Source organism: Gorilla gorilla, chromosome 3 (assembly GCF_029281585.2).
Source record: "Gorilla gorilla gorilla isolate KB3781 chromosome 3, NHGRI_mGorGor1-v2.1_pri, whole genome shotgun sequence".
NCBI classification, from domain to species: Eukaryota; Metazoa; Chordata; class Mammalia; order Primates; family Hominidae; genus Gorilla; species Gorilla gorilla.
Window position 1 is genome coordinate 128,264,689 of NC_073227.2, and position 288,358 is coordinate 128,553,046.

General features: G+C 39.7%; 4 protein-coding genes and 1 long non-coding RNA gene across 13 annotated transcripts in view; 3 read left to right on the forward strand and 2 right to left on the reverse strand.

The window, feature by feature from the left end:
* Positions 1-14,184: 14,184 nt before the first annotated feature.
* Positions 14,185-35,939, forward strand: SGMS2 (sphingomyelin synthase 2). Of its 2 annotated transcripts, none has more exons than XM_063705460.1 (6): positions 14,185-14,256; positions 16,182-16,880; positions 20,446-20,563; positions 24,129-24,282; positions 29,478-29,644; positions 31,263-35,939. In XM_063705460.1, the coding sequence occupies exons 2-6, from the start codon at positions 16,426-16,428 to the stop codon at positions 31,464-31,466; spliced, it is 1,098 nt and encodes a 365-aa protein (XP_063561530.1). In that variant the 5' UTR covers positions 14,185-14,256; positions 16,182-16,425; the 3' UTR covers positions 31,467-35,939. The 2 variants fall into 2 exon arrangements, with proteins under 2 accessions (XP_063561530.1, XP_004040297.1); XM_004040249.5 differs by lacking the exon at positions 14,185-14,256 and adding an exon at positions 14,331-14,528.
* LOC134758352 (uncharacterized) lies at positions 31,361-110,659 on the reverse strand. Its single transcript, XR_010133452.1, has 3 exons — positions 110,407-110,659; positions 33,727-33,786; positions 31,361-31,462 (listed from the first exon to the last, which is right to left on the reverse strand). It is a non-coding gene; the product is annotated as an uncharacterized lncRNA (long non-coding RNA).
* CYP2U1 (cytochrome P450 family 2 subfamily U member 1) lies at positions 52,342-74,333 on the forward strand. Of its 2 annotated transcripts, none has more exons than XM_004040247.4 (5): positions 52,342-53,017; positions 65,845-66,480; positions 68,252-68,413; positions 70,214-70,381; positions 71,109-74,333. In XM_004040247.4, the coding sequence occupies exons 1-5, from the start codon at positions 52,372-52,374 to the stop codon at positions 71,285-71,287; spliced, it is 1,791 nt and encodes a 596-aa protein (XP_004040295.2). In that variant the 5' UTR covers positions 52,342-52,371; the 3' UTR covers positions 71,288-74,333. The 2 variants fall into 2 exon arrangements, with proteins under 2 accessions (XP_004040295.2, XP_055241489.1); XM_055385514.2 differs by having other exon boundaries at positions 52,421-53,071.
* HADH (hydroxyacyl-CoA dehydrogenase) lies at positions 110,614-156,085 on the forward strand. 2 transcript variants are annotated; one of them, XM_004040251.4, is made up of 8 exons: positions 110,614-110,903; positions 130,617-130,745; positions 135,276-135,433; positions 140,373-140,499; positions 144,299-144,388; positions 148,591-148,663; positions 154,091-154,207; positions 155,154-156,085. In XM_004040251.4, exons 1-8 carry the CDS (start codon positions 110,772-110,774, stop codon positions 155,270-155,272), a joined length of 945 nt encoding a protein of 314 aa, XP_004040299.2. In that variant the 5' UTR covers positions 110,614-110,771; the 3' UTR covers positions 155,273-156,085. The 2 variants fall into 2 exon arrangements, with proteins under 2 accessions (XP_004040299.2, XP_018880965.2); XM_019025420.4 differs by lacking the exon at positions 110,614-110,903 and adding an exon at positions 125,596-125,782.
* Positions 156,086-168,448: 12,363 nt separating this feature from the next.
* The window catches only part of LEF1 (lymphoid enhancer binding factor 1), a 123,399-nt gene continuing 3,489 nt past the window's right edge, over positions 168,449-288,358 (reverse strand). For 2 of the 6 annotated variants that reach the window (XM_055384156.2, XM_055384157.2), the window contains exons 2-11: positions 287,617-287,683; positions 286,087-286,220; positions 211,375-211,507; positions 205,609-205,699; positions 203,837-203,920; positions 201,654-201,776; positions 200,382-200,544; positions 192,888-192,995; positions 186,586-186,634; positions 168,449-169,654 (exon numbers count right to left, since the gene is read on the reverse strand). In XM_055384156.2, coding sequence (XP_055240131.1) covers positions 169,575-169,654; positions 186,586-186,634; positions 192,888-192,995; positions 200,382-200,544; positions 201,654-201,776; positions 203,837-203,920; positions 205,609-205,699; positions 211,375-211,507; positions 286,087-286,220; positions 287,617-287,683 — 1,032 coding nt within the window. In that variant the 3' untranslated portion in view covers positions 168,449-169,574. Of the gene's footprint in view, positions 169,655-185,868; positions 185,910-186,585; positions 186,635-192,887; positions 192,996-200,381; positions 200,545-201,653; positions 201,777-203,836; positions 203,921-205,608; positions 205,700-211,374; positions 211,508-286,086; positions 286,221-287,616; positions 287,684-288,358 lie in introns of all 6 variants that reach the window. The other 4 variants (XM_004040254.5, XM_004040256.5, XM_031010305.3 and 1 more) reach the window with 3 other exon arrangements.

Sequence of the window (288,358 nt, forward strand, 5' to 3'; positions counted from 1 at the left end):
TTTTTTTTTTTTTTAGTGAGAAATAGACCAATTTTCCCCCTTTTAATCTAACTCATAGTAAATTCTGATGAATTTTGCTAGAAAATCCATCTTGTCATTTTATGTTGTTTAATTACAAGATTTTTAGAGCACAGTTTACACAAATTTTGTTAAACAGTTTGCTTTTCATTAGATAGTTCTTGATCTTGTCTGTAGAAAATTTAGAAATGTGTGTTATTTCAGAGTCACTGCAAAAGTAGTGCTCAGCTGGTAAGTACAACACTTTAAAGGGATAAGTGAGCCCAGAAGTTAATAAGAGAGTATGGGATGTTCCTTGGTTTTCTAGTTCTTTAGAAATAATTTATCTTGATGGGCTATTTTTTTTTTCGAGACCAAGTCTCACTCTGTTGCCCAGGCTAGAGTGCAGTGGCACCATCTCATCTTACTGCAACCTCTGCCTCCCAGGTTCAAGTGATTCTCATGCCTCACCTTCCCGAGTACCTGGGATTACAGGCGCACCCCACCATGCCTGACTAATTTTTGTATTTTTAGGAGAGACAGGGTTTTGTCATGTTGCCCAGGCTGGTCTCGAACTCCTGGGCTCAAGTGATCCACCTGCCTCAGCTTCCCAAAGTGCTGGGATTATAGGCGTGAGCCACTGCACCTGGTGGGCTATACCTTAAACAGCTTAATTGAGTGATAACTCAATATCATAAAATTAAATTGTTTTAAGGGTAAAATGAAATGATTTTTAATAAACTTACAGAATTATGCAACCATCATTACTAATTTTAGAACATTTCTGTAACCCAGAAAGAAACTTCCAGCCCACTTGCAGTCACTGCCATTCTCACCTGCATTCTCAGATAACCACTAATTACTTTGTATCTCTGTTTGTTAGGCCGTATCTTTCTCTTCGTATAAAAACTGGATATAGAACCAAAGTAGTCCAATCTGCCTTAATATGGGATGGAAAATAAGTACCAGAAATCAAAATATCTGCCCTCTACCCAAGCATATCTCCCCTGAAGTTCAGAAGTACAGCTACTAGTAGCTAATTTTTCAATTATATCTTTTACCTGAATTTTTTTTTTTACCAAGCCATTCTCAGAAGAAAGTGTCATCAAGATACCATCAAGCTTTCCCATTTCCCAAATTAAAAATCCTGTCGTACTAAAAAAGATATAGGACTTAGTCGCAGTATAAAAACTTGTAGTGATCTGACAAGGACTCTTTTCAATGTTACTTTTGTTGGGAAAGTATTTCAGAAATACATGATAACTTTTTGGTAAGCAGTGGATTTTCTGTCAGTTTTCAAGAACTTGTTAGTAAAAATACTTAACAAATTTTGTGGGTGCTTCTGAAATAGAATCCCATCACTCACAAAGCACCCTCACATCCATAAGCATATTGGTACCTCCCCATTTTGGCTGGAAAGAATTTTATAAACAAGTTAGTCTCAAACACTGTTAATAAGAAAAGGCTGGCCGGGTGCAATGGCTCACACCTGTAATCGCAGCACTTTAGGAGGCTGAGATGGGTGAATTACTTGAGGCCAGAGGTTCGAGACCAACCTGGCCAACAAGACAAAACCCCATCTCTACTAAAAATACAAAAATTAGCTGGGCATGATGGCATGCTTGTAATCCCAGCTACACAGGAGGCTGAGGCATGAAGATCGCTTGAACCTGGGAGGCTGAGATTACAGTGAGCCAAGATCGTGCCACTGCACTCCAGCCTAGGTGACATAGCGAGACTGTCTCAAAAAAAAAGAAAAAAAGAAAAAGAAAAAAGAAAAGAAAAAGGTAAGATGTCTTGGTATTTAGGAAAAACTTTATGGGTATGAGATTTCTTAGCTAAACTGGATGCTGTTAACATAAAATTATATACCCACGTGTATTACAGATTTAATATGGTAGCTTATTAGTAACATTAATTAAATGGCAGATATGGGTGATAGGGAAATTTTTAACAGGCTCCTTTTCTTTTTTCCCCACAATAGCAGTGAATTATAAGTTAAATTTTTTTAATAAAGTTTATATTGATTTTTACAAAATTATAAAGACTGAAGAATTGCCTATATTGCAGTCTAGAAAACCTCAGCACCATGCAATATACCAGATAACAAACCTGTACCCCCGATCTAAAATAAAAGTTGAAATTTAAGAAATGAAAAAAAAAACAAGTTCATAATTGATTGTCTCTTAATCTTTTTCACTGATGCTATTGTTGACCTTTTCATATGGAATGGTACTAGAGGCAGTGGTATACCATTTAGGCACAGAGGCTCCTGAGGTCAGATTCCTGATTAAATCTAGGCTCTGCTACTTCCTCTCTGACCTTGGGCAATGTACATCATCTCAATTTCTTTTTTTTTTTTTTATTTTTATAGGTACAAAGTAGGTGTATATATTTATGGGGTACGTGAGATATTCTGATACAGGCATACAGTGTGTAATAATCAAATCAGGGTAAATGGGGTATCCATCACCTCAAGCATTCATCACTTATTTCTGTTATAAACATTTCAGTTATAATTTTAGTGATTTTTAAATGTACAATAAATTATTGTTGACTGTAGTCACCCTGTTCTATCAAATACCAGAACTTACTCATTCTATCTAACTATATTTTTTTACTCATTAACCATCTCTACTTCACCCGCCCTGCCACCCACCACTACTCTTCCCAGCCTCTGGTAACCATCTTTCTATCTCTATCACCATAAGTTCAATTGTTTTAATTTTTAGCTCCCACAAATGAGTGGGAACACGTGAAGTTTGTCTTTTTGTGCCTGGCTTATTTCAATTAACATAATGTCTTCCAGTTCCATCCATATTGCAAATGATGACATCCTATTCTTTTTTATGGCTGAATAGTACTCCGTTGTGTATATGTACTACATTTTCTTCATCCATCCATCAGTGGACACTTATGTTGCTTCCAAATCTTGCCCATTGTGAATAATGTTGCAATAAACATGGGAGTGCAGATATCTCTTTGATATGCTGATTTTCTTTCTTTTGGATGTATTCCCAGCAGTGGGATAGCTGGATCATATGGTAGTTCTATTTTTAGTTTTCTGAGGAACCTCCATACTGTTCTCCATAGTGGCTTTACTAACATTCCTACCAACAGTGTACAAGGATTCCCCCATCTCCACATCCTCACCAGCATTCGTTATTGCCTATCTTTTGGATAGAAGCTGTTTTAACTGGGGTGAGATGATATCTCATTGTAGTTTTGATTTGTATTTCTGTGATGATCATTGATGTTAAGCACTTTTCATATAGCTGTTTGCCATTTGTCTGTCTTTTGAGAAATGTCTATTTGGAACTTTTGCTTATTTTTTTACTCAGACTATTAGATTTTTTCCTGTTGTTTGAGCTCCTTATATATTCTGGTTATTAATCTCTTGTCAGATGGATAGTTTGTAAATATTTTCTCCCATTCTGTGGGTTGTCCCTTCACTTTGATTGTTTCAATTTAAAAAAAAATCTGGCTAACAATATTTCCTAGGGTTGTTATAGTGATTAATTAGATAATACAGAAGCATAGTACCTGCCATGTAAGTAAGATTTGCTGAGAACTATTATGTTGTGACTATTTTATTCTACAAGTTGATTTTTTTAGTGGCTTTATAGTGACAACAGAGTTTTCTTTTTTAAGGTCTAAGAAAGCTCTTGTGTCTGTTAAGAAATTCAGCAGATTGTTTCAACTGATATTCAATTCAATAAAATTCTGTTTCAAGACCTAGTTTTTCTTAAACCTTTAAGTTCAATGTATAAACATCTATTATTCATTATTGCAGTTTATAAATGCAGGAACATGCTTTTTTTGATCAATGTTTTGCATCTATCTTGAACAGATTAAATTCTTTTAAATATTAAAACTATAATCTGTAGATAAAAATCTCTTAATTTTAAAATTATATTTACACATTTAATATATCTTAAACACTTCATATGCACCACAAGGCACACTTACAAATCTGGAACACAAAGCATTTCTACGCCCTTCTACTGGAACCCATGTCTATGCTCAGTAGCCTCTGCAGCTGCCGTCAATGAGCTTCAGATCTGAACTGCCATCCCTGCACCTTTTTCTGTAGCCATAAGTATCGATCACATGGCCTTTTCCCATTTTTTTAAACTATAACCTTTGATATGAATTATTGAGATTCTACAGTTTCTATTAAGTTTGACATTTCTTCTTAATTTGATACTTCTTTTTTTATTTTTGAAGTAGAGTCTTGCTCTGTCACCCAGGCTGGAGCACAGTGGTGCAATCTCAGCTCACTGCAACCTCTGCCTCCCAGGTTGGAGGGATTCTTGTGCCTCAGCCTCCCAAGTAGCTGGGACTACAGGCGTGTGCCACCAGGCCCAGCTAATTTTTTGTATTTTTAGTAAAGATAGGGTTTTTCCATGTTGGCCAGGCTGGTCTCAAACTACTGACTTCAGGTGATCTGCCTACCTCAACACTGTTTTCTTCTTATATAGTATTTATATATCTGTCTTGCAATTTTATAGTTACTATGGTATCCCACATTATGTGTAATATTAAGGTAACCATAATTCATTTAGCTAGCCCCATGTTCTTAGATATTAGATTATTTCCAATTTTCCCTTATATGTAACTGTTGAAAATATGCTTATAAAAATATGTTTTGTACATCTAATCTAATTCCCTTAAGATAAAGTCATAAAATAGGATAACTGAATAAAAATGCCATTCAAACCCAATTTAAAAGCCTATGTAAAAAATCATTATTCTTGCTGCACTGTCTACAAATAATTAGGCCAAGTATAATAAAGCAAACCAGTCCTACCATGATTTGTCTTTAGTAAAAATGGGGAACTGGAGAGAGAAAAATTATGTTTCAAAAACTATAGTACACTTGTTAGATTCTAGTCTTGCCTAATGTTTTTCAATTTTTAATATTTTTCTACAGTTTGGACTGAATTCTAATTTTTCTTGGCTAGAAGTCTTCAAAATAATGTTTTTAATTTTTTTCTTCTTTTTTCCCCATTTTTCCTAATTTGAAGTCACTGAAAACTAAGCTGTGCTTTCATGAAGCCCTGTGAACTGAAGCTAGACAACTTAAACTTCAGAAGAAAATAACAATCTATTTACATTCATAAGCCACTTTCATACCTGCCTACTAATGTATGGACTTCAGAGTAATGTGATCTATACTGATTTTCCAGGATTATTTTGTTTGTTGTTGTTTTTCTCCCTTCCTTCCCCTATATTCTCTTCATAGGACATGAGACTTTACAACCTTCTAAAAATGAGCTTTCCTATAACTCAGGGCCTACCCATCTAGGAACAAACCATCCTAGCCATGAGAGATAAGATGAAACCTGAGCCCAGAGACTTTTTCTTCTAAAATGCTTTCTCCAAAAGATTTAAACAAAGGGGGGGAAATGTGAAAGGAAAATATCTCTGGGCCCCAAAATCACTAAGCTAAAGGGAAAAGTCAAGCTGGGAACTGCTTAGGGCAAACCTGCCTCCCATTCTCACACATCTGCTCACTGAGATAAATGTATAACTCATTGCCGCCTCTGGAGAGGCTAATCAGAAACCCAAAAGAATGCAACCATTTATCTCTTATCTACCTATGACCTGGAAGCCCCCTCCCCACTTTGAGTTGTCCCACCTTTCCAGACTGAACCAATGTTCATCTTACATATGTTGATTGATGTCTAATGTCCCCCTAAAATGTATGAAACCAAACTATGCTATGACCACCTTGAGCACATGTCATCAAGACCTCCTGAGGCTGTGTCATGGGTGTGCATCCTCAACCTTGGCAAAATAAACTTTCTAAATTAACTGAGACCTATCTCAGGTTTTCAGGGTTCACACTATAGTTATCCTTTCCTACCAGTGTCTGGGAAAGCAAAACAAGCCACAATAGTTCCTCTCTCAGTGGATGGCAGTTTCATTAGTTCATTTGTTTAGGGTACTATGCCAGAGTGCAAAGCATATGCCAAGCCTTCTGAGTCTTCTTACATTGCAAAATACTGGAAGTTAACCTAGATAATACTGAAAAAGTTAAAGATCTCTATAGATTCATCTCCCTTTAGAAGGCAAATGGCAAATTCTGAACCTTCCAGTACACTGCTAGTGTTTTGTTACATTTTTTTTTAACTAAGCATGATTTATTCCAGAAATGTAAGGAAGATTTAAAATTAGAAAATGATTGTAATAAAATACATCACAAACATGTTTAAAAGGAAAAGACATTATTATCTGGAGTGAAGCCAAAATGGCATTTGGTAAAACTCAGTATCCAATTGATGTTGCAAGGGAAAAATATTCAGTATTTTATTTTAATAGAAGTATGTATAGTTAGGCTCTTTTGATGTCAATATCACACAATTTTAGCTGTGTAATATATGTTCTAATACCTAGTGGGAAAAGTCTTCTGCTGCTTTCATATTCACTCCTGAATAAGATTTAGAATCTTTCTGTCAAATTACAAGAAAACACATCCATAGACACCATTGTGCTTCTGTGTTTTACCTCTACATCTCTACTTTTTAACATTGTTCTAGCCAATTAAGCCAAGAAAATAAAAACAAAACAGGCAGGTAATGACTAAAAGGCAGAAAAGAATATATATGTGAAAATAACTAAAACATACAATATTCAACTGGAAGGTTAGATTTTGTTTACAAATTAAAAACACAGTATCCTTACAGAATCAGTAATAACCAGTTAGAAAACCTAATAAAAATATGATCACTTACTTGACTATTGGTTACTGATGTAGCCACTACAACAAAGACAAAAATGGCCTCAAATTTTAATAATTAAAATAAATGTTCAGAACTTATTTGAAGAAAGCTATAAAAATTAGCTGATGTGGATAGAAGCAAGCATAAAGCTACACTATATTCATACATGGGAAGCTGAGGTTATTATACCAGTAAAGATTTGATGTTGCCATACTATATAATGTGAGTCATTTCCTTTTAATAATGCCAATAGAATTTTTCCTGTAGTCTGATAAAATGATTCTAAAGTTCATCAGAGAGTAAAAATGGTAGCAGCAGCAGGTTTACACCACTAGGTTACATTACATAACTAATACAGCACCTTTGTTTTTTGTTTTTTTTTTCTTGGAGACAGGGTCTCACTCCATCACCCAGGCTGGAATGCAGTGGTGTGATCACTGCTCACTGCAGCCTCAACCTCTTGGGCTCAAGTAATCCTCTAACCTTAGCCTCCCAAGTAGCTGGGACTACAGGTGCACCACCACATCCAGCTAATTTTTTGTTTTTATTTTTTTTTTGTAAACGTAGGGTTTCGCTATGTTGCCCAGACTGGTCTTGAACTCCTGGGCTCAAATGACCTCCTGCCTTGGCCTCCCAAAGTACTGAAATTACAGGTATGAGCCACCACATCAATAGAAGGAATCTCCTCAGATAAGACTTTTTTAAAACCAGCCCAGCCATGGATTTGTATCATCAAATACCTGTGAATTGGGTGATTCTCTCCTCTTGAGGTTCTAAGATAAAGCTTGGAGCTCCTAGGCCTGTCAGAAAGTGACATTCTTTACTTACCACAGGTCAGGAACCCTGTACAGGGACTGTGTAGACATGTATGAGGCCAGTTTTCCCAAGAGGCTTTTATTGGCTCCATAAGTCAAGTTTGATTCTTTAAAGGAAAGCACACCATTCCAGCCTAAGCCTTGGTAAAATAACCAGTTTCTCCAGTTGTGTCCTGTTATAAATGAAAACAGATTCTTATTGCACTTACGCAAATAACTGTATTGCTGTAAGTTAAGAATACAAATAGTTGCCAGTAGTTTCCAAATTCTTGAGAAATCAGGTAGAGAGAAAACAAATATGCTCCACATTTTGTTCACAGGAGTATACTTTACTCAATTGTTAAAAGCTGTAAATAGCTTAAAAGTTTTCCTGACTCTGAAAAACAAAGGATGAGCAGGTTTTAAACAAAAAAAGTTAAAAAGATTACTTTAGACTTCTATTAGTTTAGTCGATGCAGTTAATTCCTGTTCTGCTTAATATTCATGAACATTTCAGCTCTCCATGAGTCCTGAAAGTTTTTCCTCTATTCTGATGTCACAGTCTCCACAGTTATCAGAAACCTGCATTCAGGAGCACCTGTAAGGGTTTTATAGCTGATTATAAAAACACCTTCTAAAGAGGACCAAAATAAGACAATTTTCTGTGGATGACAAAATGTTTTAGGGCAGCCATAGTCAAAGACACAATTGGAAAGAAATTTGTTACCTCTGTGGTATACAATAATTTAACATAATTATAATTATTACTGATAATGTACATTAAGTCATATCAGAATTATGGAAGTTTGCCATAATTTTAGAACACATACCAATAGCATATTTATACAAATACAGCCCAAAGAAAACCAAACATCATTTTATATTTGACAGTGCTTTCTGCATAATTTTTATACCAAAGCCAAATATGTGATTTTTGGACTTTTGGGAACCTAATATCTTAAAGGATTAATTAGGTAAGAAAAAGGCATACTTTATAATTTGATTTGGAAAGTTTGTCAAATATCAAAAGTTTAAAACACTTCATATCACAAAATAGGATCACAGGTCATTGTAAAATAAGTCATTTCATTTAACCAAGGTGATAACACAAGGATAAAAAGGCAAAACCTTCATTCTTTGGGAAAGGAGACTTAATTTTCCAAACAATAAGCCTGAATAAAAACAGCATGAAGCCAATTAAATTTGTTTTTCAAAATTTTATAAACCATAAAATTTTAATTTTGACCATAAGATAAAACTTCCCATAAGCCTTTTATAACCTTTATAACCTTTATTAAGGAGTCAGTTAATGCTTCAAGAAAACCTTGTTAATCAGACACAGGGACCCATATGCTTGTCTTGCATCAGTGTGTCTTTGACATTGATAATTAATTTGTAGAGAAACTGAACTTATCTCTCAAAATCAGTTCCTACAGTCTCATACGCCCACCTCTTCCATGATAGTTCCTGGGCCTTGAGGAGTTGGATAGCTTTAATTTCTGGCCCAGTGTCTTAGGAATGCAGTTTATTTTGATTGGCATCTTCTACCTGGCCTGAAGATGGGGTTTAATTGCTGTCAGTGTTTAAAATTTAACAGGACTTGGTGTCCTTTTCAGACACAAGAGTCAAAGGCCTGTAACTTAATGTCACAAGTACCTTAAAAGCACATACAAAGAGATACATGGATGCAATAACCTTAATTTAAAAAAAAACTTTTAATCTCAGTTTTTTCCTAAGCAAACCAAAACTTAATAATATGACAACTTGATAATATAAAAGTTTATTTTTAAATCCTCTCATTGTGACTTACACAGACCGTTCATGACATGCTTGGACTTTCTGGTTTGTCCTGAACATCCCTCTTTCTTAAACAACCAGTCATTCTACTCTAGGACTAAATTCTCTCTCATATGAAGAATCTTATACAAAATTATTTTTCATTTGAAATTATTTCTCTTTAAGCTTTCTTACCAAAAAAAATTTATTTTTATAACTTTCTCTACATCTCTCGTATTTCCTGGTTCATTTTACCTGGTTTTATACATAACCTTTAAATAAGCTTTGAATTAGACAAAAATTGTACACCCTTTTTTAAAAGGACACACTTTTTTTTAAGAAAGAATGTTTTCCTACAAATATATTTTATTGGAAAATATCCAAATAATGAAATATCTATTATTTAATTTAATATAACTTTAGATTCTAAATTATGACCTGTTTGTCTACAATTATTTATCCCATTACATTTACCTAATTATTTTAATTGTTTACGTAGATTATTTGTGAAAACTGTGATAGTCATCATTTAAAGTTTTGGAACCACCATTGCAAAATTGTAACTGAAACAGTGAAAAAGATTTAAACTAAATGACTTCATCTTGCTTTTAACCTCCAAGCTGTCCTTGTTCATTGCTGGGTGTAGGCCAAACTAATTGGGACCTTAGCTTATAGTTTAGCTTTGAAACAAAGACAGTAACAGTCCTTTCTCAAAACAAACCTCAGTCCCTGTGGACTAAACTGCCCAAAGCCACAAGATTAGAAGTTATGGTAATCTTACTAAATTCAAGATGTAGCTATTTTTTATTAAACCAATATCAATGTCTTGTTTATTAAAGGTTACACAAGGAAAGTTCATTCAGCTTTGGGCTAGGTTCATAGTTTTATAACCCCCATGTCAAATTTTGACACCTTATAGTATTTGGCAGGGATAAGTATGAAATTGCTTGACTAATAAATGCAAACAAGAATGTATGCTGGCAATTCTTAAGACATTTCTAATATTACTTTACCAATAATTTTAAAGCTAGCTTATTTATTAAAGATTTCACTTAAGTTCCATAAACTTGAAAAAGCATTTGATTAGTCTCTTATTTTTTCCTGATAAACTATTTGATTCAAGTGCTTTTTTCTTTAAGCCAATTAATTAGAGCTTTTTAATATATTTTCAGTAGTGAAACATTGTGTACACAACATATAAATGCATAGACATATTAGGCATGCCAATAGAAACACATCTTAGATTCATAAAAAACGTTTTTTTCCTATCCTAGATTTTCAAGATTTTGATAACCTGTTTCACAACCTTAGGTAGTTGTCAGCTAAATAGCCTTAAATTTGCATTTATTAAAGGAAACAACTCAGGTGAAAATCAAATAGCAAAATTTGCATCATAAGATACAGAGAGAAAAAGTCTAGAGGGAGATTAAAGATGGATGCCAAATCGAACATAAAATTATAAAAATCTATCATAGGATTGCATAAGGAGACCAATTTTATTTAGAGACTACCTATCTTTTAACCAGATCTCTGAGCCCTGGGCAGAGCCCACACTGAATCCTGGGTTTCCAAAAAGGGAGAATTTTTATGAGACTAGACCATGTGATGTTTTTATGGTTCACTTAAAAAAAAATTTTTTTTAAAACAAAGACATTTTTAAGTGTCTAAACTACACTTTTCTTTAAAAACCCAAGAGTAGCCTCTGTTGCAATAACTATTTTAGTCAATAAATCAGGTAACAATATAAAAGCAAGCAGTTTAAAAGCTAAGATGAACTTGTCTGTTTACACTCTTCAAGTTCCATAAGGAGAAACAGGTTTCTCCCCGAAAGGGAGTCTGGTGTCTTCTCCATTTTCTTTAAGGAACCCCAGGCTATTATAAACTAGTTTAGGTCCCTCATGCAGCAGAGGGTGAAAGAGAAAGGAGAGACAGCAGAAGTAAATGAAGAAAACAGAATCCAGTCAACTGAGAAGAAAAAATTTAAAAAATGGGCGCTAGGCATGGTGGTTCACATCTATAATCCCAGCACTTTGGGAGGCCAAGGCAGGTGGATCAACTGAGGTCAGGAGTTCAAGACCAGCCTGGCCAACATGGTGAAACGTCATCTGTACTAAAAATACAAAAATTAGCTGGGTGTGGTGGTACGTGCATGTAATCCCAACTACTTGGGAGACTGGGGCAGGAGAATCCCTTGAATCCAGGAGGTGGAGGTTGCAGTGAGCCAAGATCACATGACTGCACTCCAGCCTGGACAACAGAGCAATACTCCACCTCCAAAAAAAAAAAAAGACAAGGTCCTAGGGGAGAAAAAACGAATAAAAACATGAAGGCCTTTTAAATACAAACACACGTAAACGTACAGACACACATCTTGGATGGTAGTTTTCAATTAAGCTGACTTTAACCATTGAGTTCCTTTAAAAAAACAAGTCTTTAAATCTCATTTCCATATTTCACGAACTAGGACAAATTGCCGCTATTTCAGAAGTACCAAGTATCAAACCAGAAAGGGCTTGATTTAGGAAACAAAACTCAGGCTGTCATGGTGGAAAAAAAAAGGCAGAACCTTAGCTATTGAAATGCAGTGTGGGGCGACTGCCTTTGCTTTCAGTTTGACCTGGCTAGCAAAAAGGTGGCTTTGTTATGTAAATAAAGCCCCTTAAGTAGTCAAAATAAAAATGCTTTCCTTTTTTTTCTTTTTTTTTCCTTTTTCTGGCTGTTTTTCTCCCCCCATTATACCACCTTACCATACTATCTTTTTTGTGTGTGTCTATGAGAATTTAGCCACTTCAGTGGCCTTGTTCCCCATAATTTGGAACTTTCCTTCGGATTTGATCAAGTCGGATGAAGTTGGTCAAACCCAATGGGAAAAAGACTGAAACAACATGAAAAAGAGAAACAATAAAAAAAACCAGTTAAGCAAAAAAAATGATTGCACAACTTATATGATTACTGAGCACTCTAATGGTAAAGACATTAAGACCAGCTGGTTGTTAATTTTAACTTTAGCCAAGACAAACCCCAATTTAGTTAGTTATCTAGGGGTTGTTGGGTCTCAGGCTAAAGACTGCTCTCTATCCTAACGAAGCAGCCTTGTTGTCTGGGGTGATACCTGAGGTTCATTGTCTCATGCAGAGGAAATCAAGGACATGGACACACAAGGAGTGAGGTTAAAAGCAGAGGATTAATAGGCAAAAGTAAAAGAAGAACTTTCTCCTGCAGAGAGAGGGGTCCCAAATGGGTTTCTGCTTCCTCAGTGAAATGCAGGTTTTATAGATGAGCTTGAGGAGGTGGTGTTTGATTTACATAGGGCATGAAAGATTGGTTGGACCAGGTGTGCCATTTGCATAAGGGTGCAAAACGCTGGCCACCCCCACCCTAATGTTTTATTATGCAAATGGATTATCTTCCTGGCCCACACCATGTTGCCTGTTTCTTTACACATGGTGACAAAAAGGAAGATGGAGCCTACACGTTGAACATACCTGGCCCCCAGGTAGCCATTTTGTATTGGCACAGCTGCCGGCAGTAACCTGTGCAAGCTTCCAGCTTGCTTATCTACGTCTGCAGCTCAATTTTTCAGGCTGCTCTTCATTAGACAAAAAAAGTTTCTCGGGCTGCTTTCTGTTAGAAGGGAAGCCTTGCCGAGAACTCTTACCTTCACTATCTGCCTAAATAACTTCTATCTCCTGTGTCACTAGAAGCAGGAAAAAAAAAAAAACCCTCATCTTCCCTGTTGGAAGGGAAACTCCGTAAAGGAGTTACCTACCTTCCATCATCATGGAAGCAGGAAAAACTTGCCTTCCTTGTGTTGGAAGCAACTAAAACTCCAAAAAAAAGTTTGTACAGCAAAATAAACTTTAGATCTCAACCAGAATTGGGGAGATCAGGGATTCTCTGGAATGGGTGCTTCCAGGCCTCAGCAAATTGTCCTATTGGTTTAAGCCATAAAGATAGTCCAAGGTTGAACCAAGCACTGATAGGAGATTTGTTAAAGGTCAGGGGCACCTCCACTCAGAATCCCTCTGTGGTTACCAAAATGTGAACCCTGAAAATCTGAGACAGGTCTCAGTTAATTTAGAAAGTTTATTTTGCCAAGGTTGAGGTTGCACACCCATGACACAGCCTCGGGAGGTCTTGAAGACATGTGCCCAAGGTGGTCAGAGCACAGTTTGGTTTCATACATTTTAGGGGGATATGAGACATCAATCAACATATGTAAGATGAACATTGGTTCGGTCCGGAAAGGTGGGACAACTCAAAGCGGGGAGAGGCCTTCCAGGTCATAGGTAGATAAGAGATAAATGGTTGCATTCTTTTGGGTTTCTGATTAGCCTCTCCAAAGAAGGCAATCAGATATGCATTTATCTCCGTGAGCAGATGTGTGACTTTGAATAGAATGGGAGGCAGGTTTGCCCTAAGCAGTTCCCAGCTTGACTTTTTCCTTTAGCTGAGTGATTTTGGGACCCCGAGATATTTTCCTTTCAAAATAGGAATGAATATGTTGTGATCATTATCTTGATGACAAACATTTCGTCCCAAGATTTGTTCACACATGATGAATGTGCTATGTATATTTAATCTTAATGAAATCCCAAGGAAAATATTAATTTTAACACTAATAACGATAAATGGGCATTGTACTCACATAGTGTTCTTACTCCCAGGGGCACAAAGCTCTTCACAATTAATTATTTCAGTCATTCTCATAGCAGTCCCATGAGGTGGGTGGCTGAGTGTGTCCTCTTGGAAAAAAAAAAGAAAAAAGGTTACTAATTGGATTTCCTTCTGTTCCACATTCTGTGTTCTAGAACCGAGTAGCTACCTTATAAAGACCATCTGTACATCCACTGTGAAATGGAGTTTCAAAATCACAAGATTCTTTCCCACATGAACATAAGACTAGGAGCACATATGGAGGAGTAAAGTTGAAGGGAATTTGGATGATGATTTGGCAAGATGCTGTAAGTGGATTAGGCAAGGCTGCTAAAGAGAGACAGGAAATGGCTGTGTTAGTGTTTCGGACCTCCGTTAGAAGTAGCAGTTCATGGTGTTGAAGGTTGTTGAAAATACCTTCCTGAGGCACCTCTTCATTGTGCTTATTCTTCCCACAACATTGTGCCAAGACACTGTCAAGCCTGGGCCTGTCAAAGCCTGGGATGTCAAAGGCTTGGGTCTTTCTCATCCTGCTGTAATGTATTGATAGCTGGGGGCTCTGCAGAAGGACAAGAGAAAGGTGAGATGTTTATAATTCTCAGTAGTACCTTTTAGCTAGTCTCATGCTCCCTTATCCCCCATTTCTCTACCAGGCCAGCTTTCCACATGCTTTTGCTTTCTCAGAAACAGAGCCTGTGTGTGGACACATCTTGTCCCTGGAGCAGGGAAACAGTACAGCTAAACCTCTCACTTTACCTAGTGATCAGCTCATCCCTCTCCTTCCTTTCACAATATGCCATTCAGTCTTCTCCAGTAGTCTTTCATCATTTTAGTCCTGTCTCTTTGGTTAGACTGCAAGCTCTTTGGCTGAATGTTCAGGTCAGGTGTTTTTCACTCCTTTTAATTTGCCCTACATAGCCTTCAGCACTGGGGCATTTAGGTGCACAGTAAACACTTGTGGTTTATCTGTTTGCCACCCATAATTGTAAACAGACATTGCCTGTACATATTGACTGCCATTTTCGCTGTTTTTTTTTTCTTTCATTAAATAAAAGCTTAGCTGTCATCACTTTGAGTTTGTCCTCTTCAGTTTTCCCTGAAGTTACCCTGAAACGGGGGAGGCAGGGGAGGGGGGAGGTCCTTTAAAATGCAGTGGATTGTGCTTAAGTTGAGCAGTGTATCCAGGGAGAGGACTAATTACGAGGTTTGAAAACCTCATCAGGTGGCTGGTTTCTGTAGCAGGACTAAAAGACTGCTCTCCTAAATTGAGAACAGCTGGGGCTGTGTGCTAGCAAGTATAAAAGAGGTGGCAGTGGTGCCCCGTGTCCGAAAGAAGTGTGTGCTCTCTGGAGCCTGTGGAGCTGAAGCCAAAGGTAGTTATCCTCATCAGTGTCGTGGTGGGTGAGTCCCCTGAGCTGGTCCTCTGGAGGCCCATTTCTGTTGTTTGGTAGAAATTGTGGTAGCTGAATCAAAATATTGTTAGTTACTAATTTATCATGCCAGTTGTAGTGAGGTATTTTTATCCTTCAAATAAATTCTACTTGTTACCTGCGTGAGAGACATAGCTAAGGCTTGGTGTATCTTTTCAGAGTTATTTTGAAGGCTGCCAGCTTTTCTTGTATATGGTGTGCATCTCTGAATATAAAAGGATAAACTGAGGCTGTGTCATTTTAAAAATCTTGAATGTGTTGTTCTTGAATCTGTTCTTAAAAGCGGTCACTTAAAAAGACTTCTGTTTTTTAATTAGAAAATAGAAAATTGACTATTTTGACAAATGAAGAGAGTAACAATTATTCAATGCGTATAAGCCTCTTACCAGTTTTTTATTCTTTCTTTATGGCTCATAGAAAATACAGTCTTAGGAAGGATTGATGTGATCTCTGGGTAATTTCTAGCTTATTATGACTTCATGGTTAGCAACAAGTGATAGTGTCTGATGAAGTGTTTGCAATGTTAGGTCCTGATTTTTCTTTAAGGAAATTTAAAGGGAACTGATTGTTAAAATGTTCCTATTTCTACCAATACTAGCTCAAAAAGAGACAAGAATTCCAAGATAAAACTGTTCAGTATTTTGTAATAAACTTGATCTCAGCAGCTTTAACTAGGTTCTGACGTTACATTTATAAAGCAAATGGCTTTGGTATTTGTTTCCTTAGTTTAAGAATGTTTCTGTTTTGGATGGTTGACAGTTGGACAAGCATAGTTTCTGAACATAATTTTGTTTTGCTTTTAGGTGGGATAGTAACATCTTTTTGAGGGAAGAATTGGCTTCCTTTCTTGAAAGTGGTGAAGATACAGCATATAGCTGCATGGAAAAAACAGTAATCGGATGGCTACCTTCTACATTTTGTATTAGGAAACAAAGTCCATTGTAAGAGTCCATGTTGATCTTGGAAATAGAAGGATTGAAAAAAGCTAAATTTCCACAAAGAACAAGAACTTGACCATCTCCTTTTTGATCTGAAGACTAGGGGACAATGGATATCATAGAGACAGCAAAACTTGAAGAACATTTGGAAAATCAACCCAGTGATACTACGAACACTTATGCAAGACCCGCTGAACCTGTTGAAGAAGAAAACAAAAATGGCAATGGTAAACCCAAGAGCTTATCCAGTGGGCTGCGAAAAGGCACCAAAAAGTACCCGGACTATATCCAAATTGCTATGCCCACTGAATCAAGGAACAAATTTCCACTAGAGTGGTGGAAAACGGGCATTGCCTTCATATATGCAGTTTTCAACCTCGTCTTGACAACCGTCATGATCACAGTTGTACATGAGAGGGTCCCTCCCAAGGAGCTTAGCCCTCCACTCCCAGACAAGTTTTTTGATTACATTGATAGGGTGAAATGGGCATTTTCTGTATCAGAAATAAATGGGATTATATTAGTTGGATTATGGATCACCCAGTGGCTGTTTCTGAGATACAAGTAAGTAAATCTAATGTTTTGAGGATTTGCCATTGGTTTGTTTTTGAGTGAATAGATGGGTTATTGAGATTATTTTTCCTTTTTTTCCCCAATAAATTCAGTCTTACCCAAACATTTGATGAAAGAAAACAGTCGAAAGCTCTACCACGTTGAATAAATTTAGTCACTATTCAGTAAGTGTTTGATGAGCAACTGTGTATGAAAGTGGCAGTGTACAGCAGTACTGTGGTGGGTGACTCAGAGTTGATGAATTTAAGGTGCAGTTCCTGACTTCAAGCAACTTGGTGCTATGGTATTTGTATGATAAATCAAGAGGCTTGGAAAGGAATAACATTCACTTCCATCATGTTTGTTATTTCAGGCTCTTGACAAGTGGGAAAAGGAATAGGTTGAGAAACTTTTTTCTCCATTACTCATAATGTGATGTCTGTATTGGTCTAGAGTCAATAGCCTGCTTTAAGGTTTGCCTAGATTCAGTTCTCAAATTTTACATTTCTGTGGGGCTGGGTGTGTGGATGTGGTTTTGGTTTTTTGTTTGCTTGCTATCTAGTTACAAGTGTTTAAGAGACTGAGTTTAGAACCGGATCCATGCGGTTTTGATTTTTAGATTTCTAAAGTAAACTTGCCCTCTGATTTTCCTTGGACACCACAAAGGAGCTCATGGTTTACTGGGTTCAGCCTCCTCATTTTTGGAATAGTAGGAAATCAAGAAGAAATAAGTCAGGTACTTTTGCTTTGAAGACACTTAAGAATTGGACATAGCCCTGAAGTGGTTATTTCTGCTTCTCTATGTGAATTCTGACTCCTAGTCCATAAAAACGAAGGCTCCTTAATTCCTCCTTTCCTCTCATTCATCATTTAGACATTTGTTTTCCACTGGGATGGTAGTGATTAAATCACTAAACTATGATTTTGATCAAAACACTGACCATAATACGGAGTTTAAAAATGTAATGTATGCTAACTTGGATACAATCTGAAGATTCCAAGTCAAATAGAATTTCAGTATTAATGCCACAAGATCATTCTTAGAGAATTTTGGCTGTATTGTTTTTTAGTTGGTAACACTTTTCATTACTTGATCAATTATAGAACTCTCAATGTGGTATATCCACTCAGACCCTAACACTGTTACTGTTTTGTGATTAGAGGAATTCAGTCTATCTTTGTTAAAGAGTTCCCCAAATGCAACTTTGCAGTCTTAAAACCTTATTCCACAAACTGCAGTCATTCCTAAGCATTTTCCTTAATATAACTCTTCACGTGTTTCCTTAATATGCTTAAGTAATAGACTTAGCTATGAGTTGTCTTTTACTTAAAAAAGTAACGTGCTCCTGAAATTGTTAAAGGATGCTTTATGCTAAAAGCAAAAAATGTATTTATGAACTTCAGTGTTTTTCTCTTTAGTGTCTGGAAATTAACACAATGTAAGAGCCTGCTAAGGCCGCAGATAATTTGCTTTCTCCTTTATTTAGAGCAAGGTTTTATTGATATATGTGTGAAAAGAGAAATTGTCCAGAATCTGGTAAGTATGTGAACTTCACCCTGAAGTACAGTCTTTCCCTCAGTTTAGCTGTATTTTCATCTAGATCCTTTTTGAATTTTCATTAGATAGTTATTATTAACTGCCTCTACCTACCACCTTAGATTTTCAACATGTCCAAACACATGGTCACATCGCCGGACCATACATTTTAATGATATCCACTGTTTCAGTCGCAATTCACACAAGTTTGCCTTTTTACATTTGAAGTAGAATTGGATCTTACATTTTAGTAACTAGTAGAATAATTTTTATAACCTGTTTTGAACATCCCAGCTGAATGAGGAATGTTGCTTGCTCTCTCTTTTAAAAGCACCTTTCAAAGCTATGGGAAAAAGTCATTAGCACTAGTTCTTTTTCTAAATAAGGCTGTAGAGTACATCTTTCACCTTCTAAGTTGGTTTTCTGTTCTGAGTACAGCTGAACTCAGAATGCTGGAATGAATGTAATTGACTCATAATAATTTCTGCTTATTACTTCCCCTTGTCTAACAGCATGGAGCACAATTCAAAACAGCACTCTGTTGGAACCTGAGGTTGGATCAAAGGCTAAATTGGTTTTCCCTTAACCAAGGGAAGAAACTCAGCACTGTTTATTACCTGCTGCTTTTTAGTACCAGGAAAGGCAGAACTAGAATAGCAAGCCTTTAAAGAAATTCCTTGGGGATAAATAAATACTCTCATCTACCAGTCTAGGTGGTGTTCCCTTCTATTTTTTTTTTGACCCCAGAAACCTTGGTATATTCTTAAAATAGCTGTTGGAAACAGACAGCTGAAATATATATTTATACATAATTCTTGAAATTAGAAGTTCCAAATGTTATCTGAATTAGACCTTGATTCATGTCAGAACCACACTCTTAGGGAAAACTTAAAATATGTCACATTACCTGAAACTGCCTGTTTTTTCAGAAGTCTTTGATCACTACCAGTCTTGAAAGCTTGAGACCTCTGAAAATGAGAGACCTAGAGTAATATGTTTTATGCAGTAATGAAGTTACACCTAGCAAGTCTAGGGGCTTTATGTGGAGTCCCACTCATCTCTTAATCCCCAGAGCCCAGAGCTGACAGACCTAACTATACAACAGAAAAGGAGCTGTCCTGTTCAGCTGGACTAAAGACATTCAGACCCATAATGCCCATTCACATACCCATGAGGCAGTGGTACAGTGGCAGAGCCCTTCCCTTTTGAAGACAGGATCCTCCGTCATCCACTGGGAAGCCTGCCTCAGGCTGAGGACTCAGGTCATGAAGCACAGGGGCTGATGTTAAGACAACGTTCTTCTCACAAAAATATAAAGTGAAAAATGACTTGTGGGATTTTTTAATCCTTTTTTTGATCAAGATTGAATGAAATAATCAGCTTACACATTCACTATTAAATGTAATTAACTGTATGAGAACACTTTGGACATTTTCAAGATAGAGTTTTTTGAAAATCTAGTCATAGAGAAAATAGTTCATGCCCGTATTGTCAAAATACCTTCAGATGGTCCTCAAATAAACCCTGCTTATATACCGTGGGCTAAATGTGTTGTCACATTTCCCTATGTGTCTAATTATGTAATGTCACCTTGGCTCATTAGTTAGTTCCTCTGTTACTGTGGCTTGCTTATTCCTTTCATATGTTCTCAAGAAAGGGTTTTAATGCAGTGAGTTGACTGAAAGTACAGACAGGTTCATTCTCTGGCAAAGAGTGCCTTTGAGGAGAGGTGATTATGTAGACTCTTCGTCTACTTTAGTTCCCCCACTCCACACACACACATCCTTTGGAAGCCAAACCACCTAGATTTATTGCAGTGTGTGAATCTTCATTTCTGAAAACTGTGGTGCAAACCTCTCCATGAAACTGTAGGGATGGGCAACTCAAAAGTAAGCCTTTAAACTCTGTGAAACTGTGGTTTGTTTGTCAATGCCATTCTGTACCGATTATTCTTTATCCTGTTAAACATTGTTTTATTTTTCATTAGGAGTAAAAACAACCAGTAAACTTGTTTTTCCCCATCCCTATTTTTTCCTTTAGGTCAATAGTGGGACGCAGATTCTGTTTTATTATTGGAACTTTATACCTGTATCGTTGCATTACAATGTATGTTACTACTCTACCTGTGCCTGGAATGCATTTCCAGTGTGCTCCAAAGGTCAGTACCTCCAAACTGCCACTTAGAAGAAATCAGGCAAACAGTTATTGATCACTTACCCTGTATTATACATTCTTCTAGACAACTTCCCTATGTGTTAACTGAAATCTAGCATCTTTGCTATTTTCTATTTAGATTTGAGGGGAAGAAGTTAAAATGTATTTATAAAATATATATCTTTTGTGCTAAAAAAATGTGTTTTCTGTTAACTGAAAATTACCATTGGGGGTTTGACTCTGCTTTTTTACCTTCTCATTTACTTATTCATTAATGCTTTCATTCTACAGGCGTTAAGCTTATGTACCAGGGATTGTAGTAACCCAAACAATGTCCCTCTACTGGAGCTTATATTCTATTGAGGGATGACAAATTATAAACAAATTCATAATTTGTCACATGCTGATAAGTCAGGTGATTGTCAGGTGATTGTCACAAGCAGAACAGCAAAGCTGAGTAAGGTGAAAGGGTGCTTGAGGGTTCTATTTGATATGGAGGTCAGGAAAGGCTTCTTTAATAACGAGGCATTTGGGCAGGAACCAAGACAAGGAAGTGAGCCATGTGGACGGCATGAGAGCTGCAGGCTAAAACATTGCTTATTCACAGTGGGTTAAAGGAAGAGTAGGGAGGCCGGTGTCTCAGAGTGGAGTTGTGAAGGGTCGGGGTGTGCAGACCACAGATCACATAGGGTCTTGCAGCCTAGTATAGGAACTTTAGCCTTAGTGGTAGCAGTGGAAATAATGAGAAGTTGTTCAGTTCGGGATATAGGATATGCTAATAAGTTGGATATGGGTTTGACAGAAAGAAGTCAAGGATGACCCCAAGGTTCTTTAGCAGCTGGAAAGAGAGAGTGGCCTTTGACTGAGATAGTGTGTGAGGATGTCTTCTGAAACCATCCTAAGAAGGAATTACAGTTTATCCAGGAAGAGCGAGTTCTTGAGAGAGCTGTTAATCATCTCGGACTTCAGTGCACCCTGGTTTACAAAATGGAAAATTACAAATCATGTGCTTTCTGGACAAAGGAATGAAGTCTAACATCATATTTTACTGAACACTAAGCAGATGTCTGAGGTGAAAGAAAAATCAAGCTTCTCTGAAGACGTCCACAGTCTCCCTCACCAAATATAGGTGTGGTTTGGAGAAGCTATACTTTTCCAAAGCCATCAAAGCAGAAAATATCTGTAATTAAAACTGTGCATATTGAATTTAAACACTGGCCGATTTTAGTGAAGCTAATTTAAGGCGTGGGAGAAGTTCAGAAGTGTAATAAACACTTCTAAGGGGCTATTGCAATGTGTTAAATGGAGAAATGGCCACAGAAAAGAAGGCAAACCCATCTTAGTAACGGATGAGGTTTGCAGGATGAATTGCTATGATTACAGAAAGAAAGTAAATTAAAGATTGTCCTCTGTGGAAGAGTTGCAGTCTTCGGAAGCCACATCAGTGCCGTTGGATAGCCAAGCTACAAATAGTCATAGTGGAACCTCTAGTAACATCCTTACTAATCATCTCCCAGGTTCACTTGTCGGAACCCCTTCCTGAAGCATAAGCAAGCCATATATGCCTGAATCATGGTTCAGTAAAACAAACACAAATCACTTAGTTTGACTAGAGGTGAGGTGCTGTTACAGAACAGGCATCAGAGTTGTGTTCTAAATTTGGTTCATCTGCTGGCTTTGGGTGCTGCTTAGATTTTTATGGTTACAAAGCTATTACAAAATCTTGTCTCCTGTGTTGCTGACTCTATAGAATGTCCTTCATGAGTATAAGCATGGCAGAACTTTGTATATGGAAGCCATTCACTATGGAAAAGTGTCATATCTGTTATAGTAATTGATGCCTGTACAACTTGTAACTCACCAGACATGCTTACAAGAGCCATCACAGTGAAAGCTTTGCTTTCCTAGTTTTCCAGTTGCCTGCTCTCTTATGTATCCTATGGTTCACTTTTAATTTTTTGCTTATAATTTGCTTCAACCTCCAACCCAAGTTTTGATTTACAGTCAGACAATCTATGTTCTTCAAAGTGTGTTTACATAAATGTTGGCCCCATTATTATAAAAGGATTATGTGAAATGATTTAGCTTTGCAAACCTATTTTTCCACATACAAGAATGTTTGGCTGGGAGAGCAACATTCCCTTCCCTGAGAAAGCTTTCTAGGGCGAGTTATCCCTCATCTTGGCCATAGGTGTCCAAACACTTACCTCCTTCTTTTTTTTTTTTTTTTTCCTGAGATGAGTTTTGCTCTTATTGCCCAGGCTAGAGTGCAATGGCGCAATCTTGGCTCACCGCAACCTCCACCTCCCAGGTTCAAGTGATTCTCCTGCCTCAGCCTCCCAAGTAGCTGGGATTACAGGCATGTGCCACCATACCTGGCTAATTTTGTTTTTTGTTTTTTTTTTAGTAGAGACAGGGTTTCTCCATATTGGTCAGATTGATCTTGAACTCCTGACCTCAGATACTTACCTTCTTAATGGAAGAAACAGTGTAGATGATAAGCTTTCCTTTTTGGCAGCAGCCAAGTTGGTCTCTCCTGTACCTAATGTGCCACCCATTGCACTCCAGTCTGGGTGAAAGAGCAAGACCCTGTCTCAAAAAAAAAAAAAAAAAAAAAAAAAAAAAAAAAAAAAAAAAAAGGTCTTTCTGTATTTCTCTTCCATGTATTATATTACATGATTTTTTTTCTGAGCATTGTTCTTTGATTTTCTCAATTTGCTTTATACTTATCTGATCTGAATCCTCCACCCTATCTAGCCCCTCAATAATTCAGTATTCCAATTTTCTATGCCTACAGTTTGGACCAACTCCTTCCAGTATGATTAAATTGTAATGGGGTACAAACCTCTCTGGCCCCTGGCCTAGCCCAGCATTGTTTCTCATGTCATCACAGTGGCTTTGCAGGGCTGCTGCACCTTGTCCAGAGGAGCTCTCCCAGCCTCCTGCCGTAGCACACAGGCTATTTCTTTAGGGGATGTTTTTCCTAATCAAAGCTACTCATTTTTAAAGCTGCCAGTACATCCCTAATCCATCATTTTCAAACCTATTTAAATTATTTAATGAGTTGCAACTCCTCTTCTTAATTGTAAATGTTTTGATCAGACATTAATGCAGCTGTACATCTGTCCACATTAGGCTGCCCACCTAATACAAGATACCAATACACTGTAGAGAATATTGGTAATGTGGTATGCAGCTGAATCAAATATTAACCATTCAAAACCCTCACTTCCCCCTGCAAAAAGAAAGTAGCTTTGATCTGCTTTTTAGCACGTAGCTGTGGTGAAGTCATTGGTTATTAATATTTTTAAAAGCTTTGCCCAAGGACACACCACCACCAAGACATATTATTAGTAACATATTGAATAATTTAAAACATGTCAATAAAGCTTGCCAATAAATGAATAAAACCCAGTTTGAGGAGCTTCTCCTTGGATTCTTTTTGACTTTCTAGGTTAAAAAGAAAAAAAAATCACAACCTGGTGTCCTTTCTAAGAGTCACACAATTAGACTGAAACATGATTTTAGCCACTTGTAAATTCCCTTCTTAATCTTCTTGTGTCATTCAGCTCAATGGAGACTCTCAGGCAAAAGTTCAACGGATTCTACGATTGATTTCTGGTGGTGGATTGTCCATAACTGGATCACATATCTTATGTGGAGACTTCCTCTTCAGCGGTCACACGGTTACGCTGACACTGACTTATTTGTTCATCAAAGAATGTAAGTAATAGCCCATTCCCACTGAACTGATAGCTGTAGTGGGAGGGATCCCTGGGCCCTGAAATTGATAGGAGCCCTTATTCTCTTGGGATTGATAAGCTGTGAAAGAGACAGATGTGTGTGTATATATGTATGTGAATGTGTATATATGTATGTGAATGTGTGTGTGTGCGTGTGTGTCTGTATATATATAAAATATAAAATTTCAACTAGTCATATGTGATTTGAACCCTGAAGGCTTAAAACCTGGCCCTGGCTTCTCTCTAGCATTTAACATGCCTCTAAAACATCTCCCTTCTTGGTTAGTACTTCTTAAGGTATGAAAAGCTATCTTAATATTGGAATTAATTGTTAATTTTATTGCAAAAAGGATTGGTACATTCTAAAGACAGATGTAATGACCTTTGAATTATTTGTAGGACACTTCCATTCTAGCATTCCAAATAATTCGGTTAATGTGTTCCCCTTTTTAAAACATTTCCAAGTCCCACTTTATTCTAATTTCATCATCATCTAGCACTTTCTATGCTTTCATAGGAGTCTTCATGGACCATTTTGCCAATACTGATTATTTTCTTCTCAAGAAGAAATGTAGTGGCAAGAAATAAAAATCTCTTTCTATATTTATATGCTTAGTTCACATTATACAAAATCCTTGGGTTTTCTAGTAGGTTTTATGGCCAAAATCATGTCTTGTTCTTTGTAGGGTTGTACTGTTTTAGCTGCCCAGTAGGTCCCATTTTTATATATTTCGGAGGATTTGTATATTTAGGCCTATTACCTCAAAATCTTTTTGAAGTAATAATGCTTCTTCCTTCATGTTTTCAAAGCTGGTCAGTATTACCCTTCATATTTAGTTCGAAGTTACCTCATGGCAGTATTTTTTGGAGGTTTATCTTAATCCTTTTCACTGGGCATATTTAAAAGGGGGTCTTTCAGCAGAGAGCAGCAGAAGGCAGCTTCCCCTCCCCTGACCTCCTTGTTCTTCCCTCCTCTCTTGGCCCTTTGTTCATCCAAATAGGTTTATCCTAATTGAATGGTGGTGTGGAAGTCAAGGGTTATCTTCAGTGGTGCAGAAGTGAATTATTGCCCCTTTGATTACTTGGGGTATTTAAGTTCTGCTTTGAGGGTAAGATGACAAGAGTTGAGGTTCTCTGTAGTAGATGAAGTCAAGTATTTTTTGTGAGAATTGTAGCATCTTTTTGTTGCTTCCTTTGTAAATTCTACATACAGACCTGCAGTAGGGAGAATAGTGGGATACATGTGGGGTCTTCATACTTGACTTAAAAGCTTTTTCCTTATTTCTGTTCTCACACTCTTGGGGTGGTGGGGTGGGTCCTGGATCTGTCTCTGCACCATCATCAGAGGATGGTCTCTTCCTTAAATTTAGTCACTCCATTTCTAATATTGAGTTATTGGTTCTGGGGGGTTGGATGGAAGGATATATGTTGCTATGGTTCTAACTCTAATTTTCCCAAGGAAAGTTCCACGAGTATGCTATGTAAGATCAGTCATTTTCTAGTGTAGATGTACATTTGAGTTTAGGATCTTCTCTATAATCTGAGGATCACAAAAAAATTACAGAAGAAGATGGGGATGAGGGTGGAGGTGGGGGAAGAGGTGCATTTCAGAGTGAAGGCACTGTAGGTTTAAAGTAATAAAAACACCCCCAGGAAACTTAGATTCAGTTTTCTAAAATAACTGAAAACCAACTGATATTAACTGTATTAGTCTGTTTTCACACTGTTGATAAAGACGTAACCAAGACTGGGTAATTTATAAAGAAAAAGTGGTTTAGTGGACTCACAGTTCCATGTGGCTGAGGAGGCCTCACAATCATGGTGGAAGGCAAAAGGCACGTTTTACATGGCAGCAGATGAGAAAATGAGAACGAAGCAAAAGGGGTTTCCCCTTATAAAACCATCAGATCTTGTGAGACTTATTTCACTACCACAAGAACAGTATGGGGGAAACCACCCCCATGATTCAGTTATTTCCCACCAGGTCCCTCCCACAGCACATGAGAATTATGGGAGCTACAATTCAAGATGAGATTTGGATGGGGACACTGCCAAACCTCATTAACAATAATAGCAAATAGATATAATACTCTGTCCCGGGCACTATTCTAGGGCCTTGATGTAAATTAACTCATTTGATCCTTACAACCACCCTCTGAGGGATGCAGTATTTTTTCCCATTTTTCAGATGAGTAAACTTAAGCATAGAGAAAGTGACTTGGCCACAGTGCACAGCCATCATTTTGAGAAGCAGATATTCATGTTGAAGCAGGCTGAATCCAGGGGTTTTGCTTTTAATTTCTTGGCTCTGTTTAGAACTTTGGAAATTCAAGCTGGCTAACTCTATTGTATTGCCAAGGAATAGTCTACTTATCTATAAGCAGGGACATTGCTCATTATTGTACATTCTTTCACCTCAGAGCAACAGCAAGGCAACTTGTGATTGATTTTATACTTTAATGAAGGCCTCTCAGTATGTAGAGACATTTTTTCCCAAGACATGATTTTGACTAGAGGTTTCTAAAATTGTGTACATTTATATATAGCGTGCAAGGAATACCATTCTGCTTTCTCCAATTTTTGATTAGAAATAGAGGGACAAATCTGTAATACTTAACACAAACTCAGTTTATAGTCAGTTCTGTATGTAAGCAGAGCATTCCATGTTTGTGTCTGTTTTTTTCTATGCAATTAGGAAAAACATTTATCTTCTAAATTATACCATATGTTCTTGTTCTGAGTAAGCAGTGGTTCCAGTGGTTTCTTTGAAAAGTCTGCTTCTAGAATTAGATGTATCATTTATATATATATTTTTTACTTTTCCGCCTTTTGATCAGTTTGGGCTCTTTCCTTGTTTGCTCTGTTGTCATGAGTAGATTTAAATTTAGTTGTGAGAGCACATGAAAATGTGGCACCAGGACCATTTCGGGGTTAGCAAGGGAGGGCTTCATACAGTCGTGCAAATATTATAATTGGGGGGTAGGTTCATGATAAAATTAGCCTGGAGAAGTCAGACTAGCTGTTAGTGCCAATCATCTGGCTAGTAGAGAACAGTTTTTTGGTTTTTTGTTTTTTCACCTGGCCACCCTACCAAGTCTCTATTATTTAATGCGCCCTAGGGCTAGAATTCCACACAGACAGTGATGTTAACTATTATTTGTGTCATCATCTAGCTCATTGTTATCCCTATGGGATGAATGAGAAGAGGATTACCATTTTGCCATTTCTATTTCAAAACAGCTTCTATTCAATCTTTTCTTTGGGTCAGCCAGTGTTCTCAGTTAATGAGTGGTGGGCCCAATGTGGTAGCATAATAGGAAATACATTTTTATGAGAAAGCACTGCTGGGGTTTCCAGCCATTCCTAAAACCTCACTTGCAATTCCATGAGTAGTAAAAAGAAGATTCAGGCCACCTCTGGACCTACTTCAACTTTGCTTCTTGTGAATAAACAAATGCAAAATAGTTCTAGTTTGCCTAAACATTTTGAACTTCTAAGGTAAATCCCAGATGACCTGTAAGTTGGGAAGCAGGGTTGCTAAGAGACCTTGGGGGTGGGAGGCAGGTAGGGTCTGAGGTGCTGGGGAACGCATATTTAGTGAGACCTCCAGATTTCTCAATGTTCATTCAATTTTTAATGTCCTGAGTCTAACACAACAGTTATGGGGACTGGATCTGGCCCCTAAGACTGCAAGAGTAAGGCCTCTCCCATTAAAATTCTGAGATTCCATGAGTTTTCTTCCAGAACTTAGTGGCAGAATGAAGTAACTGACAAGTAATAAGGAATATATCCAAAATTAGAAAATCAGACTTTCAAATGCAATACAGGTTTATTTTCTTACTGTGTGCCATTTGGGACCAACAGAGCAACGGCTAGTTTTACCAAGAGATTATATTTGAATGATACCTGATTTGGTATTTCATTTAAAGTTCTGGAAATGGGCTGGGCGCAGTGGCCCATGCCTATAATCCCAGCACTTTGGGAGGCTGAGGCAGGCAGGTCACCTGAGGTCAGGAGTTCAAGACCAGCCTGGCCAACATGGTGAAACCCCATCTCTACTAATAATACAAAATTAGCCAGGCATAATGGCGCACCCCTGTAATCCCAGCTACTCGGGAGGCTAAAGGAGGAGAATCGCTTGAACCCAGGGGACAGAGGTTGCAGTGAGCCAAGATCGTGCCATTGCACTCCATCATGGGCGACAAGAGCGAAACTCCCTCTCAAAAAATAAACAAATAAATGTAAAGTTCTGGAAATGGATCCTTTTGCTATTCAATCATCTTTCTACATGTGAATGTAAATATCACTATAAATGTAAACATAGTTAAATATGAAATCAATTTCAGTTTATCGGATTCACTTTTATTGTGAGCTAATACAGCTTTAAAATAAAACAGATCACCAAGCTGCTAGAGATGAACTCTGGTTTCAGTTATATTTGTCATTAACACTTGTGTGAGAAGGGGAGGACCATCATGTTTAAACCAGTGAGTGCCACAGTTGTCTCTTACAGCTAGTAAGTAGAATGAACTTTTAAGTGGCCTTACCAGGAAGGCTGAGTCCATAAGTGAATAGTTAGGAACCCTAACCTTTACAGAGGGAATGTTTTATAGTTTCTATTGGCAATAACAGTGTAAAATTGCTGAGAATCAAAATATTGCTAGCCACAATGCCAGTCCTTCTGACCCCCTTACCCTACACATACCCCTGGAGAAATAATATAAATTTAAAACCTGAAATTACTCCTGCTTTCCCATTTCCCCCCTTATTTTCATAGACAACCACCTTTTCTTTTGACCCCTACTATCTTTCTTTCCAGTGGGAAAGTGGCTCCTTTATGTGAGCCAGTATGCAGCAATTCCAGCAAACCTAATAAGAAACAATTCTGTTCTTTCTTATTAAACAGCTTATTCACGTGGGAAAGGCCTAGAATGTCTAGTGTTACCAGCTTCCCCAGTGAATGACTATTATGCCTGCTGCCAGGGAGCCCCTCTGCCTCCCTCCTACCTGAGCAGATCCTGGGCAGTTCATAGTGACTCAGTTTAGGTTATCAGTTTTATCCTTCTGGTGACTTCCTGATCCTGGGTTATTCTACTTAAGGTCGTTAGGACAGACTGTAATCATTACATTCATCTCTGGGAATCTTATTAACTCTGTAATTTTTCTACTGTCCAGATTCGCCTCGTCACTTCTGGTGGTATCATTTAATCTGCTGGCTGCTGAGTGCTGCCGGGATCATCTGCATTCTTGTAGCACACGAACACTACACTATCGATGTGATCATTGCTTATTATATCACAACACGACTGTTTTGGTGGTACCATTCAATGGCCAATGAAAAGGTGAGAGCAGTGAAGATGCTTGGATAATTTCTTTTCTTTGAATGCAGTGGACCCTTTTCATGTCGTGGGGTTTTAGATAGCCTAATGGGGATAACCGATGTTGCCACATTCACTTAAACATATATCCATTACAGCTTTTTAAAATAAAGCAAAGAACTTCACAAATATAAATGCCGTTTATGGATAAAAATGCCATAAGGTTATGGAGCACAGTGCATTGCTAATTCAGGTAACTTAAACTAGAATGAAGAAATATATGTACTAAATTAAAATTTAGGAACCTTCTCTGTAAAAGCATTGTAGTGCAGCTGGGTAAGACATAATCCTGCCTTCAACTTAAATTAATTTTAAGGAGAAGGTAACAGCTATTTTTTTTTATTTTTTTTATTTTTGAGACAGAGTCTTGTTCTATTGCCCAAGCTGGAGTACAGTGGTGCAATCTTGGCTTACTGCAACCTCCACCTTCCAAGTTCAAGTGATTCTTGTGCCTCAGCCTCCCAAATAGCTGGGATTACAGGTGCACGACACCACGCCTGGCTAATTTTTATTTTGTATTTTTAGTAGAGACAGGGTTTCACCATGTTGGCCAGGCTGGCCTTGAACTCCTGACCTCAGGTGATCCTCCCGCCTCAGCCTCCCAAAGTGCCAGGATTACAGGCGTGAACCACCGTGCCCGGCCGATAGCAGCTATTGTTTAAAATCACACAAAATAAATAGCTTATGAATGACTGGATTTGGTATATCCTCTGGTGATAATGGTGCTCTCTGGCTTCCCTTCTGATTCTTCCTCATTTGCTACTGCTGCTTCCTTGTTTCCAGATGCCTTTTCTTTCTTCTGCCATTGAAACTTAAAGAGCTAGCTCAAATGCCACCTCTTCCAGGAAGCCTTCTCTAACTCTTGCTCTCTTCCTCTGGTCCGAAGGCAGAATTATTCCTCCCAGTCTCTGTTTTCTCCTAGTCTTGGTATGTGTCCTTGGTGTAACAGAGTTGGTCTGTGTACCATGACTTACTTATCTTTGAATAGACTTGCCATATTGTCAATTTGGAGAATTTGTGTGCAATTGAAATATTACATTTCCAAAGGATCTACGTCCAACTCTTGGTGTCCACTAATAAATGCTCTTTCTTTGGATTACTTTATTTCTCTTTGTAGCTCTGTTTCCTATTTTGTAGTCTCCCATTTCCATCTTCCTTCTTACACTTCCATCTAGTTGACTACTGACACCACTGAACCAAAATTTTCATCTTTCCTCTTAAATGTGTTCAACTTCTGAGCTCTTCTTTCACTCTTTGACTTGCTTGGCCCCTAGATTTGATCACTCATACATCCTGAAAATTATTCCTCCTGAATAATTCTGAAATCCATTCCCAGAGTCTCCATTCTTACTGGAATTGCAGGCAGAAGAAACTGCATGAGCCACAAAGGAAAGAAAGACACCTAGGTGTGTTAGGGGACCGGAGTCATGGTAGAGTTAGGGAAAGGACATGAAAATCATTACTGCCATGTGATTCTGAATTCTGTTTTCCCTAGGTTACAGTGAATGACAATTTAAGAAAATAATTGGGATGCAAACTGAGAAAGATATGTCTCATTTAAATTTTTTTCTACCATTTACAGAACTTGAAGGTCTCTTCACAGACTAATTTCTTATCTCGAGCATGGTGGTTCCCCATCTTTTATTTTTTTGAGAAAAATGTACAAGGCTCAATTCCTTGCTGCTTCTCCTGGCCGCTGTCTTGGCCTCCTGGCTGCTTCAAATCATCATGCAAAAAGTATTCACGGGTTCAGAAGATTGGTGAAGACAATGAGAAATCGACCTGAGGAGCAAAACAAAGGCATCAGCTCTTACACCAAAAGAGTTAACGCTGTAACCAAAGGTATAGTTTTTTTTTTTATTTTAGGAGAACTGACTGGTAAATGAAGAAATGGACCAAATTTTGTGTAAATGATTAGAAAGATGAACAAAGTATTGCCCTTTGACTGGTTTTCTTCTTCATCCTGAGAAAGATACATTCTCTTGCAGCTCTTCATTCATTGGTGACAAGCCCCCACCCCGGGACTTTACTAATGAGCTTGTTAAAGAGGTGCCAAAGAACATATTCCTCCTTTCTTTATTCTTTCTCCACCAAAACCCTCTACTTCAGAACTTTTTCAGGATATTTTTCAGCCCAAGGTCAGAAGAATGTGTTAATATTTTAAATAAAATATCTGGACATCTACAGCCACTGTGTAAATAGAACTGCCTAATGTTGAGAGTGGTTTTTAGCATTAGGTTTAGCAAGGGGGAGATCGTGGGTTGTGCGTCAGCTTTGGGTGAATTTTGTTTCTACCCTGTCACGGGGAAAGTTCGGGTTGAGTCCAGGAGTGCACACTGCTGCTGCCACCCAATGCGCTACGTATCACTTTTTTTTGTTTTGTTTTGTTTTGTTTTTAAAAGATCATTTTATCTTAAAAAGGAAAGCTGATCCAAGTAAACACGAAAGTATTTGACACACCCCACAGATTTTACATGTGTGTAAATGTTTCACTTTAAAATCTCTATGACAGATACACAGGAAACATGAGATGGTTTCTGCTAATGAGTGGCCCTTGAGTACACACTTAGATGCTGTCTGCCCTGTAAATTTGGATCTGGTGCCCCAGGGCAGTCAACTCTTCTAGCACAGGCTGAAAACACGTGTGTGTCAACTGAGGTTCACGCCACTTGGGGAATGAGCCTGTTTTCTTTCCAGGTCAGGCCCTGGTGTGAGATCAATTTTAGGGCTCCTAATTGGAGCACAGAAATGTATTTGGTCAAATTTCATTGAAGGTGATTTCTTCCTTTTTATGTTGTACTTTATGGAAAAACCAAGATGGAACCTGAAAGTTAATGTATCCTTGCTTTTAGCAAGAGACTCAGTTTCTTATAACTAGTCCTAAGGACATATGCCGCAATTGAGTAATTTTACTTTTACCCTATGAAAACAACATGGTGCTGCACTATAATATACTCTCGGAATCAGTGTTTTAGTTACAGCTATACAGTGAAGGGGGATAACTGTTTCTAAATTTCTTTAAGGTGATGCCAAAAAATGGATTAAAAAATCTGATCAGATTTAATGTTACCAGATTTAGTGCATTATTTAATGCTATTGGATCTTTTGGATAATTCTTGGCTTAATTTCTTAACTACTTGAAGGTTAATTTGCAAGACTTTTAAAACCTTAGAAAAGTTTTAAGGTTGCAAAGTTATCAACACTGGGGCAGAGGGTGGAGAGGCCAATGCGGGTAGAAGGAGGCAGTTATGTTTATATTGAAGGTGAAATTTTTCTTTCATTTAGAATGGAAAACATCCCCAAATGTATCATTATAAACTAGTCAGCCTTGACTACACAAAATTGACCTTTAAGTTGCTTGAGAAAAACACAATGCAAATCGTTCAGAAGGGTCAACATCCTTTGGTGCTAAAATCTTGTGTATGTTTTCAGAATGGCTTTTTCTGTATGTCATAGAATAATCACTAAAGGAAAAGTAGTTGAATTTAAAGTCATGAAGCAAGACTCTTTAATTCAGTTATTTTAAACAAGAATTAAAACCCCAAACATCCTTGGCAGGCTTTGAAGCACACAGAATTTTCTAGTATTTCTTATTAAATACACCAATAATAAACATATACTTAGTATACCTGATGAGTTTAGACATAATTCTATATAATGTTCGCTTATATTCATTTATTAACTAGCAACACTTGTGCAAGAACAAGGTATTCTGCTTGAAAACACTGATTTTTAAGTTCCTGTTGCCCGATTGTAAAGAAAATCATCTGACACAGAAGCCTGGATTTTGCTCTCCTAACACTGGTGTTTTCCTTGAGCCTCTAATTCAAATAAAACAAACTGATACACCTTACAGCCTTATTCATCTGTGTCTTGATAACTCACTTTTTATCTATTGAATAAGAAAAAGTGTTTAAACTTAATTAAAAATTGTGCACCAATTACTACAGATCCTTGAAACAGTAAGCCTTGGATTTTAGTCAAGTAATCCAGTTTTTTTTAAATTTAAAAAAAAACCATCACCTTTTAAAGAACTTTAAAAATACCTGTGATGCCAATGTGGACACTGCCGCTGCCATGTCTTTACACGCATGTGTCGTATAGCTCTGTCATCGAGTTGAGGAAGTCCATGGTTTGCAAATAAGGGTGGGGGAATCAAAATTTCAAGATGGAAAAATAAAACAAATAGTAAAACCCATTTACATGTAGGAAAGAAAACTTGAGCTTCAACCCAATGTGCCACTTTGATATAAAACAAGTATGATATATATATAAACTGAAGATATAAAACAAGTATGATCTTGCCTTTGAAATCATAAATGTTTGGGGTACCTGTTCTTTGCCAGTTAAGATACATATCTTATTATCTTTGTTTTTTTTAAGTCTATGCTCCTGTTTGAAGCTTTTCCTGTAATTTAGGTTGTCTGTGAAATACCTATAACATATAATTCCTATAGAGTATGCCACATTTTTTTTCTAACTCATTTCAAATGAAGTTCTCTCAGATTCTAGTTTTTGAGCTTGTCCACTAGATCTGAAAATAAAGCATCCTTTCCTGAGTCCACTTGAACTAATTGTGAATTTGTTACTTAATTTACTGGCATCTTGGGAAACAAGTTTTGCTGTGGCAGGAAGGCTGTTTTGAGAGTGAGCGTTGAGTCTACTCTGGTTTGTAGATGACATTGCATTAGGGTTATTTCCTGTATTACCAGTGCCCCCTTGTGGCAATATACTTTATGACTTGGAATGCAAACACCACTTTTAAAAGCCTGTTTTCAAGTTTTTGAAAGGCATTTGTTTTCTGTTGTTTGCCAATAATCTGAAAGTATCATGTGAAAGGAATTATTTTAAAAGCATTTTAAACCTTTCCCAAAGGTAAAATGTGCTCAGATTATAGGCACTTGTAATTCTAACCTTGTATCCATTTGATCAAAGAAAATTTGTAGAACATTTTTACCTCTCATGATCACAATCATTAGTGTCTCCCTTTATAACGACCTACGTTTTGTTTACTTTGAAACACCAAATTTGTTGTCTTGGTTTTTTTTACATGACAGAACTCATGCAGTTTCTTTTTTAGTTGAAAGTTCACATCTTGCCCCTTGAATAGTTTGAACATTTCTTTCTTAATTCTTTTTTGTTTTTGTTTTGCACTGTAAAACTGATGAAAACTTTAAGCCAATCTTAATGCACTAGCCTCTGTAGTGTAAGGAAGTGTGAGAAGGAATTTCTTAATAAATGAGTTTACACGTTTAAATCAAGCATATTATAAGTTATATGCCATGTGTCGAAGGCTTTTCTATTTATATATATAAAGATTTTTAGTATTTGTTTTTAATGTCCTTGTGTTGCAATAATTTAACTCCTTTGACTCAGTTGCTGAAAATTTCTTCTATTAAGAAGTGCTCTTGACTTCAACACCCAAACACTGAAAATCATGTCAATGTTACCCAAAGATAAGTTTTTATACAGATACACACCTTATAAGTTCTGATTTATTTTCTTATTCATTATGCTGTGTTCTAAATAAGTCATGAATGAGAAGAGTGCTTTATTGTGAAATTATTTAAAACTGTCCTTTAAAAGAAAAAGAGGAAACGATGAACAAAAACTAATCTAATTGCCAAGTTGGAATTCATTATTTAATTTACCTCCTATGCAATGATTAATGCTGCAAAATGTATGGTTATGTTACCGTATATTCACAAAAGAAATATTATTACAAGGTTTCAGAGGTAGCCAATTGCATTCTTTTGGAAATTTACTGTACTGTTTCAATGTGTTAAGTGCCTTGTTGTAAAGTAAAATTTTAAGTCTAGATTCATTATTTTCCTGACATGTATTTTTCATTATGATATCTACTGTATGCTATTGTGATAGTTTTATGAAATGCTTACATTTTAATCAAATATGTAAATTTCAGAAGCTCTTTTCTCCTACCCACCAGTACCTTAAACATTGGTTTATCACATTGGATTCAAATTCAGGTTCCTTTTTTGATAAAGAGGAAATTTGTTTTCCATGCTTGTAATTTTGTGTTTGTAAACATTTCAGGAGGAATTTAGGAGTGTAACTATAGTTTATACTTCTATAATGTTGTCTTACATTTACATTTTTAAGTGCCTAATTGTTAAAACTGATTTATGTTTCTCTTCTAAAGAGGATATGTGTACTTGGTTTCTAATCTTTTTGGTTTTGCTTTTTAAAAAATGCAAGAGCCTATACTTTGTATTTACCTAATAAACCACAGTGACATCAACAGTCTTTTCAAAATTAATATTACTGTTTCTTTCCATTTACAAAATGTGTCATTTTTAAAAGAGTTCTAGTTTTAGAGTACTTGTTAAAACCGCAAGAGGGATATTTTCTTCAAGCACTATTTTTAAAATAAAGTAATAACTTTCAATTAGTGGATTTAAGATGAAAAATAATTCAGAACAATACAAGGTCATTCACGGAGAAGAAAATAATCACACATTCCATGATTCTGATTTTCATTGTTCACAAGAGGACAAAGTCACTCATGAAAAGCAGACCCCTTTCTGTCACTAGGTCTCCTTATGCCTTCACAAGACAGAAGCCTAAGGTAATATCCTCAACTGGAGTTTGCTAGACATTGCAACAGCAAGGTGCGGTAAGTAGGTTTTGAATCTGCTGATGACAAATGCCCCTCCTCCAAGATAAATTTTGTAAAAGCAGTTCATTGGGGTGAAGTGAATAGGATAAGATAATAAGGTTCAAAGAGTAAGTTACAGGAGATAGTCCAGGCTTTATCCTTAGATTATCTAGAAATGATGGAGCATAGATCAGAATAGTTTTTCTGCCACCTCCACCCAGACCTTGGATGAAAAGCTCATCACAGTGACGTTCCCATCATCCTGTGGAAACACTGGCATGCTGATTTTGCTGGCCATATAGCTTCAAAGTCTGCCCTTATCTAGAATGCATCGTGCAAGAAACTAACGTGAACTCTTGTTCATCGTGCAAGGGACTAACAGGAACTTTTACTAAGGGGCTAATTCATTCTGGGTTCCATTTGTTTTCTTCATACAAAAGCTCTTGAGTGTGCCTCCTACGAGAGGATAAAACTCTCTGGGCATTTTTGAAAGTGCTGAGGATAGTGAAGTTTTTTAAAGTAGTACTCTGTCTCTTACTCCAAAAAGGAATCAATAGGCACTTTACAACTGCAGTTAAAGTGGCATTTTCAGTCACACTAATCATGGGCAAGTTTCCTAAGTAATTAAAACCACTTTAAAACAAAAAAGAATGGTGATTATTCATGCTTGGTTTGAGATCTCTACCTCACAGCTGTTGATTTTAGAATTAGAATGTAGTGGTGTGTCCAAACAAGTTTTGCCACCAGGATTAGATGCTAGTCTCACTAGAAAGTGAATTTAAATTCGCTTACTTCAACCCCCATCTCATCCCCACCACATTTAAAGATAGAAAAGTATCTATATGATCTATATGTCTACTTAACGACGGACTCAGCTTCAAGTCTGTAAGGTTTTTTGATTGCAGGTCATTACAGTCTTGACCCTGCGTAATGCCTTCAGTCTCTCCAGATGATCATGCTAGTAAGAGGTCGCCACAACTTTTGATAATATTCATCTTCCCTGGTATTTTGAATCTCCTGCTGAGACACAGGAAGACAGGAAACTAGACTATGTTCACCAACCATTTGAGTGATTCTGTGTGCCATGCACTAGAGCTGCTGATACATAAAATTCCTGACATTTAAGTGGAAATGTCTGCACTGTAATACTCGCCCATAACTCCTAAGTCACATCATAAGAAATTCAATTGCATAAAATATATGCAAGTCTTAGGAAATGTTTGTAAGTTTTAGGAAATGTTGGTCAGGGCCTTCATAGCCAGCTAGATGTTCCAGAAGTGGAAGTGAATTGCTTTTCTGGATGCATTGTCACTGAATTTTACCATTCTTTTCTATTTAATATTTTAGCAAAATTGCACAATAGACATCAAATTTTATCTCATCCAAAGGTTGGGAGAGGTCATATTTTATCTCATCCAAAGGTTGGGAGAGGTCATGTTTTATCTCATCCAAAGGTTGGGAGAGGTAATGTGCCATGGGCTCTGAGCATCCATCCAGCACATTTTTTGCTGGGCATGCTGAGTGCAAGGCCCTAACTCCTGTTACCCAGGCCATTTCTCAGGATTGTATTTGCAGTAAGCAATGTTAAGTAATGAGGTAGCGTATCACCCTAAATAAAGAGAAGTCTTTTTTTCTGTTTACTGTAAAGCAGTAAAAATGCGAAGCTCAGTGGTCCTCAGTTGAGGTGCAAACCCACTGCATATGTAACATCTGTCTTCACCTCTCCAAGTCATCCCCATGGGATTTGAGAGACAAGGGAGCCAAAGGACCATGCTGACACTTTGGATACTGCTATGCTATGTGTAGTGAAGTCCTTTGTCTCTGACTTAGGAGTCTTGTGTCTTCTAGCATCCAATGAAACAGGAACAGGCTAACTTGTGGGCTTGTAAGTAAAGTCATAGATGCTTCACGAATTGACATGTAAATTTTATTTTCTTCTAATACATAAGAATATCAGAAGCATAATACTGTATTAATATAAGTTAGGATAGTAATGAATTATGTATTACTGTGTGTGTATATAGATATATGTATATAACGCACATTTAATCTGTATGTGGCACCCGTAATCAAACACAGCATTTAACAGTTAACGCTTGGCATACATTTTTTAATCTAAGTTAGGATAGTAATGGATTATGTATTACTATGTGTATGTAGATATATATATATATAATGCACATTTAATCCATATGTGGCGCCTGTAATCAAACATAGCATTTTACAGTTAACGCTTGGCATACATTCTTTAATCTTCACAAAACCCTGTGAAGTAAGCAAGGCAAGAGAAGGTGACCCCATTTTATGACATGAAAGGGTTCATAAATGTTAGAGCTAGAACTTGAGTTTTGTTTTTGTGGGCTATAGCTTGCTGCCTCCTTGTCGTAATTACTATGGTCACCATCACAGTTAGGGTTTTGTTAGGAAATTAGTTTCAGAAGCAAACTGTCCTTGGGATAGGTTCTTTGTCACATGCTACAGATTTTTCTTAAAATTACAATTTACTAATTTCAAAGGGGAGAAAAGTTGGCTCCTAGTGCAAAATGGCCTTGAAGGCAAAAGAATCCTCAAGAATCCTCGAGTGTCTGAGCTCACAAGTTTGTTAGAATAAAGCAAACTCACTGTCAATGAGTTTTAATGTCATATGTCTCAGATTATGTTTCCAAAGCCCCCACTCTGCCTGCCTTTCCCACATTGTGCACACTAATCAGATACATGAATTGTTTAGCCATAATCTCTCCAGAAACTTCCAGAAAAGTGAATGATGAATTGCTAGTGTGGAAATGTCTTTTTTCTAATAAAAAGAGAAGATTTCATTCACTAATCTATGGCACCCTTGACCATAGGATTAAGAGTGATCCTGTTATCCCAGTCCCAAGTATTAGGTTGGTGCAAAAGTAATTGCGGTTTTTGCCATTGATTTTAATTTCAAAAAACACGATTACTTTTGCACCAATCTAATAACTCCAGCTGATCCAGCACAATGACACAATATGTTTAGTACCATCCTGTACCACCAACAAAATTACTGTATTTCACCAGTAACTAGTGAGTTGATTTTTTAATAACCTGCCTATATATCGGAGAGAATATCAGAGTTTGGGCAGTTCTCAGAGGATTTTGAGATTAAATTATATCAGAGTTCAGTTCAAAAACAAATAATCGTTCAATATTGTTTTGTATAGCAGCCTTTACAAAAGAAGTGGTGACAAGTCTTCTCCTGGAGCTATATAAAATGAAATTGCCCAAACTGAAAAAAATTGCAGATATGTGGGAATTAACCAACACACTTAACCGGTGGAGCAAAGAAGAAATTGCAAGGGAAATTTGATAATACCTTGAGACAAATAACAAAAATACAGCATACCAAAACTATGGGATGCAGCAAAAACAGCACTGAATGAAATGTATAGCTATAAATGCATATGTTTTAGAAAAGAATAATGTAACTTTAGATCTTAAGGTACTTGAAAAAGATGACGAAATAAAATTCAAAGTTAGCAGGAGGAAGGAAATAATAAAGACTAAAACAAAGATAAATAGAGAATAGAAAAATAATAGAAAAATCAATGAAATGAAAAGTTGGTTCTTTGAAAAGAGCAGCAGACTTGACAAACCTTTAGCTAGATTGCCTAAGAAGGCTCAAATTACTAAAATCAGAAATGAAAGTGGAGATATTACTACTGATTATACAGAAATAGGATTATAAGAGTACAATGAACAAATGTACAAAAAACCTACCAGTACCGAATCATGAAGCAATAGAAAATCTAAACAGAACTCTAATTAGCAGGGAGGTAGAATGAGTAATCAGAAACTTTTCAACAAAGAAAAACCTGAACTGTGGCTTTGTTGGTGAATTCTACTATGCATTTAAGGAAAAAAGTAGCCAGACCTGGTGGCTCACGCCTTTAATCCCAGCTCTTTGGGAGGTTAAGGTGGATGGATCACTTGAGCCCAGGAGTTTGAAACTAGCCTGGGCAACATTAACAAAACCCTATCTTTATAAAACAAACAAACAAACAAAATAGCTGGGCATGGTGACACATGCCTGTGGTCCCAGATACTTGGGCACAAAATAGGAGGACTGCTTGAGCCTGGAAGGTTAAGGCTGCAATGAGCTGTGATCACACCACTGCACTTCAGCCTGGGCAAAAGAGCAGGATCCTGTCTCAAAAAAGAAATAAAGAATTAACACCAATACTTCTTAGACTTTTCCAGAAAGAAGAAAGAACACTTCCTAATTCAGTCTGTGAAGCCAGTTATCACCAATACCAAAGCCAGACAAAAACACTACAAAAAAAACCAAACCTTAAGACTAATATACCTTATAAACATTGGCACAAAAATCTTCAACAAACTACTAGCCAACTGAATTCAGCAGCATATTAAAAGGGATATATAACAAGACCAAAAGAGATTTATTCCTGAAATGCAAGGATGGTTTAACATGAAAATCAATCAACATAATACTTTAACAGAATGAAGGGTGAAAAGTACATGATCATTTCAATTGATGCAGAAAAAGCATTTTACAAAATTTAACATTCTTGCATGATAAAACTAAACATACTAGGAATAAAAAGAAGTTGCTTCAACATAAGGAAGTTGTCATGAAAAAGCCCGCTAACATCATGCTCAGTGGTGACTGAAAGCTTTTCCTCTAAAAGGGAAATGTCAAGAATGATCAGGAAAAGTGAAGAATGCCCAGTTCTCCACTTCCATTCAACACAGTATTAGAAGTTCTTGCCAGAGCAATTAAGCAAGAAAAAGAAATAAGAGGAATTGAAATTGGAAAGGAAGAAGTAAAATTAACTATTTGCATATGACATGATCTTATATGTTAAAAATTCAACAGAAAAACTTTAGATTTCAAATCATATGAGTCTGAATGAAAAGTTAAAAATTAAAAAGTTAAAATGAAAAATTTTAAACTGTTATATCTAATGAATTCAGCAAATTTGCAGACAAAAACACACAGTCATTTGTATGCACTAACAATGAACAATCTGAAAAGGAAATTAAGAAAATAATATCATTTATAATAACATCAAAAGAATAAAGTACTTTGGAATCAATTTAACCAAGGAGGCAAAAGACTTGTGTGCTGAAAGTACAAAACATTGCTGAAAGAAATTATAGATCCAAATAGATGGGAAGACATCCCATGTTCATGGATTAGAATACTTGATATTGTAAAGATGACAATATTACCCAAAGCAATCTACAGATTCAATGCAATCTCTATGAAAATATCAATGGTGTTTTCTACAGATATAGAACAATCTGTCCAAAAATTCATATGGAATCTCAAGGGACTAAAATAGTAGCCAAATTGTTTGTCAGTATACCCAAATTTTTCAGAATAGCAAAAACTACTGAAAAAGGAATGGTTGGAGAACTCATATTTCCTGATTTCAAAACTTACTCCAAATGTACAGTAGTGAAAACAGTGTGGTACTGGCACAAAGATAGACATACAGATTAATGGGATAGAATAGAGACCCCCAAAATAAACTCTCACATATATGGTCAGTTGATTTTCAATAAAGGTACTAAGACCATTAGATGGAGAAAGGATTGGGGCGGGGGCAGGGGGGATTGCTGTTTTTGTTGTTATTGTTGTTGTTTGTTTGTTTTGAGACACAATCTCACTCTGTCACCCAGGCTGCAGGGCAGTGGCACAATCTCAGCTCACAGCTACCTCCGCCTCCTGGGTTCAGGCAATTCTCGTGCCTCAGCCTCCCAAGTAGCTGGGACTACAGGTGCGTGCCACCACACCCAGCTAATTTTTGTATTTTTAGTAGAGATAAGATTTCGCTATGTTGGCCAGGCTGGTCTTACTCCTGGCCTCAAGTGATCCGCCTGCTTTGGCCTCCCAAAGTGCTGGGATAACAGGTGTGAGCCACCATGCCTGGGCAGCATAGTGTTTTTAACAAACAGTTCTGTGAAAATTGGAAATCTACATACAAAAGAATGAAGTTAGATTCTTACCTTATACCCCATACAACAATTAATGCAAAAAATGGATCAAAGACCTAAATTTAAGAGCCAAAACTATGAAACTCTTAGAAGAAGCAGATGAAGCTCTTTATGACCTTGGACTGGGTAATGACTTATTAAGTATGACATCAGAAGAATAGGCAATAAAAAACAGATAAACTGAACTTTATCAAAATTAACTTTTTTGCATCAAATTACAGTATGAAGGGAGCAAAAAGACAATCCACAGAATGACAGAAAATAGCTGCAAATCCTATATCTGATAAAGCAGTTGTCTCCAACCTTTTGACACTAGGGACTAGTTTCGTGAAAGACAATTTTTCCACGGACCAGCAGGGAGGAGGGAGATGATTTCGGGACGAAAGTGTTCCAGCTCAGATCATCAGGTAGTAGTTAGATTGTCATAAGAAGCATGCAACCTAGATCCTTCGCATGCACAGTTCACAACAGGGTTAGTGCTCCTATGAGAATCTAATACCACCACTCATCTGAAAGGAGGTGGAGCTCAGGTGGTCATGCATGCTCACAGGCCTTCTACTCCCCTCTTACTATGCAGCCCAGCTCCTAACAGGCCATGGACTGGTACCAGTCTGCAGCCTGGGGGTTGGGGACCCCTATGATAAAGGATTCATATTCAGAATATCTAAAATGATCCTACAACTCAGCAACAACCAAACAACCTAATTCAAAAATGGGCAAAGGATTTGAATAGACATTTCTCCAAAGAATATATATAAATGTCCAGAAAGCATATGAGAAGATGCTCAGCATCATTAGTCATTAGAAAAATACAAGTCCAAAACCTCAATGAGATACACTTTACTACCATTAGGATGGCTATTAAGGAAAAGACAAACACAAAATGACAAGTGTTGGTGAGGATATAAACAAACTGCATTCTCCATTTACAGAACCCATTAAAAAATAATAAAAGAAATTGCAACCCTTATTGTTGCTGGTGGGAATGTAAAATAGTGCAGCTTCTGTAGAGAACAGCATGTTGGGTCCCCAAAAGAATTACCATATGATCCAGCAATTTTACTCCTCTGTATTTAGCCAAATAAATTGAAATCAAGGACTCAAAAACAGATATTTGCACACCAGTGTTCATAGTATTATTCACAGTAGCCCAAAGGTGGAAACAATCTATGTGTCTATCAACAGATGAAAGGATAAACAATGTGATATATACAACAATGGAGTATTATTCAGATATTAAAAGGAATGGAATTCTGACACACGCTACAAACATGAGTAAACCTTGAAAATGTTATTCTAAGTCAAATAAGCCAGATACAAAAGGACAAATATCATATGATTCACCTTAAATGAGGTACCTAGAATAGGCAAATTCATAAAGACAAACGGAATAGAGCTTATGACTAAAGGAAAGGGAGAATGACAAGTTGTTGCTTATTAGGTACAGAGTTTCTATTTGGAATAATGAAACACTTCTGGAAATAGCAGTGATAGTTACACAACACTGTGAATGTACTTAATGCCACTGAACTGTACACTTAAAAATGGCTAACATGGTAAATGTTATACATATTTTTACCACAATAAAAAAACCCAAAAAAACTCCTGACATTTCAGCATATTTTTAATTGAAAAAAACCGAAAATAACTTAGATATTTACTAATAGAGGATTTGAGTAATACATTGTGACATACTTAAATCGATTTCTTAATGGGCTCCTTGGTTTGACCTTTGCCCCTTTAGAGGCAGCAAAAGTGATTCTGTTAAAATACAAGCAAATGATGGCATTCCTTCTCAAAAACTCTTCAGTGATGCACCATCTTACTGAGAGTAAAGATCAACATCTCTAAAATGCCCTACATCGCTACCTCTCTGATTCCATCTCTTACCACCTTTCCCTTCCTCTTTCCACTCTAGCCAGATGGCCTCCTTGTTCCTGGAAAACTCCCAGCACACCTCAGCCTCAGGGCCTTCACACTTACCATTTCCTCTATCTGGAATGCTCTTTCCCCAGGTATCTAAAAGCCGTCCATCAGGTGATCAGCTGTCTATTTAAAAGAGGCCTTCCCTGAACAACCTAAATGAAGTAAAACACTCCCCTACACACACATACACACACACACACACACACAGCAATTCCTACCATCCTCTTCGTGTGCCTTATTTCCTCCATAGTACTTATCACCAACTGACATTATACATTTGTCCATCCCTTTCTATATCTTTTGTAGAGATGGAGTTTTACCATGTTGTGCAGGCTGGTCTCAAAACTCCTGGGCTTGAGCAATCCACCCGCCTCAGCTTCCAAAAGTGCTGGGATTACAGGCTTGAGCCACCATGACTGGCCTGTCCATCTTTTGTCTTCCCCCACTGAAAAGCTCTTCGAAGGGCAAGCACTTTGTTTTGCTTAGATAGTATCTCCAGTGCTGAGAATAGTTCATGACAATTGGTGTGCTCCAGTAAAAATCTATTGATGAAGAGTCTATTCGGTGAAATTACCAGACAGCTATTAAAAAGGATGAGGCTGATGGATACTCACTGGCATGGCGAGATTCTCAAAATACATTGGTAGGTTAAAAGAGCAGGTTAATTAACCAAAAGTAGAGTGTGATGCCATTTATGGGGGAGCAGGAGGGAAATTATGTAAACATAAGAAATCCGAAAGGATATATCACACTTTTAATACAAGTAACTCCGAGAGGTAGAAAGGCAAAAGTGTGTGTGTGTGTGTGTGTGTGTGTGTGTGTGTGCGTGTGTGTGCATGTGTACACTTTATGTATCAATAGCCTTAGAAGTGTACCAGTTCTTTTTGGTATATTTATCCTACTGAAATAATCAAAGATGTATATATTCCACTATGGTTTATAATAGCAAAAAAACTGTAAGGAGGGTCAATAACTGGCTATTGGTTAAACTTTGAAATATTTTTAAACAATCGACTAGATTTTTTTAAATTCAAGTGTCAGGAAATAAAAGCCTGCATGCTAAGCACAGCTGCTGCCTTTTTTCATAAAGCAAATTTTATTGGAAATAGCCATACCCATTTATTTACTTATTGTCAGTGGCTGCTTTCCTGCTCCCACGGCAAGCAGAGTTACACAGTTGTGACAGAGACCATATGGCACACAAAATCTGAAATATTTACTATTTGGTCCTTTTCAGGCAAAGACTGCTGATCCCGGGGCTAGAATATAGTAATTAAAAATGATTTGTGGGAAGCAAGAGGATCACTTGAGGCCAGGAGTTCAAGACCAGCCTGGCTAACATGGCAAAACCTGTCTCTACTAAAAATACAACAACAACAACAATTACCGAGGTGTGGTGGCACACGCCTATAATCCCAGCTACTTGGGAGGCTGAGGCATGAGAATCAGTTGAACCTGGGAGGTGGAGGTTGCAGTGAGCCAAGATTGTGCCACTGCACTCCAGCCTGGGTGACACAGCAAGACTCTATCTCATAAAATAATAATAATAATAACAAATTTTTTAAAAAATGAGCCAGGCACAGTGGCTTATGCCTGTAATCCCAGCACTTTGGGAGGCCAAGGCAGGTGGATCATGAGGTCAGGAGTTCGAGACCTGCCTGGCTAACATGGTGAAACCCCATCTCTACTAAAAATACAAAAATTAGCTGGGTGAGGTGGCAGGTGCCTGTAATCCCAGCTACTCGGGAGGCTGAGGCAGGAGACTCACTTGAACATGGGAGGAGGAGGTTGCAGTGAGCCAAGATCGCGCCACTGCACTCCAGCCTGGGTGACAGAGTGAGACTCTGTCTCAAAAAAAAAAAAAAAAATACCATTCAGGACATAGGCATGGGCAAAGACTTCATGACTAAAACACCAAAAGCAATGGCAACAACAGCCAAAATTGACAAATGGGATCTAATTAAACTAAAGAGCTTCTGGACAGCAAAAGGAACTATCATCAGAGTGAACAAGCAACCTACAGAATGGGAGAAAATTTTTGGAATCTACCCATCTGACAAAGGGCTAATATCCATAATATACAAAGAACTTAAACAAATTTACAAGAAAAAAACAACCCCATCAAAAAGTGGGTGAAGGATATGAACAGACATTTCTCAAAAGAAGACATTTATGCAGCCAACAGACATATGAAAACATGCTCATCATCACTGGTCATCAGAGAAATGCAAATCAAAACCACAATGAGATACCATCTCACGCCAGTTAGAATGGCGATCATTAAAAAGTCAGGAAACAACAGATGCTGGAGAGGATGTGGAGAAATAGGAACACTTTTACGCTGTTGGTGGGACTGTAAAGTAGTTCAACCATTGTGGAAGACAGTGTGGCAATTCCTCAAAGATCTAGAACTAGAAATACCATTTGACCCAGCCATCCCATTACTGGGTATATACCCAAAGGATTATAAATCATGCTACTATAAAGACACATGCACACAGTATGTTTATTTGTGGCACTATTCACAATAGCAAAGACTTGGAACCAACCCAAATGACCATCAATGATAGACTGAATTAAGAAAATGCATGTATACACCATGGAATACTATGCAGCCATAAAAAAGGATGAGTTCATGTCCTTTGCAGGGACATGGATGAAGCTGGAAATCATCATTATAAGCAAACTGTCACAAAGACAGAAAACCAAACACCACATGTTCTCACTCATAGGTGGGAGTTGAACAATGAGAACACATGGACACAGGGCAGGAAACATCACACACGGGGCCTGTGGAGGGGTGGGGGCTGGGGGAGGGTTAGCATTAGGAGAAATACCTAATGTAAATGATGAGTTGATGGGTGCAGCAAACCAACATGACACATGTATACCTATGTAACGAACCTTCACGTTGTGCACACGTACCCTAGAACTTAAAAGTATTAAAAAAAAAAAAAAAAAGATTTGTGGGAGAACAACATGGAAAATGTTAATGGTATCTTTTCATTCATATATTTATAAATATGTGAATATTATAAATAGGAATATTTATAAAGTTTAGAAATACATAAGACTAGAAGAATATATACATAAATGTTATAAATGATTACCTCTGAGTGGTAAGAATAAAAAGGTGATAGTTGGCTCCTTTATAGTTTCCTGCATTTTCAAATTTTCTATGAAAACTGTATTACTCTTTTAAAAAGCAGAATAAAATATTGGCTTTGAAATATCTGGTTTGCAATGAGTATGTTCTTACCTAAAAGAAGAAGTAAGTAACCTTTCAATGTCCTTTCTTTCTAAAACTTCATTCTCAGTGAGGTTTAGAAATAAGACTTCATTATTAGGCAGAGGGCCAAGCACAGTTACCTAAACCAGGAGGTAACAATCTTGTGTTAGTTTTTTTTTTTTTCTTTTTTGAGACAGAGTCTTGCTTTCTTGCCCAGGGTGGAATGCAGTGGCGTGATCTCAGTTCACCGAAACCTTCGCCTCCAGGGTTCAAGCGATTCTCCTGCCTCAGCCTCCCAAGAAGCTGGGATTACAGGCATGTGCCACCACGCCCAGCTAATTTTTTTTTTTTTTGTATTTTTAGTAGAGATGGAGTTTCACCATGTTTGCCAGGCTGGTCTCGAACTCCTGACCTCCAGTGATCTGCCTGCCTCGGCCTCCCAAAGTACTGGGATTACAGGCATGGGCCACCGCGCCCAACCCCCTTGTGTTAGTTTTATTGAAGTAACTGGCTTATACTTTGCCATGTAAATATAATTTATTCTTTCAGATTTTATTGACTAAGCATGCTGTTAATCAGAGGCCAAAGTCAAAGTCCTAAGAATCCACTTAAGAAGAAGAATATTAGAGACCACAGGAATCTAAGTGTCCTTGTGTTACAACTCTCTCTTTTGACCAGATGAAGAAAACAAATCAGAAATGTTAACAGCATAGCCTGGCCAACCCAGTTAGATTTGGACAGAGGTCCCCATGTGGTTTCCACGATGATTTCTGCATAGTAAATGGAAGTAAATGAGGAAGAAATAAGGAACAGAGAATTCAGCAACGCTTTGGCGTACACAAAAATAAAATGTCAGGAATCAGTAACAATTGTGGCCAGGCTAACTAAAGTGACTAACTGTTCCTATGGGTACCCACCTCACAATAGGTTCATCTCATAAATTAAACCTGCTAAGTCTTCTTACTTCACCATGTCTTTTTCGCCAAGATACTGGCTTTTTTAAAACAATTGTTTTACTGAGGTATAATTTACCTATAGTGAAATGCACAGTTAAGTTTTGACAAGTGCATACATCCAAGTAACCAACACTTCAATCAAGATATAGAACATTTCTACCACCCTGGAAAAATTTTTCAATTTTCCTTTCCAAACAATCCACCCTGTTCTAATGTCTATCACCATAGGTTCACTTTGTTTGTTCCAGACTTCATATAAATGCAGCTATTTAGTATGTACTCTTGTGCCTGGCTTTTTCACTTGGCATGTTTTTTGATATTTATCCACGCTGTAGAGTGTGTCATAACTGATTGATTTTTATTGTGGTGTAGTGAACTATCAAATAAGTATACCATAGTTTCCCCTTCCCCTGCCCCCCTTTTGTTGAAGGACATCTGGATTGTGTTCATTTTGGTGTTAAATAAAAAATGTGTCCTAATCCTGGCACCACCTTGACCGAATAAAGGGATGTTTTCGGAATTGGATTTTGTGACTTTTGAGATTCTGCCTTACACTGTTTTAGATTTTTTTCAGGGGCCTTTCTCCCGTCATCTCTTCTCCAAGTAAATCATACATAATACATGCAAGTGGAGAGGAATGAAGTAATACTGAAGATAGGCACGTTTATTTATTCATTATACAAGACATAAAGGCTAAATATAGGAAACAATATCCTGGCAAGTCTCACATTCTAATCTTGGAAAAAGCTGGTAAATCTGCAAGGTGCGAATAAGAGGCAGCAATAGTGACAACCTATTAAGTTTAAACTATTATCAAGAACCCAGTAATAACTATTATAATTACAGCTTTTATATATTGAGTACTAGTTGCTAGACATTGTGCTATTATTTAATTATTATTATTTAATTATTTTATTTAATCCCTATGCTTGATATAGGTATATTTATCATCCCAATTTCAGTTCAGGAACATGGAGGCTCAGAGAGTACATAAACACATATATAGAAGACACTCAACGGAATATATATGAAGCAAATCATAAGAACTTAAAGGGAACAAAGGTGTTAATTTTTAAATGGCCAGTGGAGTTGTGCAACTAAATAGTGCTAATAACATTTCTACTTTCTCTTTTCATTAGCATTTTGCAAACCATTCTTAAGCCATGCACTCTCTCTGTTCATGCTCATTGATTCTGGATGGGTGTCGTGTGTGGCATTTACCTCCCAGAGAATTACAAACCAACTGAACAATTGTAGTTTTACAAATAGAGTAATTTAATACCACTCTTTATAACAAAATAAGTACTCAGCTATTTTGGATATACTGTAACCAACAATTCCGGCCAAAATCCATGTCGAACAAGGATATAGGTAGGAAAGAGGGTGGTTTAAAATTATCTTTAGGGTCTCAATAAAAATGATTTTTCCCATAATCCTCTATCTTTCTTACCACTTCTGCCCACCCAAAAGATCTCTTAGTATTCTCTTCCTTTACTGCTTCTGCTATTATTTTTTTACCTATATAAAATAAGAGAGATGAAGCAGAAAGTATTCCTTTATGTGGCAAAATCGCCCTGAATGTAATTTGGGGAAATTCATCCTTAAGGAGCACTGAATGAGCTGTGTGGTTTCATGTTTAAAATAGTGTATCCAGCTGGGCATGGTGGCTCTCGTCTGTAATCCCAGCACTTTGGGAGACTGAAGCAGGCAGATTACCTGAGGTCAGAAGTCCTAGACCAGCCTGGCCAACATGGTGAAACCCTGTCTCTACTACAAATACAAAATTTGCCGGGCATGGTGGTGCGGGCCTGTAATCCCAGCTACTGGGAGGCTGAGACAGGAGAATCGCTTGAACCTGGGAGGCGGAGGTTGCAGTGAGCCGAGATCACACCACTGCATTCCAGCATGGGCGAAAGAGTGAGATTCCATCGCAAAAAATAATAATAATAAAATAAAAGTGTATCCATAATATTATGAACAATATCACTTCCTGTATTCGTTTGCTAGGGCAGCCATAACAAAGTACTACAGACTGGATGTTTTAAACAACAGAAATTTATATTTATATCCTCACCGTTCTGGAGACTAGAAGTCAAAACTCAAGGTGTCAGCAGGGTTGATTTCTTCTGAGACCTCTCTCCTGACTTGTAGATGGCTGCCTTCTGACTGTGTCCTCACATCCTCTTTCCTCTCTGTGTCCTTATCTCCTCTTCTTTAGACACCAGTCATATTGGTAAGAGCCCATCCACAGGACTCCATTCTAGCTTAATTACCTCTTTAAAGGCCCTTTCTCCAAATACAGTCTTATTCTGAGGCACTGGGGGTTAGGACTTCAACATATAGTGGTGAGGAGAGGCTGAATTCAGCCCAGATTTCCTATCTGCCCCACACAGCTATTAACCTAGTGAAAATGAGAGATTTAGGAAAACACTACACGTGCAGTTACATCCTGTACAATATAAAAGGGTGGCTGTTGGAGTTGTTAAATTAGTCACAGCTTCAACTATTTTAAAATCATTTATGAATTTAAATTGCTTGTATGGGATGATGTATATAGTGGCTACTGTTTCAGAGAGCAAAGCCCTAGAATCAGATGACATCAAGAATGTCATGTTGAAGATCATATCTGCAAACAAGTAGTTTAAATTTTTAAAAACTTCTCTTAATTCAAAAATTCAAAAAAATGAGAAAAGTAATCTCACAAGTAGTGGTTAATTATAGAAGATGAGAGGTGTGGAGGTTTTTTTTTTTGTTTGGGGTGCATAAGCTTAAAATAACATGAAAAGCATGTCAAAAAGAATATGAGAACAGAGTGGACTTGAAATTTAACATATCCTACTGGCATCACTTGTTTATAGAAAAATAAAATGGATCATGTATTTATTTGAGGACTCACTATGCTTTCTTTGATCACATTTTTATAGGTACAGCGTGGTGTTCAAACTTTTAATGTATGGAGAAAAATGAAAAGGCTAGAAAATGGCCCAGTACAGACAATTCTATGCTCAATCCAACTTGAACAGAAACTACAGGATTTGGCCTAAACAAGACAGAAAGGGAAGCCCTTATCAGGAAAACCATTATCTGAAAAGATAAAATAAAGTAAGACTTTGTTTTTAAAGTATTATACAATTGATATCTAATATTTCAACCTCAGCCTTTCAAGTGTTGTCTAACACCAATAATAATATTGCCACCCCTCCCTCAACCGGTTATCTTCTTTTCATATTTCTAGCTACTTAAATCCACCAAGCAAATTCTGGTTTCGCTATTTCTGGATTTAAGTACATTTTCTAATGCACCCAGGCCACACGCAGGAATGGACACAGCTTTCGCTCTCCGCCTAAGTTTTCTAGCCCAGGGCAAGCTCTCAGAACGTGACTCCTCGTGCCTCGCTGCCCGCCCCTCGCTCCCCCCACTCCCGCCATCATCCCTTCCGCAGACTTGGCTGCCAAGCCGACACCCACAGATTCTGCATTCCACGGCTTCCCAGCATCCTGCTATCTCTGCGTGGAGGAAAGGGTGCTGCGAATCCCAGTTTAGATAAGGAACCCCGTCTTTTCACTACTACACCGAAGCATGCAGGAATAGGGCGTTGACCCCATTCTCCCAGCTCAGGGCACAGGTGCTAAGGCCGAGCCATCTCACGGGCCTGTTCAACAATTTTCCGCACTCAGTACAGATCCTAACACGGCTTATGCACTTCATAACCATGCGTTTGTGTTTGTCAACTGACAAACGAGTGATAATGACAAACGAATGGCACAAGGGAAACCAACAGCCAATCAGAGCGAAAGGTTGTGTTGCCAGCATCCCAGTTTCAGGGACAGTCACCGCCAAGCCCGACCCTGCAAAGGGGCGTAACCGGACTTCGGGGCAAACTTCAGGTCCCCCGCCCGCTAGCCCGCCAACCCCCTCCGCCAGGCAGCCGGAGCGTCTCCAGGTTCCGCCCAGGCGTCGCTGAGTGGCGGCGGCGGGGAGAATGCGCGCAGCGCAGCCAATCCGGGGGCGCTCCTACACCCTCTGCCCGCCCCCGACCTTCCAGCGCAGAGCAGGACACAGGCGCCGCGGGGCAGGCAGCTGCGTGCGCGTCTCCTCCGGGCAGCAAGGGGAACCCGAGGCCGCCGGCGCCCGGACCATGTCGTCTCCGGGGCCGTCGCAGCCGCCGGCCGAGGACCCGCCCTGGCTCGCGCGCCTCCTGCGTGCGCCTCTGGGGCTGCTGCGGCTGGACCCCAGCTGGGGCGCGCTGCTGCTGTGCGGCCTCGTAGCGCTGCTGGGCTGGAGCTGGCTGCGGAGGCGCCGGGCGCGGGGCATCCCGCCCGGGCCCACGCCCTGGCCTCTGGTGGGCAACTTCGGTCACGTGCTGCTGCCTCCCTTCCTCCGGCGGCGGAGCTGGCTGAGCAGCAGGACCAGGGCCGCAGGGATTGATCCCTCGGTCATAGGCCCGCAGGTGCTCCTGGCTCACCTAGCCCGAGTGTACGGCAGCATCTTCAGCTTCTTTATCGGCCACTACCTGGTGGTGGTCCTTAGCGACTTCCACAGCGTGCGCGAGGCGCTGGTGCAGCAGGCCGAGGTCTTCAGCGACCGCCCGCGGGTGCCGCTCATCTCTATCGTGACCAAGGAGAAGGGTGAGCGGGAGGTCGTGGGCTGTGGGTACGCGGATGCCGCGGATGAGTCTCCAGGTGCGTGGGGACTGCAGTTCCTGTGCCCCTTCCGGCCGCCCGCGCCCCCAGGCTGCCTCACACCTGCATCCTGAACTAACAGGTGATGGTGGTGGCGGCGCTTCTCCTTTCTGATGCCTTTAAGATCCCATCAAGTAGTGACGGACGCGTGACTTGCTCATACTCCAAGATCATAAGTAGAAAAGTCATCCGGAGATTGAGGGAGAGTAATAGGGATGGCGGAAGGACAAGGTGGCAAGCCAGGTTCCATCTTTCCAAAAGTAGCCTTCCCTTCCACCAGCTGTGACCTCGGAGAGAAACTTTGGCCCCCATGTTAGAAAGAGGGAAGGATATTCTTTTTACCTTGTGGGTTTCGAATGTAAGAATTTAAGAAGATAATTTCCAATAAGATAAAAAGTCCAGAAAACACAGAAGAAGCCTATTACCAAATCTCCGGCTTTGGTTCATAGCCTCTGATTCCTGCGTATGGGAGTCTAAATTGGACATTTTTGCGGGTTGGAAAACGTGTTATCTGCTGCAATAAAATGTCCAATCTAACCTGTCTCTACCGTCCCCCTTTGTCTTACTGGCTGGCTTAGGTCTCTGACTTCTTTTCTGAGTCACTCCTACGCATCAGTCAGGTGTTAAATGCCTTTTCCTCGGGGAAGCCTTTTCTCACAGCCTCTGCAAGTAGGGTAGGCTCCCTTGTTAGAACCAGGTCCCTTGCCCAAGCACTTTTCCTTCACTACACTTTTCAAAACTGACGCTACATAACTTTATGACCTTGGGCCTGGATGTCAGTCTTCACCACTGTTCTAACATCTAGGAGGACAGAGTCATTGCTGTCTGAAACATAGTAGGAGCTCAAGTATCTATTAAATGAATGCTATTTCCTGCCCCTATAACATGGCAAAGAAAGATCTAGGCTTTTCAGAATCTGATAAAGCCAGAGTTTTGCATCAGGATTTTAAACGGAAAAGACAAATATTGTATGATCCACTTATATGAGGTGCCTCCTAGCGTAGTGAAATTCATAGGGACAGAAAGTCTCAGTTTTGCAAGGTGAAAAAAGTTCTATGGATGGATGGTAGCAATGGTTGCACAACAGTGTGACAGTACCTAATGCCATTAAGGTGTGCACTTAAAAATGGTTAAGATGGTAAATTTTATATGTATTTCACCACAATTTTTAAAAAAGAAAAGAAAAGCAGGTAGGTTTTCTCCAGGCAGCCATGAGCTCAGAAGAGAATTTTAGGTAGAAGCAGTATTACGAAGGCATGTAATGGATGAGGTGTGAACTGTGACATTTGTTTTTCAGTGGGGCATTTAAAGTATTATGATCCTTATCCCTACTCATTTAAAATCCTTAGATAATGTCTTAGTGTTCATCCATGTTGTGGCATATGTGAAAATCTTCTTTTGAAGACTAATATTCCATCATATGTACAATCATCCCTCCTTATCTGTAGGGGATTCCTTCCAGGACCTCCTGCGAATAACAAAACCCTAGGATGCTCAAGTCCCTGATATAAAATGGTGTAGTATTTGCATATAGCCTATGCATATCCTCTTGGATACTTTAAATCATCTCTAGATTATTTATAATACCTACTACAATGTAAATGCTTTGTAAATAGTTGTTATACAGTATTGTTTAAGGAATGACAAGAAAAAAGTCTACACGTTCAGTACAGATGTGTTTTTTTGATCTGCGGTTGGTGGAACCAACAGATGTGGAACCCATAAATGTGGAGGGTCGACTGTATATACCACATTTTGTTTACCCATTCATCCATTGATAGACACTTGTGCCTCCACCTTTGGGCTATTGTGAATAATGCTGCTATAAATAGAAGGGTGCAAATATCTGAGTCCCTAGGAGTTACTTGATCATGTGGTAATTCTAGGTTTAATTTTTTGAAGAACCATCATACCATTTTCCAGTGAGTGCACCAGTTTACATTCCCACAGGGGTCCCAATTTCTCCACGTCCTCACCAACACTTCTTTTTTTTTTTTCACACTTGTTTTTAAGATTGGGCTTAAATGTTACCTCTTTGAGAATGTGTACCCTGAGATGCTTCCCTACCCTGCAGAAGGAGATGAACTTCTATGATACCATTGTTTCATTTTAAGACCTTCCCAGTCCCTTCTAATCAATCCATAAGTCTTACTGACTCCTACAGCAGATATGTGTGCTACATCCATCTACTTTTCTCCATCTCTACTGCCAGCATCCTCATCCAAGCTACTATCATTTATTTATCTTTTTTTTCTAAAGCTACCATCATTTCTAAGCTGATACTTTAGAAGCCTCTTAACCGACCTGCTTGCTTCCGCTCCAGATTTTCATCCACAGAGCAGCCAAAAGTATCTCTTACATAAACCATGAATCAAATCTTGTAGCTCTCTGGCTGAAACCAATTGCCTCTGCACTCCTTACTTGACCTACTATGGCCTGAAGGATCTGGCTGCTGCCTTTCTCTTTTTCAGCTCTCCCTTCACTTGTACATTTCAACCTGACCTTCCTACCCTAGACACACTAAGCTGATTTCTGCCATGCCTGGGCCTGCCTCAAGGTACGATGTTTGTCTTCTTTGGGCCTGGAATAACTTCTTACTTGACTGATTGCTTGTCATCCCTCAGGCCTCTCAGGCCAATTGTTACCTTTCAGTGCTATTTTGGTCAATGCCCAGTACCACCTCTTATTTTATCTCATTCATATTTTTCTCAGTAAACACTGGCAAGTATTTAGCCTATGACCACTCCCACCTCTCAATGGAATGTGAGTTTCTTTAGGGCAGAGATTTTGTTCTTTTGTTAACCACTGTATCCCTACTTCTTGGCACAGAATAGAGAACCAAAAGATGAATGAATTCGTGCATACAAGCATCTATTGATGTATGTATCACATTTTATTGTAATTTGTTTTGTGTGTCTGTCTCTTCCTCTGGATTTCTTAAGGTAGGAATTAGGTTTTCTTCTTTGAGATCTCAACAGTATAGTTTCCAATTCTTAACAAAACAGTTTATCAGAGTGCTTCTTGGTGGCTATTGTTTGGTTGAGAATCTATAACAAGGTCATTTCTAAGCATTAGTTGGACGACTGCTTACTATTAAATCTCTATTTAGAAAAGGGCTGGGAGCCCGGAGGCAATTTGGTGCTTCAGTAGTATCTCAACTAAAGTATTTATTCCCCCAAGAGACAGGATTTTCTTAGGCAATGCTCCTCTGGTATGTGTTGGGTTAATGCGCTGTAAAAGAATTAATGAGAGAAATTTCAGTGGCTAGAGAAGGTGTTGACAAGATAATGCAAGGCAAGAACCATATGGCATGAAGTAAATGCTTGTGGAGTTAACTTGGAATAAAGAACAGATCATCTGAATAAGAAAGTGTGGCTAGCAGAGGATTTTTTTAATAGAACTTTTTCAAGAGTGAAGAATAAAAAGGGAGGATGTGAATTTATTTCAAGATGATCATCAAAGGATGAAGGAGCAGATGAGTTGTGAGTGGACTTCCCAGATCAAGAAATGGACAGCATTATCAGCCTGCAGAAGAGAGGCCACTGTGACTACAGTCAAGATGCTCAGCTCAGCAAGACTTGAGGACAGCTCAAACCATCTTTGGCTACTGTGCCCAGTAGCAAAGGAGTAAATGTGATACTGTCCAGAAACAAGATGTGTAGGCCATAAGAGAAAAGAAATTATGTTAGGAATTAGAGGCCAATAACATTATTGAATATTTATTATTTTTTGAAAGAACTTTGCTGCCGAAGTTGGTGAGAATAGCAGAGAAGGGTATGTTTCATAATGCAAAAAGAGGCTAGAAATAGTTGACTTAATACATTTGCTGAAAAGTTCCAGAATGTAGGAATTTTATTTGTTATGTTTAAATTTTTCAAAATTTCATGATTAGACAAGGTGGTCTTCTTCTTAAGCCCATAAAAACTACAGTAAACTAGATAGGCCATAAAGATGCTGTGTCCATCATTCTGATTGATTCTTTTCCTAAGCACAAAAAGAAAAGAAAATTACAAAATCAGAGCTAAGGCTACCAAAGGAGCGTTTCACTCTTAAGTGTGCTGATATGGTTTGAAGGTGTCCCCAAATGTTTATGTATTAGAAACTTAATCCCTAATGCAACAGTGTCGAGAGATGGGAACTTAAAAGATGACTAGGTCATGAGGGCTCTGCCTTCATCAATGGATTAGTGCTGTTATCACCAGAGTGGGTTAGTTATTGTGGGAGTGGGTTTCTGATAAGAAGGATGAGTTTGGCCCCCTTTCTCTCTCTCTCTCTTTCATCCTCTCTTACCCTTCTGCCTTCCACCATGGGATGATGCAGCATGAAGGCCCTTGCCAGATGCCAGTGCTATCCTCTTGGACTTCCCAGCCTTCAGAACTGTAAGAAATAAATCTCTGTTCTTTATAAATTACCCAGCCTGTGGTATTCTGTTATAGCAACACAAAACAGGGTAAGACGTGTGATCTGTTTCTTCTAAAAAGTTTGTATACATCACATTTTTATTTTAAAATATTCAAATATAAAGCTTAAAGAACAGTATAAACTTGATTATCTGCAGCTCAGATTTGCTTCAGATTTATAAATAACACATAGCTTTACTTGGTATGTTCTTCTAAAACTTGCATATGTTGGATACTTAAAGTATCTTTCTCTAACTAGCTTTTGTTATTTAAAATAACCGTATTATGCAGTATTCCACTAAATAGAATGAATAAAATGGTATCATATTCTCTATTTCACTGTTGATAAAAATTAGGTAAATTTTGCATTTTTTTGCTCTTACAAACTATGCTACCACAAGTGCTTGTAGGACACTAGTCATGAAAGTAGAAAAAGAAACACTGATTTGACTCTTAAAACCTGATATGGCTCGGATAATATCACTGGAGACTTGGAGCAAGAGTCAAAGCAAGTTGTAAAGCCATAAAAATAGAAGGCAAAAAGAAATTTTGAAGAATTTTAGAAGTATAGAATAGATCAGTCTGATATATACCTCAAAGGGGAACAAGGTGCAAAATGAAATTAGGAAATGAAGATAAACAGAAAATGAAAGTTCATCTGGGGAATTTGAAAATGAATAGGGAAACAAGTTAACTGAGTATGTAATAAAATAGGTATTTGAAATGATTTTGAAATAGTTATGCACTCACATTGAGACGGCCTGAATTCTCCCTAATAGGAACACTTCTATGATCCTATGGAAGGAAAGGGTAAATGTAATCAGTGTACAACATCCTCTGTTCAGTAGGTAAAGACTGGGATCGTATTGACATTTTCATGTATCACCTTCCAGTCTTTTTTCTACATGTACATGTATTTTTTTTTTTTTTTTTTTGAGATGGAGTCTTGCTCTGTAGCCCAGGCTGGAGTGCAGTTGCAAAATCTCAGCTCACTGCAAGCTCCGCCTCCCAGGTTCACGCCATTCTCCTGCCTCAGACTCCTGAGTAGCTGGGATTATAGGCGCCTGCACCACACCTGGCTAATTTTTTGTATTTTTATTAGAGAGGGGGTTTCACTGTGTTAGTCAGGATGGTCTCGATCTCCTAACCTCATGATCCGCCCACCTCAGCCTCCCAAATTGCTGGGATTACAGATGTGAGCCACCGTGCCTGGCCCATGTACATGTATTTTTAGAAATATATTTGCCTCCTTAAAATGGAATAATTTTCATAATTTTAAAAATTGCTTTTTATCACTTAAAGTATTATGAGCATATTTTCATATTATTAAATATCCTCCTGTAAAGTTCTTAGGAGCTGTATAATATCTGTTTGTGAGAATGTATCAATGTCAATTTAGTCTATACTTTATTTGGTTTGAGTTGGATTTTTATGTTTCCACTGTCTAGCACCTGTTCCTTGGACAAGAATACCTGCTTCTTCTGAGGAATTCTTTTTTTCTGACCTCAGTCCCTTTTACCCTTAACTGTGGTTGAACGGGAGATGCCATATCTTTACATAAACTCACCTTCTTGGCCACAGTGATAAGTAAGTTGAGGGACATACTGACCAAAAGTAGACTGATCAGAATTTCTAACCTTTTTGTAACTGGTTAATCTGTAGGCCAGGCACAGAACTCAACAATTCACAACTATACATCAATCCTCACATAGTTTTGGGATAAGAATAGCATGGCATAGTTAGAAACCTCAAGCCACAAAATAAATTTAAGTTATCTCAAGTTGGTATCACCGCATGACACCTTACTGAAGCATTTGAATCCTTCCCCAGAATTTCTCAGGTTGAATCTAGAAAATAGAGGGCTTTTCCTTTTGATGGTGAAACTGGGAAAATAGGCATCTCAGGATAGCTCATTTTTCATTGAAAAGCTGGTTTGCAGTTGGAAAGAATGAAGTCAGAGAGAGAGGAGGGAAAAATAGGTACAGGGAGAAAGAGTTCTGTGACAGTATTCCCTGAGGTGGCAATACCCTTTCCTTCCTGTTTGTTCATTCCATATCCTAACTGGCCTCTTTGAACTAGCTTGAGGGTATATTTTTGTTATTCTGAAGCAAAAGAGTCCTGATTTTTGCTTCGGAGCCATTTTGCTAGACCAAATATTTCTAAAATACAAATATGTAGTTTAAAAATGGTTAGATGATAAGATCGAGGACCTAACAAAGGAAAAATAATGTTTTTTGATAAATAGGACAAAGCAGAGATGCTATATATGATATATTAAATAAGGAGAGGGCCAGGCACGGTGGCTCATGCCTGTTAACCCAGCACTTTGGGAGGCCAAGGCAGGTGGATCACCTGAGGTCAGGAGTTCAAGACCAGCCTGGCCAACATGGTGAAGCCCCATCTCTACTAAAAATACAAAAATTAGCCGGGTGTGGTGGCATGCGCCTGTAGTCCCAGCTACTCGAGGCTGAGGCAGGACAATTGCTTGAACCCAGGAGGCGGAGGTTGCAGTGAGCCGAGATCGCGCCACTGCACTCCAGCCTGGGTGACAGAGTGCGGCTCCATCTCAAAAAAACAAATAAAAATAGGGAGAGAGGGTAGGTGGGATTGGTATCAAATCCTGAAGCTGGTGTGGAAGACCATATCTATCCAAGAGAAGAGGAGGCCCACCAACACTTGGCCTCTGAATACTCTGCAGCAGAAGACTTGGTCATAGTTAAAGACAGGAGGAATGATTAAACTTTGGTAGCCTAGGAAATAGTTTATGGGCCTTTATTACACAAAAGGAGATTTCTGGTTTCAGGAGTGGTTAAGACATTTCCATTCCTTCTTTGTCTCAACAATCACATACCATACCAGAGGAATGTTGAACAGAAGAACACACTCTATTCACATTGAAATGAAATGACACATCTACATTTCTGCACCACAACATCTGAAGACAAAGTGGCTATATGATTGGCAAATGACTTAATAGAGTGGAGGATGACTACACTTAAGCATCTACAGAGGGGAATGCCAGTGGAGTATGAGAGGACAGAATGAGAACTACTCCCCTAGTTTACCATGCAGAATCTCAAAACGGGTTAGAAATTGGAGGTACCAGTGATCATAGGAGACAGAAATGAGCCAGTAGACTGAGAACAAGGATAGTTTGAAATGCACATAAAATAAGATCAGGTCCTTATCACTGCCCCCACCCCTGCAGAAAATAGTACGTAGATGCTCTGGAGAGCCTTGGCTGGGGGATCGGGGATGGGGAAGAGATATGGCCTGGCAAAATGAAAAGTTGCTTCTAGACAAAGACAGAACTCTTGAAGTGCTTCAACTGGGTGAAAGTTTGACAGAGAACACTCAACAACCCTGGCCACCGACAAAAGAAAACAAGGACGTTTGTCTATCTTGGCCTGGACCTCGGCATAGAAAATGTTTTCCCACCCCTACTCTAAGTGGCAACTATATACTTGACGCTGCCATTTCTTCTTTTTTTCCTTTTTTTTTTTTTAGACAGAGTCTCACTGTGTCACCCAGGCTGGAGTCCATTGGCGTGATATCAGCTTACTGCAGCCTTGACCTCCCAGGCTCAAGTGATCCTTTCACCTCAGCCTCCCGAGTAGCTGGAACTACAGGCTTGAGCCACCACACCCAGCTAATTAAATTTTTTTTTATTATTTTTTAAAGACAGGGTCTCACTGTGTTGCCAAGGTGGTCTGAAACTCCTGGGTTCAAGCAATCCTCCCACCTTGGCCTCCCAACCTGCTAGGATTACAGGCATGAGCCACCATGCCCGGCAGATTTTGCTATTTTAATGCAAAAACAGCCATAGAACGTATGTAAACAAATTAGTTTTTTTACATCATGAACCGCTGTGTTCCAGTTAAACTTTATTTATAGATCATGAAATTCGAATTTCATGATCTGTAAATAGATCTATAAATAGATCTTTTTGTCCCTTGATTTTACACTAAAGGAAAGATTTAAATTTCATATGCTTTTCACGTATCACAAAATAATATTTTGGTTTTTTTCAACCATTTATAAATGTAAAAGCTAGTCTTGGCTCTCTGGCTGTACAAAGGCAGCAGGCTGGATTTGGCCTTTGGGCTGTAGTTTGCCAACCACTCAACTAGACTGTAAGTAAGCGTGTTAAAAATGTAAGAGTGAACATTCACCCTGTTTGTCTCAACCTAAAGGAAGATGAGAAGGAAGGGGGAAAAGAATGAATAAAGCAGATAAACAAATCTCAAAATAGTATGTTAGATATTAGTAATTAGAATAAATGTAAGAGGACTAAACTTACTGGCTAAAGGACAGCTTGCCAGAATGGATTTTTTTAATATCCAATTATATGTTGTTTTAAGAGACATAATCTATCTTCCCCAAAAAAGAGACATTCCCCCAACATAAGGGTACAGAAAAGTTCAAAATGAAAAGGTTTTACAATACTAAGAAAATACTTTAAAAAGAAAAGTGGTCCTTTTTTGACAAAAGGTACTCTAAGTGATACTTTATTGTTAAGAAAAAGGAGGGCATTCATGATAAATGGATCCACTTTTTAAAAATTTAAAAAACAGGAAGATAGAATTCTAAGCTTGAATGTACCTAACAATGTCATCTAATATATATCTGTATTTAACAGCATATATATATAAATATAAATCTGTATAGCTACATTGATATTTATCTACCTTTAGCAAAAACTTACAGAACTGTAAAGAGAAACTGATAAATCCACCATTATAGCAAAATAGCTTAATATAAGTATTTGGTTGAGAGATCAAGCAGTTAAAAATTTGTTAAGGATACAGAAAATTTGGCTTTGACCATTATCAAGCTTTCTCTATTGGACATATAGAGAGGACATATTCCTCAAAATTACTTGGACAAACATTCTTCTCAACTTTATTTAGAAATTTCATTGGCCACATACTAGGGTAAAAAAGCAAGCAAATGTCAAATGTCAAATATCAGCATAAGATAAACCAGGTAAGGTAGCAAAGAAGACTCAAAATAGAAACTTTTTTTTTTTTTTTTACTTAAAACCAAATAATGAAAATACATGGAAACAAGACTTGTGAACTGCACCTAGAGTAGTACCCAGACAGAGGCAAATGTAGAGCTTTAAATTATTTATTAAGATAGAGGTCTGAAAATTAATGAGTCAGATGGCCAACATTATGTATTATAATAAAAAGAGAATAAACCTAAAGGAAAAGAGGAACATGTTCCAATTCTAGACAAATTCTTTCAGAGACAAAGACTACACCCTGGCTTGTTTTAGGAGGCCAGTATATTCAAGACAAATACAGCATGAGAAAGGAAACTTATAAGCCATTGTCATTCATGAATATACTATTTTTAAAAAACTTACATTACAAAACAAAATCCAGCAATTTTTTAAAGAAATTTAAAAACAAGCAAGTTTAGATTCATTCTTAGATTACAAGTTCAATAATCATAAAGAAGGCAGTTTTCAAATTAACCTAGAAATGAAGTGTATCTGCGTGAGAATGGAGACATAGACGCTACAAAGTGAGCGTCCAAGCCAAGTTCTGCCAGCAGAAATTCTGCCTCTCCTGGGGTCTTGGTGGCCACATCCAGAGACAAACAGTCTCAGACTGGGGATGGGGCCTGGGGGTGAACCCAAGCCCTCCCAGGAGACAACTTAGCTGCCAGTCACCACCTATTAGGCTCCTCTACCCACTGTCTGCACCTCAGCAAATGCCTCCTATGCTCCGTGGATCCCCCAGACCTCTGTGTTTAAAAAAAATAAAATAAAGGAAAAAGAAATTAAATGCAGTTCCAACCAAAATCCTAAATAAGTCTGAGAAACTGATTTTGAAGTTTTTGAAACAGTTTTTAAAAAGAACGAGGTTTTGTAGGGAAGAGGGGACTTCCCTATTAGATATAAAAATTACTATAAAGACTGTTTATCTTATTATAAAGTAACAGTAATTAAGACAATGTGCTCTGAGCACAGTGATAAACACACAGACCAATATAACCAACTAGAAAGCCTGTAAACTGGCCCACCCCTATATAGGAAATGTGTATCAGAGACAGCACTACAGATTGGTGGTGAAGGGTGAGGTAGAGTGGGGACCCTTTGACAAATCATGCTTGAACAATAGGTTGTCTACATAGGGAAAAAATGTTTGGATTCCTACCTCACAATAGGTAGGAATACCTAACACAAATATAAATTCCAGGTAGATTATAGAAACTTAAATGTGAAAACAAAATTTAAAATTTTTACAAGAAAATAGAGAATGTGTTTATGAACCCATGGTAGGAGGAGATTTCTAAAATATGCAGCACAAATCAAAGGATTGATAAATCCAACTATATTTAAAACTTCTGCTTATCAAATAATACCATTTAGAAACTTAAAAAATCAGATGATAAAAGATCTGCTATGCATTTCAAATATATAAGAAAAAGAAAATTGCACAGTAGATAAATGCAAATTACAGAATAGGAAATCTGGCCAATAACCATATAAAAAGCTGCTCTGACCCACTGGTAACAATCAGAGAAATGCAAATAAAAATCGATGAGATACGTTTCAGCCTTCTGATTGACAAAACTAAAACATTGACAAGTATCAAGTGATGGCAACTATTCTGAACAAATGAGAACATTTAAACACTTCTGTGAACACACTTTCAGAGTACTCTCCAATTCAGAGAGTAATCTGCAATGTCTAGTCATACTGAATATGTACATATCTTATGACTTATCAGTCAGTCCAGTCTTAGCAATGTCTTTAAAATTCTGAGGAAGTCCAATGGTAAAATAAATATCACACATAATCTTTAGAAATTCGCCTCCCATGCGTCCTTTCTCAGAAGCTACTAGAGGATGTGCTTCAGCAAAATGGGGGAGTAAAACAAAGAGGAAGAAATATAATTCAGGAAATGGGTTCTGACACAGAAGAAAATTCCCAAATGATAACTAACAGAAGTCATAGCACCTGAACCAAAGGCCTGCAGAGCAACCACTGCAGATTTGAGCAGACATTTGGAAGATTCCAATGAGGAAAGTGGAACTGATAAATTGTCTGATACGTTTGACTGCATGGATGTTTACATTGAAAGACATTTTCAAGGGACATTGAAGAATATGAGAAAATTTAACCACGGAGCAGGGTCTTTATTTCATTTGCAGCTGTATCTACTGCACCCCATGCCTGGCAAATAGTAAGAATTCAGAAGTAATGTGGGAAGGAAGGAAGCTAGCCAAAATGATAGAGTACACCATGGAAAATAGGATGAAATAGGTGACAGTAAACAAGGAATATTTGAGAACAATTTGATACAACATCTGGGAGCAATTTTGTGGGGTTTGATGGTGGGATGTATAAGTGAAAATCAAATAGGATGTAGTTGTGGATGACCTTAACAAGTTCATATGTTTTAAAGTCAGGGCTGCTGCCGACAACAGACATTTTAGATTACCTGCCAGTTACCAGATTCCAAATTTTGATGTCCAGTAGTTCTAATCTAGTTGGGCTATTCATTTAGTCAGCTAATATTTAACAATCTCTCCTATGTACCAAGCACTATGCCAGAAGCTGGATTTTAATGGTGAGCACAGTGAGATATGGTCTGTGCCCTCATGTCAATCTGTTGCTATAATTATCCTTCAGTTCAGAATGTTTAGAATATAGGTGTTTAGAACATGGGGATATATAGCCTGAATTATTTTTCTGTCTTTTTCTTCTTTTTTTAGAGGCAGGGTCTTGCTCTGTCACCCAGGCTGGAGTGCAGTGGCATGATCATAGTGGACTGCAGCATCCAACTCCTGGGCTCAAGTGATTCTCCGACCTTAGCCTCTTGAGTACCTGGGGCTTACAGATGCATGCCACCACACCCGGCTAATTTTTTTTTTTTTAATAGAGATGGGGTCTTGTTCTGTTGCCCAAGCTGGTCTGGAACTCCTGGCTTCAATCAGTCCTCCCACCTCAGCTTCCCAAAGCTCTGGGATTATAGGCATGAGCCACTGTACCTGGCCACCTGAGAAATTTTCTAAGCCTGGATTCATTCTTATGAAATATAATACTTTGAAATGCACAATAACTTTGAAAATGAAACTCATTGCTTTTCATTTCACCAGGAGTTACTATCTATAATAAGTTTTAGAGCAAATTCTCCTTAGATATGATTTTTGTTATTATTAGAAACACATACTATCTTGATAACTAAATTTTGCCTATCATTCTTCTTGACTAGTGGTCTTTATATATACATATATATATATATGAGAAATTTTCCATAAATGACTTGAAAAATACAGGATGCACTCCATGGTAGGTCTGTTTAGTGTTATCAGGAATACTGTTTCTCATCTTCCTTTCTTGGTGTCCCTTTGCAGGGGTTGTGTTTGCACATTATGGTCCCGTCTGGAGACAACAAAGGAAGTTCTCTCATTCAACTCTTCGTCATTTTGGGTTGGGAAAACTTAGCTTGGAGCCCAAGATTATTGAGGAGTTCAAATATGTGAAAGCGGAAATGCAAAAGCACGGAGAAGACCCCTTCTGCCCTTTCTCCATCATCAGCAATGCCGTCTCTAACATCATTTGCTCCTTGTGCTTTGGCCAGCGCTTTGATTACACTAATAGTGAGTTCAAGAAAATGCTTGGTTTTATGTCACGAGGCCTAGAAATCTGTCTGAACAGTCAAGTCCTCCTGGTCAACATATGCCCTTGGCTTTATTACCTTCCCTTTGGACCATTTAAGGAATTAAGACAAATTGAAAAGGATATAACCAGTTTCCTTAAAAAAATCATCAAAGACCATCAAGAGTCTCTGGATAGAGAGAACCCTCAGGACTTCATAGACATGTACCTTCTCCACATGGAAGAGGAGAGGAAAAATAATAGTAACAGCAGTTTTGATGAAGAGTACTTATTTTATATCATTGGGGATCTCTTTATTGCTGGGACTGATACCACAACTAACTCTTTGCTCTGGTGCCTGCTGTATATGTCGCTGAACCCCGATGTACAAGGTAATTAATAGGTGTTTCCTTTGTTCATGGCAAAACCAGGTAATTTAAATGAGGATTAGCAACCTCAGTGATCTGGTAGCTTCTAACACTGAGCAATGTCTTCAGGCTGGCAAACAAATACTTGCAACTCATAGGGAGTTGGTAAGATGTTAACAGTGAAACCCAAGTTTCTAGACAGTAGGACTGAGGTCATAACTTGCTTACCCCTGCTTAAATCTCTACGCGTCTGATTCTATGTGAAATCTATGATCATGAAAGACCTTTAGAGAAGAACATTCTAGAGCTGAAGGGAATCATAATGCTGATCTGAACACGTCTTGTTTTTTTGAAATTGGAGAACAGAGGCTCAGAGAAGTTGTGTGACTTTCACAAGGTCACACAGCTAGTTCTACCACCTAGTCCCAATAGATACTGAAAGTCCGTGGCAGTTCAGAGTAGAAGAATACAGGGAGGATGGTGTATTATTAGTTTCTGTTGCTGTTATAACAAATTACCACAAACCGAGTGGCTTAAAACAACACAAGTTTCTTAGAGTTCTATACATTCTAAGTCTGATATATGTCTCATTGGACTGAAAATCAGGATGTTGACAGGGCTGCATTCCTTTCTGGAGGGTCTAAAGAAGAATCAATTTTCATGCTGTTTCTGGCTTCCACAGCTCATGGTTTCCTTCTTCTGTCTTTGAAGGCAGCAGTGTTGCATCTCTGTAACCATTTGTTCATAGTCACATCTTCCTCTGACTCTGAACTCAACAGGGAAAGGTTATCTGACTTAAAAACCCATGTTCTTAGATTGGGCACACCCAGGTGACCAAGGATAATCTTCCCATCTCTGTGTCCTTAAGTTAATTACATCAGTTTAGTCCCTTTTGCCATGTAAGGTATTATGTTTACAGACTTCAGGGGATTAGGGTGTGTACATCTTGTATGGGCCCGTATTCTGCCTACTATAGATGTGATTATACCTACCTGTATTAGTTAATTATTGCTGGGTAGCAAACTACCCCCAAATTTGCTAGCTTTATAAAAACCGCCACCAGGCATTATCTCCCAGTTTCTGAGGGTCAGGAATCCAGGAATGACTTCCAGTTTAGGGTTTCTCATGAAGTTAGAGTTAAGATGTTGGCTGGGGCTGCAGACTTGAATGAGACCAAAGAATCCAGGTCCAGGGTGGCTATCCATATGACTATTGGCCAAGTTCCTTACCACTGTGACCCTTCCATAAGGCCACTTCACTTGGTGGCTTCCTTCCCCAAAAGTGAGCAACCTGAGAGAGAGAGAGAGTGGCAAAGATGAGGAGCCACTCTGATCTCAGAAGTGACATGCCCTCACTTCACCCTTACTCTCTTGGTCACACAGACCAACTTGGTACAGAGTAGGAGGGGACTGCACAAGGATATAAACCACAAGAATGGGGAATATTGGGGGCCACCTTAGGCTATCACATGTTGTCACAGTCTACTTAGAGAGTCAATCCCATGTTCATAACGAGAGTATGACTTAGGATGCTCCTGAATCCAGAGTGTTTTCTCTTTGGCCCCTCTATCTGTTACACTATCCCACTTCTAAGTCACAGAGTGGCACAGGCACCCTGGGGCTAGCTGTCTCTACCTGAAATGTCTGACCAATGCTTCAACTTCACTGAGGCAGAGTCAGGCCTGAACTGCCAACTGACCAGTTATGTATTAGTGGTGATGGAAAGTATGCAGAGGAGGGCACGTTCAACTCTCTCCCATGCTTATCTTCTGGTTTATTCTTCCCTTTTTACATAGAAAAGGTTCATGAAGAAATTGAAAGAGTCATTGGCGCCAACCGAGCTCCTTCCCTCACAGACAAGGCCCAGATGCCCTACACAGAAGCCACCATCATGGAAGTGCAGAGGCTAACTGTGGTGGTGCCGCTTGCCATTCCTCATATGACCTCAGAGAACACAGGCAAGTCCAGGGTCTTCCTCTTTGAATGCCCTTGACGGAAGCAGGGCCCTCTAATCCAGGGTAGTTGAGGTGAGGGGTGTGGTGACTGTTGTCTAGCTTGATCCTTCTGAAGATTTAGCATTGTGTCATATGTAATAAAATGTCTAGGGAATGTTCAGCCCTCCGCTGTGCATCACTGGTTGTACTACAGTTCTACTACTGCTTAGTTTTACTAGTAGTTCTGTAGCCTTCAGAGCATACACAATTATACTGGCAAAACAAATAATGTCGAAATTTAAATTGGCTATGTTGGCAGAAAAAGCTCCAGAATTGACAAAGGCACCTCTCCCTCCTTTTCATGGAGGTCAGAAGAGCTCATCTAAATGTGGATTAAGGATTTTGCCTGAAAATTATCTTACTTCAACTTTTAAAATTCTGCAGCTGAAGCATAAATATGAAATAATTAGAAGGCCGGGTGTGGTGGCCCACACCTGTAATCCCAGAATTTTGGGAGGACGAGGCAGGTGGATCACTTGAGGTCATGAGTTCGAGACCAGCCTGGACAAGATGGTGAAACCCCATCCCTACTAAAAATACAGAAATTAGCCAGGCATGGTGGTGCACAACTGTAGTCCCAGCTACTCAGGAGGCTGAGGCAGGAGAATCGCTTGGACCTGGGAGGTTGCAGTGAGCTGAGATTGCACCACTGCACTCTAGCCTGGGTGACAGAGCAAGCCTCTGTCTCAAAAAAAAAAAAAAAAGGGCTGGGTGCGGTGGCTCACACCTGTAATCCCAGCACTTTGGGAGGCCCAGGAGGGTGGATCACTTGAGGCCAGGAGTTCGAGACCAGCCTAGCCAACATAGCGAAAACCCATCTCTACTAAAAATACAAAAATTAGCCATGTATGGTGGCACACTTCTGTAGTCCCATCTACTCAGGAGGCTGAGGCAGGAGAAGAATCACTTGAACCCGGGAGGAAGAGGTTGCGGTGAGCCAAGATTGCACCACTGCACTTCTGCACTTCAGCCTGGGTGACAGAGTGAGACAGCCTGTCTCAATAATAATAATAATAATAATAATAATCATAGTTAGAAGAGCCCATCTTTTTCTAAAGTCACCTGTTTCAGCCTCTCACCTACAGTGAACTCTGTCTATTTGGTCATGTCCAGACTCTCTTTAAACATCCCTATTAACAAGGAATTTACCTCTGGAGTCAGCCCATAGTATAATGGGCTTGATCTAGTTTTAAGACAGTTATAGCATGCCGTTGCTTATACATGACATTGGATCACTTAACGGGTTTTTTTTGGTACAAGTTAGATAGACTGTTTATAGTATCTTTTGGGCATTGTTTAAAGCGCATATTGACTTGTCAGCTGGTAAGAGCCAGGGTTGGCTTCCCTGTGTATGTCTTTATCTTAGTTTACCTCCTCATTACATTGTTATATGGACATAAATGACCCTGTAAACTAAGTTTTATACATATTGGGAATTTTAATTTTTAGGGAACGTTTACTTGAAATGCCCTATTGTTTCTGTTTTAGTGTTTTCATTGTAATGTTTTTATGGTTTTATTTATTAATTCAGCATTCACTGGAGCACTGCCTGCTCCCTGTCTCAGGTGGGTCCTGGAATGGTGCGGGGAGAGGGATGCCAGTTGGTAAGATCTTATCCCTGCCCTCAAGTACCTCACAGTTTGGTCTCAGCCAATTAAAGTTCTAGGTATATAACTACTTTTTTTTTTTTCGGATAATGATGTTCAGGGAGAACTACTAGTAAAAGCATACTGAATAACACCCATATGTTTTCTTTTGTTTTAGTGCTCCAAGGGTATACCATTCCTAAAGGCACATTGATCTTACCCAACCTATGGTCAGTACATAGAGACCCAGCCATTTGGGAGAAACCGGAGGATTTCTACCCTAATCGATTTCTGGATGACCAAGGACAACTAATTAAAAAAGAAACCTTTATTCCTTTTGGGATAGGTCAGTTACACTTTTTTAAACTGCATAATTTTTAAAAGAAGTAGAACTAAAATAATATTTTATTATTTCATGTTGTTTTAAAAATGTTTCTTTTTTGGCAAGCTAATATAAGAGAAGGGATCAATAATTTAGACAAGGCATCTCCCCTATGTTCATTTCAGATTTTAATAAAGCAGTTGGTTTTAAATCTCTCAATGTGACTAGAAATTTTACTTTCAGAGCTGATCAGGTAATTTTGGGGGGTCCCAGGGAGCTACTTAAGAGCAATTTCTGATCTGGTCTGGTGGGTGAGAGGATGGGTTCTCTAATCTCAACAGTTCCTCTTTTAGGTTCCTAGATTAGGAACATAGGATTCTTTCTGTGGAAAAAGGGAGGCTCTAGGGATTCTTATCTGAATTTTTTTGCCTTAATCTTCCAGGCAAAAGTGGAGGAAAGAGGTAAGTAGGCACGGAAGAGACAGGATAGCTGCCACACTGGATCTGTCTCTAGTTCCTGTCTAGAATGAGGATAGGTTTTTATGAGTAAGAGTTAAAATGTGGATCTGATATGTAAAAATTCTGATCAGCATATGCTGTGGGAGGCTATGTGGTATATATGGCAATTTGACTTAAAAACTCCATCTGCATTTAGAATACTCAATTTAGATATTTCATATAAATTTGTACTTTTTGAAATAGGAGAAGGGATGGTATTATAATCCTTCATTTTTTTCTGATCTCATTTTTAGGGAAGCGGGTGTGTATGGGAGAACAACTGGCAAAGATGGAATTATTCCTAATGTTTGTGAGCCTAATGCAGAGTTTTGCATTTGCTTTACCTGAGGATTCTAAGAAGCCCCTCCTGACTGGAAGATTTGGTCTAACTTTAGCCCCACATCCATTTAATATAACTATTTCAAGGAGATGAAGAGCATCTCCAAGAAGAGATGGTAAAAAGATATATAAATACATATCCTTCTAAGCAGATTCTTCCTACTGCAAAGGACAGTGAATCCAGCAACTCAGTGGATCCAAGATGGGCTCAGAGGTCGGAAGGAGGGTAGAGCACACTGGGAGGTTTCATCTTGGAGGATTCCTCAGCAGGATACTTCAGCCATTTTAGTAATGCAGGTCTGTGATTTGGGGGATAGAAACCAAAGTACCTATGAAATGGGATATCTGGATTTTACTTGCAGTGGCTTCCACCGATGGGCCAATCTTCTCATTTCTTAGTGCCTCAGACATCCCATATGTAAAATGAGAATAATAAAACTTGGCTTCTCTCTACCTCTCAGCACTAATGATGGTCAAATGCCTTACATCTTTTCTGATATCTCTAAAATGCTGTTAAGTTCTGGAGAAGAACTTCAGGAGAAGAAGATCTATCAGCTGGCTTTTAAAGACCTATGACAACATGAAAGTGGTGTTCAGCCTGGAATGCTTTGTCAGAGATGGGTGTGGATTTAGGTTATACTGGGGGAGAACTTTTCTCAGCACAGATTCTATGCCAGCTTCTTTGGGCTTGTTCTGTCACTATCTTTTTGTTTATGATTTTAGTTTTTACTTTCTGTAGATGTGGGATGAAGTGGACTCTGTCGTGTATATTGAGGAAAAAAGAAATTATAATTTTAAAAAATCCCTTGAAGGATTATTATCTAAATTTATATGTCTACCTTCTACTACAACTACAGGAACAGTGAGCCTTGCTACTTCTTTAGTAGCTTCTTGGCAGAATTCCTTTCTACTGAGTTATTTGCAAAGATGCAGCTCTACCTTTTTACTTAAGGCCTGAATGGTGAGCATGGGGATTTTGATACTGGGACTCATCAGGAAAGGATTCTGCTTTCAAACTATACTGAACATTCCTGTCCTAGCGTCCCTGCCACCAGGCCCAATGTATCTGATCCTTGAATATACTCTCAAAGAATTCACTCTCTTTTTATTAAGAGAACTAAATTGTTTCTAAATGTAGATGGTCCCTCTGGAAGAGCAGTTTTCAGCAGGGGTGGTAACCCCTTCAGAGGGAGTTTGGAAATGTGTGGGTATGATTCTTGGTTATCATAATGATGGGGGTGCTACTGGCCTTCTGCTGCCATGGGACCAGGATGCTAAATGTCAAGGTAGTCCTATACAGTGAAGAATTGTCCTGCTGAAGATGCCAGGATTTCCCCCAGTGAGAACATGCTCTAAGGAATGACCACCCCTTTCTTTTATTCTCCCACAGTGCTCCATGTACAGAAGTAAGCATAGCAGTCATATGAGCAACCACATTCCTGAACCTTTCCTCATGCTGGCTCTACACTTAATCCTTTACTTGTATGTTTCTCTAATTCTTACATAAATTCTATTAAGAGGGTGGCATACTGTAGTGGATGAAGCTGAGGCTTATAGTAGGTAAGGCACAAAGTTAAAAAGTAACATCACTGGGTTTCAAACCTACTGGTCTCTGTGACTAAAGAACACTTTCAGAACCACTTCTTGATTCTGCCACCACTTGATCCCATAACAGGCTACCCCTTGGCCTCATGCTGGAGTTGTGTGTGTCTGTCTTCATCCCAGGCTGAGCTCCTTGAGGTGAGGATGTTGTGCTGTTTGCCTCCCTCACAGTGCCTTGGTCTTAGTGGATGCCCAGTCGTCTTGTGAATGACTTTTAAGAAGTGTACTTAAGAGAAAAATCCTACCTTATTTGAATAATTACAAGTCATGTTTTTGTTGCTTAAAGGTGATAAATCAGTGTATATTATTTGTTAATGTCCATTAAAGCCAGTTTTTAAAAAAATCACTGGACTTTTGTGTTTACCATTTAAAACAACCATTTTAAACAAACTTAGAACGATGCCTTAGCTGTTTATATGTAACAGAATGTAAACTCCCACCACCTGGAGACTAGGCCATATCTAGGGACCTCACACTGACTTTCCTAAAGGAGAGAAGCAGCTACTGCTGTTCATACTGATAGAGAAGAGGGCAAGAAAAGATCCAGAGTGGCTGTTACTTTGAGAATTAAACAAAAGATGAAATTCTGAACTTAAAACACTTCTGTTTGACTGGCCTTCTGTAACTGATCACCCTTCTTTGCTCTGTTTTCCAGATAAATGGAGACACCAGATCTCCCTAACCTCTGACTTCTGCCGTTAGCCATACTCTGTGTAGTTAGATCTCAGTCTGGGAATGGCATTCCAGGGTGATTGTGAACATGAGGCTAGATTTTTCCTTTGATTTAGCACATTCCTAGGCAGACTTTTGCAAGCTCAAAAAATGAAAATAATATCTGCTTAATCAAAACATAATCATAGGAAGAAGAAAAATTTTTAAATAATTGATTGATTTTTGACTCTACATTCTTTATCTACCATACTGCTCTTTTCCTTTTTAGAAATATTACTAAGCACTTTCAGTATAGATAAATGAAATACAGGCTAATCTTTAGGTGTCTTAGGAATTTTTGCTTTTTGAAAAAGAAAAGCTAATAGCCTAACTGCAGAGGAACTGAGTGGATGGGGTAGCTGCTGTATAGATTTTTAGATGAGATGATACAGTGTGGATTACACTGTACCTTGGGCGGGACAGTTTGTTCTTGATATGGAATTCATATGCTTTTGAATTGCACTAATAACTCAGCATTAACAAGTATATTACTCCTTAAATTATACATGCATTTTCAATATTCCTAACCAAATAGTTTGTAGCTTATTGAGAAGAAGTCTGTTCTTGGAGAGATGTTGAAATTAGATGTTTATTAAACTTTATAATGCCTTAAGCTGTGGCACTTTAAAAACATCTTTATATATAAATTGCTAAAAGGACTGTTAATGCTTTTCTCAGACATATTGGCATTTTACAATTTTGCACATGGTTTATTTGAAATCAAAAAATAACTATACTTTGTTTTATAAGTCTACCTAATATCTCATTCTTGATTCTCATCTTTAGCACAGTTTTGTTGCTTTTATTAAACTATTTTAACTGAGAAAGTGTCATGTCTGTTTTTTGTTTTGATTTAATTGCTATGCAAAATTTTGTTTTACCTGATGTCAAGTTAATGTAAAAAGAAAATAGACCTCCAAAGACAGATGTCCACAATAGAATGTAAGCATGGTCCTTAGAAACAAGGGTAATTCTTTAAAACTTTCCCCATGGAGTGAAGTTCCTTAGAGGACTGCATCACCACCCAGGTGTCTTATATTCCCTGTAGAATCCCAGCATGAGTTAGTTGAGAGGAGATGGGCCCACATGAGCCTGCTGTGGCCAAGTATTGAGTACTGGTCTCACACTTCCCAGCTCAGGAAAAAGAGCTTTTTCATACTTGAACCATATTTTGCCTGTGGAGGGACCCCCTGCCAGCTTTTTCCACAGCCTACTCTTCTTCCTGAAGTCACAGCTCAGACAGCATCTCCTCAGAGAGGTCACCCACCATGACATCCAAAGTGGCCTTTCCTGAGAACTCCCTAATCTCATCACCCAATTTCCTCCAGAGCCCTCATCACTAACTGCAACTACCTTGTTTATTTAAACCTTCTGTTTCTATCCTCTCATCTCCACTCCATGAGGATGTCAGGGACTGACTGTATCTGATAACTTACCAACAGTGGATGCCTTATGCAGAGCAGGCATCAGTAAATATGTTGGGCAAATGAAGAATTAAGTGAGTTTGATGGAAGGTGATTATTTGACCCTTTAGGCTACAGAGGTGATGATACAGGCAAACCTGTCATTGTTTTCTGTCTGCTGCCTCAGTGACTGTGGCTGTGCCACCAGAGTATGAGTTTTAGTGAAATAACAGTAGTGAAACAAGGGGAACACCAAATAATGTGGCACCCTCAAATCTACTTCGGTTTTGCTGCATTGTTTTTAGAAACCAAATTCATTTAAGTAGGGTATTTGTTCATTAGTAAATAATTTTGTATTATCATCATTGAAATGATATACTTTTATATTATTTTATTTATTTTTTTGAGACAGGGTCTCACTCTGTTGCCCAGGCTAGGGTGCAGTGGCATGATCACGGCTCACTGCAGGCTCAAGTGATCCTCCCACCTCAGCCTCCTAAGTACCTAGGACTACAGGTGTGTGCCACCATGCCTGGCTAAGATATTTCATATTCTTATCAGTTCTTCCCTTTGTATGAGGGTCAAATAATCAGTTTTCGTTAAGGGAAAAGGCTAATTATCCATAAGACTCTCAGTGGATTGCTCAGCAAAATCCCTGCAGCCAAGGATAGAGTAGGATGATGTATTCAAAATTCTAAAAGAAAAAAACTGCCAAACAAGAATATTGCATTGGGCAAAAATAGCCTTTAAAAATAAAGGATAAAGTCATCCCAAGACAAATGAAACTGAGGGAATCTGTTTGTTACCACTAGACCTGTCTTATAAGAAATACTTAAGGAAATTCTTCAAATTAAAACGAAAACATGTTAAATAGCAACATGAAAGCATAAATCTCACTGGTAAAAGTAAATATACAGGGAAATATAGAATAATGTAACACTATAATAGTACATAAATTACTTTTTACCCTAATATAAAAGCTAAAAGATGGCTGGGCCCAGTGGCTCACACCTGTAATACCAGCACTTTGGGAGGCTGAGGCAGGCAGATCATGAGGTCAGGAAATCAAGACCATCCTGGCCAACATGGTGAAACCCCATCTCTACTAAAAATACCAAAATTAGCTGGGCATGGTGGCACATGCCTGTAATCCCAGCTACTTGGGAGGCTGAGGCAGGAGAATCGCTTGAACCAAGGGAGTTGGAGGTTGCAGTGAGCTGAGATCATGCCACTGCACTCCAGCCTGGTGACAGAGCAAGACTTCGTCTAAAACACACACACACACACAAAATTGTTAATGGATACACACTATAAAGATAATTAAACACTGAATTCAAGGACACAAAGGTTGGGGAGAATGGTGTTTTTGTATGAGATTGAAGTTAGTATCAGCTTGAAATAGACAGTTGTAACTATAAGATGCTTTATGCAAGCCCAAAACATAATCAAATCACAAGGGAAGACAGAAAGAGAGGGAAAAATGAATACAGAGCAACAAAATAAACCAGAAACGGTTATCAGACTGGCAATAGTAAGCCTTTACCTATTGATAATTACTTTAAATGTACATAGACTTAACCTCCCCAGTCAAAAGACATAGAGTAACTGAATGGATTTAAAAAGAAGATTCAACTGTATGTTGTCTACAAGAGACTCACTTCAGATTTAAGGACATACATAGGCTGAAAGTGAAGCAATGGAAAAAGATATTCCATGCATATGTTAATTAAAAGAGAGCAAGGATGGCTATACTCATGCCAGATGAAATAGACTTTAAGTAAAAAACTGTAACTACAGACAAAAAAGATCATTATATAATGATAAAAGGGCCAACTGAACAAGAAGATACAATTATAAATATATACACATCCAACGTCAGTGTACCTAGATATATAAAAGCAAATATTGATCTATCTAAAGAGAGAAATGGACAGTAATACAATAACAGTAGGAGACTTCAACACTCTGCTTTCAATAATGGATACAACATCTGGACAGAAAATCAATTAAAATAAAAACAGGTGACTTGAACAACACTATGGACCAGATGGACCTAACAGACAAATATAGAACTTTCCATCCAACAGAAGAATATACATTCTTCTCATGTGTACACAAAACATTCTCCAGGATAGATCATATATTGAGTAACAAAACAAGTCTTAACAAATGTAAAAAAAATGGAAATCATACCAAACATCTTTTCTAACCACAGTGGAATGAAACTAGAAATCAAAAATGGTAAGAAAATGAAAAAATTCACAAATATGGGAAAACAAAACAATACACTCTAATAAAGATTGGGTCAAAGAAGAAATCAAAGGGAAATTCAAGAAATATCTTCGGACAAATAAAAACCTAAACACAACATACTAAAATGTAGGGGATGCAGTAAAAGCTGTGTTATGAGAGGAGTTTATCGTGATAAATGCATATGCTAAAGGAGAAAGATCTCAAATAAACAGCCTGACTTTATACCTCAAGAGACTAGGCAGAACAAACCAAACTAAGCTCAAAGTTAGTGGAGGAAAGGAAATAATAAAGATTACAGCAGAAATAAATAGCAAATAGAAAAGCAATAGAAAAATCAACAAAACCAAGAGTTGATTTTTTAGAAAGATAAAATCAACAAACCCTCAACTAAACTAAGAAAAAAAAGAAGACAAGAGGTTCCAAGAGGGCCAAATAGGAAAAGCTCCAGTCTACGGCTCCCAGCGTGAGCAACACAGAAGACGGGTGATTTCTGCATTTCCAACTGAGGTACCAGGTTCATTTCACTGGGGCTTGTCGGACAGTGGGTGCAGCCCACGGAGCAGGGCGGGGCATCACCTCACCTGGGAAGCGCAAGGGGTCAGGGAATTCCCTTCCCTAGCCAAGGGAAGCCGTGACAGATGGTACCTGGAAAATCGGGACACTCCCACCCCAATACTGCACTTTTCCAACTGTCTTAGCAAACGGCACACAAGTAGATTATATCCCGCACCTGGTTTAGAGGGTCCCACGCCCACAGAGCCTCGCTCACTACTAGCACAGCAGTCTGAGATTGAACTGCAAGGCTGGGGGAGGGGCGTCCGCCATTGCTGAGGCTTGAGTAGGTAAACAAAGTGGCCTGGAAGCTCGAACTGGGTGGAGCCCACTGCAGCTCAAGGAGGCCTGCCTGCCTCTGTAGACTCCACCTCTGGGGACAGGGCATAGCTGAACAAAAGGCAGCAGAAACTTCTACAGACTTTAATGTCCCTGTCTGACAGCTTTGAAAAGAGTAGTGGTTCTCCCAGCACAGAGTTTGAGATCTGAGAATGGACAGACTGCCTCCTCAAGTGGGTCCCTGACCCTCGAGTAGCCTAACTGGGAGATACCTACCAGTAGGGGCTTACTGACACCTCATACAGCTGGGTGCCCCTCTGAGACAAAGCTTCCACAGGAAGGTTCAAGCAGCAACATTTGCCGTTCTGCAATATTTGCTGTTCTGCAGCCTCTGGTGGTGCCACCCAGGCAAACAGGGTCTGGAGTGGACCTTCAGCAAACTCCAACAGACATGCAGCTGAGGGTTCTGACTGTTAGAAAGAAAACTAACAAACAGAAAGGACATCCACACCAAAATCCCATCTGTATTCACCATCATCAAAGACCAAAGGTAGATAAAACCACAAAGATGGGGAGAAACCAGAGAAGAAAAGCTGAAAATTCTAAGAATCAGAGCACTTCTTCTCCTCCAAAGGAACACAGCTCCTCATCAGCAACGGAACAAAGCTGGACAGAGAATGACTTTGACGAATTGAGAGAAGAAGGCTTCAGACGATTGGTAATAACAAACTTCTCCAAGCTAAAGGGAATATTCGAACCCATTGCAAAGAAGCTAAAAACCTTGAAAAAATATTACATGAATGGCTAACTAGAATAAACAGTGTAGAGAAGACCTTAAATGACCTGATGGAGCTAAAAACCATGGCACAAGAACTACATGACGCATGTACATGCTTCAGTAGCCGATTCGATCAACTGGAAGAAAGGGTATCAGTGATTGAAGAGCAAATGAATGAAATGAAGTGAGAAGAGAAGTTTAGAGAAAAAAAAGTAAAAAGAAACAAACAAAGCCTCCAAGAAATATGGGACGAGGTAAAAAGAACAAATCTACGTCTGATTGGTGTACCTGAAAGTGATGGGGAGAATGGAACCAAGTTGGAAAACACTCTGCAGGATATTATCCAGGAGAACTTCCCCAACCTAGCAAGGCAGGCCAACATTCAAATTCAGGAAATACAGACAATGCTACAAAGATACTCTCGAGAAGAGCAACTCCAAGACACACAATTGTCAGATTCACCAAAGTTGAAATGAAGGAAAAAATGTTAAGGGCAGCCAGAGAGAAAGGTCGCGTTATCCTCAAAGGGAAGCCCATCAGAATAACAACGAATCTCTCAGCAGAAACTCTACAAGCCAGAAGAGAGTGGGGGCCAATATTCAACATTCTTAAAGAAAAAAATTTTCAATGCAGAATTTCATATCCAGCCAAACTAAGCTTCATAAGTGAAGGAGAAATAAAACCCTTTACAGACAAGCAAATGCTAAGAGATTTTGTCACCACCAGGCCTGCCTTACAAGAGCTCCTAAAGGAAGCACTAAACATGGAAAGGAATAACAGGTACCAGCCACTGCAAAAATATGCCAAATTGTAAAGACCATCGCTGGTAGGAAGAAACTGCATCAACTAACGAGCAAAATAACTAGCTAACATCATAATGATAAGATCAAATTCACACATAACAATATTAACCTTTAACGTAAATGGGCTAAATGCCCCAATTAAAAGACACAGACTGGCAAATTGGATAAAGAGTCAAGACCCATCAGTGTGCTGTATTCAGGAGACCCATCTCACGTGCGGAGACACACATAGGCTCAAAATAAAGGGATGGAGGAAGATCTACCAAGCAAATGGAAACAAAAAAAAAAAAACCAGGAATTCCAATCCTAGTCTCTGATAAAACAGACTTTAAACCAACAAAGATCAAAAGAGACAAAGAAGGCCATTACGTAATGGTAAAGGGATCAATTCAACAAGAAGAGCTAACTATCCTAAATATATATGCATCCAATGCAGGAGCACCCATTTTCATAAAGCAAGTCCTTAGAGACCTACAAAGAGACTTAGACTCCCACACAATAATAATGGGAGACTTTAACACCCCACTGTCAACATTAGACAGATCAACGAGACAGAAAGTTAACAAGGATATCCAGGAATTGAACTCAGCTCTGCACCAAGTGGACCTAATAGACATCTACAGAACTCTCCAACCCAAGTCAACAGAGTATACATACTTCTCAGCACCACACTGCACTTATTCCAAAATTGACCACATAGTTGGAAGTAAAGCACTCCTCAGCAAATGTAAAAGAACAGAAATTATAACAAACTGTCTCTCAGACCACAGTGCAATCAAACTAGACCTCACGATTAAGAAACTCACTCAAAACCGCTCAACTACATGGAAACTGAACAACCTGCTCATGAATGACTACTGGGTACATAACAAAATGAAGGCAGAAATAAAGATGTTCTTTGAAACCAATGAGAACAAAGACACAACATACCAGAATCTTTGGGACACATTTAAAGCAGTGTGTAAAGGGAAATTTATAGCACTAAATGCCCACAAGAGAAAGCAGGAAAGATCTAAACTTGACACCCTAACATCACAATTAAAAGAACTAGCGAAGCAAGAGCAAACACATTCAAAAGCTAGCAGAAGGCAAGAAATAACAGATCAGACCAGAACTGAAGGAGATACAGGCACAAAAATGCCTTCAAAAAATCGATGAATCCAGGAGCTGATTTTTTGAAAAGATCAACAAAATAGATAGACCGCTAGCACGACTAATAAAGAAGAAAAGAGAGAAGAATCAAATAGATGCAGTAAAAAATGATAAAGGGGATATCACCACCGATTCCACAGAAATACAAACTACCATCAGAGAATACTATAAATACCTCTACGCAAATAAACTAGAAAATCTAGAAGAAATGGATAAATTCCTGGACACATACACCCTCCCAAGACTAAACCAGGAAGAAGTTGAATCCCTGAATAGACCAATAACAGGCTCTGAAATTGAGGCAATAATTAATAGCCTACCAATCAAAAAAGGCCAGGACCAGGTGGATTCATAGCCAAATTCTACCAGAGGTACAAAGAGGAGCTGGTACCATTCCTGCTGAACCTATTCCAATCAATAGAAAAAGAGGGAATCCTTCCTAACTCGTTTTATGAGGCCAGCATCATACTGATACCAAAGCCTGGCAGAGACACAACAAAAAAAAAGAATTTTAGACCAATATCCCTGATGAACATCGAGGCAAAAATCCTCAATAAAATACTGGCAAACCAAATCTAGCAGCACATCAAAAAGCTTATCCACCATGATCAAGTTGGCTTCATCCCTGGGATGCAAGGCTGGTTCAACATACACAAGTCAAGAAATGTAATCCATCATATAAACAGAACCAAAGACAAAAATCACATGATTGTCTCAATAGATGCAGAAAAGGCCTTCAACAAAATTCAACAGCCCTTCATGCTAAAAACTCTCAATAAACTAGATATTGATGGGACACATCTCAAAATAATAAGAGTTATTTCTGACAAAACCACAGCCAATATCATACTGAATGGGCAAAAATTGGAAGCATTCTCTTGGCACAAGACAGGGATGCCCTCTCTCACCACTTCTATTCAACATAGTGTTGGAAGTTCTGGCCAGGGCAATCAGGCAGGAAAAAGAAATGAACGGTACTCAATTAGGAAAAGAGGAAGTCAAATCGTCCCTGTTTGCAGATTACATGATTGTATATTTAGAAAACCCCATAGTCTCAGCCCAAAATCTCCTTAGGCTGATAAGCACCTTTAGCAAAGTCTCTGGATACAAAATCAATGTGCAAAAATCACAAGCATTCTTATACACCAATAACAGACAAACATAGAGCCAAATCATGAGTGAACTTCCATTCACAATTGCTTCAAAGAGAATAAAATACCTAGGAATCCAACTTATAAGGGATGTGAAGGACCTCTTCAAGGAGAATTACAAACCACTGCTCAACGAAATAAAAGAGGACACAAACAAATGGAAGAATGTTCCATGCTCATGGATAGGAAGAATCAATATCATGAAAATGGCCATACTGCCCAAGGTAATTTATAGATTCAATGCCATCCCTATCCAGCTACCAATGACTTTCTTCACAGAATTGGAAAAAACTACTTTAAAGTTTATATGGAACCAAAAAAGAGCCTGCAATGCCAAGACAATCGTAAGCCAAAAGAACAAAGCTGGAAGCATCATGCTACCTGACTTCAAACTATACTACAAGGCTACAGTAACCAAAACAGCATGGTACTGGTACCAAAACAGAGATATAGACCAATGGAACAGAACAGAGCCCTCAGAAATAATACCACACAACTCCAACCATCTGATCTTTGACAAACCTGACAAAAACAAGAAGTGGAGAAGGATTCCTTATTTAATAAATGGTGCTGGGGAAACTGGCTAGCCATATGTAGAAAGCTGAAACTGGATCCCTTCCTTACACCTTATACAAAAATTAATTCAAGATGGATTAAAGACTTAAATTTTAGACCTAAAACCATAAAAACCCTAGAATAAAACCTAGGCAATACCATTCAGGACATAGACATGGGCAAGGACTTCATGACTCAAACACCAAAAGCAATGGCAACAAACACCAAAATTGACTAATGGGATCTAATTAAACTAAAGAGCTTCTGCACAGCAAAAGAAACTACCATCAGAGTGAACAGGCAACCTACAGAATGGGAGAAAATTTTTACCATCTACCCACCTGACAAAGGGCTAATATCCAGAATCTACGAAGAACTTAAACAAATTTACAAGAAAAAAATCAAACAACCCCATCAAAAAGTGGGTGAAGGATATGAACAGACACTTCTCAAAAGAAGACATTTATGCAGCCATGAGACACATGAAAAAATGCTCATCATCACTGGCCATCAGAGAAATGCAAATCAAAACCAAATGCAAATCAGTGAGATACCATCTCACACCAGTTAGAATGGCGATCATTAAAAAGTCAGGAAACAACAGGTGCTGGAGAGGATGTGGAGAAATAGGAACACTTTTACACTATTGGTGGGACTGTAAACTAGTTCAACCATTGTGGAAGACAGTGTGGTGATTCCTCAAGGATCTAGAACTAGAAATATCATTTGACCCAGCCATCCCATTACTGGGTATATACCCAAAGGATTATAAATCATGCTGCTATAAAGACACATGAACACATATGTTTATTGCAGCACTATTCACAATAGCAAAGACTTGGAACCAACCCAAATGTCCATCAATGATAGACTGGATTAAGAAAATGTGGCACATATACAACATGGAATACTATGCAGCCATAAAAAAGGATGAGTTCATGTCCTTTGCAGGGACATGGATGAAGCTGGAAACCATCTTTCTGAACAAACTATTGCAAGGACAGAAAACCAAACACCAAGTATTCTCACTCATAGGTGGGAACTGAACAATGAGAACACTTGGACATGGTGGGGAACATCACACACCGGGGCTTGTCGTGGGGTAGGGGGAGGGGGAAGGGATAGCATTAGGAGATATACCTAATGTAAATGATGAGTTAACGGGTGCAGCACACCAACATGGGACATGTATACATATGTAACAAACCTGCATGTTGTGCACATGTACCCTAGAACTTAAAGTATAATAAAAATAAATAAATAAATTGAACTATAAAAAAAAAGACAAATCAGAAATAAGAAAGAAGACATTACAATGGATGACTCAGAAATTAAAAGGTTATAAGAGACAATTTATGAACAACTATACACCAACAAATTGGATAACCTAGAAGAAACAGAAAATCCCTAGTAACATACAACCTGCCAAAACTAAATTACGAAATTAAATTCTGAAAATAAATAAGAACATTGAATCAGTAATCAAATACCTCCTAACAAAGAAAAGCCCAGGACCATGGCTTTTTCTAACATTCAGAGAAGAACTAATACCAATCCCTCTTAAACTCATTAAAAAATAGAATAGGGAACACGTTCATACTCACTTTAGAGGCCAGCATCACCCCAATACGAAAGCCAAAGATATCAAAAGAAAAGAAAACCATAGGCCAACATCACTGATGAACATAGCCATAAAAATCCTCAATGTAATACCAGCAAACCAAATTCAACAGCATATTTAAAAGATCATACACCACGAACAAGTGGGATTTATCTCTGGAATGCAAGAATGGTTCAGTATATGCAAATCAATCAATGCCATATACTACATTAACAGAATAACATGTAAAAAACCACATGATCATCTTAATAGATAACAGAAAAAGCATTTGACAAAATTTGACATCCTTTCATGATAAAAAACTTTCAACAATATAGGTATAGAAGGAACATACCTCAACACAGTAAAAGCCATATGTGTAAAGGTCACAGCTAACATCATAATCAATGGAGAAAAACGGAAAGCTTTTCCTCTAAGATCTGATACAAGGAAGGGATGCCCACTCTTACCACTATTATCAATATAATGTTGGAAAACCTAACCAAAACAACTAGACAGAAAAAAGAAATAAAAAGGCATCCAAGTTGAAGAGGAAGAAATAAAATTATCTCTGCAGATGACAAGATTATTTACACATGGCTAGGCATGGTGGCTTATGCCTATAATTCTGGCACTTTGGGAGGACAAGGAAGGCAGATCACTTGAGGTCAGGAGTTCGAGACCAGTGTGGCCAACATGGTGAAACCCTGCCTCTACTAAAAATACAAAAATTAACCAGGCGTGGTGGCAGGTGCCTGTAATCCCAGGTACTAGGGAGGTTGAAGCAGGAGAAATGCTTGAACCCGGGAGGCAAAGGTTGCAGGGAGCCGAGATCGCGCCACTGCACTCCAGTCTGGGCGACAGAGTGAGACCCTGTCTCAAAAAAAAAAAAAAAAAAAAGAAAATATTATTTACACATGTAAAAAACCCTAAAGGCTCAACAAAAAAATCTGTTAGAACTAATTAGCAAATTCAATAAAGTTGCAAGATATAAAATCAACATAAAAAATTCAGCAGTGTTTCTATACACTAACAATAAATTATCCAAAAAGGAAACAGGCAAACATTCCCATATATAATAGCAACAAAAAGAATAAAATACATAGAAATAAACTTAAACAAAGAGGGGAAAGACTTGTACACTCAAAAGTACAAAACAATGATGAAGGAAATTAAAGAAGATTAGATAAATGGAAGGACATCCCATGTTTGTGAATTAGTGTTTATACTATCCAAAATGATCTACAGATTCAATGCAATCCCTAACAAATTTCAAACAGCACTCCCTACACACGCATAGAGAAAAACAATCCTAAAATTCATGTGGAACTTCAAAAGACCCCAAACAGCCAAAGCAATCTTGCTTGTTTTTTTGTTTTTTTTTTTTTTTTTTAACACAGGGTCTTGCTCTGTCACCCAGGTTGGAGTGTGGTGGCACAAACATGGCTCACTCCAGCCTTGACCCTTGGGGCTCAAGTGATCCTTCCACCCCACCCCCCTGAATAGCTGGAACTACAGATGCACATTACCACACCCAGCTAATTTTTGTATTTTGTGTGTGTGTGTAGAGATGGAGATTTGACATGTTGCCCAGGTTGAAAGCAATCTTGAGAAAGAACAATAAAGCTGGCGACATCACACTTCCTGATTTCAAAAGATATTTCAAAGCTACAGTAACCTAAGTGCGATGGTACTGACATAAAAACAGACATATAGATTAACGGAACAGAATAGAGAGCCCATAAATAAATCCATGCATTCACAGTCAATCTTCACTAGAGTGCCAAAGGCACACAATGGTGAAAGGATAGTCTCTTCAATAACTAATGTTGGGAAAACTGGATATTCACAGGCAAAAGAATGAAATTAGACCCTCATCTGGCACCATAAACAAAAATAAACTCAAAATGGATTAAAAACTTAAACATAAGACTCAGAACCGTAAAACTACTAGAAGAAAGCATAGGGAAAAAGCTTTCTGACATTTGTCTTGGCAATAATATGTTTGAATAAGATAGCAAGAGTACAGGCAACAAAAGCAAAAATAGACAAGTAGAATCACATCAAATTAAAAAACTGCTGCACAGCAAAGAAAAAAATCACAGAGTTAAATAACAACCTATGGAATGGGAGAAAATATTTGTAAACCATATATCTCACAAGGAGTTAATGTCCAAAGTATATAAGGAACTCACAAGAGTCAATAGCAGAAACAAATAATCCAATTATAAAATGGGCAAAGGACCTAAATAGGCATTTCTAGAAAGAAGATATACAAATGGCCAACAGGTATATGTAATGGTGCTCAACATCACTAATCATCAGGGAAATGCAGATGAAAACCCAATGAAACATCACCTCATACCTATTAGGATGGCTATTATCAAAAAGACAAGAGATTAAAAGTGTTGACAAAGATGCAGGAAAAAGGGAACTCTTGTACAGTGTTCATGAGAATTTATATTGGGACAGCCTTTATCAAAAACAGTATACAGGGTCCTCAAAAAATAAAAAATAGAACGACCATATTATCTAGCAATCCCTCTTTTGGGATATACCCACAGAAACGGAAATCAAGATTAAGATCTTGAAGATTTATCTGCACTCCCATGTTCACTGCAGCATTATTCACAACAGCTAAGATATGAAAAGAGTATAAGTATCCACTGATGGATGAATGGATAAAAGAAAATGTGGTGTACACACACACACACACACAATGGAGTATTATTCAGCCTCAGGAAAGAATGAAACTTTGCCATTTGCAACAACATGGATGAACCTGGAGGATATTATGCTAAATGAAATAAGGCAGACACAGAAAGACAAATACTGCTTGATCTCATTGATGTGTGAAATCTAAAATAGTCGCACTCATAGAATTATAAAGCAGAATGGTGGTTGCCAGGGGCAGTAGGGAGGGAGAAACGGTAATGTTGGTCAAAGGATAAAAAGTTTCAATATGCAGGATGAATACGTTCTACAGATCTAATGTACAGCCTGGTGGCTATGATTAACAATATTCCTTACTTGAAATTTTCTAAGAAGTAGATCTTAAATGTGTTTGCCACAAAAAAAGATAATAATAAAAGAAGAAAAAGAAAATGGTAACTTCATGAGGTGATAGATATGTTAATTGGTTTGATTGTGAAGACCATTTCACAATGTATACATACATCGAAACATCAAGTTGTATACCTTAAATATGTACAATTTTTATCCATCAATGTTCTTCAATAAGGCTGTTTAAAGAAAAAAAGAAAAAATCCAACTCTTAAAAAAAGTAATAGAATCAATCAGAAAACTAAAACAGAATACACTTAATGACATAAAAATAGAAAACTCTTGTATTCCAAAAAACGGCTGGCAAATCATGAAAAAATGTTTGTATCAGCCTTGCCAAAAATTCAATATCCTTAATATATAAAGTGCTTATAAGTCAGTGCTTATAAATCCATATATACTATAATATGTAGTATCTTTAATATTTTCATATACTATAGCATAGTATTTCTTCTAGTGAACTGTAAGTGCTATAATTCAGTAGTAGAATACCCTAATTTTAAAAACAGGCAAAAGATACAAATTATTGTGTTAAACTTTTAAGTTCAGGGGTACATGTGCAGGTTTGTTACATAGGATAACTGTGTCATGGTGATACAGGAGTTAAGAAGAAATCACTTAGGCAGATAGTGAGGGTACAGAAGTCCTCGGTAAGGCTTTTCTCTTTAATGAAAAGCAGCCCCAAATCATTGTCTAACAAAGAGCAGCCTGTAAAGTCAAGCGGCAGACACAGACGAGCAAGCTGGGAGCTTGCATGGGTGAATGCTGGCAGGAACTAGGGGCTAGACATGTTTAAGATGGCAGCTTCATCTTCCCTTCTCTGCCAGCCATGTGTACAGTAAGAAGCAGACAAGATGGTTCAGATCAACTGGAAAGCCTATTTGCATAATAAGATTAGGGTGAGAAAACCGGCCTTTCCCCATCTGCTATGTAAATGTCATACCTGATCGAACCAATCTGTGAACCCTTTGTAAATCAGACACTGCCTCCTCAAACCTGACTATAAAATTCAGTGCCACCTGCAGGTCTTTTCCATTCAGGGACCCCACTCTCTCTATAGAGAAAGCTGTTTCTCTTTCTCTTCTCTTCTGCCTATTAAACCTCCACTCCTAAACTCCTCTTGTGTGTCCATGTCTTAACATTTTCCTGGTGCACAACCACGAACCCCAGGGTATATACCCCAGACAACATAGTCACTTCTATGGGGGTTTATTGTACAGATTATTTCATCACCCAGGTATTAAACCTAGTACCCATTAGTGATTTTTCCTGATCCTCTCCCTCCTCCCACCCTCCACCCTGAGATAGGCCCCAGTGTGTGTTGTTCCCCTCTATGTGTCCATGTATTCTTATCATTTAGCTCCCACTTATAAGTGAGAGCATGAGGTATTTGGTTTCCTGTTCCTGCATTAGTTTGCTAAGGATAATGGCCTCCAGCTCCATCCACATCCCTGCAAAGGATATGATCTCATTCTTTTTTATGGCTGCATAGTATTCCATGTTGTATATGTACCACATTTTCTTTACCCAGTCTATCACTGATGGGCATTTAGATTGATTCCATGTTTTTGCTATTGTGAATAGTGCTGCAATGAACATGTGTGCATGTGTCTTTATAATATAATGATTTATATTCCTTTGGGTATATATCCAGTAATAGATTGCTGGCTCAAAAAGTAGTTCTGTCTTTAGGTCTCTGAGGAATCACCACACTGTCTTCCACAATGGTTGAACTAATTTACACTCCCATCAACAGTGTATAAGCATTCCTTTTTCTCCACAACCTCACTAGCATCTGTTATTTTTTTATTTTCTTAACAGCCAATCTTACTGGTGTGAAATGGTTTCTCACTGTGGTTTTGATTTGCACTTCTCTAATGATTAGCGATATGAGCTTTTTTATATAATTGTTGGCCACATGTATGTCTTCTTTTGAGAAGTGTCTGTTCATATCCTTTGCCCACTTTTTAATGAGATTGTTTGTTTTTTCTTGTAAATTTGTTTAAGTTCCTTATAGACTTTTGATATCAGACCTTTGTTGAATGTATAGTTTGCAAAATTTTTCTCCCATTCTGTGGGTTGTCTGTTTACTCTGTTGATAGTCTCTTTTGCTGTACAGAAGCTCTTTAGTTTAATTAGATCCCATTTGTCAATTTTTGCTTTTGTTGCAATTGCTTTTGGTATGTTTGTCATGAAATCTTTGCCAGTGCCTATGTCCTGAATGGTATTGCCTAGGTTATCTTCTAGAGTTTTTATAGTTTTGGGTTTTACATTTAAGTCTTTAATCCATCTTGAGTTAATTTTTGAGATATAATTTTTTTTTTGAGACAGTCTCTCTCTGTCACCCAGGCTGGAGTGCAGTGGCTCAAACTCGATTCACTGCAACCTCCACCTCCTAGGTTCAAGCAATTCTTGTGCCTCAGCCTCCCAAGTAACTGGGATTACAGGCGTGCGCCACCACCCCCAGCTAATTTTTATATTTTTAGTAGAGACAAGGTTTCACCCTGTTGGCCAGGCTGGTCTCGAACTCCTGGCCTCAAGTGATCCAACTGCCTCAGCCTCCAAAGTGCTGGGATTACAGGCATCAGCCACCATGCCTGGCCAAAAATTTTTAGGAATACAAACAGCCAATAATATAAAACATTTTTCAAATTCATTGAAATGGAACTATTACAGTGAGACACCATTTTTAACCATTGAATTTTAAAGATATTTTTGAAAAAGGAAAATACTAAGTATTGATAAGAGAGAAGTAGTCATACATTGCTGTTGGCAATACAGACTGGAACCACATATCTGGAGAAAATTTAAGAATATGTACCAAGATTCTAATTATTCCTAAATGCACAGTGGCATCCTAGATTGAATCCTGGAACAGAATACTGACTTTAGCGGAAAAACTGGTGAACTCAAATAAAGTCTGTAGTTTAGTTAATAGTATTATACCAATGTTAATTTCTTAGTTTTGACAAATGAACCACGGTTATGTAAGATGTCAAAATTAGTAGAGGTTGAGTGAAGGAAATATAAGAACTTTGGACCATTTTTGCAATTTTTCTGTAACTTAAAATCATCCACAAATTTTAAAAATTAGGCATTTATGTCATTTAACCCAATAAATTCTACTCTAAGATACTAACTATGGGAGATAATCAGATGAAAAATAGTTTCGGATACGTTATTCATTGCAGTGATATATTTGAGAGCAATAGAGAAGAGAAATGGAAAGAAAAGAAAAAAAGGGGTAAAAAATCCACATGCTCAACACTATGGTCAATGGAATACCCACCCTCATCCATGCACAAAATAATTATGAGGCCTGTTCTAGATGTTGGGGCACAGCAGTGAACAAAAGAAAAATCTGTGATGTAAGAAGCTTAATTCCTGGCCAGGCATTGTGGCTCATGCCTGTAATCCCAGCACTTTGGGAGGCAGAGGTAGGTGGATCTCTTGATGTCAGGAGTTCGAGACCAGCTTGGCTAACATGGTGAAACCCTGTCTTTACTAAAAATACAAAAAATTAGCTGGGCGTGGTGTCAGGCACCTGCAATCCCAGCTACTCGAGAGGCGGAGGCAGGAGAATTGCTTGAACCCCAGGAGGTGGAGGTGACAGTGAGCAGAGATTGCACCACCACTCTCCGGCCTGGGTGACAGAGTGAGACTCCATCTCAAAAGAAAAAAAAAAGAAGAGGCTTAATTCCTGAAAGGGGAAAAAAAGTTGAATGGATAAGAGAAACAAAATGTGTAGCATGTTAGTGATAAGTGTTAAGAAATAAAACTAGCAAGGGGACACAAAATGTCAGGGAGAGGTTACAATTTTAGGTGGCGAGACCAGGGTGGCCTCACTGGGAGAGTGATTTTTAAGTGAACAGCCAAGGAATTGAGGTGTGAGCTCTGTAGATATCTAGGAAAGGAACACCCCAGGCAGAGGGAACAGCAAGTCCAAAGCCCTCATAGCGAGCGTGTGCCTGCAAGGTCTGAGGAACAGCAGGGAAACAGCACAGCTGAAGCAGAGTGAATGGACGAAAGAGAGTAGCAGATAGTGGTGCGGGGGAGCGCGTGGGGTAAAGACTTGCTCTTATCTGAATAAAATGGGAGCTATGGGAGAGTTTTTAGCAGAGAAGGGACATGATCTGACTTACAATGTATACGTTTGATTTTTGTTTTACTCTTAATTCTTTTCTACATTTCTCATATTTTCTATAATGAACATCTATTCCTTGAAAAAATAAAGGAACAATGTCCTACCAGATTGCGATAGCTTGCCTGGAAGCAATTGAGTTATTTCTTTCTTTTTTTTTTTCTGAGACAGGGTCTCACTCTGTCATCCAGGCTGGAGTGTAGTGGCGCGATCATGGCTCACAGCAGCCTGGACATCCTGGGCTGGAGCGAGCCTCCCACCTCTGTCTCTTGAAGACCTAGGAACACAGGCATGCACCAATGTGCCCAGCTAATTTTTGTACTTTTTTTTAGATGGGGGCGGGGGGGTCTCACCATGTTGCCCAGGCTGGTCTTGAACCCATGGGCTCAAACGATCCTCCCACCTTGGCCTCCCAATGTGCTAGGATTACAGGCATGAGCCACCATGCCAGGCCTACTGAGTTATTTCTTATAGCACAGAGCCTATTTGGTTCATGATACTTTAATACTCATCTGTAAAATGAAAGCCTCAATAGCTCTTACTAAAGCATACTAAGAATGTTTAATTGAAAACATCTTTAGTCTAGGCCGGGTGCGGTGGCTCATGCCCGTAATCCCAGCACTTTGGGAGGCTGAGATGGGCGGATCACTTGAGGTCAGGAGTTCCAGACCAGCCTGGCCAGCACAGTGAAACCCCATCTCTACTAAAAATACAAAAATTAGCCAGGCATGGTGGTACACGCCTGTAGTCCCAGCTACTCAGGAGGCTGAGGCAGGAGAATCGCTTGAACTCGGGAGGCAGAGGTGGCAGTGAGCCGAGATCGCACCATGGCACTCCAGCCTGGGTGACAGAGCGAGACTCCATCTCAAAAAAACAACAAAAAAAAGAAGAAAACTTTTAGTCTAAAATGATGATATGCTAGTGTTTAATTACAGAATTTTAGAACTAAAAGGGAGTTTAGAGATTATCTAATTTAGTCTCCTAGTAGATGAACTAAAGGAGACTAAAATCTATGTTCTGATCCCTGGTCTAATTTCACCATATTAAAAAAAAAAGAGAGAGAGAGAGAGTAAGAGAGATATATTGAGAGTAAGATGCCAAATCTTAAGGATCTACCAAAAACAATCGCAGGTAGGATTCTTACTTCATATTGTTTCAAGCACCTACGTTAAATGGTATTATTTTTAAATATACATAAATGTAAAACTATTCACTTATTCATTCAAGACATATGTTGAATGGTTAGTATATGCCAAACACTGTTAAAATATTTAAGATGAAGAATTTTGAAGATTTTTTTTTCTGTCTCAAAGAAAAAAATCTTAAAGGCAAAAGTTACATTGGAGGCTGGGTGCAGCGGTTCACGCCTGTAATCCCAACACTTTGGGAGGCTAAGGTGAGCAGATTACCTGAGGTCAGGAGTTCGAGACCAGCCTTGCCAAAATGGTGAAACTCTGTCTCTACTAAAAATACAAAAAAAAAATTAGCCGGGCATGGTGCTGCACACTTGTAGTCCCAGCTACTTGGGAGGCTGAGGCAGAAGAATCGCTTGAACCCAGGAGGCAGAGGTTGCAGTGAGCCAAGATAGCTCACTGCACTCCAGCCTGGGCAACAGAGCAAGACTCTATCTCAAAAAAAAAAAAAGTTACATTGGTTGTTAAATAATTTTCCCTGGGGGCCTGGGATTAATGTAATACCATTTAGCTGTATATCTATATATGCTGTATATTCTTTCTGCCCTATTAATAAGAAACGTAATTGTAGGAAAAACAATAAAGGCTTGCTCCTTTCAGGAAACATCTGACCAGGTACACAAAGATAAGTTGGACACAGAAACTCCTAAGGGACCACAACTCAAGCCTGTGGTGGGAGTTACTGCATGAAATGGCATTGTTTTTAAATATCCATAAATTTCAAGCTATTCACTTATTCATTCAAAAAATATGTTGAATGGTTAGTATATGCCAACACTGTTAAAATCTTTAAGATGAAGAATTTTCCCTAAATGCACCTGAGTATAACTCTGAATGTAGTGAAACTACCTTTGCAGAATTGTAAGTAATGAGAGAAATCTAACATGACTGACTGTCTTGCTTTTAACCTCACAGGCTCTTCTCTTTTCCTCTCTTCTTCTCTCTTTCTTTTCTCTTTTTTCTTTCTTTTTGTTGTTTATTCTAGCATGGAGGCCAAGATAATATGAAGGGAATTTAGTTTATAGTTAAACTTTGAAGCAAGGAAAACTGACTCCCCTGTTACTGGAGACTAATGCTGCATTCATAACACAAGATTAGAATTATGGTTGGGGCTTGAACATTGCTAAAGAATAAGTATGGTTAAACAATAACCTACCACTGCTTAGCTTGCTTTTCTATACATTGCTTTCTGCTCCAAAGTCACATGAGAGGTCATAAGATTTGTAACTCCCCAGCTACTCCTATAGATAACATAACTTTGTGAAACCTAAAGAACTGGTCTTTAAGATATTTTTCAGATTTAGCATTTCAACAAAGAGATACCACTTGGTTCTGAGAACACCCTTTCCCCCTTCCCTGGGAAGACTTAGCTGTGTGAAGACAGTTTAGACACCTCTGTGATTTCATCTTCAGCCAATCAATTGTTTCAGTTCCCCCACTACCTGCCTACCAATTTACCCTTAAAAACTTTACCCTCTGAATTATTGGAGAGACAGATTTGAGAAATTTCTCCCATTCCCCTCATTTGTCTGGCCCCACAATAATTAAACTCTTTCTTTGCTGCAATACCTGCTGTTCTCAGTGCATTGGTTTTTCTGAGCAGCAGGCAAGAAGAACCTGTCAGTCTATGACAATGATGGGACAATGAGGACTGAACCAGGAGTGTGGCACACTTCAGACCCAAGTCCTGCCCCTGCTTATAACTAGCTATGTGATCTCTTTGGTCTGTTTCTTCATCTATCAAAGATTTAGAAAGATGATCTCTCAGGTCTCTGTGTAGCTTTACTATTCCATTGTTACACCCTCCCTGCTGAGCATCTTGGCTGTGTCTGTAAACTAATAATCTAATATCTCCGTTGTCCCCCAACTGCCATTTCCTCTGAAGCACTCAGATGTAAGAAGTTAAAAAGTCTCTGGGTACCTCTCTCCTCTCTGCCTTTCTGCTACTTATCTACAGTGGCATGTCCAGGAGTAAATATAGATGGTGGAAAGAGGACTGCACTGGAAAACAAGGCACCTGGGCTGGAGCCCTGGTTCTGCAACTGCCTCTCTGTGTAACTTTTGGTAAGCACTCAACTTTCTTGGGCCTTAATTTTCCCTGCTGCCACAGACTAGAGTTCATCTAGATCCATGGTTCTCAACTATGGCAGTATTTTAGAATCACTTGGGGTGTTTGATAAAAATACTGATGCCTAGATTTCACCCCAGGCCAATTAAATCAGAACCTTACCAGGGTTAGGCCTGAGCAGAAATAATTGCAAAAAGTGGCCAACGCTAAATAAAATTTATTTGTAAAAGCAAAGGGCCAAGAATAGTCAAAACAATCATGGTAGCAGATGTCAAGACTCCTTATAAAACTACAATAAGCAAGGCAGGGTAGCACTGGCACGAAGACAAATAGACCAATAGACCTACACACATAAGAGCCCCTGATTTGTCACAAAGATGCCCCTGCAGTATGCTGGGGGAAAGAGTGGAAATTTCAATAAACAGTGCATATTAACTGCCTATCAGTAAAGGAATAAATGAACCCTGACTCCCTATCTCACACCATATCTTAAAAAAAATTCCTGATGGGTGATAGACCCACAAGTGAAAAGTAAAACACAGCATAGAAAATAACATAAAAATAACACAGAAAAGTCTCTTTACCATCTTGGGCTTGTGTGGTAGCCAGAGTCCAAGATGGCCCCTGATGATTCTTTATATGGTTCCCTCCCACATTGAATAACACTGACTTGTATAACCACTAGGCTATTGCGGAAATGATGTGCAGCTTTTGAAGCTAGGTCATAAAAAAACATTGTGGTTCCTGCCTTGCTCTTTTGGGTCACTTGCTCCAAGGGAAGCCAGCTGCTGTCATAAGGACACACAAGCAGCCCTGTGGAGATGCTTACGTGACAAGGCACCAAGGCCTCCTGCTAACAGCCAGTAAGAATATGGTACATCCTGTCAACAGCCATGTACCATATGTGAGCAAGCCATCTCGAAAACAGACATTCCTGTTCCTGTTAAGCCTTTAGATGATTGCAGACTTAGACAACATTTTGACTATAGTTTCATGAAGAACCATTAGCTGCAGACACCCAGCTAAGTTACCCCTGATTCCTTGATCAAAACAAAGTGTGAGATTTTTTTTTTCTTTTTTTGACCACAAAGCTGTGGTAATTTGTCACACAGTGATATGGTTTGGCTGTGTCCCCACCCAAATCTCATCTTGAACTGTAGTTCCCATAATCCCCACGTGTCATGGGATGGACCTGGTGGGAGGTAACTGAATCATGGGGGCAGTTACCCCATGCTGTTCTCATGATAGTGAGTTCTCACAAGGTCTCATGGTTTTATAAGGGGCTTTTCCCCCTTTTCTTGGCACTTCTCTTTCCTGCTGCCTTGTGAGGAAAGTACCTTGCTTCCCCTTCACCTTCTGCCATGATTGTAAGTTTCCTGAGGCTTCCCCAGCCATCTGGAACTGTGAATCAATTAAACCTCTTTTCTTTATAAATTACCCAGTCTCAATTATTTCTTCATAGCAGTGGGAGAACAGACTAATACACAGGGTAATAGAGAACTAATGCATACTTCACTCAGCTGCCAGATTACTCTCTTTAAAGTACGGTTGTGCCCAGACCTTGGTTTCTAATACCATTTCCACTCAGAGGAACCAGAGCTTCTAAATGAAAATGGCTGTTTCTGGAGCTAGGTCAGAAGAGGTACAAGATGAGCCTTGTTATGTCCAAAAATCAGGAAGTGAGAAGATGGTGAGGAATCAAGAAGTGAGAAGATAGTGGGGAAATGTCACAAAGGAACCATCTTGGAGAGATTCCCACTGGCCAAATCTGGTTCAATTGGAAAATCAAAATAATTAAATAAATACAGTAATGAATTATATACCTTTGGAAAGACTAAGAATTCATGAGTACATACTGAAAATAAGTCTCTGAGTTGGTTCGGTGACCAGGGTCATACTTCCCAATACTTCACTCTTTCCACACAGAGAAATGAAGCACAACTCCAATAACAGGGTGAGGGTGCAAGTCAGGGACCACAGAAGTCACTACTGGGCTCTGAAAGCCCAAGGCCACATTTGGGAAACGATCTGCACTTCTGGCAAAAGTGCAAGAGGGGCAGTGGCGGCCCCAGAAGAAATATTTTAATAAAGAAGATACACGAATGGCTAATAAGCACATAAAAATGCTCAACATCATTAGTAATTAGGGAAGAGAATTAAGTGTACCTTTTCACACACACTAGGATGGCTATAACAGATAAACAGAAAATAACAAGTGTTGGTGAAGATGTGGAGAAAAAGGAACTCATATATTGCTGGTGGTTATAAAATTTGTGTAGTCATTTTGGAAACAGTTTTGTAGTTTCTCAAAAAGTTAAACACAAAACTACCCAAGAGAAATGAAAGTGTATGTCCAAGCTGGGTGCAGTGGTACATGTCTGTAATTCCAGCTACTCAGAAAGCTGAGGTGAGAGGACTGCTTGAGAGGAGTTGGAGACCAGCCTGGCCAACATAGCAAGACTCCTTGCTTGTGAATGTTCATAGCAGCATTATTCATAATTCCAAACTGGAACCAACCTCAATGTCTATCAACTGCTAACTGCTAAATGTATAGACAAAACCTGGTAAAGCCATACAATGGAATACTATTCAGCAATGAAAAGTAACAAACATACACAGTACATCATAAGGGCCCTTGGATGGGGGGTTCATAATGAACTGAGGCATCAAATGCAAGAAGAGGTGGAAGCTATTTGAGTGAGGTGGGGGGCAGGAAATAATAGGCTCAAATTTTGATAAGTTACGTTTGAAGTATCTGATAAGTGTTTGAAGTATCAAGGAGAGGTGAGCAATAAACAATTAAAAATGGATGTTTGTGTTTGAGAAACAAGATTCTGCATGCCAGAAATCAGATGGTATAAACACATGACTCTTACAGTCTTCAGGTAGAACCATTAGGAATCACTGTGGGAAACTTGCAGCTCTGGGGTTTATTAGTAGGAATGTCCAAATATATTAATTGGCCTAATTTTTATGATAATATTACTATAACAGCAAAAGCTCCAAATCTAAACATAGATAATGTTTACTGGAGAACATCTCCCTCCTTTTTTCCCCTCTAGAAGCAGGGGTACTGTCTAACAAGTATGGAATTGTGAAAAGCATGAGAGCCTTGAGGTCAGAGCGGGATAAAATCTGAGCCTGGTCAGTTATTAGGTGAGCTACATTTAATAAATGGTTGAAATGCTCCAAACCTGTTTCTTCATTTTAGATGAGGATAGCACAAAAGCCTGAGGGTTGTTATGAAAAGGCAAAACAGCATGTAGTCAAGAACATGACCCCTGAAAACAGACTGTCCTGAATTTGAAGTCTGCCAGTGCCATTCATTAGCTGTGTGGCCTTGGTTAAGTTTCTGAACTTTTTTGGGCCTCAACGTTCTTACCCGTAAAAGATGGGTACCCTTAGTACCTACCACATGGGGTTATTGTGAGAATTTAATGAATGAATTCACATGTAGTACCCAGAATGGTGTAAAAATAGCAATGGGCTCAATAAATGCTGATATTACACGCAAAACCATTTAACCTAACTGAGTGGTATATAAAAATTGCTCAAAGGGATGGCCATCATTATCATCATTGTTTTTAAGGCTAGTGAATGGTTAGTTTTCATTGCATAAAACTTCATACCTGGAAATCCTAAGAAAACAAATCATAAGGTATAATTTATGTGAAAGGCCACATTCTGTAGGTGGTTCCCCCCTTGGATAGTAATGAATGTGTACTGCATGGTTCTCATTGTCCAACTTAGTGAGTCTTATGATCTCATGCAAGCATTTTGGAGACTGCTGGCTGAGGTTAGAAAAATAGTTCATTCTCAATAATTCAGAAATCCTTCCCTTCCCATAAAATAGAAAAAGAATCCTGACCTATACTCAATGAAACCCCAGAGCCACAAATACTTATGGTAAAATAGGCTATTGTCACCCTCTGTGTGCAAAATCTGTGTTTGGGGTGGAATGAACATTTCATCTCCTTAGCAAGAGTCCAGATAAATTCTCACCAGATTGCAGAATACGCCTAAAACCCTGAATCAAGATTGCATAAGCTGTACTACACATCACCTTCTTTTTTCCAAAGGCAGCATTTTATACAAATGTTTGTTTTGCGTGTGTTTTGACTACTTCGATCCCAGGAGTCCTACGCTTCGCAGTTTCTAGACTTTAATTTCAACTCGTTATTTTGGAAGGCCATAATGCTCTGTAAGTGGAATAAAGGTTTTCTAAGTAGAGGAGAAAATGGAGGTAGAAAGCACCTGGTATTACAACAACTGCTAGCATGATGAGAAAAACCAAGATATTTAAGGTCTTCCAGGATAAATTTTTTTTCTAAAAGCTCAAGAGCACAGAATTACTTGATAAGTTATTCAGTATTATTAGAGATTTTACTTTATATGTCTTATAAGTCATCCTGAGAGCATGTTTCAGTTTGCCATACAAATACATGATCATTCCCTTCTGAACTAATGATGTCTTAATTATGCAAATCATATGATTATTTCCTTGAAAACTCTGCTGACAAGAGTGGCAATGTCACCCATCTTTAACTTTGCAGTAGGTAAGCTTTTGATTGAACTTTCTGGACTTTGCTGTCATGCCACCCTGAGCAGCCACAGCCTCTGGTTTTCTGCCATATTAAATTTTTAAATTGCTCAACAAAACAGGAGAGGCAACATTAATTTTTCACTTTTTATCCATAAGCCAGAAATTATTAATTTCTCACAAATAGAAGGAAAATCCCAACCTACTCAATGAATCCCAACCCCAAATGCTCCTGGCTGTTAAAAAATCCTGTGCTTGGGTCGATGCATCTATCACCTGACAGTGTCAGTACTGTGTCAGCTCGACTCTCTCTGCCTGCCTACTTCATAAAGCTTGAAGACCAGAAAATCATTGATATTTTTTGCCCACCACCGCTCTGTTGGAGGCAAAGGACCTACTTTACGCACTGCTTCTGCTGCACTCAGAGCCCACCATCATGTATGTTGTTAGATAATGCTTCTTTGATGTCTATTTTTTAAGTACTATAATTATCCATTTATAGGACAAAAATAAAAGTAGTCATTACTTACTCTGTTCTCTGTGCCAGCCCTTTCCTTTGCCAAAGCACTTGCTGTCTCTGAGTTGGTTTGGTGACCAGGGTCATATTTCCCAATACTTCACTCTTTCCACAGAGAGAAATGAAGCACAACTCCAATAATAGGGTAAGGGTGCAAGTCAGGGACCACAGAAGTCACTACTGGGCTCCTGAAAACCCAAGGCCACATTTGGGAAATGATTTGCACTTCTGGCAAAAGAAGAATGATTCTATTGTAACTGTCATCTGATCAGCACTAGGCAGGAGGAGGGGCAGTGGTGGCCCTCCCGCTTTAGAAGATGGTAAGTGGTGTTAGACTATTAGTAGAAAACAGCTGGAATGTTGTTTGTCCAACTATTTCTTTTGAGAGATGAGGACATTGGAGCCAAGGGAGGGTAAGTGTTTGTAGAAGGTCATACGGCAGGCACACTAGTGACTATGCCAGGACACTGAATTCTGGCTACAGTGCTCCTTTCTTTACATCACTTTTTGTTTTGTTTTGTTTGAGACAGGGTCTCACGCTATCACCCAGGCTGGAGTGCAGTGGCATGATCACAGCTGACTGTTGCCTTGACCTTCCTGGACTCAGGTGATCCTCCCACTGCAGCCTCCCTAGTAGCTGGGACTACAGGCAAGCACCACCATGTCCAGCTAATTTTTTTTTTTTTTTTTTTTTTTTTTGGTAGAAACAGGGTTTTACCATGTTGCCCAGGCTGGTCTCAAACTCCTGGGCTCAAGTGATCTGTCCACCTTGGCCTCTCAAAGTGCTGGGATTATAGGCATGAGCCACTGCACCTGGCCACATCACATCTTTACATACTATAGGTACCTCAGATTTGAGAATTGTTAAAAAAAAAAATACTGCAGCAGTATTGTGGACTGAATGTTTGCATCCTCTCAAAATTCTTATGTTGAATTCTAATGTGAAGATATCTGGAGGTGAGCCTTAGGGAGGTGATTAGGTCATGAGGGCAGGCTCTCATGAATGGGATTAGACCTTATAAAAGAGACCCCAGAGAGCTAGCTCCCTTCTCCCTTCTATCACGTGAGGTTACAATGAGAAGGAGTCATCTGTGAACCAGGAAGGAGGATGAATCTGCTTTGTGCCTTGATCTGGACTTCCAAGCCTCCAGAATTGTGAGAAATAAATTTCTATTGTTTATAACCCACCAAACTAGTGGTATTTTGTTATAGTATCCCAAGTAGACTAAGACAAGTGGCTATTTTTTCTTTCCCAAGGAAAATAATTACAGATCTGAAAATGTACCATTCTGAAGCATCACTGCTGTCCATTACACACAAATTTCATTAAAAAATATATATGACAACACTGTAATTAGACTATGTTCGGCCTTGGATTGACACAAGTTGTAAATGAGGACTAAAAACCCACCTAATCATCCTCCCAATCTATCATCCTAGCTTCATCTCTAACCACACCTAATTCCTCACCCCCTTTTCCTGTTGCCTTAATTTCTCATGCTTCTGCCTTTGAATTTGTTGCTTCCTCTGAAGCAAATTCTCTGTTCTTCATAAATTGACTCATGCTTCAAGTTACTAAGTTTGTCTATGCAATCTTCGTTTTTCATTTATACCCTATAGGTTTTTGCATTTGCTACAGTCTAGCACTTAACAGATTTTATTATTTGAACCTAACACTTTCTCTTCAGCCAGTAGTGATCTCCCAAGCCTAACATGGTGCTCAACAACAGTGCCTTCTGAAATTTTTTTACAGAATTATATATAAAGATGAGATCAAAGCAAAAAAAAAAAGTGAACACAGGATCCACTATGACAGTTACTTCTAGTAGGGGGAGGACTTCTTTGATGTTCGTGGGTCTTTATTATATACTGTTAAATTAAATATGGCCTAAAGTTCTCTCCATACATAGTAAACTGTAACCTATCTTAATATGTAAACAAACTACAATCTAACTTGAGAGTATATTCTTGTAACAAGTAGCTAGGTCTCAGCCAATCACAGCAACTGAGATTTCAGCCAATTACAGGCTGCAACTGCTCGGACCATGATAAAATAAGGCAGATAAACAGTTGTAACATATCAGGTTATTTCTATATGTCACTTTCTTTTTCTGTCTATAAATATTACCTATCCACTATTGCTGGGTGAAGCTGTCTGAATTGTTAATGGTTCAAGGTGCTACCCAATTCATGAACCACTTCTTTGCTCAAATAAACTCTACTAAATTTAATTTGTCTAAAGTATTTATTTTAATAGATTGGTGTCAGAAGTGGGACCCAAAGCAGACCTCCAGGGACACACAGGAGCACAGTATGGCCAAGTGAAGGTACTCACCAGGGATTATGTGCCCACTCATCTCTCACAGCAACTGGGATCACGGCAGAGTTCTCTCTTAAATTCAAGCTCTATGAATTTTTGTTTTGACCTCTCTGACTTTATTTGAGCAATTTTAGTGGACTGGATCTGGGATGTGATTGGATCTAAGTAACTGAATTGGATCCAGTCAGAGGCTTGAGGTCAGTATCTTTTGAAAATAGGTTTCTCCAAATTTAAAAAAAAAAAAGTCTGGGATTCCAGCCAGGCACTCATGCCTGTAATCCCAGCACTTTGGGAGGCTGAGGCATGCAGATCACCTGAGGTTAGGAGTTCGAGACCAGCCTGCCCAATATGGTGAAACCATATCTCTACTAAAAATACAAAAATTAGCCAGGCATGGTGGCAGGCGACTTTAATCCCAGCTACCTGGGAGGCTGAGGCAGGAGAATCACTTGAACCCAGGAGGCAGAGGTTGCAGTGAGCCTAGATTGTGCCACTACACTTCAGCCTGGGTGACAGTGCGAAACTCCCTCTCAAAAAAAAGAAAAAAGAAAAAGAAAAGTCTGGGATCCCAAGAATCTGGGACTCCACTTTTTGGTATGCCAGCTAACTTTATGCACAAAAATTATGGGCCTAGAACCTGTGTGTTTTTGAAAAAAATGTCCCTTACTAGGACAACTTAGAATTATAGTTGTTACAATGGGGAAATTTTAACATACATAAAATTGTTCATTTGCAGGGGCATTAAAAAAAGAATCCAAAATGCCACAAAGCAATGGGATATATTTTTAAATTGGTATGTACAGGCATCTAAAGCAGTACATAAAGCAAAGATTGCCTCTTTATAAGGTTGCTTACAGAAAACAAATGAAAAAAATCTTAAATATCTTTTTCACAAATACTATTTAAAAGCTTTACCCATGGGGGCAGGAAATCTTATTCTATTGGCCAGGAAAACAATTCTGGTTCAGATATTTTTTAATAAATTACTGAGTTTTATATTATTGTGCACCTGGCAAATGGCTAAAAATTTTAAATGAAAGCTATAGAAGATCTGTATCTGCTTATACGTTTATGGACAGATCTGTATGTATGACACATGTGTGATATTTTTGTATCTCCTTATGATATTGCCAAAATTGAATTGAAAAAGAGCTCTATTTATTTGGGTTTTTCAAAAATAAGTGCTAATATAAATGAAGTATTCACTCAGAAAATTAAGAACTAAAATGCTTTTCAAATTCACATTACTTGGGTGATCTTGGTAAATAAGAATCTTGTTGATTTCATTAAAACAGTCATGTCTTCAGAATTTTCAGCATTAAATATAATACAGGCACATAACTTTTCCTACCTAGGTTCACTGGTAAAATAAACTTATGTTACCTCTATATCACAAAATATGTCAGCAAGAGAAATAACTTAGATGATGACTAGCTGCTTACTGTCTCATCTTTATAAACAATCTATGCATAATTGTTAAAAATAAGTGAGTTAAACAGATGTAAGATAAAGTTCCCATGTAAAACAGTCCTTCCTATATTAGAAGGTCTTAACATTCTTATAAAGATGGAAAACTGAACTTGAGGGAAATCTGTACAAACTACAATTTAATTCTTAGGCCTAGCATTAAATAAAGAAAACCTAAGAGGCTAGAGATGAAATTTTGTCTCCTCTACAGTTTCTTATTACTGATACACTAAAGATATTTGTAATTGTTACAAGCATGTTCTAGGCGACACTGACCTAGACACTGACCCATTCTAGAAGTAATGATTGATGGATTTGCCAAGGTACAGATGAGTGATGTGGCAGTTCCATGGGTGATGTGACAGTTCACAATTGCTTGCTTTGTAGTGTTCAGTGGCAGTTAAGGTCACCAAGGATTAAGAATTCTAATTGTGGCTGGGCACGGTGGCTCACGCCTGTAATCCCAGCACTTTGGGAGGCTGAGGCAGGTAGATCATGAGGTCAGGAGTTCGAGACCAGCCTGGCCAATATGGTGACACCTCATCTGTACTAAAACTACAAAAATTAGCTGGGCATGGTGGCACATGCCTGTAGTCCCAGCTACTCTGGAGCCTGAGGCAGGAGAATCACTTGAACCCGGGAGGCAGAGGTTGCAGTGATCCAAGATTGCACTTAAGCCTGGGCGACAGAGCGAGACTCCATCTCAAATTTAAAAAAAATTCTAATTAATATATTTTATTTAATATATAGAATTATTAGAAATAGAGAAAAACTCTATATGCAAGTATATCAGGAAGTTAAGATGTGCTCTGGGTAAGAAAAAGTTATAAGGTATGAGAATTTTTTGTTAAGGGAAAAAAAGAGTAACTTTTATCCTCAAATAGAATGACTGGTTGTTCCAAAATGTGAAGAGGAAAAGTACAGGACAAAAACTGAACAGATAAGGAAGTTGTAGAAGTTTTCTGGAAGATGAATCTTATAAATGGAGTTTTATGTGTGATTAAGCTGGCTAATATTAGAAGAAAATTATTTGAGTTTCTCCAAAAGTTGAGCATTAATATCAAAAGTACACTGATGCAAAACTAGAATATAGTCCTCTCTGTTAAAACAATAAGGTTTTCTTGAATTGTTGGCCTGCTCTTGATAGGAAATTATGAAAAGTTTTTCTTTACTTTTTATATAATTGGCCTAGGAAGCAAAGATTCTGTATTTTACCAAGATGATTTCCTGTGCTTCATGTTGCCTTTATTGGGTTTTTGATCACTTATGAAAACTGAGTCCGCTTTATTAAAAAATGTAATTTACAACTCTGCAACTCTCTGTATTTGCCTTTGAAGTCTTTAAATTACCACTCTGATTAAATGAATGATTATTTTTCACAGTGACTTGTGATCCTTTTTTGATCAGATGTTTTAAACCTTTGATATTTTTTATAAACTTTCCAAAATAAAATTCTAAATTAAGTCTTGAAATTGAATTAACTTTGAGATTTTCCATATGCACCTTCAGAATATCTCAAAAGGATATCTCTTGTTATAGAAAGAGACATATTAAAGTAATTGGGCTGATCTGATATATTAAATTATATGGGAAGGATTATAAAATAATAAATAATACTACTTTTTTTGAATTATATTTGTATAGAATGTGTTAATATGTATTTCAGAAATTGTGTAAAATTCATAGAAATCTAATAGTTCTGCTATAAAGCTATCAGTCATAATTCTAGTAATTATCTTAAAATGTTGAATAAAACAGAAGTAACTGAGTTTCCTTGTCAGTTGTGTCATTAGTGTAATGAACTCTTCCCAGATCTCTAAAGTCATGGCCATTTTAAGTCTTGTCATTCACAGATAGTTAATTGTTTACTCTGATACTTTCTGAGAAACCATAAGCCTAAAGTGTTCATCTTCAAGGAGATTTATGGAAAGAACTCTGAGAAGTACAGGTTTCTCATAACTTTAAAATCACACCATTGGGTTGGGTAAGAATTCCCAGGACGCTAATGAAGAAATTGACTGATTCATAAAACTGCTAACCTAATGTCACACAGAATAAAAATAATACAAAGGAAATGACTTGGGCAGAATTTCATGCTAATTAAGCCAGTACTGAAATTATTAAGATATACAACTTGAATGAACTATATAATATTGATCCAAGTCAAATTACATTTGATAAAACCTATTCAATAAATAGTGCTATAAGCACCTGAATTGGAGAAACAAAGTTGGTATTTAAGAGAATTAAATCCAATGTTAAGCCTGGATGCATGAAGAACCTGGATGGCTGCCTGGTTCTTTTGGAGTCTTAAATCTTCCAATATTAAAAGCTCTGCACTCCATGACTCATTATGGAGGAGATAAAATAATTCAAATTATGAAAAAAGATTGGTGGGGTGACTGTTACAAAATTGCTAAAATAGTTTATAACCAATATCTGGTTTGTCAAACCCGTAATTGTGGTAAGACAATAAAAACTTCAGGTGATACATTTCCTGAACACCTACAAATGGCTTTCATTCAATTTCCACTTTAAATGCATGTTTTCTGGTTGTATAGAAGATTTCCAATGCAGGAAGGCCAATGATATAACAATAGCTAAAAGGTTATTGGAAAATGTGTTTCCCTTATGGGGCATTGCCGGAGAAATTTCTAGCAACAGAGAGGTATGCATTTCACTGGACACGCTGTAAAACAGTTAAACAGGTATTATAAACACAATAGCTTAGGAAAAGCTAACTGAATTGATTGGATTGCCTTGGTCAAAGGTATTACTGATTGATGGCAATAAGATCCATCCCCACTGTAAAACATAAATTGACCCCTCATAAAATAGTTACTGGAAGGCTTATGCCCCTAATAATAAAGTCTCATGTATCTTCCCCTCTTGTAAACCCTGACATGACTTAATAGTGCAAGCCTTGAATGCATTCTGCCAAAGCATATTTTTACCAAGTGAAAGAAGTCCTTCATGACCCACCAACTGATGACAACCAAGTGTTTCATAATATAGAACCTGGAGGTGGGGGTCTTTTGGAAATAACTCCAGAGAAAGACATTACTTGAACTTGGTTGAAAGGGACCATACCAAGTTCTTCTCTGCAGCAAACTTCAAGGCCTTGAATCTTGGATCTGCATTTCTCAACACAAAAGAGGTCCTGTAGACTTCTGGAACTATTTTTGTTGGAGACCTTGAAATAAAGCTGATCAGGGAAGTTCTTCCCTAGAAGCATATGGCATCCTATATGTAGACAGCTTTCCTAATATTGCAGATCAAGAGTTCCTTGCTATCATGAAAGCCTTCTCTTTTTTTCCTTTTTTCTTTATTTCCTGCAATACTAATTCCTTCCCTTTCTTTAGGAAAACCCTAAATAATGCCAGACTTTTTTGAATTATATATGTAAGGATATGTTATTAATATGTATTTCAGAACTTGTAAGAAATTAATAGAAATCTAATAGTCCTGGTATAAGGCTATTAATCATAATTCTAGTTGTTATCTCAAAATGTTGTATGCAACAGAAATAACTGAATTTCCTTGTCAATTTGGGATGATACTCTGTGGATGGCTTTGGCAAAGTCTTATGGTCTCCAAGAAACCAGAGTAACTGTTGGGTTTATGAGCTAATGCCCAAAAATCTGGAAACAATTTCATTAATGCTAATGCCTCTCTGTGTTCCTAATGAGAGTCACCCTGCAACCCCAAGGAAAGAGAGGAAGGTTATCTTTGATATGCTACACATCACTGCTACCTGCCTTCCTATACTTGCTGAAAATAGTATCTTGATCTTTCCAGTTAATAACCAAACTGTTACGAAATATAAAAAATCTGGATAGAGGGGATTGGTCAATGGGTGCAAAGTTACAGTTAGACAGGAAGAATAAAAGCTGCTATTCTATTACACAGTAGAATGACTACAGCTAATAATAATAATGTATTGTATATTTCAAGATAGCTAGAAGAGATGATTTTGAATGTTATCCCCAAAAAGAAATGATAAATATTTAAAGTGACATATTATTTAATAATTATCCTGATTTGATCATTGTTCAACATATACATGCACTGAGACATCACACTGTACCCCATAAATACGTACAATTATTATTTGTCAATTGTACATAAAAGTAAAAAAAAAAACTATCAGAATGATGCCTGCAAAAGGTATCTTGTGCTTCCAGGCATTGCATACTTAAGACGTTGGGGACTACCTATGTGGGTACAAATAATTGCTTGTGTGATTTCACTGGATTAAATCTAGCAAAGTCTTTTTACTAGATCCAGTGGTTTGCACCCTTACAACATGCTATATAGGGACCACAGAAGAGTAAGTTCACCACTGGATTTTATTCAGGAGCTATGCCAACTTGTGGGTGGACAAATTTAACTGACCTCGGCTCAAACACCACTAAGTGGCCCTCTTTTCAAGCCCCCAAGGGCTTACATTGGGTTGGTGGATAATCTGCCTTCTCTGTTGTTTCCTCACTGGTTCAGATCTTGCCATTTGGCCTGGCTCGCTCCTACATCCCAATAGCCTTCCCTGAAAGTTCCCACAATACCTTTCATAATCAGAGGTTAAAGCAGTCAATAACCAAAGTAAGCACCAACCTAAAAATAAATGAAGATAAGTTAGTTTCTACTGAGGAAAGGTTCCAATGGAGGTGCTGGAACTCACTCTTGGCATTAGCAGGGTGCCTGTTGTATGGAATTTGAAAGTAATCTGTAAATTGGGGAAAATCTTGAATTTGTAGCCAGTCAGACCTCCTAGGGGTTCACATGGTACAAGCTACTCAAACATTCTCAGTGGATCAAAACATTTGTGTTCAACAAACACACTTCATGGAACATTACACAACTTTGGATCTCCTCTTTGCTCATGCTGGGGGCTCTTGCATGGTGCTGAATAAAACTGAATGTTGCACTTATTTTTCCTCTAATTTTACTACTACAGAAAACTTAATTTAAAAGGTGGCAGATACTGCTGTTTCTCTAAACACTGCCACTGAATATATTAAGGAAACTTCTCAGGGGAAAGGAACACATGATACATTTATGGGAGCAGCTAATGGTTGGTTTGTAGGCATCCTGAGTAGTGAAAGGCAAGCTAGGCTATTCCAAACTTTTCTAATATTTATGCTTCTTTAGTGGGTCTCCAGGTTATTATAACTTGTGTTACCAGGCTAACTACAAAAATGGATACCTCTTTAAATCAGGCCATAAGGCTGAATCAGGTCATTCAGTGAACTATGGTCCTTGTAAAAAGTAAAGTACAGGTTCCTTTTCAAAGACTTTCCTCCTCATCTAATTAGGAATAAATAGTAACCTCTCTTAGAAGCAAAATTTATTCAAAGACCTGTTAACATTCTTAAATATCTGCTAGCTGTAATAAAGAAATCAATGTACTTTATGTTCTTAGCTCCCACAATTTAGCCTAAATATTTGCCCTGGCATGCTTATACTGGTCCAAGTGGGCATTAGGTCATAGCTTGTTCCTCTTCCTTATTTAGAGGTGTTTTTCCCTTCTCAGCATTCCACAAGTTACTTCCTCCTTCCTTTGTTCTCCTCTGCCTTTGCCTCTTTTAAGAATTTCTAAGTTGCTAGCCAATCAAGACAAATACATAATGTGAAGTCCCGTTCCAGCCAATGGAAACCAGTCACAACAGTAAGGTGGACGCGTCAGGTTATAAATGACCCTGTCTCCTTTGTTCGGTGTACTCTTGTGGGAAAACTGCTGGCGAGTGTACTCTTTCCGCAGAAAGTAAAAATGGCCTTGCTAAAGAAATTAATTTTATGTTCAAGTGCTATTTCTTTACGGCACCAAGAAATAAGCATTTCTAACAGTCCTTAACCGCCATAATGCCCTAAATTAGACTATGACCAATTGGACTCAAATACTTTGAACTATCTTTATTGCCTGAACTTTGAATTGTTTGATTTTGATCAGTTCAGTTTGTGGAGACTCCTGTTAAGGTGTGTACCTCAGTTTATTGCTATACTCCTTCTCGTGGCCATAATAGTCTCCTGATGTGTTGTTTCCCCTCGAGAGTCTTCAATGTCTCTATGCAGCCATCCTTTGTACACCAAATGGTGTTATTACAGTTAGAATAACAACATGAAGAAAGTATAATCACTCAACTAATTTGACATTGTGACTTCCATACTGAGACAAAACAAGGTTCTGGTCAATCTCGTAAAACTGAGAGGCTGACCCAAAGGAGGAAACTGTTATTAAATTAAATCTGGCCTAAAGTTGCCTCCCTACCTAGCAAAGCATAATCAAACTTAATATGTAAATAAACTGCAATGTAATTTGAGAGTACGTTCTTCTAACAAGTGGCCAAGTCTTGGCCAATCACCGCAGTGGAGCTTTTAGCCCATTACAGGCTGCAAAAAATATTGTCTATAAACGCGGCTTGCCCACTGTTAGGGGCTGGAGCTCTCTGAACCTTTACTGGCTCAGGATACTATATGATTCATGCTTTCTTTGCTCAAATAAACTCTGCTAAACTTAATTTGTTTGAAGTTTTTCTTGTTAACAATATTTAAACATAAAGCAAATAAATTAATAAGAATCCTATATCACTAAGTTACAGTAATTAGAAAGTATTCACCTGAGTGAGAAGATTGGCCAAGCTGCTACCCAGTCTTCCATTATTTGACATTTCTTTCCTATGCTTTCTAATAGTATTCGTTATTCCAGAAAGGTTGCTCTATGACCTTAAACCGTCCACATGTTCACTGCACTGATAGACGTCCAACGTCAAGATGGGTAACTAAAGGTCAACTCTCCCTTTACCTTCCCTGAGCCTGATTTTTGCATTGTAACTCATGGTCACTAGACATTTGTTTTGGGTGTTCGCAGTCTACATTTATTTCCCTTTTAGGGGAAACAATCACTGTCCACGGGATTAAAATAATCCTGAGTTGACTATTTGGTGACATCAACCAACGGTGCACATTTTGGGTCCATTACCAACACGGCCAAGCAGCATATATTTCTTCAGAGCCTAGATATGCACACGTCATCAAAGGATAGCATTTTACAGAGTCAACACCACTCACTTCATAGAACAAGGGGCCAGTGGCTTTTCAGAAGAAGGGTCTGTTCTCGGCCCCACACCAGAACGCCAGCCGCCAGGTCCCGCTGCTCAGCAGGTCTCTAGCCCGCGCTCACTCGGGCTCCGGCTGCTGACAGCTGCGAGCCCGCGCGTGTATACCCGCTCAGCGCTGGGACGTTACAGCCCGGGCCAATGGGCAGAGCGGGACTCGAGGCCCCGCCCCCGTCTTGTGGCGTCACGGTGACGCCGGGGGCGCGCGGGCTGCAGGGCCGCGTAGGTCCCCGCCCCCAGAGTCTCGCTTTCCGCGGCAACCCGCCTCGCGCGTCGTCCCCGTCCGCGTCTGCTCGCTGTCGCCGCCGCTGCCACACCATGGCCTTCGTCACCAGGCAGTTCATGCGTTCCATGTCCTCCTCGTCCACCGCCTCGGCCTCGGCCAAGAAGATAATCGTCAAGCACGTGACGGTCATCGGCGGCGGGCTGATGGGCGCCGGCATTGCCCAGGTGAGCGGCCCTCCCTGCAGCGTGCCCACGCGCTTGGCCGCCCACCCTGAGGTGGAAGCTCTGGCGGGACCGGCCGCGAGGGGCCTGCACCAGCCCGACACCCGGGAGTTTTCACCCCGCGCCTCCCGGGTGTAGTTGAAATATCTCGCGTCTGGGCCTGTGAGGGCCCAAGTCTCACTCCCCTCAAAATTCAGGGTTCTGGGCCGATCCTCAGCTTCCTCGTTTGGAAAATTCTGGCTGCCCCCAGGGCCCGCTGAAGGTTCCATGGAGAGTGGCGGTGAATGCATTTTGGAAGCGGGCCGTGCAAGAGAAGAAAGAATTGTATGTGCACAAGGTTCAGGCATAACGCGTTTGTTCCTGCTCGGCTCAAACGGGAGTTTGCTGCCAAAGACATGAACTGCGATCAGTTTTAATTTTATCAGTTATTTTTGATTTTTATTCTGTAATTGTGCAGTCTTTGTCAAAGTAGTTTTCTCTCCTAAACGGCCTCCCGGCTCTCCCCGGTCTTTCCTTCGCTTGCTAGGTTGTAAAGAATAGTAATAGTCATGACTTTTGTAGCACTTTGTAAAGTCACCTAATGGAAGATTGCTGAGGTCCTGGTTTTGACCTTTGAAATAGTGCCGTCTGTGCAGAGTTCTGAGCTTGCGATTTTGGCGCTGCAGCGGAATAAGTCTTTTTTTTTTTTTTTTTTTTTTTTTTGAGTCGGAGTCTCTTTGACCCAGGCTGGAGTGGAGTGCAATGGCGCGATCTGGGTTCACTGCAACCTCCGCCTCCCGGGTTCAAGCGATTCTCCTGCCTCAGCCTCCCGAGTAGCTGGGATTACAGGCGCCCCGCCCGGCTAATTTTATATTTTTAGTAGAGACAGGGTTTCACCTTGTGGGTCAGGCTGATCTCGAACTCCTGACCAAAGGTGATCCGCCCGCCTGGCCTCCCGAAGTGCTGGGATTACAGGCGTTAGCCACTGCGCCCAGCCGGAACAAGTCTTTTATCCATTGTACATCTTCAGGGCTTTTCCATTGTTCTGCTGAGCTGTGGTTCAGGCTCAGTTGTGCGAGTGATTGATTACCTGGCTACTGTAATGCTTGTACTTTTTTTTTTTTAATTATTCCATTTCAGCTCACATTGGAGAACCATGGTTTTCGTATCCTAGCTGATTATATTCTTAGCATTTCAGTCCTTTGCAACTTGGTTTGTTGGGGAAGGCGGTTATAGTCATCTAATTTTTCTTGGGGACAGTACTACTGTGGCTACAGTCATGAGAGAGTTTACCTTTTCAATGTCTTGTTTCCAACCAAGTCCACGCTTTCATGCTTGCTTTTTAAAAACAAAAACAAAAAAACCTTTTACTATTAGGTATTATATATCTCAATTTTCTTCTCCTTGGCAAGTTTTTTACAACGTTTTTATTTGATTGCATTTTCTTCTAAAAGCTATATCCCTGTTATGTTTTATTTATATGACTTCTTACAGTCTCCCATTTCCTCTGAGACCATAATTTTGGACATACATTGCCCTTTTTATTGTGTGGATCCCCTGGCTGCTAGGTTATAGTATCCCCATAATCTATGTTGTATGTGGACTGGGAGGAGTAACTCCCTTTAACCTAAAAGTTCCACAGGTTATACTCAAGAGAAAGTTTAGTATGAGTACGTTTGTATTCCCAGGCTCCACCAAAATCTCCCAAGGCTGTGAGAGTGAGATTTGTTGTGAGCAGGAATAGAACAATGTGTTTTTTAGAAACATTTTAACAACATCTTAGTAACAAGATATTAGGGCCTTAAGCAGCCTCCAGGAACATTATGGGAAATGGATCCAGAAACTTGTGGCTGGTGTCCTTGAAGACAGCAGTGGAAAAGGATTAGAAACTAAGTAGAAAGCGTCACTTCAACTTTTGTAGAAAATCAGAGTGCTTAGTTCTTTGAATGCTGCATCCATCATTGGCCAAAAATGGATGTTGTGTTGCATTAAAAGGCAGAGGGGCAATACCTAAAATTACAGGTATGGTGTTGGAGCTTTCACCTGACAAAGGAGTAAGGAGAAATGATTGACATTAATGGAGAACACAGGCTTGTGCTTGTCAATCAAACTCTTAAATAGGTGGACCAGGGAGTGCCTTTTGAAACTTAAGGGGAAAAAAAGCTATTTATGCCATAGGCTGGACACATAATGGAACTGTCATTCTGAAAGGTTATAAAGACCAGAAATCTATAAAGTGGACGACCATAAGAAACAGTAGTTCCATCCTTATGTAACACAGTTTGGAAAAACCTCAGTTACTTTAGTTGACAGCTCCAGTCCTCTAAAACATTTGTGAGCAATGCTTTGCAGTGATTTAGCTTATCTGCTTTTGCACTCTACCCTGTAGCATGCAGTTCTAGGCAGTATTGCTTCATTCTTTATGCTCCTTGACCAACAGCTTTTGGCACGGGGTAAATCTGTTTTGCCTATTGAGTGCCAGAGACGAATTAGTTGATGTGTTTTGAGTACAGATGGGCTACAGTTCAATATAAGAAGTTGGATGGTCTGCATGCTAGCTCTGCCTCATGCTGTGTTAACATGGGACTTTACCTCTGTGTCTCGGTTTTCTCATCTCTAAAGTAGACTAATGCTAGTACTGGCCTCATAGGGAGAGAATTGAATAAATTCAAGGAATTCATGCATATGTCAAGCAGTTACATATATCAAGCATATGTCAAGCACTTACACAGTGTCTGGCATATAATAAGAGTTCACAGAAAGTTAGCTGCCTTTATAATAATTATCTTCGGCCCGGCATGGTGGCTCAAGCCTGTAATCCCAGCACTTTGGGAGGCTGAGCGGGGCAGATCATCTGAGGTCAGGAGTTCAAGACCAGCCTGGCCAATATGGTGAAACCCCGTCTCTACTAAAAATACAAAAAAATTAGCCAGGCATGGTGGCATGCGCCTGTGGTCCCACCTACTTGGAAGGCTGTGGCAGAATAGTCTCTTGAACCTGAGAGGCGGAGGTTGCAGTGAGCCGAGATCGCACCACTGCACTGTAGCCTGGGCAACAGAGCGAGACTCTGTCTCAAAAAGATAAATAAAAATAATAATCATCATCTTCATTGCAGTTGTCCTGTCCTTTTGCCCTTTTCCCCTGATATCCACTCCCATCCTGATCACAGCTGCTGAGGTAGGCCTGTAAGGTTTAGATGGAGAATATTGGTCATGATTCCCTGTTCCATCTTTGCTTAATCTTGAATGCATATACCCGCTGATGCTGCAGCGGGTATGTTTTTTCAGGGACCTCTGAAAGGAGGGAGAACACTTTACTTACCCCCCATTTTATTGTTAAACTTTAGTAAAGCCATAAAAGTACAATCACAAACTAGTATCGAGGTTATGTTACTGATTTTCATTAGCTTAATTTTCTTGAACTTTCTGACGTAGTTTTAATGTTAGTCAAGGTGCAGTTCTGCTTATAATTTTAATAGTTTTGTCATTTTAAACACGTCAGTTTGTGCTCAGAAGGATGAAAAAATATTTAAATAGATTTTGTGGGAGCCTGATGCATTTCTCAAGCAATTAAGCAATTTAAGACAAGTTCAGTGCTTAATTACATTTGATCAGAGCACAGGCCTTTTGTACATGTGTATTTTCCGAGAGTATCTACTTTGCCTGTCATTTCTTTTGTTTGTTTTAAATTAAAAAAACAAAAAATCCCTTAGACTGCAGGTTAATATTTGAAGTTAACTTGTTTCATGTGTTTGCTTATTACACACTTCTGACTTGGTTTTGATTGCTAATTTATCTTCACTGGATACTTAGGCCAATAAAGAAGCTTATAGGATTAAATGAGCCTTGAGTGGGGGACAGGTTGTTTTTTTTTGCTTTATAAAGAGGAAAACAAGAAAGGAAGAAAGCTGGTAGCTGTGTGCGTTTCTCCAGTATTGAATCCTTTCTAGGCTTTGCTTCATACATTGGGTTTTTTCATATGAGGAGCCCAGAGAGAATGCATAGCTTTCATTAGATTACTTGTGAGGAGCCAGTGGGCTCCCTGGGAACGGGGCACTTCAGATGTCCCCCTTGAGACACTTTACATGCTCTCCGGGTGCAACCTTCTTTTTAGTGCACTACTCTTCTTTGAGGAAGTGAGAAAGTTTGCATCTTAAAGGGGGTTGGGGATATGTTCTTCTCTCCCAAAGCTTGCTTTTTTTTTTTTTCTCTCCTTTTTAAAAAGCAGAAAGTGCATATTTATTCTAGAGAGAGCTTCTTTGGCTATTAAAAACAAAGTAAGGGCAGGGAGAGCCTGCTACGTTGCAGGGATTTTGTGTGACTCTACCATGCTTGATAAGGATTCAGGTAGACCTGAAAGCTTCTCCCCAGCCACTGGATTTGTTCTCTCATCTCTTCTTCTTGCCCCCAAATCTGCATTTTCTGATGCTGAAAAAGAGAGTGATCAGAGTTGTTTCATATTTTTTTAGCTTTATTCTCTTCTACTATGAGTACAGCTCTGTTGAGTTGTACAGTACAGTACTGCTTTGCTTGCAAAGCAGTACAGATGCCTAGGAGAAGTTTCAGGATCACAGGAGACCGGCACAGTTACCTGGCTGTAAGCTCTCCTTTTGACTGTTCCTTATGGAGGGAATATTTGTACTCCCAGTTGTTACCTTCCTGCTGAAGGACATGAGATGTGTCTGTTTGTTATGAAGTTTTCCCCCCACTTCCCGAGTTGTTGCTTATCTTTGTTGGGCTGTTCTCTGCTCTTGGTTGAGGTACTGGGATGTAGAACCACCCTCTATTAGCATATTAGTTATTGGACTCGGGGTGAGGTTGGAGATACTGTCATTCCTAGAGGGTAGAAGAGGTAGGGCTCACAGGCAACAGAAAATAATGCTATGGGATATGTTTGGACATTTTTTAGAGCAGAAATGGCACTTCAGTCAGTCAGGTTTTGGCATTTTCCTGCCATGTCCTGCCTCCAGCTTTAGTCACTTGCCCCTTGCTTGAGTTTCTTCTTTCTTCCCCTCTCCCTTCTCTCTTCTTTATCTGTGGTAGGCACACACACCTCACTCTCTAGTTCTACTGGGACCACAGGAAGATAATGTGGATGTTCTCTGTGGCTCCCCCTGTTATATTCGTGATGTTATTATTTCTGGTAGTGGTATTCTAGTCTCAAAAGTACAGGCTATGAGGTCCCTGCCAGGGTTTAGATGCTAGCCTTCCTATCCTGCCTTTAGGAACCTCGGGTAAATCATTTAACTCCTCTCTGCCTCTTTACTTACCTGGGAATAATGAGACTCACCTGACAGCTGTGAAAGTTAAATGAACTAATATACAAGCTCCTAGAATAGCATTAGTGTATTTGATAGTAACTGTCTGATAAATATTAGCTGCTTTCACATAGACCCATCAGACCTGATCTAGTGAGGATTTCTCTTAGATTGTCTTCACTGTCGGAAGAGTTTTGATATAGTGAGTCCCAGCAATTCTAAAGATGTTAAGACTTATTTATGTGGGTTGTTGAGAAAGATAATCTCAGTGTACCATTTACGGGTTTTTGTAGAGCTAAAACCACTGTACAAAATATGACACTTTATTCTGTTCAAAGAATTTTGATTTATTTAATTTCATGTGACCGTTACAATAATCACCCCTGCAGAGATGGTTCCTGGGGTCAATGGTCAGAGGCAGAGCTGGGGTTAGAACTTGAGTTTCTCTTCTGTTCTGCTGCCTGTAAATCCCCAAGCCTGGATTCAGTTCTGCCTGCACCTCTGGCAAGTGCTGTATTGTGGGGAGAAGTGTGGCATCCATGGCAGGGGATCCTCTGTGGCTCTCTGGAATCAGTACATCCCAGGTTGACGTCTCCTTGGCTCTGGACTCAAAGTTAGTCTACCTGCTGGTCGTCTACATCAGGGTGCTGTGCTGCCATCCTTCTGCCCATGGTAGACTCAAACTCACCTGCCAAGATCTAATTCATTATTACCCCTCCAGCTTTTTCCAGAGAGCTTGCCCCTCCTGTTGCTGCAGTTGTTCTTCCAGCCACATGTACTCTGAAGATGGGATCACAATCAGTGTCTCCATACCAGAAAAGGCTCTGTAACTTTTCGGTCATGGGAGAGCTCTTTCCTCTGCCCTCTCCTTTGCAGTTCCTAGACCAGGTGTGTTAACCTGAATTGTCATGGGAGCCTTTTAATTGGTCCTTTCAGCAAAAACTAAAAGAAAAAACCCACTCATCATGGCAAACATTGTCATATTAGTCTTCCTGGAGAGGCATTTGGATTTATAACTCTCCTCTACCCGGAAAGTGTCCATCATAGCAACATCTTCCAGGGGTTCTTAAATATAACGATGCTGTTGACATGTCTGGTTATCCCTTTACCTTTTCAGAATTTGTGAGAGGTGAGAAGTCTGGGAGAGGTTATCTGGGTTATTATGAAACCTACACACTTATTGAATTTAAAAAAAACTATGTAACACAATTCTAGTCTAAAAATGGGTGCACACTTTCTTTGCCTTTTAGAAATACTTTTTGAAATGTAAAATTCGAAGTATAATAAAGGAGTCTGGCCAATTAATTTAACTGTTTGAAGAAAAAAACCAGTCCAGGCATGGTGGCTCACGCCTGTAATCCCATCACTTTGGGAGGCTGAGGTGAGCAGATCACTTGAAGTCAGGAGTTCGAGACTAGCCTGGCCAACAAAGTTAAACCCTGTCTCTACTAAAAATACAAAAATTAGCTGAGCATGGTGGCACATGCCTGCAGTCCCAGCTATTCAGGAGACTGAGGTGGAAGAATTGCTTGAACCCAGGAGGCGGAGGATGCAGTGAGCCAAGATCACACCACTACACTCCAGCCTGGCCAACAGAGCAAGACTCCTTCTCAAAAAAAAAAAAAAAAGAAAAAAGAACAAACCAGCCGGTTGTGGTGGTGGTGGTTGACATCCTCAACAGAACAGCTTTTGCTAATTGTTGAAGTCAGGGAAGACAACTTGTGCTGATGGCAGAGTTCAAGACATTACACAACCAGAGACAATCATAAACCCAGAAATGCCAGCCCTGAGAGATGCAACTGATGTATGACTTTTTTCCTCTCTGGAACAAACCATGACAACCGTAAAAGGCAGGCCTTGCTGTTAAGGCGCTGCAGCCTCTGAAGCACAGTTGGCCTCAGGGAGCCCTGACTCAGTCTGCTTATTCTGGGGATCTGGAGAAAGTCAGAAATCATGTGTGGTAGATAGTTTGCATAACTTTGGGATTTTCCAGAGAGAGGATGAAAACGGTGGCCCTCCTTGTAATGTCTAGGCACATGGGACATCCAGTGGAACTGTTGAGGAAGGAGATGGGAGGGAGACCAGTCACCAGGCCAGTTGATATAGGTCTCATAGACTCACCACTCAAGTTGTGCTTCGGAGAAAGCTGCTTCAAATCTTCTTGATACATTTACAAAGATAAATAAATCCAGTGTGCTTCTGCTTGGCATGTTTACTTGGTCCTGTGGTCAGAGTACTCTGGGGCTTTGACAGATGTGCTAGTCACTTAGCCTATTTTTACAACTCTGAAGCAGCCGTGTCTAAAAATATTTCCTCTCTGGCTGAGCCTGCCTTCCACCAGGCCTAGAAAAGTCATGGAGCTGAGGACATAGCCTTCAAATATTTTTTTTTTTCCATTGCAGACTGCTTGTCCTCAAGGTCTTACCAGCATGTAGGTCACTGTAATATAAAACATGAGTTCTCAATGGATTGATTTAAATTGTGGTCACTCAAGTTAAACTGCCAGGAAGAGTCCTCCTCATTTGTTGTAAAAATAACATGTATATGAAAGGAGAAAAAGAAGGCCTTTCTTTTTTTGCAGTTCATTTCTCCACTGCCTTCTCCATCCCAGAAAGTTGGCGGTAACTTGGGTGTTACTGAATGACTCAGGAGAATGAATTGTACTTGTTTTTCTGTAGTTATTTTCTAAATAAGAGGTTACGTTATCAGGAGAGGCCATCAGCTACAGCAGTGGAAAGAGCCACCAGGTCTCATCTTGACTTTACCAACAAATGTCTCTATTCAGTCAACATTCCCTGAGGGCCAACCACAGCCAGGTAGGGTCTAGGTTCTCAGTGTACAAAGATGAATGACATTTGGTCAGGAGCCTACAGTAGAGGAGTTCAGATTACTATAACAGAGTTTGGTAGGTGCTGTGGTACACAGATGCAGGGATGTTACAGGGCATATGGGGGACATCTAGCTTAGGGCTGAGAGGCTCTTGGGGAGTAGGCTTACTATCTGGAAATGATTCTTTGTTTTGTTTTGAGACAGAGTCTCTCTCTATCACCCAGGCTAGAGTGCAGAGGTGTGATCTTGGCTCACTGCAGTGTCCACCTCCCAGGTTCAAGCAATTCTTCTGCCTCAGCCTCCTGAGGAGCTGGCATTACAGGCGTGCACCACCACGCCTGGCTAATTTTTGTATTTTTAGTAGAGACACGGTTTCACCATGTTGGTCAGGCTGGTCTCTAACTCCCGACCTCATGATCTGCCCGCCTTAGCCTCCCAAAGTCCTGGGATTACAGGTGTGAGCCACCGCGCCCGGCCGATTTTTAGGCTTAGTTAATAGGTGAAGTTGGGGAGAAGGTGAGGCCAAGAGAAGGGCTGGAGTTGAGAGGCAGATGTAGGGAGCTACTGGCCTTGTGGTGGTGTTAAGACTGTCATGCATGAGGCAATAGTTGTGTTCTTTTTGTTTTTTTGTTTTTTTTTTTCTTAGTAATAGCCATCCTAATGGGTATGAGATCAGAGGTTTTTAACATTATACTGTGATGGACATTAGAGATTTCATGAATCTCCTTCATGGTTCCCGAAAGGTTGGTAAAGATTCCTTCTCTGACCTTTGTTGTACATATTGGTCTTCAATATGCATTCTTATGGAAAAAGGTGTTCATGGCTAAAATATTTGAGAGCCACCACACTGAATGATCTCTGGGTTGTCTTCCTCCTCTCAAAATTGATGATCCTGATTATCTGTAGCTAATAAGCCTGAACAATAAATGCTTTTGCCAATCTCTTAAAGTAGTTGAGAAGCTAGGTGTGTTAGTTTCCCTTCTGTGATAGAGAAGAAACCTGTGTTGGAGAGCAGTGAGCTTATGTGTCTGTGGCCATCTCTGACCTGATTCACACATGTGCCCCTCACAGACAGGCACAGACACAGGGTTGGCATGCCTCTGGCCTTACAGCCTCTTGGATGAAAGGTATAAGACACATTCACATGTTGGAGTGAATTAAGCACACATCCATTTTGAAATCACAGGGCTGGATACCACTTAAAGAATATTGATCTTGCATTGGGCAACGCATAGCAACTGCCCTACATTTCCCCTTTTACCTAGCGTCATAACCACCAGTACTAGAAAGCAGTTAATCTGCTCACCAAAATAAGAGAGAGAGACTTTAGTGGCATTTTTTCCACTTGGTGATTGACTAAAGACTCTGGCTATTAGCTCCTTTTTTTTCCTTACTATCCTTTTCAAACTAATAACGTGACTTCTCATAATTTTAAAGTAACTTGATGCTTACACAAAGTTTATCATAAAGGTTTCTAGCAACAAAACCAGTCATGACTTCTTGAGAACTTATTTCTAAAATAATTTACAAATTGAGGCTTATGAAAAAATAGCTCTGTCATTCAAGTGTTCATTTCATGAGTATGAAATATCTCCCTTGTGCTAGACATCAGGCCAGGTAAAAAGTAAGATGTGATTGCTGCTCTTGAGAAACCTACTGTCTAGTGGAAGAAATACAGGTATGAACAACTAATTGTAATGAAGGCACAGACAGCCTACCTGTCATATCTGGGATTTGATCTGAAACAGATGAAAGTTATAATAGTCTACATACCTTACCTTAAAGTATGGTTTTTAAATACTTAAGATGTGATATGACATATAGTGTGTATATATATCTTATGCTAAGGAAAAAGGGACATTAAAAAAGCTTATGTTAAAAGATATATGTATACATTGTACTGCCTATATGTTTATGAAATTTGTATATACTGGAAATTCTCGTTGGCCTGTAGATAGGAGTGTTCCTAAGCACCCTATATTGGGATTTGTGGTAACAGCAGCTTGACAACCTGAAGTGGATGATGCAACAGCACTTTTGAAAGGTCTCTCCATACTATCTTGATTTCATCATCTAAAGTTGGTGTTGGCAAAGACAAGATAAGTGTTCAGGGTGTTGGATATCCCAGTTACCCTGATTTGATCATTACACATTTTAGGCAGGTATCAAAATGTCACATGTACCCCAAAAGTATGTACAGCTATTACATATCAGTTTTTTAAAGAAGAAAACGTTGGTGTGGTTAGCTTTTCTATTTCAAGTGTATCATTCATTTTTCACATCTGGGATTTCTCCTATGCTCTGGTTGGTTAATAACTTTTATTCTGAAATCGGTGAGATTCTTATGACATGAAATAGTCTATAACCAGTTAAGTTTTTATTTCTCTGTTCTGTTCACATCCTGGGGACTGGGCTGCCATTACATAACTGAGCAGCCATTGGTGGTTCACACTAGCGCCACACCCAGTTATTTTCTTTCAGTATTTGAATTCCTGCACAAAAGATCTGCTGTATCTGCAAATCACTAGAGGCACAAAAGAAGTGATTACCTCTACTAAGGGCTGGGAGAAGTTTCACTAAAGGAGAGATGGTGTCCATGTTAGATTATGAAGGGTAAGTTGAAGTCCATGAAGCAGCAATGAGGGAGCCGGACATGTCTGGCAGAGGAAACCACATGAACAAGGGCACAGAGCCATGAGATAGCACAGAGGAGGGAGACGTGTGGTGTGGCTGGGGAAGACTACAGAATCAGGTTACTACCGTCCAAAGCATTTGTTATTTAGCAGTTATTGACCAGCTATCATATTCAAGGCATGTGATAAGTACTAAGGGCTACAAAGACCAAATCAATTTCTGCCATTAAGGGATTTTAAATCTAAGAGCAGAGATTAGACAGAGATCTAAATGACACAGTTTACTTTGGTGTAAAGTAGTACAATAAGAGCAGTAAAAATCTAGTTCTGAGGTTTCAAAATAGAAAGTACATTCATTTGGAAAAAGGCTTCATGGAGAGGGTAGCATTTGAAATGGGCCTGAATAATGGATAGAACATTTCTGGACAGCAGTTAATGGTTGGGATTAAGGAAAAAGTGTTGTCCAGAAAATGGTGACCTACAGAATAGTGGTACCAGTAATGAAGGCCAAGGAGAATTGATTTTAGGGTCAAGGTGATGACTGCAGCTTAGATAGATTATTTTGGTTTCAGGCACAGTTGGAAGTATGAGAACGATTGGAATTTCAGAAGGAAATTATGTTGGAAACAGAACCTTGAAGGAAGTCCTTGTTTATAGGCTTTGAAGATCAAAAGAGGTCAATTAATATGGCTAAAAGGAACAGACAGATAAGAAACTGAAGAGTTTCAAAAATGAAACTTTTATTGGCAATGCACAGGGCTGTTGTAGAAGATGAAGCCAAAGAACAGGCATTGACTTTAGCAATTTAGTAGACCATTGATAAGTTACAGTAGTCCCCCCTTACGAGGGGAGGGAGTACATTCCTAGACCCTCAGTGGATGCATGAAACTGCAGATAGTACCAAATCCTATATATACTATGTCTTTTTGATCTGATAACCCAGTCAACTACCAAGTGACTAATGGATTGGGTAGTATACAGTGTGGATATGCTGGACCAAGGGATGATTCTCCTCCCAGGCAGGACAATACGAGATTGCATCACACTACTCAGAATGACATGCAATTTAAAACATGCATCATTTATTTCTGTAATTTCCCATTTAATATTTTTGGACCACAGTTGACTGTTGGTAACTGAAACTATAGAAAGTAAAACCACAGATAAAGGGGGGACCAACTGTATTTAATTTCATGCAGCAGTGGTGGTGGAAGAAGCTACTCTGATAGGAATGTTTGTGTTCCCTCCAAAATTTATGTCGAAGCTGAATCCCCAGTGCAGCAGTATTAAGAGATAAGGCCTTTAGGACGTGATTAGGTCATGAGGGTTCTGTATTCATGAACAGCTTAGTGCCATTTAAAGGGGCTTGAGAGACCAACTTTGCCTCTTCTCCCTTCTGCCATGTGAGGACACAGTGCTCGTCCCCTCCAGAGCAGGGGTCCCCAACTTCTGGTCTGTGGCCCATTAGGAACCGGGCCACATAGAAGGATGTGAGCAGCTAGCAAGACTTCATTTGTATTTACAGCTGCTCCCCATCACTTGCATTGCTGCCTGAGTTCTGCCTCCTGTTGGATCAAGAGTTGCATTAGATTCTCATAGGAGCATGAATCCTATTGTGAACTGTGCATGTGAGGGATCTAGGTTTCGTGTCCTTGTGAGAATCTAATGCCTGATGATCTGTCAGTGTCTCCTATTATCCCCAGATGGCACCATCTAGATGCAGCAGAACAAGCTCAGAGCTCCCACTAATTCTGTATTGTGGTGAGATGTATAATTATTTCATTATATATTACAATGTAATAATAATAGAAATAAAGTGCACAATAAATGTAATGCACTTGAATCATCCCTAAACCATCCCCTCTTCCCTGCAAGATGGTGGAAAAATTGTCTTCCGTGAAATTGTCTCCCATGTCTTCCTGGTGCCAAAAAAGGTTGGGGACCTTTGCTCCAGAGCATGCAGCAGCAAGGCACCATCTTGGAAGCAGAGAACAGCCCTCACCAGACACTGAACATGCTGATGATCTTGATCTCTGTTGTTTATACATTACCCAGTCTTTGGTATTTTGTTATAGCAGCACTAACAGACTGAAATAAGCCATATTACTAGAGTTTAGGAATTTAATGGCTCAGGAGAAAGTAGAAGCACCAAGTGTAGTGAATAAAATAGCAGCTAACAAGCTTTGTGCACCTTCACATGCCTGGCACTGGTCTAAGCATGTTAAACACATTAACTTCTTTAATCCTCACAACAGTTCTATGAGGTGGGTACCTTTGTTACTAACCTTTATGACAGATCAGGAAACCAAGACATAGAGGCTTCATAGCTCACCCAAAGTCACACAGTGAGTGAGTGGCTAAATCAGTGTCTTAGTCTTTTTTTTTTTTTTTTGCTGCTATTAACAGAATCCCTGAGACTGGGTAATTTATAAAGAACAGAAATTTATTTGCTCATAGTTCTGGAGGCTGGGAAGTCCAAGATCAAGGTACCAGCATTGGTGTCTGGTGCAGACCTACTCGTTGTGTCTTGCCGGGGGAAGAAGGCTGTCTGCACATGGCAGAAGGCGGAAGAAAGCTAGATGAACTTTCTCCGTCAAGTCCTTTTATAAAAACCTTTAATCCCATTCATGAGGGAGGAGCCCTCATGGCCTAATCTCCTCTTAAAGGCCGCACCTCTCAATACTATCATATTGGCAGTGCCTGACTTTTGAAGAGGACACATTCAAATCATAGCCAGGTTTTAAACCCAGGAACTCCAACTATAGGCTTGTTTCTCCACATATCACCATGCCACCAAGTAATTTAAAGGCTTTGGTGGTAAAGCAAAGGCCAGCCTCAGGTGATTAAGGAGGATCCTTTTCTTCCTCCCTTTTTATATGGAGCAGGATCCCAGCCCGTTTGTAAAAAAATAGAAGGACACAGAAGGGAAAACTTGAAAATGAAAACTGAAAAACAAGTCATGAAATCAGAAGATGTGAGATCAAAAGCAAAATAAAATAGTTTACCTTAGAAAGCTGTGCCTGGATCCAACAATAGGCCTCAGACCCTTGCAGAAAGAAGAAGGGGGCAGCCCAGAATTAAAAAAAAAAACAAACCAAAAAAAACCCCCAAGCTATTGTGATGTGCCAGGCACCACTGCAGGTTTTTGACTTGTATTAATCCATTTAACCCTCCCAACAACCCTGTTGCCCCTGTTTTATAGATGAGGAGACAGCCTGCTGAGGTTAAGGAATGTTTTCCATCCCTGACTTGGCACACAGGCTCTGGAGTCTGGCCCTTGCCTGTCTCAGTACTGTTTCAGGCTATAGCCCTCAGACCCCGCCATGCCTTCCAGGGTCAAGAAAGGCATGTGAGCAGGCAGCTTGAGCTGCCTGTCACTTGTAGACAGTGAGAATAATGTGCCTTCCCCAAAGGCAGTTATGAAGATCAGAGGGGATAATTTATGAGAAGTGCAAGCTCTCTGAGAGTAGGGGATTTTGTTTTGTTCACCTTACAAGGCAGGTGTTGAGTCAACAGGCTGCAGTCAGTGAAGGAATGAATGCAGTGGCATGCGCAGCGTGGTGGTCTAAGTGGTAGTTTTGGTCCATCCCTAGGGGAGCACAAGTCTTGGGCAGAGGATCAAAAGCACACACCCCTGAGAAGCCAAGTGTTTTTGTCTGTAACCTTTGATCATTCAAAAGGAAGCATTTTCTAACCTCTGCATTTTTTTACCCAAACTGTACAAAGGCTTCCTTGCTGTCCAAGTTGTGGTATACTCCAGTGCAGCTGCCTGGCTTCCAAGAGAAACTTAGCACTTCTTGTTCTGTTTGTAGCCTCAAATCAACATGTAACCAAAAGCTGTGAATGAATAATCCAAACTTGAAGGACCCCAGATTTTATTCAGGAGGAGTAACTGGAAGCCATAACCATGAACTTCCATATCTGTCATAGGAAAGAGGTTGGCCTCAGCAGCAATGAGGGATAATTCTTTCAAGAAAGGAATGAAGAGAGAAGTTAGATGGAAAAGAGATTTTTAAGGTCAAAAGAAGCAGCTGAAGAACATGTGTAGGACAGCCTTAGGAGTTACTAGACTTCAAGACCTGGGTGTCTGCTGGAGGAAGGAACATGACCCTGCGGAGATGTTAAGGGTTGGGAGAGCTGAGCTTGGAGGCTGGAAGCCCAGCTGGGAGGCTATTGTTAAAGAGGTAAGATGACCCTAAACTAGTATTCAGGATGTTATGTGGTACTAAAAGGAATGTTAAACCAAGTGATAATACTGTATTCAGTTTAAATGTTTATTTGATACTGTAACTCACCATATATACCTTCTTTTTTTCTTTCTTTCTTTATTTTCTGTATTGGAAACTCCTAATCAAGATACCTTCTTTCTTAATATTTGATCTTATGGTTACCAAAAAGATTAAATCAAGCGACTGTTTTTCAAACTAGGGTCTTTGGGGATCTAAAACTTACATTAAACAATCTTAAAATTTGCCTTTTTTTGGATGATCCTAGAATTAATACAAGTGTATTCTGGATGATTTGAATGTTTCATCACTAACGAGATCTGAGATATCCATGCCCTTATGTGCATTTGTGTTCATATTATTATTTGTGCCAAGTGAAGCCACAGTGTCTCCTCCAAGGACATTTTGCCGTAAGTTGAAGAAAGAAAAATGGTGGGAGAATGGAGCAATTACAGGCACTTGATAATGTTGGTGTTAGGACTTCGAATGCTAAAGAATAGGGCCTCACAATGGTCAGTACAGTATTTATGTTGTAAATGTGTGAGTTGCCCGGATTCATTCTTTGGAAGAATAATTAGTTATAGGCATAATGGTAACTGTGATGAATTTTCCTCTTCCAAATATCAAAAACAGTCATATGCTCATTTAATCCAGATTTTAATATCATAATTATCTTGTTTCGAAAGAACAAACTGCATAACTAAAGTGATGCTTCATTAAAATTGACATTTGACCTTGGAGAACTGATTAAATAAAATTAAATGAGATAGGATAGGCCTAGTGTCTGGCATTTGGAACGCACTCTGTATGGGAGCTGTTATTAGGGCTGGCAAACCTCAATGGGCTCTGGTTTCAGTTGGTTGTGGAGTCTTTCACGGAATTTCTTCTCTAGGAGATTCAAGATTTTCTCCCAGCATTGTAGCTTGTGGAGAAGAAAGGAGGATCAAAGCTCAAAGGTGGTGGTTAGTCAACCAGGAACAGGCAGGTGACCATCAAGGATCTGTACAGGGGATGGTAGATGCAAGTGTGGCCAGAGGTCAAGGCTAGAAAAGTGCTATTGCAGAGAAAGGGGCTAGAACAAACATAGTCAAGGAAGCAAGTGCAGGGCTTGACCTTCAAGAAAGGAATTAAGCAAGCTTTATGTAGGACTGATGGAGCAAGACCCTGATGTGAAGAGTCCCAGGCAGGAGTCCTGGTGGGGCTTGACCTTTCCTTAGGGAGTGTGTGGGGGAGGAGTCTTCCCAAAAGTGTCTTCAGCATAGCGTCTGGAACTTTCAGAGAGCAACAGGAAGACTTTGGAACTCAATTGGTTTAGAGCTTCTGAGTGGTTTGAGGAGATAGATGGCAACCCAGGAGTGGCTGGTGTAGACAGGGATAGGGATCAGAGCCGACAGGTTATTTTAGGGCAGTGCTCAGCATCTGGGGGTGTTTTTAAAAATAGCAATGACTAGGCACCACCCCAGACTAGAGGAATTAGAATATCTGTAGGTGGGGCCTGGGGTTTGGGCTTTTTAAATATTCCCAGTTGTTTCTAATCTGTGCCGGATCGGAGCACAGATCTTAGAGCAGTGGTTCTGAAACCTTGGTGAGCATCAGAGTCACTTGGAAGGCTTGCTAAACCACAGCTCACTGAGCCCTACCCAGAGTTTGATTCATTGGGTCTGGAGTGGAGTCTGAGAATTTGTATTTCTAACAAGTCCCCAGGTGATTGTTGCTGCTGGTCCATGACCCACACTTTGAAAACCCTTGTCCTAGAACCACAAAAGGGTTAGGGTGTTCTGTGTTGCTTTTGAGTCTGTAATGCTGACATGGAAACTGTCATTTGTCTGGATAGGTGCACTTGTTTATCAGGTAATTTTTGCTATTACTGTGACTTTAATTTGATTGAAGCTGAAGGATTCTTGTTGAGGGTGGTATGTGTTAGTTTCACTTACTAGCCCTGGGGCCTTAGACACATTATTTAACCTCTCTAAGCCTCAGTTTTCCTCATCTATAAAATGGATTAGGGTTGTTGGATTAATCAGAAGTAGTCTTGGAAAATGCAGATTATGAACCCGGCACATAGTAGATGCTCAGTATGTGGCACCTCTTATTTTTGCTGCATTTGGCTTTTTTCTTTTTAAAGGCTTAAGTTTTTGTTTGTTTGTTTGTTTGTTTTTGAGACAGAGTCTCACTCCGTCCCTCAGGCTGGAGTGCAGTGGAGCGATCTCAGCTCACTGCAAGCTCTGCCTCCCACATTCACACCATTCTCCTGCCTCAGCCTCCCGAGTAGCTGGGACTACAGGCGCCCGCCACCACGCCCGGCTAATTTTTTGTATTTTTTAATAGAGATGGGGTTTCACCGTGTTAGCCAGGATGGTCTTGATCTCCTGATCTTGTGATCTGCCTGCCTCGGCCTCCCAAAGTACTGGGATTACAGGCATGAGCCACTGTGCCCGGCAAGGCTTAAGTTCTTTCTGAGGGTAGGTAGAGATTGACTTCTGTTGGCTCTCTCAGCCCTTGGAGATCTCATAGAAGAAATAAGACAAGTGCACTAATAATTCAGAAATAAACAATGTGGCCTTCAGGTGGCCTATGGCTGCTCACCCATGCTTAAGAGTACCATAGCCTGTCGAACCAGTCTGGGGATAAAAGTTGTGCAGTTTTTAATGGTCCAAATGAGAGAAAGGAATAGCCTGCCTAATATCTTGAGTCCATCTCTGTTATGGCCCATTTAGACTAACGCACCAGTAGGAGATGAACACCAACTCCATGTGGATAGATTAATCAAAGAACATTGGACCTATAATCCTGTGGATATCTTATTAAGCATCTAATATGTACCAGGCATCAGGTTATATGTTTTTCATGCGTTGATTGCTCACTGTGGGTCATGGGTTGGGGCACTGGGGTTTGTAAAGATGATTAAGACTTGAAGCTGCCCTTAGAAGTTGCTAACCTTGTGTCTCTAGGGTATGACTGTAAGAAATGATGGCAAGGAACCTTGTACTTTTAGATTGGGTTGATCTCTGCACATGGGTAAAATGAAAATGCTACTATAATTTGAAATCACTTGAAGTTATGCTATAGTGGTAGTTTATTGCAACACAATAAATTGTGACCTGCATCACTGACTTGAATCATTGGCTAGATGGGCCTTGGTCCGTTGCCACTTAGGGGAGAACCTTGGTTTGGATTGATGAGGGTTTTGCTTTTGGGACGTTGTTTTACTTTGCTGCCTGCCCGCAGCCTGTGTAATGTTTCTGCTGATGGGCTGGTTTCCTGCTTGCCTCTGTCCTTGTATCAAGATAATTCATCCCACGTTGCCCCGGTTGCCCAGTCCTGGTTGTCAGACTTTTTGGTCCTGGGAGCGTTTTCATGCCTTGGTTCCCAGACGGTGCTGATGCAGCCTGCAGGTCCACAGGCTCAGACATGAGCCCACTGTGTGCTGCTTTCTCTGGGAGCCATGAGTGCAGTTGAAATAACCTTGCACTTAAAACCTGTCTTACCATTTTGAAAACCGTTCTTTGGAAATCTTGCCTTGGGATTTGAATGTCTTTGCCTTTAGGTTTTGCTCTTTTGTTTCTGTTTCTTTTACTCATTGGTTTTCTGCTTTTGAGTTTTGGTTGCCTGGCTTCAAAAATCTTATATCACAACCATGGTTTGGGACTATTTCTGTCATCTGCTTGTTCTTCTCTGGGCAAGTTCATTCCAGATAACTTGCCCCTCTCCTGCACACTGTTGGTGTCATCGAGGTTCCAAAGCAATGGTTTTGCAGGGGGCTTCTCAGATTCTGAGGGATATCTCAGTTCTGCTGTCCTCTTGCATCATTTATGATTATATTAGGTCATGCCTGTCCTCTTGCTTCTGGCCTGAACTAATTCACTTACACGTGCCTATAAGGTGATCGAGGTGACCCAATGATCTGCTTTTAGCCACAATACCTATTCCATGATCCTTGCTGAAGCTATTGCCAGACAGTGATGAAATAGGGATTGATTTGTCACTCACTGTGACTAAGCTAAGCTGGCTGTGTGTGAACTTGGGTAGCTTCACTAAACATTCCCCTTACCCTAGGATTCCTCCCTCAGCCAGGGTGGCATGGTGAAGGCAGGGAATTGCCCATCCTAAATTAGCTGATCCCAAAGATTTCATTTTCTTGGGAGTCTTGTCACCAAATAGCCCTTGGGGACAGGAGTCTTTTTGCCACCATTATTAGAGTTTAAATTCTTACCTATTACTGATTTAAGGGCTGTAGAAGAGAAGGGCCAAGAGGCCAAGCTGCACAAGGGGCTCCAGCTCCAAGGAGAAAAGGATAGTGGCTGGGGAGTGGGTGCTCTGGGAACAGCCTGCTGAGCATTTTGAAATATGGCTAGTGCCACTGAGGAACTGAATATTTAATTTTACTTAATTCCAATTAATTTAAATAGCCACATGTAGCTAGTGACCCCTGAATGGAACAGTGCAGTGTTAAAATCAGTACAGAGAAGTATTTAGAGCTTGGCCTTCAGGGCTTTGATTCAGATTCTGGCTCTGCTGTCTACCCATTGAGTGACCATAGGGACACTTCTTAACCTTCTACAGTTGTTTCAAGAATTTGTTGTATTCAATATAAAGGGTTTAGAACAGTGCCTGGCAAGAAGTGTGTGTTTAGTTAATGTTGACTTATCATATGTTCACTCAGTATTTTGAATGGAATGGTAGTAGAATTCATGTGGAATATGAAATGCCACTGTTTTTTGGGGTGGGGTGTGTGCACGTGCATGTTATGTTTTCTTTCTTTTAAAAAGAAATTGTTCTTTTGTTGCTCTAGGTTGCTGCAGCAACTGGTCACACAGTAGTGTTGGTAGACCAGACAGAGGACATCCTGGCAAAATCCAAAAAGGGAATTGAGGAAAGCCTTAGGAAAGTGGCAAAGAAGAAGTTTGCAGAAAACCCTAAGGTAATTTCTTATTATCGATGTCTTCAAGACAAGTCCTCTGACTGCTTTACATTTGCAGGGCAATGGGGGATTTCTGGCTTTCTTTCTTTTTTTTTTTTTTTTCAGTTTGTTAGTGTAAAACTCATTTTTCCATAACTTTAAACCAATATAATAACATAATTACTAAACATTCAGGGGGTACTGATTACAAAACAGGAGAAGTAAATAACCATTTTGTTGGGTGGGATTTGAGGTTGAGAAGAAAGCTTGTACAGGTGGTGAACTCATTCTAAAAGAACATGAGAATTTGGAATTGAAGAACACTTGTTTTGCTAAAAGGATGGAAGAAGAAGAAACAGGAAGATAATTTTTATACAAGTTAAGAAGAGAATGATATAATAAATATGGTATTTATAGAAACTAAGAGTGAATCATTCTACTTGCCAGGAGCAGAAGAGATAGAAGAATTTGAGGAACTCTGTGGAGGCTGGGAAAAAAACAGCATGGTGGGATGAGAAGGAGTTGGTGACTAAGGGCCGTGCTGTTTTTTCAGCGCACTTTCACGTAGGAGTTTGCATTTAATTAGAAATACAGCACAAATCACCCAAACAAATTTTAATTTACCTTTTGTCATCTTGTTAAAGTTGCTTAAGATTGATTTCCTTGGGGCTTGGATAGAATTTCTCGCTGTATGCAGCCAGAGAAAAGTACACATAAGGCATTTGTTGTTTCTCACTTCAAGTATCCAAGGTGGTATATCTAGATGCTTTTAAAAATTTTTTTATTATGGTAGAATATATAACATAAAATTTGCCATTTTAAACTATACAATTCAGTAGCATTAATTACACTCGCACATTCATACTTCATGTAAGTGGAATCATACAATATTTGTCCTGTGTCTGGCTTATTTCACTTAGCATAAAGTTTTCAAGGTTCATCTATGTTGTAACATGTGTCACAACTTCATTCTTTTTTTTTTTTTTTCTGAGACAGAGTCTCACTCTGTCACCAGGCTGGAGTGCAGTGGCACAATCTCAGCTCACTGCAACCTCCACCTCCTGGGTTCAAGCAGTTCTCCTTCAGCCTCCCAAGTAGCTGGGATTACAGGTGCACGCCACCACGTCCAGCTAATTTTTGTAGTTTTAGTAGAGACGGGGTTTCACCATGTTGGCCAGGATGGTTTCAATCTCTTGACCTTGTTATCCACCCACCTCGGTCTCCCAAAGTGCTGGGATTACAGGTGTGAGCCACCACTCCCGGCCAACTTCATTCCTTTTTATGGCTTAATATTCCACTGGATTGTTATCATATTCCAATTTAATATTCCATTGGATTTATACCACTTTTTTTTAACCCATTGTATTAGTCTGTTCTCATGACATTGCTAATAAAGACATGCCTGAGACTGGGTAATTTATAAAGGAAAGAGGTTTAATTGACTCATAGCTCCACATGGCTGGGAAGGCCTTACAATCATGGTAGAAGGCGAAGGAAGAACAAAGTCATGTCTTACATGGCAGCAGGCAAGAGGGAGAGCATGTGCAGGGGAACTGTCCTTTATAAATTACCCCCCACTGGGCCCCTCCCACAACACGTGGGGATTATTACAATTCAGGGTGAGATCTGGGTGGGGACACAGAGCCAAACCATATCACTCATTCATCTGTTAATGGAATTGGGTTGTTTTCACCTTTTGGCTATTTTGAATAATGCTGCAGTGAACATTGGTATGCTATTGGTTTGGAGTCTCTGTTTTCAATTCTTTGGGTTATATACCTACAAGTAGAATTGCTGGGTTGTATGGTAATCCTATATTTAGCTTTCTGAGGAACCACCAAATTGTTTTCTGTAGTGACTGCACTATTTTACATTCCCACCAGCAATGTACGAAGGTTCCAATTTCCCCATATCCTGGCCAACACTTGCTATTTTCCATGTTTGTTTTGTTTTGTTTTGTTTCTTATTGTAGCCATCTTAGGTGTGAAGTAGTATCTCATTGTGGTGTTTTTGTTTTTTGTTTTTTTGTTTTGGAAATGAGGTCTTGCTCTGCTACCCAGGCTGGAGAGCAGTGGCATGATCATAGTTCACTATAGCCTTGAACTCCTAGGCTCAAGCCATTCTCTCACCTCAGCCTCCCGAGTGGGTAGGACTATAGATGTGAGCCACCACACCCAGCTAATTAAAAAAAATTTTTTTTTAGAGACAGAGTTGTACTGTGTTGCCCAGGCTGCTCTCAAACTCCTGGCCTCAAGTGATCCTCCCACCTTGGGCACTCAAAGTGCTAGGATTACAAGCATAAGCCACCGAGTCCTGCTATCATTGTGGTTTTGATATGCATTTTTTTCCCAATGTCTAGGTGGCCTTTAGATGATGGTGGAGATAATTTTACCTTCTCTAGGATGAAATTCAAATAATAAATATCACAGGCAGATTAATGTTAGAAATGCTTGTTCTTTGGTGCTGTAAAGAAATAGCACTTGAAATAAATTTAATTTCCTCAGCAAGACCATTTTTACTTTCTGCAGAAAGGGTACACTCGCCAGCAGTTTTGCCACAAGAGTACACCGAACAAAGGAGACAGGGTCATTTATAACCTGACGCGTCCATCTTACTGCTGTGTCCGGTTTCTATTGGCTGGGATGGGACTTCACATTCAAATATATTTGTCTTGATTGGCTAGCAACTTAGAACTTTTTAAAAGAGGCAAAGGCAGATGAGAACAAAGGAAGGAGGAAGTAACTTGTGGAATGCTGAGAAAGGTAAAAACACCTCTAAATAAGGAAGAGGAACAGGCTATGACCTAATGCCCACTTGGACCAGTATAAGCATGCCAGGGCAAATATTTAGGCTAAATTGTGGAGCTAAGAACATAAAGTACATTGATTTCTTTATTACAGCTAGCAGATGTTTAGGAATGTTAACAGGTCTTAGAATAAATTTTGCTTCTAAGAAAAGTTACTATTTATTCTTAATTAGATGGGGAGGAGAGTCTCTTTGAAGAGGAACTTCTACTTTACTTTTTACATTAAGATATTCTTCACCTGTCCCTTATATTCTTTTTTGTTGAGACGGAGTCTTGCTGTGTAGCCAAGGCTGGAGTGCAGTTGCGCAATGTCGGCTCACTGCAAGCTCCACCTCCCGGGTTCACGCCATTCTCCTGCCTCAGCCTTTTGAGTAGCTGGGACTGCAGGCGCCTGCCACCACGCCCGGCTAATTTTTTGTATTTTTAGTAGAGACGGGGTTTCACCATGTTATCCCGGATGGTCTCGATCTCCTAACCTCGTGATCCGCCTGCCTCGGCCTCCCAAAGTGCTGGGATTACAGGTGTGAGCCACTGCGCCCGGACCATCTGTCCCTTATATTCTTAATTGTAGTGGGACCCCATGCAGGGGATGTTATGAGGAGGGTCCAGACAGATGAGATTATAAGAGCCCTGGGCTGAGGGTTGGAGTCTAGGACAGAGTGAGTTTGACCCAGATAGCCTGCATTTTCCGCTTGTTTACAGGCTTTCAGCTAATTGTCTCCTTGGGCTGAGTTTCTGAGCCACACCCTAAAGATAAAAGGATGGCCCCTATGCTCAAGTTGCTCAGCTCTGGCTAGCTACTCCTCAGAAGTCTATACTCCTGAGGTTTCTCTCCTCTGCCAGGGACACCACTGAGGAGGGAGGTGTCAGTTTCTCTTTGCCTAGTTGACATACTATGCTTATCTAGCTCTATACTGACCACCAATATAATAGCTACTCACAAGTGGCTACTGAGTGCTTGAAATGTGGCTAGTCTAGATAGAAATGTGCTCTGAGTGTAAAATAGACATTAGATTTTAAAGCTATAATAGGGGAAAAATATATAAAACATCTCAATATTTTTAAATATTGAATACCTGTTAAAGTGATGGCATCTTAGATATATTGGGTTAAATAACATTAATTTCACCTGCGAATGTCTTTTCCCTTTTTTTAATGTGGCTAGTAGAATATTTCTGTATAACAGCTGAGATCTAGCTGCTTATTCCATGATGATATTGGATGCCTTTGCTGATTATGACTATTTTGATGCCCTGTGGACAAATTACACTATGAAATAAAATGGTGGCTTATAGAGGCACCATCTCCAATTCTGTCCTTATTGAGGTCTGTGGAAACCTGGAGTCACAGGAGGAAAATGAGGAAATGATGAAAACTACAGGCTCTTTGGCAGCAGAGGCTGTGTCTAGCTTGTTTCGGAAACAACAGTTTCAGGCATATGACAGACAATAATTATTTGATAAATGCTAAGTCGGCTTTCTTACCCTGGCTCTTGCCCTTGCTCTAATAGGAGCTAGTCTCTGCTTTTATTAGAGAGGAATAGTCAGCACCACCTCAAGACTAATGGATGGCGCGGAGCTATGGAAGGATAAATTACAGGCTTCGTGGACACTTTGAGAACAGATAGGGTAGGCCAATACAGGTGCTCTGAACACCCAGTTTGCTAACTGGAGCAGAGCTAAGAACTTGAAAGATAATTTCCAGTGAGCCCGGTGAATGTTCTCTTCTTCCTCCCACTGCATTAGGCCGGCGATGAATTTGTGGAGAAGACCCTGAGCACCATAGCGACCAGCACGGATGCAGCCTCCGTTGTCCACAGCACAGACTTGGTGGTGGAAGCCATCGTGGAGAATCTGAAGGTGAAAAACGAGCTCTTCAAAAGGCTGGACAAGTTTGCTGCTGAGTATGTAACCTCTGGACAATCTTCTTTTTTTTTTAACCTTATTTTTGTTTTTCATTTTTATTTTTTGTTTTTATAGATTTGTGAGTACAAGTGCAGTTTTGTTCCATGCCTATATTGTGTAGTGGTGAAGTCTGGGCTTTTAGTATACCCATCACCCACATAGTGAACACTGTACCCAATAGGTAATTTTTCAACCATCGCCACCCTCCCACCTTTTGAAGTCTCCAGTGTCTGTTATTTCCCTCTGTACATCCATGGGTACCTGTTATTTAGCTATCACTTATATGTGAGAACATATGGTATTTGACTGAGTTGTTTCACTTAAGATAATGGCCTTCACTCCTGTTCATGTTGCTTCAAAAGACATGATTTTATTCTTTTTTATAGCTGAGTAGTATTCCATGGTGTATATATGCCACATTTTCTTTAATCAGCCATTGATGGACACTTAGGTTGATTTCATGTCTTTGCTATTGTGAATAGTGCTGCAATAAACATATGAGTGCAGGTATCTTTTTGATAGAATGAGTTTTTTTCCTTTGAATATATACCCAATAGTGGGGCTGCTGGATCACATGGTAGTTCTGTTTTTAGTTTTTTGAGAAATCTCCATACTGTTTTCCTTAAAGGTTGTACTAATTTACATTGCCACCACCAGCATGCAGGGGTTCCCTTTCTCCAGATTCTCACCAACATCTGTTGGTTTTGACTTTTTAATAAAAGCCATTCTGACTGGTATCAGGTGCTAAACTCATTGTGGTTTTAATTTCCATTTCTCTGTTGATTAGTGATGCTGAGCATTTTCTCATATGTTTATTGACCACTAGTGTGTCTTTTTTTGAAAAATATTTGTTCATGACCCCTGGACATTCTTGACAGATTCTGAGGGGTCCCTCCCTGGGCCTTGAACTTTCCTCCTTGTTTATTGCCTTCCCCCAGGAAGGGATCCTCTGACCAAGTTTATCCACCTCCCTCTCTCCTACCCCACAGCTATTTCAAGAAAAGCCAATATGGTTTCCGTTGTTCTCCATCCTCCCACTCCCAGTTTGCTTCTGAAGCTTGGGCTGCTGTGATCTGATCCTTGTCCCAGATGCGTGTAGAATTACCCATGGTAACATGGAGGGGTCCATCCAGGGACAGGCCTATGTTTCTTGAAGTGTGTAGGTCATGGATACTCCTATGCCAGAAACTGCTCTGACGTTCCTTGGTTCATTTCACACTGGCATCTAGAGGCTGCAGAGACATCTGACAGCAGACAGTTAAGGACATGTAGGGTACTTCTGTGCTCCACTCTGAGGCATAGGAGTACCCTACGTGTCCTTAACTGTCTGCCAAGGACCCTCAGAGCAGTTCTGTGTTTCCTCCTTTTTTGGATGGAGCAAACAGAATGGTGTAGTTGAAGGGAATGCCTATAGGCAGAGAGGACTTTCCTGTTTTGAGCTTCATCTGGGTTCAATCGAAGTGCTCTTGGGAGTGTTAAAGGAGCATTGACTTCTTAGCTGGCTGGCTTCCTGGTGGAATTCTTCCTGGCAGAATGTACCTTGGGATCCAGAGCCTTCGAGTGTGTGACACCTGAACCACTGATCAGTGCTCTTCTAGTGACTTGTTTGACTATATTTTCATGCTTCTTGGTTGGAATTGAATGGCAGAATAAGATTATATGACAAAAGCAATTCTCAGGGCACTTCCGATGGGCAGTGGCTAAAGAGAGACACTTGCATACCAGCTTGTCGGAATGTTAACCTTCAGAGATGGGTGGCCTTGTGGCCAGAGAGGCCCTGCCCCTGACAAAGAGAAGAGACTTGCCTTTCTGTCATCTGTCCATCACTGCCAATCAGTGTCCTCGTGCATTTCACACTGGCATCTAGAGGCTGCAGAGACATCTGACAAAAACAGAAGACACTTGTGGTACCGGGACTGGCTCCCAGGCCAGCAGGGAGCCCTCTGGGATAATAAACAGCCACCCCAAAAAAGGGAGTTTTGTCAAGCAGTTTGATCTTTATTGAAAAGATTGGTCACTCTTGGTGACAGTGAAAGGCCTGACTGCCCTCCATTCCATGTCTGGTACAGAAGAAGGATCATTGGAGAAAGTCAGGAGGCCTGGGCCTGGTGCTGACCCCCCCACCACCTCCAGCCTTGGAAAGGTCCTCAGTTTCGTCATCTGTAATGCAAGTTGAGGTGTTTGGGGTAGATAATTTCCTAGACCTTTCTGGCTCTAACTCTCTAAGATTAGCTTCCCCTATGTGTAAAATAGGAGCAGCAGCACTGGTACCTATTGTACAGAGTTGTTTAGGAAACTCGTTTAATTTAGCTCACATTTCCTGAGTGCCTGCTGTGTATCAGGCACTACACTAGGCCCTTTCACCTGAATTGATGCAAAACAGGTATGAGGTGTGAAAAGAAGGCATGACCCATAGTCGTACCAAAGATGTGACTTTGCTGCTGACCTTCTCCACCTTTCTTGGCACTGTTTGTTTTTGTTTTAGATCACCACCATTATTGAATGCTTGCTACAATTTTTAAGCAGCTGTATTGAGAGGTACTTTACTGACAAATTTTACAGTTCGATCCTATAATGGGAGAAGAAAATATAGTCAAGTGATACATTTCGGGTTGGAAGCCCTGATGAAACAGTTGCATCCTGGAGAGAACATGACTTCTTTAGCAGCAGCCTAAGACACACAAATGAAAAGTATGACCAGGCGCACAGGCAGCCAGATCGAAGTCCTGACTTTCCCCTTTAGACAAAGTACAGACCCTTGAATCCTTTGCCATCCCCACCACCCCTCTTGTCTTCTTTATACTAGGGTCTGGGGGCATTGCTAATAATCACTGCGCTTGTGTTGTCGATTTTCTTTTAGAACATTTAAGAGAAAAGTAGTTTTTTTGGTACCTGAGTGTCAGAATGAAAAAAACAAAAGATGGTTCAAGACAAGTGTTTCCAGGAACATGTAAGAGTACTTTTTTTTTTTTTGAGACAGAGTCTCGCTCTGTCGCCCAGGCTGGAGTGGAGTGGCATGATCTTAAGCTCACTGAAACTTCTGCCCCCCAGGTTCAAGCAATTCTCCTGCCTCAGCCTCCCTAGTAGCTGGGATTATAGGCATGTGCTACCATGCCCAGCTAATTTTTGTATTTTTAGTGGAGACGGGGCATGTTGGCCAGGCTCGTCTCGAACTCCTGACTCCGATCCACCTGCCTCGGCCTCCTAAAGTGCTGATATTACAAGTGTGAGCCACCGTGCCCAGCCCAGAGTACATTTTGTTTGTGGATGAAAAGACTGTCCTATGTGTTTAGTATTCTCTGAAGACAGTGTGAGATTTTTAGGAACAGAGTCAGCCTGACCCTGTTGGGAGAGGCAGAAGCAGAAGTCTGCTGGGGAGAGATCATTTCCTCCTTCTGATAAAATGTGCCAGAGTGCCCTGGACTGGTGGTACCTGGAACTGGGTGGGCTCTGATGTCACTTTATTTTACCAAATGTGCCCAAGTTTCCCCTTTTTGCAGGTGAATGGCCCTTCAAACATTCTACGAAAAGGGGTATTACGATTGTAATACTAATCTTTAAAATAACACTTTCTTTTCTTAAGGGGAGTGTGGAGCCACAGCTGGCACAGCCTTGGGCCCAGGCTGTCCCTGCTCTGTTTTTGTGGTTCCAGGTGCTTGTGGTGCAGGTTGTGTGGTTGAACAGTGTTTGTGTTGGCCACACACATTGTTATTGGAAGAGGATCTTTTTTTCATTACATTCTGTAATGGGGAATAGTTTATATTATTTTCCCCAATGACCAAAAGCAAGAAACTTTGAAAACTGAAATTTTAAGACCTTAAAAAGAGTCATTTTTTTTTTTTTAAAAGGAAAGCCTGGCCTTTAAATGGCCTACCTTGGAAGCTGTTGGAGAAGGCGGATGTGCTCATACCGGGAAAGAGAAGGCTCTCCGCTGCCTACCCACACTGCTCTCGCCTTTTACCTCTTTTCCCTCCTTTCCAAATAACTGGTTTCTTCTCCCTTCTCTTCCTCCTCTCCTCCCACCCGCCCCTGATTTGAGCAGATTATAGTATTGCCTTTTAGGTAAGCAGAAACCCCCAAGCCTGGTCAGTAAGGGATCCTTTCCTTTCCTGCCCTGTTACAGGCCATCTTGGTTGGAATCAGCACCAGGCCGGTTTGTATGTTTTTATCCGCAAGGTGGCGCTGCAGGAAAGCCTGGAAGTCGACCTGTTTAAAGCTTTTCCTCTCATGCTTTTGGCACCCCACTTTACTGTGGCCTTAAAGAACTAAATTTGGTTTAAGTCAGTATGGATTTTTTTTAATGAATAAGTTAATGTCTTATATATGCATATGCCTATATCCTCTTTTCCCCATATCTACCCATGTAACCTTAAAATTTTTTTGAACCATGTTGGTGTTCTTGTTTTCATTTTAATTCCCATCCAATTGAAAAATAAAGCTTTTCACTTCAGGGAAAATATCTTAATTCATGTTTATTATCATATGTTTCTGATTGAGGATTTATGTGTTCATTTAGAATTTTGTTGCTTTTAGGTGTCTTTCATTATTCTTTGATCACTGAGTTTCGTTTGTGACTGGGATTGGTTAAGTAGCTTGATCAATTAGCCACCTCTTGTTATCTCACATACCTTGGAAGTTAACTAATACAAGTAGGTAGGGGAAATTTTGTTCTGGAAAATCAAGGAAGGATTGGTGAAGGTTAAATACCTCTTCGGAACAGGAAATTCCAATTTTATTTCAAATTTAAAAATTTTTAAAAAGCTGAAGTCACTTGATTTCAGCCTCTTATATGAAGATGTGTCTTCTCCCTGATTCCCCCAATGGGTCAGGACAACAGATGTGGCAGTAAGCAGTCACCTTGTGCATTGCATCCAAGAGTCATGCTGTTTTGAAAGAAGAGATTCACTCTGATACTCCCACTATATTTTCTCTTCACAGACATACAATCTTTGCCAGCAACACTTCCTCCTTGCAGATTACAAGCATAGCCAATGCCACCACCAGACAAGACCGATTCGGTGGCCTCCATTTCTTCAACCCAGTGCCTGTCATGAAACTTGTGGAGGTCAGTGGGTGTCAGCTTGTGTGTGTCTGCCCGCTCTGCCAGCTCTCTCAGTCCTGCTTTTCTGTGTTACACCAGCCCTGCCACCAGTTGCCTAGGATGGGTTTTAACCTGAGGGTAGAAGGTTGTCCCTGAGCCTCATATCTAGGAGGGCTTCTATGCTTTGTTTCTTCACAGCCCTGTGTCTTGCTTAGTGATATACAGAAAGGCTGTTAACTTTGTGGAATGTCATTTACTTATTTGTGCCAGAGCTGATGGGCAGTGCTGAGAGGCATCAGAATGGGAAGGCAGCACTAGAAACCGTGGGCTGGATGGGACCACAGAGAGGGCAGCTACACGTGTTCATGTTATCTCGTCGAGGTCAGCTTGCCCATGCTGTAAATGCAGTTCTCATTAGATACACTATACTAGATTGTCCACAGTTCCTGGGGTTAATTCTGACCCCATGTAATGGTGCCTTAGCGTTGTCCCCAGATGAGGTACATCTGTGCATTGTGATCAGAGCTATTAAAACCAGCTCCCATTGGGTGTGGCGGCTCATGCCTGTAATCCTAGAACTTTTGGAGGTGGAAGTTAGTGGGTTGCTTGAGACCCAGGGGTTCAAGAACAGCCTAGGCAACATGGCAAGACCCCATTTCTACAAAAAATAAAAAATCAGCCAGGGGTTTTGGTGCACGCATGTAGTCTCCAGTACTTGGAAGGCTGAAGTGGGAGGATTGATTGAGCCCGGGAGGTTGAGGTTGCAGTGAGCTGTGATTGCACCACTGTACTCCAGCCTGGATGACAGAGCAAGATCCTATATCAAATAAAAAAACCCTAAAAGTAAAAAAATAAAACCAGCTTCTGATAGCCTTGAGCCTCCTGACCATAAACCTGGAAGGTGGAGCGGGGAGGCAGGGAGGGCTTCCCCAGCATCCTGTTTGGAATGCTTGGAGACTCCAATATGTTGGAGTTGGAGTCACAGTAGGCAATTTGCACCTGAAATGGGACAACTTGCCTTTTACAGGGTCTTAATTACAGGGTCTGAGGAGCAGCCGCTATTAAAGTAGCATTTGTTCTGAGGTTGAGGAGTTATTGCCGTGCGAAGTGTGGGGGACGCTGATGCTGCCATGTGGGTGATGTGGGGCTAGGCAAACCTCCACACACTGGCTGTGGCCTCTCTGGGAGTGTGTATCGTCTGTTTTCTTCATTATTGCCTTTTCCAACTCCCTTTTCCTTCCTTTATCCTCCTCATTCCCTCACCACTACTCAGCATAAGCATTTTTAATAAGTCATAATAATGACCATTTTTTTAGCGTTTTCTCTCAAGTGACAACTTTGACCATCTTGCAATGGGAGTTTTTCTGTCTTGCTAACATTGCTTCTCAGCTTCCTCCTATTTTCTCCTATCCCCTAAGGCTGATTTTTTGAAGAAATTGAAGAATGAAGGGGAGGGATTTGGGGAACAGAAGAAACAGCATTTAACAGCTCTTATCTCATGCAGATTAAGAGCAAAGAAGTGGCATGCATTTCCAACATTTCAGTACTTAGGGACTAGTTGATTTCTTTAGTTATTATATTGTATATATAAGTGTTTTGGAGATAGGCACATTCTGTAGATTTACTTTAATAATGTTTTCAACTGCATTTATCTGGTAATGTATGCTTTTGTCTTTGGAAATGTAGTGTGTTGGTTGTTAACAGCTGATGTTTAGCAAATGCTACTATTTTTTAGAAAGTATTTTGTAAAAGTGTTCTTCTCTATTCAGTTTTTATTGTTTAACTTTAGCTCTTCCTTGTGTTGCTGGTGGTGTACACCAAAATGACTTGTATAATAAGCTAAGTGGCTCCCTTACTTAGGACTGGGCTCATTTAAATGTATATATATATGTATTTTTTTTTCAGACTCTGTTGGAACTAGGAGCAGCGTATCTGTACAAATTACTGTTCATTGAATGAATGAATGAGTGAATAAACATCCATCTCTCCTGTTTAAAAAGAAACAAACCTTCACTATTATTAACTCCTTTAAACCAAAAACTTATTTTGAAAACTCCATAGTCAGCAGTGTTTGTCCCAGCTCAGTCTGTGGTTTTGATGGAGACTTTTTAGACCTCCTTTCAAACAGCTGTGGGATTCTATTTGATTTGTGATACCCGCAGGGTGGCTTCTGGTCTTTCTCGTCCTGCTCCTCTTCTCCATCTTCACTGTGTCTTTTCCTGCTTCCATCCATTCACTTCTCTTGATGTCACGACATGACACCATGGCCCAGGCTGTGATCACACGAAAACAGGAGTGAGAACTCTTCTTTGTTTATATAGCACCTTTCATCCCTGCACAGACACTAGCTCATTAGTTCACCAAGTCAGACGGCCCTCTTGCACAGGGAAGACATGCCCATGATCCCCATTTCAGAGAAGAGAGGTGAGGCAGTTGCCTAAGATCCCATGAAGGGTCTAAAGTAAACCCTTTGACTCTGATTGAAGTTCTTTACTGGCCTTTACATTTTACATATATATATGTGTGTGTGTGTGTGTGTGTGTATTTATGTGTGTGTGTGTATGTGTGTGTGTGTGTGTATAGTTGAATGAGTGAATAAACACGCATCTCTCCTGTTTAAAAATATATATATATACTTCATCTGGTTCTTTCCATTTAACATTACACATGAGTTCTCTAAATGCTTATTGAGGGCTGACTGCCGGGCATCGTGCTTGGTGCCGTCCCCTACAGATGCCAGTAGGGCAGCCCTTGTGCCCTTGCCTGTACCTCACAGAGGTCAGGAGGGCTGCTGGAGCAGGTGGCAGGCCCCGCTTGCTGTAAATGAAAGCCTTCCCCAGCAGGATGAGTCTGTTCTGAAGCCAAGGGGCCACTGGCCTCTAGAGCATCTGTGTGGCAGAGGGTGGAGTCATGGGAGGAATACTCAGGAATCCAGGAGAACTGTCACTTGGACAAATTACTCCACTTTCCTGGGGCTCCTCCTCCTCTATAATAGAAGGTCAGGTCCCATGTAGAGGACTTTAAGGGCAACCATCATATACTTCCAGACTTCTAATAATTAAATAATGGAAGTCAGCATTTATTGAGCATTTGTGCTTAGGCTTTGTGCTTTACTCCCAATCTAATTTCATTCTCACCTCAACTTCCTGAGATGAACAGAGTGATTTCAGTGTCATTTCAGTTTCAAGAAACATACTCAGGGTCACACAGCCAGTAAGTGGTGCAACTGAACCAAGGCTTGTCTCAACAACAAAGCCTGTAAAACTGTCCTATACACACATGTACACACATACACTTGTATTTTAAGCCGTGATTTTGTACATTCTACAGTACACTGTTGTCTTTTGTTTTTTTTTTTTGAGACTGTGTCTCGCTCTGTCACCCAGGCTGGAGTGCAGTGGCATGACCTTGGCTCACTGCAACCTCCACCTCCCAGGTTCAAGCAATTCTTCTGCCTCAGCCTCCCAAGTAGCTGGGGCTACAGGCACATGCCACCACGCCCAACTAATTTTTGTATTTTTAGTAGAGACAGGGTTTCACCATGTTGGCCAGGATGGTCTCGATCTCTTGACTTCATGATCTGCCCGCTTCGGCCTCCCAAAGTGCTGGGATTACAGGCATGAGCCACCACATTTGGCCTCTGTTGTCTTAAAATAGTCATTTTGGGAAATACATTGTTCTGGCTTGAGATTCCTACTTCTATGCTGAAACTCAGACTATTTTTGTTGCCTATATGGAGCCTTTTGATCAATCATTCCTTGAACCATTCTACTGAAGTTGCTTGCTGACACTCTGGTCATAATTCTCTGCTTTGCATTTCCAGGTCATTAAAACACCAATGACCAGCCAGAAGACATTTGAATCTTTGGTAGACTTTAGCAAAGCCCTAGGAAAGCATCCTGTTTCTTGCAAGGTAAGAATATGGGTAGCTTGGGAAGGAGGTAGTTCTTTTCTTCTTGGACCCTGACTTGTTCCTGGTAGAATTCTTCTCATAGAATGATGTGAAAGAAGGAGCATTGTATACTGCAAGCTTGTCCACGTGCTGTAAAGAGCAATCTGTGCCTCCTGTTCTAGTTTGCAGACAGGGAAACTGGACTCCTAAGCCATGCCTAAGGCCGTCATGTGGATAGTCTGAGACCTGAATGGAGCTCAGGACACCAGCTGAGTAGAAGACACGGGACTGCTCTCTGTCCTGGCTTTTGTCTCCTGATGAATGGCTGCATTTTCATAAATGATTTTAGTTGTCCAATCAGCTGTAACTTCCACTGGGCCACTGGGAGTCAGAACCCTGTGTGTCAGGTACAGCTTGGTAAACACATACATCCCTAACAGAAAATGAGGGCTTTACTTTTGCAAGAAATACTACAGATGGTGAAATAAATGATAAGACAGTGAGAGAGCAACCTGCCAAAGTAGCAATAAGGAACCTGTTTCTCACCGGGAAGTTGCATTATGTTTTTATTGTTTGTTGTTTTGTGTTTCAAGAAGCAGCATGGTTTAGTGGGAAGCCTGCTTGACCGCCATCTTTTTTTCCCCTTTCTTAAGCTGCCCAGTTATTGTATATAAAATAATCCCAGTTGCTGAAATGATAACCTACCTGAAGGTAATTATTTTGATTACCTTCAGTTTCTCCATTTGCTTTAGTTCCTCTTTAGTTCCCCCAAAACTCAGGGACTATACTTATGCATGACTTTGCAGTTTTTCTTAAGGGGTAGTTGTGTCACAAAATGCTACACCATTACAAAGATTTACATATAAGTCATCTACTTTTTTTTTTAACTGTAATCCTTTATATCATTATAATTCTCATAGCAAACTTTTGCTTTCTAAAATGTTCTCGAGTTTGAACTCACAGTACTGTACTAACCCATGAAAAATCATGTTGTTCATGAATCATCTGAAGAAGCCATCTGTTGAGGTGGACTCCAGCAGCCAAAGAGAGCAGGCTTGTGTGTCCTGCTCCTCCCCATCCATGGGTAAAGTGTTGTGAGGGAGTCTCATGCTTCAACACCCATTTTTTGTTTGTTTGGTTCTGTAGTTTTAAGTCATCTAGATTTCTAAAATCATATTAATAATTGGATGTTATGATTGTACTTTCTTATGCAGTTATGCTTTGTTAGTGGAAGAAAGTTGTAATAGTATTGAAAAGAACATCTGTGCAAGACAAAAAGATATGGAAACAGAAGTACAGGGAAAAGCTAATGATTATCTTCAGCAGCATAATAATTAATCTACAAAGTAATGATTCAGTCTTCCATCAGAGTGGCCACGGCAGCTGCAGAGATGGGAACTCTTTGTTCTCATTAAATTGTTCTTGTTAGGTCATTCCAGAACTCTCTCTGTGTGATATTCTAAGGGCTTTCAGAGGGTCTTTCTGGGTCAGTTATTGAAGCTCTTTATGAGGCATCTGGACAATATATGGCAACCACATAGGACAAGGGTCAGCAAACTTCTGTAAAGGACCAGATAGTGAATATTTTCAGCCATACAGTCTCTGTTGCAAGTAGTCAGTTCTATTGTTGTAGCGTGAAAACAGCCATAGACAGTATATGCAATATGAGTGTGGCTGTGCTCCAGTAAAACTTGACTTACAAAAACAGGCTGTGGGCTGGATTTGGCCTACAGTATTGTACTTTACCAATACTTGACATAGAAGAGGGACATTAATGTGCCTGGAATGTGCCTTCCTAGTGAGACTTCATGAGGGGATTGTGGTATATAGGTTAAGGGTATGAACTAGCCCAACTGGGTTCAAATCCTGGTGCCGGCACTTATTAGCTGTGTAACCTTAGGCAAGCTACTTAATCTCGCTGTGCCTCAGTGTCCTCATGCCTCACATAAGGATAATTATAGTACCTCTCTCACAGGGTTATTATGAGGAATGAATAAATTAATATTTTTAAAGTATTTAGAACAGTACCTGGCACACAGTAAGTACAGTAAATAAAATGTGTTTAATAAATAAGAATCTGAAAAATATGAATTTGATTACATAAAATAAAATTACTTTATTTAAAGATTGTGTCTCCTGCTAGGCACGGTGCCTCACGCCTATAATCCCAGCACTTCGGGAGGCCAAGGCTGGTGGATCACTTGAGCCCAGGAGTTTGAGACCAGCCTGGGCAACATGGCAAAAACCCTCTCTACAGAAAAATAGCTGGGCATGGTGGTGTGCACCTGTGGTCCCAGCTACTTGGGAGGCTGAGGTGGGAGGGTCGCCTGAGCCCAGGATGTGGAGGCTGCAGTGAGCTGAGATCACGCCACTGCACTCCAGCCTGGGCAACAGAGCAAGACCCTGCCAAGAGAAAAAAAAGACTGTGTCTCTTCACATTCCACCAATATACTGATAGCATCTGTCTCTCTGCATTCTCAATAGCATCAAATATTATTACAGTGGGGGAAAACCCTTTGATAATCTTGTTGGCAAAAATGCATATTTTTTTGATTACTAGTGAGTTTATTTTTTTTTTATTTTTATTTTTTTCGAGATGGAGTCTCGCAGTGTCTCCCAGGTTGGAGTGCAGTGGCGCAATCTCAGCTCACTGCAACCTCCATCTCCCGGGTTCAAGTGATTCTCCTGCCTCAGCCTTCTGAGTAGCTGGGACTACAGGCGCGTGCCACCACACCCGGCTAATTTTTGTATTTTTAGTAGAGACGGGGTTTCACTGTGTTGGCCAGGCTGGTCTTGAACTCCTGACCTCATGATCCTCCCACCTTGGCCTCCCAAAGTGCTGGGATTACAGGCGTGAGCCACTGCCACTGGCCAGTGAGTTTAAATATTTAATGAGTCTTGGCACTTTTTCCTTATTGAGCTCTATGAGCTTTTTCTGTAGAAGATATTAACTGTTGGAGCTTCATGTTCTCAGGTACCCTATCTTGAGTCTATAGTGAACCTTTTGAAGTTGAAAAGAGTATTTTTGCCTCAATTATAAAATCTGTATTGTTCCATAATCTTAATTAAGCTGATAAAACTTGTTTGTGCATCTTTGTGCTCATGTGGCAATAGATGGGGTTAGGGCTTGGTTTCAGTTTGCCTAGGGTTAAAGGAGGTTCACAGCCTTTGTGTTACTGTCCAGTTTCCCAGCATGCAGTCAGGTTAGCTCTGTAAGGAGTGCCTGGTCATCTGTAATTCAGACATTAAGGAAGTACCTGGTGTGTGCTAGAAACAGAATGCAGAGTTCAGGCCAGGGTGAGGATTTCTGCCCTCAGGAAGATCACAGCCTTTTGACAAAAGAGGAGGCACCATTTGCCTAGTGGAAATCAGCTTCAACAAAAAAAATCACCTGCTTTTCTCTACAAGTCCCCGGAAGAGATCAGTAGATAAAATCCAAATCCCACACCTGTCCTCCAGAGAGATGATTAATGTTAGTTACTGAGAAGGGAAATGGATGAAAGGCGTATGTGGCACAGGGGTCACCGCAGGATGCAGAGGTCTTAGGGGGTGTGCCGTGAAAGGCCAGCTCTCTGTCAGTGGCTCTGCTCCTTTGTCGGAGCACGTGCCCCCAAGTCAGCTCCACTGCACTGTGCGCTGGAACCTGAGAAGTTGCTGAGTAGCCTAGGAGTGGCTCCAAGGAGCCTGGAAAGCAGTCCTCCTTTGAGGACCATTCAAGGTGGAGTGTGACGTTTTGTCGATTCTTGAAAGGGAATTGGGAGGAAAGAGGAGGAATAAAGGGTTGGGTGTAGGGCTGTGTGTACAGCATTTTATGTGTTTTCTGATTTATCTTCACAACTTTGAGACAAACTGTCACCCCCAGTTCACAGACGATGAAACAGATTCAGAGTGACAGAAGGACCAAGAGAGTATTCAAGATTGAACCCAAATCTGTCTGTCCCAAAGCCATGCTCTTCCAGGTCACACCTGTGCCTTGATCTGTCTTTATGTCAGGATCTGTGCAGTGGGGCATCTGGGTTTGAATGTTCTTTTAAGTACTATGATTGTTGGATAAATTGTCATATGAGATAGAAATAAGGCCATGCTGCAAATTTTGAAAATGTACAGCTTGATAAATGCGGGCAAACATGATCCAGGGTAAGAAGGGGCAATTTGGTGACTTGACAAAAGATACCATTTAATGAAAGTTTACTAGTTTTTTGTTTTTCTCTCTCCCAAAACAGGACACTCCTGGGTTTATTGTGAACCGCCTCCTGGTTCCATACCTCATGGAAGCAATCAGGCTGTATGAACGAGGTATCCTTCTGACCCAGGCCAGGAGCAGCAGGCCTCAGCTCCTGGCGCCACTGTCTGGAATTCTCAGTGTCTCTAGGAGGGGTCAGGCCGTGCACAATGGAGGAAGCAGTGTCTGTTTTCTAGCTTTGTGAGCTCAGCTGCACCCTGAGCCCTGGTACCTTTTTCACTGTTTTCCCAGGGCCTCCTGTCTTCCCTGTGAGGCCTCTGAGAAAGGTTTCTGGAACTCCCACCACCCCCACTACAGTCCCAGCCAGAGCAATTGCATGGCCGGCCCAGATTGATATCCTGGATCTCTGCTTTTGATTAAAAGGTTTACTGCTTTTAAAAATAATCATAATGTAAAAATCACTAGGCTAGGAGATCTTGAAAGTTCTTTAAGGTTCTAAAACTTGTGACTGACAGGTGATTAGAAATATGTGACAAGGCTGATATGTGGTAAGGACAGTTTTTAGTAGTCTGTCCTTACTGAGTGATGTCATGATGTACTTTTTGTAACCTTAAGAATGGTGTAAACAGTTTTCCTCAGTACTTGATTGACAAAGAATGCTTTTCTCTGCTGTAGAAATATCAGATTTGGGACAGGGTCCAGGCTTCTAAATTGATCTGCATCCTCCTGCCTGCTTTCCCTCCCTGGTTTCTGGAAAGGTAGCTCTCATGTCTGCTCTAAAGGCAAACAAGCCTTACTAGGACTGGATAAAAAGCAAGTGTAATTGTTTTCAATTACTTCATTCATAAATGCTCACTCCTGAGAGTGTCATTTTTTAAACAAAACATTTACACCAGCTCTTCCAGAGAGATGAAAGCACATTTGCTTCCTCAAAATCTGCTTTAAATATTAAAACTTTTCTCTATGCTTTATGGAAGCAATTGCCTCACTTTTGCTCCAAGATCAAACCAACACTTCTGGTTTATCTATCAACAAATATGCCTAATTACACCTCAAAGAAAGCACAGAGCATTTTACCCTACCTTGAAAGGCAGTTGTATGTCTTTTTTTTTTTTTAACAAAATGTATTGTTTAGAATGTAGCATGTGAGAGATCCACCTCTTAATGGTGTTTTCCTCACTGTCCATTTGATGCATTCTCCAATGCACCAAGTATCAGATGGTAAGTTGAAAGCCCTCTTCTTGTCTGTGGTCCCTTTCTGCACAGGTGCATGCCCTTTAGCCCTCACCATCCCTGGCCACCTGTGGGCTGAAGCTGGAAGAGCAGGACCTGGCCTCAGGACATGCTCTTAGCTTGCTCTGGGCATGGGCTTCAACAGCCTATCATTGCTGGTCCCTCTGCTTCTTTTTCCACCACCTTCTCAGAATCTGCTTCTGGGTGTCCTGCCTGGGGTGGGTGCTGCTTCCCTACTGCACACTACAGTCACATCCTAGGCCTCTTACCATGTCCCCCCGCCCACCACCTGCTCCCTCCTCTCAGCCAACACAGAGGAGTGCTCAGAGCATGCCCACCGTGCCATCTCTGTCATACAGTTCCACCTTGAAGCCTCAAGCATCTGGAGGCTCCTTCTCTTGTCTGCCACATCTGTTGATCACTTTTGATTCCTTCCTGTCATGCCTGTTCCACCTCTTCATCCCAGCTTTTCCCCATCCCAGTCAGGCTGCCTTCGTGAGGTTCCTTAGGTAGCAGAGTAATTCACGCTACTCATGTCTTTTCCTGACTGGTCCCCACTACTGCACTTACTGAGGAAGTATCATATTGTCCAGGAAGTTGAGACACCGCCTACTGCATCTGCCCACACACCCCCTGCACAGCCTCGGCAGGAGCTCCGTGACTCTTTCTGAACTCATGCAAGGAGAACTTTTCTGTACCCCACTGTTGATACACCTGGGGTTCCAGGCACATGGTTTGGCCAATGCTGCCTTGAGTGGTGCAGGCTCTCTGGAAGGATGTGTGTGCTGTTGTAGGTCAGGCCTCCTGGATGACCAGGCCTCCGCCACTAACACTTCTTGCCAGTCCCCATGGGATCTCGTGGAGGCTCACACCCTTTTGCTCTGCTGTTTGTCCACTCATTGTGGCTTCCATGTTGGGCCTTCTTTCCCAGTATCCCAGCTCCATCCTCACTCTTCCTATTGCTCTTGTTCCTTCACACTGTGACTGAGGCCGATGCATGTCCCAGTCACTGTCACCCCTGTCAGTCAGAGGGACAGAGGCTAGATAGGCTGTGTCTGACAGTGGACTGCTGCCCTTGCCAGCCACCCACTCCTAATGGCCAGTGTGGGCAGGATGGTGGGGCTGAATGGTCAGCTCTTCTCAGGAGGGCTCTGCTGGCAACATGCCTGGGAGGACCATGAGCCTGCCCCCCAGTCACCATGTGACATCTTGCTCACATTGTCGCCCCTGCTCAAGACAGGCTCAGTGGTTCTCTGGTTTCCTGCCATCTACAAGCTCTGCCAGAGAGCCTTCCTTCTGGCCACCCTCTGCCCCTGCTGTTATCACCGCCAACTACTCCCACCATTCCCACGTTGCGCCACCTGAGTGTCTGCAGAGCTCCCAGCTGGACATCATCTGTGTCATCACAACTCTTCTTGCTTTGGTTCTCCCTTGGGTCACTTGTCACTGTCTTCCCTGTGGCATGGCAGGTGTTTTCTTTCCCTTACTATACTCTCTTTTCTGGGGCACTCTGGCTCCTCCTCATCTTCATATGCCCCAAGCTGCTGTGTAGGGCGGGCACATAGGCAGCTGCTGATGAGTAAAAATGCTGTTTCTGAGTTGTTGCTAAGTGCCTCTGTTGTTCATGCTAAGAATGGTTGGCAGGTGGTGCTGCTGAGCCAGACAAAGAAGCAGATGTTGGGCAAGTCCCAGGCCCTCAGCTGTGCTGATCTGGAGTTCACTGAGGAAGCTTTCCTTTGCTGTCTTGTCTGGAGTTAGGGGCTCTTAACTGGAGGGAGGTAGGAGAGGGTGTCCAATGAACCTCCTAAAGTTGATGCAGAATTTGGGGTATATGTGCATTTTTTATGGAGAGGGTGTCTGATTGTCAGAAGTACTTGATTCTAAAGAAGTTTAGGAATTATTAGTTTAAAACATGATTCCACATCTAACTGTCACTTGACACACCAATCTCTGTATTTTGTTTCTCTGTTTCTGAAAGTTTGCCTCTTTTGCTCTGCATTATTGAGAACACGATTTTTAGAGTTGTGCTGACTTTGTAGAGTTATTTAGATATTTTTCTATCATGTGCTGTATCTTCATATTATTTCTTGAAATAAAACAGTCCTCAAGTGAGTCTCTGAATATGGAATTACAGCGTTGCTTCTGGGGTTAATTGTCCTGTCCTTGAATATAGATTTCATTAAATGGCTTTAGCTGAGTTGCAACCATTATGCTGTCAGATTTCTGTCCCAGGGAGACTGCCAGTAATAAATGAGCCAGTACATAAGCATGTTAGGTTGTGATGAGTAATTGTGGAGAAGAAGATAGTAAGGGGTGGCAAGAGTCTTGTCCTGGTGTCCTGGCCTTTTCTTTAGTGCAGGGAGTTGCTTTTTTTATATATGCAGGGAGGAGAAGAGGCTTTCAGAAGTATGACACCTGAGCAGAGGCCTGGAGGAAGTGAGAGACTGAGCCCCGAAGCTGTCTGAGGGCAGCACCCTAGGCACAGGGAGCATATCCCAAGCTGAGGAGCCTGTGAGGCCGGCACTTCCGGCATTCCAGGGCTCTACCAGCACAGAAGCTGTGGGGCTTCCTAATGAAATCCTCTGAGTAGAACCCACTTTTAAGCTTCATAGCCACACCCCAAATATGCTGTGTTCCTTCCCATTCCTGCCTCTGCATGTGCTGTTCTCTCTACCTAGAATGCCCTTCCTGGTCTGCTCATGTCAGGATTATCTTCACCTTCCAGGACCCAGGCATGGGGGTGGTTTTGGTGAAGCCCTGGCAGTGTGAGTAAATCTCTCCATCTTTACTCACACAGAGCTGTGTGAGTCATGAATCTTCAGGTCTTATAATGTTGAAGTTTTTGGCTTACACATCTGAGTTTTCCCATTATGTCATGAGTACCTTGAGTGCTTGTCTGGTTTATCTTTGTCTCATTCTACATCTCTGGTGCCTGCTACATAGTGAATAGAAGTTGAATGAATGAATGAATGAATGAATGAATGAATGAGGCTGCCTATATGATTATTTTTGTTTCTTTGCTTTCTTATGGCCTAACACTCAAATCGTGATTTCTCAGGCGTCTCTAATCCTAATTAATGTAGTTATTAGTAATGTCAACCATAATAAATAATTGTGGTGTATTTTAGTCACCTTAAAATGCCTTGAAATCCTTTGGAATTACTTTAGTACTTTATATGCTTTTAAAAATATATCATCTTTATCGATGTTTAAGTAGTTTCTCTCTGAGTGTCTTAACATTTTTCCCTCTTTTCTTTAGCTTTGATCTGATTGACTTCTTCTTAATGCTTTGGAACAAAATTCTAGATAGCCACCTGTTGCAGACTATTCTACTTTTCTGATTTCAAAGAAAGGGAATAGGTTGTTCTCCATAAAGGCATCTTGGGGCCAAAGGACATAGTAAGAGTAAATTTCCAAGGGAAAAGCACATTGATCCTTGTCTTAGTCTACTCAACAGACTCCCAAACGTGTGGTGATTCTAACTTGGGTTTGGGCTTTTCTTTAAAAGGTATCTTGACTAAAAGGTTTGTGTGAAATGTGATGCCAGGGGAATACTCCTTACTTGTAAAACCCAAAAAACTGGGGGGAAAGAATACATACAATAACTATACATACAAAAGCAGAAAGCTTAGTTTTCTTTTTTAAGAAAGTTTATTTATAAATCAAAAATATGCTTTAGCATTAAATTATACTTTAATAAATGATTCCAGAGTTGGAAAATCCCAATGTATTTGAAAGTAGCTGAAGTTTCAGGCATGGAGACTTCTGTCTCCATGAACAGGGTATCAGTACTCCAAAATTCACCTCAGTGGTGTGTAGCTTTGAAAATCTTGGGCCACACACTGTGGCTTACACCTGTAATCTTAGCACTTTGGGAAGCTGAGACGGGAGGATCACTTGAGGTTGGGAGTTTGAGCCCAGACTAGCCAAATGGTGAAACCCTATCTCTACTAAAAATATAAATATTAGCCTTGTGTGGGGGCGCACACCTGTAGTCTCAGCCACTTGGGAGGCTGAGGCAGGAGAATCACTTGAACCCAGGAGGCATAGGTTGCAGCGAGCCAAGATTGTGCCATTGCACTCCAGCTTGGGTGACAGAGCAAGACTCTGTCTCAAAAAAAACAAAGTCTTATGACCTCTTTGGCATGTACTTTAGAGAAGAAATCTTACCCAAGCCAGAAAGTCTCACTCTAGGCATTTTTTTATTGTGCAAGCATATAAAATTCTAGTAATTCTGGGGCTAATCCCGTGATAGGGAGAATTCAAGGAAAGGTGGTGGTGACCCAGTGCTGCCGTTTTCTCCTTAGGTGACGCATCCAAAGAAGACATTGACACTGCTATGAAATTAGGAGCCGGTTACCCCATGGGCCCATTTGAGCTTCTAGATTATGTCGGACTGGATACTACGAAGTTCATCGTGGATGGTAGGAATTGGAATTTTTTGTTGTCTTTAATTGAGGTAGTTTTTCTGAACTGTAAATTATAATGCCTTTTTAAAAAAAGTTATCAGGGGTCTTAATAAAGACCTTCCAAAATCCTGCCTCACCAGGTTGAGAATTCATGAACAGATGTCAGGAGAAGGAAGAATGTGACTGTCTAGTGTCTCTTTAACAGGGTGACCTTGAAGAAAAAAAAACCTTTATGGATTCACAGGAAGTTACAAATATAGCACAGACAGGTCTTGTGTGTGTGCCCTTCACCCAGTTTCCACCAATGGTTATATAGCCATAGTACAATATTAAATCCCAGGAAATTGACACTGGTACACTGTGTTATCACATAAATAGATTTGTGTAACCTCCATTGCAAGCAAGATACACATCCATTTTAAAAAATATATCCATTGTAATGTAAAAGCTCTGAAGACAGGGTAAAAATAATGATTAAAACTGGACTACTGAAGTTGAATGTAGCTATCTGTCCCCAAGTTTCACAGAATGCTAGTTGAAGAATTAAATTTTGAATCTTATGTGGATGCAAAATACCAATGGCAGGAATGCAGATTTTTTAACGTGTATGCTGAAAGTTAACTGTGCCAGTGATGAATCCAACCAGCAAATTAATGGCTTCTGTCAGTGTACTTGGGCCTTTGGCCTTAGTGATTTCTGAGAAGACACTGGATAAGCAGGAGGACCATAGCAGGGCCAGGCTTCAGGCAGCACAGGTGGGTGGCAGTGCAGCAGCTTTGGGGCTGATGTGGCTGCACCAGCACAGCCTTCCTTGGTGCCTCTGCAGTGGTGGCCGGAGGGGCGCCATGCCTGGGGGGCTCTCCCACATCCGAGGCAGGCCTCCAGACTTGTCCTTGGAAATGCCAAGATGTAAAAATAAACCCAGCACTTCATCCTGAGTTCTCTTCCCTCTGCTCAATAGGGTGGCATGAAATGGATACAGAGAACCCATTACATCAGCCCAGCCCATCCTTAAATAAGCTGGTAGCAGAGAACAAGTTCGGCAAGAAGACTGGAGAAGGATTTTACAAATACAAGTGATGTGCAGCTTCTCCGGCTCTGAGAAGAACCCCTGAGAGCGCTTTCCAGCCAGTGCCCCGAGTGCCTGTGGGAATGCTCTTTGGTCAGACATTCCCTCACACAGCACAGTCTAATAAATGTGCATTTTGATTGTAATCTATCGAAGTGATTATTACACCAGTTACAGCAGTAATAGATTCTCCATTAAGAAATAATTCCCTTTTTTAGTCTGTTCATTTCTGTGTATTTTCTAAACAGCTTTACACCCTTGGTGCCTTGGAGCAAACATGTTTTTTGAACCTTGTCATTTTTGTGAAGAATTGCCTGGATTCGTTCTCTCATCAAGGGGAAAGTACTTCCTCTGAGAGTGGGAGTGCACCATGCTCACTGTTGCTGCGTGGGAGAGTCACAAGCCACTGGCAAGCAAGTGGTATAGTCTGTGAAGCACTGCAGCGAGCAGCACCTGGATCTTGCCTTTATAAGAACATTTTACTACCTGCAGCTTTGAGTCTTGCCCTACATTTTGGGCATGACATAAGATGTGTCTTTATTCAGCTCGTCGTGAAGATGCTGCTGCTGAATGGGTCAGCATATCTCTGTTTGCATGGTTTGCAGGAGGTCAGTTTTCATGGTCATTCACTTCCACAGATCTGAATGATTACTGTCTGTCTGTGTCTTTTTTCCATGAGAAATCACTGTTGCAAATTGCCTGTAAATTGACTCTACTAAAATAACAATGTTTCAGTCTGAAAATTTGAATTAAAAAAATGTATAATATAAAATTGTAATACACTCAAATGATTATAAAAGTAAAAGTTGGTAATTTAGGCAGAAGCTATTTCTCCTCTTCTTGACCTGCTGTTAATTTTTAAAGTGGGAGTGACGGGGAGGGAATGGCAGGACAAGATGTTTGTGTAAAACCTGCCTGTGGCCATCGCTGCCAGATTTCTTACCAGGAAAGCAGTAATAAGGGCACAGAGAACAATTTTTAAGGAACATCTGTTTCTTCTTTGCCAACAAAGTGAAATAGTGTAACGTAAGCTTCTTTTAATCATTGGCTTGAGAAAGTGTCTTCCAAGATAGAATTTTGGAGTTGGAAAGACATCAGAAATCCTGAGGTCCAATAGCCTCATTAGCAGAAAGCTTAAGGGATGTGCCCAAAGTCACTAGATATTTTGTCACAGAGCCTAGACTAGAACTAGGTTTTGATAAAATTAAGTACAAAATAGCCCATTTGAAAATCTCAGATCCAAAGTTTCAGACAGGACTCTCCCTAAAATGGGCATCCTTGTTTGGTGTTCTGGGTCATAGGTCTAATAGTCGAGAGATTTTTTTTCTTCATTTTATGACTGATAAAAGGGAGCTTATTAATTTTAAAAATTTTGAATCTATAACGTAGTGGGAAAATAAATACATCGGTGCATTTGTACCGCACATAGAACCTGGGTAGGACACTTTTAGGTTATTCTTATAAAATGCTGCCTAACGAACCAAAGGAAGCACCTGTGAGGCCACCCGCATTTCCATCGCTAAAGGTTACCCTTGTGGTCTGACAGCTCCCTGCTTTCTCTCAGGCTGGCTCTTGACCTTTGGCATGAGCCCTGGGCCTAAGTGGGGGCTTCACTTCCTTACTGTCTCACCAGAGTCCCCATAGGATGCCGGCCCTTGTCCTGGAAATGACAGGGTTCTTTCTTGACCACTGAATTCCAGGAAAGATGTAACTCAGCAATGCGACTGTCAGACTGCCAGGATGAGAAGGTAGGGGCTGCAGCAGTCTTTCTGGCTGGCATTTTAAAATGCACTTTAAGCCTACCAAATAGTCAAAAGGCCTAGCCTCTCAATATCCTTTTATTGTTTTCAAAAAATATTTTCCATGCACCGTGTTTGGGACCAGGAAGGGCTTTTGAACATCCTTCCTTTAGACATGGGAGGTGAGGGAGTAACTTTTTCTTTCCCAACTCCATGTCTCTGCGTTCTCAGGTGAACGTAGCTGCTTGCCACGGAGAGCTCTTGGGGCGGGGGGAGGGAAGGTCATGTCAGTCAGGTTCTCTGCTTCCAAATATAGGCCCGCTGCTGCTGTTTGCTTCAGTCTGTGGTTAAGAACTGAGCCTCAGTGAGAGCCCCAGGTGCCTTTCATCATCCTCCACTGTGTTTTGGCAGCACTTGTTCAAGAGGGAGGGTGGGTCCTGGCAGTGCTGCTGGGCCTGGTATCACTGCTCTTGGTTCTCCTCACCTCCTCAAACTTGCCTCCTAACTGTCATGAATCTTTTATGACACTTGAAAGTAAAGACCAAGTTTTAGGTCAAGAGGATACTTTTTTTTTTTTTTTTGAGATGGAGTCTTGCTCTGTCGCCCAGTCTGGAGTGCAGTGTTGCAGCCTTGGCTCACTGCAACCTCCACCTGCCAGGTTCAAGCAATTCTGCCTCAGCCTCCCGAGTAGGTGGGACTACAGGCGTGTGCCACCATGCCTGGCTAATTTTTTATAGTTTTAATAGAGATGGGGTTTCACCATTGTTGGCCACTTTGGTCTTGAACTCCTGACCTCATGATTTGCCTGCCTCAGCCTCCCAAAGTGCTGGGATTACAGGCATGAGCCACCGTACCTGGCCACTTTTTTTCCTCTCTTGTATGCTTCCCCTTAGTGATATTTTTATTTATTTATTTGTTTTTTGAGATGGAGTCTCGCTCTGTCGCCTAGGCTGACAGTGGCGCAATCTCAGCTCACTGCAACCTCCACCTCCTGAGTTCAAGCGATTCTCCTGCCTCAGCCTCCCAAGTAGCTGAGATTACAGGCACACATCACCACGCCCGGCTAATTTTTATATTTTTAGTAGAGACGGGGTTTCACCACATTGGTCAGGCTGGTCTCAAACTCCTGACCTCGTGACCCACCCACCTCGGCCTCCTTAAGTGCTGGGATTACAGGCGTGGGCTACTGCACCCGGCCAGTGATATTTTTATTTACCTATAATACAAGTGAAAGTTTGAGATTAAAAAGAAAACCAGGCAACTTATGAGATGACTTGCTGAAAAAGATGGTGAGCCTCTGATAGCCATCACCTAGACTTCAATTCTGTTTAGTAAAATGGAGTTCTCTGAAGGATCGTTTTAACGCTAAGATATCTTTGTAAAATGAAAATCATGGCCCTTTCATGTTCTTAAGATTCACTGTTTATAGTAGTTTTTTCTGGGGAAAATGGTTAACTTTTTCTGACATCAATTGTAAAGTGTATTTCCACTTTGGGAACTTCAATGACACAGCGTGGGGGTAGGTGGAACCATGTCTTGGAACTCGGAAACTACTATGTACAAATCCGGTGTTAGAAAATACTCTCGGCTGGGTGCGGTGGCTCATGCCTGTAATCCTAGCACTTTGGGAGGCCGAGGGGGGCAGATCATGAGGTCAGGAGTTTTGAGACCAGCCTGGCCAACATAGTGAAACCCTGTCTCTACTGAAAATACAAAAAATTAGCCAGGCGTTGTGGCGGGCACCTGTTGTCCCAGCTACTCGGAAGGCTGAGGCAGGAGAATCGCTTGAACCCAGGAGGCAGAGGTTGCAGTGAGCTGAGATGGCACCATGGCACTCCAGCCTGGACAACAGAGCAAGACTCTGTCTCAAAAATAAGAAAAAAAAAAAAAAAAAGAAAAAAGAAAATGACTCTCCACTGGGTTCCGTTAATAGTAAGTGTTTTGACTAACACATCAGCTTTCAGAAACCCATTTGAGATTCAACCAGTCATCATTGGAGAGGTTACAGCCACTATGTTAGTCACGGCTTATACAACAACATACACTAATTATGCTTTCTCTTTGTGAGTTATACCGTTCACATATTTGAAACAAGCTTTTGTCTTGTCCCCACCTTGATTTTAATCCCTTTAACATTTCAACCTAAATAACTCATTAAGTCTACCAAAAGTATAAGGTGTGGCTATAATTTTATGAGACTAATTTTCTTGTAAACAGGCATTGATGCTACATAAGTAGTAATCGAAAAAATGCTTTGAACAATGAAATCATGGCTGTGCTTTCCGTACTATACTTTGAAAGAATCCATTTGGCTGTGTAAATTCTATTTTTTAAATTGGTCTCACTGTTTCATCATCACAGTTTTAATGTCTATTTTAGCATTTTTTTTCTTGCTACCATTTGACATGGCATAACAAACTTTAACTCCTGAAAGACAGAGAACCCTGTCATTGATACTGATGTTATTCAATGTTTTAGTGAAAATCACCAACTGTAGCTGCTGCTACAGGATTAACCGGCACAACTACTTGACAGCATGGGCTTTGCAATTAAACCAACTTGGGTTCTAGTTCTCAGTTCCACTGCCTTTACCTGTGTAACCTAGAGAAGTTATTTGTTTTCTGGGTATATCTGGTAGAATGGGCATAAGGATGGAACCTATGCCATAGGATTGCTGGGGACCAAGCGAAGTAGGTTTCAGGTGTTGAGCACACTGCCTAGCATCTATAGGCCAATTGTGAAGGAAGCCCCAGTAACCTATGTTCATCGCGTTAAAGATGACAGCCCTGAACATGTGACAGCAGCGGGGAGTAGGCTGAAGATTCAGAGCAGGCCTGAGTCTTGGAAAAGTGAGTCTCAGAAATTAAGCAGTTGGGCTACCTGGCAAAAAGACCAGTGCTGGGGCTCTGCACTCCACCCCACAGCTCCTCTGGAAGGTCTTCCCACACTTTCAGAGAGGTGCTGGTCGGGGCTAGTCAGAAAGGGGTTGCTGTCACTCAGGTAGGCTACATGTTATGTGTGAGCAGTAGACTGGATGATTTAAGACCCCAGACAAACAGCAGGTGTGTAGAAGAGACGTTCCCAAGATTCTCCTAACACATGGTAATTAGAGAAGTGGTGGCATATGAACAGGAGCATAATGATGCTTCATTCTATCATAATGTAATTTTATTTATATTTATTTATTTATTTATTTATTTATTTATTTATTTATTTTGTTGAGACAGAGTCTTGCTCTGTATCCCAGGCTGGAGTACAGTGGCACGATCTCGGCTCACTGCAACCTCTGCCTCCCAGGTTCAAGCAATTCTCCTGCCTCAGCCTCCCTAGTAGCTGGGATTATAGGCACTCACTAGCACACCTAGCTAATTTTTTCATTTTTAGTAAAGACAGGGTTTCATCATGTTTGCCAGGCTGGTCTCGAACTCCTGACCTCAAGTGATCCACCTGCCTCGGCCTCCCAAAGTGCTAGGATTGTAGTGGCCAGTAGTTTTAAATGACATTAGGTTACTCCTAAAGATTTATTCAGAACAAAATTGTGGGAGGCCCTACTAGGTCTATTAATTATTTAGCCAAGGGAGCAATAGCATGGCCCCTAGGGTTGAAACAAATTCAAGCTGCTCTTGATTCATCATCAAGGAGGGGAGAGGATACCATAGCTAACTTGAACATCAGTTTGTCAAGCTGGGTGGGGTGGTGCACACCTGTAATACCAGCTTCTTGGGAGGCTGAGGTGGAGGATTGTGTGAGCCCAGGAGATTGAGTCCAGCCTGGGCAACATAGTGAGACCCCATCTCCTAAAATAAATTAGTCTGTCGAGGTAGAATCCCTTTGGATGACAGAGTGGCAATGGAGCCCTTCATGATGTCAATAAACTTCACGGAGACACCTCAGCTTCACTTCTACAGATGCAGTTACTGGAATATTCTACGAGAAAATGTAGTCTGTTCTCAGGCAAGCAGGTATTAGAAGAGAAAACCTCCTGGAATAAGAACTCTGCCCTTGCTACCTGCTCTTGAACAGCCACTTCACCACTCAGATTGCAGGTGTAGAAGACAGGAAATTGGGATGCCTCCAAAACTAGTAGGGAGTGAGGATGGCATTTTTGAAACCGAATTTCCTACTTGAGGCAGTTTGAGTGGTTTCCAACTGCCTCATTCTATGTGGAGGTTTTGGTATATGCTGCTGGGAAGGTAGTTTTCTGGAGCCCTTTAGCATCAATATTCAAGTTGCAGGGAAGGGTGGGAGTGGAGAGAAATCTATCCTTCCACCACACCAATTTGTAGTAGGACCAAGGAGGGTGAAATGGAAAAGCTCTGTCCAACCCCAAAATCTCCACATCTAGGCAGAGACTTTATTTTTATTTATTTATTTTTATTATTATTATACTTTAAGTTTTAGGGTACATGTGCACAATGTGCTGGTTAGTTACATATGTATACATGTGACATGCTGGTGCGCTGCACCCACTAACTCGTCATCTAGCATTAGGTATATCTCCCAGTGCTATCCCTCCCCCGTCCCCCCACCCCACAACAGTCCCCAGAGTGTGATGTTCCCCTTCCTGTGTCCATGTGTTCTCATTGTTCAATTCCCACCTGTGAGTGAGAATGTGCGGTGTTTGGTTTTTTGTTCTTGCGATAGTTTACTGAGAATGATGATTTCCAATTTCATCCATGTCCCTACAAAGGACATGAACTCATCATTTTTTATGGCTGCATAGTATTCCATGGTGTATATGTGCCACATTTTCTTAATCCAGTCTATCATTGTTGGACATTTGGCTTGGTTCCAAGTCTTTGCTATTGTGAATAGTGCCGCAATCAACATACGTGTGCATGTGTCTTTATAGCAGTATGATTTATAATCCTTTGGGTATATACCCAGTAATGGGATGGCTGGGTCAAATGGTATTTCTAGTTCTAGATCCCTGAGGAATCGCCACACTGACTTCCACAATGGTTGAACTAGTTTACAGTCCCACCAACAGTGTCAAAGTGTTCCTATTTCTCCACATCCTCTCCAGCACCTGTTGTTTCCTGACTTTTTAATGATTGCCATTCTAACTGCTGTGAGATGATATCTCATTGTGGTTTTGATTTGCATTTCTCTGATGGCCAGTGATGGTGAGCATTTTTTCATGTGTTTTTTGGCTGCATAAATGTCTTCTTTTCAGAAGTGTCTGTTCATGTCCTTTGCCCACTTTTTGATGGGGTTGTTTGTTTTTTTCTTGTAAATTTGTTTGAGTTCATTGTAGATTCTGGATATTAGCCCTTTGTCAGACGAGTAGGTTGTGAAAATTTTCTCCCATTTTGTGGGTTGCCTGTTCACTCTGATGGTAGTTTCTTTTGCTGTGCAGAAGCTCTTTAGTTTAATTAGATCCCATTTGTCAATTTTGGCTTTTGTTGACATTGCTTTTGGTGTTCTAGACATGAAGTCCTTGCCCGTGCCTATGTCCTGAATGGTAATGCCTAGGTTTTCTTCTAGGGTTTTTATGGTTTTAGGTCTAACGTTTAAGTCTTTAATCCATCTTGAATTGATTTTTGTATAAGGTGTAAGGAAGGGATCCAGTTTCAGCTTTCTACATATGACTAGCCAGTTTTCCCAGCACCATTTATTAAATAGGGAATCCTTTCCCCATTGCTTGTTTTTCTCAGGTTTGTCAAAGATCAGATAGTTGTAGATATGCGGCGTTATTTCTGAGGGCTCTGTTCTGTTCCATTGATCTATATCTCTGTTTTGGTACCAGTACCATGCTGTTTTGGTTACTGTAGCCTTGTAGTATAGTTTGAAGTCAGGTAGCATGGTGCCTCCAGCTTTGTTCTTTTGGCTTAGGATTGACTTGGCGATGCGGGCTGTTTTTTGGTTCCATATGAACTTTAAAGTAGTTTTTTCCAATTCTGTGAAGAAAGTCATTGGTAGCTTGATGGGGATGGCATTGAATCTATAAACTACCTTGGGCAGTATGGCCATTTTCATGATATTGATTCTTCCTACCCATGAGCATGGAATGTTCTTCCATTTGTTTGTATCCTCTTTTATTTCATTGAGCAGTGGTTTGTAGTTCTCCTTGAAGAGGTCCTTCACGTCCCTTGTAAGGTGGATTCCTAGGTATTTTATTCTCTTTGAAGCATGTGAATCACTCATGATTTGGCTCTCTGTTTGTCTGTTATTGGTGTATAAGAATGCTTGTGATTTTTGTACATTGATTTTGTATCCTGAGACTTTGCTGAAGTTGCTTATCAGCTTAAGGAGATTTTGGGCTGAGACAATGGGGTTTTCTAGATATACAATCATGTCGTCTGCAAACAGGGACAACTTGACTTCCTCTTTTCCTAATTGAATACCCTTTATTTCCTTCTCCTGCCTAATTGCCCTGGCCAGAACTTCCAACACTATGTTGAATAGGAGTGGTGAGAGAGGGCATCCCTGTCTTGTGCCAGTTTTCAAAGGGAATGCTTCCAGTTTTTGCCCATTCAGTATGATATTGGCTGTGGGTTTGTCATGGATAGCTCTTATTATTTTGAGATACATCCCATCAATACCTAATTTATTGAGAGTTTTTAGCATGAAGGGTTGTTGAATTTTGTCAAAGGCCTTTTCTGCATCTATTGAGATAATCATGTGGTTTTTGTCTTTGGTTCTGTTTATATGGTGGATTACATTTATTGATTTGCATATATTGAACCAGCCTTGCATCCCAGGAATGAAGCCCACTTGATCGTGGTGGATAAGCTTTTTGATGTGCTGCTGGATTCAGTTTGCCAGTATTTTATTGAGGATTTTCGCATCAATGTTCATCAAGGATATTGGTCTAAAATTCTCTTTTTTGGTTGTGTCTCTGCCCGGCTTTGGTATCAGGATGATGCTGGCCTCATAAAATGAGTTAGGGAGGATTCCTTCTTTTTCTATTGATAGGCAGAGACTTTAACTTGTGTGTGCGCATGCACACACACACACACACAGAGCAGTCAGAGTGAACAGCGTACACAGATTGCTTAGAACCAGCTACCGTTTCAGCACTGAGTCTCTTGGATTCTGCCACTAGCTGGCACAATGTTATCACAAATCACAGGCCTAATGTAAGAGTATTAATACTTTTATCTTGATTTTTTTTTCTGTTGTCCTCCCCTTCTTAAGTCTTGTGTATGTGTGCATGTGTGTGCATGTGTGCACACTCACACACACCCTTTATTAAATGCATCCCTTTATTAAAATAGTTAATCCCAAATGCTGGGAGAGGACAGCACATCTCATCTCATTCACGTGATTTGTAGTTTGCAGTGCCTGCCCCTTCCCAATTAACCATGGCCTCCTTGAGACTCTGCACCTCCTTGACATCCTCATCCCTGCCAGCTAAAGATCTCATCATGCAGTCTGAGAGATGCTGTTCTAGGGAGCAAAGGCCTGGGAAAGAACAGAGACAATCTAAACAGATCTGAGTATAAAAGTAGCAGTGGCCATGATATTGTCTTTCATTCAAGTCGAAAGCTCTTGAAAGCCAGGTGGTTTTCGTAAGGGCTGCCTGAATGGGTTTGCACTCTGTAGGACCAGGCACTGAGGAACTCATGTTCCAGCTAATTGGAACATGAGAAGCAAAGCAGGCAAAGCCTATACCAGATGCCAGCATGTGGCGAGCAGATGAGATTGCTCACAAAGCACCTCTGAGCTTTAGTGAGCCCTGCAGTGAGCACTGCACAGCCCTGGCTTTGTGCAGTGCTGAAGGCTGTCTCCAGGGCTGAGCGTGGAGGGCAGGCGAGACTCTAAAGCCATTGTTGCCATCCTCCAGTTGAGCAGTGGGAGTCTGAACTAACTAACTTTGAAAGGACCTGTAATGACAACCAGGCCAGCTTGTGGGGATCTGTTTTACTTTGGTTGCCTCATACATCTTCCTGTTGGGGGAAAAAAATCACTATGGTGTAGAATATAATTCAGTGATTCCACTGATTTCAGATTCTGAGACAAATTATAGATGGAGAAGAGAAAATGACAAGTCTACAAATTCCACTGTGACTACAGAGAAAACCGTTAAAATGATGTGTGATGACATCTATTTGTATGCAGTGTTTTCATTCCATCTGGCAAATACATTTTTCTACCAATTTCTCCCACTTATTTAGTGGGGATCAAAAATTTAATAATTTAGCTGGTAACATCCCAAGCTATTATTAAGAAAAATATTTATATGAACACATCAGTGTAGATGACCCAATAAATCCAAACTCTGCCCCTTTTGTACAAGTATTTCCACTGTCCTGACTCCAAAACAGAGTGCTTAGTCCTGTTACCCACTGCTTCTGTAGGCAGAAATAAGCTCACGTTCTGTGGCTACAAGGCAATATATAAACAAGATATTTTTTGCACTGGACAAAACATGTTTTCTAACACATTATAAAACAATTCAAGGGGAAATTAATTTACTAGTCACTTCCTGTCAGGCTTCTCTCTCCTTTACCTCTCACATACCGTGACAGAGGTCCGTGATACCTTAGCCCATGAGGAAGTGTGCCCAGAGGGGTTTAGTGTGCCGTTCCCAACAGTGGGATGAATAGATTTTGTCCAGCTCTGTGGACTCTAAACTTGGGCTTTCCCCACTGGGCCACCTCCTGCCTAATATAACCTGTTTTAAGTCCAAATTACCATCCAGGGAAAAGGACCCTTGCACATTGTAACAAATGCAGGCAGTAGGCATTACTTATATGCCTACAGTAGACAGACAATACATTTTTCTGGTGTCCAGTTATTTGAGCATAGCCCATTGGAAAGTGCTCAGTAAAAATGTATTGAATGAATGCATCTATTATTTAACACCAGTTTACTGTTGATGAACAACGCTATAAACAATATTAGCACTGCTTCTTCAATAAAGGCAACTAGTTTTCACTTGTCTCAAGTTTTACTATAAATTATTAATTTTAATTAACAGGTATACAGTTTGTTTACTTTGATTTGTGCTAATAATGTTTTTTAAGTAGTTGCTGTTAGTACACCGTGTAGAGGTAGATGTACCTGAGTCACCTTGGTACACTCTCCGAGTCACGCCTGGCTGCAGAGTAAAGATAATAAAAGTTTTCCCAGAAAAGAGTTGAAGAAATTTAGAAGAGCCACTTCCAGAATGATATCCACTGAATTATTGCCAAGAAAACCAATCTTATTTTTTCCCACAATAAATCAGTATAAACGGTGTATAGAATCACATCCTTCTATTAGTATTAAGATACTTAATTGCCATCAAATTTTACAGTGTCTATTAAAAAGCAGTCCACATTTTCTTGTGTATCTTTAGAGGTTAGGTTTCACAGGGCAGCTCTTAAAGTTCTCATCTTCCACATCTGGAAGATCACATTCTGTGGCAGAAATGGTAAATGCGATTTTTCAACAACTACTACATCGTGCGTATGTTAGGGGCCTCTTTTCTGTCAGAACGGTACATTACTCGCTCATGACTCTTCTTCTTTAAAAGCACAGCCACACAGACATCTTGTTACTGTTCATAAGCCCTTTATTAGAGTTTCCATATTGTTGCAGCCGTAGACCAAACTAGAGGAAAAAATTATTGTGTAAAATACTTAAGACAACTGTAGTCATGAAACAGTTCAAAGTCACCTTCCAGCTAAACAGGTAGTTGCCAGAAGCCCTAGCAACCAAACTAGAACCAGGAGGAAAACACCCCTTCATACAGACCCGCATGCCAGCTGTGACCTCAGAGAAGGCTCAGCTCCCAGAAAGAAGGCTGACCTAGCCTCTTCTTGGCACACAGTTCAGCTCTGAGTTCGCTGCAGGGAAGGAGGCCAAATCCCTTCAAGATCAAACAGAAGAAGTGGCCAGAGGAGTGTCCCTCTCCCCGCAGACACCTGCTTTGATCCCTATCTCTAGGGGGACTGTTGACTCTCCCCCAGAACTGCTGCCTACAGAAAGCAGGATTTGGGCAGAATGAGCCCAGAATGAGCTCTGTGCAGTGACATCAAAGTTATTTGGGAAAAATTATTCCGGAAGAAATACAGGAAACTAGGAGGGGACCAAGTTTGTGGAAGGAACTGGCTGAGGGTCCAAACAACCCATTTCTTTCAACTTCACCAATTTTTTGTGAAGTTGAAAGAAATAGATTATTTGGACCATAGCAGGATATACACACCTGAGACTCGGGACTTGGCCTCTGCATTTTTGAGAGGAGGAGGAACCGAGGGAGACAAGAGTTGAGCGGGCTTTGGCCAAGCCTCAAGTCTCAGGTATAGATCCAGCTATGCCTGTTGCCTTGATGAATAGACTTTTATTATTAATTAATTGCTTTCTCTCTATATCCAGAAGAGCCCATCAATGTGTTGGCATAATGCTCCACTGTCACCTCCCTTACCGTTTTGTTGGATTTTCTAGTTAACTCTCAAAAAGATCATGGTGGCAGCTTTAGACTGTTTTTAACTACTTGGTTTATGCATGTTAAGAGAACTCACTCAGAGAGAGATAATTTTCAAATGAAGTTCTGGCCAGGGCTGAATATGAAACCTTTATAACAAGTAGGCCCCCTAAACATAATACTTTTTTTTTCCCCTGGTTCAAGTTTAGGACTAAATGAAGAGGAATTGGAAAGGTTCCAGAGGATAGTAATGAAAATGATTAAAGGACTGATGATGAAAGTTTCAAGGAATTGGGATTACTTAGCCTGGAGAAGAGAAATTTGAGGGGTGATTTAATGGCAATCTTCAAGTACAGTATGAGGAGGGTTATTGTAAGTATGGTAGCCAGCTGTTCCCCAGCTGCACCGAAGGTTAGAAAAGGGAAATCGAGCTAGAATTTCAGCAGAGAGGTTTAAGTTGGACCAGTGATAGTGGTTCTCAAAGTAGCTCAAGGGATAGAAAACCATCGTGGAAGACCATGACATATTCTTTTAAACTTTATAAATATACTTTTTCCTAATCAGGTACCAACTTATAACATGTACTGGTAAGGTAAAAGTTATGAAATACAACTCAAGACTTAGAAAATGTTGACTGGGGAGATGGGTGGGGGTGTTAAGACATACCTTCTCCACTGGGACCCCACAATGTGGAAGCCCAGTTTGAATACCAATGAGCTATGAAGAGAGGCAGTACCTATGGACTTTCAATGAGCACGACAACCAGATGGTGGGAGCCCACGAGGATCTGTGTTCAGGAAAGGACTCACTCCCATCTGAATCCTGGCAACCCTCTTTTTTCCTTTGACCCTGTTTCATACCACCTGGAAAAGGAGGGAGAGGCCCAAGCCATACAAGTACTTTGGAGGACTGCATGTCTAGGAGACAGGGCAAGGTGCCCATTTACAGCCGGTTCTGCCCTGTCCCTGGAGAAGGCTGCACCAGCAGCACCCCTCTCACACAAACTGTTCCTCTCTACAAACCAGCTCTGCCCTGGCCTGTGGATTCAGTTCATTAGCAATTTTAGATTATCAGGAACTTCACTCTTAATAAAATGACAATTTTTAAAAATGTTTTATTACAAAGCTTCTTTTAAAAAAATGCTCAGCACATTAACTCAAACTGGAATGACAAACGTTAGGATGACAGTTTTGGGCAAAGGCTGTGCCTTGCTTTTTTAAAAAATGGGTACATCAATGTTCATTTTAACAACTGGCATAAAATCCCACTAATTGGCTAATAAAAACAGATACAAATACAGAACATTTAAAGTAATAACAATTCAAGTGCTGGGCTTTTTACAACAAGGGGGTGATAAGGAAAGAAATGAAAATTCACTGCAAACCAGTCTGCTGAATGCATCTGTTAAGGTTTACTGTTTAAAAAAAGAAAAGAAGAAAACAGAAGAAAAAATAAACTGAAACAGGGCTGCCAATTGCTACCAACAGAGTGGGTTTGGCTATTACATTTATTTAGCTCTATTGAACACCTTACAAGGACGGAGAAGCCACTGTGTTACAGGCAATTCACAGAGAAGCCACTTACCAGACAAGCTGTCTCAGAAAAAGAAGGCTTCTTTTTATTTCATTATTTCAAACTTTTCCAGAACTTTGAATTTTATTTAAAAGCTCATAGCTAGCAAAATATACAACAAGAAAATTAAAACTGAAAAGTGTAAATTAAAAAAATTCAAGTTTAAAAAAGCAAAAAAAACTGATCCTTTTGCACTGTTAAATAAAAGCTTTAAGAGAAAAGAAAAGAAAGAAAAATGAAGACAGAAACAAAGAGGGAACTCTTCCATGAACTCCTCCACTGGGGTGCTGATGGATGTGCTGGTTGCTGGCTCCAGTTGCGCATGACAGGCAAATGCAGCCAAGTTACTGTCCTTGCCGAAAGGTTACAGGTTTGGATGCAAGATGCTCTGGGAAGTGCACACAGATATGAGGGGAGAAAAGCTGCTCAGCTGCCCCACAGCCTGCTAGCATTCTCATGTGCTTTTACATTTCCTTTTAAAAAACCTTTTTATGCTTTATTTTGGAACTTGGCTCTTGCAGTAGACGAAAGAGGGGTAGGCAGTGATTGTCTTTATGGATCAGTGTCTCTAGCAGTGACCTCAGGGTAAAATTGATGTCAGTGTTCCTTTGGGGTCGACTGGGCAGGCCGTGGAGACAGTCTGGGTTTTCAACAAGCTTCCATCTCCAGAAGAGGTCCTGGGGTCGCTGCCTTGGCTTTGCACGTTGGGAATGAGCTTCGTTTTCCACCTCAAGAAGGAACAAATGAAATGCTATTAATATGAATTTGCCGTAGGCCTTAAGATTATAACCTCTATTCCATACCATGTATGTCTTACAACCTCTGCATTTAATTAATCCATTTTGTTAATTTGGGGATGGCTAAAATGAATTGCCCTATCAGTCAAAAATCCTGAGAGTACACTACAGAGTTAATATAGTGACATTTTTACTTTAGTTCCATGTATATGTATGCCCAGAGTTATGATGTGAAGTGTAGCTAATACTCTGGGTCATGGTAAACAGAACAAAAAAAAGTTTGAAAAACACCAGTAGGAAACAGCCAAACATGAATAGGGAAGGCGGGCAACAGCCAGATCAGGGAAAGATGTGTCATTCTGCAGTGTTTGGTGTTTTTGGTCCACTGTGGGAAGCCACTGTATGATTCTACATAGGACAGACATATTCACATTACCCAACGCACTGCCAACTCCCGTGACGCTATGTGCTCTGTCTGCTCATACTCACAGCCCAGAGGATACAAACCGCTCCCTTTTTCCTTAAGATCTTACAATTTTCAAGATTTTTTTTTTCCTTCCTAACATCTAGGATCTCTAATGATAGCCTCGGAAAGGACACTCAGCAAATATGTTAAAATAATGTTGCCAGATATTGGTGATATGATTTTCAAATAAGAGAACTCCCACATTCTCAAAGCTTTAATGATCTGAGATTTTTTAAAAAGTGATTAAAAGTAAAATGTAACATTGTAACAAGATCAGACAAAGACAAAAGGAAAGTAAAAGCATGGCAAAGTTCCGTTCCTTCACTCCAGAGAGCACCTGCTTCCGCTGCTTTGAACTTGGGGAGGCTGCTTTCCTTTGGTGGCAGCGATGCTGGAAGCACCTTCTCAACCTGGGTCCCTTGACAGCCTCAGATGAATCCCAACACTTTGTGCTTGTGATTGTGCTATCCGTGTTACAAGCAGAAGTTTCCTTTTAGAAACTCATTCTAAATAATGGTGGATTATTGTATACTTTCATTTCAATGGAAAAAGAAAGTAAAAGAGAAATAAAAGGAAACTTTGACATAGTTTAATAATGAATACAAAAGTCTAGATGGCAAGTTACAGTCCACAAAGTACTTTCCATGGAAGGATGGTGATCTATGGAATGGGAACTGCGAGGACACCTGCCCTTCAGGCTTTTGGAAAGAGAGGTTTGGCTCCTATATTTAAAGTGCTCACAAAGTGCACAGCGCAGAGCAAGCCCTGCAAGCAGGTTAGCTAGTATTATTATTCCAATTACGCCCAATGCGGCCCCTAAAGATGATCGGAACTGCAAAGAAGCTATTTGTATACCTGGGTAGCTACTGAAAAAGCAAAAACCAACCAACAAACAAAAAACAAAATAGGAGGAAATCAGCCACAGAATGATTTCAACTGAGGAGGTCCTCCAATGACAATTTCAATTTCTATTCTCCTGGAAAATCAACCATTCCCTGTTTAACAGGAAAACACTACAGCATTGTGATACTTTTACTGAACAGAGGTATGGATCTCGCACGCAGGAGGATCAAAGAGCTATGAAGGACCCTGCCTTTCTATGGAGAAAGAAACAGGGCTCTAGCAGAGCCTGGGGTGGGAGAGAGGGCACCCCACAGATTCCTATTTACATTATAATTTTGCATCACAGATTTTCAAAGGCTTGGTCCAGGTTGCTCTTCCTGGGAAGGTTTTCCTCTCAGTCTGACATGAAAACATTTAGTTTCCTGATGAGGCCTGGCCTTGCAGTCCTAGGCTAGCGCCTGAGACAAGCACTGGGACTCAGAATAGACTTGCCATTGGCAGCCAGGAACGCCTGAGGGAGACAACCTGCCCTTCTGTTGGGCCATCCCACCACTGCCTGGCACAGCGAACTGTGAAGTACTGAGGTACAGACAACTTCCATGGCCCTGCTGTGGCCCCATTCTCAAGCAGGGCTAACACCTCCAATCTAGAGCACCCTGCACTTCCGGCTCCACCAGTCTTCTTGTCCCTCCACTGCCTTACCTAAGGGTGCCTTCTCCTCCTCTCTTCTTAAGCTGAGTACAAATGATAATATAGTGATTAACACAAACATGGGTGCCCAGAGATAGCCATTTACCTAAAGGATAGTATGTCACTTGCCAAGAAAGAGTCTATATCTCCTAATAAAGTCATTTCTTTCCACAGTCTCACATTTTCCCACCTGTTATTTCCTTATTCCATGGGGTCACCTTGCAAATTCTCCTGGAAAGTTGGCTTCAGAGAGCCTCTGTACAGTTGCTTACCAAAAAGCAACTAATCCCTTTCAGGGACTAGTGCTTAAAAAAAAAAAAAAAGAGCAAAGAAATTCCTTCACTATGAAATGAGGCAGTTTGTCCCTGGTGGCTCTTTTAAAATACAGGGACGTCAGGGGAGACCAAGTCTTACTTCCGAGTGGGAGAAACGGGGGCCTTGTAGTGTTGCTTTACAGATATAAAACAGGTCCAGTCCAGATTATTTTCAAGAAACCACAGGCATGAGGCTCCAGAGGCTGGAGCTTTCCCACATCTAAGGCTTCACTGGGGGGCTGCGGCTGAAGCTGGGCCAGGCCAGGCGAGCCCCGGCACAGCCCAACCCACCAGTGAAGTCTGTGCAATCAAAGCCAGCAATTACTGCTCTCCGGCTGCGGCTGGGCTTCAAAGGGAGTGAGGCAAGGCCCATCTTACATATGTTCAGACTTGGGCTCCCTCCACCAGGAGTCACCACGCATTTGTACTGGGGATGCAAAGGCGGCACAAGACCCCACCCCACCCCATATAACCGAACCCCCCTGATGCTCTCCTGGACCAAATTCCAATCTTGACAAAATATCCCATCAACCAAATGGAACCATGAACCCAAATGGGTAGAGTTCCTTACTAAAAGCCCAAGCAATAAAGGTGAATCTAAAGATTTCAAGAGTGGGCCTGTTTCTGGGAGGTCAACAGCACCGACCCCAGGCCAATAGGGCTTTACAGACCCTGACTCAGGAGTGAAGAAAGGGAAAGGGGGAAATTCCTTCTCTCTAAGCCCAAATAAATGTAAAATCCTACCAAAAGCAGAGCGCTTGGCCAGCTCATGTCCTGGGGGTTCCTCCCCAGGCTGTCCTCTGGAAGAAAGGGCCAAGGAGACAAGTCTATGGGTGAGCTCTGAGGTGGTGGAGTGGAGGGTCAGGAGTAGGCAAGGGCCAGCCCTGTCAGGGTGCCACTCAGGGCTCACTGGCCAGTCAGTTCAAGCTGTCCAGGCCAAGGCAAAGGCAGCAAAGCTGGTGTCCAGGAACAAAATGCACCCCTGCCCCATCATGTAATATCACTTCCTTATTCAGAATTGGTAAGGATACAAAAAAAGTGAGTTGGAATAAAAGACCCTTTCTTCGTCGTCCTCTTCCTTTTACGCCACTCTCAAATGCTACTAACAAGAGGCAGGAGCCTCAAACGATGTGCAATTTGAGGGGAGAATATTAGAGACTGGTTTTATGAGAGGTAAACAGATTCACAGATTTTAATTGCAAAAATGGCATTCCAGCATCACACCACACACCTCACGCCAATTGTCTCCATTTTTACACCTTGGGAAAAACTGACAAAAGCCTGTGATTTGAGGGTGTGAACTCTTCTGCTGCACAATGTCATGTGTGTATGAAGGAAGAGAGGTACAGACTTCTACAGCAGGAAGCAAGCGTGACAGAGCTAGTCTAATCCTGTTTTTTTAGCAGAGACTTAGGAATATGGTCATAAAATGACTGGCCCATGGTGACCCCTAGAGAGTCCCAGTGCTGGGCTGTTCCCTAGGCCTCCTGGCATCATAAAAGTGACAGTCTTGTTGACTTGAAGGTGGTCTTGTCTGCAAGAAGCTGGTGAGGGGGAAGGAACAAAAACACTGTCCACTACGCACTGATTTGCCAGGCACTGAGACATGGACTTTAGAATTTCACATTATCATCATTACAGTTTGCATCTTCCCACCCACTTACAGATAAGGACACTGAGGCTACCTGAAGTTCAGTAACTTGCCAAAGGTCACCCAACTAATAGGCAGCAGGATGAGCCTCTGAACTCTCAACACGTGTCCTCTCCACCATACCTTGGAACTAAATTATCATTCACTTTCTTCTCTCCTTCCTACCTTCCATCATTCTGTCTGTCCATCCCCAGGCAACAACCCCTGTATCCTGGTGGAGGCAGTCTACATCTGTAACAGTGCAGCCACCCCCAGGATATCACGCTCTGTTTGAAGAAAGATGATAAAGAGAAACAAACGCATAAGTTAACTTTCAAATTTAAGTCCCTAAGACTGGAAATATAACCTACAAAAGCCAGCTTCAGCTCCTTGACAGTAAACATTACCCAACATTTGAGAAAAAAGAAAAATGAAAATGTGTGGTTAGGAAGGTTAACACTGAGTTTTATTTCTGCAGCTGAATGACTCCTCAGTCCCAGCATTCAAGACTAGTTAGTTAATCCCCTAACCACAAAGCTCTAAAGCAAAAAGATTCCCAGAAGCTGGAGGTGGGAGGAAAGGGGTCATTGCCACTCCTGGATTCATGTTCTACCAAGGCAAGGTTGAGTGACCTGTGCGGCCTCCTCTCCTGTCGCTACTCAGAGTGAATTACCATCAGCTCAACCAGACTTTGGCAATGTCAAGATGACTTTGAGACAAGCCTGTGACCGTTAATCAATTACTGCAGGGGCATTTTTCTGTAGCTACTGGTTTCTCTTCCTGATCAGCCTAGCCCTCTGTGTCTGTCTCCTCTGTGAGGACATGTGTCCTATTTGTAGGCCAGACCTCCTGGTGCAGGTCATGACCGCTAGATCCTTCCTACCACGGGAAACATGGGAGAAATGGTCTTGAGCAAGTTTTGAAGGAGAGAGCCTCAAAAGCCCATTGTAGTTCTGTCGGCTGAAGTGCTTCCAGAGGGCAATAACTAGCTAGGTAGACCTCCCTCATCTACTCACCTCCAAATGCTATCCAATCCACATTTCTCTCAACAGACGTTCTCTCACACTAAAGATGCTAAGTTCACCTTCTACAAATGAGGTGACAGGATCAGGGCACACTTTGGTCTTTTTTCTGTTTGTTTTCCCAAACCAAGCCCTTCCACGATTATGCCAGCGTTTGTGTGTGCACCTGTGCATCTGGTTAAGCACAGGGAGGTGATAACTTGTGTGGGTTAGAGTGTGGGCTCTAAGGACTGACAGTCCTGGGTTGGGTTTGGATCCTGGGTCCATCGGTTACCACCTGGAAATCTCGGGCATGCATTCTGAACGTACCAAACACGTTTCCTCATCTGTAAAGTGAAGATAGGAAGCTGCTCTACCTCATCAGGTGCACTGCGGGATGTGGGAGACGTATGTGCAGAGCCGGGCGAGTGCAGGGCAGACACCCTGAAGCAGCGTAGTGAGTGCAGTAACAGCAGAGGATGGAGAACTGGGGCTCAGAGCTGATGGTAATTCACTCTGCAGACGCAGCGCTGCTACTCACCAGCTGCGTGGCCCTGGACAAGTGATTATTTTCTCATCCTTCAGACAGAACTGAAATCTGTCCCCTCCACCCCACAATGGGGCTGCTACAGAACGAGAGGAGGCAACACATGCAGAAGCATCTGTTAAAGCCTCCGGAATGTGGCAGGTGGCCCATACAGGTTGGGACAATTTCTGCTGTTCAAACTTCACACAACACATTCGGGGCAGCAAGCAAGATTCATACTATTATAGAACTTCTGGTAGAAAATTAAGACCAACAGGGTATTCTGCCAGTTAATTAAAATATCTCTTATGAAACAGAATGCTTCTAAAAGCATGAAGCTAGCTGAGAAAAAGTAATCCCAATACAAAAAAAAGTTAGATTCACAAAAACGATATATAGGCAGTTAGAAAAATTTAGTGTAGAGATTGATGTAAACCTTATGCCAAAAAGTGAGTTTAATTTTTAATGCTTTTAATTTTTCTCTCATTCTGTCAAAAAGAATAAAGTTACTTTGCTAAAGGTCACAGACAGCTATGAGCAGCAGGATTTCCCACTCATCTGGCTCTCAGTAACATGGCAGCTTCATTTATGAAGCACACTGCTGAGGAAAAACACGTTAAAACTATCTCAAGGTATCACAGTAATGTCATGAAATTTATGCGCAAATATAGCACATTTTAGCCTTTCTTAAAATAGCACATTTTAGCCTTTCTCTATACCCCAACTCAGACCCCATTTACTTTTAATTTTTTTTTTATTATACTTTAAGTTTTAGGGTACATGTGCACATGGTGCAGCTTACATGTGTATACATGTGCCATGCTGGTGCACTGCACCCACTAACTCATCATCTAGCATTAGGTATATCTCCCAATGCTATCCCTCCCCCCTCCCCCCACCCCACAACAGTCCCCAGAGTGTGATATTCCCCTTCCTGTGTCCATGTGATCTCATTGTTCAATTCCCACCTATGAGTGAGAATATGCGGTGTTTGGTTTTTTGTTCTTGGGACAGTTTACTGAGAATGATGTTTTCCAGTTTCATCCATGTCCCTACAAAGGACATGAACTCATCATTTTTTATGGCTGCATAGTATTCCATGGTGTATATGTGCCACATTTTCTTCATCCAGTCTATCATTGTTGGACATTTGGGTTGGTTCCAAGTCTTTGCTATTGTGAATAATGCCGCAATAAACATACGTGTGCATGTGTCTTTATAGCAGCATGATTTATAGTCCTTTGGGTATATACCCAGTAATGGGATGGCTGGGTCAAATGGTATTTCCAGTTCTAGATCCCTGAGGAATCGCCACACTGACTTCCATAATGGTTGAACTAGTTTACAGTCCCACCAACCGTGTAAAAGTGTTCCTATTTCTCCACATCCTCTCCAGCACCTGTTGTTTCTTGACTTTTTAATGATTGCCATTCTAACTGGTGTGAGATGGTATCTCATACAGAATTGGAAAAAACTACTTTAAAGTTCATATGGAACCAAAAAAGAGCCCGCATCGCCAAGTCAATCCTAAGCCAAAAGAACAAAGCTGGAGGCATCACACTACCTGACTTCAAACTATACTACAAGGCTACAGTAACCAAAACAGCATGGTACTGGTACCAAAACAGAGATATAGATCAATGGAACACAACAGAGCCCTCAGAAATAACGCTGCATATCTACAACTATCTGATCTTTGACAAACCTGAGAAAAGCAATGAGGAAAGGATTCCCTATTTAATAAATGGTGCTGGGAAAACTGGCTAGCCATATGTAGAAAGCTGAAACTGGATCCCTTCCTTACACCTTATACAAAAATCAATTCAAGATGGATTAAAGACTTAAACGTTAGACCTAAAACCATAAAAACCCTAGAAGAAAACCTAGGTATTACCATTCAGGACATAGGCATGGGCAAGGACTTCATGTCTAAAACACCAAAAGCAATGGCAACAAAAGACAAAATTGACAAATGGGATCTAATTAAACTAAAGAGCTTCTGCACAGCAAAAGAAACTACCATCAGAGTGAACAGGCAACCTACAAAATGGGAGAAAATTTTCGCAACCTACTCATCTGACAAAGGGCTAATATCCAGAATCTACAATGAACTCAAACAAATTTACAAGAAAAAAACAGACAACCCCATCAAAAAGTGGGCGAAGGACATGAACAGACACTTCTCAAAAGGACACATTTATGCAGCCAAAAAACACATGAAAAAATGCTCATCATCACTGGCCATCAGAGAATTACTTTTAATTTTCATATTATTCAATTAAGCTTCATTTTCCTGGTTCCTAAATCCACACAGATCAGAAGAAACATATTATTGTGGGTACAGGGTATAGTCCCAAACAGCAAAGGAAGCCACAAAAGAATTATTAAAAAGCAGTTTCTTAAAATTCCACATTATTTGGGGTCATTTAGAATAGTATTATACAAACCACCATACTCCTTGTGGCATATATAATATTCACTGTAAAATAATGGCATGAGGTATTCGTATTCAAATCAATTTCAATGTACTCTGCTGAAGAAGACAGAGTTGCATTCAAAAGTATTTTGAAAAATTACATGTTTTGACACTTAAAGATGCAAACCATATAGCTTCTCTGAAAAACTCCATTATCCAGAAGGGCTCATTTCCACACAGTTCCTCACAACTCAGTAACAAACAGTTCTATTAAACAAAATTTATCCAAAATACTTCTTTTTTATTCTATATTCTAGTGCATTGATCTTAATTCCATTTTGTAAGTTTTCATGAACAATACTAAACATGAAGCATTTCAAGAGGGTTTTAATGAACCTCATATACTCCTCTCCCTCTGCTATTATTTTTTAATGGCATCAGATCAGTCTTGCTACCTGAGGGTCTATTTCTCTATTTCTGCTCCCCAAGGCAACTTAAACACAATTCTAGCTCTTCTGATCATTAAGGAGAGAAAAGATAATTGATGGAAGGGATACTGCCCATTCTTAAAAGCTTTCACTGTACCCATGAACCCAACCCAATTTCTTTATTAACACAGAGCTGTTTAGATAAAACCACCCCAACTATCAGCTTCCTAGTGAGCTATGGTGGACATCTGTCGGGCTGCTGTCCAGCTCTCCTCTCCATTATCCCAACTCCAACACTGTTAGAGCACTGAGCTCCTGACAGCCATTTTGTACAATGTGACCTTCTCCTCTGGCCACAGCTGATTATAGATTGGGGTGGAAGTTTGACCCAAGTTGGGCTAACCAGAGTCGCTTCTACAGAATTTGAAAGAATTATTGTCTCTTTGGGAGATGATATTGTAACAACACATAGCTTGAGTGCTCTGAACATAAGACTCAAAGAACTGAGAGAGTCAATCTGGGAAGGGAAGGAGGAAGTGATTTTCAGGGAGGGGCAGATGGAAGCAGCAGGGAAAGTGTCTGGACAGCTTTCCAATTTCCAGCTTTCTTTTTGGCCCAACTGCTCTACTGTCCTTGGATTCCACAAGATGCTCCTATATCCTTAAAACACATTTCCCCTTTCTCCTTAAGTGAGCACCGTTTGTTTCTGGCACTTGCCATCAAAAGGCTCCCATGAATGCACCTAGGGATCCTGGAACAATGGCCAGGATGTGAAAACCTGCAGTCCACGCATAATTGAGTCTAACCACACTGTCATTATGCTGCCATTGCTATTTAAGACAATGAAACCAAGCCTGAGATTATCTGTAGTCAAGTGTCATCACCTTGTGAATCCTGTACACATTTCCTGTTAGTCTGTGATAGGTGTCACAGGGATTTGTGAACACAAGCATAAAAAGAAGGAAGACACAGGTAGGCCATCACCTCAGACTGGAGCATTCCCAGAAACGACACATATGGGAGCCTCTCCGGGCCACCACAACCTCCACCTCCTATGCAGCGATCTGGCAATCCATGCAAGATACACAGCACACCAGCAGTCGCTTCCACAGGACCTCACTACTGTGGTAAAATGGCGGCACAAGGTTCCCCCAACTGGGTCAGGCCGCTATTCAAAAAAAAAAAAAACAAAACAAAAAAACCACTGCAGGCCAAGTGTGGGACAGTGCTGAGCAGGGTGCAGAAGTTTTCCCAGGAGGTGCCGACCTGTGGCCAAGGGTAGCTGCGCAGCCACGTGTTGCCCTGGCTGCCGTGCAACACTTGGTTCTCCCCAGTTCGACATCCCCCTTCCCCTCCCTAGATGCAGGCTTCCTTCCCAAGAGTTCTGAACCCCCAGGGGTCTTTTGCTTGTTTGGTAACAATTCTAGCTGAGGTGCTTTCTAAATATGTTACAAAAGATAAAGAATGGAAAACAGGATGTCATTTTTTCACTTTCTAGTTGTTGAAGCCTTAATTTTTACCCTGAGACTTGGACAAGACTTAAGATTTCTTCAGCTGCCTCCAATTTCCTTTCAATCTTATTAATTTTTAAGAATCTGGCTTTGTTTTCTAACTAAACATAACCCAGCAGCTTACTGATATTTAATGTTGGTGACTACATTGTGGAACAGAATTTGGAACAAACATTAGGCAAAAGTGTCAAACTTACCAGAGTGAGCTTCAAAAATCAAAAAAATAAATATTTTTCTCATTGAGACCACTGAAAATATTTAGAACACTCCCTGGCTGCTCTAAGAGGACAGGGCTAAATGTTGGACACCAGGCACAGCTCCTGGCAGACCCTCAGGGTTGCAGTCCTCTCACTGGTGCTTCTATTCCCACTCTGCAACTTGTCAGCTCTGTAGCACAGCTTCACAGGACCCAGGAGCCCCAAGTTCTCAACCCTTAACCACCTCATCAGGCTCTCAAACATCATCATCAAAGAAAAGCCAGAAACAATCTTCTTAAAAAATGTAAATCCAAGCACTGAACATTAACTACTATATTGAGCTTAGCAATTACCTCTCATGCTCATCTCTTGGCCCTAGGGAAATAAAGGCTGAAGTTTTTATTTAGCCAAATGTGTTTAACCAGATGATTTTTTTTTATCTTTTTTTTTTTTTTTTCCCCGAGACGGAGTCTCTCACTGTCACCTGGGCTAGAGTGCAATGGTGCTATCTTGGCTCACTGCAACCTCCGCCTCCCAGGTTCAAGTGATTCTCCAGCCTCAGCCTCCTGAGCAGCTGGGATTACAGGTGCCTGCCACCACACCTGGCTAATTTTTTCTATTTTTAGTAGAGACGGGGTTTCACTACGTTGGCCAGGCTGGTCTCGAACTCCTGACCTCATAATCTGCCCACCTCTGCCTCCCAAAGTGCTGGGATTACAGGCGTGAGCCCCTGTGCCCAGCCTTTTTTTATCTTTTAAAAGTAGCCTGTTCCTTCTTTTAAACTCTCATGTCATGTAACTAAAATAAATACATTAAAGTATCTAAAAATATCTTTTCAATCTATATAATTTAAAGGTGGTAGGCTTTTTATATTTGTTTTGATAAAGTAAATATTAATAAGCCAATTTTGAAAATTGTTTAATTAGTAAACTCAGAGTCATAATTCTCTCCAGCACTTCAAAAATTATAATTCTTTACTTCTTTAATTTCAAATAAATCTTAAGTCAGGAAGAAAGCAAAGTTCAGTATTTGATAATAATCTCTAACTTCTGAGAAATTTTAAGGTGGTATTCCAAATCAAACATATCCCAAACACCCGAAACTCACATCAATTCTATTACTGTGCTATCAAACCCCCAAATTCCGCCACCAACCTGACAGCTCGAGTGCTATCTACTACAGGAAGCCTTCCTTGATTTCATTCCGATTTATATACTTCTTATTCTCTTTATTTTTATATAAGGCACAGCATGCCACTTCTTCACAGCATAAAACATACTCTTTTATAACTACCCACTTAATATGTCTATATCTTCTTAAACTTGAAGCTCCTCCAGGAAGGGATAGGATCTCATTTGCAAACACCCCCACCGCCTAACAGGATTCGTGACTTACAGCAGTCCTCACTAAATGTTTGCGTGGTGAGTAAACAAGTGATTAGTGTTCATGACACCGGCCTTCCAGCTGGACAAAGGACAGTGTGTGCAGTCTTATCCCCTGAGGCCCTGGGCTCCCAGCATTCCCACAAATGACTAGTCCGAAAAGCTAAACAGATGAATCTGGCCTCTCCAAAAGATCCTGCAGCTTGGGGACCACCATCTCCAACCTGGAGGAATGGCTTTTAGGGATCTCATTTCCAATTATCCTAAAAGTTTCTCCACAGTGTTGAGACCACATTAATGGTAATTTATTTGTTTCAATCTGATTTCACCAGGGTGAAAAATTTTTTAATGCTCAAAAGTAGAAACACACGGGGAGACAGGAACACAACCGGGTGAATAAAGCACTGATTCAGGAGCCAGCCTCTCCGCTGGGCTGCATGCGGCCACTGCGCTGGCACTGCCCATCAAAAAATGGGAAGAATTCCATGAAACCCATAGGATCTTTAAAGAAATGAAAACACAAGTTTTTTGTTCTTACTTCATCACCTAGGTTGGAGTGCAGTGGTGCAATCATAGCTCACTGCAGCCTTGAACTCCTAGGTCCAAGCTATTCTCAATCTCAGTTTCCTGAGTAGCTGGGACTACAGGTTTATGTCACCATGCCCAGTTAATGCTTTTTATTTTTTATACAGACATAGTTTTGCTATGTTGCCCAGGCTGGTCTCAAACTCCTACCCTCAAGTGATGCTCCCATCTCTGCCTCCCAAAGTGCTGGGATTACCAGCATGAACCACTGCTTCTGGCCTAGCTTTACCTTTACTCGTCAACTTCCCTTCAGAATTGAAAACCAGCTGTGTGATATTCCACATCACACTCTGACAGACTGGTTTGTTTTTTGCTTTTTTTGAGACAGAGCCATGTTCTGTTGCTCAGGCTGTAGTGCAGTGGTGTAATCTCAGCTCACTGCAGCCTTGACATCCCGGGCTCAATAGATCCAACCACCTCAGCCTCGCTAGTAGCTGGAACACGCCACCGCACGCAGCTAATTTTTGTAGAGAAGGGATCTTGCCATGTTGCTCAGACTGGTCTCAAATTCCTGCGCTCAAGCAATTCACCCACTTCAACCTCCCAAAGTACTGGAATTACAGGAATGAGCTACCATACCCAGCCTGGAGGATTGGTTCTAATCAAGTATTTTATTATTTCTAAGGTGAGGTCAGCACTAGTATGACTGTAGTCTGGCAAACAAGGAACCATATTATTACATTAGTGGAAAATCAAACCCTCAAACTAGAGGCAATGCTTCTAATATCCCTGGACACAAGGTAGCCACCCTGGGGAGGAAGGAGGGACACAGGGGATGATCTGTACAGGAACTGAAGAACATCCCCATCATGTATAAGCCATTTTCAAGGTCGTGCAGAAGCTTTATAGTTATACAGAGCCACTCGGACATAAAATGATAACTATAAATTAGGAAATAAAAAAAGAGATCTGAGTCCCTATAATAACACTGGGAGGCAGTGCAGACCACACAAAAGCAAAGCAGACCAGAAAGTTGGACTTGAGGGAGAGACAGACAGGGATCTCAGAGGACGCTGGGCACAATCCTTCACTTATACTGAGAAACCAGAGGCTTTAGGTGACCTGCCCCAGGCCGCACAAATTTACACAAGAGCTAACCTGGGAGACTGGGTGGCCTCATTCCTGGGCTCTGCTCTTTCCATAACATGACGCTCTGTTCCCTTTGTCTTTCATTTCTTTGCCAGGGCTCTGTTCCAGAACAGAAGACCCCCTCCATTTTTCTGTGATAACGGTAGTTATTTCTAAGTGCCACCTCCTCGGAGGTGCCTTTCCTGACAATCCAATCTAGAAGCAGACCCCTAAGTTACTCCCTAACTTATTTTTATTATAGTACTTATATTTTCCTGTTTGTTTTTTTTAATCAGCTACCCTCACAGCAACATAACAAGCACTGTGAGAATAGGGACCTTCTTTGCTCCATCCAACACTCTATTTCCAGGTCATACAAGTCTCCATAGGGCCTATCTTAGGTGCTCAATAAATGCTGAATCATGAATAAACAAGTCAGCTACTATACAAACAGAATGTTTCTGAATTCCTACAACAAAGGAAGGGGTGGGGGTACAACAGAAATAATTATCATGTCTAATTTATGGAAATCTTTATGAAGGTGGATCTGAGCTCCTCTCTACTCTACAGTTCTTATCCAATAACTGCCAGTTCTGGTCTCCAAACTCGGATGGTGTGCAGGGCAGTGACTTCAAAGGCTGCATGACTGATCCGGGAATGAGAGGGAGGGCAACACCAGAGACTCTGATTACAGGAAGCTCAACCAACTGGAGCCTCACCAGCGGCGGGATGGCCTGAGAATGTTTTAGGGGGGTAGGGTGGAGAGAGAGGGTTATTTTTGTTTTTCTTGTGCAGGATAGAACATCTTAACCTTAAGAAAATATAAATAAGTGACAAGAAAGCACAATGACAGCTGTGACTTACTAGAAAAAGATGTTTGGGATACACTTTAGGACAAAAATAGCCATCTTTTACATCTAAAATACCATAGGATGCTAATCGTGAAGAACACCAAATCGACTACCAAACTCTGAAATACAGAAATACATTTTTCCATGCTTTTTAATATAAATAGTTAGCTTCACAGATTTTGGTGCAAACAGAAGTGAGGTAAATCGAGTGCCAGCCCTTGGCACACTGCCATTCTGAGGGCTTTCTGTTTACAGGCAGAACATGAAAAAACTTTTGGCCATTCCTAAGTGTTCAGTAATTAAAACAATTTTTTTTTTCAAAAAAAAAAATTACAAGGCTTGTGATTTTGACTAGATTTACTTCTACTATGAAGCCATGAGCTACTGGGGTGGGTGTCATCAGCCATGCTTACATCCTATCTGTGCTTCTAATAATGGAGCCAGGTGGCTGGCTCAGAAGAGGTTCTCGATTAATAGCCATTAAGTTAAAATGAGTATATTTTTTTTATCTTATATGAAGGGATGTTCCTCCTTTCACTTGGAGGAAAGCTTGCCACTCAGTATTAGTTTAGAAGAGTTTTGATATCATAAAACTACAGTGATGGGATTTGGAAAAACCTGGGGAATCTGAATAAAGATGAAGAAAGTTTCACAGAGGAGAGGGCAATTGACTTAGGTCTCAGTAGGAGGAAGGAGCGAGTCTGAGCTCCAACTGTGTGCTGGCTGCTGGGCAGATCCTGCACATCAACCACCACAGGGGGTAGGTATCGATATTCCCCTTTTCCAGGTAAGGAAAATGAAGATTAAAAAGCTGAAGTAGATTGCTCAGGCAATCAACTGATTTAAAATTCAGATCTATTTGGTACCAAAATCTCTGCTGGCCCCTTTGGGCAAGTTGTTTGAAACCTCAGCACCAAAATTAAGTTCTAAAAGTTTAGGTAAGGGCCACCTGGTTTAGTCAAAAGCCAAATGAGCTGCAGGATAACACTCTTCTCCTAAGAAACACTGCACATGTCTATCCAGTCCTCTGTAGAGGAAATGGGCTTTCAAAGCCCAGGGACAGCATGTGCGGTGCCCTCTTGCCATGTGGGGAACTGCTAATAATTTTGTTTGGACTGAGCATAGGACTCAGAAGGGCTAGGGTAAAAGTGAGGGGAGGCAGAGAGCAAGAGTGACTGGGGGCAAAGCTACAAGGGCAGGACTGGGCAGACCCACACACTAAGTGGCGGGTGCTTTATCTTTTAGCCAATGGGAAGTACTGGCTGTTTCCAGGACGGGAAGTGATGCACAATCTGAGTTGTAGGAAATCCCTCCAGGAGCAACGTGAAGGATGAACTGGTAGAAAGAAAGCCTGGAGGCAGAAAAATTATTAACGTGTATTACAGTACTCCAGATGGAAAGTCTGAGCACCTGAACTAGGGCTATGGCAGTGGTAAGTGTGAGAGAAAAGGCTCAAGACAGACCCCAAAGACAGGGATTGGTGATTGACTGGATGTGGGTTCTTAGAGAGAGAGGATAACCAAAGGCAGCTCCTTTGAGAACCGTTACCAGGAGAAGAGGTACACACACTGCTAATTTAAAGCTTAATAAAGACCAAGCCTTAATTTACAATGTCAGGTTCCTTGGGCTAGTGGTCCTGTGGAAATAAATAAAAAATTATAGTAAAAAGAAATAAAATAAATATTACTTATAAATACTAGAGTAAAATCTAGCAATAGTTACCAATAAAGAGAAATACTTGATAGAAGAAACACAGTTAAATAAGTGCCCATGCCATATTAAATAATAGAAAAAATATAAAGCATATATAGCTTTCTGACTAGAAACAAATACATTACTTTTGAGTGACTACATGTGATTTCAATTGAGAAAAAGTCTCTACTGAGCAAAAGCTTGGGAGTTCTGGGCTAAAATGGTGCTCCTCAAACCCACCCTGGATTTGCTGAGTAAGATGGCATTTTGCTTACTGTTTGTTGTCGTTTGTTCTTTTTTTAAGCAGGCCGATTTGCCACTGATCAGTAAGAAATGGTTTAGAAGAAAGAGTTAGGGGAAAGGAAATGGACGAAGAATAAATGGGCCAAAGAGGATAGAAGAGAAAAGATAAAAGCATACTATATTGCAAATACATAGCCGGTATAAAAACCATCAGATTTTTTAAAGCACTAATTTGATTTTGCTGAGTTCTCCTCTTTAAGGAGCAATGTCGAATGAACTCATTATGAGCAAGAAGATTCACAAGCAAGTGCCTCTTTTTATAACAACTAACGTCAGCAGTAGGACCAGAGAGTCGTTCTTACCATGTTTCAGATGTAGGCAGCTGTCATTCTTGGACCTGTACCTGCAGAAAATTGTGTCTTTAACAAATTTTTATTGAAGAGGTTTTTGTACATTCCAAATACGTAGTAGCTACAATATCATGTGAACTTGTTTGCTTTACTTTTCATGGTTCTTATACCAGCCATTTTTATTTGTGCAGTACAAGTAGTGGCCTTATTTTTAATGAAAGAAAAAAGGAAAATAAATGGGACCTCACTGATGTCTTGAATTAATGTACAAGAAAGACAAACCCTATCATTATGTTTTAAATTTTTAAAAAACCCAAATCACAAAAGAGATTCTCAAGGGAACACCAGGTAACATCATTTAACCAATATAAAATATTGTATCTTTAAGGAGTTATATCAAATAGTAAAAAGGCAAGAGTGTTAAAGCAAAGTAAACACAGACAACAGAAGCAAAAATAAAACAAACAAACAAACAAACAAAATCCCACAGTTTACAACCAGGATTCCAGGTGACAGGGTTTGGGAAACAGTTTTTACATGTACCTTCCCACAGTCACATTTAAAAGAAGGGTCTTTTAAATTTTTAAAAGAATTTCAGGAAGAAAAAGCAGAGTTAAAGCATCATGAGTTACAGTCACAGAAGAAAGCAGTGTGTAGACAGATGCAAACTGCTTTAAAAGGTGTTTGTCAGAAGCCTGAGGATTGACTGGAAAGTCTCATGGTGCCTACCTGATGTAGATTCCTGTAGTTTCTCCCTCTTCCTCTTCTTTTTCTTACCCTGGAAGAAGAGAGGTATACTGTCATGTCACAGATTGTACCATGAACACACAGATGAATGTGATGTGGAAGTACAGGCAGGCGGTCAACAAAGAGGTAAAGATGACTCATTCTCTCTCCCTCTTCACCATCTCTATCTAGAAACAAAGTCAGAAAGCAAGAGAACGGGAGAAAATAGTGACCTGGTGACCTTTGTCTCTATAGCTTCATATTTAACATCATCAATATTGACACCGTGGGTAGACACTTTGTCTCTCTCTCTCTCTCTTACTCACTCACACACACACACACACACACACAATGATGTCTTAGAGCTGTGGCCATAGAGCCTTCTCTCTCTCTCTCACACACATACACACACACGGATAATGATGTCCTAGAGCTGTGGCCATAGGACCCTCTTCAAGGAAAGCCAGCTTAATGAGCCATTCCTTTTCTTACTAACCAACACACTTAGAACCCATTTCTGGTAGTGCTTAAGATAAACCTTACTGTGAATTCCATTGTCTGATTAAAAGTTTCCTGGTGTTAACTGAGTACCCACAGGCCCTGTGGCACAGAAACGACAAAACCAAGGAGAAAGGGAGAAGAGAGTGAGAGAACCTGAGAAAACTGAAGATATCTCAAAGACTTATTTCTAGCAATTAAGGACCTTACTTCCCAAAACAGACAAAATAACATGGATATGTACACCATTTTAAATACATTTCAAAACATCTCAATGCCAAATCAAAAAGCTTAGATCCCACTTACAGTGGTCTAATTTTCCCTTTTCCTTCATAACTACTTTGTCCTCAAAAATAATTTTAGGCTGGGTGTGGTGGCTCACACCTGTAATCCCGGCACTTCAGGAAGCCGAGGTGGGCAGATCACGAGGTCAGGAGTTCAAGACTAGCCTGACCAACATGGTGAAACCCTGTCTCTACTAAAGATACAAAAATTAGCCAGGCGTGGTGGCGTGTGCCTGTAATCCCAGCTACTGGGGAGGCTGAAGCAGGAGAATCACTTGAACCCAGAGGCAGAGGTTGCAGTGAGCCAGGATTGCTCCACTGGGCCACAGAGTGAGCCTGGGCCACAGAGTGAGACTCCATCTCAAAAAATAATAACAATCTTGAAAGAAGACTCCATTATTTTTGATGTGCCATTTCTCAGGGTCACTGATATCTGCTCTTTGCCTCAGTGTTGGGGAGGATGATTTCAGTCACCCTTCTGAAGCTGTAAAGCCTCAATGGCCAAGTGACATGAAGAACTATCTTGAGGTGCAGAAATATGCACTTTTATAGAGCCACAAAATATATATGGTACAATCTTATAGCTTTTAAAAAAATTATTTGTTAATTTGATTATTACAGCAGACATAAGCTAGAGATATTGGATATGATATGTGTTCCATTTTAGTCATTTGAAAATACCTGATGCAGGTTGGTCATTTACTATAAGCAGACCATGGCTATACGCTATTAATTATTATTTTGAGACAGGGTCTTGCTCTCATAACAATAATAATAATTATTATTATTATTATTTTTATTTGAGACGGAGTCTTTGTTGCCCAGGCTGGAGTGCAGTGGCATGATCTTGGCTTGCTGCAACCTCCACCTCCCAGGTTCAAGCGATGTTCCTGCCTCAGCCTCCCAAGTAGCTGGGATTATAGGTGCATGCCACCATGCCTGGCTAAATTTTGTATTTTTGGTAAATACGGAGTTTCACCATGTTGGCCAGGCTGGCCTTGAACTCCTGACCTCAAGTAATCCGCCCCTATAAGTGGGGCTTCTTTCAAGACTATTAAAGGTGCTCTGGGGACAGGGAGTAGAGAGGGAGTGCACGCTTCTTTCAAGTATCCACAACGGTCCTTTCAATGTAATTACTGCAAGGTTCAGAAGTTGCTACAAGGTTGTTTCATGTGTCTGGAACCTTATTTCACACTTTTTTCTTTCCCAACCCTTCAACCCGTGTCTCAAGTGTTATCTATTCCATGAACCTTCTCTGCTCCACACCTTGTTGGTCCATCCCTCAGGCAGAGCTGGGGCTCTTCTTCCTTGCTCCCTATGACCCTGAGCTCACTGCATGACTGAATGCCTCACAGGTGCTATAATGGGCTCTGTCCCCAGAGCACCACCTGGGTCTCAGCACCACGCTCCCCTACTCACACATGTCTAGAACATAGCCGGCACACAGTGACCAACTGAGCCTGCACCGTTACGCTTCTACCGCTAAATCAAATAACCTGTTACCTTCTAGGATATCAACCAGTTCTTCAAGAGAATCTACATTTATGATAGGCAAAGAGAACTAAGTAGTTTGGATGTATTAATGTCAAGTTATACAAAAACCAAAATTTATGTATGGTAAAAACAAAAAAATTTTTTTGTTAAAATTATACGGACTATGTAATATTGGAAAGCATTAAAAACTAAATTGAAAAGTTCTAACGTTATAAATATTTGGCTAATCTCACCAAGAAAATCTGTGCACTATTAATTAGCCTGTTATTAGCCAGAGTTATAAAAACAAGTTCAAATTATAAATCTATGTCATGTAATAGGGTATTTTAATACTGAATAATTGAGATATACATTTCACACGATCTCATTGAGGATCAGGATACCATTCTGGCACTAAATGCCTTAATTTTACCTTTATTCTATCCCTGTACAGTACTGTTATTTAAAGAACAGTATCTTTAGATAAAGTACTATCATTGATCAGCTTCTGTTTGCCTCAGTAATTGAATGACTTATTTTGATTATGATGAAAACACTATGAACGAAGCTGGGCTTTCCCTTCATTCAAGGAATATGCAAAACAATTTCCTTTAAAAGTTGTGCAGAGGAAATCTTTAAAGATAAATCACATTACAGTAGCTTTCTTTAAAACTACTTTCTTCCCACCCATCAACATGGAGAAGAGAGAGCAGATAAAGAGATAGAATATGTAGGTGTTTGTTTCATGTCTTTTTAAAAGTTAAAACTCATTACTTAAGAATTAGAAAAATAAATTTAAAGGCATTCAAGAAGCAATGCTGAATAAAATTCACAGCACCATAAAGTTTACAAAGGTCATATGAGGAAGATTAGCTCTCCCGCTTCAGACAAACTACACCCAAAAGACACCTAAGGCAGGATTAGAAGATCCTTTTTTTTTTTTTTTGGAGACAGTTTCGCACTTGTCACCTAGACTGGAGTGCAATGGTGCGATCTGGGCTCATTGCAACCTCCTCCTCTCAAGTTCAAGCAATTCTCCTGCCTCAGCCTCCCAAGTAGCTGGGACTGCAGGTGCACGCCACCATGCCCAGCTAATTTTTGTACTTTTAGTAGATACAGGATTTCACCATGTTGGTCAGGCTGGTCTCGAATGCCTGACCTCAAGTTATCTGCCTGCCTCAGCCTTCCAAAGTGCTAGGATTACAGGCGTGAGCCACCATGGCTGGCCAGAAGAAGACACTTTTGAAACCCTCTGGGTGAACACTGATCTTCCTACTTACAGGGCATGGCAGGAGCTCTATATAGAGATGGTAATTGCTGCTCAGAAAACAGAAGCCTGGCTCGGGGGTGAAAATTCTTCAACTACAGCAGTCTTAAGAAGGCACCGGGCTGGGCGTGGTGGCTCACGCTTATAATCCTAGCACTTTGAGAGGCTGAGGCAGGCGGATCACCTGAGGTGTTCGAGACCAGCCTGACCAACATGGAGAAACCCCGTCTCTACTAAAAATACAAAATTAGCTGGGTGTGGTGGTGCATGCCTGTAATCCCAGTTACTCAGAAGGCTGAGGCTGGAGAATCGCTTAAACCTGGGAGACAGAGGTTGTGGTGAGCCGAGATCATGCCATTGCATTCCAGCCTGGGCAACAAGAGCGAATCTCTGTCTCAAAACAAAACAAAACAAAACAAAAAAACAAAAAGAAGGTACTGGAAGACTGAGCTAATCCACTCAGGAGGAGGAAAACCACGTAGATTTTGAAGTCAGAGTGACCTGGGTGAAAACTTCAGCTTAGCCACCTACTACAAGGCCTTGCATAAATTACCTAAACTCTTCAGCCTCTCAATTTCCTCACCTGAAAAATGGAGTAATAATATTCATGTAATAGTATTCATTCCACCACTGGGTTGCTGTCAAAAATTTAAGACAGTTCCTAACCATCAGCATATGGTAGTTATTAAGGCAACCAAAATAACTCAGAAGAGCTGACTATGCTGTTTCCCATAAGTAACAGACAGACTCTTACTTCCTGTGTCAAACTTATATCCAATGTCTGAGCTCCAAACCTTGACCAGTAAAGTGACTTTTTCTGTGGAGCATATTATAGGAAATAAATTGTGCAACCCATTTCCAGAAATATGTTTCCATGTGTGTATGACCTCAGATACGCATCCCTGTCATCATCTCTTGTGAGAACTTGAGCCCCACAGCAGCACCTAAAGCAATGGCTACATATTAAATTGTATATTAATTAACGGCTTCGCTCTTGCTCTTTTAAAAAGAAATAATTCCACTTTTATTAAGACTGACCTGGCTGGCATTTCTAATGCTCGTCTCACATAGACCCTGAGAATTACAGACTGAATGTTGTGTTCTCCCAAATATATATGCTGAAATTCTAACCCCCAATGTGATGGTATGATGAGGGAGAGCCTTTGGGAGGTGATCATAGCCTAAGCAAGGCACTCTCACGAAGGGGATTAATGTCCTTATAAAAGAGACCCCAGAGCACTCTCTTCCCCCTTCTTCTACCTTGCAAAGATACAGCCAGAAGGCTGGGACCAGGCCCTCACCAGACACCAAACCTGCCTGCACCTTAATCCTGGACTTCACAGGCTCCAGAAGTGTGAGAAATAAACCTGTTTGTTTATAACTCACCATGTCCATGGTATTTTATTATAGTAGGCTGCATGAACTCAGACATAATAACTGCAAAATATTAAATTAAGAGCTTAAATAGTGAAAATTATTCCCCTCTATAAAATAAAAGTCTTTGCCCTATCAAGACTACATAAGTGAGATGCTCAAATTCTACAGTAATAAAACAATTGGCACTATAAATGAGGTATTTCCTGCTGATAAAATTAGTATGACTTAAACATGATATACCTACACTGAATAGAATACGTGATAGATGCTGGGGTACAATAACATGAAAAAAGATTTTTTTTACCCAGTTTTAAGTAGTCTGTGGCAAAACAGTCACCTGAATACATTGTTTATAAGAAGTGTAAAATAATACAGTCCTTTGGAAAGCAATGTGACAATATGTATGAAGAAATTTAAAATAGCCGGGGCAGTGGCTCATGCCTGTAATCCCAGCACTTTGGGAGGCAGAAGCAGGCAGATCAGCTGAGGTCAGGCATTCAAGACCAGCCTGGCCAACATGGTGAAACCCTGTCTCTACTAAAAATACAAAAAATTAGCCATGTGTGGGGGTGCACGCCTGTAATCCTAACTGCTTGGGAGGCTGAGGTAGAAGAATCGCTTGAACCCAGGAGGCAGAGGTTGCAGTGAGCCGAGATCATGCCACCGCACTCCAGCCTGGGCGACAGAGTGAGATTCCGTCTCAAAAAAAAACACACAAAATAACTTTAAAATATTTATATCCTTTACCTCCACAATGAATCTATTCAACATAAATAATAGCCCTAAATACAGAAAAAAACTGTTATGGATAGACATATTCATTGAAGGAATATTTACATTTGTAAGAAAAACAATAGGAAGCAACTTAAATGTCTAAAAGCAGGAAAAAATAAGATTAAATAAATTGTGAAATTCACTTAATGGAATATTGATAGACATAAACACTGTGCCATAACAGAGAAATGCTTTTTATATAAGATCGAGAAGTATGCAACAAACATGTATATATATACACCCAGGCACACAAATATGCAAGTAAAAAAAAAACACGCATAGAAAAAATATTAGAAAGTAATATAAGTAGTTATTACTAATGTTGCCTTTACATAGTAAGATTATGGTCTTTTTTTAATCTTTCTTTTATCAAATTTTAATAATAAGGTATTAGTTTATTTCAAAAATTTTATTTAAAAGCATTCATTAGCACCCATAGCAAAAAAAAAAAAAAAGATAGCTTGAAGCTTTCATAATGCAATATATCCATGAAATCCTTATTACAAAGTTCATTAACTTCCAAAAAATAAGTAGTACCAGCATTATATACACCCTAAAACACATTTCCTTCTTGAACGCAAAAGAGCGAATGAGTGAGAGTGGAGAGCCACTGGTATGGAGGAGGGGCTTACATAATTGTCTCTTGCAGACCAGCCTGGATAAAGCTGCATATGTAGCTGTCTTTCTTTCCGTGCTAATTCATAATATTTAGCCTGCTCTTCACGGGAGAGGGCATGCCACTAAAACAGAGAGGAAGGAAGAAAAAAACAAAAGTAAGCAAAATAGCAATAGTATATTTTATGTTTCAAAAATCAAAAAATGAAAATATTAAGCATTTAAACTTTGATTTATTTTTAAATTGCAGAAGACTAAGTGCCAAGTGCCGTAGAAATCTCCTTGGAGTCTAGTGGCTACAGTGAAACTCAGACTTTGGTTTCTCTATCCTGTTCTCTGATATCACATGAAACACATCAAAGTCAATCAAAGTGTTCAAAGTAAAATGATCTCTGTCACCCACCCTTTCTCTTTTCCAATATAAATTAAAAAGAACTTTCACTGGTGAACCTCAACACCCAACTTCACTGTTTTTCACAGTTAGTAGCATATTCTGATATCTGAGCCCAAGTACTTTTTATTTATGCAAAATGTGATAATTTCCAGATGTCTTTTAAAACAGATATACCCTCTCCTCATATGAACACTTTCCCATTTTGTCATACGAAGAGCCTGAAACCTTAATCATATGATTATCTATAACGAAGGACATGAAAAGTCAGCCTGTGTATCTCCATCTCTTCATTGTCTCCTCACACTCATATAGACGCTGTCTATAGGGACAACACTGATGACACTGTCCAGTCACACAAACATTTATGGCTATGGCTTTTAGCCTCCTTCTGATGGACAGCACGGGGCATTATTTAAGTTTGTTTTGCCATCTAGAATTTGAGACTGTAATTTCTAATATGAAGAATGTAGCTGCTAATATCCTTCAAACCTTTTGTCTCCTTTTTACATAACTGATTATATAGCACATATAACAAAGTCATTTATGTAGGAAAGGTATCTGGGATTTTAAGGGGTTTACATTTGCACACTGCTTTGCATACATCTGCACATGACTCACCCCAGTCCCCAGCAGACAGTGTTCATGTATTTTCCCAACTTCCCCAATGCCAGGATCTGCCAGCAGAACTTTCCAGGGAGAACCATCTGGGATTTGGGAGAACCACTGTCCATGAGGGTATGACACAGAGGCAATGGTAGCTATACAAGGATGAGACCAGAGCCCACACTACACAAACATACATGCTCACCTGAGCACATACACACGCAAAACACACACACACCCCACTCACATGCTCACCTGAGCACATATACCCACATCCACATGCATAACACACATGCTCCTCTGTGCACATAAACTACGTGCACACCACACACGCTCACTTTTGTACCCGCATGTGCTCACCTGTGTGCACACACAATCTGTCAGCTGGGAGCCTCCCTGCTCCTGCTCTCCCCCAGCTCTCAGGTGTGGAGCTTCCCATTTTGCTTCCTTCCCATTGCAGGCTATGAGATTCTTTCCCGTTCATGGCTGCCCTGCATATTAATTTTGATCTCCCTGTTCATGTTTTTTAAAATGATTTTTAAATAAGAAGGGTGTGGGTGGGTTGGAGGAAGGATAGAGTGAGAGAGTGAGAGAGGTTGATGAGAGACAAAAACTTCTCTTAGAGGAGGCTATGTCTAAGTCCTAATCAACTTGGACTCAGCCCCTAAAATGTAGCTAAGAAAACAAACACCTGCTGCTCTTGTTTGACAACAGAACATGAAGCTGATTTCATGAGACATGACAGCACCTTCCGGCCACACCCCACCTCCAGTTCCAACCACCAGTGCAAGAAGCAGCAGTTCCCACCAGAAGGGCAACAGAGTCCGTTTCCTTTGAAAGCCCCTTAAAAGTCAGGCAGTCTGTGCTGAAGAGGATAGATGATTTATTGTTTAATGCTTTAGAAGTGCAGAGCGTGAGGTTAAAAAGCATGACACACAGCAGGGCTTGCCCTGAGCCTAAAGCAAATCAGGTGATGTGCTTTTGTTTAAAAAAAAAATTAGAGGGAGGTGCCAGGAAAACAAAACAAAACAACCCTGGAAACAGTTACCTTAAGTACAGTTCTTTGTACTAGTAGAATAAATATTAGACAAATCGAGCCTGAGAAGAATCTGTGTCTGGGGCAGCAGCGGTGGTTTAAATTGGGATGGAAAAGTCACACTGCTGCTAGCAACTGACAGCTTTTTAAACCTGGAACACTGACCTAGTATTACAGACCTTCACAGGGAGAAAAACCAAACTGGATACAAAAGGAAACATCATCGTTTTTTTGTTGTTGTTATTGTTGTTTTTAAGAGACTGGGTTTCGCTGTGTTGCTGGAGTACAGTGGTATGATCATGGCTCACTGCAGCCTCGAACTCCTGGGCTCCAGCAATCTTCCCACTGCAGCACTGAGCTAGGATTACAGGAATACATTACCAGGCCTGGCTAATCCTTGATTTTGTAAAAGAAAAGCAATATTTATGGTAGGGTGCAGTGGCTCATGCCTATAATCCCAGCACTTTGGGAGGCTGAGGCACACAGATCACTGGAGGCCAGTGGTTCAGGACCAGCCTGGCAAACATGGCAAAATCCTGTTTCTATTAAAATACAAAAATTAGCCAGGCGTGGCAGTGCATGCCTGTAATCCCAGCTACTCAGGAGGCTGAGGCATGAGAATTGCTTGAACCCAGGAGGTGGAGGTTGCAGTGAGCCAAGATTGCACCACTGCACTCCAGCCTGGGTGATAGAGCAAGACTCTGTCTCAACAAGAAAAAAGAAAACTGATATTTATACAATTAGCTTTAGTGCTAAATAAAGATGATTGGCAAGAGGGAAAGTTTTACCAATAAGGAAAAAAATTAGGGACAAAAAAAAGAAAAGAAGACAGGAAGTCTTCCATTTTAAATTTATTATTTGACAAGTATCATTCCCCTATATACAACACCTTTTATTACTGTATCAGTATAATTTTACATAACTTACAGCAGCTGAGAAAACCTGGAATCATAAATACAAATTAACTCCCAAAATAGGTATCAAGTTTGGGTCTTCTACCCAAACAACGAGGTATTTTTCAGTTAAAACAAGAAACAGGTTGACAAAAAGACCCAAGCTAATGAAACTGAATAAAAGGCAAGGAGGCAAAGTAGGCATAAACTAAACTATTTATTTACATGTTCCATTGCTTTAAGTTCTCTGATACGCCCCCCCCCCCTTTTTTTTTTTTTTTGAGACAGAGTCTCGCTCTGTTGCCCAGGCTGGAGTGCAGTGACGCGATCTCGGCTCACTGCAACCTCCGCCTCCCAGGTTCAAGTGATTCTCCTGCCTCAGCCTCCCTAGTAGCTGGGACGACAGGTGCATCCCACCACACCCGGCTAATTTTTTGTATTTTTAGTAGATATGGGGTTTCACCGTTTAGCCAGGAAGTTCTCTGATATTTCTAATGTACAAAAATGACTCACAAATAGAAGATCACTTACCAAAATGAACAGTAGATAAAATGATGTAATTAAAGTTTTGCATTGAAAACAAAAACAAAGTCTAGTACAGACCTGAAAGATGGTCTTTCTTTACAGGAATTTCTGAAACACAATTGACTAAAAATGCTTCTCTATCTCTGTTTACTGCAAAATAAAGAGTCAAACTTTTTAAAAATCAAATCTCATTGTCAAGATTTCACCAATTTGTGGGGAAAATATCCATTTAATTTGAATAAACTTGTACAGTTCCAAGATAAAACATTCTCATGACAAATTTGTGATAAATGGATTTCCTTTAATAGCCAGGAAGGTCTGAAGAGAAAACGCTTATTTTAAAATAAAATCTGTGATATTATTATTTATAATATGGATTAAAAATAAAACTTTGATTAATTCACATGAACACTATTTTAGAGATATAGTAAAGATGAATAAAAATCAAAAGATGTTCTGGGATGGATTTAAGATCCACTTTTAAGAACTCAAATTATCCCAGTGTAAAACGTCATGATTTTGATGCCAGAAACTTTAAAGAGCTAGCAAGGGCTGCCCTGCCAGAGGGGAGTTATGACAGTATAGAAAACCTGATCTTAATCAAAGATCTCAGAGACCTATAAATAGAAACAGGTGTCTAAATCAGACACAGACAGAGACCCCAAATAAGAACCATCCTTTAGGACACATGCTCAGATCTGGGGATTGTTAAGGGAGCTGAGAAAGTAGCAATTGTTGGAAATGTGCATTAAGAATAGGAAGCATACCTTCATATCATATCCTCACTCTCTTGAGCAGGAAAGTAATTCCCACTGGAGGGCCAGGGGGCCCTTAACTCAAAAAAGAAAAAAGAAAAAACTAAGAGTTGCATACAAGCTGAAATAAAAACATCAGCCCTTCTTTTCCTCTGATTTCTTCTTTTAAAGAGTCAGGGAAAATGATCATCAGTTTTTAAGGCGGAGTTCTTCCAAGATGATGGGAATCACTCATCTGCCATGATCTGGCTTGGGAAAGCATTGTAATTATTGTTATTAAGTGTCTAAAAATCCACAGGGAGATAGGGCATTGTACACAGGACACCAAAAAAGCTATAATCTATCACCACATCCTCCCCTGGAAACCCTGGTGACTTGCAGATTGGAAATAGCTGCATTTTGAGGCTATCCAATGGGAATCGATAATGTAAGAGGGCCTGCTTCCCTCCTGTTCACATGGACTGGAAATCTCCTAAATGTTTTCTGTTATAAATGCTCAAATTTATTAGGTTCAGAACAGACCTGGTAAAATTATCATCGACAATAGCTAACACATGATCCTCTATGTTTCACAAGGGTTGTTAGATCCTCCTCAACTGAATGTTCATTTGCCAATCATGAATTTCTTGAGAGGTTGCAAAAACAAACACAGGGTCACAAATTAAGAGGCTACCACACAGATATGAAGAGCATCAACAAATTAAGATGAAACATTTCTAAAATTATAATGATAATGTGACTATGGTGAAAATGTAATTTAAATTACAGAAATTCAAACTTTTCTTACCACTCTTCAGCCATCTAACTGAAATCACTTCAATCCCATACAAAGTACTTGGAAGGACTGACTATGTATGTCTTTTGGCTGACAGTTGGATAAACAATCTTAGAGTGTCTATCCTAGTTGTAGCCTGCTGCCTGGTACATAATAGGGGCTCAGAAAAATATCATAGCATTGGTGAAAGAATGAATGAAAAGAAAAGGGCAACCCAGAAACCTGGCAGGTGTATACTTTGAGATTTGGAGAACAGTCTTTCTAGAATCAAGACTCCTCAGGATCATATACATTCTTCCATGTAAAGCCTCATGGTAGAACAGGTCTGCTTCTGTCCTGGAAGGAGTGGCCACCTCTGTTTGCCAGGACGGTCCCCCAAAGGCCTTGCTGTAGCTCCCTAAAAGAGCTAAACGCTTTCCTGTTTCAGAGGCGGCACACACATGCTACTCCATCTGCATGTGGGGGAGTCTACCTCTCCCCATTCGTCTCTACTTACTCTCACATCTCAGCTTAAATACAGTTTCCTCAGAGGGGCCTGCTCAAGCCCCTACTGTTCTTTCTCACTGAATCTTATTCCCTACATTCACAGTATTTATCATAATTTTTATTATATATTTATCAGCTATTTATTTGTCTAATGTCTGTATTCTGTCATAAAACTTGAAGCTCCAGAAAGGGGCTGTATCTATTTTGGTTAATAGAGGCCCTAACAATGATTTACAGATCTGTAAATTCTAGGTGGATATTTATTTAATTTTTTGAGACAGAGTCTCTTTCTGTTGCCCAGGCTAGAGAGCAGTGGCACAATCTCGGCTCACTGCAACCTCCGCCTCCCAGGTTCAAGTGATTCTCCTGCCTCCTGCCTCAGCCTCCCGAGTAGCTGAGATTATAGGCATCCACCACCACACACTCAGCTAATTTTTGTATTTTTGGTAGAGATGGGGTGTCACCATGTTAGCCAGGCTGGTCTTGAACTCCTGACCTCAGGTGATCTGCCTGTCTCGGCCTCTCAAAGTGCTGAGATTACAGGCATGAGCCACCGTGCCCAGTGGCTGCATCTACTTTATTCAGCAATTATTACCTAATCTCCAGGCATCATGCCTGACCCAAAAGGATAATAAATATTTGTTTAAAGAATGATAATGGGGCTTTAGGAGGTCGAGGTGGGTGGATGACTTGAGGTCTGGAGTTCAAGATCAACCTGGCCGACACAGTGAAACCCTGTCTCTACTAAAAAAAAAAAATACAAAAATTAGCCAGGTGTGGTGGTAGGCAACTGTAATTCCAGCTCCTCAGGAAGCGGAGGCAGGAGAATCACTTGAAGCTGGGAGGCAGAGTTTGCAGTGAGCCAGGATCATGCACTGTACTCCAACCTGGGTGACAGAGCGAGACTCATCTCAAACAAACAAAAAAACAAACAAACAAACAAACAAAAGAATGATAACAGGGCCAGAAACGGTGGCTCCCACTTATTCACCCAGCACTTTGGGAGGCCAAGGTGGGAGGTTTGCTTGAGCCCAGGAGTTTGAGACCAGCCTGGGCAGCATAGCAATACCACATCTCTACAAAAATTTTTTTTTTTTTTAAATTAGCCAGGCATTGGCCACTGTCCCGTCTAGCAAGTGAGGAGCCCCTCTGCCTGGCTGCCCCGTCTGGGAAGTGAGGAGCGCCTCTGCCTGGCCGCCCAACTGACTGGGAAGTGAGGAACCCTTCTGCCCGGCCACCCAACTGACTGGTAAGAGAAAAGCGCCTCTGCCCAGCTGCTGCCCTGTCTGGGAAGTGAGGGGCGCCTCTGCCTGGCTGCCGCCCCGTCTGGGAAGTGAGGGGCGCCTCTGCCCGGCTGCCGCCCCGTCTGGGAAGTGAGGGGCGCCTCTGCCCGGCTGCCGCCCCGTCTGGGAAGTGAGGGGCGCCTCTGCCCGGCTGCCGCCCCGTCTGGGAAGTGAGGGGCGCCTCTGCCCGGCTGCCGCCCCGTCTGGGAAGTGAGGGGCGCCTCTGCGCGGCTGCCGCCCCGTCTGGGAAGTGAGGGGCGCCTCTGCCCGGCTGCCGCCCCGTCTGGGAAGTGAGGAGCGTCTCTGCCCGGCCTCTGTGCAACCCTCCAAGTGTGAAGTGACAGCCTTGTGTGTGATCTTCCTGCCCTCCCCAAGTTTGCATTTTCAACATTAAAGTTTACTTTTTAATTAAAAGTTTTAAATTGGAAAAAATAATTAGCCAGGCATGGTGGCACAACGACTACAGTCCCAGCTATTTGGGAGGTTGAGGTGGGAGGATCGCCTGAACCCAGGAGGTCAAGGCTGCAGTGAACTATGATCATACCACTGTACATCAGTCCAGCTTGGGCAACAGAGTGAGACGCTGTCTCAAAAAAAAAGAATAACAGTAAAAACAGTTATCAAAATTCTTTAAAATGCATCATATATCTTGAAGTGCAAACACATTCTCTGACCACCTGATATGTGATTAAATTGGGGCAGATTTTCATGAAGCAGTTCCATGGCTACCATGAACATTTACACATGACTCCGCTACTTACCCTTCTGCCGAGAATCTGGTTGATAGCTGCACTTTCTTTTAGAGTACACTCAGCAACGACATTCGCTCTCATTTCTTTCATGTATAACATAAAAGCATTCAGAGGCTTCTTAATGTGAGGTCTTTTTGGCTCCTGCTCCTTTCTCTGTTCATGCTGAGGCTTCCTAAAAGGTGGTGGTGGTGGTGGTTAGGGGAAGGGGTTGAAGGAATGAGGAAGGGATGGGGGAGGGGAAAAGCAGAGCACCTGCTCACATGGCTACCCTCAGGATGGCGACAACCCTCTCACCCCAGAACACCACCAACTTGGAAGAGCAGTTATTGACTCATTTGACAAAACACTGAGAGGCAAACAACCCATCCAATAGGGCTTCCTATCTACTCAGTGACTGAGAATAAAACCCTTTGGTTTGAGAAAGTGGACCTGTCATTATAGAACTATGAACACCAAGTAGAAATGGACTTGGCATTGTGAAGATGCTCCAGATGGGCTCTGAGGCTGAGGACTTCTCTGGTCCCCTCAGAAGAAGCTGAACACACAGCACAGGTGATCATTCCTCTTTCAGAATAGAGGTTCTTAACTTTTGCAGGGGGTTAAGGACCACTTTGAGAAGCTAATAAATCTTTAGACCTTTTCCCCCAAACAAATGCATGTTGCCTTTGCATACATTCGCAAGGGCTTTATGGACCATCACATGCTGCCTCTCACCCCCACCCTCCCATCCACAAAACCTAGATTAAGAAACTAATTACTCATCTCTTCAGAGTAAATTAATTTAGGCCTGCACTCACAGTCTGACACAACCCTGGCCCAACAGGGAATCTTGGGCTTTATTTGTTCCTTTCCCTTGAATTCTGTGCTGTTGAAGCTTGGAGCCAGGGTAACTGCACTTCCAGAAGAAAGTGCATTAAACCCTCCAATCTACTTCACTCAGGTAGGAACAGGTTCTCCCCAATAATCTGAACCAAATGAAAATTCAGTGGTAAATGGCTAAACAGCTGAAGAGTCTTGAATGCCTATGTTCTGAAGATTCTTCCATTTTGGTGAGGTTCCCATGATCTTTTAGGGTCCGCGCTCCTTTGCAACCTCAGAATCAAAATCAGCACAGTAGGAATGAAGCTGCTTAATGTCCTCAGGGACAGAGTTTTCAAGGCAGAGGTGCATTGAGTTTCACAGCAACACAAAGGGGTGAAGGATCACTGTTGCAAAGGAGCAACAGTGTAGAAATCCTCAGTATCCTAAGGCAATCACAGCAGAGCCCGGGTGGATACTTACACGTGCATTAGGTCACTGTCAGTGTGGGGATGTTCCTGTTTGACCTGAGGTGTTACAATAGCTGGATGAGGGATGCCAGTTGTGTGGGGACCAGGAGGACCGGGAATCATATGATGGGAAAACCTAAAAGGAGGAAAGAGAAGAAAACAATGTACTACTGGCTGTTGCAGCAAAAGCTAGATGGAATTTCAAAGCAATCCACTAACTGCTACTGGCTAAGAGTAAAAACACATCTTTACGCACAGAAGCATTAACTATAAATTAGAGTGGGCCGATAATTATTTTTTCTTTCTATATTCGGGTGGAAATATGTATAATTATTCCCTGTAGTTTTTTTCAAACTAATAGTAGAGTCTGACATTTTTCCTAGGAGGGCTGTAGGCCATGGGATTAAAAAAAAAAAAGTGAATCATTTTTCTTGCAAAGCAATTTTGAAATAGGAATTTCACGAAAAGTAATTATTGGAAATATAACACTTTATTTAAGACTTGGCTTTTTAAATGATTTTTAAATGAAAGCAAAACACATCATGTTTTAAAATCTCTGCCTATATTCCTAAGCAAACCATCACAATGAGAATTTTCTCATATTATTGTCTTCCTCATCCATATTAGGAGGGAACAACTGAGAAAACGGATAGGAATCAGTCTCCCATTTAATAAGGTTTCCATTAACATCATCCAAAATGATTTTCTGTGCAGAAATACACTAATGTTTCAGAGATCTCATCTTATGGAAAACTGGTAACAGAAATAAGGAGAAGAATTTAAAGGAAGGATAAAGTTCTGCATCAAGGTTAAAAACTACACTTGCCAAAGGCTTTTTCCCAAGTACGCTTGAACAGCATTAAAAAAAATCTTAAAATATCCACCACCAGCCAACACAAAGGAGGGAAACTGCCATGCAAGAAAAATAAAATAAAGACAGTACTTTCAATAAGCTCTCTAGATAAATTTGGATATGTTTTAGAAATTTTTGCTTTTCAAACTTTTTAAAGTAAACATTTAATTCAGCAAGAACAACATTCTCAGGTCTTTCATCACAGCCTACACAATTAATTTCCTTTTCTTGAAAGGAACTCTGCTAGGATATATATTTTTCAAAAACAAATTTTAAAATATGAAGGAAGCAGGGTAAAAATACAAATATTTGACCAAATAATGATGCTTTGCTAAATGTATTACTTGCAAAAATACATGATGCTAGTTATTTGCCTGTGAGAGTTCTATCATCAGATAGTTCTTACAATGTTAAAAAGTATAAAAATATGTTTTAAGGGGAAGGATATTAATTCCACCTCCTCCCACAATCAGCTACATTTACAACTCACTGAAAAAAAAAAGTTTTTTTAAAGCTGTAATTCACCACAGAAACTTTGAATACTATACCCATATAAAAAAGACATATTCACAACCAGTTAATAACCCACCAGTTTGACTTCCGGCACAATAATGCTAGCTCCCTTGACAAAGCCACATCGAACACACAGATGATGCACCCCAAATGTGTGTGTACATCAAGCACAGGGCACAGAGCCATCCTCTCCAGAAGCAAAAGCATCACACACAGCAGCTTCTCGGTGCGGCGCGGCAGGCCTCCCGAGCTCCGCTGGCACGACCATGTCCACACAGGGCCTGATTCACACACTAGGACACACACCCTGTATGGCCTGCCAGCCTGTCCGCACTGTTCTGTCTCTTCTGACAGCCTCCATCCAGGAAGGCTCTAGACTATCTGGGCATTTTCAAACACTGCCGCATCAAACTGATACAACTTTCCACAAAGGAAGCAAATTATAGAGCTGAGACCAAACCAGTTTTATCCTCCTCCCTTACCCCACCCCCGGCATATTTTGAATCAAACAAACTCTTCTTGTAATGTCCGCTTTCCGGACAGTTCCCATCCCACAGTCAGGCGGCCATGAATTTGTTTGGAGGCAACGCTTTCCAGGGAGGCTGAGTCCATCGCCCGATGGTGTGGCTGGTCCAGCCGGGGCACAGCGCAGAGCTCCTACCCGGGACTCTCTCTGACACCTAGTGTGGGAGCCAGGCACGCTGCACAGACAGACACATGGCTGAGGTATGCACCCTCCTAGCCAACCAAAAGGCAAGCAGAGGCGCACAGGATGCAAGCACGAGAAGAGCAACTTGTCCTCGAGCACCCCAGTTTCCACCTCCACCTACCTGGACATGGAAGTGTCGACTGACAGTGAGGATGGGTAGGGTTGCCTGAATCCACCCGTGATGGGATATACAGGCTGACCTTGCCTGAGGTCACAGAAGAAAGGAACCCATCAATGACAAAACACCAGTTACCAACCAGTAGTAAGAGTTGGATGAGGGGAGAAGAGGGAGATATTCAAACAGAATCTTGTGGAAGTATTACAGACCCCGGGATTGTTTCAGAAACGTAACCGTTCCCCTTCCTCACCCTCCACCCAATCAAAGCGTCATTTGCCTTGAAAGAAATCTCCCACCCTCAACTTTGAAACAAACCATCCATGAATTACATCTCTTTTATCCCATCCCCTCCCCCAACCCCATTAATGCTTTGAACAAAGTAAGCACTTAAATGTTTATTGAATATAACATAACCCTGAGAATAGTGAAATATTCCCTTCAGAGAAGGAGCTGAGTGACTTCTTTATCAGAATCTTTGAGAATTTCAGGCAAGGGAAGAAAGAAGAAAATAAAATTGTATATTCATATAAAAATAAACATTTTAAAAACACTGTACCATTTCCCCCATATACACGTTAAAGTCAAGAAATAAAAGATTAATTCACTGGAATTATTTTCTCTCCACCCTGAGAAGTCCATTTTTCCCTCTGTTCTTTCTACATCTCTCATTTTTCATTTATACAGACTTTATTTCCAGCTGCCAGTGGTACGATTCAGCACAGGACTATTGCCCCTAAGTCACTAAGTTCAGACAGAATAATTGATCTAGGTTTGAAAATGTATGCATAATCAATTAAGTTCAAGCAGTTACCGACTAAGAGATGTAATGCTAGGGAGAGAGAGAGAGAAAAAGAGAGAAAGTTGGATTGTCCATGGCAGGATGACCCTTCCTAGCTGAAGAAGGATAATAATGCAAGGATGTCCAGGTAGGGAGATGGGGTACAATGACATGGGGGCTGTGACAGAGAGAGTCAAGTGGAAAAAGGAGAGAAACAATTGCTTGAGTTGAGAATTATTTCTATGGAGGGAGAATTGGAGAGGGAAGAGTGGAGAGAGTATGGGAGTGGGAGGAGGAAATGTTGTGGGTTAATCATAAAATAATAAAAATAGGCTATACCATGTTATTCTTTCTTCCCAAAATATATTTCCTTCACCTTCATAATTGAAAAGATTTTGGAGGCAGCAGTAAGCATATTTTTAGAAATAAACAACAAAATAAAGAGCACTAGCGTTCATATTCAGAAAAAAAGAAGGCCCCCAAATCAGTTTTTTACTACTCTGAACTCAAATTGGATGCTTACTTCATTAACATCCCAAAAATGCTCTTATATTGTTGAATTTCTCTCTAGTTATTTTTGTCATTTACCTCACTTGCCCACTTACAAGTAAAGGTAGATATTCAATGCGTCTAAATTCATTTTTGAAAAATATAAGTTGTTCATTAAAAAACCTAGAAAAGAAGAACCACACTGAGCACTAATTTTGTACAGGCATAGCAAATGCCCAAAGCCACAAAGGGAATCCATAAAACTACAAGCTTCAAAGCAAATGCTACAGTCATTTTCTACCCATATTAGCAAATGGATCAATCCATTTCAAAGTCTGTATGTTTTTTAATCTTTTAAATTGAAATGAATAAAGTTAGCACCTTGCTTGTTGATGTGAAATTTCTTCAACTCCACAAGTGTTACCATTCATAAATCTAATTTCCATGAATGGAAAGTGGAGGAACATGTGTTCAAATGCCTGGCTGAAGGGTGCAGCAAGGTTCTTACCAGCCAAGAGGTGGGGTGATCTGTCCAACACCACCCGGAGACAAGGGATAAAAAGTAGGGATATCAGGAGCTGGAGGATGTCTGGACATGCCTGTTAAACAGAACAGAGAGGTATCATTTACAGATTCACAGGATATTTAACCAGAAATGCAACTACATGTTTTATACCATTCATACTTAAGGTTCAGAATGAAACAATATTTATTCACCAGATCCAAGGAACAGGAGTCCATTTGTTAGCTTTTCTCAAGATTTCAACATCTGGGAAAACTGGGCCTTCAGAGAGTATTATCTTAAGGATCTCCTACAGGAGTAAAGATGCTGCTAGTAATACAATCATCAAAATAGACTTTTAAATTATTTGTTTTGCCCTCAATATTTCACATTATTTAAGAAAATGGTAGACAATTGTTTTATATAGAATGAGAATGATTTTTTTGTAGAATGGAAAATGACAGCCCTTCATAAGTAGATGGCTTGCCAAGAAGTTCAAGGATTAGGTAAATTGCCATTTTCATATTTTCATTGGTTCCCTTATGCACATATAGATTTGGGAAATGTGACACCTCAGAGGATCAAAGATTAATTAGGAATCATCTTCAGCCCCATAATGGTCACACTTGATATGATTCATTTGGTCTCTGTCTAAGCTCTTCATCAAGTTGAGTCCTCTGGGCTGCAAGGTCAAGCTGTTCTGGATTAGCTGAATTCCACAGAAAATGAAAGTGCCACTAAATTGTTTCTTGAGCTCACAGTCCCTGGAGTACACTGCCCTGTAACTGTGAAAACCACCTAAAGATTATATGTAATCCCAGTCCCAAGTGACATCCCTTTATACCTTACCCTAGGTACAGAAGAAAAAAATGACAAGACAAATGCATAAAATGTAAAATATAACAACTTAGATTCAGTGTGTTTGGGGGAAAGTGATTCAGAATAGAAAAAAAGCCACAGATGTGTCTTCACATAGCTAATGATGGCTTTAAAAGACCACTTCCATATACAAGCACGTATTCCAAGGTTTAACACCCAGATTATATGTTTAGTGACTGTAAATATTATATACTGGCTAATATGTGGAATTAGATGAGTACATGGAAGATGTTTCTGAAATATTCTGCTTTTTACTATTTAAAGTGCCTAGGAATTTCATTTGTATCTTAAAGATATTGAAAGCCTTCACATTGGGAATGACAAGAAGTGCTGTCTTGAAAGTTGGTGTTAATTCAACTTTGAAGTTAGAACGAACTATTTCTCAATTCTTACAGAAAGTAGGTGGGAAAGAAAAAAGTTCTTTAATTTCTCAACAGAGGGCTTACCTTAAATCATCTCATGTTTTGCTGTTTTTAAAATAATGGTCTCAAATCTCCTTTATTTAAAAAAATTGTTTTTGTTAGAAATACTGACTCTTTTGGTTACAGCAGAACATAAATTTTTTACCCTAGGATTTTTTGGGGGTGGGGGAGTTTGCAGTGGTGATTCTTAACATATCAGAATCATTGAGGAGGTTTTTCAACTTGCTGCCCCCTTAACTCTGAGATCCAGATACCTCCCGAAATCTCACGGTCTGTAAGGGGATGGCTCAGTCGCGGGGATAAACAAAATAAAATAAAAGCAATACAACTTGACCAACCCTGAAAAACATCAGAAACGTAGTGAAAATTTCAATGTTTTATTCTATTAACTTGAAAATCGTAGCGGTCACAGACTATCTGAATTATCTATTTTATTTTATTTTATTTTTGAGACAGTCTCCCTCTGTCACCCAGGCTGGAGTGCAGTGGCACAATTTCAGCTCACCACAACCTCTGCCTTCCGGGTTCAAGTGATTCTCCAGCCTCAGCCTCCTGAGTAGCCAGGCATATAGGCGCGTGCCACCATGCCCAATTTTATATTTTTAGTAGAGACAGGGCTTCGCCATGTTGGCCAGGCTGATCTTGAACTCCTGACCTCAGGTGATCCGCCCGCCTCGTCCTCCCAAAGTGCTGGGATTACAGGCATGAACCACAGCCCTGAATTATCTACTTTAATTCCTCTATTTCACAGGTGTGGAAATTGAGGTCTAGAGGGACCAAGTGACTGTTAAGGCATCTGTTTTCTGTCCTGAACTTTTGTCACTGGGACATGGAGAGGTAACTTGCTTGCAGTCACATGTCTTTAAGCTTAAACTCTTACTCTCCGTACTACTCCATGTTCTAAGCATGCTTAGAACACAGCAGTAGTGATACTGTTCAGAAGTGATTCAACAGAACAAAAAATACCAACTAGTTGGATGTCACTCTTCTGCTAGAAGGAAGAAGGAAGGAACTAGAGGACAGGTCCTATGCTAGGCGTTTGACTCTATCTGTAGAAATTCTACTCTTCTTTCAAATGTTCCTCTCATAGGCAATTTTCTCTAACTTACAGCTCTGAGAAATCTTTCTCCTTTGAATCTACAAGTTTTTTTATTTGTACTTTTAATGTGGTACTTGGGATGCTCTTCATTTTGTTTTATAGTTAGTCTGTGCAAATGATTTCCTGCATGAGCTTATATACTGCTTGGAGAAAAAGATCACATTTTACCAATTTATGTATCTAACCATGGTTTTCTGCAGAGAAGCCTCTCAATATTTCTGACCAATTGAACAAACAAACAAGTGAAGTCAGAAGTGTTAAAACAGACCCATTCCATATGCTGGGTCAATATTATCAACCATTTGGCATGTACATGCAAATACATGATGTGGCTTAGGTCATTATGTGAGCAGAAAGTGGATCTGAGTTTTCTAAATAGGTCACTGTCCTTTAAAAATCCTATTTCCAAAGATTTTCAGAAGTGTGTGTCTCTCCACCAACTACTATGCCACTGAAGACACATTTCACATCATTTTTTTTAAAGTTTATTTTTAATTTATTTAATTTTTTTAGAGCTGAGGGGGTCTCACTCTGTTGCCCAGGCTGGCCTCAAACTCCTGGCCTCAAGCGATCCTTGCTTCAGCCTCCTGAGTAGCTGGGATTACAGGCATGAACCACATTGTGCCCAGCACATTTCACATCATTTATTCAACTAGTATTTACTGAACACTTACTATGTGCTGGAGGATATACTGAGCATAGCCTTTAAGATTTTTAAACTTGTATAGGTAACTTCTATAGACATAGGTGAAATAATACTGGAGTCAGACTATATGGATATACAGCTCACTAGCTATGCATTTTTGAGGAAGTTATGTAATTGCTACTGTTTTATAAAATAAGAATAGGACTGTTGTGAAGAATAAATGCATTAATATATGTACTATGGAAAAGTGCCTGGAGCAAAAGTGTAAGTATTTGTTGTCATCTGTAAGGATAAAATGGGTAACACATAGATAAAAACAGACATCTAAACCTAGGATTTCCTAAAAGCGCTTTCCTTTTGATATTTTTACCAGACACATAATGAGAAAATTGACATTAACGTACTTTCCCTTACACACACACACACACACACACACACACACGTGAAAACTAATGTGCTCCCTAATAGGAAATTAACCTGGAGTTGTTTTTCCACAAATGAGAATGAGCTCTGCTGGCAAACATTTTATATTTATGGAATAGTTCTATCTAGGGTTAAAGTGTGAATATGATGATCTTCGGTTGTTTTTTTCTGGCTGAGGCGGAGGGGTTGGGGGAAGATACAGCTAACTAGTCTATTAGGATCTTTGAAACCAGCAGCTCTGGCCTCAGTACCATCATGCCCTAAGGCAGGAGAGAAAAAGAATTAAAAGGAAGAGATCTAGTAAGCTTATTTTCTTCGCAACAAAAGTGCCCAACTGGAATGATACAAACTCAGTATCATGGAAGCGAGTGCTTTTTCAAATTGGAGTTTATATATCTCCAGAAGTACATGATGATAAGGAACACAAGGCCTGGGATAAAACAGGATCTTTTTTTAAAACAAGCACAAATAGTGTCTGGACCAGAATACAAAAATCACACCAATCTTTAGAACAAAATAAAGACCGAAGAAACTGCAAGCAGACAACTTCTGGTGATGACCATTAGTCCCTTCTCGGTAGTTTTGGAGAGTTTTTTTTAGAAAAGTTTGAGAAGCAATGATATAACTTAACAATTATGCAAAACAAGGTAGGGTGGCAGTAGGAGATGGAAACAGAAGAGAAACTATAAGCGTAATTGAGAGCCAGTTATAAACTTAACTATTAAAAAATTGAACTGTCCTATTATTCTTGAGAGAAAAACTACTGAACTGTGATGGATTTCTTATTCTTTTTAAAAAGTTAATGTTTCGAAGAGTTTCAAATAGGACCTAGGACAGGGTAAGCACTATTTAATTGTTAAATAAAGAAATAATTAACAACTAAATAGGTTCCCAGATGTGCACCTCCTGCTCGGATGCTGGTCTGAGATTGTGACCCACAGGTTTCAGTGGCCTACCTCCTGTCTCCCCTTGGGTATCTCACAGACACTTCAAATTCACCACGACCAAGACTGGTCCTCCCTCTCAAACTCAGCCTGCTTCCTGAGACCCCTATCTTAATTCCCTTTCTCACTATACAGCCATAGACCTGACTCTTGAACTTTCCTAATTTGTTGGAGGCTCTTGATTAAAGGAAGCAGGGTGGAGGAAGGACTGAGGATTAAAAAATAAAACAGAAGCAAACCTAGAAATGTCTGCATAAGTGATTCTCAACTTTTCAAAGTACTCAGACTCTACTCAAGTCTAGTGCACTAGTAACTAAGTCTTTAAATAAGCATTCTGTTTTAACAAGGAAGGGAAATGAAAGCATTAAGTATTTAATCTAGAAGTGTTCACCAGTAGTGGAAAGAACACTCAGCCTCTATGCCACTCTTTTTCACACAGTCATTAAATTTTTTGTCCATTGTAAGTCCCAGAAAAGGATGGACAAAAGGGTAAAATGTAGGCAGTGGCAAATTTTACCCCTTTACGTTCTCTGCCTTCACATTTTTTAAAATCTTTTATTTTGAACTTTCAAAGACCCTGTTGAAGTCCAAGTGCGCATGTGCATGCAAAGAGGAACGAGCCACCCTGAGAGCAAATCCATCCTTGAGGTTTGCGCCCTGAGTGATGGGACCAGAAGGCTTGGTGCACCAGAGCTCTCTGTCCTACTCCCAACTCGTACCCGTACACATCAGGCAGAAACAGGATGTTTTAATTTTTCAGACCTCTTGCACTATATATTTTTTCTATAAACAAAGTAGAAGCAAATATTAATGCAGAGGCGTAAAATAAGATTCACGATTCTTGGACTTTGAATAGAGGTTTTATACATCAATGATTATTTAGAATATGTAACCTAGTGCTGGTAAATAACAAAAGATGAAACACCATAGGGATATAATGGAATAACCAAAAGAGATTCAAAAGAATAACATCTGAAGTAAAAATCTCCTACTTTCCCCATTCCTATTTTAAAATTACCAGCATCAACATCTTATACATGCTGAAATAAATGAATATTGTAGAGTACTGAATTTTTAGTATATTTGCACAATCTATTGGTTTACATTGTGAATGAAAGATTTTCATTCATTGTGGCCCTGCTATGCTTTTCTTCTGCTTTTTAATAATGCATAATAAATGTAACAGATTCTTGTGTGTTTCCAAAGAATTGCTATCAAATGAATTACTCTTGTCTTGTAAAAACACATTCTGATCCACCCAGTGACATGGAGCACTGGCATCTGGAGGGTCACTCAGGCTGATGAGATGTGGCTCTTCATTTGGCAAAAAAAAAGGCCTGGAAAGACAGGGACTCTCACCTTGTTTGGAGTTGACATCTGATGGGATGTGTGACGGGTGTGATCCTGGAGAAAAGTGCTCGTCACTGTAAGTGATGAGGGGGGTGAGAGGATGGACCGCATGGGATGGCTGCACCACGGGCACTTTATTTGACTGCAAAGTAACCACAAGGTCAATAGTTAATATGGATGCCCAGCTCCAGTCTTTTCTCCCAAAGAAAAAGATTCACACAGCAGCAGTAACCAGTCATCAACATAACCCAAGAATCACCTTCAGACCTGGACAGGTGGAAATGTCTCTTTTAGAATTTTTCTGAATTTTTCCATGGTAAGTACTTCTCAAATATATGAATATGTCACTGATATTCATGAGTTATCAGTTATTTCACCAGTGACTCTTCAGGGATTTAGGTTGATCACTACTCTTCCATATGGCATGAATTTCTGTACATATATATTTATACTCTCTTTTAGATTATTTCCTCAGGTTAAGTCAATAAAGAGCAAATTAGAGCAAAATTTATGAATGTTTTACATTTGTATTCACTACATATGTCTGGCACAAAAAGTAAAAAACTGTCCAATGAGCAAATAAATGAATAAATATTGCCAATTCAAAGGATAAATTTTTAAACCCAATAAATATAAATTTCCTATACTGATATCCCCTCAGCTTACAGAGTTCATAATTCTATGTTGTACATCTTTAAGAACCATGGTACACCATTCTTTCGAATTTTATAGCTTTGTCAATCAAACAAGACTAGCCATTATGCTTTGGCCCTCCTCAGTTCATCTTCTGCTTCTCTAGTTTCCATAAATATTAATTGATAAAAAGGAATTTCCAATCTTGCGTTGAACTGCATAATATGAAATACTGTCTTTTTTTTTTTTGAGATGGAGTTTCACTGTGTCGCCCAGGCTGGAGTGCAGTGGTGTGATCTTGGCTCACTGCAACCTCCACCTTCCGGGTTCAAGTGATTCTACTGCCTCAGCCTCCCAAGTAGGACTACAGGCACCCGCCACCACATTCAGCTAATTTTTTTTGTATTTTTAGTAAAGACAGGGTTTCACTATGTTGGCCAGGCTGGTTTTGAACTCCTGACTTTGTGATCCGCCCACTTTGGCCTCCCAAAGTGCTGAGATTATAGGCATGAGCCACCATGTCCAGCTGAAATACTGCTTTAATAATATTTTTAATTGTTAAAATTGTATATTTTAACACACTTTATATGTCTTATACTTGTTTACAGACATTTTATTATTTAATTTGGAAGTCAACAGTCACACTTTTTAATTCAAGTTATCTAATTGGACTTCATCAATTTGAAATCTGTGATTACTTTGGTTACAAATTTAAGGTTGTTCCCCCCAACCCAAAAGTGCTTACTAAGTAATTAAAAAATACAAAGAAGACTTAAGTAGGTTTAACCTAATTAGTAAAATCACTTATTTATTTATTATTTATTTTTTATTGATATGGCATAGCTGTAGAAATTTTGTGGTATATGTGATATTCTGATACCTGTATAAAAGGTGGAATGATCAAGTTAGGATAACTGGGATATCCATCACCTCAAACATTATCTTTCCTTTGTGTTGTGAACATTAAAATTCTTCCCTTCTAGCTATTAAATAATCTATTGTTAGCTACAATTTCTCTACTGTACATACTACAACTTATTCCTTCTATCTAACCGTATTTTTATACCCATTAACAACTTCTCTAGGGGAATCATTTTAAAGAGACTCAATAACCCCTTCACCAAAGAAAAAGGGACTCAACACAATTATATACCTGTTAAAGGTGTTTGTTTCTGATTTTAAACTAATGTAATAATTAAAGCAGTTGCAGGAAAATCTCTACTTAACACTATAGTAATGGGTAACATGAATTTAAGAGAAATTGAGCATATCATTATGCTCAATTCACTAGTTCAGACATGTCTTCATCATAATTAGTTTGAATTAGTAAGATTTTACTATATTATTGGCTAAAATGCATGTGAAATCAGTTTTCTCCTGAAGCAAATATTCATATTTTTAAGAAATTTGAGGAAGTGCCTAAAACTGCACAATGTGAACTGCTTAAAATGTAAGTCCATATCTGAATGGTTAAGAGGGCCCCCAAAACACACTTGTGTATGGTGGCTGTACCTACGACATACACTAATTTTGAACTTAATATTTTTTACAAATTAGCCATAAAAAATATGTGGCTCCAATGAGAAGGACTCCCCTTAGAAAAATTAGAATTCTTATACCCTATCTTATAAGAAAAATTAGTAATTCTTCTTATACCCTATCATTAAAATCTCCATCCAAAAGAAACTTACAGGGGGAAAAAAAAAACAAAGGAAAAAAAAATCACACTTTTTTTGGAAAATGATATAATTTCCATACTAGATTTTCCCTATTTTATAATTATCAGCTCTTCTTTAATGGCAAAACTTGCATAGCTCATATAGCTTTTGGCGTATATTAAATCGAGTGCCATTATCATAGCCACACAATTTTTCTCTACACACCTCAGCACAAACATCTATGCATATAAATGTGTAAAAGGTTAAACAAATCTTCTAATGCTTTTCGAGTGTTAATGACACAGTTTTCCAAATAACAGAATAAGCTTCTTAAATACATGGAATTTAGAATGCTAGAAGTGGGGGTGGGTAGATGTGAGGATAGGAGGAGTTTATTATAAACTCTTTTGAAAATGGAAACACAAATCTCAACGCCCAAATGTTAAAATCAATAGATTTCAAATATACTTTAGAATAATGGCTTTCAGTTTCATTTTAAAAGTCTCATAAATAAGCATAATTGCCAAACAATCTACAAATATATTTTCTTAGGGTACTTATAAAGAGTAAACACTGTGGAAATCTTCTGGATATATTCTTTCTTTCCAGAGCACCACCTTAAGGAACTTGCATTAGCAGGCAGCATCTTCTTAATGTCTGACCTATCCCTCCAGTCATATAGCTCAGAATCTGGTGCCATGAATTTTTGCTAAATTATGCTATCCTTGCTCTCCTCTTAATTTTACGGTTTTCAACACAGATTTGCTTTCCTGTGGGAAAGAGATAAGAAGCCGAGGATTTTAATTTAAGCCTGGCCTTGTCTTATATTTTGCAAGATGGATAGCGAAAGCAGTACTAGTAGGTGTGTTAAAGCCAACAAGGATTATGTCCATTTTTGTGGCCAAATAATAAAAGTAATATGAAATTTCAATAGCATGTGTGAGCAGAATTCCAAGGGTTATGGTTTGCTTCCTGCCAACCATCTCCACTACGTATATAAACAGAACAAAGTGGATTCCAACCCACATTGCGGATATGTGGCACATCGTCATCACAGTCAAGATTCCTCAGCCCAAAAATCTGCAGGCTTCCTCTGATTTCACAAGTTACTGCCCCTTGACACTATGTGCACGCACAAAGTGAGAACCCTGGCACTGCTACTTTGGTTAAGTTTTAAGACAGCCAGTAAAACCATTCTTAATTCCATTCATTTAATCTCCTAATAAAATGTGGTATATATTTTCTTGTGGGGAGTAGGTAAGGGGAAGAATAATCAACCAACTATCTAAGTGTTTGTAGACAAATTAAGTGGCTACATCACATGCAGAGTTATACATGCCCGTGTGCATATGTGTGTATTTATTAAGCACCTAAAATGTTCCAAGCACTATTCTAGCACCAATGACCAACACACAGATAAGGTTTCTAATTCACGCAGCTTACTTTCTGGGGCTCTGGAAGTGGCGTCAGGCAGCAGGGGGTGGGTATTGGAAACAACGAATATGTAAAAAAAAAAAAAAACAAAAAAAAAAGACAAGCAAAATCTGAAAAGGCAGCATCAAGTACTATGAAGAAAATGAACCTGGTGATAGGAGAAAGTGTGTATCTAAGTATATGCCTTTTTATTATGTTTAAGCTCTAAGAAACCTAAAGTATATTTAGTAGCTTATTTTAGCTCCTTATTTTAATTTTACAGACTGGAAGCTGAGAAACAGAGGTCACCAGGGAATGGGTGGGTCAAGCCAGGACTACTGTATAAAATAGTACAGTCCTGCTCACTACACAACTCCAGTAACACAGGGACACTGAGTACAATGGGAATGAACCCCCTGGGCTGCCCAATACAGTGGAATCAGCAGTAGAGAAATTCGATCCTTTTGGCTCTTACTCTGTGCTGGCTACTGTACACATAGTAAGTACCTCACTTAATAGAACCCAGGTCTCCTGATTCCTACTCGGGTGCTTTTCCTACTACACATCTTGCTGTAAGGGAGGGAAGGAGGGAGAAAGGGTAAAAGTCACCTGCTTTTTGATTCACAGATACAATCAGGTAAGTCTTAGCTTCCAGTTGAGAATCACCAGGTAGTCCCAATATGTGCTCTGTTTCATTATCCCAAGGTCACAGGATGCACAATTACTCCAGCTTTAAGAGATACCTGGCAGCCCTAAGTCACCCCAAATTCTCCACTTCTGGTCAGAGGTTCAGTGACTTGTTTAAGCTCACAAGGCAGTAAGAGTTAGGCCAAAACCCTTGGTTTCTGATTCCAACTGCACATTCTTTAATCTTAGGCAGGTGATTGGTGGGCGAGCAAAGGAAAAGATAAAAAGAGTAGATACTTAGAAAAAAAAAAAGAAACAAAAGGGAGAAAATATCAAGGATGGCTGTTTAGGGAGAAGCTTGAGACCCTTTCTTAAATTTGCAAATCACCATCAGGCCAACCTACCCACATAATACATAGTAATTACAGCAATTAACACTTACCAACTGCTTACTGTGTGCTAAGCACTTTATCCTCACAACAGCTTTGAGGCAGGTACTATTATTATCCCCCTTTTACAGATGAGGAAGCAGGCATGGAGAAGAAAATATTCTTGAAGGGTATGTGCTCTAGCAAGCAGCCAAGCCAGGATTCAAATGCAGAAGAAGTCTGGCTCTAGAGGCCAAGCTCATTACCCGTACATCATGTGGCCTTCCTGAAAGCCAAGTTCATAAAATCTTGGACACTGAGGTGACCATTTGGGCCACACCTGACAGCATGTGACATCTATGAAATGGCTGTGTGGTCTCTGTCCCAGGCACAGGAATCACTTGAGACAAAGAAGCACCTCAGCAGAAGTGGGTAAAACTACAGAGACTCAACGCAGCCTTTCTCTCCAGGACTGGAAAACATGCCAAGGAAGCTTGGTTGGCTGCCACCCAGGCTGGTCCCTGCAGGTAAGGACCTCTTTGGCATCACAGCCAATAAAACCCATACCTCCTGTGGACACAAAGTGGGTGCCACTTAGGGATCCTGAGAGCCACCCCCAAAGCAGCATTCCCAGAAATGACCCACTCACCACTGGCAGGAATTGAAGGTGTCATGAAAGCTGTTAGCCTCAGAGGATGTGGTTCTGGGAAGAACTAAAAAGGTGGTTCAACTCCCTACTGGCTAAGGCCTGGGGCCTCCTGGATAGAGGAGTAACTGGGGGAAAAACCTGCTGGCCTGGTAGCTAGTCCTCATTTTCCACATCTCCAGGTTCTAACTAAACTAAACCCAAAGTGCGGGATCTGGCTGTGCATAAAGGTCTCGAGTTTCAACTGGCTGTGCATTTAATCAACTTATGGAGATGAGGAATTTCATCTGGCCTTGATTGTTATGGTGGCATTTTTGCTTTTCATTAAACACTTCAGAAGTCTGGTACTCATGACATAAAGCCACGTAACTTCATGCTGCGCCTTTCCCTCCTTTTCTGAGAATCTGAGCTTCTCAAGCCTTCCCAGAAAGAGAGGCAGATTTACTCCAAAAGGATAATTTGATTCTTGCATCTAGACCTCAGAAACAAGGTACTGGAAATATTTCCTAAGATCCACCAAAGCCAAACACCTGCTTCAGGTCTGATGTGGCTTTCAAATCTAAGACCCCCTACTGGTGGTGATGCAGCTGGATTTTTCAGATAAGAACGAGGCCCCAGGATCTTAAGATTCAAACGGTCCATGAGGCCAACTCTGGAGGGAAAGGGATGGTCTAGAGACCTGCACCATCATCAGACAACTGAAATGTTTTCTTAAGAGGGGAAGGAACATATCACAGGGAAAGGAATTAACTTGGGTTGCACAGTTAGTAAGTACCAGTCATTACAGTAGCGCTTTTATATACTCTGGCACTCGTCCATGTAAGTGGGTATTATTACCCCCATATTTATAGATGAGAAGGCTGAGTCTTTTTGAACACAGAGCTAAGTAATAATCAGTGGAGAGAGGATCTGTGCCGGCATTTGTTTGATACCAAAGTCCCTGCTCTTCCTGCCCCACACTGTTTGGTGCTCAGCTCCTCTCTCCATCTCTATTCCAAACTACCCCCCAACCAAGTGAATGTGGCCTGCTGTGGGCTCAACTGTAATGAAGCATCTAGAGAGGAACAGTGGACCACTTGGAGAAAACTGATATTACCAGAGGCAATCGGACTACAACAGAATGCTGGAAGGGCTCCCTTTTAAAAAGCATGGAAAACCCACTATTCTCCAAGTTCTCTGTAAGGTGATGAATTCCAAACATTACGTCACTTAATCCTAAAGCCATACCTAAGTTAGGTGTTAAGATTTCTGTTTTATCGAGAAGGAAACAAGGCTCTGGGAATAATTCATTCTGGGAGCCAAAAGGAGACCCACTGTTTTCAGTAACTGGAGCCTGTAAATAGAGGGACTGGGGTTAAGGTTAGAGGCTGAGGAAAGATCAGGGTAAAGGAAAAATGACATCTAATTATGTAAAGTTGCAACATCCTATTATTTGATTGATTTCACAACACCCTCACCATACCCCTAATCATCTAAGTACTCCATTAATTTTTCATGTTGAAGAAAATACTTTGAAAATTAAGAGAAGGAACTGGAGTCATTCCAGATAAATGAGCCAAAAAAAAACAAACTAAAACATTTGCAACTTACTTACTTGTACTATTTAGTGGTAAAATAGTACAAGTAAGGCATTACAGTGGTTGATTCAGAGGTCAAATAGAGGAATGGGGCATAAGTAAAAGAAAGGACCACCAGATTCTCACCAGATTCTAAGGAGGCAAGAGGAAGAGGAGGAGAAGGAGAAACAGGAGGAGGAGGAGGAGGAGCAGCAGTAGCAGCTGCCTGCCTGGACCACTAGCTGTAGTGGTGCAAGGATTCTATGGGGTATGGAAAACTTTGCAGTGGAAGGACATGGGGCAGAGCGAGAATCCAATGGTTCATCTTTTCTGGATCACAGACATGAAAAATAAGATGAAAGCTGTGTTTAAATGTTTTTATACACAAATACAATCACACATCAGTGGGCTGGGGCAGAGGAGTTGCAGTATGCACAGGGGAGGACAGGGAAAGAAGTGGCCCATGATCCCTAGATTTAAAGCTGCTGCCTTACCAAAGCAAATGGACAAATGGGATCACGTTAAGTTAAAAAGCTTCTGGAGAGCAAAGGAAATAGTCAACGATGTGAGGAGACAACCCACAGCATGGGGAAAAATATTTGCAAACTACCCATCTGACAAGGGATTAATAACTAGAATATATAAGGAGCTCAAACAACTCAATAGGAAAAAGTGAAATAATCCCTTTGTAAAATGGGCAAATGGTCTGAATAGACATTTCTCAAAAGAAGACACACAAATGGCAAACAGGTATAAGAAAAGGTGCTCAACATCATTAATCATCAGAGAAATGCAAATCAAAACTACCATGTGACATCATCTCACCCCAGTTAAAATGGTTTTTATCCAAAGGACAGGTAATAATGAATGGTGGCGTGGGTATAAAGAAAAGGGAAACTTTGTACACTGCTGGTGGAAATGTAAATTAATATGATGACTATGGAGAACAGTGTGGAGTTCCCTCAAAATCTAAAAATATTATCACCTTATTATCTAACAATCCCACTGCTCGGTATACTCAAAAGAAAGGAAATCAGTATATTAAAGAGCTATCTGCATTCCCATATTTACTGCAGCACTATTCACAATAGCTAAGATTTGGAATCAACCTCAGTGTCCATTAATGGATGAATGGATAGAGAAAATGTGGTATATACCCAATGAAATATTATTCAGCCACAAAACAGAGTGACATCTTTGCATCCGCAACAACATGGATGGAACTGGATGACATTATGTTATGTGAAATAAGCCAGGCACAGAAAAACAAATAACCACATTCTCACTCATTTGTGAGAGCTAAAAATTAAAACAATTGAACTCATGGAGATACAGAGTAGAATGATGGTTACCAGCAGCTTGGAATGGGGGTTGGGTGAGTGGGGATGGTTAATGAGTGCAAAAATATAGTTAGGATAAGATCTAGTTTTGATAGCACAACAGGGTGACTATAGTCAACAATAATTTATCGTAAGTTTTAAAATAACTAAAAGAGTGGAATTGGAATGTTCCTAACACAATGAAATGATAGATGCTTGAGGAGATGGATACCCCAATTACCTGGACATGATTACTACACCTTGTATACCTATATCAAAACATCACATGTACCCCATAAATATACATGCCTATTATGTACCCATAATGATTAAAACCTAGACATTTTTTAATATCTGCTGCCTTATTCTGAGAGAAGTATTTTACCAATCCAATCACTGCATAATAACTTATTATGATTAATAAGCTGAAGTGTAGTCAGCTTGATGAAAGTAGTATTTGTGCAGGTCAGTGGAAAATAATGGAAGGTAAACAAATCAATTAAAGTGACTGAGAAGTCAGGAGCAAAAGCTTTGTCTGTCTACCATCCAGAGAGCTCAGACTGGAGGCAACATGAGGCAACCCCAGGGACTCCAGAACCAGAGAGGGAGGGCACTGTTTGGGGCGGGTTGGTTCAGGGGGGACAAATTCCAGAAAGATTTCCTCAGAACCTCATCAGCCATCAATCCTGAATAGGCTCAACAAGGTTTTCTAGTGGTGGTCTGGGGACATGTTGGTTGAAAAGGCTCTCTCCTCCATTGCCCAGGGATGGCATATTCAGAGGGAGGGACTTCCCACTGCCACCACAGCTACACCTCTCTATTATGCAGTTTAGAGGGTGGAAGAGCTCTCCTTGGCACTCAGAATGTCCAGCAGGAAACAATGAATGGTTGGGCCTGAGAAATGGACTCTAGATCTCCTGTGGCGGGGTTGTGGGGGTGGGGTTCAGCAAGCTACAGTCTGCCCAAGGTCAAGGTCAGAGAAGTCCCACAGCTACCCAGATACGAAGTGCAGATGATCTGTTTCAATGTTCAGACTGCAAATGGAGGGTGCAAAATTCCATAGGTGAAGCCAACAGACTTAAATCTAATTATTTCATATTCAAAGGGGGGGCTTTCACACTTAAGTTTCTAGGGAAAGCATTTGCCTTATTTTAGTTTAAGTAAAACTGATTCTTTAAGATCAGGTGTGAAGGATTTACAGAACAGTAACAGAAATGCTTATGTGTACAATTTTGTCCCACCGAGCCTTCTCTGATTTTAATAAGTGCCATATGCATACAGTATTATCTACTTAAAATTGGGTGTTTTAATAAGTGAAAATATAACATTTATGTCTACAGGGGTCCTCATTTTTCTACAGAACTTCTGAAGAGCCTTCCAGAAATCAAATGGGGAAAATACAACAAGTTACTTGGGTTCAGCTACTATCAGTAAGATTGGGACTAAAAGTATGAATAATTGAGAGGTAAAGTTATTGGAAAACTCAAATCATTTTCTATGAACATGTAAATTTGATATTTACACTGTAAGATCAGCATTAAAGCTATTCTATAGCGTTGTAGAGTTGTGCCATCCAATATGGTAGCCATTAGGCATTAGGTCGAGCCCTTGAAAGGTGGCTAGTCCAAGTTGAGACATGCCATAAGTGTAAAATACATACTAGAATTCAAATACTTTGTGTGAAAATAATGTAAATGATCTCAGTATGTTTATATTGATTACATGCTCAAATAACATTTTTGACATATTATGTTCAATAAATTTATTACTAAAATTAATTTTACCTGTCTTTACCTTTTGATGTAGCTTAAGAAAACATAAAATTACATATATGACTTGCATTTGTGATCTGCACTACATTTCTATCAGGCAGTTCTGCTTACAGTTTAAAAATTTGTAGGTGGGACTGCCCCCTTTCTGTCTCGTACTCCGATTTGACTTAAACAAAAAAATTGGCGTTTTTAAACAAAGCTTCCTTGTATGGAAAAGAACTCTTATGGGTAAAAAAACTGAAAATCAGAGAAGGTAAGTGGCAGAGCTGGTAATTTAACATTACATTTCAATATCCCATACTGACAGTCAAGTCTATACACAGGTATGTATATATATATGTGTGTGTATATATGTGTGTGTGTGTGTGTGTATATAATACTTTAAATTATGGGGTACATGTGCAGAACATGCAGGTTTGTTACACAGGTATACACGTGCCATGGTGGTTTGCCGCACCCATCAACCCGTATCATCTACATTAGGTATCTCTCCAAATGCTAAAGTCAATATATTTAAAACCAAATATTTATATGACAACTAGTACAGAACTATAACCTTTCATTTTATGGTGTAAAAAAATTACTAAAAACAGGGTAGAATGATCCTTATGATTAAATGGTGTGTCTTGAAGCAGTTATATGTAACTTCTTCAACTTGCCAGTCAACTCAGATAACTTTTACAAATACCTAATACACATTTTCAGATTCATTACAAGTTACTGATGAACTCATTCCTTGACAGGTAACCATCTTTTCCATTTCACATCATAGCACATTACCTAGGAAGAAAAAGCAGAGCTTATCTTGAGTGAAAAATGATGCTGCAGACAACACTATTCACAAGATATATTTATATGAGTCAAGAAAAAAATAACCTTTTGTTATAGACTTAAAAACAAAACCTGAAATGAGTTGGAATTGAGTCTGAAAACTTAAATGAGAAAGAAAGCAGATTACATAAACTGGGTTCTATGTCACTTTGCTTCATCTTAAAGCTCTCAAATAAGTCAAGCCAGAAGAGAACATTTTCCCTGAAAACATTTATTTCAAAAAAGAGGAAGCAAAATTTAAAGACCTTTTAAAAGACTTTCAATTCTATTAATAAATTATAAAAAGGAAATATTCTATAACCCATGGAAAACTGTAGTAGCAAAGACAACACCTATTCTCTGCTAGTGAAAAAGGGCACTTCTGTGAATATAAAATCAAAGATAAACTCCACTTTGTTCCATGTATTAAAAATAGAAAGTTTTCCTCCTGAAGTTTATTTTCATTTCCATCTCTTTTAGGGGAACATGCTGAAGAATTCAAGACAGATACTGAATGCCTAATCTATGTATCTTTCCCGAGAGCAATCTACCTTACCCTGAATTTACAGTAGTGTCCAGGAGCCGGCTTGTTCTAGCTCAGAGACCTGATGGCTAAATTTTCAGGAATTTTGAGAGCCTGTTATCATGTTGGTAGCCTGAAATTGGTCATGGTAGGATTATTTATACCATGGAAATTGGCACATGTGAAAAGTCCCCTCTCCCTTGAGCTAATTGTTTCACATATAACAGCACCCCACTGGCAAACATTGAATCCCTTCCTAAATTACTAGGTGAAAAACTCTTATTTATTTCTTTGACAAACAAGAGGATCATAATCTTGACCTCTGTCTGAAACTATTTCAGATGAAAAATTTCAAAGATTATCATTTAACATGGTCTGGGGTGACCTGCTTCATGACCCACTTCCTGCTAACACTGGAGGGATGTGCAGGCATTTGTCCCTAATTACTCTGTCTGGTTCCTTGCCTTGGGTCTAGACAGCATTGGGTTTGAGTCACTGGATACAAGGAGGAACTTTACTGCACAGCAATGAGAAGAGATCTGTAGAAGATTCACAGGTATTTTCTTCCTTTTACTTCTCAAGGAAAGTGTAAATGTAAGGCATAATGTAAAACGTTTGATGTGATTATTTTAGAAAGTTATCCATAAGACACAAAAAAAGCAAATAATTGAGACTATTTCACAAGTGCATTAAAGAATAATTAATGCAGCTTTCGACATGAGGCAGTGTATCAGAGCGCAGTTGTCCAGGCCAAATGCACAGAAGCTGACATTGGGCTAAATACAGTATTAAAATAGAGAAAGATGAGACACTTTTGTCTTTGCAGCAGGTTCACTCAAGAAACAAATTCTTTCTAGAGAATACGAAAATCAGCTTGGGGATTTCTGAAAACCATTGTGAATCTCGGGAAGAGGGGTAAAGAAGTAAAAATAATTTAAGGGCTTATTGAAGAATGTTCTCAAGACAGTCTACTCTTGCATGTAGCAAGAATGGTAAACAGAAGTGAGAGGAGTGGGTAGGCAAGTTCCTGTGTACAACAACTTGGAGTTTGTGACCCATGAGTATTGGATTCCTGCTATTAAGAAATGATAAAGTGTGAGCACTGGATTCCTGCTATCCACAAATGATAAAGTATGGGAATGATTATCTCCAATGCCCTTTCCAGCTCCAGTGACCCCATGATCCCATGGGTTCTAAAGCTTTGAATTTCAACACTCTAATATTTTGTAGTTCTGACACTATGGCTAAAAGCAGCTATGGAAAAAAGTCAGGAAAGCAAAAGAAAGAACTGCATATGGAAGCCAAGGTAGGTGGATCACCTGAGGTCAGGAGTTTGAGACCAGCCTGACCAACATGGAGAAACCCCATCTCTGCTAAAAAGACAAAATTAGCCAGACATGGTGGCATGCGCCTGTAGTCCCAGCTACTTGGAAGGCTGAGGCAGGAGAATCACTTGAACCCGTGAGGCAGAGGTTGCAAGTGAGCCAAGATAGCACACCACTGCACTCCAGCCTGGGCAACAAGAGTGAAACCCCATCTCAAAAAAAAAAAAAAGAAAAAAAAAAGAAAGGACGGACTTATTTACTGAACATTTTAAGAATCAGTTTTAAAATGGATCAATGCCACATTGCTGATGGTAGGCACTAGTTTAATGGCAACGTGCACTGGGAATCTGAAAGAACATAAATGGTAATTTGAAGAACATCAATAAAGCTTACAGAACAGATTTAAGACACAGAGCAGGAGCATTCTGTCATTACATTACTTCAATTCTCATTAAAATTATTACTAACCTGATTTCTTCCAGCGTAGGGACCTGTAAGGTTGTGCTAATCATTACAACCTACAGATGAGATGTGGTCATCCTGCCAAAATTCCACAAAGGGCTATGCCCTTTCTCTTCAGCAAAGGCACCACTCTGTACTCCTGTGCCTTTGACCTGCCTCGAATCTCTACCACTAAATTAACCTTCACAGAAAAACTCATTTGGACAAGTCTGTGATGAGGAAAGTGGCATTCCTCAGTCTCAGGAGAAGGGAAGGAGATAAGAGGCACCTAGAGTCAGTTGCATAGACATAAAGTCAGTGCAAAGACTCCAGCTGATACAGGGACATGATGTTCAGTGGTTCTAAGTTCTATGCCTTGTATGATTACAGAGCTAGGGTCTTACATACAGCAAATATGGAATAAGAGTCCTGTCTTATTCCATTGGTCTGGATTCTAAGTCTCCAGTAAGTACTTTATTTCAAAGAGGACACATCTCTGGCAGTGTGGTATAGCTATGAATGAGCTCCTCCAACAAAAGGGTGATGTCTTGAGGGAGAAAGCTAGAATTAAACAATAATGAAAACCATCACATTTACATTAGCTTACAAAGTGCTTCCATGACCCTTATCTCATTTGGATCTCATTATCACCCTGCAAGAAAGGTATTAATAAATATCCCATGTTTCAGAGAAGGACAAGATAGCTCAGCAAAGTCCAAAAGCAGTAGAACTCAATCCTGTTTTCTTTCACCAAACCATGATGCAGCCCATTTTCTGGTTCTCTAAGAGCACGCAGCTCCTGTCACTACATGGGTCTCAAAAGTTGACCTAGAGTGGGCCACTAGGCCTCAGAGGCAAGAATGAGAATTGTCAAGCTGCAAACACGCAGCCAAACAACAAAGAATCACTATGGAACCTTCGCCTTCCTCCTAAAATGCTGTCATCATCTGTGTTTATGTTTTAGAAATGTTTATGTAATATCATGTGAATGTGCTAATGAACAGTACAATCAATCAGTATATTATTCACAAGCCTTGTGATTCCCAGGACAAGCTGATAAATGGGATGTCAAGAAAGAATGTAAGCTATTCTTGCATATTCAGAAAAATCCCATCCATAGAACAAAGAAACATCCATTTTAAGGAATGAATTTATGTGCCTATGTTTTTCACCTTCCCCTTAATTTTCCAGTTTATGCTACAAATTTCTTCACGCTCTCAATTCTTCCAGCTAACTAGAAATGCTCAAGATATCTTCTCTACCTTGTTACATCCAATTCTTGACAATAATTACAACTGATTTCACCGGAATTTGGAAATATCTATTAAAAGATCTGTGGGAATTCATTTTCTCCACACACCCTATTTAATCATTTCAATGTGTAAATGTGGAGACACTGTAAGTCAATGTAAATAATGTTTTCTTTTGCTTAACATAACATGAATTTTTCCTTCTCCTCTTACTACTAATTCAGTTGTTTTCTCTAAAGAAAAGTGTTAATTTAACTCCCTCTTCCTCTGAAAAAATTCTAAGTAGTTGACGTTTTGAGGTTTAAAGATATTCAAAAGAAATAGAAAACAGTTTTGCAGTTCCTCAAAAAGGTAAACACAGAACTACCATACGACCCAGTGATGCCACTCCTTCTGAAAGAATTGAAATCATATATTCACACAAATACACATATACAAATGTTCTTAACAATGTTAAAAACTGAAAACAATTCAAAATGTCCATCAACTGATGAATGGATAAACAAATTGTGGTACATATAATGCAATGGAATATTATTCATCTATGAAACAGAAGAAAGTACTGACATTCAATGGATGAACTCTGAAAACATTCTGTTAAGTGAATAAACCATAAACAGAAAGGCCACATACTATATGATAGGTATATGTATATGAAATGTCCGGACCAGGCAAAGCCATAGTAACAAAGTAGATGAGGGGTTGCCAGGGGCTAAGTGGAGGGAGTAATTGAGAATGACTGCTAACAGATACTGGGTTTCTGTTTGGAGTGATGGAATTAGACAGTGGTGATAGTTGTACAACATAGTGAATATACCAAAAACCACTGATTGAAGGCTAATTTTACTTTATACAGAAGGCAAATCCAACTGAAATTTTACCAAGTGAAATTTATATATATAAATACAATAAATATAATATATAATATAAAATAAATATAATAAATATATATTATATATTATTATATAATATATTATATATAATATTATATAATACATAATATATAATATAATAATATCTATTATTATATAATAATAGATATTATATAATATAATCTATATTATATATATTATATATATAATATAATCTATATTATATATATTATATATTATAGATTATATTATATATATAATATATATAATATATATAATATATAATATATAATATAGATTATATTATATAATAATAGATATTATTATATAATAATATACATATTATATCTCTGAACATTGTAATTTCACATGTAGTGATGACAGGGGAATCCCAGCAAGCTAAAATTGGGATGCTATATAACCAGTGTCCAACCCACAGCAAAGTACGACATATTGTATATGTTTAGGCAGACAGGTGACACCCAAACTATCGTATGAAGGACATACCTAGGAATGCTCCTTCCCCCTCCCCGCCCCCAATTCCTGGGCCTATCTCCCCATGATGGCAAAAGGGCTGTTATTAGTTTTCCTTGCCCCTCCCCTTCCAGGGCTCTCTCTGGAGTTCCATAAATGGCATCAGTCTGACTCTCTGTGGGCATGCCGGTGAACTGACAGCTAGGAGTTGGAGGTGTGCCTTTTCAGGTATCCTCCAAACTGCCAGAGGACAATTAGGGAATGTGCAAGCCTCCTGGGAGTCCGCACTGTCTTCTAGGCTTGTTCTCAGCTGCCAGGTGAGAGATAGGCATGTGACACGGGAGCTGAAGAGAACGTGCTGACTCTAAAATCACAGGCATGAGCAAAAGTCTCTGTCATCAGGCCCAGTTAGTCTTCATCAATAACCTGGAAGCTATACATATTTAACCCTCAGAGCTTAATACTATGGGTTTACGTTTTTCCTACATTTAAAGACACTGTTTTTTTAAACTTAAAATTGCATGAAGAATCCACTTTTTTTTTTTTTTTTTTTTTTGAGATGGAGTCTTGCTCTGTTGCCCAGGCTGGAGTGCAGTGGCACAATCTTGGCTCACCACAACCTCTGCCTCCCGGGTTCCAGCAATTCTCCTGCCTCAGCCTCCTGAGTAGCTGGGACTACAGGTGTGTGCCACCACACCCGGCTAATTTTTGTATTTTTAGTGGAGACAGAGTTTCACTATGTTGGCCAGGCTGGTCTCGAACTCCTGACAGCAGGTGATCTGCCCGCCTCAGCCTCTCAAAGTGATGGGATTACAGGTGTGAGCCTCCACGCCCAGCCTGAACCCGCTTTTAATATCCACTCCTTAAGAAGACTACTACGGTTCTAATGAAAAGGTTAAAAGCCACTCTTTGAATTTCAAAAATTGTTTTTACCTCAAACATCTCCATTTTCCCAAGTGTTTTCAAAATTAATTTTAATAATGTTTCAAATCATGATTTGTACAGCTATGAATGAAAATTTTAAGTCTTGTATCTCATTTCTCTATAGATCTGGTGAAATTCTTATGATAGAGCAATGGATATGATCCCATCTCTCCCAATTTAAGGTCTCTATCAAAGCTTTCATTAGCCTCCCATCACAGGATATGTGCAAAGTGACTCCTGGGCTTGAGATGAAATATTCATTTACCTTATAAAGAAAGGGGGGAAACTTCCACTTCAAAGTAATCAAGTGCAAAGCAGTTATTAATGTAGAATTCCAGAGCTGAAGGAGCCTAAGGGTTCAATAAATTCTAACCACCCTCAGTCAGTCAATGACGAAAGTGATATTCAGAGAAGTCAGGCAGCTGGGTCTGCAGTCGGGCTCCAAATGTTGCCACCCCGAATCCAGTGCCCCACCTGGGATACAAAGCTACTACCAGACCCAGTCACAAATGCTCAGAGGTGAGCCCAGATATGGCTCAGGGAGATCAACGGTCCGATCAGTTAATTTCATCTATCCAACTCAAAAAGTACTTAAGTAAATGCCTACCATGTTAAGGTGCTATCCCAAGGAAGCATGACAAGGAACAAAGATAAGTAAAATCTCATCACTCTTCCCAAGAAACTTAGTATCTACTCAAGGAGGTAAGACATATATGCAAACACCTATAATGCGGAATGTTAAGAACAAAACCAGCCATTAGGAGATGAAACTCCAGGCAGGAGGTAATAAGGAAGGGAAGAAGACAGTAACAGCCTGGGTGTGCCGGGTGAAGGGGAAAGGCCAGGAGAAAGAGGCTTCCAGGTTTTCAAGATTGAGGCTGCCTTTATGGACTAGGATGGGGCAGGCAGGCAGGATGAGGAAAGATGATGGGCTTCATTTTCAGTGTCCAGTGGAAGCAAGCCAGCGACAATATGGTACACTGATGTACACATTAGGGTACTTTTGTTGTCGTTTCATGCAACACAAGTTACAAAGTGACTTGTACGAGGTCATCGGGCTGCAAAGTAGTAGAGCCAGCACTAGACTCTAAAGCTCAACTTCTGGTTCTGAGCCATCCTATAGCTCCAGAAGACTACCTATCCTGGATGAGTTGCAAAGATCAGTGGGAGAAATACAAATTATTTTTCCAAAACCCAGTCAAGTTGGTCAAAAATATGCAAGAAAAACTGACATTACATGGTCATCCAAAAACACTCACCAATGAAGGGGAGTTTACACATATTTACATTCCTTTTCTACTTCTGTGAGTGCATAGAGAGAGGAAACCCATCTGCATGGAGGCGGACACAGGTTGAAAAATGGGTAGTGACAGAAGAATGAGAAGAAATCAGACAGCAGGTCAGACACAGGCACTGTCACCCAGAGTCCAACAGCTGGCTGGTCACTTGTGCATGATTGGAAAATGCAAAAAAACCCCACACCTCACATGCCTCTTAAGATAAAAAGACTCATTGATCTTGCTCGAAAGGACTGAGCCTTTAAACAATCCACTCTCTCTGCCCCTCATTATGACTTTTATTGGTTTTATTCTGCACGAATATATGGACTCATGCCTCGGAAGAAGAGCTGAGGTCAATGACCTTTGCAGGCAAACTTGATAGAATTTATAAGCAGAGAGACAGAGAAAGGTGTTTTTTTTTTTTTTTTCTTTTTTTGGTAAAGATCACACAGATCTAGCAGCCTGACTTCTGGGAAAAATATGAAATTTCGTAGAAAGTCTACAAAGAGAAAAAAAGACCAGAAGTATACGCACTGAAATGTAAACCACAATATTAACTTGTGAGACTATAGGTAATTTTCGTCTCTTATGCTTTCCAAAATTTTTATCTAGAATATTGTGCATAATCCTTACAATCAGGGAAAAGGCTTATTTTATTTTTTTAAAAAGGGAAATGGTAGTGCTACTTGAGCTGTCTTGTAAAAAAAAAATTTGTATACTTTGAAATTTATTTTGGATAGTCACTGAAGTCAGATGCATATAAATTTTCTAGCTTTTCATAAAGTTTCTCCCTATGTTGCTGTCAAGGAAGTAACTATCATCCTTTTGTCACTCTCTGAGAACATTTTAGCTCTTCTGAAGGACAGTAAAATAGGGTGTTATGTCCTTTGACTATCATGGGGTCTAACAGTCCAATTTCACTCTTCACCCCCGCCCCCCAACATGCTGCTTCTCACTGCCATTTTCCCCATTACTGATAAGAGAAAGAACAACAGACAGAAAACCTACTACAGGCACATAACTCAAAAGGACAATTACCACATGAAGATGCTTATACTGATCTTCTAGATGCTTATAGCTAGGAGATCCCCAGAAAGCACAGCTCTCACAATTCAATTCAGAGTCAGACATCCACAGTGCTAAAGCGGGCTAGAAAGGGACAGGTCTCCTGGGCAGGGACAGGGAAAAGCAAAGCAAGCTACAAAGTGAGGCTGGTCTTCACTTTAATTCAAGAGAGAGATGCAAGTTTCGATGAGACCCAACCATCTATTCAGTCACTCTGGAAAGTGTATAGTTACAAAGGACCTCAACCTTGATACACAGCTTTTAACAGTATGCTTCGACTTTGAGGTTTCCTTTCCAGTTGCTCAGATTTTCCACATCAACCTTCAGGTGCTTTGCAAGAGATGACTGTTTTGTAACAAGCCTAACATTGTGCTGGTAATAAAAAAAGGTCTTAGATTATCATCATCTTATCTGCAATCAGTTTGTCATAGCACCTCTTTCTTACTTTCAGCTTCTTCTAGATTTGACTCATTCATAGTATACCCTTTCTCCTTGCAACCTGACCTGGTTAAGAGGTGCAGCGCTAATATTTTTCTGGACTTGATTTTTCCTATCCAACCTAAAGCATGACATAAAGATGCTGTTCTCCTTCTGTATGTATAAAATAAATTATATTAAAATGTGGGAGATGTCCAGTGGTCTTGGAACTGGGGATACTTCCATCAAAATAAGAGCAGCCACACTGTCAGGAGAAACACTCAAGTGCTGCAGTCCCACTTGTTCATCTCACCAGACTTTTCCATGTGGTAAACAGGATCACTCAAGAAACCAATACAAATCACTAACTTCTCAGTTTCTTTATTTATAAGATACACATGCACTGCGTTAGGATTAGCAGTTAAATATTAGGTTAAAAAATAAACAGAAAACAAGCAAACGAGCTCTTCCTGTTGAGCTGCAAGTTTCTCTCTCCTCCTTCATACTCTTACCCTCTTAATTACATTAAGAAGATCTGGAGTGAAGATCGTACAAATAATTAGAGTTGACTTATGTGTGTATTTCATTTTGTATCTGCAACCAGGAATACAGGATTGGAACCAGACCAAGGATCAAATTCAATAGGTCTCTCCAGTGTCCCCAGCTTAGCATGCAAACTTTGATGTGCAAAAACTTAACATTTCTACCTAGGGATGTAGTTTTGATAACAAAGGAGCTTGGCAGACAAAGGGTAATTGGTTAAATCTGCTAGAAGCTACTTATCTGCTGTGGGCATGCAATCTTTAGGCATATTTCAGTTAGCCCCTGTGCAGAACTAATTAAATTGGAGGAAAGAAGAGAAATCCACTCCTTGTAAGGCCATCAACTATTACGTCTCAGTGTTTTTAGCCTGAGCACTTCCTCGGCGCTCAATTCATTTCAATTATTAACAGACGGAAGCTAAACGCTGTTGACTTGCTGGAGGCTGTAATCATCTAGAAAGGCCTCTAAAAATGAAAAAGGGACAAGTTGTTTTCTAGTATGGAAGGTGATTTAGCATGAACTCCAGAGACAGACTGCCTGGGTTTGAATATCACTTCTGTCACTTACCAACTGGGTGATCTTTGGTAAGTCTCTCCATCTCCATGTGCCTAGTTTCCTCATTTGTAAAATGGTATTAAGAACAGAGTGACCCTTGAAGGACTGTATGAGCAGGACACACATTAATATTTGCAAACCACTTAGAACAGCATCTGGCACATAGCAAGTACTATGTAAGTGTTAAAACAAAACATGTGAAGTGCTTAGAATGGTGACCAATAGGCACTAGATATTACCACTCACATCTAATGTAAGTTTAATCTAGAAAACAGAAGGCAAAACATTCGGGGTACTGAATAAGACATTCCCTCAGGTTCTAAACTATGGCCTCTTACTGTATACATAGAGATGGTTTTTTTAATCCAGATAAGTTATTTTCCATCATCAAGTGTCCCAGGCTGAGATGGGAGGCTCTTGGGGAAGGGGGGCAGGCGCAGCAGGTCCACAAAATACACACCTGCCCAGCCTCATAATTAAAAAGAAGTCACCATTAGAGAACACAGATTTGTTTGAAGTTCACGGGAGCTTTACCAATACAAATTAGTTTCTCCCAGTATTTCAAGCAATTATCACTTTTAAAGTCTAGTGGGGGAAAGGTGTGAAAGGGAAAGTAATGAGGATTTGTATTAGAACTGTTCTCTTCAGCAAGAGCACGAAGCCTCCAGCAGGAGGGGAGATGCAGAAGAAAGGCAGGTGGCATTGTTGGCAAACAGTTTTCCAAGTAGAAAATTAACATTCTCCAAACAATACTTAACTGTTAAATGTTTCTGCCTTTCCTATTTTGAGTACAGCAGCAGGGGTCACTAAGTATTATAAACCATTTCCTTATAGAGCATGTTTTCACTTTCTAAAATTAACAAGTTTCACTATTCTTGTTTCTCTGAAGTCAGAATTTTTCTCAAACATCATACATTGCAGGCATTTACTATCTCTACAACTTAATAGCCTTACTATGCCCCTAGTGAAACTACTGCTTGTCTGTTGCCTAGAAGGTTGCTAACAGGATGATTGCAATTGTCTTTGAGATTGAATTTTTATGGATATTTTAAAGCAAAAAAAACACAATGGAGCTTTTTTCCCCACTAAAGAGACAGACATATCAATGTTCTTTATTTCTTTACTCTCCTGAGAATGGTATCACCGCTTCTCTCGGGAAATCACCGCAGCTGATCTGTGCCCCACCCCCTGCAATGGGCACATTGTGCGGGTCTCCTAGGGTATGCGACAAGACTGACAGACCTGGCCTCAAACCTCGACCCTGCTCCCTTCCATCATCCTCGTTGAGTGACTTAACCTCTGCTTCCTCAACTGTAAAATGAAGATAATATCCACCTTACAGTGTTGTAGTAAGAATTACAGAAAATATGCAGAATTCACAGCCCTTCATGGCTGCCTAGTAAGCACACTGCAATCTTTCATATTATTTCAAACTTTGAGTAGGTCCTAGAACCATAATATCTCTGAAATCTGTCCAGACTCTAGGTTACAACTCATTTTATGGCATTTCAATGAAGATGAACACTTACTAAATTGGATGAAAGATAGGTAATCTAGTATATAGAAAGATGACCTAACAATTGGGTAAAATTGGATCAGTAATTTTCTCTAAGTTCTTCCAAGGCAAAATATAGTGCTAATCAATAACTACCTCTAAGTTCTTCCAAGGCAAAATATAGTGCTAATCAATAACTACCCCCAATATTTCCATAGGATACACCAAATGAAAGAACACATAATGAAAAGGAAGAAAGAATTATTTATGTTAATGATGCAAACAGAGCCCCTGTAAGGACAAATGAAGAAATGCAAGATGTGCCCAGGTGGTTGTGACAGTCTCCGCCTTCCTTCCATTCCCACTGGCTTTTTTCCTGAATGTATCTAAAGCTGTGATGACTGCACAAGAGCTGCATTATTATCCTGATTCTCAGCACACTGGCCTGTAGCTAATCTTTGAAAGCACCACCTGCTGAGTGCACCTGGGGACCCAGCCAATGAACTGCATCATTGACTAAGTCACCTTCCAGCAACCAGGTCATCTTGCAGGCCACACAACTCCTGCCTGAAGGGAGGAAAGGAGGGGAAAACAGGAGATGCCTGCAAAAAGTGATTCTTTACCTTTTGTAGCCACCATATATATTTCCAGTCCTAACTGTCATTTATTACAATTTACCTTATTTAATCAGAGGAGGAAGAGTAAAGAAAAAATGAGGTAGAGGGAGGCAAGAAAGGTGCTGGCATACAGGCCAGGTGTGGTGGCTCACGCCTGTAATCCCAGCACTTTGGGAGGCAAGGCAGGTGAATTGCTTGAGCTCAGGAGTTTGAAACCAGCCTGGGCAACATGGTGAAACTCTGTCTCTACAAAAAAATACAAAAAAATTAGCAGGGCATGGTGGCGCACCCTTCCAGTCCAGCTACTCAGAAGGTTGAGGTGGGCGATCACCTAAGCTTGGGAGCTCCAGTGAGCTGTGATTGCGCCACTGTACTCTAGCCCGGGCGACAGACTGAGACCCTGTCTCAGGTTAAAAAGTAAAAGTACTGACATACAAAAAAAGTGGCAGCAGGATTTAGGTCCTAGTCTTACGGTGGACTATTGACACTGTATCTTCTCATCTGTGAAATCGACCCTGCCCTAATTCCCCTACAAGGCTCAGCAGCTAGTGATCTGAGTATGCAAAGAGCTGGGCTGTTGGAAACAGGCAAAAAACAGTGGTAATGACCTGTTGGGAGTTCAATGGTGCTAGGATGTTGGGAGATCAGGCATTGATACACACTGTGTGGCTGCTGGGGCATTAGAAGCTTCCATCTCTGGAACCCTGTCCTATGAGCTTATGATGGCTTTCGTGTGGTCAGATGAAGGCTGTGAGGTCTCTGCTTCTGTAAGCAGAGGTCCAAGGACCAAAGCCAATACAAATAGCTCCTAGGCTTGAGAGTCAGTTTTTCGCTGCATGCCCCATGCCTGGGGTAGAGTGTTCTGATCCTGGTTTCTCCAGGCAATGAGAAAAATGTCCCTTGCAATGCCATTCAGGACTGTGTGATGGCCAGTCCCACCCACCCATGGGCACACAGCCATGGGGCAGTAAGAGGATGACGCCTGAAGCCAGACTGCCAGGGGCTGAATCTCAACTCTGACACTTATTGTACAACCTTGGGCATGTTACTTATTCTTTCTGTGCCTTGATTTTTCCTCATTGGAAAATAAGGATCATGATGACAGTACCTATTTCATAGGGTTGTTAAGGATTAAGTGAGCTGCTATTAGTTAAGTTCTTAGAACAATTTCTGGCTCGTAATGATATATAAGTATGTTTGTTAACTAGATAAAATGTAAAGATAAATCAACATCAGCTGCACAGTAAACAAATGTCATTACCTGCAAGTGGGATTAGTACAAATAGTTTCACATAATTAGCATATGCTCCTGATTTTAATCCTACACCCTTGTACAGAAACAGCCTTCTCAGAAAAGGCAGAGTCAAACCAGAGTCTAACTCTACAAAGTAAAATATTATCTGTCTCTAAGACATCCCCCAGCTACCCATTAAGTACACCATTAGACAATGTCATCAAAGCACTGTCAGAAACCACCCTGTTGGAGGAAAAACAACATTAGAATGGCAGAAGCCCAGGAATGGAAGCCTGATGCTGCCACATCTCTGAGCTGTGGAATGCTATCCGAGGTGAGATGTTCTTAAAGTGAAACAGACAGGGTGTGTTTTTTAATTAATACAATGATGGAAACCATTCTCTTTGTTTAGTGCCATACAGTTCACTAAAGAGGAAGAAATACATTTTGCCAGTAAATCTATTCAGATTTTTCAATCTGGAAATCAGAAAGAAAGCTACATGGAACCAGATAGCATTTTGAGAACGGCAGAAAAAAGGTAGAAGAGCTCCAGAGCACTAGTTGCTGCCAGGGGCATGTGTCAGGGAGGAGAGCCAGCTGAGTTTGGGTGGGGGAAGTGCAGATCTCCGCAGCTGTGTTACAGGGGAGAAGGGAACACCTACTGAATGACTGTCTTTTGACAAGTCCTGAAACAAACCCACACACAAAGAAATTGTTGTGGGGGTGGGAGGGAAATGGGGACCAAAGTTAGGGAGTACCCACCCTGCCACAAGCCCACTGCCTGTACAGTCAGGCTCACCTAAAACATCCTGTTTTTGCCACAGATCACAGCACCCTAAACCCAAGTCTGCATCTAGTGCTGTCAAAATACCAAAACATACAACAACTACAAATCTGCTCTTCGAAGAATTCAACAGGACTTCCCTGGCACTCCTTCAAATGGGAGGATGGGCAAATGCAAAACAGCAGTAATGTGTTGGGAGGGTGGGACCATGGATAAATTGCAGGTATGCATGTCGAGAGAAAAGTAAGAGCGGCAAGGAGGATGAAGCACTATGTGGCTATTTCTACTACTCAGCTACCCACTGTCACAAGTGCTTAGAATAATCATTTTGAATAAAAGAAAAGACGGATCCAATTGAAAGTTGCTTTGTTCTGCTTTCAGCTGTAAAAGATTTAGTTCTAGACCCTAAACTCATTTAAAAAACCACTATATGAAGACAAAGAATAAAAAATAAACACATAAGTTTAAAGCAATCTGGAGTTTTTTTTAAGGCAAGTATGTTATAGAAAATTCAAGAAGTTATGATTACTCAAAAATTTTGAGCTATTTATTAACATTTATCAAAAGCTATTCTTTTCATTGCAGAAAATCAGCATATTTAAGTGAGTAGTTACAGTCATACTCTGACTGTAATAGGCCAGTTATTTAGCATTTAGGCAAACAAACATAAAGGAAAAGTGTCCTTCAGAGATTTTCTCTCTTCTTTATTGTTAACCCACTTGGTAAGCAAACTAATTTAAAAAGTATTATCAGAGTCAAGTAAAGGAATCTGTAACAAGAAGCCAGGGAGGAGGACCAAGCTTGGCCTAAACGATAAAGGGTTTGCAAAAGCACTTTGTATGCAAAGAATCATATATATGATGATAATGATCATCATCATCATAGTCAAAACAGCAGGATAAGAAATGTCAACTAGGCCCTTCCAGAAAGTGGTTACTGCAGAAACAACACAAAAGCATCGTATGTTAACAAGAAAAGGTCAAAATGAGGAAAACAGCAAAGCCATGGTGAAAAGGTAAGCAGTTTGGGGAAACAGCCCCAAGTGATGTGAAAACAAGAGTGTTTTCTAGATGTGGACGTTTAAGTGTGGTGCATATGAGCAGACAAACTCTGCGAGCTAAAGATATGGGACTTAATGTCTGAGGAGATAACACGAAAATACTGTGAGCAGCAGCCAAAGAGCAAGGAAAACACCTTGCCTTCTGGAAAAGGGTTTAAAGAGAGAGCCTTAGGACTTCCGTCAGGGGCTGTCAGGTTACATCACATTGAAGTGCATGTGCAATGTCTGAGAGAACTACCCTTCCTTGTTATAAATGGAACAGCCGGCTTCCTCTGTGAACAGAAACTCCAGAGACCACTGCCCTGCATTTGCCCAGGATGGAATTATCCCGAGCAGCACTTATGGGGCTCGAGGAGGGCAGGGAGCTGCTGCCTAAAAGGAATGGAACGGGATGGGATGGGACAGGAGGAGACGAGCATCCGAATTGTGCTCCCACTGGCCTGCTGTGGACAACCTAAATCCAGGAGGCTAAATTTAAAGAAGCAATTTATAATCCATTTTAGGTTGTAAGGCTTCAAATAAAGATCTATGTCCACATATAATTCCATGCGCACACCTATACTATCTGTTAGGGACAGAAAGTATCTACTGACAATGCAAGTATCCACATTTATATATTGGAAATGAGCTATCCAAATAGATCAGAGATCAATAGACACAACTGAATGAATATGAGGGCAAGAACAGTAGTAGTAAGTAGAAACAGTGGTGAGACTTGATCAAGAGAAGTTACTCAGATATAATTCGGTTTAATACTGGGAAGCTACCCCCTCTCTCAGTGGCTATGGTGAGTCCATGTCATTCTTCTGCTATGTAACCTTGAGAAAATTTCTATTTAAGTGTTAATTTTAAGATGGTTCACATTATTGGTCTTGCTAAATATAAGTGTGCTAATAACCCAAGAATTGGTAACTCTGAGCTCTATTTCAAAAATAAATAGTAGCTGATGCCACAGAATAGATAATTGCTATCAAAACAGTAGGATGAAGCTGAGTCCTAATCAGACTGGAAGAGGTTAAAGAGAGAAAGAATAAGATAGTTGTGTAGCTGCTGCTGTAGAAATAGATAAGACTAACCTCTCTCTGCTTCTGGCATTTACAGCATGAGAAAAAAGAATCTGTAATGGAAAATGTTGAAAGATACACTGAAGCTTTTCAAAACATCAGAGCAGTGAGACCTTGAAATTCATTTACTTCAATCCTTGCATTTTACCAATAAGGAAACTGAGACCCGGAGAGGTTAAGAGGTCTGCCTATAATGTAACACACACACACACACACACGGCTGTAAGGCAGGCCTGCGGTCTGAAGGCTGCAGTGCCCCTTCCTCTTTACTGCTTTCTTCCCTCTACTGAGGAGCAGTTATGGAAAGCTATTTTTGTAGAGACAATTGAGGTCCCTGACAATGACAGAAGGAAAATAAATGGCGGTTTCAATTCCAAGTTAAGCTATAGGCTCACTGCTGCGCTCCCGCCCAGGCAAGATTTTGACTCTGAGGTAAAATAAGAGAGTCAAATCTGATCAAGGTAGCTGTGTGGGAGTTGGCTTGGAACTCAAACAGTGAAAAGGGCAGGGGGACATGAGCTGGACTCAGCTGACAGGAAAGAAAAACAGTAAGCAAGAAAAAACGGTGCAGGCCAGGCACAGTGGCTCACACCTGTAATCCCAGCACTTTGGGAGGCCGAGGTGAGAGGACTGCTTGAACCCAGGAGTTCAAGACCAGCCTGGGCAACACGGTGAAACTCCATCTCTACAAAAAAATAGAAAAGTTAGCTGGGCGTGGTGGCACGTGCCTGTGGTCCCAACTACTTGACAGGCTGGGGTGGGAGGACTGCTTGAGCCCAGGAGGTAGAGGCTGCAGCAAGCTGTGATTACACCACTGCACCCCAGCCTAGACGACAGAGCAAGACTGTCTCAAACAAAAAGAAGGGACCAAAGAGCCCTCCGAGTCCACTTCTGAACCACACTAGAGTACAGTACACCCCAATTAACCCTCATGATGGCCACACACATAAAATCCAACTTGAGAGCTGTTTGCCCTGAGGGCTGTCAGAGTCTTACTTCAGGGCAAAGTGGAACAGTATGTGGTGGGAGCCTGGATTCTGGGGCCTGGTGAACCTGGGTGTGAATCTTGGCTTTGCTTCTCACTGGCTGTGTGCCCTGTGTGTTTTCACATCCCTGTCTCTCAGTTTCCTGTAAGGTAAGGATAACAGGATCTGCTTCAGCAAGTTGTGGAGAGGATTCAATAAGTTAGTATTAGAGTGCCAAGAACAGTGCTGGGCACATCATAAGCACTGTGTAAGTGCCCACAAGTAAAGAGACTGGTCACATTCTGTAGCTTCAAGCCCACAAGATGCCAAAGGTGGCAACGTGTGACACAGAGTGCCCTCACTGTGAGACATCACTGTACACAATTCACATTCACACATCCTCTTTTCTGTGAAGAGGTTAGCCTTTTCATCTGATAAGCAATTAAGGTTCTTTCTTTGATTTTATTTCTTTTGTTTCTCCTCATTAGAATCAACCCATGTAAAACAGTTAGAAAATCTAAACAAAAATTACCTAATACTGCCACCCAGAAAAAAACTTAGAGATAAATTTCTTCCTAATTTTTCTCCATTATACCTTCACATATAAACATTTTTTTAAAAAAACCCTGATATTATTTTATAATCTAATTTACTCAACATGTTGTAAATATTTTACCTTGATTAAATATTTTAGCAGAATTTTTAATGGTTGCACGGTTTAACTATAGTGTAATTTACCACTTGTTAGCATTTTTATGACAAGATTTAACCTCCACCTTTCTATTCCCACCATTTGCACATCCCAAAAGAAAATGAAAGCATAACAAAGCTTTTGACAGCCACCCCCAAACAGGTGTTCTTCAATAACGTTCTTCCCAGCTGGGCTACGCCACAGTGCTCAGAAAATGGCTCCTAGAAAAGCCTCTCCATTTGAGCTAGAGCTTCTGCAGTACAAGGTTCTGTAAGGGCAGCTCTTGCAGCCGGCTGAGTGTCACCACTCCAGGAATGTCTGACCTTTCCCAGGGCTTTGATCAAAAAACGACCTCCTGCTGAGCAGAACTGGCCAGAGAGAAGCTTTGCGGGGAGGGGGAGGAAGAGCAGGGAGGGGATCAGGGTGGGCGTGAAGGATCCCAGCAATGGGCAGCTCGCCAACCTCTGCAGGGTGACTGGAAAGGTCTGACTGGAAGAATCTTAGAGATCACCTCCCAAGTCCCCATTTTAGAGATAAGAAAACCAAGGCTCAGGAAGATAACAGGACTTAATTAGCACTTGTGAAATATAACTTAATATTAGCAGTGATAACAGCCACAATTACTATTACTAGCATTTGGGGCAGTCATTATGAGCCAAGTACTATGCTAAATAAATGTTCAGTCCCAATGACTACTCTGTGAGATTGCTATCATTATTTCCATTTTAGGGAATAGGGAGTGGGGAGTGACGAGGCTTAGACTAAATGAGTTGCATAAGATCCCACAGCTAACAAGTAGTAGAGGTAGGAGTCAAATCCAGATCTTTCACCAAAGTCCATGATCCTTTCAAGCATACCAGAAGAACAAATAATTATTTTTATTTCCATTGCATTGTTTTCTAAAAGATTAGCTTATTAATACTTACTGCTAACTTGAAAGGTGGCAAAGAATTCATGCTTTCATCTCTAGTCATCTTTTCACAAATCTACATTTCTGCATTTGCTAAACAGTGACATAAAAATACTCAACAGATCGATCTGTCAACAGTCAAGTTCCATACATTTTATACAAAAATGATTTTGAGTGCGAAACTTAGGCTTAATGCGAACTGTGAATTGTCATGCTATAGTTAAACTAACAGGAAGGTAAAAGACTGCATAAAACACTATACACCCAATGAATGACATGTGAAAAGACATTACTTCTAAATATCTATGTAAGGCCACCTCAGGTTTAGAAAGGCCTTAGGCCAGGGACTCTCCCAAGTACATAATTACAATGCTTCTCTTAGATGATTGTCAGGTAGAAGACAGAGATTTCAAATAGTTTGTTTACCTATTTTTTTTAAAGGCTCTTTCTCAGTATGACTCATGTGAACAATTTAAACAAACAGCTGTGGCAGGAGATAGCCACTGCAGCCTGCTCGAGTAGGTAAAATGTACTGAACCTGTGTGGTTAATTAGATCAATCTTGACTCATTTTCTTTAATGAGACAGTATAACACACAACGTCCGCCAGACCTGTTTTCTGGGTTTTGTTTTACATAATTTGTTGTTACGGTCTAATCTATTCTTGAGCTTCTTTTTGGTTAAAGCACAAACTTTCTAACTATTTTTTTTTCAAACAAAGATTTTTTTGTGTATATTCAACAGCATGCATCCTTGTGAGGGAACTATACTGCACAGTACATGATTTGTGATGAAATACAGTCAAGCAACTTACACCAAAGAAAAACACATAAAAATAAGATTTTTTAAAAAACATTTTTTTTCAATTTCTTTGCCTTTCAAGCAGGTCAGCTATACAGATTATAACTGTAGAACTGAAAGCTAACTCCCACATATGAGATAAAAGTTCAACATCAGGTGATGGAAAATCACATATTGAGGAGAAAAGTCAGTCCTTGGGTTCTAAATCATTTGTCTTTGTTTTCTGTTAAAATGGGGAAATTTTCTATCTTTTTTCCTTTCATTTAGAATAGATAATTTCTATTCCTGATCACCTTTAAATGCACACACTGAGGTTTTGTTTTCACTGACTAAACCCTAGGGATATGACTAATTCTCATCATAAATTTTCATTCAAGAAATTTCTGAGTCCATATTACATATTGAACCTAATAATAGAGTTCAGATTTATGATGCTCAAAATGTCATGTAAGAGTATTATGGTCATGTACAAAATGAAATACTGAGAATCACCACACTTTTCAGGAAGTCCCACTGTAAGGCAAAAGATTAAAATAAAAAACCCTCAATAAAAGGTGTGAAGGTCTTTGCCAGTTTCAGGATGTGGCCTGTTTGGGAGTATGTTGAATGATCTGCCCCATGATGATAGCCTTCATTACAAAAAGAAACACACATGTATCTGTGCATTTGGTAGCCTCAAGTCTTTCCTATAAGGCGGCCTAAAAGTTTGATTTAGTAAACTGGTGGTTCTCAAACTTTTGGTTTCAGCATCCATTTATAATCTTGAAAATTACTGAGGACACCCAGGGAGCTTTTGTTTATATGGATTATATCTATCAATGTTTATCATATTGGAAACTGAAACTGATAAAATTTAAAAATATTTATTAATTTGCTTAAAAAACAATCTGTTTAAATTCTTACATGTGAACATAAATATTTTTATAGGAAGTTGTACCATTATATGTATATATTTTATATATACGTGTGTGTGTGTGTGTGTGTGTGTGTGTGTGTATGTATGTATATATTTAAAGGAAGGGTCTCACTCTGACACCCAGGCTGGAGTGCAGTGGTGTGATCACAGCTCACTGTAGCCTTGAACTCCTGGGCTCAAGGAACCCTCCTGCCTCAACCTCCCAAGAAGCTGGGACTACAGGTATGTGCCACCACCCCCAGATAATTCTTTATATTTTGTAGAGATGGGGTCTTGCTTTGTTGCCCAGGCTGGTCTCAAACTCCTGGACTCAAGCAGTCCTCCTGCCTCAGCCTCCCAAAGTACTAGGATTATGTGCATGAGCTACTGTGTCCAGCCACCATTTTATGTTTTTGAAAACCTCTTTAACATCTGGCTTAATAGAAGACAACTAAATTTTCATGTCTGCTTCTGCATAAAATTTGCTGTGAAGTATATGTAGAAATTCTAGCCTCACACAGATATATAACTGGAAAGGAAAGAATTATTTTCATAGCTTTTTAAGATAATTATGAATATTCTTCTTTGATACAATGGACAAAGCAGTAATTTTTTAAAGGTCAGCTGCAATGTGGAATCTGAAACCATCAGTGAACTTTTCCTACTCTGTTACATTGAAATCCATTAATCTATCAAAGTCCTACACTTTGAATCTCATCCACATGTGATTTTGCAACAAACACTGATCATTTGAAAAATGTTGGGTTACTGAGTCATGCAGATTTTCCCAATGTTTACCTGTTTCATTATATAATACCACAATCACATTTGTCAATATCACCACTGAACTCATCAGAAGAGACATTAAAGGATAGGAAAGCTGTCAAGCTTATGTTGCGGAATACAAGATTTCCAAAATTCTAATTTGTATTTGAAAGCTTGAATTTTGTACTTGATAACTGTTTTCCTTAAAACAATAGGCTCATTTCACTTACTTTTGCTAACCAAGTCTACCAAATAACCAAGTCTGAAGAGCCACAGCTGACCTGTCAGTCATTCTGCAAAGTAAAAACTCAATCATACTGGTGTTTTCGAGACAACCATGGCACTTTGCCACACTGTAAAAGTGCTTTATATGTACTTCCCATCTCATCACTAAAATATTAAAAAGACACATGTGCTTAAGGGCCTAGGTTTAACAAAATTAATAACTTCTACTGCTTTATTAAGTGACACTAGCATTTTTTAACTGAGAGTCCGTGGTGATGAATATAGTAACTAAAGAACTTCTACTACAGTTGGTGCCACGGCCATGATTTGTGCTAAGTGACGAGCAGTTTTCCCAGTATTGTTTTCATACAAGTGCAAATGTCTACACAGTGAAAATGGCAAAAAATAACAGTATTATTGTGAAAAGAGTTTTGATCTCATGGACCCCCTAAAAATGTCTCAGGGACCCCAGAGGTACAGACACTACACTCTGAGAATCTACCTACTAAACCAATGCTGCTGCTACTGATATACTCAACAAAAGGAGCTGAATTTTTTAACTCTTGAGGAAAAATACAGATACCAATGCACAAGCCAATTACACCCCAGTATTTCGGGCATTACAGAGTTGTCACTTTCATATTCTTACTTGCTAGACCAGTTATTGCCAATAACTTGGATAACATTTTCTGGCCAAGATCATAAAGAACTCACACCTAACAATGTCAATGAGCACTCTCCAAAAATACAGGGGCCAAAGGACTGCTAGCAGCAAAGGCCACTAGCTACAATCATTCTTCATGCCTCATTCATTCACTTTGATCCACCACATTTTTACTGCACCTTTTAGTCTTTATTTACTGGTATAACTACTTAATGCCATAACTTTCCTCTAAGTACCTGTTGGCTGCACATCACTGGTTTTGATATGTAAACTTTTTATTACCATTCAGTCCTGAAATCTTTTCTTTGACTTTTGAAGAGTTTTCCTTATTGACAAATAAGGGTTTTTCTAGTTGTTTCCTTCTAAATTAATGGTTTTCTGAGCAGAGAATATGGTCTGTGTCACAACTAATCCTTTGAAGTTTTTTAACACGCTATTCATGGCCCAATATTTTATATTCTAGAGTTGTTGGATATAGCAGCTCATATAACCCATTTGATCAATCTTAATGGTTGTTCAAATCTTTTATAGCCTATTTACTTTTTTAAGGTGGTAGGGGGCTCCTGCTGATTTACTAACTACTGATAGAGATAAGTTGAAATCTCTTACTAGAAATAGAAAGTAGATTTGTCTTTGTGGTTCTGGTCCATTTTTCCTTTATAGATCTTAAAGTTACATTATTATATGCATAATGATTCAGAATTATATCTTCCTTTATCTGTTATTATCATAGTTCCATCAGCTTATTCTGGGTTGATCATGGCGTATTTTTTTGATACCTTTCATAATTTTCCTTTTGGTCTCTATAATTCTGCATAATTTCTTCAGATCCCTTGTTTCATTAATTTAGTCAGGTCTAATCTGCTGTTACCTCCCATTCATTTTTGTTTTTGTTTTTGAGACAGAGTCTCACTTTGTCACCCAGGCTGGAGTGCAGTGGTTCACTGCAGCCTCACTGCAGCCTCGATCTCCTGGGCTCAAGTGATCCTTTTACCTCAGCCTCTTGAGTAGCTGGGACTACAAGCGTGCACCACCATGCCCAGCTAATTTATTTTTATTTTTATTTTTTGTAGACATGGGGTCCCACTATGTTGCCCAGGCTGGTCTCGAACTCCTGGACTCAAGCAATCCTCCGACCTTGGCCTCCTAAAGTGCTGAGAATAAAGGTGTGAGCCACCATGCCCAGCCAATAATTCTATTTTCTAAAGCTGCACTGCCCAATGGAATAGTCATCAGCTATGTAGCTATTTAATTTAATATTAAATAAAAGTAAATATTCAGTTTCTCAGTTACACTAATTAAGTGCTCAACAGTCACATGCATGTAGTAACTACCATGTTGGATAACACTTATGACAACACAGATTTAAAGATTTTTGTCTGACTCAACTGCATATGTTGACTTTGGCTCACGGGGCCATGTTTCCTGTGTGTTGTGATTTTCTATTCTTTTTTCTTTTTCTTTACTGTAAGTGTCCATTTCTTTTAAGTTTATCTGCAGAAATTACTTGAGGCCTATATAGTATGTGCTTCCAGAATGAATCTGTCTTCACTTCTGCCATATGCTGTGGAGCATTACAAAACCAGATCTCTGTTGAGGAAATTCTCAGCTTGGGGTCCTTTGGTCACCCTTGATAATATGAACTAAGACTGCAAACCTGCATGAAAGCCAGCTGCAGTTATAATTCTCAGGACAGCATTTTTCTTCTTCTAGTCAGTGACAGCACTTGAGACAAGAAATTTTCACTGCAGTTCCCTGGGAAGGTAGGTTTATTTCTAGTTTGCCTTTACACTAAAGATATAGCCTTTGGGACCCCAGCTTTCTGCTAGGGTTGGTTTTTTTTTTTTTTTTTTTTTTTTTACCTATTAGTCTACTTTTTATCCTGCGTACCCTACAAGATAGAATCTGAAGCCTGGTTCATCACATTCTACAACAGCCAGCTTTAGTGGTCCATTTACTGCTTTCTGAGTACCCTTAACTTTTAGTCCGCTCATGGATGCATTCAAAATGTATATTTTGGGGAAAAAACTTTACAGATTGGATATGTGTATGCATGTCTGTGAGTATGTATTATGTATATGTGATATTTGTGTGTGTGTGTGAGTAAAATATATCTCCATATTTTTAGTGTACTTCAGCAGATGTTGCTTAGGGTATCACATCTACCATAATGCCAGAACACCAATTTTTAAGATGCCTAATATCAGCTTTAAATCTAAAATTAACAATCTATAATCTGATATCAAAAACTTTTCTGGGCCAGGTGCAGTGGCTCATGCCTGTAAATCCCAGCAATTTGGGAGGCTGAGACAGGAGGATCACCTGAGGCCAGGAATTCAAGACCAGCTTGGACAACATAGAGAAACCCCCATCTCTACAAAAAAATAAAAACTAAAAATAGCCACGTGTGATGGCATGCCCCTGTAGCCCCTGCTACTCCAGAGGCTGATGTGGGAGGATAGCTTGAGCCCAGGAGGTTGAGGCTTCAGTGAGCTATGATTGCACTCCAGCCTGTGGAACAGAGAGAGACTCTACCTTAAAAAATTAAAAACAAAAAACTTTTCTCTTAGCAAGATTGTATGGTATTATTATTCTAATTTACATGAGATAACTGATATTTTGGTCCATATGTGTTAGATGAAACCCACAAAGCCAGATATTTTTTCAGTTTCCAAAATATTCACATATATGAAAATACAGAATGCACATTATATACTATGTAACACCCCCAGCAAAGTGTGGGGAGTATATACCCCTTAAACAGATACATGAACATTTTTTTTTTTTTGAGATGGAATCTTGCTCTGTCCCCCAGGCTGGAGTGCAATGGTGCAGTGTAGGCTCACTGCAACCTCCGCCTCCCGAGTTCAAGTGATTCTCCTGCCTCAGCCTCCCAAGTAGCTGGAACTACAGGCGTATGCCACCACACCTGGCTAATTTTTGTATTTTTAATAGAGGCAGGGTTTCACCATGTTGGCCAGGCTGGTCTCAAACCCCTGACCTTGTGATCCACCCGCCTCGGACTCCCAAAGTGCTGGGATTACAGGCATGAGTCACCGCGCCCGGAACATGAACATTGCTTTAGCGAAACATACAAGTAGGAAAGACAAGGCTATAAAAAGTCTTAATTTTGGTCAGTTTGGGCCACCACATAAAAGTTATGAAAACACTTTAAGATTGCAGAGCTTTTGCAGATTTCCACATTCTTTTGTCTTCAAGTAATTTGTCCAAAGGTCAACTTGGACCTAGGACTAAAACAGATTTTCTAACACTCCTTTCTAGGTATCACTAGGTTTGTTCCATACACTTGGATGGGGCATAGCTGTTACCAACCCGTGGGAGTCATTATTCTCGACTGGTTATATCTGAAATGACCTCTCTACTAAAAGGCTAATCATATACAGTTTAGCTCATTCTGACTTAGAATTCTAACATACCAACATATTTTTCCATGATAGGCCAGTAATTATGTCTCTGAACTAATGCACTGAACTTACTGGTATTCACTGCATTTATCAATTCAATATAATTTTGTCATCTGTGTACCTTTATTTATTTATTTATTTATTTTTATGTATTTATTTTTGAGGCAGAGTCTTGCTCTATTGCCCAGACTGGAGTGCAGTGGTGCAATCTCAGCTCACTACAATCTCTGCCTCCCAGGTTCAAGCAATTTTCCTGCCTCAGCATCCTGATTAGCTGGGATTATAGGCACCCACCGCCACGCCTGGTTAATTTTGTATTTTTAGTAGAGATGGGGTTTTGCCATGTTGGCCAGACTCATCTAAAACCCCTGACCTCAGGTGATCCGCCCACCTTAGCCTCCCAAAGAGCTCGGACTACAGGCATGAGCCACCATACCCGGCCATATCAATATTATTTACAGTGGTATGACTCAAGCTCTTTTAACTATATCCTTCCACATGCTATCATTTTCCAGTTTTCCACTATTACAGGTAAAATATCTAGTGTTTGAGAATTTACTGAATAAATTAATGAAAATTTGTGAAAGTTCAGCAGATATGTACATATTGCTGATAGTTTTTATGATATTACAGGGATTTTTACAACTTTAAGTTCTTCTAGAAAAATCACTTGCTTGGTACATAACACACCTTGGGATTTTTTTTTTTTTTTAGCACGCATATTGGGAAAACAGTTTAGTAGTCAAATTTTGGAAACAATTGACCCACAACAGTGTAAGTACAGTAGTGTGACTGTGCAGTGATTCATGTATAAGGTAATCCTAGGTGTATTATGGATCCTAAAAAGTAAATGTTGTTTTACTTAAAACTCTAAGTTCGAAAAGTTACTAATCATAACAGTGTTAACTCCAATCAGATTTTTCACAAAATTCACAAAACTAACCGTAACCTGCCAATTACAATGTTTAAGTACTTAGATGTACATGAAACAACTTTACTGGAATAGGGAATTTTTTTACTTTTGTTGTTTATTTCAGGAAATAGTCCTATTCCTGAGTCTAGTGGTCATAACTATGTTCTGAAACTCTCTTCCATTTTCCACTAAGGACTTAAAGCTCCAGTTATAAGTTTCTTTAATTGCAAAATACACATGAATAAGAAGCCAATTCTAGATTTTTGACAGTAATAAAAAAAACCAGAGATTTCATGGATATTTTTATAAGTCTTTAGAAGTAATTTTAGTCAGTTTTAGCAATCTCTCCACAGAAAATTTTTCATCTAAGTCCCCAACTAGGACTTAAACTGATTACAGAATTCGATCTTCTTGTGTCTTTGGTATGTACATTAGGGTATGATAGGAATGAAGAAAAGTGGTTAAAAGAACCAGGATAAAATGCAATTGGAATAATCATGAATTAGGATAAATTATAACTTAATAGTTTCTCAAAATACTCATTTCCTGATTTTTTATTCTTTTTAAATAAAAATTAGGTGGAAAAAGCAGCCAGGTATGGTGGCTCAGGCCTGTAATCCCAGCACTTTGGGTGGCCAAGGAGGGCGAATCACTTGAGGACAGGAGTTCGAGACCAGCCTGGCCAACACGGTGAAACACCGTCTCTACTAAAAAATACAAAAATTAGCCGGGCATGATGGTGCATGCCTGTAGTTTCAGCCACTCAGGAGACTGAGGCATGAGAATTGCTTGAACCCGGGAAGCAGAGTTTACAGTCAGCCAAGATCACGCCAATATAGTCCAGTCTGGGTGACAAAGGGAGACTTTCTCTCAAAAAAAAAAAAAAAAAAAAAAAAGAATAGGTGGAAAATGTCATTCATTTACTCTATTATTTACTGATATGTGTGTGTGTGTGTGTGTGTGTGTGTAGCTCTATTTTAGGGGCTAGTCATACAAACATGATCTCTGTCCTTAAGAATCTGTATGTAGTCTAATGAGGGGGATGAGATGTAAATGAACAACTTTCGATACAATGCGGAAAATGCTGTATGTGAGACATCGACTAAATATTACAGGGGTAATTATATGGCCAATGAGGGGCTAGAAGAATGCTTCTCTGGAGACATAGGAACTGGAAGTAGGAGTTTTTCATGTGTAATGGGGGCTCATTTTGGCAGAAAGAACAGTGCAGGTGAAGGCCCAGAGGCCAAGAACAGAATGCTAAAACTGGGGAGAGGCTCAGTGATCAGACGTAGGACTTCTCATTTGACAAGTTAATTCTTTGGGTTATTTTTTGGGAAGGCTCCTCATGTCATGTCAAAACCCTTTAATCTAGGAGACTGTTAAAGGAATAAAAATATCTACAAATTACTTATGTTATTTATAAAGTTGTGCATCTACGGAAATGTTTACCGCCTGAATGCTGCTATATATATCACTGAAGCTGAATCTCATGTGACTCTCCAGGGATAGGCTAAAGAGAGAACTGGAGAAAGAAGTGGCAAGAAAGAAGCAAACCCAGGGATTCACTCATGACAAATTATGTACAATTACTATCGTGTTGACATAAATGTTATGTTCTCTCTCCTTCTCCCCTTCTACTTGAAAACCACCTCAGTGGGACTACTGCTAGTATTCTGAACAGGTTTTATAGCTCATCTCACTTACTTTGGCAGAGTATCTAGCCGTTTCTCACTTATTTAAGCGGAAAATAAATTATCGTTACTGTAGGAAACCAAAGATTTTAGGAATATAAATAGTAGGAAAATTACAGTCAAGAGAACTTAGAGATGCAACAGGGGGGTATGTAACTTGTACAAGACAAAAAGTCTGGATTATGGGAAACAGAAATTTAAGATCTGAAGGGTTTGGGACTAGGCAAAAAGAACGAGGTCAGGGATTGGGTGTTTGTCCTTGCATCCCTTTTTCTGGAGTTTCCACATGGCCCTGAATCCTCTCTGTAGGGTCTGTCCTGACCATTTCAGCCCTACAGGCTCTACTTCCTTAACTCTCCAACCACCGGAGGTTTGCTTATGTGTTATATTTATTGTGTCAAATAATGGTATTCACTGCATTATTTGAATTGATAAATGCAGTGAATACCAGTAAGTTCAGTGCATTCGTTCAAAGACATAATAAATATGTACCATTATGTACCATTCTCAGGAGAGAATGGCAGACTCTCAAAATAAATACACATGCAAACTCTGTTATAAAAGTGAGAGTATTCACCTATTTGGGAGGGAGCAGAGTTCTCCCCAAGGAAATTTTACTAGTGGCAGCAGAGTCCAACAATCAAGTCAGGACCGTCACAAGAACCTTCAGTCCTGCCCTCTAAACACTGGTTATGGGTTTAAGAAAAACAACAAAAAGATGAACAAAGTGGAACAAGAGCTCCTAAATGTCAATGATTACAACATAAACAAAATTATTTATCATTAAAAAAACTTCATAAAAGCTTGGCAAGATATCAGTAAGTCATTGGCAGAAAAACAAGGTGGGATTAAAATTCTCAAGGGAAAAAAGCAGACTGAGGAAGGGCTTTTTTTTTTTTCTACGATAAACTGATGACTGAAGTTATGATTTAGACTTTCTTTTGCCCTTTGGAAAGACATTACTTATTTTAAGGCTGATTCTAAAGGAGTTCTTTTCTAACATGTAAAATATGTTCATTTGAGCTAGCAAACAAATACATAAAGATACAGAAGCCATACCTATTGAAAAGATAATCGGTATGAACCTATTGATTATTATAATCCTAATCAGGTAATACTAAAAAATGTACACAATACCTATGTATATGGGCAGGACTAGAAAAAACTGTAAATCATGAGAAGAGTTCTCTATCAGGGCAGTACAGTTAAATATATTTCCTTTGTTGTTGGTTTAATAGAGATTAAAAGACAAAGAAGAAGAGAAGAAACCCATAAAAATGTCCATCATAAGTGGTTGTCTCTAACAATCAAATAAATATTATTACAGATGAAAGAATATTTACCAAATTACAGGCTAACATTTTTACTTTAAAAAATCAAGCCAGGAAAAATCCTGGAGAGGGTCCACTGGGCACCAGCTTCATCACTTCCTCCTTTCCCACCACTCAAAGCTGAATCAGGACATCCCTTCTGCTTCTATTCTTCCTCAAAGTCCTCACATTACTAAATCTGCTGCTTCTATGGGAATACACAGCAGAAAGTTCCTTTTAACACCTCTGCAGGACTGGGGTCACTTCAAAGTCCTTCTGAGTATATGGAGCTCTGGTCAACTCCACGTTGTTTCTACCATAAAATGTAGATTAGTCAACCAAATCACTAGAAGGAGGTCAAAAAACACAAACCCTTTCCATTCCCAAGAACCAGTGGCCAATTAGAATGCTTTCTTTACCTCTAGCATTCCAAGAGCACTGGAATTCCAAAGCAAATTATAATTTTAGGAAGAAAAAATATCACTGAATCATGGTTTCTCTAAGCCTCAGGGTAATAATTTTTCCTGTAATAGTTAGAAACTCAAACCATGTAGGGATTGCATAAATTTTGAATGCTTTGTTCTATAAAAACATGGTCCTTCATGAATAATGGAGAAGCAAAGGAGAGAGAGAACAATCCAAGTAAAACAACACTTTTCTGGATTCTGAGAAAATTCCAGATAGAGAACAAAAACCTTGCCAGCATGTTCCACTTCATAAACAACGAAACTAAGGTTGTTCTACTCATTCTCTGTAAGTCTTTTCAACAACAAAATATTCCTCATTAATAAAAAGGTCATACCTTGGCATTCTATTTGTTGAATAAAGTTAGAAACATGCTTAGTTTATGTTAGTAAAAGGTGGCTGCAAATCCTAGGCACAAAAAATGTGATACAAATTTGGGTACTTAGTAGGGTATAATCACATTGTGATTACACATAGGAATCACACGGTGTATGCTCTGAACAATTTTCTTAGTGTTTCTCAAGTACCAATAACAAATGGTGTCTATTTAGGAAAGAAACATGGTCCTCTTAAGCTGTGTTATGAGTAAAGATACTATTTACAGGGTGAATGACAACCAAGGTATTCAATAGTGATCCCATTTTTCATTTCTTTTCTTCCATAAGATCAATTCCAATAATCACCTAGAGGAAAATACTACTTCATATACTTCCCTTTGAGTTTTAGGGTGAGCTAAAATAGCCCTTCAAATCACTCCCTTCATACAAGGACATTCAGAGCAGCAATTGGAATTAAGGCTAAAAAAAGAGGAGGACAGATGATAACATTGGTGACCAGAACCAGTTATTTAAGACTGCTTATATGATTCTCCTTAAATGAGACCATTAAGAGTTTGACAGATGACTATCTACCTGGATAATTTCGATGAGATCCTTAAAGGCACAAGAATGCTCTCTTATGTTACTTGCCAGTCCTATGATGCTGCACTATCAGCCTAAGATGATATTATTAACTGTTTACGACTCATCAAAAGACCTTCCAGGCCAGGCGTGGTGGCTCATGCCTGCAATCCTAGCACTTTGTGAGGCTAAGGCAGGCAAATCACTTGAGGTCAGGAGTTCAAGACCAGCCTAGTCAATATGGGGAAACCCTGTCTCTACTAAAAATACAAAAAAAAAAAAAAAATGGCAAGGTGTGGTGGTATGCACCTATAATCCCAGGTACTAGAGAGACTGAGGTGGGAGAATCCTTTGAACCCAGGAGGCAGAGGTTGCAGTGAGCGAAGATCATGCCACTGCACTCCAGCCTGGGCAACAAAGTGAGACTCCGACTCAAAAAAAAAAAAAAAAAAAAAAAAAAAAAAGACTTTCCAGTTAAATTGCTACTAAATGTAAAATAACACATTCCCTTCCTTGCCCTTCCCAAGTTGCTTCTTAGAACTTAGACAACTCCACTAACAAATGAAGAAAGAAAATTAATGAGGCATACAAAATTTTTTTTCTTGAACAATATTAAACTACTGCATTTTGGTGGTGGTGGTAGTAAGGTGCTAAAGAGAAATATTTTCTTTAATTTAAATCACCTAGGAAGCTTTTCACTAAACTACTGTATCTTTCCTCCCAGGTTATTTTTTATTTATCTTTTTTTTTGAGGAGTCTCAGTGTATTTTCCAGGCTGAATTCAAACTCCTGGACTCAAGTGATCCTCCGCCTCAGCCGCCAGAGCAGCTGGGACTACAGGTGGCGCCACTACATCCAGCTTATTTTAATTTAAACTACTCAAGCAGTGGCTCATGCCTGTAATCCCAGTGCTCTGGAAGGCCAAGGTAGGAGGATCACTTCAGGCCAGGAGTTTGAGACCAGCCTGAGCAACATAGCAAGGACCCATCACTATTTAAAAATGTTTTAAAAATTAGCTAGGCATTTAATTTGGAGGTCCAAGCTGCAGTGAGCTATCATGGTGCCACTGCACTCCAGCCTGGGTGAGGTGACAGAGCAAGACCCTATCTCTTAAAAAAAAAAAAAATGTTTTAAATAAAAATCTACTCAAGAGTATCTACACAATGCCTACACAGCTATGCAAAAGACCACCACAAAAACACACTTCCATACATCACTGGACATAATTTTGGCTGAAAGACATTTGGAAACACTCTAAACTCAAGCAACAGCATCAAAGCCCATCTCCACAAATTGCCTACATAGTCTGAAAAACAAGGTTGCTGAATACCCACCAAATGCCTGTGTTTTTGAGTAGTACACAAGCTGATATAAGCTACTAGGCACAATTATGGCTTCTATGAGACATGGGCTCTTTGGAAACATAATTTTTTTTTAGTTTCTGACATGCTAAGAGTCCTAGATAAAACCCTGCCTTTATGCAGCTTATTGTATCAAACATATCTCATAAAAAGCTTAAAATGTAAAAACTCCCAGTAAAAAAAACTTAGGTGAGTAGGTTGCGAAAATTTTCTCCCATGTTGTAGGTTGCCTGTTCACTCTGATGGTAGTTTCTTTTGCTGTGCAGAAGCTCTTTAGTTTAATTAGATCCCATTTGTCAATTTTGTCTTTTGTTGCCATTGCTTTTGGTGTTTTGGACATGAAGTCCTTGCCCACGCCTATGTCCTGAATGGTAATGCCTAGGTTTTCTTCTAGGGTTTTTATGGTTTTAGGTCTAACGTTTAAGAGATATACCTAATGCTAGATGACGAGTTACTGGGTGCAGCGCACCAGCATGGCACATGTATACATATGTAACTAACCTGCACAATGTGCACATGTACCCTAAAACTTAAAATATAATAATAAAAAAAAAAACTTAGGTGCGTTGTATAGGGTATGATGATATAATAGTGAGTTCAATGAAATACTGGTTGTATAAAACCACGTATGAAAACAGGGTTATTTCTTTCTAGTGCAACAAAATGCACTGAAGCAGTATTAGGATTTAGGTCAACCTGGAAGGAAATTTCAAATTCAAGGTAAACGTTTTTATTGACAATTTGGATGAGGATCTAATTAGGCAATGGGGCTACAGCTTCAGGAATCCAAAATGTATCACAGGACTAGACTGATGTGCCTACCCTTAATAAGGATAAAGGCAGGTATTTGGGTCCAAAAAGAATTTATTTCATATTCACATTATGTAAAAAACATAATTAACTAGTCTGGCTGATAGGAGCTCTCCCTTGTTAGTATTGTATTCCCACTGACATTCTGGAGACGATTCTGTTCCCCAGCCAATGAAGAGGTTTTACTGTTCTCTTCCTTCAGCAAGGAATACTATCCCATTCTGTACCCCCTCAAAATCTTACCCATGTCTTAAAGCACATACTTCCCAGAAAGCTTTTTCTTGGCATCCCAGTTAGAATCCCTTTTTCCTCTTCTATTCTGTTTTTGCATCTCGAGTCTCATTTAGAGTCCTTTCAGGATAGCACCTTGGCAGATAACCTAGATCTCAAAGTATACTTTGAGACCTGGAGTGCAGGCACTATGGGCCCTCCAGAGGTTTTCTTTATGAAAACTAGTTGATATTGTTTACTGAACTAGCCTGCATCAGAATCACCTGGAGGGATTTTAATAAAATGCAGGTTTCTAACCCTCAACTACAGCATTCTCAATAGATATGGGATGAGAGCGAAAATCTGCCTTTTTTTTTTTTTTTTTTTTTTTTGAGGCAGGGTCTTGCTCTGTCACCCAGGCTAGAGTGCAATGGCACAATCTCAGTTCACTGCAACCTCCACTTCCCCAAGCTCCAACCATCCTCCCCCCCTCAGCCTCCTGAGTAGCTAGAACTATAGGCATGTACCACAACACCCACCTAATTTTTTGTATTTTTTAATAGAGATGGGATTTCCCCATGTTGCCCAGGCTTGTCTCCAACCCCTGGGTTCAAGCAATCTGCCTGCCCCTACCTCCCAAAGTTTTGGGATTACAGATGCACCCAGACTGAAATCTGCATTTCTTTTTTTTCTTTTTCTTTTTTTTTTTTTTTTTTGAAATGGAGTCTCGCTCTGTCGCCCAGGCTGGAGTGCAGTGGTGCAGTTTCAGCTCACTGCAACCTCCACCTCCCAGGTTCAAGCGCTTCTCCTGCCTCAGCCTCCCGAGTAGCTGGGATTACAGCCACACACCACCGTGCCTGGCTAATTTTTGGATTTTTAGTGGAGACAGGGTTTCACCATGTTGGTCAGGCTGATCTCAAACTCATGACCTCGTGATCCGCCCGCCTCGGCATCTGCAACAAGTTCCCAGGTGATGCCGATGTGGCTGATCTGGAGACCACACTTTGAAAACCACTGGGTTAGATCAACCTTATTAAATGAGAGTTTATCATGTAACTTTTATTTAAATGTGACAGTGACTATGTAATCATGGAATACAAGTAATACATGTTAAGCAATTACAGACCCGTCCTTCATTAGGTGCCTGTACTCTCCAGCATAGTGTCCCATGTTCAGTTTATGGCCTAATTCTCAGAATGGGCCAGGGCTGTAAGCTCAGTCTATCAGAGAAACCTCTGTTGGAGCTCATCCACCTAGGACTAAAAAAACTATGTCCTTTAAAAAAAAAAATTTCTTTAAGGAAATGGGGTCTTGCGGTGTTGTCCAAACTGGACTTGAACTCCTGGGCTCAAGTGATTCTCCTGCCTCTGAGACTACAGGCATGTGCCCACTGCACTGGCAAAACTGTGTCTTTTAAATCAAGAAATGCGGGGTTGGGACGGACTTTAGAGGTCCAGTTTCCTACTCAATAAACTCCTTTGATAACATCCTTAATAGATGGTTTCATGGCAACCCTCACCTCCACCATGAATGATCTGTGTCTGAGATTCATTACATCAGAAAATAATCTCATTTTATTGTCATATATGTGAGGATGTCTTCCTTAAACTTGGTTCTATTTGCCAAGACTTCTATCTACTCATTGGTACAGGCCCCTAGTCTCTTACCTGAAATCCTTGGGGCTGCACGTCTTACAACTTAATTTTTCAGGTTTTAGATAGGGCACACATACTGTGTGTTTTATACTCTCCCCAGTGGGGTCCAGGGAAGCACTCCATCATCAAACACATTTGTATTTTTGCAGTGAAGCATATAAATATTCACAATTAGTGGGCTAACGAGTATATATAAATAACTTCACATTAATTAAAGTTGGATTTTGCCACCAAATTTACCAAAAAAATAAAATCAACTTTCACATATCTTTCAATTCCAAATTTACAAATAAAGAACTGTGGACATATATTATTTTGTCCTCAGTGAATACACAAGTAAGTCCACTTCCTCTTCCATGCTAGCAGTCCTTCCACTATTGGAAGACAGCTCTTACACTTCTCCCTTATCCACTGTGCCGCCACACGTCATACTTCCAAATTATCAACTGACAAATTAACCTAGTGTAATCAAAGAGGGCTAGAGAATGGCTCTACTGCTCATCCAGAGCAGCTTTCTTTCTTTATTTAAAGTTCAAATGTAGAATAATACAGGGCACTGGAGGAGCAGGCTACAGCACTGGCACTCCATCCAGAAAAGAGGAGACTGGAGAAGCTGATGGGCCACACAGAGTTATTCCAAATACATCAAGACATACAGATGAAGGATTAAACTCTATCAATGTGATTCCAAAACAGGACAAAAAAGAACACGTATTGCCAATTACAATGTGCTAGGCACATCTGATGGTTTGCATGCATACTCTCCATTCCTCACTCTGCTCTATGAAGTAGGAGGTAACATCACTTTATACATGAGGAAATTAAAACCCTGAGAAGTTAAAGTAAATGGCTCAAGGTCACATAGCAAGCTAAAGGGAGATCCAGGATTCTTATCTGATTCCCAAGTTGAAGCAGAACCCTTTCATGTACTCAAAGGGTAATGATAACCCACCCAGCATCCCTGCTTCTTCATACATTTTAATCAATGACTTTAAAGGGGATGCAGATGCCTGCCTTTCAAATTCCCATATGACAAGAAAATGGAAGGAATAAAAAACACTACATCACTAGGTCCAAAAAGACCCCAAATGACTAAAGTGACCAAGTGAATTGAGAAGGGGGGTGCTAATATAGATTACAATAAAACACTGCAAATTGATGGGTCCATAAACCAAACTTGTTAGAGGAAGACAGGAGTTTTAGCTGCCTAAAATCTACTTTGAGCCCAGGTGTCAAGACACTATTAAGACTCTAAAACCTGCAGCGCATTAATGGAACTGAAACATCCAGAATGAGGGAAGCTACAGACCACTCCTATCCTGTGGGGGCCAGCTCAATCTGAAGCACTGAGTGTACTTCAAAACCCAAACTTTTATTGGGCCAAAACAAAGAATGTAACTAGGAGGGGGGCCCAAACAGCAAACGTTCTGAAACCAGCAGGCACGGAGAACTAAGACTGTTTAGCCTGGAAGAGTGATAAAGGGTAGGAGGAGGCAAATGACAGCAGGCTCAAATACAGATGGAGATGCGCTTCCATCTATTCCTGGTGATGGCCCTGAAATGCAAGCATCCCTTCCAGTGGAGGCTCAGGATGGCGAGAGTGAAGGTGGAGGGAGTTATTCCCCCTGGGGGACTGGCATGCCCCAGGAGAGGTACAATGCTGTGTCTGCTAGCCGGCAAGAACAGGGGCCTCTAGGCAACAACGCCCTGCTTTGTCTATGGAGAGCCTCTAGCAGTGGGAACTGGGGGCAAGGAAGCTGGCTGAGTGACATTTCAATGGCCTGCCAGCGGGGGAGTTGTTTTTAGGCAAGTGGAGACTTGTAGCCCTCCTCCAGCCATATAGTGTAGGTAATTATCCACTCTGAGTCCTTCAAGCTAACCCGCTTGGAGCCTGCAATTCCTTCTGCTCTCCTCCCACGCACCCCATGGGTTGGCTCCAAGAACTTTTTCTTTTTGGCTTCATCCCCCTTTCCCCCAATCCTGCCCAAATGTGAACTGTACAAACAGTATGACTTCTTCCTTGCCCATACATGAAGAAAATCAGTCACAAAATTACTACACAAACAGGTTGAATGAGCAAAAACTGGTCTCAGCTGCTTAGGGGAAGGTGATGATGTGATGTGAAAATAATGAAATCTTTCAAGGGTTAAAATTCAGGTAGAAAAAAACAAAACAAGTTATGGTAGACAAGAGAAGAAAACAGGAAATAACTCTGAACTTAAATGTAAAATAACTTTCAGAAGCATAGTTCATTTTTTCTAAAATAAATGTGCAAACATTAGAAGTTCCATAAAGAACCTGCATCTATAAAATTTCACGTGGTGTTGGCTTAGCATGCTATAAAATTCGTATCTTTCTCAACCATTTCTGCTTTGTCCTTCTACTATATGCGTATTCCCCCCAAACCTTCAAAACTTAAATTCTGCTGGCTATTTGACCAAGTATTCTAAAATCAAAGGATTAATCTTTATAAAAACATGTACAGTTATATAGCATATTGCCAGTTCAAATACTTCTCATCTCCTTAAATTTCCTTTTTTTTTTTTTTAAACTTTAGATGCTTATGCTGCATAGTATTATAACAATTCCAGGTTTGGATACCCCACCCAGATCTGGAAAGTTCAGCAATACATATGATCAAATGCCAGAAGTTTGCCTTTCAGGGGTCTTATAACTGCAGACCTAGAGTTACGATTCACACATTGTATAAAACATGCTATTGTAATTCTTACGGTGACTGAATAGTTAAATCTAATAATATAGGGTCATTTGCCCTTCAGTAAGGTGTCTTTTTCTTTAAAAAACATAAATGTTTGTGATTATTTACCCTACTGTGCTTATAAGATTTTAAAAATAATGTTCTAACTCAAAATATCCAAGGGTAAAAAGGGAAATAACTTCCAATAATTTTTATGAAATTATATAAGTATGTTGTCATTGAAAACTAAATAGCTACCAATGAGGGCTCTAAGTCTTCCTTTAAAATTCTGAGAGGTTGTCTGGTCATTTTTGCTAAGGATAAAGCTATTTAACCCAGACTAAGTTTCTTTTGGCTTATTAAAAAGTCAACTTTTTCTTTATTGTAAGTACTTTAAAATTGACTTTAATGTTAGTTAAAATATGTATTTGGTGCCTCTCCCTAAATAAGTATTGTAATTATTCTTCAAACAGTACAGAATTTTGAAGCTACGAAGAATCGTTTTTTAAATAGTTATTTTCAACATTTTTTACAAAACATCACGAATCATCAAAGCTAGCAATTTCCTATTAAAACAGAAAGTCTATTGCAAAGGCATAAGAATAATACAATGGACTTTGGGGACTCAGGGGAAAGGGTGGGAGTGGGGTGAGGGATAAAAGACTCCACATTGGGTACAGTGTACACTGCTCTGGTGATGGATACAACAAAATCTCAGAAATCACCACTAAAAAAACTGATTCATGCAATCAAAAAAGCAATTAAAACAGAAAGTCCAAGTAATATTTTAAACATCATAAAGCTATCTTCATACTACAACTTAGATTTTTCAATGTGGAGTTTTTATGTGATAAAAATGCCCTCAAAGATAGGAAAAGAGGAAAGTGGCACTGATTTGTTGGCATGAGGATTAGAGGCTGTGTGTGCTGAGGGGAAGAAGAGCAAAGTCTGAATGTAGGAAGGAACGGTATTGGTTACTTTGCTGTCCAGAGTCTGGTACTATTCAGAAGACTATAATAATCTATTAACTTGAATCTTGCTCATCTCACCCATCATATCCCTGAATATTATAAATTTTAGATCCTAATTTATATTTTGTGATTCAAAATATTTGAATATGGCTTTCCTGTTACCATTCCAAATGCTAATGAATTACACACTCATAGACTCTGTAATAAAAACATAATATTGTCCTATAGAATATATCAACCCAATATAACATGCCAAAATATAACATTCACCTAATTTTAAAACATTTTTCCTTTGAAAGAGATATCTAATTTCCTTTAGTATATTAACATTAAAAAGACTAGGGAAAAATGTGAACTATGATTTTGCTTTCCTAAATTCCAAATTACTGAAACCTAAGAGGTTAACAAATTATTAACCACATAATTTTCTCTCATGATTATGCAGCCTTTAGGATGACCCCAACAAAATCTCCTATTTTTGCTTCTTCAACAGAAATACAGGTTTAGATGAGACTTGTTGGACTCAGTTCTTTCCTCCACCCATGGCCTCTACTCGGGGAGCTGGTCAAATGTGGAATTTCGAATATCAAATATGTATAAAATAAATAGATGAAAGAGTACATCTCAAAAGGTCAGTAATGAAATGCAAATAATGTTTTCATGATGTATGGAATGGAATTGTTCTTTTCCAACAACAAAAAGAGGTATCAAGTATGCTCTGTATTTGCATTGCCTTTACACAAGCCTATGGGTCGCTACTATGATTACTCCCACTATACAGATAAGGAAAGTGAGCATTATAATGCTTTAGGAACTTGCATGGCAGTGAAATTCAAGCACACGCAATCTGACTCATGAGCTTTAAACACTGCATTATATGTACAAGTGTGTATGTGTGTGTGTATACACACACACACACACACACACGAGTATGCCTGACAGCTTACCTAGCATATACATTTCTACACAAAGGGGGCTTAGGAACAGCAATCTGGTTGCAAGATTGAAGTAAATGCTGTATCTGAAGAATATTTTTACTTAGCATAGGTGTTTATTTGGGGTGGCGAAGGGTATTGCTGGAGATTATGGGGGCTAGCCCCAACTCCTCCAAACTCCTTGAAGTTGCCACTGCCTATATGAGAATAGAAGAGTTGAGAATTTAGGGCTGAGAACATCAGGAATTCAAAGATGCTTCCATGGGGGACAGAACGGAGCTTGCTGACGCATGATGCCTATGTGACCTACATGTGCCACCATGCCCCATTTTCCTCCTCTGCCTTCCCTTCCTTGCATGTAAACATGAAGCCACTCATAGCAACATCCTCTAAGTAGCCTGGAAGGATAACAAGGATGGATTAAGGATAGGAAATGGTAAAGAGAGACTGGACTGGAAATGCTAGCTGAACCAAGCCTGAAGGAGAGTTGGAGGACAAAGACCTAAAAATACAGACTGAGATTCCCTGCCATGGTATAATTGTAAGAAACTAGAAAGAATCTTCATTCCCCTCTTCTCAGGGCCTATAGAACATACTGCTAAGCTTCAATGTTTACAGTAAAGTACATTCATTAATAGTTCCAAAAAATGTTCAGCCTTAGATGTGTGGAAGTGGCTCTGCCATTTTTCTGCTCATTAACTCTATACTGGGAAATATAAGTTGCAACCATCAGTGCGTGGTTGTTTTCCATTTGAGTTTACATAGTTTTCAAAACAATGAATCATCTGAACTATGCAAAGGAAAGTTATGATGGTTTTAGTCAAATGATTAACTAGAGTTTATATATAGAACATGCATCTTTAAATAGCATGGCATCTACATCTACAATGCCAAGCTAACTATCCTTTTCTCCCTTAAAACCTGGAAACTTGAAGGGCTGTTAAATGTGACTAAGTCCAGCACAGATCACAGGGCAACGTGCAGGCCGGGCTTCACAGTGGTTAGGGAGGTGGATGCAGAGCCTGGACCTCCACCCTGGCCCTGCTGGCCCTGCTGGCATTAGCTCAGGAACATGACTCTCTCGGTAAGGAAAACAAAGAGGAAGCAAAGGGAAGGACAAGAATGAAATATGTGCTGCCATTTTGTGAGAGACCTTTAGGGACGTTAATAGAGGAACTAGGATCATCTCACAAACGTTTACAGCTGTAAAACAATTGAGTAAACTAGTTTGTTTTCTAAAAATATGTAAAAATGTAAGGCTTTTTTTTCAAACTATAACTTGGATTCATAAAAATATATACTGGCTCATATGTTAAAATACCATCTAAAATGGTTCAGATAGTTATAATTAATATCCAAAAATATCTGACATAACCCACAAGAAACAGAGGAAAAACACAGATTTCTTACCTCAAAAAGAATTCATGGGGACTTTCTAGCTCTCCTTAGAAATTTGGCTTGAAGCAAAAACACACTATAGAGATTTGCCTTACTTTTCATGTAAATCTCAGCTTTCAATAAACATAAAAATACACACACACACACTCCCCTCAATTTATATTCAAAATATCAAGGGATTATCAAAACCCCTAATTTGCCGTCGAAGTCTGTGGCAAGTTTTATACCTTGAGTGAAATGCAGTCTAATTCCTATGTGGTTATATTTTAGAGGGAGGGGGGAAAAGCAACTTCATTGAAGCCAACGCTCCAGGCAGCCCTGGAGCAGACTGGATCCAGTTTGAAAAGAACTGGCAACCCTAAAACTTTTTGATAAGATAAAAATTCATTGATGTTGGCTCATATGAGGCCCACTTCAACTCTGCACTTGTCCTCCGTGTTTCCTTGGCATATCTGCTCCTTTCCTCTATCTGCTTTAGCATAACTTTATTTTTCTCTTTTATCTTTCGATAACTGCACCCAGGGACCGGAGGGGATTGATTTTTTGTTTTGACTTATTGTTTGAAGATCTGTAACTCAAAGCAGCTCTCACGCCTCTGATGTCTAAGCTGGAGCAGCATAAAAGGTAAACCCAGGCCTGGGTATCAAACTGAGCAGAAGCAATACCATTTTATAATCAGCCATCTAGGTTTTCATCTTATTTTGACTTTCCCCTCACCCGGAGTCAGGTTAGCTAGCAAAGTGCGAGGTTACTCCTACGCCTTTGTTAGGTGACAAGAAGCAAGTTAAAATAAAAATAAATACCTCGATAGCTTTGCATGCCAGGGCTTCAAGATTAAGCATACTTGTACTTAAAGCAAAAAGTTATTTCCTACCTAGAAAAATGCCTTGCTTTTCTTCTCAGTGAAAGGAAACTTCAACACATTTGAGAAAGTTGCTTTTCAAAAATTAAATCTGAAAACAAGGGAAGATAGTACAACTGACAAAAATCATTTCCCCAAAAAGCCTCAATCAAGATGAAAAAACATAATGCTTTTTTGAGACAAGTTTACAGACTCAAAATAAAAATGTTATTCTTGAACCAGAAGATGTTTAAAGAGAGATCCATATATATTAGGTTAGAAAGTTAGTTGTGTTTTCAGAGTTTGGTGTTAGCAGTAGTATGTACTCCAAATTAGCAAGTGTAATAAACCAAAGTTAAATTCACTTTCCTTCTCTCTTTCAGTATAATCCTCAAATTATTAGGATTATTTTTGTCCTAATTCAGCCAATATCAAATTCATATGCTAGTCTCTGTACATACAAATATTCACAAGAGTTTTGAGGGTCTGTTCCCTGAAGTTGTTCAGCTTGCTGAAATATGGTTACATATGCAAACATTATCTCCCAATTGTAACCTCATTTTCTGCTCTGCTGGACAGCATGACCAGTATTTGTCATTGTGCCTCCCCCGCCTGCCACATCATTCATATGTCTATAATTGTCATCGAGATGTGGCATGTCAGCGGGACTCCAGTGTTCTCTGCTCCCCGTCTTCACACAGTCACTCAGGTAACAAACCCGTAATCTCGTCCTGTTTTCATGATGGTTGAATTACACATAATTGTTTCTGCACAGTGATTGATTTCTGCCTGAATAGAGACCTCTGCCTTTTTTCAATGCAAGCGAGTGGCAGCCAAGTCTCTCCATCTAGGAGGAGGCAGCAGCCTTTGAAGAGATCAAAGCCAAGGCCGCAAGCAGTTGTGCGCCCTGGGAATATGGAAAGCCTTTATGCTCTCAACCCCATTTCCAGCATCATGTTGGATTGCAGCTGCATTACATTCTGCCAGCATTCTTAATGCTTTTAGTATTGACTCTGACATCACCGATAGCTGTTTTAAAGTAACAAAAGCCGAAAGATGACTTATTTTCACAACTCTGTAATTGGAACATGCAAAGATGGGGGTGGGGAAGCAAGAATGAAGGGGAGGGAAATACATTTGCTTTTAATTTAAAGCGCACAAAAGGCCCAGAAAAAAAATTATATAAGTTTCCACAAATGAAAACCATGTTTTTCATATGGAAAAACCAGCAGGGGCATTTTATAACTCAGACCACACAAAATGAACTGATGGCTAAATACACACTTTTTCAAGCCTAAAGGGTAAAATAAAAATGATGGGGTAAGTGATTCCAATTGGGAAAGGGACTCTAACATGTATTTGCTCTGAAGACTTTGCAGACACCTGATGCAAGGTGAACGGGTGCAGCTGCTCAAGACCTGTCCCTCGCCCTTACCTGCTCCTCCTTAACCCTTTTTAATCAACTAAGCAGAGCAGATACTTGCATTTGTAAGAATCACAGGTTTATTTGGGAAGCTGTAAATGCATGATTCCGTTAACAGAAGAGGAAGAACAGGAAAGTCAAAGGTGGTTTTCAATTCTGGCTCCAGATACAGAGACACAAATCAGTCTGACAGGATCACGTCTTGACAACTGAATCAAAATCTAATGCCACCAAAAGAGGCAGAAAAATTCCTAAGAACATAATAACCAAAATACATCAACACTAGTATCCTATTTCTTAAAATGGAAATTAAAAGTAAAGCTATTTCTAATTTTTTAAAAATAATTAAGACATTTTGGACTTATGATTAAATACATTGTGTAATTCATCCATTATTACATTTAACATCAACATAAAAAGCAAGCAGGGCGACCATAAATCACTATACTATGTCTCTGGTGTTACATATAGTGTTACATATGTCCAGTAATCACTCCCTAGTAAGAAAACCTTCCGTTATTCCAATTCTAATTTTTAATTGCTGCCTTTGAAAATGTCTGCCCTAATCAATATTACATAGCTCTACAGAGAAACTCTGAATTTACATTCACATTGAAATGACAAGATTATGGATGGAGAGAGCAGGAAAGTAGAATCTTAAGAGAATTTATAAAATAAAATGCATCTTGTTTAACAAAGTCCCCTTTTCACAAAGATTTAATATTGTTTATGTAGATAGTAGTCAATGAACCATCAGTCTTTAACTTTTCCAAGTCTACAAAGTTCTAAAACTTATTGACATAGGAGAAATGACTATGAAATAACTGCTTCCTTTCATTCTGCACAAAACTTCTTAGTTCTGAAACACCAAGTAATTGGCGAACAAAAGCCATCTTTGTTTGAAAGGATTTTGAATCAACAGACCTGGCTGTAAGGTACCCAACTGTAAATTTTCTTTGAAAATTTGTCTGTAACTGTGCAGAACTGGAAAACTCTTTCTTTTAACAGCCTGCCTACTTCAGTTTACTGGGTTACAGTTTTTATGTGTGTTTCGTTTGGGGTTTGTTTCACTTTAGAGGAAAGGGTACAAACTACATGAATTCAGAATTGCAAAAGCAAAATCAGCAAGAAAACCTGAATAATAACATCTCAAAATCTGTATCTTTTTCTCTTGGAAAAGTGCCATCTTTCCTTAATTTTACCATTTTCGGAAAATGCCGGAAATAAGTTCCAGTGTTATCAAATATTTTTCTGTAGGTTGCATTCTTAATAAGCTTATCACATTTTCCATATCCCAAGGCCCCCTTCTAATTTCAGATTATCAGGCAAAAAAACATTTCTTTTGTGATTCTATCATTAGCCTTCTCTTGCAAAGTAACAAGCAAAACAGTCACTGGAAGCATCCCAGGCTTCCCATTCAAACCAAAGGAAAAAGTCAATATACGGCGCCCCCTCAACCCCCCGCCCCCGCCTTCTTCAAGGCGCTCCTCAGAGAAACCTGGACTTAGAATTTTAGTCACCTGAACAGCATGTGAGAGAACACAGCACCACTTGCTCAGCCACCAACCTTGAGAGAGGCACTCCAGTGGCTAAGCAGAGACACACTAAAAGCATATGGAATCTCAGTAGCCCCCGGAGCTGTGGGCTCCACACATTCCTCAGACTGCCCTCAGCAAAAATTGCCATAATTGAGAATGGAGGTGACAACACTGTAATGATACACAGGAGACTCGTTATATAGCATAATCTATGTGCTGGCCTATTTATTTTTCCCTTCAGGAAGGGAAAAATAATCTCTTGAAGAACCTGGAGGGTCCGTATGCTTCTTACTGAAAAGAAAAGAAAACTGCCTCAGAGGTGAGGAGTGGGGGAGGCAAGCCAGTTGGGGAGCAGGAGTTAATAGGTACTGCCCAAAGTCTGGGACCCCTCTAGATGAGGCATTCCAATCGCTTCACACAAATACAAATTTACTCTTAAAAACCTTTAAATAACCAGATTCCATGCTTTCCTTTGATAAACCATTCCAATGTTTATTAATCTCTCCCTCTGAAGTAATTCTCCCAACCTAAATTCTTTCAACAATTTAAGTCCATTTCCTTTGGTTATTCCTTCAGTGAAGAACAAAGCTGGCCCCAGGCACATGCTAAAGAAACAGTTCTTATATTTGGAGCTGAGTTTAAACTGCTCTCCTGTCTTCCCCAAGTCAAATGAACAGCTTATCAAGCAGATCCCCCTGGGAATTGGCAGAGTTCTGCCATCAAGATCTACAATCATATGTCAATAATTGGATGGTGCCCAATTTTCAACATGCTCGTGAAAGACTCAGAACTGTCTCAGATAGCACAGAGCCTTCTTTTCAAATGGTTTCATCACTTGCACACACAGTACATCTTTGGTTTAAAATAGCAAGTGCCCTAGTGCAGACATCTAATCTAGAGAGAAGGAAGGGAGCAGAATTCCCACACAGCTGCTGGAGGGCAGGGCCACAGGAGGGGTGAACAGGAGATGCCACAAGGTCACCATGAAGCATGACCTCAAATGATGTCATTTAGCTGGGCCACACGAGGGTGAAACACAGCCTCAGCCCATAGCTCAGTGTGCAGCAAACCCAGGTGATTCTGAGCAATCTGCAAGTAATCTGTACAGCAAAGAATCGACCCAACCAGCCAAAAAAAAAAAAAAAAAAAGAAGAGTATCCTCATGAATACTGCACAATCTGCAGGTCTCATAAAAAACTTTCATATGAAACACTCAACAGCCACACTTTCCGAAGTATCTTATCGGAACAAATAGGAATAGAGTTCCCATTTACTTTCCCCAGCCATCAATCTAGAATAGTTGGTTATCCCACATCATACAAAGAATACATAGCATTATCCACTGGGGTGCAGCAGGAAGAAAATACTACAATGTCAATACATATTTTTATATGAAAAATTTTAAGTTTCACCAGAAATATTTAACATACAAATTGCCACTGGGGCCCCCGTTTGCTCTGTATGCCAGATGGTCAAGAATGCCAAGTGGACTGAAGATAACAGTAATAATGTAAGCACAAAAAACAGCAAGAAAATGGCAAAGCCAACAGTTCTACCTCTAATATCAACCCTTTAAGAGCTTGCATTAAAGCTAAAATCTGTAATGACACTGGACAAGACTTGTCAAGAAGCTGACCAAAATAATGAGAAATTATCAATTTTATTTGAAATAACAGCCATCAGATAATTATATAGTTCTAGTTCAGGTATATAATTCATAAATAATTATACAGTGGCCAAAATTTTTAATTGATGAGGGCTTGCAGTAAAATAATTCTCACCATGGATTTAGATATCTGAAATATCAATTGATTTCACTTTTCTTCCTCTCAATACGGATTAAATCAACTCCTTTCCTCACTGTACTGATCTAACCTTCTGGAAGCAAGATGGAGCCATGGAAGCCAGAGTGGAAAAGAAATGAAGCTGTGATACTCACTGTGACATGAATGAACCCTGAATACATTACACTCAGTGAAAGAAGCCAGTCACAAAGGACTACACCCTATATGTGCCTATGATTCTATTCTTATGAAATGTCTCAAATAGGGAAATATGTTGAGACAAAATAGGTTAGTAGTTGCTTAGGCCTGGGGTGAGCACTGAGGGAATGAGAGATAAGGGGATAATAGCTAAAGGCTATGGGGTTACTTTCCGAGGTGATGAAAATGTCCTAAAACTGACTGTGATGATGGCTGCACTAACTATGTGAATATACTAAACACCACTACACTGTACACTCAAAGTGGGTAAAATGTATGCTATGTGAATTATATCTCAATAAAAATGAAACTATTTTAAAAATAAGTGACCACTGAAAAAACATTTGCTGAATGAATAAGTGAATGAATTCCTCCTATCCCAATTAAACAAAAGCCAGAGGAAAAGCTCTCCTGGACATGTTCTCCATGAGTAAAAACAACTGTGTTGCTTAGTCTTTGTCCACGTAGAGACTTTGTGACTTTAAAACACTAAATGTTTGCTCATGAAAAGGAGTATCTGGATGATGACTGGGGTCAAGGAACTCCAGGATTCTATGAGAGAGTGAGCAGAGGATGAGCAGAAAGTAGGTATGGCTTGGTGTTCCAAAGGCAGACCTTTAATGGTAAGCATTATATACCAGTAGAATTATTCACGTTAGGTGTCCAGATCTGATTTGGTATAATAGGTATGCACTTGTGGTGCCCCTAATAAGTTATTAACATACGAGATGTCCTCCCAGAACTAGGCAAAAAGAAGTATTGAGTCAATCTTCTACCTTTCTCATAGCATCAGACCTTGCTTCACCTCTAGAGCAGAAAAAAACCTCCTTTCTTAAAGCACTGAGGTAAATTCTGATGCTTTCAGTACAGGTTGAGTATCCTTTATTCAAAATTCTTAGGTCCAGAGGCATTTCAGATTTCATTTCAGATTTTGGAGTATCTGCATTATATACCTATTGGTTCAGTATGTCTGATGGGAAAATCAATATCCTAAATACTCCGACAAGTTTTTGGTTTTTTGTTTTTTGATCTTCATGTTAGTGTTCAAAGAGTTTCAGATTTTGAAGCACTTCACATATTGGATTAGGGTTACTCAACCTGTATCGATAAAACAACTCAAGAGAAATGCAAGTGTGTTTTCTTTCAGTGAGCTCTAAAGTCTGGTACCATAAGAAGTCCAGGAGCTTTTAAGCACAGGAAGCACACTGACACAACCGTGTTTCCCTTAGTCTATACAACAGTCCTTTGTTAGAACTTCAGATAAGAAAACTGAGGCTCAGTGGGGTGCGGTGGCTCATACCTGAATCTTTGCGAAGTGCAGGAGGAGCACTTGAGCCTAGGAGGTTGAGGCTGCAGTGAGCTTTGATTACACCATTGCACTCCAGCCTGGGTTACAGAGAAAGGCCCGGGAGGGAGGGAGAGAAGGAAACAGGCTTGAAGAAGTTAGGGACTAGTCTGTTCAGGGATACATGGCTAGTCAATGACTTGCCTAACTCCATGTCAGTATTTTTTCCTCTACCACGAGATTAGCAACAATAGAAGTCTAAAAAAAAAAAAAAGTCTTTAAAAGGTTTTTCTCAGGTAGCCAATATTTTCAAATTTGCATAGACATTATTGAATTAACTCAAGATGAAAATAACAAATAAGAACAAAAACAAACATCTCAGATAGCCCTGAATTATGAACCGTTTTTTCATTTGTAGCTTAAATGTCACATTTCTCTCACCACTACACAGAGGCCTCTGTTTTTTCCTTATACCCAGCCATCTTAGGAGGAAATATTTCCTTTTGAAAAATTTAATCTCCATTTTCCTCTATAGATACATAAAAAGCCCTCATAAAATCTAGTACATATAATCCTGTATTATGTAACTTTTTGTTGGCTTCACATTATTCACTAAATGGGATCTAATATCCTCAAGCCTGCAATTCACAGTCCTATGTTGACACCTTATTCCTAGCAGTAGAGTGATTCCCTGCAATGAATTCAGACCACGTATTTCCTATATGTGGTAACTAAATAATATTTTTGAAACAGTCATTTCCTACTCTTTCCAACTTACTGTTAGGATGCCAGAAATTTTTTTAAAGTGCTTGTGAGTAAAGAAACAGAAACAAAAAGGTAAAGCAATTTTCCCACCTGTAGTAAGTGGCTAATCCTGGATTTGGGCTCAGGCACTTAAGATGCAGAGCATGTGTTCTCAGCCACTACATGACATATGTAAATAAATGAAAACTTATCTACCTTCATAATATTGTTTGCCCAATTCAAATTGTAGTCAAATTTAACAACAACGATTTAAAATGTGGTTAAATAGTACAAAAAGCAAGTGCCTCACACAAGGTAAAGGTTTCCGGTGGTGGTACTAAATAAACAGTGACACAGTACCAACAGCATAAAACAGAAGAGGGTCTAAGTCCTGGCCTCCACTCTTGCCAACCATCAGTTAACTTGGCAGCAATGTTTATAAACTTGTTCATTTCAAATGCTCTATAAATAGTTCTGAGTTTCTGAGTTCTATTCTTAAATAGTCTTAGGTTACTTAACATGAATGCTCTTTTAATAAAAAAAAAAAAATTTATCAAGCAACTTTCCTGGCCCAGCCCAGAGTTGTCTACACAACCCTTTTTAAACAAGTAAACCAAATATTCCCCACCATGCTTCAAATGGGCCACATGGAACTGAAAGCAGGTAAAGAATGAATAGTACATATAAAGACAGTCCTCTGGAACTGCTCTACTAGGCTGCAACACTCCAGGGTGAGCAGGCTAGGCTCTGTTCACACCTGTATCCCTGGGTTGTAGTAGTGATGTCATGCCTGCCTCACTCTGCTCAGCTGTGGATGTTTGCACAAGTGTCTCTCCCTCACTAATCTGTAAGCTTCTCGAGGGTGGTGACTCTGCTTTTATCATCATGTATCCACAATGGGGCTCAGCACACTGACTGTCAAAATAAGTATCTTCAATGAATATTTACGGAATGAATGATAAATCATTCCTGAAAACATTCTTTAGGATTTATCTTCATTCTACCAGGAAACTTGTTTATCCTTAAACTTTAGGATTAGTACAGAAACTCCTATAACAACATATAATTAGTGAACTGGAATAAGATGTGCTTTCTGGTTATTGCACCATCCTATGAGGGTCAAAAGAGCTGTATTAGCATCTTCACTCCTGAAATTAAATATAAATAATGAACCAAACTAATGCTGCACGGATATCAAAGATAGCACTGAGTTACTATGAATTTTCTTATATTAAGTAGCGAGTTCTTTACATATTGACTTGCAAGCAGATCTTAATTGTGCAGGAGTAAAGAAACAGATACATGATGTTGGTGTAAAATAGTTTTGAACTATTATTTCATGAATAGCTTGTCAAAAGTGTTTACATGCTTATTATGTAAAAAGTTATCTTAAATCAAGAAAGCTATGAACCAGCAAGTAACATAAACAAATAGATTATAAATATATTTTTAACACGGTTTCATTGTAGTAGTACTTAAAATAACAACAAAAAAACGTTAACATCCATAACTGAGGATAAATCCAATAAATTAAAGTGTGTATATATTTGTGTGTATATGTGTACATATATATACATGTGTATATATGTACGTATATGTACACGTGTATATATATATATAACTGGATACTATCCAGCCATTACAACTGATGACACAGACCTACATTCACATAAAGATGAGCACACGTAATACATTTTTAATGACAAAAGATTATAATAGAATAATAATCTTATAAGCTCATTTACAAAAACGTTTGTATTACAGGTATAGATACAGAAAGAATGTCTGAAATGAAACAATTCATCAGAATGAAACTATTATATCAGAATGACAGAAATATAGGTACTTTTTATTTATTTTTTCTGTTCTTTCATGGGTTTTCCCCCGTTTTTATATATTACTGTTAACCAAAAAAAAAAAAAAAAAGATATTTCCTTTTGAGAAAAAGAAGAAAAGACTGTTCCTAATGTCTCCTTAGAAAGAAAAGTTTCTTCACTTTTTAAAGGAAACTCACTGTTGCAACTTCTCAGGAATGATCACAATTCCGGTTAATTCTAAACTAATTTCTCTTATTTAAACCAACATCATGATACCACAAAAATCACCACTAACTGCTCCTAAAAATGAAGCACATACCACATTTTAATTGCTTGCTGTGCAAAGAATGCTCTTTGGCAGACTTTTGCCTGTAAATGCTCAGTTCTTATGTAATAAGGAGGCAACATCATTTGCCAAAAAGATTCTAAGAATAATGAAACCTTTGGTCATACAGCTATTTGATTAATCTATTTAGTCCTTAAGACTTGGGGACACTGGGCCTCTAGAAGTGAGGAATAGAGATTCCCATAAAAATCAGACACTTATCAAACTATGTCTGATATACCCCAGGAAGCAATATTTCCTGGGAATTTTCAAGAATACATTGAGCAATCACATGGTTATGTGTTGAATGAACCAGAAGACAATTTCCAAGTATTCTTAGAACCTTTTATTTAAGCCATTTACATTATTTAATAAAAGTATAACAGATACCTTTAATCCTCAAAGTAGTTTATTGACTAAGGATTACTCTTAACACTTCTGAGAGATGAACTGATTTATGAATTGGGCCCCAGCTCCTGAAAATACCTAACTTTGAATCCAAATTCCCTACCACTTATTAAACTCTGGTTGGGACTATGGACATTCAAGTAACTTCTCTGTGCCTCAGTTTCTTCACTGGAAACATAGGCATATTAGTAGCATTCACTTCATACTGTTATAGTAAAGATTTAATAAGAAAAATGCATGTAAAGTACATCATTAAATATTACATGCTAGTATATTATTAATACCAGTACTCTCTTCACCCTTGGACAAAATACTTATTTCTCATAATCACATGGAGGTTTCTGGTCAAGGTCCAGGAAGCTTCATAGGTAAGTGAAGCGATTTTGTGAGGCATTGTTGACTTACATCAAATAAAGTATGGACCAAAAAGATGCCCATAATGTAAAATGGTTTGGTTCCAGATCTTGGTTAATTTTGTTTTCTTAGCATAAAACTGAAAACAATGATTCCTAAGCTAAACTCATGAATGCCTGTCTTCAAACTGGCTTCTCTTTCCAAATTAATTATTTCCATTAATACTGTCCTCTCACCATCAGGCTAGAACACTCATCATCTTTTACACAACTCTTTCCCTCCTCCACATCTAACTGGTCACCTTTGAACTCTTGTGTTATCCACTAGCATCATAATAGCTATTACTACCCAAAATATGTTAAAGAAATGTACAATTTCCAATTTTATTCTCACAAAACCCTACTAAGAATCATTTCCATCTTACCTATGAGAAACTCACTGATTCAATAATCATCTAGCATCTTCTGCATGCTAGTGGCAGAAATGGTAATAAGAAACTGAAGTTGCAGAAAGTACCCTGCTGTGAGAGTGAAGACTTGAGCCTCAATCTGGTACCACTACTTACCAGTTGTGCAATCAGGGTAAATTATCTGACCTTCCACTTCTTGATCTGTTTACAGTTGTCCTTACCCTTCTCTATGCCCTGCATGCCATTGCTCAACCTTCTCTATACTTCAGTTCCCTCAACTGTAACACAGGGATATTAGAGATAGCACTGAGTTACTATGAGGATTAAATGGGCTAACGCATAGAAGGGGTTTAGTACAGTTCCTGGCATGTGCTAAGTACTCAAAACTAATAACTAACGTCTAGTCCATGGATTCTATAAGAAATGCTCAAATAATTTCTAAGCTCCATTTTGGCTTTGTGATTCCATACAAATTTATATATTTTTAAGAGATTACATTTAAATATGGATTGATACCTGGTGTTGTTGCCTCACATTCTTGAAGTTTTAAAATTTCTGTTCTGTTTATTCCACAAACATCTGGTGAGTAACCTGCTCTGTGGCAAGTAATATAACAGGTTCTGGGCAACAAAGATGAATAAGACATGCTCCCTATCCTAAAGAAACTAACAATCAATGAGAAATACAAACACAAAGACAAAAAGCTATTGGAAAACATGGCTACAGAGCTCTGAAGGAGGACTTATGAGGACCCGAAAGAGAGAGTAGTCACTCTTGACTGACGGTGGGATCCGGAGGAACTTCATTGAGGAGGCAGCACTTACCCCAGACCTTTAAGGATGGACAAGACCCTGCTGGCAGGGAATAGAGAACAGGGCATTTCAGCGAGAGCAAGCTATAAGAATCCAAAGACAGGGTTTTGGAAAAGGGTTTAGGATGCAGGTCTGGGAGTGTAACTGAATCATAAGCTGCAAGGCAGAGTGGTGAGGAGGTAAGACTTGAAAGGGAGATGGTTCCAGGGTGTGGAAAGCTTTCAAAAATAATGCCCCAGAATGTGATTTAATCCCACAGCCAGTGGGGCAAGGCACTCGGGGAGAAAACCTCATGAGATCTGACTAGAGGTGAACAGTGTCAGTGGTCTCAATTAGGGCCCAATATGGTTGAGTGAAGAGAAAGTAAGCTTGGGGCCAAAGGGCCACACTTGGAGTCCCAGCTCCACTGCTTTCTGGGTGTGAGACCTCTGGAAAGTCATTTACGTTATCTGAACCTCAGTTAAATTACTGAGCATCTACTGTGCCAATGTTTTTCCAAAACTTATTTTATAGAAGAATCAATGGAGAGTTGTTAAAAGTGCATCTACATGACCTGCCTGTAGTGTGTGATTCAGGACATTTGCAGACGGGGCCAGTAATCTGCCTTTTTAACAGAAACACCTGTAATTCAGAGGCCACTGGCCACCTTCCAGCCATACCACCACCAATGCCAGATGAGGAGACCAAGGGTCAAAGAGTGTGAACACACATCTAGTCAGTAGCAGAGTGGTGGCATCTAGGTATATGGACTCCAACAGCAGTGCTTTGCTGCTGCTCTCATTTATTTACTCATTTATTTTACCATTATCTTGGTTGGACCCTAGTCTCACTGACTGCAAGTCATGACTAAAGAGACAACCACCTCACCCTTTTCCCTTCCTCCCTAGCTTGGTCACTAAAGTAGGAACTGCTGCCCTCTCAGCAGTGGCTGTAGCCCTTTTCCCTCCCCAGCATCTCATGCACTCTCTACAAGGAAGGACACTCATCTCTTTGGCAACCTAGAAGCAGGAACTGAGCAAGGACAGACTGACCCTTTGTTCTCTCTGTCAGGCCAGCTTGCCCAAACATGGGTTTGGTCTTGTCTCCAGTTCTACAGGATGTGAGCACCCTGCCTCTGCAAAAGAGGCATGTGGCTTGGTGTTGTGTTCAATTTAGGAAAATCAAAGGAAGTCCACGGTTTGTATCACAGTTCAAGTCACGTTCTCCAATGTAGCCTTATTGATAATACAGTTGGTATTATACTGCCTGATACTGTCTGGCCTTATTAATAATAAAGCTGATATTACACTTTCCCTCTGTCTGACTTTGCTGGACTAATTATTGACTTGAAGAGGCATGAAAATTATCAGCCTCAAAACACTAACCACAACGAAAGTTGAATGTAAACAAGTACATATTTTTAAATATTAACTTTATAAACATGTTTTTAAGATTAAATTGCAGTGCAGGTAACTCCTACCTAAAAAGGTGCATTGCCTTTGACTGCAATTCTGGCAATTTGTTCCAAAGAAACAATTCAGAATCTGTGCAAACTTTTAGTTAGAATATATGCACTTCATCACAGTACCGCATAAGGTGGGGAAAAAGGTGATACAATCTAAATGTCTACCAATAAAATACTGGTTAAATAAATTAGGCAATCTATTAAAAATGATGTTACAGAAGAGTATTTATTAATAGAAAAAGATATACATAATAAGTTGGTGGCGAAAAAGCAAGTTGCAAAATGATACCTTATGTTCCTATTGCCATGAATATATAACAAGTTATTTGTGTTTGTTTACCTACATTTATATGTGTGCACAGAAAGAAGTCTAAAAGGCCACACAGAAAAAGTGATCGTCTTTAACAATGTGATCTGGGAATTTAATATTTGGTATTATTTTTGCTTATTTGAATTTTCTAATTTTTCCAGTGAACATGTATTGCTTTTTAAATTTCTTTTTATTTTAATAAAAATGGTTAAGCATTTTTGAAATTTTCAAGAAAATTGTAACAATTTCTCTTCTGCTTTCAATTTTAATCAATATTATGATGAATTTAATAAGTACTTTGTATTCTTAAAGGTAAATATGGCTATTTTAAATGAAAACAAACAAGTCTTTAGACCTTAAGGAAGCGTATTAAACTGGGGCAGGTTACTGCTGTCGCTGACGATGGATTCCTTGTCTTTAACACCGGGAGTATAACACTCGCCCCAGTTTTCACATTAGGATGAAATTAAATATGACAACCCTGTAAGGTGCCTCGCACAGTATGTAGCACAAGGTAGTAGCAAAAAAAAAAAAAAAAATCAGTTGCTTTCCCTTCTCTTTCAAGCAAAAAAACCCAAAAAACTTGAGTTTTAACTTAAAATTCTAATGTATGAATACAAATAAGAAAAAAAAATAATTCAAGCAATGATTATTTTCCTAACACTGCCAGACAGCTGACTGGTCAGCCCAGCTGTAATAAACAGTAAATATTATTTACTTCATATTTTGGTTTTGTTACAGACTTTAAGATGCCAAAACAAAGTCTAATATATTTGAGATAAGATTTCAGCACCTTTTTCCCTTGATCCAGGTCATTTTAACCAGTATACAAAGATGATATGACCATAATTATTTTAAAGTACCATTTATAGTGTTCAAAATTGAGGGATCCTGTACAAAGAAAGCTGCATCCAATATATAAATATTTAACATTCATGGGATTTTACTGAAAGAAAAAGAAAAGTCCTGAAAGGAAAGAAGCTGGAATTTCCCAGGAGGCTAGAAAAACATTGATTTCTCCTTGCTGTCCAGCCAACACATCCCTTTGGACGTGATCCTTTTCGGTGACAAGAAAGCTAGAAAAATTTAAGCCAGAAGGAAATTCGAAGGGCAAAAAAAATAACTTGCCCATTGTCCTTCATACGGCTCCTGGATATCCTTTCTCTATAATTTTTGCAGTGGAGAGAAAACCCCAGCTCCTATGGGATTAAGGGGGGAAAAAAAATCTCCTAACCAAAAACATATTCTTACCTCAATTCAACTCCATTCAAGTAGTTAAGAGTTATCTGGCAATTTCATATCAAATATTAGAAGGATATGAGACTTTCGGCTAACGAACCTGAAATTTAGAAATCTGTTCCCTCATACGTCTCATTCCCTTTCACGGTGGATTACGGTGCTAAAGAAGAAAATCTGCTGCTCTCCTAACAATCACAAGGAAAGCGAGCCCAAGAGAGGAAAATCAGATCTGTAAAAATACGATGACATTCCCCTGAATTTTTATTTATGCAAACATTTTCTGAAGGTTTGTGTAAGGCCTTCACCCAGTATCCAAATTCTGAGTCAGCATGATGGCACAGTAGGAACCGAAAGTTTCTTCCCTTTCTCTGGAGTTTCCCGGGTAGAGTCAAGCACTTCTTATGGCTGCAGAAATCCCACCAGGTGGGGCCCAAGGCACTGACTTACACCATCTTAGACTCCTGCTCTGCGGCCACAGCTAGAAAACAGCGCTTTTGCAGGCTTTGTGCCATCTGAACTTCTCATCAATCAGATCAGGTAGACAAGCCCGATATTAATATGTCATTTAACCTTCCCAAAGTTTTCAGAAGAAGATGATGGAGACCTGACATTAGATCTCAGGTCTTTTAACATCTAGCCTAGTCCTTCCCTTCTCTCTGTTTAGCCATCATAGGGCACTGCCTACCTATCTCTCCCTAATTAAGGCTCAAAAATTTTGTTCACCACATTGCAAAAGGATAGAATCAATTTACAAAACACAATGGCCTAGAAAAGTCAGCACTGAGGCTGCCATGTGTATTTGAAAAGGACAGAACTTTTTAATAGCTGAAAATACCTCGTGATACTGAAAAAAAAGTTCCTTCTATTGCCAAGAGAATAAAAATGAATTGAAAAGCATTAACCACATGATTCTGAAACATACTTGAAGATGGTTTTCTTTTTACTAGTATTGTGTTTCCATCTCAAGAATCCTTCTGAAAAAAGCAGTTTTATCATCTCCATTTCTTCAATTAGGTTTCTAGGACCTAACTAACAGACAAGTACTTCCTAAGATAAATCCTCATATGAGGGTCTAGTCCATTCTTTATTTATTCCAGTAGTGCACTCCCCCGGCTGACTGTTTTCAGGAGTTATCTGGAAACTCAATATTCTATAAGGAGTAGTTTTGACTTCCTCATTAAAAACACTGGTCTAATGCTATTTTATTCACCAATGCAAAAAATAAGAGAAAAAGTAAAATAATCAAAGACTAAGGATTACTTAGTAAACACTTTCAAGTTTTACTTTTCACATAGCATTTGGTTTCATAAAGACAGATCATTTGGAAATATCCAGAAAACACACATGCAAAATTTCTTCTACATTCTTTATTAACTGAGCACATTTACTGAGGCTTCTACTCTGTGCTAGGCTGACTGTAACTAACATAATTCATCAGCAGTCCCTGAGTTTAAACTGGAGGACTGCTGATGATAGTCCCCCAGTTACTTTATGATGGTAACTGATTACTAGATGATTAACTATCGTCAACATTTTTTATAATTTTTATTGTAAGGTTTCCAGGATTAAAAAAGATTTATAAAAAATCTTAGTAAAAAGGCAAATATCATGTTATTGCTTATAAGTGTGAGCTAAATAATGTGGACATAAAGTGTCAAACGATAGACAGTAGAGACTCAGAAGGGTGAGGGGGTAGGAGGGGGGTGATGATGAGAAATTTCTTAATGGATACAGTGTATGTTATCTGGATGATGGATACTATAAAAGCCCTGACTTCACCACTATGCAATCTATGTATGTAACAAAATTACACTTGTACTCCATAAACTTATACAAATAAAAGAAATATATCTTAGTAGGTCAAATTTTAAAATTTTGCTTTGGTTACTGTTTCATTCAGAAGCTGACAACAATAATAAAAGAAAATTAAAGCTACCCTAGAACCACACTCCTTTTTAGAGACCCTAACTTATATCTACCTCTTCATTCTCTCTCTCTCTCTCTCTCTCCATACACACACACACACACACACACACACACACACACACACACACACACACACACATATAGCTCTTTCGCCCAGGCTGGATGCAATGGTGCGATCTGGGCTCACTGCAACCTCAGACTCCTGGGTTCAAGAGATTCTCCTGCCTCAGCCTCCTGAGTAGCTTGGCACCTGCCACCAAGTCCAGCTAATTTTTGTATTTTTTAGTAGAGATGGGGTTTCACCATGTTGGTCAGGCTGGTCTCAAACTCCTGACCTCAGGTGATCCACCTGCCTCGAGCAATAGGCAACTTTTTACAGGTGAACATAACAATGACAATAAATTACTACGATGAAGATCAAAATTTCATCTGCAAAACTGTCATCAAGTTCCACATAGGATTATGTGTGAGCACAGGTAGACACAATGGTCAACAAATCCAGCTTTTTAAAGATTCTACTTGTCCCTAGCTAGCTGCAAAAATAAACTGTATTTCTAGATACTCTGTGATGCAACCTTCTCTGCTAGTCCTATTTCTCCTACAAATGGAAAAATGGGGTTGGCAACAAAACTCTTGCTTGCTCTGCACTGCCCTTGCAATTTTCCCTATACAGATTGAAGGCATGTGAGTACCATCGCTCAGTGAGCTTTGTAAGTGATCTACAGATAACAAGTGGATAATTGCAGCAGGTTTACAGGTTTAGCTACAGTGGGTATTACATACAAATGCACTCTTTTACAGAGACTTTATAATCCTCTACACAGCCTCTGCTAACAGTCTGCAAATAGTCCCAGCTAGATTATCAGAATTTCTGAGTTAGCAATGCCTCCTGCTCCCTGTCCAGTCCTCTGCTCAACTCCCCGCTCTTCACTTTGGTACAGATTAACTCCCGACTCCCCCCACCTCCACCCCCAGTCTTTGTTGTTGTTCTCTAGGATATTTTAAGGCTTTCATCTTCTCTATCTGAGAGACTGGATGATTTATATCCCTAAAAGAGTTTATAGCAGAGTCTACAGTTCCTAGGCAGGTAATTCAAGATCATAATATTTAAAAAGTAATCATGAACCTAAAGTATAATTTTTTAATTATCTGAATAAAATCCAGTGGCTGCCTTTTCTAAATAAGTAAGGACATGTAAGGATAGCACAGAAGAGTACTAAGTGTCTTGATTACTACAGTATTAGCTTCCTACAGATTGGCTCAGCTCAGCACAAACACTTAAGCAACAGCTTCAAAGAGGACAAGTTTTAAATGAACATTCCCTTAAAAAAAAAAAGAGAGAGAGAGAGCGCAACCTTTAGTCCCAGGACAGCAGCACCTACATAATGCTGAGCTCTACTTTTACCTGGGAATAAAACATATATGTTTTTCTGCTTGCTACAGACAGTGCTGGCATGTTTTCTCTTTAAATTCCAAGTCTTTTACCAAAATCAAAAGGAAATCAGCTTTATAAAATTCCAATCATGTCTATGATACATAAATGAGGAACAAAAGGAGTCAAAAATGAAGTGTTTTGATTGCTCAAAAAAAAATTCAATCACATAAACCCAAATGGTTCTGTCTAAAGAACATTAAAAAAAAAAAAACTCATCCGCTACAAAATTGATATTATAGCAAGTGCTTGTGAGTCTACAAATTCAAGTCCAGAGAGTCCCATTTGTGAGACCCTACCTCTGCTCTGTTAAATCACATAAGGGTCTCGACCACAGGGAAGACTCGATCAAAATAATGAGGTTGATGAGAGCAAATCTAAGACCTGTATGGGAGTGGAAAAAGTACTTCAAAAGCAAGATTTTTGCGGGTTGGCTCAATGGTCTTTTTTTTTAGCGTGTGGTCTTTTTTTTTTAAGACTATCTTTTGGGTTGTTCTCATGTCTTTATCAATGAAGAAGAAACTACTAGGGTCATTTCAAAAAAACTATCTGAGTAAGGACCAGGCATGTAAATGCAATATTAGCTCTGCAAGGGTTACATGTAGTATGGCTTCCTGGCACACTTAAATAAGCAAACTGGCCATAAGGTATTTGATGGGGGAATGGCAAGCGCTTCCAATTATTCTGACTATGATCCTGTCCCAAATTGTAGCAATGCAATGAAGGAGGGATCAAACAGGAAACTTTGGGGGCTCTGAGGAATTTTCCCACACATTCTCCTGACATCTATATATACATTTGAGTTAGAATAATACACTTTCTAAAACTTACTCTCCACTCGAAGGGGAAAACTCAATGTGTTTAGCTTCAAAAAGTGCACAACTTAAAATAGAAAAGTGAAAATTACTTATAGGTTAAGTCAAATTCAATAGCTTCTTGCAATAAAGTGAAAAGATACTCTACCTTAAAAATCTTGCATGAGACATAAGCCTTAGTCTCCATCTATCCTTGAATATTATTTATGTGATTATTTTCAAAGGTATCCAACAATGTCACGTACAGTGGTACATTCAGAAGCTTACTGATTAGACAAGTCCAACTTAGTTCCTTAATTCCAGATGTGAACAATGACAAAATCAGATTTTAGCTGTTTATAAGCAAGTACAAATATGCAGGGTAGGTAAGACAAAGTTATAATAGGTATAATTCTGTTTAATAGAAACCAAAGTGTTGATTCCCTTAAGGTAAAAGTCACAACAGAACTAAGTTATACAAGGTAATTAGAAAAGAACTCATGGAACATTTTCATAGCAATTTCTACTTTAAAAAAATAAACAAACATTTTAAAAGATAGCTGAAATGAGAACACCCATATCTTTCCTTTCCCACCTAAAAATTGACTCTTAGAAAGATCACAAAGAACCAAAAACAATGAAGTTTGCAGTGCTACACTGACCAGGTGTTATTGTGGTTTGATGTGACTGAGCTGCAACGTTTGCTGCAGCTTCCTGCACTGTGTTGCTTTTCCCTCCCCAAGCATCTGAAGAGAAATGAGATGTTTCTTTTCTAAGGTGTTAAACATTTGGGTTGCATGCGGGACAAATGGAAGATTGACGCCTAAGCTGAATAACCACAGTGCATTAGGCCAGTGGGAACTTTCACTACATTAAAGCTGGCCAAGCTCACCATTCACACGGTGTTCAGGCACACAACTGCCAGAGCCAAACTAGGGATGTAAAGAACTATTTCTTTCTTTTAATACTTTACCATTGGCCTACAGGGATTTTCATAAATAAAGTTCAGAGAACGAAAGGTTTGGGAGTATGCTTTTAATAAACTCTCCAGGGTCCTGGCTCTAAAATATTTAACAGGCTTCTGCATCTTCTCTTCACTCTCTGTGAAGAAGACCAACTCAAGCCAAAGTTTACTATGCCCTAAGAACTCACGCTGACACCAAATATGTCATGATAGGTGCTTTCTTCTTAGACCCAATTTATCTGAACTAAGAATTCTTATTTAAAATTCTGTGACAGACCCATTCATAAGATTTCTGGTATAGACACATTCACACCCCTAAGGATTCCAGTTCTAGAAGGATGTAATTTGCCAATTAAAATTCCCCTTGAGAAGAAAAAAAGCTGAGTAGGTGAAAGTGGTGCTCCTGAACAGGTAATACTGTATATTGGTCATAGGTAAAATCTGTTCCAGCATACACACAGTAGCATTTGTCTAAAAAATAAGCAAAAGCATATGCACTTTTTATAATTAGATTCCAGCAGAAACATTTCTCTGCATGCCAGTTGGCCATAGCTGGTATCCTCTGGATTGTCTGCAGTTAGATACAAACAGAAGACTGTTTAGGGAAGGAGTGGTCAGGTCCCTCCCCCACCCCAGGTGTTTTTCCAGTCCTAACACTTTTGGGAAGCAGATGCAGTAAACAAGCAATTGTTTGTAATGGAAATTCAAGAAGCAGGATGCCAAGGGGATGCTCCCATCCTAAGCCCAAACACAAATGGTCACCATGCTCCTGACACCCTAGATGAAAATCTATCACTGTGGATGTTAGTGACACAAACACTCAGCCCTGCAAAGGACAGAGTTAAAGAGCAAGAAGGCAGAAGTGTGGTTAGGGGTGAAGAAGAGAGGCTGTCTTCCGGTTAGTGTTTTTGATCTCAGACACATTAAAAACAGCTGTTAGGTATTAAAAACCAAAGATTGTAACTCACTTCAGTTGGACCCTAAAAAAAAAATTTACATAGTCTTGTGGTTACAGCTGAAAAGCTTCTGGAATTGTGCAAACTGCAGAATATCTCAAGAAAACATGCCTAAAATAAATACATCCTAATATTTAACAGAATAAAGCAAAGCAACAGATAACAGGGTAAGGTAACTGTTTCCTGACCACACCTCTTTCCTACACTCTACCCAGACCAACATTTATTCTGGCCACAAATCTTTCCTAAACAATGAATGACTGTTTGATTCACTGACCTCAAAATTTTAATACATACACTAACAATAAATACCTTCTATCAAAAGATATTTTCTATCAAAATTTCAAAATGACTAGTATACTGGTAGATTGGGAGAAAAGACCGTGGAAACAAGGCAGAATGCTGGCATAAAGACGAAGATCAGCTGATTTTTCAATATTCTTAGGGATTGTTTATAAATACCAATAAATTTTCATTACATTGATTTTTTAAAAGTACTATTTTGAAAGGAGAAGTAGCTGATCTTTTTAAGAAATAAATTCCACAAATGCTGTATACTCACAGCTGAAAAACGTAAGGCTGTTTTGTGGCTATTTTCTATTGTCACCAACACTACTTTGATTTGGAAAGATTATTTGTTATTCTGAAAATGATTTAACAGGAATCTTCAAATATTCCTTATCTAAAACATATTCTCCTTCCCTTCTCCACCCCCTCCAAAAACAGCAAAAAAACCTGCCCAAATGTTAAAGAGATATCTATATATCTGTATGTTTTGTTCAAAAATTTAAAGTCTCCTACAACTTTTAAAACTCAAGCATTTATTTGAGGGGCCTCTAAATATTAAACTATTTTTGCTTTTTTTAATTACTTTTTAAGTAGGAGATTCATCCTCATCACACAGACATCTTTATCATTAAATACTTGAAAAGCCTTAAAATAAAATATGAAATACCTATTTCTTACAGCAACCATCACAAGATCTCCCTCAAGATTAGAACCCCAAGATCTCCACTTTAACTACTATATAAAAATTAGAAAAAGCTTATTCCCTAGCTGAGAGATCAAATATCCTTTAGCAATTTATTGGAAAATAATTACAATAACATCTAAATCGCAGTGCTCAAAGTGATCATATTTGATATAAGTACCATTTCAACAACTGAAGATTATGTGTAATGATAACCACAAATACTCTTGTTGATAACTGTTGATTTTGAGCCACTATTCTCTGCTAGTGAATCTTCTCACTCCCAGATTTTGTTCACTAAGGTATTAACAACGTTACTCTTCCCAGATGTTTGTGACTGATTTTTTTCAGTTGGTAGAAACACTGGGCAAGTAAGTCAAACACTATAGGTTCCATTTTACAATCTTAGATTTGACCTCCAGGGCTGTCAGTGAGACTGGAACCCTAAGCCCCGAGACCCATACACATGTGTTTTTCATTGGGGGTTAGGTGATAAAGGGAGAGTGGGGCTGGAGACAAGGTAAATATATTGATGGGTCAGTAAAAAATCCGTCACCAACGCTGGTGGGCTAATTCTAAGAGAGAACTCCATCACAAGCACATTTTACATCTACATACTACACAAGTTACCATTTAGGTGTTTTCTCACTTAAATGAGGTTTCCACTTCCTAAGAGAAATATCATCAAATAAACCTGAAATTCTTTATAATGTTATGCATTTGCATAATGCAGTTATAATACCACTGCATTTTTAGAATTTTAAAAGTTAACTAAACCACAAGATTAAAAAAAAAGGAACAACTTTCATTAGGGTTATCTTTGAGTGATGCTTTCTCAACAATTGACAATAAAGCAAAAATAACTCATCCCCGCCAAACCGATCCTAAGGAAACATTGGCTGATACAATAAAATAAGACACCATTTTAAAAGCCAAAGTAACATAACAAACATTCAGCTCCAAATGAGCTAAAGTAGCTCTGATTCTAGAAAGCTTGTGGGCATTAAAAGCTATACAGTCCTTACTTAGCTGAAAAAGTAAATCAATTTTTTCCTCTCATCAGCATAGAATGCACAATACTCATAAAATCAGGGATCTGTTGATGTAACTTCACTTGATTTTATAACTTATGATCTGTTACATATTTATTTTAATCAATAAGCCAAAAGCTAAAATTTCAAAGGCAAGACATCAAAGGTAGCACTGTTTTAAGGTGGCCATTCCTCATAACAGCTCTTATTTAGCAACGACTAGTTATAGATAATGAAAGCATTACCAATGAGTTTGGAAAAATAAACATTCTTCCAAAATACAAATCAATTTGCACTTCTGAACATAATTTGCAACATCAGCATGTTACTTACTGTTCTCGGGATGGGTGGAGAAAGAGATCCATTTGACATGTATGGGTCGTTATTCATATTTGGCATCATTATGTACCCGGAATAACTTGAGTAGGAGGGTCCCTTGTTGTAGAGGCCTCCATCTGGATGCTTTCCTGGGAGGATCCAAAGAACAATCAATGATGCACTGACTTCCCTTTTATATTACTGTATTTTTCATCTGAAAATCTAATAGTTCTAAGATAAATCAGACCCTATGTAAAAGATTTGTTTACAAAATACCGTAACTGGATTATTATGCTCTATTTTAGATTGACAGTATTTATTCTCTTAAATAGCCTAGCAGCAAACCAGATGTTTTAAAAACATGTGGTTCAAACAGTTCTTCCACTACTGACTGATGTTTTTACAAAAATAAGTGTTATCCATCTAACTTAATTTGTTCTAATACTAACAAACTGGACTAAAATATACAGAACACACACAACTCTAAAACTGTAATATAAATATATTAGGCCATCTAGCTACACACAAACACAGAGATTTATACACTTGAAATTATGTTTTGCCTTGTAGACAAACTCAAAGATTCTACCTGTGCTTAAAGATTTCTAGAAAAATTTCTAGATTCTACTGAAAGAGTTGTTATCTAGTATATAGGCAACTATCTAAATTTATAAAGGATTAACTCTGGGAGGCTTAATTTTATGTGCTACACTTAGATCATTTTGCCAAAAAATTTCTGTTCGATATGTGTATTTCTTCTTGTTAATCTGTGTAACTATCTTGTAGCTGAGGAAGAAGCCTAATATATAATTCTCTTCCCTGCTCCTGGTTGACATATTGTATGTAAAAACACTTCATTTCAGTTAGGCCAATTGTTAAGTAATTAATGGAGAACAGATAGGCTGACAAGGAATCCCTAAGGTTACTTGATTCTTTTAAAGTCACAAAGAATTCTCCTGAAGTCTAAATACATATGCATGTAATTTTAAAGTTTTTAGCAAGAATCAGAAATAGGGAGAAAGGGTATCATTTCTGATATGCACATTCCTAATTATAAGTTTTATATTTTTACAACTTAGATTCTGCTCTGCTCATTTACTGCCGGCCTTTTCACTGTAATAAGGAACAAGAAACAGCAATTTTGCAAGTGAAAATCCACTCAAAACTATTCTGGTTGGAAAATAAATCGATATATACTGTCATTCTTCTTAATAATATATTAAAAATACTAAAGATCTAAGCTAATTAGGATTTAAGGTAAGATGAGGAAGAGAAAAACTCATTATAGACATTCCCTCTTCCTAAAGAATCTGGAACCCACCTGAAATCCAAAGGTCCCTAACTCATTCAAAAACAGTTTTTAAATTATGTAATATATATTAGAGGTAAGCCGTTAAGTTTCCTGCGTTTTCTTTACCATTAAAATAGTGGGCATAGTCTGACCTAGTCCCAGTTTCTTGAACTCAAAAGTAACAAAACACACCTATTTATACAAATTGCACACCTTATCTGCTAAAGTCAGAAGAAGTAGAATGGGTGTCTTACCGTCATCGGGGTGTTCTCTGGCCTTGTCGTGGTAGGGCTCCTGAGAGGTTTGTGCTTGTCTGGCCACCTAACATCATGAATCCCCACACCCAAAAGAAAGAAAATCACCTTAGAGTTTGTGACAATAATGATACAAATGTGTGTGCGCTGGTAATTCAAAGGAAGAGGTTTAGGGGCAACTCTGTTTTATACTCTGAGAGACATACGCTAGTGTTTAGTACTGCATAATCTTTTCCTTGTCAACATGTATTTTTGAGTGATTATTATCCACCCGGGACCAAAAACGTATAGATAATAACAAAACCAATAAAAATATAGTTAAATTTGGGAATGATCCACATGCTGTTCTGACTGCTGTTTATTAAACCATATCAAGGCTCCTTGGATGCCTAATATTACAGGAGTAGGAGTTAATGGGGTTGATGGTTTCGATAGCCTCTTCAACCACTGTTCACTTCAATCAGATCTGATTAAAAGAAGGCTGAAATATCATTTTGCAACTGAAAATGGCATTTAAACATAAACAAGCCAACCACTCAGATGCGGTCTTAAGGCAACTGCCCTGAGCGCAGTTACAGCAGAAGCTCCACTCGAGCTTATTACCTACTATGGCTGGCTGAGTGCAGGCTTACAAAAGTAGAACGATTCTGTGGTTAAAGGGAGGAAAATTAGAGAGTCAGGTTATAGACATCTAAAAGGTAGCCCAGTTGATATCAGTTTTGGTAATCACCATCCACCCAGA

Excerpts from the sequence above, each read along its gene's own strand:
- HADH (XM_019025420.4), top strand. The coding sequence starts at position 125,639 with ATGTGTAGGACAGCCTTAGGAGTTACTAGACTTCAAGACCTGGGTGTC. Across the intron at positions 125,783-130,616 it reads GGGAGGCTATTGTTAAAGAG|GTTGCTGCAGCAACTGGTCA; the intron begins GTAAGATGACCC and ends TTGTTGCTCTAG. Across the intron at positions 144,389-148,590 it reads AGCATCCTGTTTCTTGCAAG|GACACTCCTGGGTTTATTGT; the intron begins GTAAGAATATGG and ends CTCCCAAAACAG.
- CYP2U1 (XM_004040247.4), top strand. The coding sequence starts at position 52,372 with ATGCGCGCAGCGCAGCCAATCCGGGGGCGCTCCTACACCCTCTGCCCG. Across the intron at positions 53,018-65,844 it reads TATCGTGACCAAGGAGAAGG|GGGTTGTGTTTGCACATTAT; the intron begins GTGAGCGGGAGG and ends GTCCCTTTGCAG. Across the intron at positions 68,414-70,213 it reads TATGACCTCAGAGAACACAG|TGCTCCAAGGGTATACCATT; the intron begins GCAAGTCCAGGG and ends CTTTTGTTTTAG.
- SGMS2 (XM_063705460.1), top strand. The coding sequence starts at position 16,426 with ATGGATATCATAGAGACAGCAAAACTTGAAGAACATTTGGAAAATCAA. Across the intron at positions 24,283-29,477 it reads TTATTTGTTCATCAAAGAAT|ATTCGCCTCGTCACTTCTGG; the intron begins GTAAGTAATAGC and ends TCTACTGTCCAG. Across the intron at positions 29,645-31,262 it reads ATTCAATGGCCAATGAAAAG|AACTTGAAGGTCTCTTCACA; the intron begins GTGAGAGCAGTG and ends TACCATTTACAG.